Source organism: Ochotona princeps, chromosome 25 (assembly GCF_030435755.1).
Source record: "Ochotona princeps isolate mOchPri1 chromosome 25, mOchPri1.hap1, whole genome shotgun sequence".
In the NCBI taxonomy this organism is placed as follows: domain Eukaryota; kingdom Metazoa; phylum Chordata; class Mammalia; order Lagomorpha; family Ochotonidae; genus Ochotona; species Ochotona princeps.
The window spans coordinates 9674123-9917915 of record NC_080856.1 but is presented as its reverse complement, the minus strand read 5'-3'; the positions used below and the strand labels follow the sequence as shown (position 1 = coordinate 9917915).

Genomic DNA, 243793 nt, shown 5'->3' with positions numbered 1-243793 from the left:
GGTTAGGAACTGCAGCCTTGATGTGGGGAAAGAGTAAGTTCAAAGGACAGTGCTTAAAATGCCTGACCAGTGAGGCTGGCACTGTGGCATAGTATAGTGTGAAAAGCTCCTGCTTGCAGCTCCAGCCTCCTGTGTGGGTGCCCATTGGAGTCCCGGCTGCTCCACTTTCAATTCCGCTCTCTGCTACAGTGCCTGGAACGCAAACCAGGGTGGCCCACGTGCATGGGCCCCTGCCCGTGTGGGGCACCTGCCTGGAGCTCGTGTTCAGAACTACCCAGCTGCAGTCATTTGGAGGGGTAAACTAGCACAGGGAACAATCATGTTCTTTCTCTGTTGCTTTTCTCAAAATATCCTCTCATTGTCTCTTTTTGTAAAAAGACTTTGTTTATTTTTATTGGAAAGTCAGATATACAGAGAGGAGAAGAGACAGAAGATCTTCCATCTGATGATTCACTCCCCAAGTGGCTGCCATGGCCAGAGAGGAGCTGATCTGAAGCCAGGAGCTTCTTCTGAGTCTCCCACTTGGGTGCAGGGTTCCCAAGGCTTTGGGCTGCTTTCCCTGGCCACAGGCAGGGAGCTGATGGGAAGCAGGGCTACCGGGATTAGAACCAGCGTCGATATGGTATTCCAGCATCGATATGGTATTCCAGCATATGCAAGGCGAGGACTGTAACTGCTAGGCTACCATGCTGGGCCCCTCTGTTTCTTTCTCTACCCCCCTTTCCCTTTCTTCCTCTTTTTGCTTAATTCCTTTTTTCTATCATTTTATGATACAGTTCCATAGGCCCTGGGACTTCTCTTACAACTGAGTTCCCCTATATTTTTACTGCAATATAGTTCTTCACAAACAGTCATATGTCCATCGTTGTGGACATGGACAATGGCAGAGTCTAGCATCCTATTGTCAAGATATAGTTAACAGTTTCTTTGGGAGTCCATCTTTGATCTGGAAGTAGAGATGCGTACTGTATTGTATCCTCACATCTGGATGTGATCATCTCCATTACACAGTTACTACTATACATTCCATTAAATGAAAAGTCACAAAACAAAATTAACAACAGGAAGAAGTTAAAAATGACATGAAGGTAAATAACATGCTACTGAATGACTCATGTGTTGCTGAAGAAATGAAAAAAATCAACCTTCTTAAATGATGCTGCTATATGACCTATCAGTCAGTGAAAAATTTAATAAAGTGTTTTGAAGATATGAAACTAACAAAAACCACAACACCAAAATCTATGAGATAGTTTCTGCTGATCTTTGTTGGTGAAATATCTCCTGTAGGCAACAAATAGTTTTTTTTTTTTTTTTAAATCTGGTCTGCTAATCTATGATGTTTGAGCTGAAGCCATTTACATTCAGGGTTAATATGAATGGGTGGTGATTTGGTCCTGTCATCTTAGCAATGAGTTGTTAATTTAGTCTTCTGTTATTTTACTGGGGTGTTCTTCACGTTTGCCATTGATTTTGGTAGGTGCTATTCCTCTTCTCTGTAAAGAGAACATCTTGAAGTATCATTTGTAGGGTAGGTTTGGAAGAGACCTATTTTAACTTTTATTTACTGTGGAAGAATTTTATTTCATTTTCAAAGACAGAGGAAAACTTTGCTGGGTACATTATCCTGGGCTGACTGTTTTTTGCTTTTAGAATCTGGAATATGTCATTCTATTCTCTTGCCTGTAGAGTTTCCTGTGAGAGGTCAGCTGTGAGTTTAACTGGCATTCCTTCATGTCAGCTGAGTTTTTTCACGTGCACATTTAAGGATGCTTTCCTTATGTTCAATTGAAGAGAGCTTGGATTGTCATGTGTCTTGGTGGGGATCACTTCCGGCCAACCCTGTTGGGAGTTCTGTGCCCCTCCTGGATGTTGTTTTCCAATTCTTTCTCTAGAGAAATTTTCCCTCATTATTTCATTAAATTTTCAAATCCAGCTTCTCTTTCTGCACCTTTGGGACTCCCATAACTTATTTGGCCTTTTAATAGTATCGTTCAGTTTTTGAATACTTTTTTTTTTTTTTTAGCTTGACCTGGCTTTACTTCCAGCTTTTGATTTCCCCCTGGTGATAGAAAATACGTTCCAGATCTGAGATTCTTGTGCTTCCTTCATTCTGTTTTAGACTCTCCACTGAACTTTAATTTGCTCCGTTGTATTCCTAACTTCTGATATATCAGTTTTCATTTGATTCATTTCCAGTGTGACATACTGCTTGAATTCTTTGAATGCCTGCATGACATGCTTATTGTTAAGAAGTTTTATACCAAGTGTGTTGAATACTGTATCCCCCATCTTCTCGATGTATTCCTCAATTAACTCTGAGGTTGGGAAAGACTTTTCTCCTTTGCAGGGGAGTCTTCAGTAATATTCATTGTGTCTTTGTCTCTTCTTTTGCTCTTGGTCATTGTACTTTTGGTTAGCAGATTCTTCTCCTTATGGCAGGTTTCTAAGCTGTGTCGCCCACAGGTCTACAGTTCGATTTTACTAATGGCAGTTGGTACATAGCTCTGTGTTCGCAGTCACTTGTGCCACTCCCTCCAGTGAGTTCTGGATCTGGGTCTGGGCTCTTATGTTAGACTCCCACCCCATCTCCTGGCTCACCACTCTCCACCGCCTGTGATTACATGTTCAGACTGTACCATTGTCTGTATGGCCTTTCTCCCACTTCTGGTTCAAGCAGTTCCAGGATTAGGGACACACCAGGAGTCCTGTATAGCTTGGTTGTTGGTGCTGATCTTGATGTAACCAGTTAGGTCTGACCCTTATGATGCCACAGTCGGTATTTTCCTTGTGGGACCAGTGCAATTGCACTGATCTTGGTGAGTTTGCTCCCAGCTCAGCACATGTACACCTCACTGTTGTCCCTGCAGTCTTAATACCTTTGCCACACTGTGCAAACTGACACCTGATGTGCCACTACTAGAGTTCTTGATCTGCTGGCTGGCTGTCAGGTCTGAGGGCTACCTGGGCCTATCTTGTGTGGAACCTTTAGGAGGCCACGTTGTTCTAGTTCACTGAGCCAGAAATGAGTTCACTCCTACTCAGTGCATGTTCAGTCCTGTCCCATATTCTTTCTCTCTCTAGGGGGCAGACTGGCCTGTGAAATACAGCATATTCCTATACCGCCTGTCTGGGACCCGCTGTTCTGTCTCTGCTCTTGGTCAAATCGAACAGACCAGCAGGACAGGCAGTTCTTTGGGTTCACTGCCTGAGCTCCCGGAACACATCCTTCCCACCTCGTTTCTGCTGGAGTTCTGCCTGTTGATGAAATTTAGATCGCTACTTGCTAAATGCCGCTAGGGTACCGGTCCCCGCAGCACCACCCCATTGTGGCCACTGCTTTCCCATGTCTGTCAGTGTCCAGGTGCCCCTCTGCTGTTCTGTCCTCTCCTTTTTCCTGGAATGTGCCCTCTGTTTCAGACTGGTTAATGTTTGGCTCTTAAAGTGTGTCCTTCCCCCACTCCCCCTTCTTCTCTCTATAACCCTGCCTTTCAGATAAATCTTTTAAAAAATGTTTTATTAGGATCAGGACTGGTGATCAACACAATTTAGCATTTGGCTTGATAGAAGATGGAAAAAATACAAGGACTGGGCCAGGAGGGGGAGAGTTCTTTGTTACTCACAACAGAGGAATTTCGTCAGAGACTGACCATTAAGGTTTTTATTTTTATAACTTTTCAATGAAATGAAGATACCTAGGTGCCCGACAAATTGAGACTTCAATGTCAATTCAAAATCAAGAACTATGATTGTTTCAGAAGCTCCACCAAGGCATGTTGACTTCATTGGCATGTGATCTTGGTAACATACATTGTGGCTTTTGCTTAGTGTGAATGACTCATGTGGAGTTTTAAACATTTTGATTTAGAATGGTCTCTTTTTGGCCCGGTGGCGTGGCCTAGCGGCTAAAGTCCTCGCCTTGAACGCCTGGGATCCCATATGGGCACTGGTTCTAATCCCAGCTGCTCCACTTGCCATCCAGCTCCCTGCTTGTGGCCTGGGAAAGCAGTCAAGGACAGCCCAAGGCTTTGGGACCCTGCATTCGCGTGCGAGACCCAGATGAAGTTCCTGGTTCCCAGCTTCAGACTGGCGCAGCACCGGCTGTTGCGGCTCACTTGGGGAGTGAATCATCGGACGGAAGATCTTTCTCTCTGACTGTCCTCCTCTCTGTACATCTAACTTTGTAATAAAAATAAATAAATCTTTTTTAAAAAAATGGCCTCTTTTACAGTTTGAACCCAAACTGGCAGATATCCTGGGGAGGTAGACTTTGACCCTAATCCAAGAGAAGAATCCCATTGAGGGAATTCTAGGAATATCCCACATTTATCAGTGTTTCTCAAGAGGCTACTCCTGATTGGATCCTGCACCATTCAGGCTGGCTACTCCTTGTGGAAAATGTGGCAGATGTTCAAATGACTGAACTGTGGTCTGCTCCCATAGTACCATGTGCTCCTCTGCTTGGGAGAAGTCGACAGAGCTGATGGAATAAATCAGGGAAGAAATGACGATGCAGCTGGATCTGGATGGCAGTACAAACGTTCCGCTGAATGGGGAAGTTGGTAAGTGTGAGCTTAAAGGAGGTGGAGCCTTATTCCGAGGTAAATAAATGTAACCACAAGACTGACATTAGTTGTGAACATTGTATAAATTATTAGTTGATAGAGTAACACTCTTTAAATAGACTGGGGCACATATTAAAGGCAAAGATACGTGATGCATTTAGTAGATAGAATATGAAGTGTGATATACATTAATACATACTAACCCCAAAGGATGAGAAGGAAGATGGTGCTCTGATCATCAGACAAACTAAGTTTAAACTTTACCTCATGTTTCATCAAACTGAGTACACACACTTACCCTTAGGGGTCACAGAAATGTTTATACCTCATATAATGAGAACACTTGGAGAGTAGGCCCGGCTTCCAAGCAAAGCAAAGCTAAAAATAGATGAAGAGACCAGGGAGGGTTGGTGACCAGGGTTTTTAAGGGTGTTGAGGTTGGGGGGAGATTTCTCGTGGAGCCCAAGGTTTATGTGGTTTAAACCTTTCGCCAGAGCAAAGGAAAGACCACGGAGGCCATCCTGCCAGGTTGGCTCAGTGCTGGCAAGAGAACGGGTAGATCTTGAGTTGTCCACTGTACAATTTGGTGTTTCCTGTTGCTTATATTGTAAGAAGTATTTGCCTAATTTTAAGGAAGAACACTTTGCCTGTATGTCTTGAAGTTATATACTTTGAGCTATTGGGGTGGCTTTTTTTTTTTTTGGTTTTTGTATTCTATTTGTAAAGATCATACTTTCCCCACTGAGTTATGACTGCACCTTTATAAGCATACGTATGCAAGTTTATTTCTGTATTAAATTGAGTTCCAGGAGGCACATATCCACACTTTGGCTTATCTTAATTACTGTATCCTACAGTATGTTTGAAATTCCCTTGGTGTAAATTTTCAAATTTGTTTTCAAAATTGTTTTGGCTACTTTTATAGTCCTGTATAAATTTATGTGATCCATATTGTTTTATTTTAAAACTCCTGTGGGGATATCTGATGGAGACTGCTTTGAACCTATGGATAACTTGAGGGAGAATTTACATCCTTAAGAACTCAATCTTTCTCATTCATTTATGTGAGAAATGAGCATTCCCAAAGTTCATGGAAAATGTGCATTAGGGAAAAATGGATTTCCGAAGTATTTTGCATAAAATTTGTTTCAATTTCAATGAACTTTTGAAATTTCCCTTGTATATTCTCTTTCCCTGGATCAGACTTTTTTTCACAATTTGTTTTGTGGTTTACAGTGTACATGTCTTATGACATCAAAATTAGATATGCATTTAACATATAAGTAATCTGCTAAAACTTCTACTTGCTATTGCAGACTTAATTCCATGTTCTGATTGTGCATCTTATGACCTCAAATATTTCTTAGAATTTTTCTAAAGTCAACCATGTTATCTGCACAAATCTTACATTTTCAGTGTGTGAGTGTTTTCGGCAGTTCATTTTAAAGGTAGTTGCTACACCAACGGAAGTCGAGCCTCTCGTGCCCTCTCCAAGCGGCTGCAGTAGCTGGGGCTGGGCCAGCCTGGAGCTGGGGACCACGGGCTTGGTCTGCGTCTCCCGCATGGGTGTGATGATCCAAGAACTTGGGCCGTTTCCTGCTTTCCAGCGACCTGGGGTAAGAAATGTAGCAGCTTGCATGTGGGACGCTGGTGTGGTAGACAGGGATTGAACCCACTGCCCCTCAGCGAAGTCCAACTTAACCTTTTTTTTTGTTTTTAAATGTTTGAAAAGTGGAGAGACTTAATATATTTAGACATACAAGGAAGGGAGGGGTAGAGACCTGCCATCCACTATCTACAACAGCCAGTGCTGAGTGAGGGTTTGCCTGGTAGAGATGGGGACCAGGAAGAGCACAACCATGAGCTGGAATCCAGCTTTTCCTCCTTGGAAAGGTCTTCCTGGTCATCTCCTGTGACGTCATCTTCCCTTCATATGTATTTTACAAGTTTAACAGATTCATGTAAATACAAGTACTTCAGTAAAAAAGTCTGCTTAAAGTAGTTACCATACTCTTAAATACCAAAAACATGGCTTTTGTGCCTAGAACCATTTACTGATTGAATACGTGTTTTAATCAGTGGCTACCTAACACATTCTGATGGGTCAGTCTTGGTGCACAGCAGGTACAACACCAACGCGAGGACAGAGCTACAGACAGGATGACAAATGGTCACTGAGTCACCACTTTATTTCGTGTCAAAACATCTGAACTGTGGGTTATATAAGTGATCTCAATAACTTCAGAAGAAATTCTTGAAAATATTAATTGTGCTATTTGAAATATTGGAGTTACCTGCATAAATGTTCCATTAAGTTAATTCAGTTATTTTTAATTATTTAGATATAAAACTTTTTGTAAGAAAACTTATTGCATTATAATTTCATATATTAAAGGAGTCATAATGCAAACTCATAGGCATAAATATATACATGATGGAACCAAATCATAATGTAATCACTAAAAGATTTAAAATGTAAAATTCAAATTTAACAGGCAAAATACTTAATATGGCTTTTAATGGAAAATAACTCTTAAGAAATAATTCATTATTGCCCATTCTAGTCATTCCCCATCAAGTAAACATAATTATGATTCCCCTTTTAAAATGGTACATGTTTTATAAGCCCATATTTTACACTTTGTAACATCTAATAGGACTGGTGACCTTTCACAAATATACATACATATATACAGATATATAATACAAGACAGTGCTGTAATACCCCTGAACATCTTGGTTAAAACTGTTACAATTTTTCTATTATAAAACTACTTGAAAAGTTGGCATAACTTCTTGGTATTGGAGTTCAGTCTTACAGAATTTTTTTTAAAAAGTTGGTTATAAATACATAATACATTCTTTACAAAATAAATGAATAGTGGTCCCGCACTCTGTTTATATTATAATGAAAACACTGTATTCATTGGAAGGTATTTACATCTTGTTGCCCTTGGTTTCTGTGTGAAATATACAGAAGTTAAGAGTGAGAATGTTGTTGGCAGGCCTATGTGTTTGGTTTTTCTACTTGTTCATGGTTGTGTAGATTCCAATTCTGTTCTTTGGAGTTGTTGTTGATTTCTGGTTGCCTTGTATTACTGCTGCTGCTGCTTCTTTGGGTGTTCTGTGAACACTGAGCGATTTTACTTCTAGGAACAGGAAGGAAAGATTTAACTCTGGAAACCCCCGGCTCAGTCTTGGATTTACCGGTGCTGCATTCGGTAGTTGAATGGCTGCTGAGAGGACGGACCTCCTGAAAGAAAACAGAAGCCAAGGGGATGACGTTTGCCAGGGTTCCGAATGCCTACTTTCCCTCCTCTGGCTTGCAGCAAATGCACAGGGCTCACCCTAACCGTAACGGAAGGAACCTGAATCTGTGTGCTTGTTTGTCTTTCATCAGGCCCTTCCTGGTGTCCCACCGATCCTAGACACTGGAGTCAGGTAAAGCAAATGCTAATGCATCTGGAATGTCTTTACCAACAAACCTGATGAAATCATAGGTTTGAGATCATCAGCAAAAAAACTACGCATAGAAAGCTCTACAGTTCAGAGGTGTCATCTTGGTAAGTCACACATCCTTTCTACAAACACTTTTATGCATTTACTGCAATGACAGACCCTTCTAGTTACTTGGCGGACACTGGAAAACACAAAGAAACAGTGCTGCTTTCTGGAGCATCCATGCTAGAGAATGAAGGGACCTGCTGCTGCCCAGCAATTCTGAGGTTAGTTGGCCCAAGGTCTTCCATACTTGGAAACCACATACTTGGGGAATGTTAACTTTTCATGCATTTGAAGAGCACAGTGACCACTCTGGAATCCGTTAGTTCACTCTCCAGATGCCTGCAAAAGCCAGGGTTGTGCCGGATTTAAACCAGGTGCACAAACCCAATCCGGGTTTCTCCTGTAGGGTGGGCAGGGGTCAGAGTACTTAAACCATCACCTCTACTCCCGAGAGTGCATTAGCAGGAAGCTGGAGAAGTAGATGCTGAACTCCAGTGTTCAAAATGGGAAGCAGGGGCAAGACCTTGACTTTTCAAACTTAAGTGAGCTGCTCTGGGTTACTGACAACACTTGCTCCCCTACTTTGCTCTATACTTGCTGTCTTGCTTTCAGTGTGCAATCTAACGTTAGAATCAGAGTTAACAAGCTGATTCTTTGCCTGGCCTGCTGGTATCCCATATAGGCACTAGTGAGTTTTGGATCCTCCACTTTGGACCCAGCTTCCTGCCAATGGTCTGGGAAAGCAATGAAGGATGGCCCAAGTCCTGGAGCCCCTCAACCCTTGTAGGAGACCTAGAGGAAGTTCCTGGCTCCTGTGCTCTGGCCACTGCAGCTCTCTGGGAAATGAATCAGTAGATGGAATACCTCCCTTTGTCACTCTTTTCAATTATTTTCTAGTTTTTCTTTAATCATGAGAAAATATGGCTTTCAATGGAAAGCAACAGTTCATTTTCAGCTGGCAGTTGTAGCTTTTGGGAGTCTTTGAAAAGGGAAATTTATTTGAAAATCGGAATTACAGAGCAGTAAGGAGAGAGTCTCCATCTATCTCTGGTTCAATACCCAGATGGCTGCAATGGCGAGGGCTGGGCCAAGCCCGTGCTAGAAAGTATCCAGGTCTCTCGGTGAACTGATGCTCCAGTGAGTGTCAAACCACAGGTGGCCGGGCTGCAGCCCCAGGGACTGACTCAGTTGTCGGGGGCGGTGGAGTAGAGTATAGTATGGGCCTGAAGTTCAGTGTCTACACGGTTCGAATGTGAAGCCAAGGCTGAGAATCCCTTAGCTCCCCACTGTTGTTTCTATCCTCTGTGATACTGAATGGACAGGGGGTGAACATGACGTTGAGTATACTACCTCCCCACAAGCTCTCAAAACGCTAACACCAGCTCTATCTTGAACAGAATTTGCACCAACTAATCAACGATTCACCTGTATGTCCAGTTTGTGCTCTGAACAAGTTCTCAAAGTGACATAATTCCTCTGTTTAAAGCCTGCTCTCGTGGCTCGCTGTCTGCGCATCACGCTCCATTAACAATGCCCTCCCCTTTCACTTAGGCCAATGATGCCTGAAAAATGAGAGAATTACGGTTGATGCGAACAGAAGAGTGAAATTCTCAACTGCCAAGTAAGTCCCCACAAGTTTTTGAAGCCTTGTACAACTTCTCCCAAGTCTACACCCCTAGCTTATGATAGAGTTGTGCAACTGTCACAGGACTTGGGCTAGGGCCTTCACTCACTCTTGCCGAACATCAAGTGTGTGTTGAAGAGGGGTACCACGGGGTACAGAGGATGTGTATGGGAAAGATGATGACTAGGCTTTGGTTTAGGAAGCAGACAGCTTCCAGAAGAGGCCAGAACCTCATTCTGTTGCATTAAGGTTCAGTAACTAAAGCCCGGGGAAGCAGCCGGACTACAGCTGGACTACAGCTGGTTAGCACTCAGTCCTTGCCACCTCCTTGTGTACTTTTAGGTGAAGCATCAACTGGAAAATGATTTGTGTGTTCTGGAGAAATTGTGAAGTTAGAAGGAAAAGGAGAAATTCCACATGGTAAGAGCCACCTGCTTAACTGTCAATCTAGCGCGGGCACCACAGCCCACCGTCACTTTTGACATGAATTTACTTTTTGAGTCTGCAAAAATGGGACTGATTTGGTAGGCTAGTAATTCTATTCCTAACTTATGTCTTAAAACTGTAGCAAATTCAATTATGCAGTTTTCAGAAAAGATGGCATGTTATAAAAGGAAGAGTTTTTTGCTGTAAATGCCCTGTCAGTGGGAACAGTTCTAACTGAAAGCTGTGCCACCATTACTCACCTGCCTTTTTCAGTCCATCCTGTGCCGAGTCTCTGAAGGGGGACCAGGAGCCACAAGGGCTACTACTCTGGCATCTATACCCTGAGGCAGTAAATTCCCAGAGGGAATTAAGCTACCGACTGTGGCTGGGAGAGGCAGACTCTGTGCTTACAGGCATGACAACACATGGAGAATCCCATGGCCGTAGGGAGGTCACAGCAGGTCAAGGCTGGTAACGCACACCCTGCAGGAGTGATGTTCCTGAGAGCCAAGGACGGATGTAAAGCCTCTGACTAAACGATGCCCCAGCGACTTTAGCTACACGAAGGGTATTTAATGCTTTCTAGGCTAACTCCTGTCCACTGCTGTCTCTTCCCCCCCGCCCCCGAGCTTTTCTATATTAAATTGATAAGGTTTGCTGTGTAAACTGAATTCAGGCTGGATTTTACAGAAGGTAGTGCTCTACAGTAAATCTTTACCCTGAAAGAATTATTTTTAAAAGCAACCCATTCTTTCAATGCCAAAGAGCACGGTGTCCTCTTCCTAGATGGGAAGAGGAAGTGGAACCAGAGAGGGAGGATGGCTTTGGAGACCCATCTTCACATGTGGGAAGCAAGTTACGTACTGAGATGCCCCTGGAAAGAACAGGTGGAAAACGTGCTCCCCATCAGCCTCAAGGCAGAGCGACCAGCTGGCACCCTGCGGGTCCCTGATGTGATTGGACCAATCACATCAAACCCCATAGGGGAAAGAGTCCAGGCTCCAGGGGCTGGATCTCATTACGCAGCTAAGGATGGCAACTTGTAGCTTCGTTTGCACTTACATAAAAAGGAAACACACTCCCGAGGAACTGATCCTCTGGTTGCTGCTCTGAATGTATGAGTGCATTTGTTTTAATTTAGGAGGCTGCCTAAGGTGCCGCTTGGCGAATAAAACCTCTCAGCAATAAGGAATTACACGTGGCAAATGAGGACAACATTTTGTTTTCCACTGGATAAGGGGGGAGCAGCGGGAAGGCCCCTCTCTGAGAGGCTTAGACTGCTTTTGGCCGTGAAGGAGAAAGTGATCCCAACTAAGTCAGAGAGCTCTGCTAATAGAAGAAAACGGGCACCTACCCAAGAAATGCCCAGAATCCGGAATGTAGAAAAGGGGAGCCTGCCCAACTTTCAGAATGGCCCAGGGAGTGCTGCTCTGCCCTCTGCTGGTCGCTTCTGAGAACAACACCTTCTGGTTATGGGACGAGTCCCTCCCACTAGTTTCCAAAGGGCAGAAGACAGCTAACATTCTCCCACTAAACTGCACATCTTAGCAATCACCTGTTTCTTTTATTAGAGTCCAGAGAGTAAGAAAGCACTCCTCTCAAAGCTATCTGCTGTTCCCCAAAGCTTATCTGATGTTAAGGACTTCTGTGGACAATACCACATGAGTGTTTCCTCAGCAGGCATTTCAGCTGCCTCAGGCTACCAGGCATCCATGTTTTCATACAGGACGGATGCAGTGCTACAAGAATCCTAACGGGTCCCGGAGGCCTCAGCGAGGTGGCCTGAGCACTCGTCCACCCAAGCATAGTAGATGCAGTCCGAGCCACGAAGGGGCAGGCTCTGAACAAAAGCTCTGTCGGCCAGAATGTACAATGGAGGATCCGGCTCACCTGCTAGGGTCATTTTTCCTTTAACACCTTCTCAGTGCTTTCTGCTTCTAACCTGATCCAACTGGGGATAAGACACACACCTTACGGCTCCTACCGAAGTCCGCCTCTTCCTCACTGGCTCCCTCCAAGTGCACGGAGCTTGTGCAGCTGGTACTCATGCTACAGCTAAGCCCAGAGTGCCAGGAAGAAGTGAGCGAGCAGGGCCTGTGGGGCCCAGGGCTGCCAGGCAATCAGATAACGATGAATCATTGAACTGTCTCCCCAAGCTCCTTTCATGATCCTGTTTTCTGTAAGCCACCCAGGGAGTAAATGAGACCGGGATGTGAACTGCTGTCGACACGGCTTGGTGAACAAGCCACATGTTACTAAGTGACCCTGAAATCTGCCAGCACGCAGAACAATACCTGAGTAAGCAGTCTCTGTGTCTGCTCACCAGGAATGCCGCGCTGTCCCATGCCTGAGAATCATCAAGCAAGAAGCAATGATGATGCAGCTAGCCGTGGCGAGAGGCTCAGGAGCTCTGGTGGAATCCTGGCTTTTCTATTTGCCATTCTGATTGCCTCCTGCTGACATGTAGTGCATCCATAGCACGGTAAGTTAGGAAGCCAAAATGAAAAGATGTTTTTGCATGCAAACGATCTTCATGGAATCAGCCCTTTGCTAGGACTAGTTTCTCAAATGAACACTACATTTTACAATTAACATCCAAGACTAAAAAAAAGGAAGCAAATGGAGACTTTCTCTAAAGACGTGCAGCATTTTGGAATAAAATCTAAAGTAACAAACAGAAAAGCATTCCTATCTTCGTATGTCCTGCGCACAAGATATCCTACTGACAACCACCTTTCCCACTTGAGAGCTAATGTGCACTCTTGCCTTTATTCTGTTTCTTGTCCCCAGCTATGGTTTAAAAATAACTTCGTGATTCACATTGAATTACATTTCATAACCTTTTTTTTTAACTTGAAGAGAAAGGAACACTCACCTTCTGTGACACTGGCGTTCTTGGATTGTTCCCAGGTGCTGAAAGTGCAGGGTCAGTTCCTGGACTGTGAAACCTCCTCAGATCTTCCCTGGAATCAACAATCTGGAAAACAGAGCATTGACCAAGTCAGGTACAGCTGCCCAGTGGCAAACCATGACAGCAGTGCCACTCTCTGCTCCTTATCCTTTGGATCTCAATAGAACATTCTCTCAGAGCCTTTACTGTTCATGTGGAAAACATTGTCTCTGAGAGACTTTTTTTTTTTTTTTTCAAAAGAAGTCTAGGAAAACTGCAGGAAAAACGTAAGCCCGGAAAGGATGAAAGTTATCAGGATTATAACCATTACCTTATTTTCCCAGTGGGTAAGTATTTCAGTCAATTTCCAGCAAGGTTAAATAAGATACTCAACTCTGCTTGGTCCTCAAGATAGCTGAGGCTTTGCGTGGAACCTGCACCTGTTCTGACTTACGCTTCCTTTAGTTGAGGACGCCCAGTCAAACCTGCTATAGAAAGTCGAGTAGGGAAACAGGTTGGACTTGTGCTGGTAACACTTGCTTAGATTCCAGGTCAATGGTTGTAGTATTCAGATATCAAATTTCTCAGCTTAAAGCCTGAGGTTGTGGGCATTTTGGATGTCCTATCTTTCTGTTCTCTAATGAAAGCTGTTGCTCCGTCTAGGCCAGGAGTCGGGTATGACGCTTGCTATTCTTCTGGACTGGTAGAGGATCCAGGGGTTTAAGGAAGGATTTTAGGGGAAAAAAGCCTAAGGAAACTCAGATTTAGGTTTAATGGAAGCTCCCTGGATGTCGATGTGACCAACATCCGATGTTAATTTCACATATACCACAGGGGTTGGGAGAACCAGGTTTCACTCAGCTTCCTCCTTGCATTCATGTCTGGAGGCACGGGTTTGTGAGCTGGCGCCAAGCAGCCTCCATGTCCTGGCACCACGGGCTGCCTCCCTGCCTGGGCTGATGGGCGTTTCTTACCTTGCTAATGTCGGACTCGGATTTGCTGGAGCACATACTCTGAAGTTCCCTGACAAGATCTGGCTCCTCATCTGATCCCAGAGAGTACCGTGGATCCAAGCTCACCGTCAACAGTCGCTGATTCTCTGAAGACCTAGCGCAAAGTTCAGAAAAGAGTTTTGGAAAGTGATAACACCACTCTACTGCTCACGACAGGAATCTAGATCCCACCTGTGGTGTGTGGGGGTCAGCACCAGCTGGAGAGCTTTTAGTAACTGCAGGTATTTCATAAATGTCATCTAATGCCACAGCCCACTCTCACACTCTAGAATACTCCCTATAGGATTTTGATAACTCTTGCTTTATATTCTAAATAGTTTAAAATTTTATACAATGAAATTCTGTTGGATTTACAGCATTTCAGTTTCCCTGTTGTTCCCTGTCTCCCAGGTCCAATCTAGCCACTGTGGCCTAGGGGACAGTCACAGAAGGTAATGGGCACTTCCGACTTGGGGAGGTACTTGCAGCATGGCCAGAGGGTAGCTTTTCTTTCTCATCCATCACACCTCAGTTCTTGGGTTTGTTTCTCTGTAAAGAATCCCTCCTGGTGCCCATCACCGGATTACTGAGCCCTTATCTAGACTGCTGTACAGGATGGGTCTAGCATTCTGCCTGGCAGCAAACTGCATGCAGTGAAGGCTTTTGTACCTCTCTTTGCTGTCTATCCTAATGCTGCGAACCAGAGGGCAGGGCCCTAACTGCGCCCCTCGCCCAGGGAGCTACCATGGGAGCTACCATAGGGAGCTACCATGACATGTGTTGTACACAGAAACTCAGGAATAACGTAAGGACAACGGTAACATAGTAATTGGAATTATTACTAAAGTCATGCTATTTGTGTATATCCAGGACTTCAAAAAATTAAAAGGTTTATAGATTTATAAATGTAAGATTTCCTTTGTCTTAATTTTGTTTTAAGTAACTTTTATGTAAAAGGTAAAATTATTTCTAGTCTTTTCCAGCAAAATAGCTTTAAGTTATAATAACCTCAAACCTTTTTGATGGCATTTTGATCCTGGCATTTGAATGGCATCTGTTAACAGCCTAATAGTCACGTGAAGTAACAAACAGAACATTTAAAGCACAGTGATACAAGTTACTCGATTTACCCCTGTTGTTTGCTATGAGCTAAATCTAGGAGGAGATCTTACTTTTGTTTTGACAGCGAAGCGTTTCTGCCACAATTCAGCTGCAACATAGCCTTCTTTTTTATACCTGTTTTTGAAGAAAATTGTAAGCACTTTCAATACCTGCGCATTCTGAGCTCTGTACTTCAAGACATGGACTGTGGACTCCATCACTTTGCTTAGCATCCACCTGGATGTTTTATCCAGGACAGTGCCTTCAGCATAGTCTCCTCCAGGGGCATTCTTGGAAGGTGAGAGGAAGACTGTTGCAGGTATACATGTAACTGAACTCGGTGCAGTGGCTTCACTGCCACGTGATCTCCAGACATGTGTCTCTTGCCTGCTTTTCAGAGGCGGTGGTCTCAGTTTCTCTACCTTTGGCTTGCTACAGCAGTGATGAGTGCGGTGAGCCTGTGACTGTAGCACAGGTGGCACTTACTTGCAGTGCACTGGCACAAGTTTTAATTGTTTTATGCCTTTGCACAATCAATACAAACAACATACAAAAGCCATTGGGTCTAACAAATACTGTCCCAGTCATGCCCAGTGGTTTTCAAACTGCAGAATACAACAACCTGCTTAAAGGTTTTTGATTTATATCGATCCCGACAATTTTCTCACTGTGTATTGTTTCCAAAGTTGGATAAACACTGCTATTAACCATGTTAGACTTCAATAAAATATCCTTGTCTATGAACTCATTAAAACATTTAGTTGCATCTGGGTGAATTCTGTAATTCAGTGAACAATGCTGGTACAAATATTCTCTAAAAGTTTATTTTGCAAAGATGAATTTAATAATCATAAGCAGATCACCAGAGGCAATTCCCCTGTGCATTTCTGTATGCCCTTTGCCTTTATTGTACGAAGATGTCTGATTCCTTATCCGCCTGAGGGGCTCAGGCTAGGGCTTGCCCTGCAGAGGCCCCGGCCTTTCTGTGTGGGGCCAGAGAAGCAGGGAGCTACTGCTCCCACTGCATTTAAGAGCTTCCACTGTGACGTGCCTGCCAAGGGATTCTTGGTGGGGTCAACACATAAAACCTTGTTGTAACTCTCCCATAGCCAGTGTAATCACTGGGAGCAAATATTATAAAACCCTCAACAGGAGCCAGAGCTGTACCAGGCTAGTAAGGCAGCAGCAGCACACCCCCACCTCCTCACCTCCCATAGGGTGTGGGTTCCTATCCAGCTGCTCCACTTCCTGACTGGCTCCCTGCTAACGGTCCCTGAAAGCATCAGAGGATGGCTCAACTGCTTGGGGCCCCGTTACCATAGGGAGAGACCTGGAAGAAGCTGCTGGCGTTGGCCCAACCTGGCTGTTGCAACTACCTGGGGAGTGAACCAGCAGCTGGAATGCCGCCTTCTAACTCTTCAAACAAATCTTAAAAAAAGAAAAATCAGTGACATGCCAATCAGTATATTTCACAAAATTAGGTTGATTTTATAAATCTCACTTGAGATTTGATGTCAACATAAACTTTTTAATCCTTTAAAGAATCTCTTATGCTTCAAGGAATATTAATATAGTTCTAAAACCAAAAACTACTACTAATAGATGACTCTCAGGTCATTATCATTTTATATTTAGCAAAATCTAATTTTTTGACTTCTACAATTAGATTACATGATATTCATAATCATCCTGTCAGCGCTAAAGCATGTATTGACCATACCTCCTGCTTGGGTAAACTTTTAAAAATGTTCAACTCATTGTACGCTCACAGGGAAGGCAGAGGTCACTCATCTGCTGGCTGCTGCCCTGAGTGGGCAGGGCTTAGGGCTGGGTCTCCTAGGTGTCCTAGGGGTGTGGCACCAGCAGGAACGGGTTCTGGAGCTCGGACGGAAGGCAAGTTTCCCAGGCAATCGTTAGCCGCTGTACCATAAACACTTGCCACGTACTACAGTCTTTTGTTGCTATTGTTAAAGACAATTCTTTAGCTCAAGAAGCAGCTCCTCACCTCTGAGGACTCCTGATCGTATTTCCATGCCTAGGGCGAGTCCTGGCCTCTCAGCTCCCAGTCTCGAGTCTTGCTAACATTTACCCTGGGAGCACTGGCTCGAGACTGGGAGCTGAGAGGCCAGGACTCGCCCTAGGCATGGAAATACGATCAGGAGTCCTCAGAGGTGTCGTCGCTGCCATGCTAAGCATGTGCCACTGTTGAGTTTTTAAAACCATTGGCTGAGGAATGACACAATGGGAAACAAATATGCCCAAACTCCATTCTGTACACTTTAAATCATGAACATCCAGAGAAAAAAACATACAAATCACTTATTAATAAGCTACAGATAGTTTTAGAATTTTAATATTGCAAGTGGTAGTTCTCATGGAGCAAACTCACACTCTTTGTGGAAAGGGACCTACACCAGCCTAGGGGGAAACAGAAGCATACGCATGCTTAGAGACTGGGTACTGAGTGTTGGTGCCTTACCTTCTGGGCTCAGGTCCGGCTCATTCCAGCTGGGTGTGGCAAAGCGGCTGGACCTCTTGCGAGGACTGGTGCTCACCTTCCTCCAGGGCCCGCTCTCTCCTTTCTTCTTGCTGCAGCTGTTGTAACTTGAAACTATGGATAAAGGAAAACTTCCCCCTTGGAACTCTGCAATGTGCTGGTCTAGCTCTGAAACATCACAGATTGCATTTGGTTAACAGGTAGGCAGTGACGGTGATAACCCTTTTTCTTAGAGTCCTTGACAGGCCATTTCTCAGGGAGGGAGACCCTTCAAAATCATGGATTGAAGCAGCATGCTAGTGCAGGCAGGAGTTGTACCTAGGAGTCTGGAATTTAAGACTCAGCACTGATTACCCAAAGAGATTTATAGCAGTCTTATGAAATATCCATGCCGCCAGTTATAAAGAGAAACACTTCTCTCAAATACCTTGGAGCCAGCATTGTGGTGCCCCTGCAACAACAGCATGCCATATCAGAGCTCTGGTTCTGATCCAGCTCTCTGCTAACGAACCCAGGAAAGCACTGGAAAAAGGCCAAAGGACCTGGGCTCCTGCCACCCTGGTGGAGGGCTGGCTGCAATTCCTGGCTCTTGGCTTTTGCCTAGCCCGGCCCTGGCCATTGCTTCCATATGGGGAATGAAGTAGCAGATGAAAACTGTGTCACTTTGTCTTTTAAATAAATTAGTCTTAAATGCCATGCAGTATCACTGGGTGTGGCTGTCCTGCCCTCCCTGCCTACCCCCACACACCTGCCCTCGAGAGGGGACAACCATGCAGAACGGCTTTATTGAGCAAGATGCTGAGAGCGGCTTTCACCACTGCCTGCTGCCCTTGGCTGGCGTGTTTCTTCATAGCTGTCTGCCCCAGCCAGGGCTGTCTCTTCACCGAGGCTCGCAAAAGGATGGCTGCTTGAACTCTGGGTGCGATGACAGCATTCCACAGCTTGGACATCCACCTGGCAGGAGAGGGGCAGATTTAGTTGGGGAATACCTGAAACCCTGTGGAAGGACAGGTTTGAAGATCTTGAAGACAAAGCTCAAGTGCTCCTATAGATGTGCTAGCTTTCTTCCCCGGGTTGTGTGGAATGAGGTCATCAATTATCAAAGCAGTTGGAATTTGCCTCCAAAATACACTACCACCGATGAAACTCACTGCTGGCATATTTACATCAGTGTAAGAATTGATGCCTGAGTGATGAAAGCATAAATGTAAATACCCTGAGAAGGAAGGCAAATTGAAAGATGAAGTCTGGTGAAACCAAAGGGTTTTTTTTTTTAAGTCCATGTCTAAACAGCTCCAATTTTCTTGCCACGTAAGATACATGTATAGTACGTTCTGATGATGCTGACATTGGGATAGGCTCATATCTCAGAATCCTGGGAAAGTTACATTTGCCTGCCCCGAGGAAAGAGCTCCTTGGTGCATGCAGGAGGGCTCAGCCCACAGACAGGAATTGGGTCCAGCGAACTACCATGCCTTCCATCAGGAGCTCTGCAAGAGTGGGACATCTCAAATTTCAAGCCCTTGATGCCAACGCAAAGTCTTCCAAACACAAAAGTCACACTGTGTGGCAGGATTCAGAAACAGTCACATAAACAAAGGCGAGAAAAACAAAGCCACACCTGCCAGGATAGAAAAGTTCTCAAAGCAGGTAGACATTGGCATACAAGTTTCAAATACTGTTAAAAACCCACCACCCAAGTATTACTCATTGGTCTAGTATCATCTTCTCTGTTAATATCTAGTGATATGTGATCCCAGAAGGAAACCGAAGTTCCAACAAAGGAATACAGACAAAATTCCGGTATTCTACATTGTGAGTTGAAGTGGCAGTTATTCCTAAAAGTGTTAAAGTTGTAAAGATGTTAAATTTTGGTTAAAAGCAACAGAAGGCGGCTCCTTACTGTGGCTGCTAAAAGACACTTCCCACTGGCCTTCCTGCATACCTGAGTTGGGTTTTTCTCCACGCTCTTTTCACACTGGGAAAGAAGAGATAGTGTCTCTTTGGGGAGAGGGGCATAATAAAGGTAATGCCCCTTTCCAGGGCACAGAGTGGACAGGTCGGCCAGCACCTCCCTTTAGACGATCGGAAGGGTTGGGGGCTCACAGCTGTGATGGAGACCCACACCCTCCTGGGGGCACTGTGTAGCTCCAACCACCTGATGCAGATTGACGGGTAAGAGGCTCTGAGTAAAGAGCTCTTTGGCCTCAGGACCGGGCCACAGCAGGCTGGCTGCTAGCTTGCCCACAGGGCAGAAGCACAGAACCTCCCCAGTTCTTAACCCGAGGAAAGGCTAAAACTAGTGAAGACTTTGCGAGTCTTAGTGGAAAAGACTCTGATTTGCATATGATACAGATGAAGAAAGTCGCAATCATATCATCAAATATATTTCTGGTTTAGAGTGAGAAAATGTCTGCTTTTTAATATAATGCTGCTTCCTCTCACCCAAGAGCTCTAGCAGTTTGGTGATTTGTCCTGCAATAAGAAAATTATTTTTCTTTTCCTGATTTCCAAAATTGATTTTGAATTGAAATCCCTGAAAATGCACAATGGAATGAACTAGCTAATCTTGGGAACACTTTTTGTTTCCTTTTTTTTTAATCTCACTATATCTAGGTATGTTTCCATAAGCTGCTCTATAGGCAAATACAATTAAGTACCAAAGTCTCAATGAAGGAGGAGGCCTCTCAACTCATCTATAGGATGCAGGTGTTTTTGGAGCAGCATGAAACACTTGATGACATTTCCCAAGTGAGACCTTCCCAGGAGACATCGCCCAGCAACCACAACCTGAATGTGAGAGAGAGATTTATAATTGCTACCTGGCAGTTGCTGCTGGCACAACTGGCACAACTGGCACAACTGCTACCTGGCTCTTAGCAGAAACACAGCTGGTCACCCTGTGATGGGGGCATAGGGCACCACCTCTGCTGGTCTGGGCGGATGAGAGCAAGTGGTACCAGCAGCCGCATCAGATTCTCTCAAATATCCTACATTTCCAGGGTTCCATGTTAAGCGGGCAGAAAGGGAGAAATGATACTTACTCCACTGTCGGTTGGGCCCGTCCGGGGACCACAGGACAAGACAGGAAATACTTGGGGCCAAGCAATGCTTCAGGTGTGCCCAAGTGGGCTAAGCAGGAGTTGAGCTGACACCAGACGGACAGCACCCAGGCAATGGTCTTGTACACGGGGTCGTAGGGTGCAGGCATCTGACCTCTGAACTAGAGAGAGGCAGAACAAACAGGTTGGCTTGAAACCATGTTGCTATTCCCTTTGCTTTTAAAAGACCAAAGTTTGAAATACAAACATGTAGCCAACAAAAATAGGTGGCTGAAGAAGGGATAACAAATTACCTATACTATTGCACATGTTAACAAGTTAGTGTGATAAACCATTTATCTCATTGGCTTCTCATCAAAACCCTAAAGTAGGTTTTTACCATATTTGTATGCTAAAAGAATGAGTTAAAAAGCAGTAAAATCTTGCCCAAGGATCTATAGGTAAAAGGTGACAAATCCAGGGTTAGAATCTATTTTAATTCTTTATAAATATCTTACTGACAGAATACAGGATGTGAGGCTTTGATAAACCACATAGATACACTGTGAAATGATTAAATCCAGTTAATTCACTCATCACCTCTGTTTACCTATACCTTGTGGGAAAACACTGTAGATTTATTCTTCCAGGAAATGGCCAAGTAAATTCTAACTACAGCTTTTTAATAGGCAGAAATTAGGATTAGAATATAGCAGATGACATACTGAAGGAGTGACGTATCACACTGAAAAGGAAGTTGGTGAGAATTTTTGTGACAAAGCACTTTTTCCCCCTTGGGCTGAACATTTCTGGTGCTCTGTATTTGAGCTTCCCTTCCTGTGGTGAAGCAAGCCGGCTGAGCATACAGGTCACCACACTAGCTTCAGCAGGACTGCAGTTGGTTAAGGGAGTATTTATTTGAAAGGCAGACTTAAAGAGAGCGAGATAGAGCTATGGTATTTGCTGGCTCACTCCCCAGATAGCTGCAGTGGTCTGTCACCTGCTGCTTCCCAGGATACGCGTTAGCAGGAAGCTGGAATCAGAAGCCGAGCCAGGATTCAAACCCAGGCACTCCAAGAAGGGGTGTGTGTGTCCCAAGTGTACTTTACATGCAGAGTCACAGACACAGAGAACTTCCATTGCTGGTTCACTCCCCCAGATGGAATGCAGCAGTCTGTGCTTCCATCGGGGTGAACCACAATTGGTGGCACAGGCCCATGTACTTGACCATATTGTGCTGTTTTCCCAGGGACATTGGCGGGGAGGTGAATCAGAGATGGAGCAGCAAGTACTTGAACCTATGATGCTCACAGGGGGTGCTGATGTAACACGCAGAAGCTTAACTTGTACCACATCACATCCTCCACCCTGCTTCCTCCTTGAGGTCACAGATTGGTTGAACTTAAAAGCATGTAGGGCCTGTATTGCACCAGATTGCGTAAAGCCACTACCTGCAATGCAGGCATCCCATATGGGAGCTGGTTTGAGTCCCGGCTGCTCTTCTTCTGATCCAACTCCCTGCTACTGTCCCTGGAAAAGCAACAGAGTGTTTGGGATCCTGAACCCATGTGGAAGACCTGGAGGAAGCTCCTGTCTCCCAGTTTTGGACTGACCCAGCCCTGGCTGTGTGTCCTTTCGGGAAGTGAGCCATAGATGGGTGATCTCTCTCCCTCCTTCTCTAACTCTGCTCTGAAATAAAGTAATCCTTTTTAAAAAAGGTTTTACATGTGACTGTAGAAATATCCCATTCACCCCCCCCCACACACACACACTTCTAAAATAGGTGCCTCTCTGTCCCTTTTCCTGATTTCCATAATGGCACTTTGCTTGTTTTTTGTTGTTGTTTCCACAATCCATGTTAGTCACGAGTTCACTGTCACTGCAGTGTTGTGCCCATAAAGGCAGAGACAATCAGAACCCAGAATGCTGAGTCTAATCTGCACTCCCTTCTCAGACTCGTAGCCCCATCCCTCAGGAAGAGAGTAGGCTCACAGCCATTAGTGGGCTCCAGTCCAACGGTGCAGCACCTCAAGGGCAGTTAAAACAAAGTATTAGGGGAGGTTTGTATGTTAGCAGAAATCTTAAAAAGAGTTATTAGCTATTTTCAATTTTAAAAGCCAATTAAACTTTGCAGGGGCATTTAACTTATAACTGCCCCCTTCAATGGTGTCTTAGATTTTGCTAATTTTTTAATGATATACAGAGATATACAGAGAGGAGGAGAGACGGTGAGGAAGATCTTCTGTCCATTGATTCACTCCCCAAGTGACCACAACAGCTAGAGCTGAGCTGATCCGAAGCCAGGAGCTTCTTCTGGGTCACCCACGTGGGTGCAGGGTGCCAAGTCTTTGGGCCGTCCTCAACTGCTTTCCCAGGCCACAAGCAGGGAACTGGATTGGAAGTGGAGCTGCTGGGATTAGAACCAGCATCCATATGGGATCCTGCTGCATGCGAGGCAAGGATTCTAGCTGGGAGGCTACTGCGCTGGGCCCAGATTTTGCTAACTTTCTGCATGGGAAGACAAAGGTTGAGCACTGACCTTCAAAGCTTGACCAAAGGCTGTCTACTTGGATGTGCAACTCCAGTAGCCTGAGTGTGTTTATCAAAGGCAGCGCTGACTCATCATCTTCTGACAGAAAGTTCCCAGTAAGGTTCCAACATCTGGCCAGGACGTCTGCTATTTAATGGCCTGTCTTACCATGCCAGCGTCGGCTCCATGAGGGAGAATAGGACAGCAGTTTGTCCCACAACCCCCAGGCTCATAGCAAATGGTGACAGCATACACAGGTCACAGTGTCTACGTATGCACTGCATGTATTTATGGCTGCACTTCTCACACCTGTTTCGATGGTTTGTTTCCATTGCGACATGTCCATCTGTCCTGCTGCTGTATCTTCCTGGGTCAGCCAGAGGAAGACTTACAATCTCTGAGTGAATAAGGCTGACACATTCTAAGCTTAGAGGATCCAGAGGCCTCCTTCAGGTCTCCTGCACGCATACAGTATTCCAAGGCTTTGGGCTGTCCTCTATGGCTTTCCCAGGCCACATGCAGGAGCTGGATGGAAGGTGGAGCAGCAGAGACACAAACCGGCACTCAAAGGATTCCAGGCTCGAAAGGAGAGGATTAGCCAATTGAGCCACTGCCCTGGGTCCTTCCCTTTTCATATTTTTTACAGTACATCCTACTCTGAAATCCAGTGCAAGAGAGAATGGAGCCTGAAGCTGAAAACTTTCCTTTCCAAGCTTGTAAAATCCAGGCTTTGCACACTACTTATCAGAAAACTTGGGGAGTAAATGGAGCGCCAATTTTACCGAATAAAAGTGCTATCATTTATGATTACCTTATCCACAACTTTCCGTCTCAGGAACCTGGGCAGCAGTCCTTGCATGGGCTCGCCATCCCACCGCAGCTGGACCCAGCGGAAGTGCTGCTGCACCAGCAGGTCAGAGCCCTGGAGGCAGGCCTTGGCAATGGTCCCCATCAGGAAGCAGTTCTTGTGAAAGTAATAGCACTCAGAAGCTCCGTTTGCTACAACACAGAGGGGCAATCACAGCGAGTCAATTTATGTAACAAATGCAATTTGAATTCAGAGAAAGGAAGGGTGTGAAGCGTAATTCTTACTGTGAGAAAGCCAATGATGGCAGGGATAAGACAGACCCTCCCTGATAGTTCTTAGCATGTTCCTGGGTTCTCCTTACCTTTTTGCAAAGTATAGGGGCTTTCTGTGCTACGATTTTCAAGAGGTGCCAAAAAGTCTCCCAATAACTCAGACAAGGAAGATTTTTCCAAATTTTCTAAGATGAGGATGGTTTTCTCCTTAACAGGAGGTTGTTTCACTGGGATCAGACAAGCTGCAGTCAAAAGAGAAATGTAGTGATGAAGCTTTTTCAAAAATCTATACAGATCAGCTAAAAGTGAGGAATGAAAAAATGTTCATGTTGGCAAAGATGTGGTACAACAGGTGTGCTCTGAGATGGGGTGGGGAGGCGGCATGTCCACTGTGGAAAACAGACTGGCATCATTTAATGCTACAACATGGATCTAGCATTCCTCTGCCCACTACAGATCCTAAAGCCAATCCACCATCCATCAACAACAGAATGGATCAATAAGTGGGAACTGGTATGAAAACCATTACAGTGACAAGTCCTAACATGGAAGACTGTGACCACCAATGTATTCAGAAGTGAATCACCAAAGAAGACACACATAATTTCACCACGGACTGCTCAACAGAGGGAACGTACGATGTATAATTTAAGGATCCATACAAAGATAGAAAAAAGAAAGAAATGAAGAAGTTGTTATCACAAAGGTAGGTTTGTTGTGACCTCTGGGACACATGGTTTCTGATCGCGAGTGGCACACACAGGTGCATTCTGGAGGCTGGGCATACGCTATTCTTCAGTCCAGCTGGTGCTTAAATCGCTACTTCACTTAAAATGATCCAGAAAATATTACTGGGTACTTATATATGTCTATTCCTCAATATACAAGGTTGCAAACCTTTGAATGATCATTAAATTACAGATATGAGCAAGCAAGTTTTTCATAAAATTAAGTAGACAGCAACTCAGAGCAGCAAAGAGATAACTCTCTTGACAGATTTCAGTGATCTGTTTCAGAAATAGTGGTAATGAAAGAAAAACAGCTAAGACTTCTGAGTCTTATTTTAGTATTTATTCCACTCGGGGTGGGAGGAAGTGACTTCCTATCAACCCAGTATGAGACATGAAAATAAGTGAATTATTATAAAATAAGCAGCTTTCACCAGCTTCACAGGAAATGTGCATTCTAAAACTGCATGGTTGTCAAAATTCTTTGCACCAACATAAATTCATATTTTCCACAAAACTTACAATGAATTCTGTGTATAGGAAACAACTCAGTGCAGATAGCACACTTACAAGAGTGCGGGCACCTACACTCACATGTTGTTATGTTTTAAGTAAAAACAGCAGTTCATCTATATCAATCAGTAAATTAAGACATTTTCATTGTCTTAGAGATTTTAAGATGTCCCAGGGTTAACCACATTAACCTCAAAAAGGGAGAGACGAGAGGTAGAGTACTTGACAGTAAAATTGTCAAATATTCCTGTTTTCAAAAATACTCATGTTCTCTATTTTCTTGTTACTATTAAAAAACTCATTTTCATTTTCAAAAGAGCTCCTCCAACGTTATAAATGAATCTCTTCTCAGGCTAAAGTAGCTATTCTGGATGCTACAAACATTTGAGAACTAGAGGACTAAAAGATAACAGCAGTTTTTCACTGCAGCTACACTTGTGCAAGGCTGTTAAACCAATGTGTTGGGTGTACATGTCAGATTCCATCCAATACAACTATTTGGGAAATAATACTACAATCTTGTTTTTGAGTTCCAGCATTTTTTTCAGCAACACCTTTGAGGCAGGTGTTTGCCTGTTGAGACCCTTGTTCCGTATCAGAGTATCCAGATCACTGGGGTGGCTTCTGACTCCAGCTTCCTGCTAATGCAGACCTTGGGAATTGGTGGCAATAGTTCAAGTAATTGTTATTAGGAAAATCTGACTTTGACCTACATCAGCACCAGCAATTTTAGACATAGAAGTTAACCAATGAATGCAAGTACCAACTTACCACTGTTTCTTATGTTTTTTTTTTTAAACACATGTATTGTAGAAGTATGATAAAACCATTTCTGGTTAAAATAACAATGCCAAAAAATCCTTTTCTACTCAGTAATAAAACACCAGGCTGAAGATTTATGTATTTTTTCCTGATACGTGTTAGAGTATGGCTAGTTCAACTGTCTCACATACTGCTGCAGAGCTAGAATGTATGAAAAATATATAATTGCAGTTTAATAAATGCTTATTATTAGCCTCCTTGCTACAATCTAAGTGTTATAGAATGCTGGACATGATGGATTCTAATGGGATGTGTGTGACTCTTGCACATTTATTTTTATTTGAAAAGCAGAGCTAGACAGACAAGTAGAGACAGAGAGAGAGAGAGAATTCCAGCATTGGCTGGAGCTCAGCTGAAACCAGAAGCCAGGAGCTTCCTCTAAGTCTCCATGTAGGGGTCCAGGGTCTTGAGTTATCCTCCACTCCTTCCAAGGGCATAAGTAGGAAGAGCTGGATAGGAAGTGGAACATTCAAGACAAGGACCAGTGCCCATATGGGATGCTGGAGCCACAGGCAGAAGTTTAGCCTACTGCTTCATGGTGCAAGCCCCAGGTGGGCATCTAACAGATGGGCAGCTCAAGGGAAGGCTTTGTAGGTTTAAGAAGTGGCATAGGCAGAAAAATAAAGGAAGAACAGTGCTCAATCCTAGAAGGGACTGGGGCCTAAATCAAAGAGAGTATAGCTGCAAGAGAGGCTAGATGGTGATCTTAAAGCAGATGCAGAGCTCAGATCAGGACTGGCTTCTCAGCCAGAGGATCACTCCCTGCTCTGTGCTCTCTGTACTACAAAGGAATGGACACTGTGGTCATTGAAGCCTTTTTCCCTCTGATTCACTTGAGATGCCCTAGAAGTCTCTGAAGTTCCCACCAGTTCTACATGGTCTCCATGGTCACTTCATGGACTGCCAGTCAGTTAGCAGTGTGTCCTACCGAGAAGGGGATGATGCGGGTGGTGGGTGAGTGTTTGGAAATGGGAAGGCACAGCAGTAAGAACAAGGACAGAGGCCATGCTCTGTGCATGACATTGGCATCTGAGAGCTTTTAGTATTATTCTGGAGCCACTGCAATGCAACAGCAGGACAATGCCATGAGCGGTATTCTATGGTGAGAGCCCGGGAGGCTCTGCAAGGGTCTCATGAAGGGTAAGAACAGAGGAAACAGGAGTGAATGCTGAGTCCTCCCCAGCTTCTTGAGAAAGTAGTGACAGGTGGTAGGAGAAACGAGAGCAGGAGGAGAGGAAGGTAAAGGAAGCACATTCAGCAGAACATAGTGATTGCCAGTGAGCTAAGAAGGCCTGATGAGCAGTCAAGAATGATCACATCAGCTGGGCAATGGCAGCTTTACCACAAGAACTCTGCAACTGTGCCATTGTTGTGTAACCAAAAAGTGAAGGATGCTACTGACTTATTAAATCGCTACCCCGAATACAGATGCAACATATTTGGAAATCACACATCATTTCCTTGGACTTAACAGGGAGGTTTTGGTTCAACTTCAGAGCATTGTTTAAACCTTCATGTAGCAGCACCTGCAGCACTCAGTCCCACTGGAGTGGACTGTCCCACCACTTCCTTCTTGGTATGTCACTAGTGTCAGCTACACAGGTGCTCAGGACAATGAAACATTGACACTAAAGATGAAAAAAGAAAATGCAAGGTATTCAAACCCAGTGATACACAACAAGAAAACATTGTTTCAGTGTTCACCTGGGCTCCCAGTTTCCATCCTGGAGTTAACTGAATACCTGGAAAGTCCCAACTTCAATGTCTGGCCAACCAGCAAAGGTTCCCTCCTCCAATGGCATCACTGCAGAACATGCCCTTCAGTTTTCACAACCAGTTAGCGGAGATGCTCTTACCGCTTCTCATGAGCAGGTCTATTAGCTGTTCCTTGGAGAAGCTGGCATCCACTTCAGCTCTCACTATTTCACAGGAGAATCCTGCAGCCATTTGTCTGTGCTGGGAGAAGAAAGCAGAGTGATTAGGTGTACGTACTTTATAATTTTTAAAAGGGTAGGACATATGAATAATACCTTCATGCAGAGTGCAAGCTGATGTACTATGAAGTCTTGCAAGCTCCCTTCAGGACCATGGAAAATGACATTATGATATTGCTCGACCTTTGAACAAACCAAGAACAAGACTTTAGCAGAGATGCGGAGTTGTGAAGAGACAGGAAACACAGGTGTGAAATCCCCTATGTAACAGTTCCCAGGCCTTCAAAAATTAATAACAATATTTACATCATTGGCTTTAGTTATTGGGCACCTGAAGCTTCCCATTTCAATGTGACCTAGTATTCAGCAAGTGCCAACATTTTATGAAGAAAGCAGGCACTCTGCCTTCTACCTCCACAGTGAGCCGCAGGATGTCAGCACAGCCTCCACTGGATTTTGTCCCTTACAGATGCTCCTCATTTTAATTTTTCCAATGCTTACTTCGCATTTTAGTAATAAAAATAAAAATGTAGTTCAGAAACCAAGTTTAGGGAGCTATACAAATAATACAGATAGTGTTTTTTGATCTAATTTCAGATGGAACACAACTAAAAGTAAATGCTCTGTCACAGCTAAACATACTAGACATTTTTTTTTATCGATTCTTGCCAAAGGAAGGCTTTGGCTCTGTTTTTTCCCCGATATTGTAAGTCTTTATCACTTTCAAAACTACTTCATTGGCAAACTGTGAGTTAAGTATTGCTGTCCAGGTGCAATTTTAAACTAGAACTCTTGAGCTCTTCAAATAAATCCCAGATTGCTCTGACTTATTGGATAGAACTTCCATCAGCAGGAATAGATTGTTTCAGATCAGTGAAACAGGACAGAGATTTTCCAGTTGTACTGAATCGTCCACCCTTGAGACCCTCACCAGCAGAGCCATTGAATGTTGTCCCATCTGAAACAAGAGCACTCTGTTCGTTACAGCCGCCCTGTGAAACTGCCTACATTCTTAAGATTGATTTTGAAATCGGGTAACAGCAGGAGACTCAACTCCATATATAAGCAATCTTCCATTTCAACACCTATTTTTAGAATTTCAGAAAATACAGGCAGGAGACAATTATTTAAAATTTCATCGAAGAGGCCATTCACGCACAGTAAGCTCCTATGTTTACATGGTCTAATATACTTTGTGTGATAAAGTGCACTGTAAATAGATTAGTGAGTTGGGCAGGCTCCAGATCGTCCATAGATTCCAGTACACTTATTCCGTTGGCAGGTGTCTTTCTGATTCAGTTATTATTGATGTTTTTTGTTTGGTGCTTTCTTTTATTTCATATGATAGAGTTGTGTTGAGCACCATTTATAACCTGAACTCAAAATTGCTGGTGACAAATTACTGTTAATTTAAGTTGATGTAAGTATGCAATGCTTTGCCAAAAAAAAAAAATACTGATGATCTGTTTCACAATTATAATTCTGCAAACCTGAAAGTCCTGAGTGTAATAAATGTACGTACTTCCAGCAGAGGGCTCTAAAGGTAAACATATCAACTGATGGTTGACTTAGAGGGGAAGCAATCAATTATTTTGATTGTATCAAATGGAGATCTGTTCTCTGAAAATGAGTATCAAAAACTCCACTTCTAAAGTAGTATTCTGAATCATGATCATTGGAATCATCTTTACAGCATGACATTTCTGCATCTGAGCAAAGGAACACTGGCCTCATTGTTACAATTGGTACCAATCCCTTATTTCTTGGATCTTCACAGCTCTTCGGGAAACTCATGTCACTGAAAGCTTTGTTGGACAGATGGATCCTGGATTAAACAGAAACAAGTGACCTTAAACAATGGACCCTCTATCCTTTTTTTTCTCCTGCAATGTTGTTTTTTTTTCTGCAGAATGGAGTTTACTAGACCAGCTGCGGTTCTAGTCCCATCAGTGGAGTGCTGTGATGTTTGCAGACTGGTACTGTTTTAAACCAGAAAAATCTCGACTTGTGTGTGGAGTCTCATTTGTCAGAATAATCTGAAGAAAAATTCACCTGTCCAGAAGCAGTTTTAAGTCACTTTAGGCCAACACTAAAAACAAACAAACAAACAAACAAACAAACAAAGAGAGCAGAAAGGAAAGGGTTTTACTGAGTCAATAACGTAGTGACCATAGCTTGAAGTTATGTACTTTACTGCTGGAAATTTAATTCCAATTTCTTCTGATTTGCATTTTGTGTCTCTAAAACTAACCTTTTCTGCCCAGTCCCTTGGAATATGTATTCTATTTTTACTGTTTATCATTTATTTTAGACCTGCAAAATAAAGTCCACCAAAGTCTTTAACCTAAATGTGTTGTAAGTTGGGGGAATGAACCTTGCCTGGAGCAGGAAAGCTGAGCACACAACAGGGAAGCCAGAGGTTCCATCACCTCATGCCCTGGGAAGCCTGCGGCTCACAGCCTGAAACCCTGGCTGGTCACACCTTTCATGTCTCATTAGAGAGATCCACTCCTTCCCACTCCTTCCCACCACACATTCCCTTCACTTCGCTGTCATGATTTGCAGAAAGAGCAGCAGACAGAACAGAAAACAAATGAGAAAGATTGGGCTCAGAAGCCACCAGCTCTCCCACCTTGGGAGGCTTCAGCCTGATGTTCGGTTAACTGGGGCTACAGCAGAGAACAGTCCCAAGCACAGGCCTGGCTGTGGTTCTGGGCGATTCTCCTCCTCGTTACACAGATGGCAGACCACAGTATACAGGGCTGTGAAAGGTTAAGGTCTAACTCTGGAAAAGGCCATCTAAGTTAAGGCAACAAACACCACCATGGTTTGCTTTCTGTTTCACACCATCAGTATTAGAGCTTACACACAGATACCCAGTCCATCAGCGACTGGCACAGTTTTGGCTTCATGACTTACTAGGTGTGTGTCCTTGGGCACATTATTTCACCTTTCTTCGTTTCAATTTTCTTTATGGATGAAATGATCCATCTCTTAAGCATGGCTTGAAGAACAACTCTAAGAAGGCATCCAAAAAGAATTCCGCCTGCTCACTGACATGCATTGCATATTCAATGATTGCCAAGCATCCTTATATTTCTCCATTGTGGGCCTAGCATTTGTCTACCTTTCTCCAATAGCTACAGCCCCCCTGTTTACAGATCAGCCTGCTGAGTTTCAGGTGGGTATATGACTACCCAGCAAAAAGCCAAACTTTGAGCAGGTGCAGCCATTGGTGTACACTGTAGTCCCTGGGGTGTGAGCTGAAATGACGCATGTGGCTGGCCTGTCTTCTAAAACCTCCACCCTCAGTCTGGGATGTGGGAGTGATGCCCACCTTTGAGCAGAGGACACTACCACCACCTAGGGAGGAGTGGAGCAGGAGGACAAGGTACCAAAGCCCTGGAACAGTCACTTGGCTCCTCCCTGGGCCTCTCCCCTGCTTGGATTCATGCAGTTGAAAAAAAAAAAAAATAAACTTCTCTGCTATTTAAGCTATCATTATTTGATTCCTATGAAAGTGGCCATGTCAACCTTGTTAACTAATGCTGGTCTATTTACTGATGCAGAGGCTAGACATTCATGAACTTTCCCTTCCATTATGATGGCTACTTGTTAGACGTCACATCCTTGTCGCATGAAGACAAGTCCTCCTGACCAAATGATTGTGCATCGCAATTGGTCCATCGCAATTGTTGTCTCTTGGTCCAAAGATCAAGAGTGTTTTAAGGAGCATCCTGCCAGGGAGGGAAGGTAATGATACCAGAGCACAGGGCTCACGAGGAGTAGGCGCTGGTACTCCCTAAGCCCCGATGACCTCCCTGTATTCTGGTGCAGGGATGGGAAGTGAGGCTTGCGTCCACCTACCAGCCGGAGGTAGTTCTGCAGCGTCTTCAGCGGGATTGTAGACACATACGCCACACCACTGAGGCAGCCATCTTGAGGACCTGGAAGAAAAACAGCCAAAAAAAAATGGGCTCCCTTTCTTCACTCGATGTAAATGACTAAAACACAACAGCATCTGTCCTGGGCCTCTACGTGTGTGGACTTAGGCAGGCAGAGCTGAATTTGATCAAGAAGCCCTGGAGTGCATTGGTCATGGCGAGAATACTGCTGTTATCTGTGTGGGCAGGTGGACAGCTCCTGTCCTCTCAACACCTCCTCCAGGAAGCCCACCCAGCTTCATAGTGATCCCAGACCTAGCACTGTAGCTGGTACCTGCAGATTGCTGGTTTAGTGTTTTATTTAACAGCAGAATCCATCGTAAAGAACCCCAACTTTCAGCAAGTTGTGTAACATAGATGTTTGGGATCTCCTTTAGGTGCCCTTCCTCCCATGAATCTAACTGTGCTACTCAGTCAACATTGTTAGATGCTAAGCCAATTTTCTAATTCAGCTTAAACAAAATACAACTTTCTCTTTTTAAAAAAGAATTATTTATTTTTATTGGAAAGGCAGATCTACAGAGAGATAGAGACAGAGAGCAAGATCTTCCATCCACTGGTTCATTCCCTAGCTGGTGGCTAATGATTGGAGCTGAGCCCATCCGAAGCCAGAAGCCAAGAGCTTCTTCCAGGTCTCCCATGCAGATACAGGGTCCCAAGGCTTTGGGCCATCCTTGACTGCTTTCCCAAGCCACAGGCAGGGAGCTGGATGGAAAGTGTGGCAGCCAGGATTAGAACCGGCGCCCATTTGGGATACCAGTGCTTGCAAGGCAAGGATTTAGCCACTGAGTCATCACACCAGGTCCACAAAATACAGTTGAAATTGAATACTTAAAAGACTATTCATACATATGGAAAACAATTGAATCAATATCATTTTACACTCAAAGGCCTGTTGTGCTCCTAGGCAGCTAGTCAGGGTCACGAGCTTGAAGGTCACACCTCTCCACCTATGTGGTCCTTTCTGCCCACCTGTGATACTCACCTATCATCATCAGCCTGAGCGAGGGTGGTATTGCGTTGTGCAACCACTCCCCTCACAAGCCCCCATAAAGGTCCATGACAGGGAGGGCCACTCTCTCGGTCGCAGTCCTGTCACTTCTGCACTCCAACCCCAGTACCTGCTTGCTCTCTGGCTTTCCGAGGACAGACTCCGAGGAGAGGTAGTGCCTAAACATGGCCCCTGTGTGTCTGTGTCCCTCACCCTCTATTGCTTAGCTGAGTTAGTGAAGATGTGAATACCAAGATGCTTTGTATTTCTAGCTTGTGTACTTTTAAGAATTCCAGGAGAGGTGAGGCCTAGCAGTAACAGAATGTGGAAGGAGAAGCCTGGAAAAGGTGAATGTTTACAGCTTTGTAAGTATGTCCAGGTTGTTCACTGCATGTCTCTGAGGATAACTTACATTGTTGGGGAAGTTGGGACATAGGACATGTTTAATGGATGGTTTTCACGGTATAAAGACTTTCAGGTTTCAAGGTAATGTTCCTTTCAGGGTTTTGATTCAGACTGGGTTTTCACATGGACTTGCCATTTGCTAATTTCTAGTGGTCCCAGTAATCGCCAAGCTTGGCTAGTGAAGACTCCTTAATATAGCCTAGATTCCTTTGGCATGATCTCTCACACCCTGCAACAGACCAATAAATTGTGTTTTTTTTTAAAACTGCTTACTAGTGGCTTGATCTTAGCACAAGAAAAACATCTCAGTAAGCTTTAATTTCCTAATGAATAAAATGAGGACAAACTGACATTTACAAGGTTACCTTAAAAAGTTCAGAAAAACTGGGCCTGGCACGGTAGCCTAGTGGCTAAAGTCCTCACCTTGCATGCGCTGGGATCCCGTATGGGCACTGGTTTGTGTCATGGCCACCCTGCTTCTCATCCAGCTCCCTGCTGTGACCTGGGAAATCAGTGGAGGATGGCCCAAAGCCTTAGGACCCTGTACCTGCATGGGAGACCCAGGAAAAGCCTCTGGATCCTGGCTTCAGATCAGCTCAGCTCCAGCCATTGTGGCCACTTAGGGAGTGAAATCAGTGGATGGAAGATCTTGCTGTCTCTTTCTCTCTATGTATCTGACTTTCCAATAAAAAAAATAAGTAAGTCTTGGAAAGAAGTCCATTAAAGCTTTAGTTCAAGGCTTTGTTTTTTATATCTGTGTATGGAGTGGGCATTTTGGAATAATATACTTTAAGCCACTGATTTAAGTGCTTTAAGACACTGCTGGGACTGGTAGATTCAACTACCAGTTTCTGCTTCTGATCCAACATTCTGCTACTGTGCATTGGATGGTCTCAAGTACTTGAGGCCCTGACACCAACAGGGGAGAGCCAGGTGGAGGCTCGGCCGCCTGGCCTTGAATGACCCATCCCCAGCTACTGTGGGCACCTCGGGGGTGAACCAGCAGAAGGGACATTTCTTTCTCTTGCTTGTTTGCTGGATGAAGCCTTGCAAATACATACACATCACTCAGTGGCATGTTATTTAACTTCAGGTTGTTGTAAATTTTCTGTTTTCTCTCTGCGGTTGATTTTATGGGTTTTCATTTCAGGGGATGTATAGTAACTGTGTAATAGAGATGATCATATTCAGATGTGAAGACGCAATGCAGTACGCATCTCTGCTTCCAAATCAAAGATGGACTCCCAATGGAACTGTTAAATATAACTTGGCAATAGGATGCTCGACTCTGCCTTTACCCATACCCACAATGTCAGGATACATTTAAATAGCAGAATGATGGACTTACGACTGTTTCTGAAGGACTGTACTATTGTAATAATACAGGGGAAATCAGTGGTGGGGGGATTTGGGGATAGGGTAAGGGAAATCCCAGAGCCTATGGAACTGTATCATAATTTTAAAAAAATGAAAAAAGTAAATAAATTTGAAAAAACAGAAAAGATATATACTTTTTTCATAATATGAAAATTTTACATGAAATTTCTGAAGTCTTTTATGTGTGGACTTCAAGGGTTCTTTTGCACAAAAAGCAAAACTAGTGTTTTAATTCCATTTTTTGATGTGCTTAAGTACAGATGTCACTAGATTGTTATGATTAAATGATATCAGATATGTCTTATGCATAAATGATCAGCCCTGACACACCGTAGATGCTCACTAAATGTTAGCCTGGAAGACCATAATAATCACATTCAACACGTGCCTTGGGGCTGCTATTGTGCAAAGGAGAGCTGAGCATCCCCCTGCAATACCAGCATCCTCCATCGGAGAGCTAGTTTGATATCTATCCAGCTGCCTTCTTACGTGCCTTGGAATGGAGAGGAGGACTGGTCCAAGTACTGGGGCCATGGCATCCATGTATAAGATGTAAATGAAGCTCTGGGCGCCTGCTTTCCACCCTGACCAGCTGCCATTACTGTGATCATTTGGGGAGTGAGCCAGCAGCTGGATGATACCATGCTTTATCGCTTCGCCTTTCAAATCAATAAGTAAATCTTAAAGAAAACCACATCGTGCCAGATAGTAACCAAAGACTTTTGTGGGTTAACAGTCTCTGTCACTGTCAAACCACATGTCGTTAGCTCCAGTGTGGGATATAATCAGAAGGGCAAGAAAAAGTAAACCAGCATGGTAGAAACATGGTTTCGGATTTTTCTTCCTCTTGTTCCAATGTTTGGAAATCATTTTAGTACTTCATGATAAGGAGTGCTATCTGCAGGGCTAGAGGTTGCAGGATAAAAACATGCAGGCCCAAGAACTGGCACCAGGAACCAGGCATGGAGTCAATGGTCTCCACACCCCATTACCTGACAGAGTCACCGTGACTTGCTCCACCTTCTGCTTCTTCATGAAGTCCCATGGGGCCTGGGGGAAGCTCTGACCCATTGACCAAGGCACACTTCCTAGTTTGAAAACCAGAAACAAAACATCAATGGCAACTTGAAAGAAACTTATAATGGTAAGTATATGTTCTCTGTAAGAGCCCCTGTGATTCCATAGCTGAAGCTGGGAAAGGTATAAGGCTGCACAAGGGATTATCTCCTTGGGAAACTTCTGTTGAAGGTCAAGAAGAAAGTCTTTACTGATTTTCTCAAAGCAGTCCTTAGAATTAAAGGAGCTATATGGCTATCAAGATAGCATATATATATAACTGAATACTTCAAGCATTGAATTTTCAAGAGCAAAGCTCATAATACCCTAAAACAGCTTCCTGACCCCTCCAATGCTTGCTTTACAAAGCCCAAGGACTTGAAGAGATATCAAATCCTGTATGATCTGATCTTTGCTTCCATCCCTAGCACGTTTCTAGATACCGGAAGGAAAAATGGGAGGCATTTTCAGGTGCTCAAAATAAGGCAAGCCTGCCCCTAGCCAGAGCCTCTCTCCTTCCTGCTCAGAGAGGGCTGGCTTCACAGATGGCTTTGGTCCCTAGGGCTTGGTGCTACGTACACATTGCTACTTCACATCCCTTCCACTGGGCAGTTTTCAGCACGTAGCTAAGATGTGTGCATACCCCGCCCCCACAGCCCTCTCTCTCTCTTGGCCTGAAATTCTTCTTTGCAGTTTAGGTTCTGATCCAGCAAAATCAGTTCTATACTCCACATTTCACAATGTTGTAACTAATAGCAAGTGGCTATGGCCAGAGATTCTAAGTTCTTCAACCATGAAACTCAAGGATTGTTAGCTCTGAAGTGTTCCTAGGGTGTTCCACGCCTCTGTGATAAGCAGGAACCCTGGCATATGCAGGGCTTAGCACCCACTCTTCCCAGAGCTGCATTTATTTGATGGGAGCTGAACATTCATTTTCTTGTGGAGTAGCTGCAGGAGGGATACCTACAGAATGTGACTGCAATGTGTTTGTGGATCAGACCCTGGGCAGAGTCACACCTTGAATGATACTCTGTGGTGTGACCAGGATGTATTCCTGGGAATCACCTTACGACTTGTTTTCTGAATACAGTGAATGATGTTGCAATTCTATAATAACGTGGACATTACAATCAAGTTTTCATGGGTACCTTTTTCCTCTAAAAACTAGTGATAATAAATGCTTTGCATGGGAACTGGCATTTTTGGATGAAGAAAATAAAATGGTTGCTAACAGGAAAAGCACACACTCTCCCTCGAACTCGAGCCTTCCTTCCAACATGGTGCTGCTGAAAGCTTACAAGCTTTCCCAGAGGACAGATTGTGACTTGAGTCCTGACTGCTTTGCTCATGACTTACGTGACTAGGTCCTCTGGTACCTACTTATCTGTACCATGAGGCTGCACGAAGGACTATTTGTCTATAGAGCTCTCAACACAGCACTTGTGAAAGAACATTCCCCCAAAGAAGCTAGTTCTCCTGGTCCAAGAGCAAAAATGAAAGAATCATTCAGGGACAAATAGCATTTATGGAGCACTTACCATGATTCCCAGAAAGCAAATCTTACATGTTTAAGTACTTTGGAGTCTGTTTTATAGTGTCTATCAAACAGAAAGAAGCAGTTATCACCTGATTCATCCCTTAGGGAGCTGTGAACCTATCTTCCTTCAAGTACTTCTCCCAAATCTAGACTTCCTCGGAACACTCGTACTGGAGGCAGGTAACTCACTGCAGCACTTGCAGCAGGCCCCAAAGACAGAGGTGGAGTGGAGTGAAGAACCCGTGCATCAATAAGCAGCTGCAGCGTGGAGAAACAGCAGGCATAATCACTGAGCCTCATCAAGGGCTTTCATGTTCCTAACTCTTGAGGGTTACTTGAGGCGTAAAGACACCATTATGTAATAACTCCATTATGAATACTCAAGATTTTCCAGCACCGGTGGCTGCCATGAGTGAACCCTGCATGCTTCATGAAGGAGCTAATTGTCAGATGAATAGCCCACGGACACAAGCAAACCCAGAAATGCAATGTCATCTTTAAGATGAAAGTGCTGATACCTAGCATGACGGACCGCACGCTGCTCACAGCAAGCCCAATGCCGGGGTCCGTGGTGCTGTTACATGGCAGGTCTTCCAGACTCCACGCTTCATCAGAAGAGATCTCTTGAAAATGATCCATTAGAGCTTGACCCACTGCTTTTGAAAACTCATCCCACGATGTCTGCTTACGGATACTTAAAGCACATATTGTACTTTCACATTCAAAATCGTCGGACCCATAGAAGTCTGGTCGGATCTCACCCACTGAAATCATTAAGGGTATCCTAAGAGCATCTGTTAGAAGAACAAAAGAATTAGAAGCTGAAAACAAAATTTATAGAAAAAAATAGCAAAACCAGTATATAAACTAAGCAAAAAATTAGCAATAACAGTACACAAATTAAGCACATAGGAACATTTAGAAAACAGAAGACTTTTTCTTAATATAATGTTAACCTGCTCTTCTTCTAAACTTTGCTCTCCCAATACTCTTCACACATCTTTTGAAACATGTCAGGTAAGCTGATTTTTATCTTTTATATTTTGAAAAAAAGTCTGTTTTGAAACTCAGTTACAGAAAGGAGAGAGAATTCTTTCATCTGCTGGTTCACCCCCTAAATGGTTACATGACTAGAGCTCAGCAGGGAAACCAGGCACTTTTGCATGTCTCCCACCTGGGTTGGCAGGAGCCCAGGTTCCTGGACCATCTTTGGCTACCTTCCCAAGGGTCTCAGGGAGCTAGATAGAAGTGGTACAACCGGGACTTGAACAGTGGCCATATGGGTTGCTGTCATTGTAGGCAGCAGCTTTACCCACTTCCCCAACACCAGTCCAGGAAGGCACTTTTTAAATGAGCGTTTCTCTCTGTGGCAGCAGCTGAAGAAGGCTCCACGGAAGTGGGTGGGACCACACTACTGCCCTCCGCAGGAACCGCCTACTCAGAGTCACTTGTCTTTTTGTTTCCATTCCTTTTCTTCTGCCAAACTCATTATTCCAATTAGTGAAATGAATACTCCACAAGCTGATGGAACAGGAGTTACTGTTCCTAGGAACACTAAATTGAATGCCATCCATTGAGGTCTAAAGCAATTATAGGAAATAAGAATAAATGCAACCATCTTTGGACAGATAGCAACTTTGCACACAGATGTGCTGAGGCACTCACACTAGAAATCATACATGATGAAAAGCAGAGTTTGTTCGAACGTAAAACATTCATGGAGATGAAATTAAATAGCTGAGTTTCCATGCATTTTGGTTTGTAAGAATTCTGAAGTTCGCGCACGGCTTTCCATATGCACAGACTTTCCTATCACCTTCTTGAAGTCCCCTTCTTTGTGAAGTGCTGATCAGCAGCGTACCAAAGACTTCTATTGAAAAGTTGGTGAAGTACTGTGTGCGCTTTAAAACTACTTTTTTCAAAATATATTATTTTTGTTATATCTCACTTAAATTGTATTTTTGTATTAAATGAACAACTATCAGATTGTTTTCTTGTAGTCCCAGTTATTTTAAATAGCATGTGATATAAGTGATTTCTCTTCTTGGCAAGTTTCTAAGGGAGTCTCAGCTCATGCGCTGCTTTTTCGAGCCACTTCTTAGCTAGTTCCTTTACTACTTCTAAACTGCTTAATGACGTTTAGGGCTCCCTTCTAGTTTTCCTGTGTTCACTCTGAGTGACCTCATCTAGTCCCAACATTTCATACATCGCTGACAGAATGATGACTCCCAACTTTATACATCTAGCTCATACTCATCTCCAGAAATTTCTGCTGACTGAACATCTCCGAAATACACAGCCTAAGAGGCATCTCATCTTCATTACCTTTTCACCCACAGAATCCTTTTGATGGCAACTATGGCTCCGTCCTGCCAGTTGTTCAGGCTGAATCTCCTGAATTATTCACAAATTGCCTCTCATACTGTGCCCCAATGCATTAGGATTCACTCTATTCGGCTGATCCAGAATCCAAGCACTTCTGATTACTTCAGCTGCTGCAGTCCTACAGTGAGCCACCATTATGGGGTCCTGACTGCTTTGTAACAGTCCTGTCCTAACCTTCGGCCCTGGCTCCACCGCTTTTTACAGCCTGCCCCCCAGAAGCAGCCAGCGATATTGTTAAGATAGACTTCGGCTCTGTCACTCCCTTAGAGAGGCCTCCCTTGGAACTTCTCTATTTTCCTTCCTTGTCTCCCTTCCTCATTCTTACCCATCACCATGTTCTTGCACTTCCTCACACACGTCAGGTGCCTCCCACCTTAGGGCCTCTGTATGTGTTGTTTCTCTTGGTAAGTTTTACTTGGGTTACATTCACTGAAATGGCTTCTCAGTGAGGTCATCCTGACAACCATGACAAAAACCAAACCTGCCTTTTTGATAGCACATCTCACCATTTGCTTATTCCATGTGACAATGCATTTTTGTGCCTATTATTTGTCTTCTGTCTCTTCATGAAAGAATATAAGCATCATGATGACAACAGTCTTCTTGAGACATTTTCTGACTTATCACTGTGCTTAGGACAGGGCTGGGCACATCCAGGTATTCAGTGAATTCTCAGTGAATAAATGAGCAGAATTTTCCAAGAGTGCCTCTCCATATTGTGCATTGCTTAAAATAATCCATTTCTGCCTACAGAACTGCATGAAATGTATCTTCCTTTTAGTAACAACTTTCTATTTGCTAAATGCAATCAACTCTTTTCAACCCACACAGCTTTGGACGTTTGATACTATGGAATTATTTCTTTCTCTCTGAAGCAATCCTAACTCAGCCTGTTAAAGCTACTGATTTTCAACTCCCTTCTGTTCTGATAGTTTCCAAATTCGTTTTCAAGTAATTTTGTGCTCAATTCTGTTCTCACAATCAGGGTGACCCTACACTTCTCCTGCTTAGTGGCATACTTATAACTTGATAACGGACACGCTGCTTTAAGTCTAGCTTCCACCTAGCTGATTCCTCTCCCTTTGGGGCATCCTGTATGGAGACTATTTCCATATAGCAACCTCTCATATCTTATGAGATACACACACACACACACACACACACACACACACACACACCCTTATACCCTTATATCTTACTCATTCAACTGGTTTTCAGTATCTATAGGATTATGTGTAAACTTCTCCATAGGACTGAACCATAAACACATATGCTCTAGGCTATTTTGTCATTCGCACTTGCTTCCTGTCCCGTGCCCTGAAGATAGAGCTAACCACCCGTAACAGATGCGAAGGCATGAGGCACTCGGGTGCCGCCACACACGCTCTGGTGTTCACCTGGAATGGCCCTGTTTGCAGCTGTTTTATTTTAATGCAGCCTTTTCATTCCCACTTTAGTCCTCTACTGGGCAGCTCTCACCTCTCATGAACTGACACTTCGCCTCATTTAAAGTACTGATAACAAATATAGGCTAGGAGTTGTATTTTTAAAATTTCACACAGATGGTCTTATATTCCATTTCCTTTCATAGCTGCCATCCTAACATTTCTAAGTGTTGCCATGGTGATTTCTATAGGTAAAACTTATTTTTAACTGCTGTTCAGAACTTTATAACATGAATTTTCTACAGTCTTTCTATTATCCATGTGTCCCAAAGATTTCCATTTGGAATGATTTCCATTTTTTCCTACGACACAAAATGTTGCAGTGAACATCACTTGTCTCCAGGCACACAGGTAGAGAGTGTCTCTAGTTTAGTGAAAATATTAGTTAAACAAATGAGGGTAACGGGACTCCTTTGTGGGACTTTGACGTGTTTTATTCCTCCTGTTCCTTACTCTCTATACATCATGTGAAGTGACAGCTTCTATTGTCAGCTGTATGGAAGTCACTGTGCAGTGTAAACACAAGCCCTCTCATATTACTGCTCGCCTAGTGTCAGAAACGTGAATGTTAGGAAGACTAGGACATTGTTCATGCCTTGGCTACAGACATAGGAGCAATTATTATCCCAGTTAACAGATAAGCAAGCCGAGGTCAGGGAATGTGCAGTATCTTGACTGAAGTTACACAGATCTCCAAGAGAAGTACCAGGAGTAAGCTGTCCAAATTTCCACAAGCTGTGCACTTGCAAGTCCTGCCAACTCATCTGAGAGAGAAGTAACATCTAGGTCCCCAGGTGAAATATTTTCTTAAAGTCCTTGCCAATCCCCGCATTTGAGATTTTCCAGCACTTTCCTCATTCAATGACATCTTCCTGTCCACCAACTTACTCCCATGCCTAACACTTAGAGTCTCTTTGAACTTCATTTGTTTTCATATCTCTGTGGGTTGATCCGTCCCATAGAGTGTCCACTTGATTCTAAAACATCACTTGAACTGCATGCACTATTGGGAATCTCATTAGCTCTTCACTGCTTGTCATGGAAAATCAGATTCTAATAGTACACAATACGACCTGAAACATCTACTGCCCATTCTAGCTGTCCAGCTCTCCAGCTCTGGTTCAGGCAAATTAATGTTCTTGTCTTTCCTTTCCCACATACCATAGCTAGCTATATGTATTCCTTCCTCTTTTAATGTTTAATACCAAAAAGTAAAATTTAATAAATAACATTTGTATTCCAGAATAATTTTTCAGTACAATTAAAAAATGTTTATCAGGGCCCAGCGCAGTGGCCTAGTGGCTGAAGTCCTTGCTTTGAACACGCGTAGGAGTACCATATGGGTGCCAGTTCTAATCTCGGCAGACCTGCTTCCCATCGAGCTCCCTGCTTGTGACCTGGGAAAGCAGTCAAGGACAGCCCAGGGCCTTGGGACCCTGCACCCGCCTGGGAGACTCAGAGGAGGCTCCTGATCAGCTTAGCTCTGGCCGTTGCGGCCACTAAGAGAGAGAATCATCAGATACAAGATCTTCCTCTGTCTCTCCTCCTCTGTCTATATCTGACTTTCCAATAAATATGAATAAATATTTTAAAAATGCTTATCTCATTGTTTGGTTGATCTACATAAAAAGTTGGAATTTTTTTTATCTGGGTCAGGCACCATAGCTTAAAGGCTAATTCTCCACTCAGGGCACCAGCATTCCCTAACGACACCATTTCATTTTCCAGTTGCTCCACTTCTGATGCAGCTCTCCGCTTTTGGCCTGGGAAAGCAGCAGAGGATGGCCAAGCTTGGATCCCCACATCCACGTGGGAGACTGGGAAGAAGCTGCTGGCTTCAAATGGCTCAGCTCTGGCTGCTGCAGCTATTTGGGGAGTGAACCAGTGGATGGAAGGCCCTATCTCGCTATAAATGTGCCTTACAAATAAGTATAAACAAGTCTTACAGAAATGACTTTCAGCAGAGTCATATTATAGTTCAGGAAAAGTCTATGAGGAATTTCTTCAGCCCACAAACCGATTTAAAAGATTAATGTACTGAAGGTAGTGTTTTAAGAATAGTCTGTACAACCGAAAAAAAACCCAATTTAAAGTGATTTTAAAGTGATTTTTAAAAATTTATTTTTATGTTTTGAAAGATATGGAGAAAGGAGAAGGAAAAATATATATATATATATATATCTCCCTTTTTTTTCTCCATATCTTTTTCCTTCTCCTTTCTCCATATATCTACATATGAGAGAGAGATAGAGAGAGAGAGAGAGAGAGAGAGAGAGAGAGAATATGAATAGGAATCTATCTACTGGTTCACTCCCCAGATGGCCACATTGGCTGGGCCTGGGCCAGGCTGAAGCCCAGTGTTTCCCCCATGTCTCCCACATGGGTGCAGCGGCCCAAGGACTTGGGCTGTCCTCTGCTGCTTTCCTAGACACATTAGCAGAGAATCTTATCAAAGTGCAGCTCCCAGACAGGAACCGATGCCCATATGGGATGATGATGTTGCGCTAGGAGACTTAACCGATTATGCCACAACTGGCCCCTAGAGTGAATTCCTATGATTTAGTTTGCATATATTTTCCTTTACAAAACTGAAGTTTCCTTCACCTGATAAAATGCAAACTTTTATTGCATTGAAGGTTATGACATTACTAACTTTGAATTTCCTTTAAAGTGGAATTACTGGTAGATCTTGCTGAATGAATAGACTAATAGATACTCTTGACACAAGGGGTCGTAAGGTTCTGTGGGATCTGGAACTTCACATTCACCAATCTGCCAGTAAAGTTTTCTTAAAACGGGCTGAGGGGGATACGCTGTTAACTCTGGAGAGCATCCATTATCCTCAGAGAAGGTCATTAGCTAGGCACTGGCCAGGTTCCTAGCAACAGCCGAGGCAGAGCACACAGCTGGGATTTTTCATACCAACCAGTCTAAAGTCTACAAAGACCATCTAAGACAGAAGGTAAAAGCCACGATTATTTAGATTGCTTTCGTGGGTCTGTCAAATACAAAGATCTAGCATCGCTTGAACAGTAATTTGCTTATGCAAAAGGTCCTTTTGTGATGATAAACAAGTCCCAGCCACACTTACGCATGTTTTTTTGCCCCAAGAGCCAAGGCTCAGAAAAGGTGAAGAAGAGGATAAGAAAACCATAGTGGCCATCAAATTTTCCCCACCACCCCACAGGGACCAGCAGAGTTCAGGAGGAAAAGACGACAAGTGTCACTCACTCAGACTCTCCAGCAAGTGCTTGCAATCATCCGTAGCAACATCATGCACAGTGCGGTTGCACTTGTCTCTCCTTTCTGGCTCCAGCCCGTTGTGCCTACATAAGAGTTCTAGGCAGTGCTGTAAAGACAACCACTCGATTATCTCTGAAGCCAAATAAATGAAATGGAATGCAAAGCCCAAGGGGAAAAGGCAGCTGCCTGTGGCAAGCCAATCAAGGAATCACAGCTAGAAACCTTATTTCAATTCCAGCAATCCAAACACAGAGATTAATCTCAGATTAATGTAAAGAATGTCTGGGAATGCAAATCAAAGAGTGCTTCATTTAAATGTGAACCACAGATAATCACATAGCTCCAAATAAAGCCCATTCTGTGTCTAGGGGGGAAAATAAGCTTACTCATCAGTTTGCAGTGTAAAATTAAGAATAAAATTGCCTTCAGCAGACAGTATGCTGTTAAGGCACTTTGAAAAAATAAGATAAAAAAAGACTTTTGTTATAAGCGGATGTGCCTTGTTATATTCGAGATTTTAATAAGGTAAGGTAAGGTGAAGTACGTGCAGCACTCCAACTTTCCCAGTTCTGTCCCAGACACTTCATAAAGTGCATTTGAGATCATATGCTGCCCTATTTTTTACTTAAAAAAAAAAAGTGCACTCTATGTGGATCAAGCTTTTAGAAAAACATCTCCAATAGATATTGAAGTCATAGTCCCTCTCCTTGCTCTTTTTTCTCCTTCTTGCAAAATTCTTATTCAAAAATAACTAGGAAACAGTCTTCTCACCAATTTTTCAAAGGCAAAGTATAAAATATATACATTAATAAACAAATTCATGGCAAGATTTTGCTTGAAAATGCTGCTGTCAACTCATCCCACTTCAGGATTTCACTAATTTTCCAGAAGAACAAGCAGAAAACATGAAAAGGAATCAGTAACTCAGACAAGCAACATCCTTCCTTCTCATAACTCCCTGACACACACACACACCCCTACCCCGCACATCTCACACACTCACACCCCTACCCCGCACATATCACACACACACACCCCTACCCCGCACATCTCACACACACTCACCCCTACCCCTCACATATCACACACACCCCTACCCCGCACATCTCACACACTCACACCCCTACCCCGCACATCTCACACACTCACCCCTACCCCTCACATATCACACACACACACACCCCTACCCCGCACATCTCACACACTCACACCCCTACCCCGCACATCTCACACACTCACACCCCTACCCCTCACATATCACACACTCACACCCCTACCCCACACATCTCACACACTCACACCCCTACCCCGCACATCTCACACACTCATACCCCTACCCCTCACATATCACACACACACACCCCTACCCCTCACATCTCACACACTCACACCCCTACCCCTCACATCTCACACACTCACACCCCTACCCCTCACATCTCACACACTCACACCCCTACCCCTCACATCTCACACACACTCACACCCCTACCCCTCACATCTCACACACTCACACACCCCTACCCCACACATCTCACACACACTCACACCCCTACCCCTCACATATCACACACTCACCCCTACCCCTCACATATCACACACTCACACCCCTACCCCTCACATATCACACACTCACACCCCTACCCCACACATATCACACACTCACACCCCTACCCCTCACATATCACACACACTCACACCCCTACCCCTCACATCTCACACACACACACCCCTACCCCTCACATCTCACACACACACACCCCTACCCCGCACATCTCACACACTCACACCCCTACCCCTCACATATCACACACACTCACACCCCTACCCCTCACATATCACACACTCACACCCCTACCCCACACATCTCACACACACTCACACCCCTACCCCTCACATCTCACACACACTCACACCCCTACCCCACACATCTCACACACACTCACACCCCTACCCCTCACATATCACACACTCATACCCCTACCCCACACATCTCACACACACTCACACCCCTACCCCTCACATATCACACACTCACACCCCTACCCCTCACATATCACACACTCACACCCCTACCCCTCACATATCACACACACTCACACCCCTACCCCTCACATCTCACACACACACACCCCTACCCCACACATCTCACACACACTCACACCCCTACCCCGCACATCACACACACTCACACCCCTACCCCTCACATATCACACACACTCACACCCCTACCCCTCACATATCACACACTCACACCCCTACCCCACACATCTCACACACACTCACACCCCTACCCCTCACATATCACACACTCACACCCCTACTTCATTGTAGTTACACAGGCAGCCTAAGAGCCCTAATTCTGGTGTGGAACTTCCTTTGGTTTTGCAAAATATACTGCTGCATTTTGTTTTTTTTTAATCCTTAGTGAAACAAAATCCACATGTAAAAAAACACACATAGAAGTGTACAGCTTGAATAATGAGCCCACTGAAGTTACTCATAGAAGGGCCACGGCAGAAATTTCTTTATGTTTCAGCTCAACCACTTACCCACTCTCCTCCACCTCCAAGGTATGCTGATTTTCAATATTAAAGGTTGGTTTAATTATTTTCTCAACCATATTAGTGTAGGATCCTACTAAAGGTCTACTTCTATATTTGGTTCTCTTAATTCAATACTAAGTCTCTAAGACTTGTCCATGTGTTTGGAATAGTCTTAATTCCTGTGTAGTATGACAGGGCAGGGGACCTTTTTCGCTGCTATTGGCCTTTTGGATATTCATAGCAACATTCATGGGCCATACAAAATTATCAACTTAAAAATTAGCCTGTTGTAGCTTTACTGACTTTCAAATTCCACCTTGACAGGTGCCTTGGCAGGGCCATACAAAATGATTCATAGATCTTAAACTGCCCACGCACCAGATACTTCCCAACATTGCTACATGAACACGCCACAGTCTACCAATTCATTCACTTTCAGGTGGACATTTGGATCTACTAGCAAGCTTCTGGTCATGTCCTCAGGAGCACACATGCTGGGCATTTATACCAGTGCGGGGACAGGAGTACATAGATCATGGATCTCACGTAGGACAAAATACAGTGTAAGAGCTTCCCAACATGGTCACATCAATTTCTACTCCTACAAGGAAAGTAAGTGACTTTCAGTCGCTTCCCCAAGCATCCTTTTAGGACAACAGTGAATTCACAAGGAAGTACAGATCTGTAAGGCCCAGAAAGAGTGTGCTAAAACCACCCAACGAGCAAAATTTAAACAGAAGGCTAATGCTAGTTTGAGAGAGAAGCTGAAATAGAGATCTTTTTTGCAGTTAGGGAAATAAAAGTCCAACAGGACAGAGAAGTGGACTCCCAAGTAGAGAAAATCATCTGCCTGCAAAGGGAGGCAATAAAACCCCTGCTTCTCATTCCTTTATCTGCCCAGGTCAGGGGGATAGCCCCTCTAGAACTGACCATCCGAGACTGGCTTTCCTGGCTCTGGGGTTGACATTCAAGAAATCACTAAGCCAGGACCTGACTGGCAACAAAGTCGAACAAATAATACTTCTTAGCAAACTGTTCCTACTCTAGAGTTGGAAGCCACACCTCCCCTGCCCTATGTGATCCCGCCCACCTACCTGTCAATCAAATGACCCTTCCCCAAGGATATCCAGGAAGCTACTCCCCTTTCCAGGCTCCCAAGAAGTCAGACAATGGGAAAGAGGGCTTTTGTTCACCTCATGTAGACACAGAATAGAGAGCAAACACATTCTCTCTCCCACCTTTCCTTTCCCAGGCCACTCTACCCAGGACATGACCCCAGTGCATCTAATTTCCCTCATCTTTTCAATAAACTTTATTAGTAAGAAATAATAATTAAAAAATGCAGGAGGCGGCAGCTGAGAATAGAGCTTGGGAGACCCTTAGCATCAAAAATGCAAGAGAGGAAAACAAATGCAAATTTGAACACAACTGAAAGACTTAGGCTGAGGGAGAGGGAAGAGCCAGTGGTACGAAAGGTCAAGAAACGAGTTCCCATCTATTCATCAGCCAACGTTAAACATCTCAGCAAGAGGCGGCAAGTTCATGTGTGACCGGAAAACCACAGACTGTGGCAATACAGAAGCTCCAACACAGCCTGATCCCACAGAAACTCAGGTAATCCGCCCGACCCAGAGCCTCTGGGGAAATGAGCTTCAACAATAGGATGCCCAACCCCAAGCACCTTCCTTAATTTCCTGTTCCTAGAACTTGACAAGTTGAAGGTATCAGGACAGAACAGAGCTTCATTAAAAATTTCTTCCATTTCTTCACACCAAGCTTAATCCTGAGTCATTCTCTCTGGAGTGATCACAGGTCAGCTTCAGAGAGATGCAACCCAATTACCAAACACAAGATGCTGATTTGCATACATGTCTTAACTGTTTGGAGAAAGGCCAAGAACTAAGAAAAATGACTGATTTTAGAATCTGATCTCCTGGAAAGCAGTCTTGGGAAATCAGTTACATGTCCGCACAAGACTTGCTTTGCTCTCTGTAGCAGAAGAGCCTAGAATATCCCCCGTCAAGCTCTGCAATACAGTTCTATATTGAAACCCCATGAAAATTGAAGTTTTCTATGGTAACCATGACAACAAACCATCCTATGTGAACTAGACACATTTACATTAGGGAAAAAAGTCATTTTTCAACTATGCTTGTGATGAGTGTAGGCTTTAGCCCAAGATATTATTTGATAATCATAACTGATTTTTTTCCAGAAAACTTGCTTAGATTAGCTGTCAATGAGAACCTTCTCAGTCCGAATCTGAACATTTTTAGATAAATGAAGCATATAGATTTTCCTTTTTTTTTTTTTTTACTAGGAAGGAACTTACTGCCAAATATCTGTAAATATCTGTAGTCTCTTCCATATTCTACCTATTAAAGCCCCTGGAGTTTACATATCCTAACCATACCATCAAGGAAATGGAAATAAAAACAACATTGAGGCTTCCATTCAACTCAGACAGAATGACTTATCAGCCCCAAATCAAAAAATGATAAATCCTGGCAAGTAGGAGGGGAGGTGCCCTAACCTGCTGGGGATGCAAAGCAGTGCGACCACCATGCAAGACAGTTTGGGGACTGCTCAGAAACCTAAAAATGGATCTGCCACATGACCCAGCCATCCCACCCTTGGGAATTTACACACACAAAATCAGCATATTTAAAGAACTATTTGTACTTACATGTTCATAACAGTTCAATTCATGATTGGTAAGTTACACAACCAACAAGATGGCCATCGGCTGATGATAAAGAAAACGGGGCATATATACCTTTGAAGTACTACTCAGCCACAAAAATAATGAAATTCTGTCTTTTGGAACAAACTGGATGCAACGTCAGACCATTATGCTTAGTGAAATCAGCAAGTCCCCAAAACACAAATATTATGTTTTCTCTGATGTGTAGCAGTCAATATTGAATACAGAAAATGTAAGTATAAAACTGACATCTTGTGATCTGATTGTTTATAACCCTTCTTTATATTCCTACACAATAGCTATCTTCCTATTCTTTACCTGCTGAACATTATGGTTAGTGGTGCATTAAGCCTGTAATTACAAAGTTGAAAGTATGCTATAGCAAAACTTGAAGAAAGAAAGTGGATTGAAGATCACGTATGATCAGGTTTCGTTTGTTTGTTTTTTCCTTTTTTTTTTTTTGCCCCCAGGTTGAATGTAGCTCAGACTCTCTCCTGCCATTAACATCTCACATTACAGAGATTTTTTTTGAGGGGGGGATGGTGGGAGGAGGTTGAGAATTATCCCTTTCATATACTTCTCAAACGCTAGCTAAGACTCATAGTAACTATAGTAACTGCATGATAGTAACTATTCATGATTTTCATTCTTGTCTCCTAAACATTTTTACATCAAATACTATGTTTCTTTCTTATCAAGATTTCAGAATTTTTGCATTTTTAAAAATGATATGGTGAAGGGGGAAAAAAAGGACTGCTAATAGATAATATTTCCACTTTGAATTAAATTCTTCCTTTTTGGTCATGTCTTTAAACAAAATGACAGGAAGTTACCCAACCAGGAATTCCAAGTACATTTCTCTAGACATGTCTGTGTGGACAAACAAATCACAGCACTGAAGCACGTCACTTTCCATCTTCCTGTTCACAACAATGCCTTTGCTTTGCGGTCTGGGACCTTCGCCATTATCTAGTCAACTTCCTCATTGCCCATACCCACTCTGCCGCTCCTTGCGTATGTCCAGTCTATAACATCTCTCAGTATTTCTGCTCCTGTCATCTTCTTCCACCTAGTCTCTCTTCCTGCCATCAGGGTTTTCATCATCCCATATACCCTACATCATCTTTCTAAATTAACCCATATAAACTGTAGAGCCAATTATTTTGCTCCTGTATGGAAAATGACTTTGACTAGCAAACTGGCACCATCTTCTTTAATATGTCTTTGAAGGTCCTATCCCTACAACACAACCTTCAGTCTGGTTTTATTTCTCATTACTTTAGTGGTTCAGTTGGAGTTGCCAACTGATACTGGCATGCCTCTCTTCCTTTTGTTGCTTCCATCTGAACTGCTCTCCTCTCCCACTGATAAGTGAGAAGTTCAACTCACCCTGTAAAATTCAAAATAATTTTCCTCCTCCAGAAAAGGCCACTCCTGAGTCTAATATTCCTGCAACTCTACCCTGTAAAATACATATATGATCTTTGTTCCCTCATGGTCAATGCTTTTGTGTATTGCTCCAACTGTATGTCAAACAGTCTTGTTTGTCTTTTGTGCTTCTCGTAGCCTACATTGTCCAGCGCCCTGCACACTTAACCATGGGAGGAGGAATTACCTAATGGCAGAAATACTCTCTGCAAATGTCAGCATACACAGTGCCCTGTGCTCAGGAGTTTTCTAAAGTAATTCAGACAGAAAAAGGAAGAGTGACTGGCTCATTAATTTATGCTATTTAGGAATCAGAATCATGATGTTCTCTCTCTGGAGAGTAAAATCTAGACCTCCCTCTTAGATCTCAGCAAGACAGAACAGGCAGGGAGTCCATTTGGCAGTTCAGCATCTCATACCACAGTGTGAACTCCACAACAGTGTGTGACTCCTGGCCCTGCCTCACACCAGCCGCATGATGTTGGCAGTGCACTGAGCAACCTAAGGAATTAAATCAATTCAATTCTTTTTCTATAGTCATAAACTGTTTCAAATTACCCTCAAATTTCTTAAACTCTAAATACAGTGAATTTTATGATAAATCTTACACATGTTATCCTAAATATCTGCTGGGGAGGATAAAGGGCAGCCTGTCCTGGCAGCTGAACCTCTCCTGCAATAGCACCACTCAGTCTCCAGTCAGCCCATCCAAACACACTCAGTGGACAGCACCCAATGACCATTGCACAATGGGGTTGGCTGCTCCTGGACACACCTTAAAACCTCTCGAAGCAGCGATGTGGGCAGCAGTCCAGCCCTCCCTGTCAGCTTGGTTAATGAGGTCTGCAGAAACAACAGGCTTGGCCCAGTCTTCAGGACTCCCTTCTTCATGACCCAAGGCACAGGTGCCTGATGCAGAGTGGGCCTTCTTCAAGGAGCTCTCGCGAGCTGGTGCTCGGTAGTACATGAGGAGCTTAAGGCTGTCCACATTACCAGCGTCCACAGCAGTGTGCATGGGGGTCCAGCCATCCTGAAAAGATGATAACCACAGAGAAAGACTGGATGACAGTGCAAATGTTGACAAGTGCTAAAGTTCATCCCTGGAAGTTCTAGTGCATGGGCCACCGAACTGGCAAAGACAGGAATCTAATCCCGACTGACTGATGAGCTCAGTAAGGTTCTCTGTGAGTGACTGTACTTCCCATGATCTTCATCAGGTTTACCATTGTGTCATTGTTTTAACCTAACAATCACTTGGGGTGAGCAGGTGCAGCATATGCTTATAACAGAATGCAAAGCATCATAAACCCAAATCTCCATATTATATCACAAAACAAAAATAGACTTCAGAGATCTTTCAAAAATACTCCTATTTAAAATTTTCTTTTTAATATTGTTTACACAGTAGAGAGGGATGCACATTCATGTGGGCCTCCGAACAGGGCAGAGAGGATCAGGCATGGAGGAAGGTGGGTGGCTTTATTTTACTTTTTTTAACCTTTGTTTCTCCTTTGACCCAATTGTTAGTGTAGTATCACATCTTGCTAAGTATATTTGTGAGATTTAGCACACATAAAAAAATGGGTTAGAACATGGAAACATGGAAATGCAGACAATAAATAGCAGTAGTCCTCTCTAGACTGTCACTGGATCATTGGCCAATGCTGTTCCTTGATGCTCTGCGCCTACACCAATGAAGTTCACTCAAGATAAGCCCAGGGCTAGGCAGTGATGGCAATATCAAGTCTAGTTGAGCCTCGGCATCCTGTCAGGAACAGAGAAATCACAGCTGATTCTTCATTGGCTGCAGAGATCTTTATGTTGTAAAGGATCCATTCTGGGGGGCCAATGTGGTGTCTCAACAGGCATATCCTCTGCGTGCAGCACTGGTATCATGTATAGGCACCAATTTTATTCCTAGCTGTGGCTGTTCCACTTCCAATTTGCACGTATGGCCTGGGAAAACAGCAGAGAATGGCTCAAGGTCTTAGAAGCCTGTACCCACATGGGAGACCTGAAGCAGCTCCTGGCTGCTGGCCTTGGAGCAGCTCAGCTCCAGCCATTGTGGCCGTTTGAGGAGTGAACCAGCAGGTGGAAGATCTCTCTATAAATCTGCCTTTCAATTAAAAATATGTAATTTTTTTAAAAATCCAGTCTCTTACTTATTTGCTTTTAAAGGTTTTTTAAAATGATTTTTAAATTTTAATTTGAAAAAGTTACAGAGAAAGAGGAATACACAGAGAAAGACTGAGCTCCGCTCTGTTCTGGTTTCCTCCTCAGATGGCCAGGCTGAAGCTTGGAGCTAGGAGTGGGAGCTCGATCTCCCACACGAGTGCAGGGGCCCAAGCACCTGAGGCATCCTTTGCTGCTTTAGCAGGCCATTAGCAAGGAGCTGGATCAGAAATGGGAAAACCAGGAAGTGAACTGGAGCCCATATGAGATGTGGGCATGACAGGCAGTGGCTTAACCTACTATGCCACAGTGTCTAACCCAAAGGGATTTTTTTTTAACTGAACGTTTTTTAGTTATAAAATTTAACAGTTTTTTTTTAAGGTTTATTCATTTGATTACAGCCAGATATACACAGAGGAGGAGAGACAGAGAGGAAGATCTTCCGTCCGATGATTCACTCCCCAAGTGAGCCGCAACGGGCCGGTGCGTGCCAATCCGATGCCGGGAACCTGGAACCTCTTCCGGGTCTCCCACGCGGGTGCAGTGTCCCAATGCATTGGGCCATCCTCAACTGCTTTCCCAGGCCACAAGCAGGGAGCTGGATGGGAAGTGGAGCTGCCAGGATTAGAACCGGCACCCATATGGGATCCCGGGGCTTTCAAGGCGAGGACTTTAGCCTCTAGGCCACACCGCCAGGCCCTAACAGTTTTGAACATTACAACATTCCGTTCAATTGTGGAAATTACCTGCATATGCACATATACTTTTGTAAACAGGGATATTGATATCAAAAACTATGAGAGTATAAGTGTTACATAATCAACAAAGCAAGTGCTTTCCAACCTTCCCTAATTTACATTAAAAAGCTTATACAACTCACATTGGAAAAGAAAAAATCTTTCAACCTCCCATTCTGCTTTGACTCTTATTAAAAAGCATAAGACATATTTATACCCTTAAGATTATCAGTTATGTTGTTTATGTCTGAACATTTTGAGCATCTGCTTAAGATTTTGTTTAGCTCATCAACAAGCCACTTGAAAGCTTGGAGGTCAGTGTTTTTTGTAATACAGGACGTGACTTACATTTTTTATGCCACACTACTTTTTGTCATTCAGCTGGGTGATGTAAAATTCATCTTTAAGATATAATTTTAAGACAGAATTTCACATTTTTGTTTTTATTTTCATCTACTTAAAGGGCAAAACGAGAGAGAAGAGAAAGAATGAGAATGTGAAAGAGAATGAGAGAAGGGGGAAAGAAAGAGGGAGGAAGATAGGCAGGGAGACAGAAGGGAGAGAAAGAGAGACGCTCTCACTCACTCCCCGGAAGCGTGCAGCAGCCAGGGCTTGGTGAGGCTGATACCGGGAATGCAGAACTCCATCCTAACCTCCCAAGTAGCAGCAGGCAGGAGCCCATCACTTGAGCCATCGTCTGCTCTCTCCTAGGATACATTAGCAAGGGGCTAGGTCAGGAACAGAGCAGCTAGGAGAAAAGGCCAAATGAGACACAGCGTGGCAATCAGAGGCTTAACCGGCTGTACCCCAATGCCTTCCCCCAAGGCAACATTTTATGATATGTGAAACAAAACAGAAATCTTACATAAATTAATGAAACACAGAAAATTAAGCTACCTTGCTAAACTTTAAAAAAATAGTAGAGAGTTTTTTTAAAAAGCTTCTAGCAATAATTTTCAATAGAAATCACTTATAATCACTTACTCAGGGGCTCTGTCTCTTCTGGTTCTGTATCCGGGGATTCAAACTGTGGATCAAATAGATCAACAACTGCATCTGCACTGAAGTTGTCATTATTAACTAGACAGTGGAGTCCAACGGCTACTTATCAGGTAGTACAAGTAATCTAGAGATATCTAAACTATATGGGTAGGTGTGCATAAGTTCTATTCAAACCCTGTGCCATCTGACATGAGCGACTTGACATTCACAGGTCCTGGTATCTGCAAGGACCCTGGAAGCAATTGCCTTGAACGTTGAAGGTCAGCTGTGTCTTGCCAGCTTATTTCTGTAACTGCCAGTTCTCTTCCATGAAATCACATAGGAAGACCCAGTGCATACGATTATTATTGGTTGAATGAATGAAAATATACACGCCATCATCTCTTCTACTTCTGAAAGTTGTCAGGACATGGATATTTAATTTCCTGTTTTAGAAGTTGACAATCTAGCTGAGCTAACAAACAGAGCTTCTAATTGGTTAGGAAGAGACTCGGAAATCCCTTTCCACTAACCCAACAGCAAAGGAAAAAACAAAAGAGGCCTCTATTTCAATATGCAATTGCCACTAAATACCATGGGGGATTATTCCAGGACCCCACCCTGGGATATAAAATGGCCCATGCATATGCTCTTGTACACTTTATTTATAATAGGTAGCACAGTGTATAGGTCATGTAAATACTTGCAATGCATTGTTTATAGGGCATAATGACAAGAAAAGTCATTACACATACAATTTTTCCCATGTTTGGTTGAGTCACAGAGCCTGAAGACTATGAACCTCATGGATATGGAAAAGCAACGGTGTTTTTGTTTGGCTAGAGAAAAATCCAGAAAACTGGTACTCACCCTGGTTTTTACACTTCTGTCAGTTCCAGCTTCCAACAGTTGTTTAATACATTCTCTATTTCCATTTTTACAGGCCAGGTGTAGAGGTGTCTGTCCTCCATCAGCAGCGTGATTGATGTTAGCATCATTTGCAATTAATAATCTTAAGCACCTAGACACAAGATTGTGATTAGTTATATATATATACATACAACCTGGCTTGGTGTGAACCACCACTTGTTGAACATCTGGAATATGAAAATTAATGCCGACACAAGTCTGCATCTCCAAGTACACCAGTTCCTTTATATATCAATTATCTTCGAAACCTTATATGCTCTTTTTAAAATCAGGCCTGAGAATATATTGGATTCTCAAAACCGGATTATTTCCATAAGAATTTAAAATGGGTTTGATCAAATGTTAGACCTGGGTTAACATTATTCTGTAACCAACTTAAGTTTAAAGTCCATGGAGTATGTTTAACTTACGAGGATGAATGATAACACCCTATTTGATATATGTGCTATCTGTAGCTTAAAATAGGATGAAGTTTGGACAATGCAACACAGTAGGATGGCTGAGGGCAGGGGCTGCCTTAGAGAGATGAACAGCAGGGATTGACCCACTCCCAAAGTAGAGGAACAGGCCTAGCCAGAAAGAGGCAACTAAGCAAAAACTCACTGCCCTGAGAATCAAGCAAGAAACTGGGCCAAGACTTTGTGACTCTATAAACACCTACCTCAACACTGAGAACTTGGGATTGTAAATTAGTTGCAAAGAAATTTAGACAGGAAAGGTAAATCACCATTAGACTAAGAAGTGACTTAGATTTTAAAATGGAGATGTATGTTTTTTGGTGGTTTCTCCTGGGCAATAATTAGTATACACATAATTTAAAAATAAGTTACATATTGGTAGGCAGGTATATTGTATCCATTTAAATTAAGGAATCCCAGATTTCCCTAGTGCTCTTGCTCTTGATAGACCTAACCATGCCTCCATTCCTTTGTTACGTATTCTTAGTAAATAACCTTACAGACTATGTGGTGGCAGGAAAAGGTAAAGTATCAGCCCCGAAGGGCAAATCTCTTTTGGAGGACTTGAGATATTCTGAAAAGGAATAGCAAAATCAGTATTATAGTTCTCATGAACATACTCATGTTGGTGAGATGTGCGTTAGAGACAGAAAAAAATGTAATAACTAAGGATGAATACTAATATTTTACACAGTTTACAATTTGACATTAATGCAAACCTCAACCAACATAGTTTCGGAGATGGTGTTGTGTTACTGCAGGTTAAGCCATGGCTTGCAATGGTGGCATCTCTTAACAGAGTGCCAGTCAGAGACCTGGGCACTCTGCTTCTGATCCAGCTCCCTAAAAATGAACCGGGGAAAATAGGAGAGGTGGCCCAAGTTCTTGGGCTCCTGCTCCTCATGTCTCTTTTTAAATGCATAAACATTTTTTAAAATGTCAAGAATTCAGTTATTTATGAATGACCATTTCTATTAGGATAGTTGGGTTAAAAAGTTGAAAATAGTTGGCATTCCCTTCAACCTACCACTTCAGCTCAGGTAACACAGCTATACTCCAATTTATCATTCAAGTATGTCTTTGGATGTATGAAAGTCATGCCGGTATCTACTGACTTAGTAAGCTGCTAAAGAAATCAGATGAGTCACGCACATTTAATTAGCAGGTGGTCTCTTTGTCTTTCTACCGGAACTTGCTTTTAGCAGACAAAATTCCTGCTTCAATTTTTTTAAAAAAAATAAAGCAAGAAGAAATGGGAATAGGTTACCACTATACAAAGTTGAGAATATTATACATAACAACATGTTTTACTTTGAATGCTATCATCAGTAGATAACGGTTTTTGGACTAGAGTGGGGAAGAAAGTAGATTGCTCAATAGGCCCTTATCTCATAATTCATGCGGTGATATGTTCTAAATTACTTTCTTCAGAGGCAAGTACTCTCATGGGTGGCTGCACAGAGCTTGTTCTTCTTGTTCAATTCCTTTACTTAAATATTCTCAAGAGAAACAGTCTCAGGATCCTGTTTTATGTTTAAGTTTTCAAAATCCATATAGTCAGTTTGTCAATGGATTTTAAGCAGTTTATCTAGTCAACTAGAACTAAACATGTGTGCAAAATACACGAAGACCAAAGAGCAGGACTTACTTGAAATGTCCCTGAGCAGCCGCAACACACAAGGGTGTGAAGCCATTTCTATCAGCAGCGTTGACTTGGGCTTTTGCATTCAGCAGCAATCTCACACAGTCTATGGATTTTCAATAAAAAGTCATTTGATTTTCTCATTCAGAGTTAGAAGGAACCAAATTGCATGTCAGCTACAGATAGGTTTTATACCCAAAGGGCCTTTCCCCTGTTCAGTTCATCTCACAGTCCCATCATGGCACATGTGCGATGCCATGGACTATTTCACAGGGAATGCAGCTTCCATTCTCACGGATGCTAACAACCCAGACTCACCGACCCAGACAGGATTTTTCTTAGTGCTTGGGGAAGAGTTGCTGATGAAAAAAAGGAATGTCATATTCTAGAAAATGCTTTACCAGATTTGTTCCAACAGCCTTCCCAGAAAGCGTTTTTGGACAGAGAACCACGTTAATTTACCAAATTGAAATACCTTTCTTTGTACTTACATCTATTCTTCATAACTTCTAACCTAATCATATACTGCTCTTGAAAGCTGTGCTTCCTGTATGTAACTCCATGAATGAGCTCAGGGAAACCCCACGGGAAATCATCAAACTCAGGTGTAAGCATCATCCAGAACTGTCCTTCCTTGTGTTAACTAGTAGATTTAACTTCCTTATTTGAAGTGCTTTAGAAGGAAAAGTCTAAAGGACTTTGAAAATAATGAGCTATCTTAGCTCATTACTCTTCCATCTGAATTGATCAGCAATCATATGGCTCACATATGCAATGCTATCTAACTTTGCAATCAAACAGCCTATTTTTCTCTACTACCATATGTTTCAGTCCATGAAATTTAGGATTTGCATTTTAAAGAATCATCCCAGGTCTTCATGAATATGTCATTTAGAGATACATAACTTCTCAGTTCTCTTAAAATCCAAATTGTTCCAGTTATAGAACCGTTTTAGACCAATGGCCTTCTCTGACTACTAAAATCTCCTTCACAGCAACACGTGCTCAGCTCTGATGCTGTGATTTCTCCCCCATCAGTATTTCTAATACAGCAGTGAGGGTTATTTCATCCAACCAATGAGACTGCAGGCAGAGGGCTCCATTCTACACTGGGCTTTACAGTCACTAGCCCTGAGGCTTCTATGTACATAATACGTTCCACTGTGTATAAGACAATAGCTACTTTTTACTGGCTGCAGTTAGGTGTTGATGTAAGGAAGGGTACAATTGGAGTTTTCTAATGTTTATTAAAACTGAGTTTCATGCCAAGTCAATTATTCCCTAGTAGGGCTGTTATCATGAAGTAATGGGTTATACCATGGTTTGCAATGTTGGCATCTTCCATCTGATCTAGCTCCCTGCTATTGAGCCTAGGAAACCCAGGGAAGGTGGTCACATCCTTTGGTTTCTACCAACCACAATTGGTCAGGTGGAATTCCCGGCTCCTGACTTGGTCTTCATCCAGCCCAGGTTGTTGCAGCCACTTGGAGAGTGAACTAGAAGATACAAGATGTCTCTATCCACTTCTTTCCCTCTTGGCACCCTTTTATTTCCAAATAAAATATATTTGAAAAAATATTTATCCATTACTATTTATGAGAGAATATTGAAATCTGAATGAGTATTGGCTACTGACAATAGTTGTGATGGGTCTGCCTACCCATCCTCCGGTGTGTGTGAGATGAAGAGGGAAGAGCTTGTTTTTACCTGCGTGTCCATTCTTAGCAGCAGAATACAAGGCAGAATGGCCATCTTCACAGGAATAATTAATGTCCAGTCCTTCTTCATTAAGCAGCATTGATAATAAAGTGACATTTCCCTGGGCAGCAGCTTGCTGAAGAAGGGTGGGCCTGCCAGCCAGGGGGGCAGGACCACCACTCATTAGGAAAGGGGTTAGGGAGGGTGACCAGCCTGTAGGTTAAAGTGACTATCATTAGAGACTAGGACCAAGGACAAGGGACAGACATTATCCATTCGTTTCTGAATTACAAACATGCACACACACGATGAACACGTACCCTTAGAGTATTATGTGCTTTCTAGAAGGTTCAGTCTGTTAATATTTACTTAGCATGAGTTGATCCTGTTATTTCTGAGTTTATAGCTATTGCTAATTAACACACAGTGACAGATTATTTTAGTTGTCAGTTTTGTACTGATAAGTGTTAAAGTAGTAACTGGTTTTAGGATGCTGAGATGGCTGTCTCATATTCAAAGTTTCAGTTCCCTTTCAGGATCTCAAAACAAAATGTCTTTTCATTATACAAAGATTCCCTCAATCAACACAGATCTGAAAAAAAGCTGACACCTTGAATTAAAAGACAGGAATCATTGTAAGCAATATTTTTCCTTTTTCAGTGATTTTTCTAAGCAACTTAAACATCTTACATAAATCAATATGAACCAATCACTGTCAAGGAGCCTTAATATTTCTTAAATTCCCTTATTTGAGACTAACAGCAATGAGCATCAACTACTCCTGAGTACCGAGAGAACAGAAATACAGTATTTATAAGCAAATTTAGAATACAGTAGTTCAAATAACCAGTACTCAGTTTTGTAGACTGCAAAGTCACCTGGGCATCTTTACAACACGTCTACCCAACTTTTCATCAGTCAATCAGGACACTAACAGTTCTAACAAAGATCGTAAAAGTTATTATAGTTAGATCTTTCTCATCAGTATTTAGCGGCTTTAGACGGGAATCTGGAAAGTGTGTGAAGTCGGCTGCATATAGCATGGAAAATTTTCTGAATTCTTCCTTGATCAAAAGGCTGTAAAAACAGTAAAGTAAAAATGTTTATTTAATGTGATGCATAGGTTTTTTTTTTTTTTTAGACTGAAAAAAGAATCAGTGAACTTTCAAGGAATCATTTTAATTTTTCCCAAGCAGGGATGTGCGATGCCCGTCTACAGACCATGTACAGCCTACGAAATCACTCGGTCTGGCCCTGCTGAGGCAACAGCATGAGGGACTCGAAAGTCAACAGCAGGTTAATTTAAGTTAATCATTTCATATAGCCCCCACATAATGTCAGAAATATCCAAATGACCCTTGGCAGAAGGCTCCCCAGTCCTGATCGGAGCCTCAGTGCCTCTCAGAAATGTTGCTGTGTAGATGTATGCATATTCATTCCATTCAGCACACTTCCAGCAAATTAACGTAAGATATCCTTTAGGAAGATATTCTATACAAATATTAGGACAATATTCTGGGCACGTAGGTGTTACATTAACATGTATAAATATTCAATTCATAGAATCCCAAATTACTAGCCTTAAATCATTTAAATAAATACTAACAGGATACACATCAACTTAATTTCACAGTACTTTAAAAATTCTTCATGTAAAAACCAAGCCACTTACACAAGTTCAGCATTACTGCTTATTAAAAGCTAGATATCATCTCTTAGTCATCAATTATTTAAGTTCATAAATAATTTTCTATTATTACTTTCTAGGTGCCACAGCAATTTACAAAATTAAAATGCCCAGACATTTCAATATTTAATCTAAGCTTTACCATATTTCCCCACTAATGTTCATTAGCTGTTCTTACAAAAGTAGTACTTTTACTCATACTTACAAGAAGGATCCTCTCTGGTACATTTTACCTTTTGTATTTTCTTAAAAACAAACAAAAAAACAGGCCCACAAAAATTTAATCAGTACTTATTAGGAACAAATGATTAACTGAGCAATTATACACACCAAGGTATGAAACCTTGACCGCCAAGCAAACAGGCACCAGGAAGGCATGACACTCTGGTCCTGAGTACAGGAGTGCCCCCTTCTCTGGGCATCCTTTCCTTCTCTCTCTCTCTCTCAGCATTCTGCCTTGTGGTCTTGCACAAGGGGTCCTGGTTATTGATATTCTCTTACGAATACCAACACCCATGGGATGTTATTGAATTTGTTCATCACAATTCTAGGTCTGGCCGAGAACAGCTCCAATGACTTCCAACTGCTTTATATGGAAATATCTAGTTATGCTTAAACTTCCTGGGATTTGCTATTTTACACATGCTGAAAGATAAAGCAGTTCACTCAACATGGTTCCCAGTATTCAGATCACCCAAGAGTCAGAGGTTTCCTTCTCTCATACACAAGTACAGAAGAAGATATGCCAGATTGCTTATTTTCTTAGAGGACTGAAATATATTTTTAAAATATGTTAGAAAGAAAAACGTTTTATATCTACATTCATGAATTTCAAATCTTCACCATACTTTCCAATTTTCTTTAGCACAAAGAAACTTTCCACAAATCCTCTATCATATGAGGAAAAATGAAAATCTTTGCCACAAGCTATACTGTGTATATGAAATCACATCCACGATTTAAAAAACAAAAACAAAAACAAAACAGTAACATGTAGCCCACTAGTTAAGGAACAACAGAGCAGGCATCTACTCAAACTACTACTCTAATGAGGTTAGAGGAAGGTCACTCAGCATGGCCACTTGGCATGCAGGCGTTAGTAGCAGTGAGCATCTATGGACAGGGCATGCCAGGAACAGGGAGAGCATCCGCAAACAGCTTCTGGCATCAGCTTCAGAGGGTGAAGGAGGTTAATGTCATAGCTCAGTTCATTCTTGTTTTTTCTCTTAGCCTTTAAGCCAATCCTACACGGAGACTCATTGTAAAAATACATGTTTAACAAAAGGAAAATATCTCGAATGAAATTCAATTAAATGTGTCAAATGAACAACCATTGCAATAAAACAAAAGGAAAAAAAATCCAAGGGTATGGAAACTCAGCTGCCTGCAGTTGACACCTAATTTAAGCTTCTGTTCTCATGACAGAAACGTGTTCATTGGAACAGTTTAGACAAGAACAAGAAATTCTCATTCATTTAGAAGTTGTAACATTATAAACATTTAAAATTTTAACATAAGTCTGTAAAAGTCACCCATAGAGTTAGAGTGACATAACTCAGTAAAATGTCAATTCCATTGGTGCATTAACTTAAGAAATGATTTATTATAGATCAAAGCTGATGTGAACACACAGGACTTTGTAGTTGGAGACATCATGGGTCCAGTGGTTGCATTGTTTCTAAAATCAACAGTCAACTTTTTTGGTTCAATGCTTTCATGTTTTGGAAGAAATGCTAATGGCTCAGGGAGAGAGTTCTCCATGGGGAAGAAATGGATGAATCCTGTGTTCTTACACTTGCTTTGGTGCTCTTATGATCAGGGAAACGCAAACAGATGTCTGCTGGGTGGAAGATGTGCTCTCTCCCCATGTCTTGCTCTTAAGCACAGTGGCTGCCATTAACGGTTGTTTAGGTGACTATCTGGCAGTGGGCTTCTACCCCTGGGAAGCACAAGCTCACCAAGGCATAAACAGATCCAGCAGCTGGGGGGAGACAGCTTTGGGGCTTCTTAGCTGCAATAGGCATGGTGGCAAAGACAAGGGAGAGCTGCCTTAACTTCCAAATCCAGGCTGATGCCAATTTCAGAGACCCCTCAAAGACCTTGAGGAATCAAACAAATGCCTTGAAACAGAGTCAGTCAGTCCCAACGCGCTGACCTCATCACCTGCTAATAAGCTAACAGAGTTCTACTTCCTGGTTCCTGCTCTTCCCCTTGCAGCTCTAAATGCAACACTATTCAAACTTTCCCTAAGTTTCACAGCTCCCGCCACTAGACGCAAGTGTTTCTGCTAGCCACTAAGCTCTAATGGTGGCAGAGACATCTCTAATGCTTCCAAAGAACTCCGGCACCCCGGCATTCTTTTAGAGCCATCTATGCTTGCTGAAGAAATAAACCAGGTTTGTCAATGACAAACTAATACTTCCTCCAGCTCTGCCTACCATGAGGGAGAAACTGCAGTTCCTCTTTCTTGCAGAGATCCACATTTAGTGACGTCATAAACCCCATCTGCCAGGGGAACCTTCTCTGACAGGGCCTGTGTACTCCCTCCCATCTGTGAGCAAATGATGAGATAATGGCTGTCTGTGGGTTGCATGGCTGCTGAAAGAAACTACACTTGCAACAAAGACTTAACTAATATTCACAGTACACCTCTGAGAGGTAAACACAAGAACCACCTCTAACATCACAGCATTGGAAAGCTTAAGATGTGCCAATTACAGAGAAAATCTAATGGATACGCTCCTCTGGGGGAGAGCAAATTGTGACTTGAAAGGAATTTTATGGTATCTCGCAGGAAACAGACTTGAAAGCACACAGTCTAATAACCTAGAATACCAACATCTTGGAAGCAAACGTTTAATAGGAGGGAACACGCCTTCCTCTTGGAGAAATGAGTCTTAGTTTCTCTCTAAACGAATGGTCTCCATGTGCATCCAACTACAACTTTCAGGTTATTTTACAAGAAGAGAGGCACTTAACACAATGAAACCGTAATTCATACAGCAAGATGAATCACCATACCCTGGAGCATTTAAAGAAAAAAGATAAAAAGAAAGATATAAAGGGGGGAAGTCTCAAAAAAATAAATAAAGCAAAAGGTTTCAAGGTCACGTGAAGAAAATGAAGGCAAGTGAGAGGACAGCCCACATGGTTAAAAAAAAGAAAAGGCTGTAAAATTTCAATCCCTTTACCTGATGCTGTTACCAGGAGGCTGTGTGAGGCACTGGGCCTACGGGATGAAGCACTAACAGGGTTTACGGAAGAGCGAAAGGCAATGGTGTTGGGAATGACAGGGGAACTGTCTGAACATGCAGGCTGGTTCAGTCCAGGGGTTCCAGCAGGCCAGGCACCCACCTGAGACGTGGCCAGGGCTGACACAGCACAGCCTGCAGGTGCCACAGTTAAATCTATGGATGGTTTTGGTGGCAGCTGAGGGGAGGAAGACTTAGGGGGGTTCTCCTCCGTAAGGACCCTGCTCCCGGGGGGCAAGCTGGAAGGAGGTGAAGCCACAGTTTTGTTATCAATTTTGGCCCCTGTATTGGAGGTCCTGCTGCTCTCCATCGGAATCTTGAGTTGGGGGTGGGGTGGAGAAGGAGTCTGGGAGAGCCCTGGCTTTTTCGGGGGGATAGGAGGAGGGTTTCCTCTATCGACTCGTGTTCCACCTGGAGTTTTCAAACCAGTCCGACTGACTGGAGGATGGGTGCCCACATCCCCTGTCGGGGATGCTCCCTGCCTTGGGGGAGCCCCCACTTGAGGACTTGTGAATCTCGACAATGCTTGGCTCACAGTGTTCCGAGCTAGCTGTTTGGCCACCAGGTTGTCACGACTTGTGGGAGAGACATCTCTTGATGGAGGACTTTGGGTAGTGTTTCCATTTTGGTCGGGATCATTAGCGTTGCCCTGAAATCTAAACCTGGCTGCTTGGATGCGTGGGTTGAGGCCTGGGTGCAGAGCTGCAGTGGCACACGGAGAATGTAAACTGTGCCCTGGTGTGGCAGGTGCAGCATTCTGGGCAGCCACGCCTGGCATGTGAGCTGGGACGGGGGTGGTGCTGCTGGGAACTGGGGGTGTGCTACTGGTGAGATCTGGCGTGGAGCCAGGAGTTGGTCCATTCTCCTCAATTCTGTTTGCACCTGCAGCTGGGATGGTGGGTCCAGAGGAGCTGATCAAGTCCCCATGGGAGGCCTGCCTGTCAATACCCGGCCTGACCAACGTGCCATGGGGACATGTGTTTCCTTTTGTGCTTGCAGGAACCAGGGGGCTCCCTGCTGAAGGCTTTGCAGGGACGGTCAAAGGCAACTTCCTCATGGGGTCAGTGCTTTCCGTGGTTGGGTCTGTCTGGCAAGCAACGGCCCTTGTTGGGGGTCCTTCGGTGGCTACAGATATGGAAACCAGACGCCTATCTTTGGTCTTGCGCGGAAGAGACAGGCTGGGCTTGCTGTCATTTCCCCTTTTCAGTTGCTCAATCATCTTCTTCATCTTGTCTATCTCCTCTTTGAGGTCAGTGGTGTGTGCTTCCTCGCGGTTCAGCTTGGCACGAAGCTGCTCGCGCTCCGTGTCCAATTCGGAGAGTTGCTTTTCCATCTGCGCTTCCATCTCGCTGCTTCGGCGCTGCTCGGCAGACAGCTGCTCTTCTAAGTCCTGCGTCTTCCTCTTTTCCTCTTCCAGCCTGCCCATCACTTCCTCGAGCTTCTGGGCCTCCTCGATGACTTTGCCAGAGAGCTGCTTGCACTCCTTCACCAGCATCAGCACCACGTGCCTGTTCTTGCTGCGCTCCTCCTCCAGGCGGGCGGCCAGCTTCTGGTGCTCCTGGTCCAGGGCTTGCAGCTCAAGTTTTTCCATTTCCAGCTGGAAGAAATGTTCAGGAAAACCCGGGTTAATTTAGTGAACCTTTTTCCCTCTGCCCAGAAGTGCTTTCAGGGCGTCTTTTGCACTAATTTTCTTATAGTTACTTGGTAGGGGTGACAAAAATGACACATTTTCAAGGTGTATTATAAGAAAGAAAACAGTTTTAAAGACTCATTAAAGCAAGAAAACAGTTGCAAATGGTCTCATGGAAAGCATAATCTGCAATAGAGAATTTTAAAATATATATATTAAGGTTAACTATAGGAAAATGGCAACAGAGCATTTAGCAAGGTCTAGGTGCAAACAGAACTCTATAGGATTAACTGACCTAAAAAAGTAATGACTTAAATTATGAGTGAGGAGCAGGCCTATGACACAGTGCTGACGGCATTGCTGGTGATGCCTGCATCCCATTTCAGATTTAAATCCTACGCTCTCCTGATTCCAAGTCCAGGTTCCAGCCTGTCCCTGAGGTCCATCCTGGGAGGCAGCAGGTGACAGCTGAAGTCCTTGGGTTCCATCTACCCACGTGGGAGACCTGCGCTGTGCTCTCCTCTCCTAGCTTTGTCCCGGCCCAGCTCTGCTGCTTACCAGCATGAGGGATACGAACCAGCAGCTGATAGAGCTCTCTCGGCCTTTCAAATAAAATTAAAGTTTTTAAATTAAAAAAAAAAAAAAAAGCTAACTAGTTTTTAAAATACAGCATCAGGGAAAGGATTGACAACAGAGGACCAGTTAAATCCCTAATTGCTGTACAAAGAAATTTTAAAAGTACATAGCAAAGAAAGTTTAAAAAGCTTATTTTGGTGTAAAAAAAAATCTGAAGCCATGTTTATTAGAGGTCTTTAAAAAGTTCATGAAAAGCACCTTACAAAAAAGAATACTTACGTTTAAAATGCCTCTAAATGACCTAATGTCTTTGAGCTTCTTTTGGCAGACTGTTGCACAAATAACATATTAAAGTTCTCTGAAAACTACAAAGAATTAAATATTACCTCACTAAAACTGTAATCAATGACACTGAACCTGAAGCCTGACTTTGTCTGCAACTTCAGTCTCACCTGCTCTCGTGGCTATATTAGTGCTCCTGGTGTTCCTACAACATAACTCCAGCTCGGGGTCTCTGAGCTTGCTGTAATCCCTGTGTCTAATTCTCCAAACACCTTCGGGCAGCGCACCAGACGGTGCAGCGTCTTCACTGCCCAGGAGGGACCAGCGGCAGAGATGAATCAGGGAAAAAATTCACCCCTTCCCCACTCATCAAGCTGTGTGCCTGGGAATGGTGCAGACTCCACCTGCCTGCACAGCGGATGGTGCTGGGCCAGCCTTTGCTTGTGGAGCCCAGCTTTTCTTTAACAGCTGATTTGCTGACCAGACCATAACCCTCCAAGACTGTTGCTATCCAGAGAACAAAGATTTCCTAACTGCGATTAACCTAGAGAGAGGAAGCTTTTCCTAACAGATATGTTTCTCTAACATGCACAAAAGCACCCAGCAGCAGAAGAGGCCACTCTTGCTTTTCCTTAGGCATCTGCCCAACCGTCGCCTTCACAATGAGGCCTGCCCTCACGCCTTGCTGAAAGGAGCAGCCCACATGCATCTGTATCCCTCTAATCTTTGCAATGATGTTCAAAATTAAAATCTTTGAGTGTGACCATTAGTACAACAGGATTAACTCAAATAAGAATATCAAAGATTTTTAAAATGCTATGTCACAAAGGAAAACATAAACCTGGCAAACAGCAGTGTAGGCTTTGGGGCCGATGTGACTGAAGAAATCAATTTAAAATTTATTTTTGATTAAACTGAATTTAAATTCTGAAGCACTTTAAGTATTTTCTCCTGAACAAAACCTTATTCTTTATAGAGAATATGCCTTCTTGCATTCATCATTGAGCATTTGGGATTGTTAACTGAGATGTTCTGTATATGTAAAATATATACTGGACTTTGAAAATGTAGTAAAAAAGAGGAACATTAGATATTTCCATAGTTTACATAGACTGTGAAACACATTTTATGTATCTGAGTTAAGTAGACTGTTATATGTAGGGAGAAAAAAATTCAACCTTGTATTTTCCACCCTTTAGTACACACCTGCAGACCTAGAGCATGACTTCATGAGGAAGGCAACTGGCTCTTGCGTGTGGTGGTGTCCCCAAGCCCTGGCACGAGCCCGGCACACACAGCTGCTAAATACATTGCCCAGTGAATGAAATATTGCCCCACAGAAACAGCTGATGGCCAAGCACTGACACGCTGTGTGGGTACGCAGGCAGCCTTGCAGCCACACTACCCTAGTCCATTCCTGCAGGCACCCCCTGCTCTGCAAGGGGAAAACTTTCAACAGAAACACAAAGGCCTCACCCTTAGCTGCAATGGCACAGTCCAGGTGGCCCACACATCTGACCTACTCAACCAGAGAAATGACCTACCAGTGATCTGTCAAGATTACTGGTTCAAGGCATGGGAAGGGTGCCAACATGTGGCATGGTGGGTTAAGCCACCTCTGCAATGCCAGCATCCCCGTGACTGCTTGTCTGAGTCCTAGCTGTTCCACTTCCCACACAACTCTCTACTCATGACCTAGGAAAGCAGTGGAGGATGGCCCGAGTGCTTCAGCACCTGCATTCAGGTGGAGACTCAGAAGTAGCTGCTGGGTCCTGTGTTTGACATGATCCAGCCCCAGCCACTGCAGCCACCACCAACTGGTGGATGAGAGATTCTCATTCTCTCAGCACTCTCTAAAAACGGTCAGTCACCACCTCAGTCAGATCTCAGCCATCAGTCATGGAAGAATGTGCCATGTTCACGACCAGTCAGGTGTGTGGATCCAGACCTGTATCTCATCCAGTTGTGAACAACTACCCATCTCCCTCACAGTCATGCTGTCAAAGACCAGGGAAAATGCCTGGCTGCCCAATTCAAGCACTTACACTGGGATACTTCCTGCTTAGCCGAATATTTGGTGAGTCCACTGGGCTGGAGCCCATCACTAGGGGACCAAAAATATTAGGAATTTCTCGAGACTAATTACACATGTATTCTAATACTAATTAGAAAGTTACTCCTGAATTTTCACAGAACATCAGCAGTGCTGTCCTAGGATGCATTTTATTCTATTCATATAGGTGTCTCAAGGAAAATTTATGTTCAGGTGGCTCAATTATGCTTAACTCTTCTAAAAGCCATCACATAATAGATGGATGCTATCAAACATACACAATGTTAATAAACTACCAAGAAAATTCAAAATGTAGTAGTTCCAAAAAAGTCTTTACGTAATTTCAGAAAAGCACAAACACGGTCTTTAGCTTGATTTTTAAATATGAATTTTAGCATTTACATGCGAAGTAGAAAGATTAATTGTAGAAGTCTAAGAACAGCCTACAAGCACTACAGGTCACGTAAGTGGCTGTCCTCGTGGCATGTCGATTCAGTGCTCATTCAGTGGCCCACTGACCTCAAGCTGCTATTGCTGAAACAAACAGAATGTCTCTTTTTTGCGGATTATCAGGCTACTTCACTTTCCCAATGATTTCAAACTGAAGAGTTAGTTCCAAGTGGAGAGCAACTCGACTCATCCCAGACATTTATACAGACAACAACACTATCGTGAAAGTTTCTATAATTCTTTCGTATCTTTGTTCTTCCAGCACTTGTTTCTTATTAGTCTTGGCTCAGACTAATAGATGTCTTTTTAATCCCTTCACTTCACAACAGATACACCCACAAACACACGTGTCCAAACGCAACTGAGATCAGAGCACCAGCCATCCATCAACTCTGGGCTCAGCTTCATCTGGAATTTACTATAGGACCAATTCCAGACTTTTGCCATGCTCCCCATAACACCACCCAGTCACCACTCCACCGACTCTCAGCCCACCTTACAGATTCTTTTATCAACGAAACTCACGCTCATGCATTCCCCCTCTATCTCCTGTCTCCTCCCTTAAGCTTTGCTTTAGAGCCGTGCCCTTCTCCTTCAATGTAAGGGAGAAAGGTTTCCATCTGTTCACTGTCAGGCAATCCTTCAACAATTAACTTCATTCCCTCCCGTCACTTACCACCTCTCCAGCATTTATTTCCTTGTTCTTTACAAATACTAAACATTTGTTTCTCTGCAAAGCTCCTTCCAGTCAGTACATAAAGCTCTTTCATATTTTAAAGTAAGCTTTCCTACTAAAAAAAAAAATTCAGGACAAAAGCATTTAGCCTAGCAGTTAAATTGCCTATGAAGATGGTTGTCTCCATCGTCATGTTTATATCCAAATCCCAGGTCTAGCTCCTTACTCTGGTTTTATGCTCCAATTTGCAAAAGGTGGGAGCCAGCAGGAAGGGGATGAAGTCATCGGCTTCCTGCTACACATGTGGGGAGCTTGGATTGAATTCCATGCTTCCAACTTTGGCCTTGACCTAGTCCTGGACATTGTGAACATATATGGGAAATGAACCAAAGAAAAGAATTCTGCCTGTTCTCCTCTTTAGTCTCACTACCTCTCAAATAAGCAAACTTCCTTGACCATGCCATAAATTTTTCCTTCCAAACATCTTAAGCCACATGATTTTGCTAAGTTATCTCTGAAGACTAGTTCTGTACAGCTCCCCGATTCGCACAATCACGGTAACTACTTTGTAATATTAAACGACAAACACACATAAAGCACACAGCAGGTGCCAGAACTAAACATGTGTTCAATTCCGTTTTAAAAAGGTATGACTTTCACAATGTGTTTTCCTCAGGGGAAGAAAAAATAGGCATGCAGAGATCCAGAGCACAAACCAAGTTAAATACACACATGGGTGCTTCTCACAACTAGGTGTGGGTCATCATTCCACAATGTTTGAGTGTAACAGAGAAAGTTCCAATACCAGTCATGGAGAAATAGCTTCTAGCTAGACAGTCTCTCCTAAAAAGAATTAGAAATTCTTGAAATAACAGACATAATGGTTTATATACCCTTGAAGAGACAGGAAAGGATGAACTGGTGCAGGAATAAACCTCTCTGCTACAAAGAAGCTGGTTTTGTGGCAGAGTGGGACGCCTACATCCTGAACAAGCATGTTTAGATTCGAGTCCTGCTTGTGCTCGCAATTTTAGTTCCCTGCCTCTAGGGGGCGGCAGGGGGTGGCTCAGGGAATTGCGTCCTTGCCACCCACAGGGGAACACAGGCAAGCGCTGGGTTCTTCGCCCTGGCTTCAGCCTGGTCCAACCTCTGCTATTGCAGAATACTGAGTAAAAGTAGATTGGGGGGAAATGCCCAGAAGATTCAAAATTTTAGTTAAGAGAACAAATTCAGGGAAGGAAGAGAGTAGTTCTAACAGCTGAAGCACTTTGAGGAGTGAATCAGTGGAAGGAACACTTCTCCCCCTACCTGCATGTCTGTGACTCTGCCGTTCAAATAAATGGGATAAACCTTTCTAAAAACATAATCCAGAACGTATGCTGCATCATTCCGAAAGTTCATTATACAGTAAAAATAGTAGGTGTGCAAAGAAGTTAAACAAAAGGCAACCTGCAGTCAAGAGAAGATTAGTCAATAGAAACTGGGTTCAAGGTGATGCGTGCAGAAATGAGCAGACAAGAACGCTAATGCAGCCATTTCCAAAGAACACATGGTCATGGCGAAGGGACATCTTGGCACCGAACAGAAATGGGAACTCTATTTACAGAGAGTTCAATGGAAGAGAGAGTGTAACAGCTGCAGCCATACAAAGATCAGTGAATGCACTCACTAGCAGACTAGAGAGAGCCGAAGAAAGAAGAAAATTGGTAACAGCAAAAGCAACACTAATTGGAAAGCACAGAGAATATTATCAAATAGTGTGTCAATGATTTTCAGGACAACAGAAAGTGCTCTAAATTTCTTCAGAATACAGAAGAAAAGTCGAATGGGGGAAAATGACCAAAAGATTAAAAAATATAGTTCAGAAAATTAAATTTATAAATTCAGGAAGCTCAGCAATCCCTAAGCAGAATAAAGGAAATTTTGCTTAGTTGCAAACTAATAAATGCTGAAATTAAAAAATATGAAATAATCTTTAAACATTTTGTTTTTATTGGAAAGCCAGATTAGAACCAGTGCCCTTATGGGATCCTGGCGCGTGCAAGGCAAGGACTTTAGCCACAAGGCTACTGTGCCAGGCCCATGAAATGAAAGGAAGACAGATTTCAAAGGAAGAGAAACCACAATGTAAATTAGGGCTGGGTTATTATCTCTAAGCTATACAGAGTCTGATAGATGGAAAAAGAAGCAGGATCGTTACAACAGCAACCTTTTCATTTAGAAATAGAAAAAGTCTAAATCAAGGGGCCAGTGTGGTGGCACAGCAGGTAAAACAACTGCGACAGGTGCAGATACAGGTGCCAGCTGGTCCCCTACTGATCTAGCTCCCTAGTAATGGCTTGGGGAGAGAAGCAGAAGTAAGTCCAAATGCTTAGGCCCCTGCCATCTACATGGGGCTGTCCAGTGGTGACCACTGTAGGCAACTGGTGAGTGAAAGAGTTGGTGAAAAGATCTCTTTCTGTCCCCACCTGCCCGCTCTCCCCAAAATAATAGGACTTTTAAATATATATATATAAAATAAAACCAAAAATTACGTAAACATTAAGAATGTTTCAGAATGCTCTGAAAAGTGCTATATGAACTACATGCTGTAATCAACATTCACGGAGAACACCTCACAACGACAGAAGATAATATTTTCCAGATATCCCCGCGAAGCTGAAAAACCACCAGCACATTGAGAAAAATCCTACCAGAATGATCTGACAAGAGAATTAGTAAGAAGTCATAATAAGATATTAAGAACATTCAAAAAGAAAACATATTTCTAAATAGTACAAAGAGGAAATCATAATGGAGATTAGAATACATTAGGGACTCAATAGAAATAAAAATACAAGTTGCTAGAATTACAAAAGCAAAACATCTGAACAAAGCAAATCCAGAAGACATAGAGAAGTCTTTAGCTTCCATGCTTCCATCAGGAGAACTGCTTCAAATTAACCAAAGTTGCGGCTTTAAGAAGTAAAACAGGGCCCAGGGCAGTAGCCTAGTGGCTTAAGTCCTTGCCTTGCATTCAACGTGATCTCATATGGGTGCTGGTTTGTGTCCCAGCTACTCCATTTCCCTTCCAGCTTCCTGCTTTTGGCCTGGGAAAGCAGTCAAGGATGGCCCAAAGCCTTGGGACCCTGAACTCGCATGGGAGACCCAGAAGAAGCTCCTGGTTCGGGGTCAGCTCAGTTCTGGTTGTTGTGGCCACCTATGGAGTGTACCAGTGGATGGAAGATCTTTCTCTGTCTCTGCTCTCTGTATATATGACTTTTCAATAAAAATATTTTTTGAAAAGATAAGCACATTGAATCCAAAGAGTAGTAATACATTGATGAACTCAAAGAGACAAATGAAGTTTACAAAGCCAAAATGTGTTTCCCATCTAAAATGACTCACAGTGTTAAATATCTAGAAGACTAATGAAGGAATCAGAGAAAAACACACAAGATAAAGAGCAGGAATGAAAGAGATATTGGCACAGAACCACCAAATATTTAAACAATGAATAACTTCATGCCAGCATAGTCAACAAATGAAAACAAAAATCACATTCCTTTGAAACACACAACTTTTGGAATTTGCATAAAGTACAGGAGAACATGACATGCAAATTGGAATGGTTTTACAATCTAGAAGTAATCAAATTAAGAAAACTAGCTTGGGGCCAGTGTTGTGGAGTATATTAAGTCTCTGCCTGTGGTGCTGGCATCCCATATAGGCAATGATTTGAGGCCCAGCGGCTCTACATTTAATCCAGCTTCCCACTAATGTACCTTGTAAAGCAGCAAAAGCTTGTCCCTGCATCCACGTGGGAGACCTGGAAGCAGCTCCAGCCTCGTGGCTTTGGCCTGGCCCAGTACCAAAGGCCATGAAGGAAGAGGCACCAGATACGTTTCACAGAACGAGACTGAAAGGCAAGATGTTGAAGGTGGGAACGTAGCAGCGACGGGCAGGCGATTAGTTGTAAGACTAGGAGTGTCATGTATAAAACGCACAGAGTGGGTGCTTGCCAGAACACATCACAGCCTATCTCTGCATTCCTGATCGCTGGCTGGGATCTTCTAACACATGCCACATCCTTATCTTCTTGTACATCTGGTCAGCCCTACCCACCTCGCCTGCTCAGTCCTGGTAAACAGGCATGTAACAGAAACAAATACGGAACCAAAAGAACTCCTGTGCCGTTTCTCCTCCATCACCTCACGGGGCCTGCACTACCAGGCAGGAGGCGGTGGAGTTCAGGCAAGCACTGCAGAGCCATGTACACGGATGAGGCTGACAGAATTCTAGAAATCTCTGCTTGGAGGCACAGCTCCCACTCTCCAGCTGTCCCTTCCTACACACTCTGCATAGGCAGCAACCAAACCTATTTTAAAATGTAATAGTGAATTTTACACAAAAAAGAATCAAGACCGAGTGAAAATATTCTTCCATGTAAAAAAGAAACCCTAAATGCTCGTCCTAAAAATGTCTTAAAAAAAAAAAAAGAAAAGATTTATTTTTATTGGAAAGGCAGATTTACAAAGAGGAGAGACAGAGAGAAAGATCCTCCATCTGATGATTCACTGCCCCAAGTGGCTGCAACAGCCAGAGCTAGGTTAATCCAAAGCCAGGAGCCAGGAGCCTCTTCTGGGTCTCCCACGTGGGTGCAGGGCCCCAAGGCTTTGGGCTGTCCTCGACTGCTTTCCCAGGCTATAGGCAGGGAGCTGGATGGGAAGTGGAGCTGCCGGGACACCAACTGGCACTGTTAGTGGATCCTGGTGCTTTCAGGGTGAAGATTTTAGCCATTGAGCCATTGTGCTGGACCCCCCAAAAATGTTAATATAGATGATTCTGTACAATGGTATTATTGAATTGGAAGTCTGGACAATAATTTAAAAGATATTTAACTGATAAGATACTATATAATGAAATAAAGAGCACTGGAATCCATTGACTGGATAATGTACAATTATTCACAATAGGAAGAAAAATGAAATAAAGTAAGTAAAGCAAGTAATTTCTTCTTTTCTGTCAAACTTCTAATTTTCTCAACCTTCTAGCATTGGAAACTGTTTCCTGTATGAGCATAATTTTTCTGCCTCAAGATTCTCCCCTGTAGAAGCCAAATCGTTACTTTATTGATTTTGTGTTTTACATATTTACAATTATTTTATCAATTGTTTATCAATTTATTTCCATGAAAGACAGAGAGACAGACTGATCTGTCTCTCATCTGCTGGTTCCCTCCCAAGCAGCTGACAGCTGGGGCTGGGTCAAACTGAAGCTAGGAATTCAATCTTGGTCTCCATGTGGGAAGTCAAGTACTTGTCCCAGGTACCTAAGCCCTGCTCTGCTGCCTTCCAGGCTGTACATGGCAGGAAGCTAGACTCCACAGTGCGGCCAGAACACAGAGCCAAGCACTCGGATTTGGAATGAGGGCATGTCGAGCAGTAGCTTAAAGGCTGCGCCTAATGCCTACCACCTGACCTGATATGCTTCACAGCCAGCAAGAAGGTGGGGGAGATGAAGCTTGGCCAATCACAGGCCTGGTGCTGCCTGGCATCATCACAGCTGAGGGGCGAGCTGCAGCATCAGGCTCTCACCAGCAGACACGTGACCTGCTGCACTCCAGCTCTGTGGACAGCACTGTCTGGGGAAAACTGGTCCCCGAGCTTTCCCGGCCATGTGGAACCATGCAGTATAGCAGTTCATATTTCTATGAAGCAATCAATGTGACATTTCTGCCTAAATTGACAAGGAGGCTTCATTTGCTTGAAAGTAAGAATCCTTCCAAAGGAAAACCACTGTCACAGAGCTGACTTGAGGACACTAACCTGTCACCTAGAAGCAGCTGTAACCCTAAGAAAATTCCTGGTTTTCGCCATGGGTGAAAAGAAATGCCCTTTGTCTGGAGCTCTCAAGGCCCTTCTCAAGCCAATAGGTCTTCCCTAGTTCAGGACTACTAGATGATGCTTTGTAAGCTTGAATACAACATTTGAGAATATGTAGGTTTCCTCCTTAGTGTAAAAATAAATCAAAATAGAAGCTCCACTAAATGATAAAAAAAATCACTGCAAATTATTATCCTAACCTGGGTGACGATCTTAAAATAGGGAGTAGATTACCAGAGGCAAGGTTGCTGAGTTTGGTTACTCCTTTGATTATTCCAAGTGGTTTTACAGGCTCAGTCCCCGTTGCCAAGTTGATTCGCTCCCAAATTTCTCTGGCACTTGAATTACCCAACATTTAGCCTTCCTATTAGTCATCGCAGCAGGGGCCAACGCATGAATGAGCTGTGGGCCCCTTGTCCTGCTGGAGAAGCCAAGCTCAGCAGTGCGCAGGCCCAGTGTCTCAGCATTACCAAAGAGATGGCTCAGTGTTAGATAATAAATGCTTGAATTGTACATCATGAGGCTCTTTGCTTTCCCACACTTGTGCCAAAGCACAAGTGATTGAAAGAACTGACTTCATTTTAAAGTGCCTCCTCCCCCCTCTCCCCGCCCCAGTTTCCTGTTTTTAGATTCCTAAAGCTGAAATCTGTCCCATATACAAGGGGATGGAAGCCATTTGGCTAAAATATTTCCCTTCCTGACCAAGGCTGATGGGTAAGTGTTTGCTGAAAAAGATGGCTTTGAAACTTCTGACTTTATCAGCTGATATAATATTTTCTTTGTAAGTGAGGATACAGAGTGCAAGCTAAAGCTGTCACTCTCCTTATGTGCTAGAATCTATTGGAATAACATTCTTTAAGGACAAATGGTAGCACTCCTTGCCAGAAGGACCCTTTACTGAACTAGACAGTCAATGTGTCTGGCCATAAAGGACTCCCCTGTTCCTGCCACAAATGGCAGACACTCCACTGGCTCACGTTCTATTAGCTCCTCAGTAGCCATAGGACAGAAACAATTTCCTTTTACTCCCAGCCAGGTTGGAAATGATCCAGTCATTCAGAAATAGAATGTAAGTTTATTTTTTTAAAAAAAGCTAGATAACAAAATCTTTGCTTCAACTTGAAATGAGCTGTATGTCCCCTTACATGGAAATGAAAAATAAAATGCAGGAGCAAAGTAAAACTTAGGAAAGTATGCATTTTACATATTATGTAAAAATGCAATATTTTCTTGATTCTTGGTAATGCAGCATAACACTCCGTGGAAATACTTTATTATGAACTAGCTCACTAAACCCATTAGTAAGCTAATTGAAATGTTGTCCCACGCAAGAAATACAAACAAGCTTTCATGACAGTGACTGAAATACACTGGCTTTTGTTAATGTGGTTTCTGAGTTCTGGAAATTTCTAGAGACCTCAGGCATTATCTGCAGGGTTTCATAGCCAGTTTGCTAAGTCCATAACCAGATTGATTTCACTTCCCATTCACGGAAGACCTTCACTATCTTGACTGTTTTATATCCAATCTTCTCATTTTCTATCACATAACATGTTGAGAAAACTGTTTGCTTTTTTATCTAATGCACTGTGACACTGGCATACATATGTTAATGCAAACATACCAAGAAAAACAACATGAATTAGATAACATTTGTGGTGCAGTGCATTTTGGTTAATAGTCAAACAAGGGTTAAATGTGAGATATAAAGAGTTCTCTGAAAATGACAAGTAGAAAGATAATTTAATTAATGCTTTAGTCATGGTGACTTTTACTACTAATCACGCCAGAACATATTCATCTCTCTTCATACCCTGTGTTTGTAGTAAAAGAATTAATCATTCTGCCAACATAACGGAAGGACAAAATTTACAACTCTCCCTCCTTGTAGCTGATGGCAATCAGTCTGAATCAAACATAGTCCTCTTGGAAGGCGTCGACCCAACTGCAAGAAACGTGTGTCTGTTGGTGTTAGGAGGGGAATAATGAGGTCGGTTTAAATGAAACACATGTGAGCAGGAGGCTGCGGGTCTACAGCTGCCCCAGGCATCACAGCCCAGAGGCGAGGCTGACACGACCCAGGGCCTCGCATGACACACTGGGAGTCTGCAGACTTTCACTGCACTCTCTGCGTGTGATTTGCCAGAGAAACAGCCCGATTATTTCTAATTGCAAAGCAGTATTTTAGACAGAATCTGGGTAACGTAAGTCAGGTTACGGCCCCAAAGGATCAGAAACCCGATTCCAATGCTGATGGCCCAGCCAGAAGAGAAGGTCTTCAAAAAAGAAAGCCCCCACATTGCAAAGAAAGCATTAAAGGAACTATCATGAGACATTTCAATTCTACAGCACACTTCCTGATGGTTTAGTGTCATTGAGTTAGTTCAAAGTATTTTGTTGCATTTAAAAAGAACACCAGAACTTGTTAACATTTTGCACTTATAAGTACTTATCCCAGTCCTTTTGGAAAACAAAATATTTAAGAATAAGAAAACTTCAGGGATCTTTTTTTTTTTTCATTCTCCACTGTCTGGGGGCACTAACAAAGTATCAGTACCTTCTTTTGTCTGCTCTCAGCGGCAGCCAGCTGCGTGGACATCCTTTCCTGCACTTTCCTGCAGTGGGCCATGACTGCTTCCAGGATGGACAGGGGGTTGGTGCAGACAGGCTTCTTGTCTTTGTCACCAGCACCTGCTTCATAGTCTCTTTGGAGTGCCAAGAAGGGGTCGTTGAGATTAAATCTTCCATACCTTTCCTGGATAAATACCTCCTTCCTACGAACCTGAAATGAAATTAAAGCAATGTATTAAGGAATGAAAGAGACTTATAGAAAGACAGTTACAAGATTTTCTTTTTAAATGTTTTTATTTTATGATACAATCCCATAGGCTCTGGGATTTCCCCTACCTCCTCCCCAAACTCCCTCCCCCCACTGATTTCCCCTATACTATTACAATAGGATAGTCCTTCATAAGCAGTCATCATAAGTCCATCGTTCTGCTATTTAAATGTTGCCTGACATTTTGGGCATGGACAATGAAAGACAGTGCAGTACCCTATTGTCAAGACGCATTTAACATTTTCATTAGGAGTCCATCCTTGATTTGGAAGTAGAGATGTATACTGCATTGTATCTTCACATCTGGATATGGCAGTCTACAAAATTGTTTTTCTAAGTGACCTTCACAAGAGAAAAGGCTCCCTGAATCCCAAATTCCCTGGCATGCTGCAAAAGTAGTAGGCTGTGAAATTCTCCTAAGAACACTGCCCTTCACATTACACGGGATGCAAACGTGCCTTTTCCCCATGATACTCTACCCTTCAGGATCTGAAATTTAGATGTGGTCTTAGATTTCTGATGAGTATATAAAATGAGAAATGCAAGAAAATAACTTAGTGACAACTCAATAATAAATCTACAAGTTTTCAGAGCAAAAAATTACAAGGATTTTTAGTAAAGAAAATACTTTCTGTATTTTCCATGGAGGTTGCCTTATGTCAGAGAACATATGACATTTATTCTTGGGGATGGACTTCTTTCACTGAGTGTAAAGGTCTCTAGTTCTGGACCATTCTGTAGCAAATGGTAGAATTTCATTCTTTTTAATGGCAGAGTAACAGTGCAATGATGTAGATGCATGAACTTTCATAAATGAATTGCATAATGGAGACTGACATACCAAGAAGTGAAGATTTGCTGCAGCATGCATCCCTATTCCGAAATAAAAAGAGAACTACCAAAGAAACTGTTTAATATACCTTGAAAATACAAACCATGGGCTATACTTACAATGCCATGGTACACTTACACAGCAGAATGCTGGACTTGTGGTTATTGAAGGATGTGGGGGATGGAAAATGGTAGAAGATCGATGTGGGGGGAGGGAGGGTCAAACCTGTGCCATGGAACTATATATCATAAGAAATAATTTTTAAAAACTACAAAAAAGAAAATATTTGTGAAATTTTTTTAATCACAATATTCAGGGCCTAGTGTGGTAGCCTAGTGGCTAAAGTTCTCGCCTTGCACCTGACGGGATCCCATATAGGCACCAGTTCACGAATTGCTTCCCATCCAGCTCCTTGCTTGTGGCCTTGGGAAGCATTGAAGGACGGCCCAAAGCCTTGGGATCCTGTACCCATGTAGGAGATTCAGAAGAGGCTACGGGCTCCTGGCTTCAGATCAGCTCAGTTCTGGCCATTGCGGCCACTTGAGGGGGTGAATTGGCGGACAGAAGGTCTCTCTCTCTCTTCCTAGTATACCAGACTTTCCAATAAAAATAAAATCTTAAAAAAAATTCAGAATATTCACATTTTGTAAAGCTTGGTGAACTACAAAAGCCTTCAGGAAGTTTCAGAAAATGTAATTATTTCCTCATATTGAAGTTTATTAAAATATTGTTCATAGAATCCTATGAGTGTTACCTCAATTTACTCTAAATATCAGTCTGTCAGTGAAAATTTTCCTCATGTATTGGGCATCAAATTCAATGTCCTATAATTAGACAATAGTCTTTGCATACATTAGAAAATAGTAACAAAAACTTTGGAAATATATCGACATATCAGGTTATCTGGGACTAGTCACAAGGAAAAAAAAATCTATGTCACTATTAGAAAACTGAATTCAACAAGTTAAGCTTAACTGTCCAAAATTTAAAAAACATTTTCTAAGGAAATCTTGCACATAGCTCTTTACTTTCAAACCACACTGACCAACTGAACTTGACTATTTTTAGACCATCGTCAGTTAGCCAACAATAAACACCAGTGCTACGACAAACGAAAACTCCAACCTTTCCCATTACCAAATTAGATGAAGAAATAAAACCTGTAATAAGTCCAGCTTCATCACTCAACATAAACTAGCTTTCAGAAAATCATATGAAATTTAAAAGACAACAAAGTTTGGAAGTTAAAACACTTGACGTTTCTGGCTTCCTGAAACTGAATTACATAAACATCACACTGAATAAGTTCCACTTGATACACACAATTTCAATTTGCACTTAACTTTCTCCTTTATATTTATTCAACTGAATTTTCCTCCCAGGCCTGGGGACAACAACAAAAAAAACTTGGGTGGCTCTATGTTTTTTTTTTTGCTGCTGTTATTGTTTGTTTTTGTTTTCTTTTTTGATCACTTTTACTTCATAGAAGTTCTAGAGACACTTCAGGTTACATAAAGGAGTCTTGATTTGGTTATCAGAAGATCCATCTCACAAGTCAGTGGTATGGGAACTTCCTTTCTGCAGCTCACTCTTATGCTATTGGCTGACATCAACCACCTGCGAAGGGAGTATGCAACCTTGTTTATTTTATTTTTTTAATTCCAGAGGAAGATAGAGTTCTCATCTACCGATTTACTTCCCCAAATGCAAACTTGTTTACATTGCGCATGCTCTTGGCCAATGAGGAACAGCCGAGTTTTTTGTAAATCAATTGAGTTGTTATGTTCTAATAAAAGGCATTCATTTTTTTAAAAGAAAAAAACGTTATCATACTTAACCAGTCAAAATACAGATGGCAAATCTGGTTTGGTCAGCAAGAGAGTTTGTAATCTCCAACTTACAGGAAGAGTACAGCTACTGAGATTAGTTGAGCTACATCATCCCCCCTGAACATTTTTCTTTGAGCACCTTGCAAGTGGGAACATTTTTTACTTAAGTGACATACTTGCAACCCACAACAGGATATACAACACATGCGTGATTCATTCTTGCTGAATGGATAAAGGTAGTGCCTATTGGTCTTGAAAAACAGAATTATGTAATCCATAGCCTCCTGAAGACAAAACAAACAAAAAAACAAAAACAAAAAACTGTTTCCCTGTTGTAAGAAGCAAAGTCTCCTGGCCAGGGAACAGTCATGTCTGGAACTTGGATTAGGCATTAAGCCAATATTAGAAATCTTTGCAAGGTTAAACCCAGAGAAAATGATGGCTATTGACCAGTTTGCCCAGTGTGTATGACAGAAGCAAGGGTAACTATGTTTTTATATCTGAAAACTATTTTTTAAAATTATTTTTTATTTTTGGTGATGTTTACATAGTTGATTAAGGTGATTAGGGTCAAGGGCTACAGGAAGGTGGGTGAGATCACCATTTCCACATTCTCTTTTTTCCTTCCTGTATCTGGACGAAGGCGTAGATAAGCAGAGAAGCCACACCCAGCCTCTCAAATGCTTCTGTACCCTGGGATGGAGGGCAGCCATCCAACACCACCCCCAGGGTGCCCGATGTGGGGCATGCTCTGAAGGTCCTGCTCATGAGGTTTCAATTGTTCAACAGTTCTGAATTATTGCCAATATTACCACTCCAAGCATGATGAAATTTCTCCAGAATCCACTGGTTGACATAGTCCACCTTAGACTCTCCATTTGCCCAGTTATTCACTGTCAATGCTTGGCTGGGATAGTTAAACGATTTGTTCTGTCCTCCATCCTCTGTTGTGGTACCAGGTATCCTCTGCAGGCTCCAATGCACTGTCATATCCTCCATGTGTACCTGGATATGCTGTCTACTGTTCCATCTAAGCCACTGAGGAGGCCCAGCCCTGACACATGCACTCCATGGTCAGACCACGGAACCTACAATTCTCTCCATGGTTGGAGTTCTGAGTCCAACAATTCAGTTGGGAGGATCCCCATGGAAACTTCATCTGAGGTAATCCCAGACCTAATTCTTGTGTGTATTTGCCAGTACAGGGTCTGGCACAGTCCGTTGCCCCAGTCAGCTTATGCACATGCTGCTGATTGCAATTGCTGGCTCAGTTCTGCCTCCTTCCCTGTCTTTTACAAAAACCAATGGGCGTTGCCCACCAAACACTCAGCCCTCATGGACACTAGTGGGAGCTACAACCCAGTTGGAGTGACCCGCAATAACCCCCACCAGACCCACCCTCTTCCCATGCTTGTTAGTATGTACAGCAGACTGGTCCAACCTGTTCCACATCCCATTCAGCTTTCATACATGTCAATGGGCACTGAGGCCTAGTTCAACCTAACCAGCCCCACTATCCAGCCCACACACCTGCTGGCTGGTGCTACTCTGTCTATTCATGTCTGTCCCATGCTCACCAGTCAGAGTGGCAACCCAAGAGGAAGCTGCCCACTGTTTCTCTGCTGGGCCTACTCCCACTCCTGGATCTTGCACTCTCCAGGTGGTTCTGCAGTTTAACTTGACAAAACTTGCCTCTATGCCAGTATCTACCAGCCGATGCTGGGGCAAAGCTCAACCAACCCTCGCTCACTCTGACTTATGCATACACCAATAGGAACAGTCAACCCAGCCTGACTTTCCTCCCGATCCAGCACTCAGTCAGCACATGTTGAGATCCAGAGTAGGGAGGGAGCGAGGCTGGCACAGGGGATGTGGAGGCCTCCTCTGCTCGACTACCACTCCCACTGGAGAGTGTGAGAGCTAGGATTGGATCAGACCAGGCTGGGCAGGGCTACAACACCTATTGGCCTCATGAGGGTAATTAATTCTAATTCCAGTTCCAATTCTAGGAGTAACTCAATTCTCCAACCTCAAGATAGGTGACAGGCTTTAGAAGGAACACAGCAGGTAGGGAGGGAATGGTTTTCCAAGATTGAGCATCCTTTGAAGTAATTGTTTTTCTGTACCCCTAAGGCGGACTGTAGAAAATGGAGCCAGCTGTGTGCCAAAGGCATGGAAGAGAATATCCCAAATCTTGCTGAAAGCCTTTCACCATTGCCATGCTCATGGTGAACACCCTTCTCCCCCATGTCTTCATCTACCATATGGCTGCTTAAGGAAGCTTCCTATCTTGCAACCAAGCAACTCCCTCTGGAATACTCCCTCTTTTCAGTACCAACTCCTGTTCTCCCTATCCCAAAACTGAGCTAGTCCAGACATAATTAGTAAGAATAAAAAGGATCCATAAAATATCCAATTTATCTATAGTGTACAAAGCCTTTACAAAAACAAACTAAAATATGCATTATATGTCACAATGGAGATGTTATTAAACATCACCAGTCAATTTCAATGCTTATAGTAGAAATAATTTTATCTCATGAAAAGTTAGAATGATCCTATAACAATTACTTAAAAACTAACAAAGGATGACTTATTGTGGTCTTATTATTTACTGTTCAGTGCTTTAGATTCATTTTGCTGTAACAAGAAGCCAAGAATACAACCATTAAAAATATTAGATTAAATGCAGAGGGAGAGAGAGACAGAGAGACATCTTCCATTTATAGGTTTACTTTCTGAATGCCCACAACCCCAGAGCTTGATTAGGCACAAACTGAGAATTCAACCTGGGTCTCTTGTGTGGCAGACACCCAAATACTTTGGTCATCACCTTCTATCTGTGAGTGCACAGTAGCAGGATGATGGATTTTTTAGTAGATCCTGGACTAGAACCTAGATACTGTTTGAGATAAAAGTATCCCAAACAACTACTTAACCATGGTGCCAAACACCTACCTCTGAAACCTATATTTTCAAGCATGAAAAAATTATGATATTGTATAGCACTATAAAATGCTCCTGAAATAAGTATTATTTTATAACATTGTTCAAATAGCTTTTTTTTTTAAAGATTTTATTATTATTGGAAAGCCGGATATACAGAGAGGAAGAGAGACAGAGAGGAAGATCTTCCGTCCAATGTTTGACTCCCCAAGTGAGTCGCAACGGGCCAGTTTGCGCCGATCCGATGCCGGGACCAGGAACCTCTTCCGGGTCTCCCACGCGGGTGCAGGGTCCCAATGCATTGGGCCGTCCTCTCCTGCTTTCCCAGGCCACAGCAGGGAGCTGGATGGGAAGTGGAGCTGCCGGGATTAGAACCGGCACCCATATGGGATCCCGGGGCTTTCAAGGCGAGGACTTTAGCCGCTAGGCCACACCGCTGGGCCCTCAAATAGCTTTTTATGTGTTCTACCACTACTGCCCATCTGTTAGCATGATTTAATCAGATTTAAACAATTTGACTATAACATTGAAGTGTAAATTTCACAATGAAAGTTTCTAGATATTCTTTTCCATAAACCACTGATCACCTAAGAAAAAAAAAATCACTCCCAGGAGCTAACGTTACCTGCAAGAAGATGCAGAGAAACCCTGTCCCCATCTGCTACCTGCTAAATGCACCTGTTGTCATTGTTGTCAATGATTCAAAGCCACAGGGGGCTCTCTGGAATGAGTCTACCAGGACAAGGTGGAGACAGTTTTTGGAGTGCAAAACAGAAGTGAGTATGAAAAATACTCAAGGGCTTCAATTCACAGTATGTTTAATGAATTAAAATAGAAGATAAATGCTGTTCCTCCCCCAAACCAGCAATGCAAACTCAGCCTCATTAATCAATAAAATTGGTACAAATACTCCAGACACCACTTGGACACTTCAGAGATTACTTTTAGCTAAGGCATTTAAACAATGATAAAGTATTTTTATGCTATGTGGGAAATGCCTGTTGTGAAAGAGAATAGGCACATATTTCAAGAAAGTTTTATACCAAAATAATCATACTTTTTATTCCTTTGTTCCATAAGATTTTGAAGTACCTTTGGATATACTTCCAAAAAGCAATTTAAAGACTATCTTAACAAGATCCTGGATTCTGTACTACTGCCTATACCCACAATGTCATGAAACACATAGGTAGCAGAATATTTGAAGCCTTGTATCTACCTCTCAACATGGATGCTGGATCCCAAGGCTTTGGGCCACCTTGACTGCTTTCCCAAGCCACAAGCAGAGTTCTGGATGGGAAGTGGGGCAGCCAGGACACAAGCTGGTGTCCATATGGGATCCCATAATGTGCAAGGCAAGGACTTCAGCCGCTAGGCTACTGTGCCAGCCTTTTGATGACTGAATTATGAATGACTTTTTAAAAAAATATTTCTTTGTCGATATTTTCCAAAGCTGTTCAGTGAGTTTGAATAAACTGTCACTTCCATGCTATGTAAACTTGGGCTTCTTACTTTAACCTCCCTGAGTTTTGCCAGCTACAGAAAGACAACCAAGGAACCCAGATTTTTGTTGTGACTTTGGAAGATTAATAAAAATAAAACTGTAGGACAGCTGAGCGCCTGGACAATAGGATGCATGCAATAAATGGCAGCTATCACAACAATGGTGACGTTCTTTCCAGTTATTAATGTTAATACAACTTTTCCCCATTGTGTGTCCTCGAGGTTGTTGGATTAGAGAAAGGGGAAGTAGGACATCAGATGTCAGAACCAAAGCCTCCACAGCGCACAAGTTCAAGTGTCTTGTATGCTGGGTAATTGCTTTCATGTTTATGCCCATAGATTTACAATTGCACAACATTCCTTAAGGGATAAGCCCTGTGTACTTAAGTGTCCTTTTTGCCCAGAGGCCCAGAATGTGTGCAGACCAATCCCTGGCAGGCCCACGGAGCACCACTAATGAGGTCAAATAGAATCAACATGCCTGTGGATGGGAATGAGCTCATCATCCAACACAGACATGCAGACGGGTCAAACACACCACGGGGAGAGAAAACATAAATCATGGATTCTTTTGAGACACTGTTTTTAAAGAATTATGGGGCAAAAAGCAAACATTTAGAACACAATATTACAAAATCCTATGTCAAGGCCATGCTTTAATGTATGAGGTTGATTCTGTAAGTCAAATGATACACTCTGAAGCGTCACAGTGAGTGAAAGGGTACATTGTTGTGTACTTAGCTTTGCAAGCCTTGCTTTAGCTCTCATTAACAGATGCGCTTTTCAGCTTCAGTATAAATCCAGGCACACACATTTCTTGTAACCCTAAAATAACTAATATGTAAAAGCCATTCATGTGTTCAAGTCCTAAATCAGTCTTTGTTTTTCTAAAGCTTCTAGATACTGAATTGCCATAATTTTCCAACAAATATTTCCATTGTAAAATTTGCCAAAATTGTGACTTTTACTGAACTTTTTTGTTGTAAGTCAAAATGACCTGGATAATAAAAGAAAACTCACATTATAGAAGTAGCTTGTCTAAAATAAGCATACAAATATGCAAATATATCAACAAAAAAAATTCAAGAAAATTCAAGGTATCTTCCTGCAAATGTTATAATATTGCAGGATAATGCAGGTTTATCTATAGGATAGTTCAAGAAACACTTCTTTGTGACTTGATAGAGAAATGCTTAAATGGCAATGTGTGAAGCATTGTGTTACTGTAACACTCTCCCCCCCAAACACACAATGGTAAGTGACAAGCAGAGAGACAAAAGACAGTGTATTGTATAGTGGGGCTAAAATAACAGTTTCTCTGGGCGAGGATTGTGTTTAAAATTTTAAAATATGGTTCTTTCATAGCTCCAGTTGATTTGGTTGAGATTAACACTCCCCAGGACATCTAAGAGAATGGAAGAGACGCAGTTTTGCCCTTAAATGTTGCATACCCTTTCGTCCACATCCCCCATCCTGGTTCCCTGTGCAGAACCAGCTTGGGCCACTGAGAAACAATTCACCAACTGCCGGAGTGGCTGAGCGTCTGGAAGAAATAAACAGTTCTTAACAATCTCATCATCTACCAGCTGAAGATGACTCATTCCGTATCAAAAACAATCAAGGGAAAAGGAATGTCGACGGTTTGAAAGCAGCCTTTATTCAAACCCTGCCAGTAATTTTACCACCCATAACTGTTCCTTGAGAGAATGTCTACCTCCTGTGACTCCCAGAGTGGGTCAAAAACCAGATACCAGCAGAGAAGACAGGGCCTACCCGAGAGAGAACAGGTCCCTGGAGCAGAATCCTTCCATCATGTGGCGGCAATAGACAAAACATGTGCCTGCAAGACAGGTGGCAAATGTACAAGCGATAGCCAAGACATTCCTGGCTGCTTTAAGTGACAGGGATCAAGGCCAAGTGGTGAGGCAAAGAACTGATCTCCTTCAAGGGCAGATCTCCCCAGAACAGGTGTCCTCTGCAGGAATCAGGCAAGACTCCATTTCAGGTCTTGCAATTTTGTTTTCCTTCAATCTACCGTATGCAAATGATAAGGTAATGACAAATACTTCATAGCTGTCAAGTCTGGTGTATAGTTCTGCAGGTCTAGTAGTGATATGAATAGTTTGAAGTTAGTGGCAACACTGAAAAGACTATTTGCAGGCCTGCTGGTGTTGGTGCAAATGCTCAGCTGTGCCTGATTCTACTCAGCTTTCCCCATGACATAATTTGCTGACAATGCACTGAGCCACATCTACAACTGTCTGCCTTACTGTGGTGGGCATTTACGGGCAGATGGGAAGAGGAGTGCAGGGTCAACAGCCTGTAACACAGAGCAAGTTATGAAACGCTGTGAACATGTGCTGCATATTACGGAACAGCCACATGTGGCGTCTCCCCAGTGGAGTTCAGACCAAGACGAATGGGAATCATTTCCTGAGCCCTGCACATGATTTATGACTGCCTGTGATCAACTTCTGGAGAGAGTAAATCTGAACTGCATTTTAGACGTCTATTCATGTAAGAATCCATTTTCTTTTCCCCGAGCTGTGCCACCCACTTTCTGCAAGCAGAACTTCATGAGTCTGCAAGCCATGGAGACCTCACAGCCTAGGACATGGCTCTGCCACGTAGGTGGCACATGGCAGCAGTTGCTGGAAACTGCAGCCAGGAGCTTGGGACCTGGCCATTCCCACCTCCTCCTCCCTGGAGCAGTAACTTAAGACATCTGTAATGCTCTTAGTGTCCCATTAATATTTTGGGAGAACCTAAGATAGCAAAAAAATGACCAAATTCGTAAGGACAGGATCAATGTCTTCAGTCCCCGCCCACGTCAGTTCTGCTCAATGACATCCAATTGTGCCTTAAGATGAGCTAAAAGCCTGTACAGTCACAGAACTCAGTTCAAACTAAAGCCTGGAACACACAAAGTCTCACAACCCAACCATCTCACTGGTCCTCTGGAAAGGACATGGGTACCATTTAATTGATTCTCTGCTCAAGCAAATGCCCCAAGCAGAAGTCACACCCACACCCCTGGTCACAAAATCTACACTCTCGCAAAGATTACTCTAACTGAACAACATGACACATATGTGTCATGTGTGGCATGCTGGCAGCTGCCTGAGCTGACTCTGGACAGCTGTGCATGCAGAAGATGCCCATGCACTAACACCTGCTTGTCAGCAAATGCACAGCCTGCTTTGCCTGTGGAGTATGTTTTTAAGATATGGCTACCATGCATCTGGGTGCTTGCAGCTGTACTTGAGAATTCTGCCTGGCATTTCTAGAAACAATTCCCACACCATGCCAGACACACATTATGAACAACAGAGCAGTCACCTGGTAAAGCTCAGTATAAGCAAGGGAATCCTACGATGCACATTAGCAGGAAGCTGGAGTGGAAAGTGGAGCTGTGCATTGAGCCCAGACACTCATCCTAACTGAGGATAAATGCCTGTCCCACAAGGAAAAATATTCAATTACCCATCTCTAAGATACTTGCTTTTGATGCTGATTTGATATCAGCAACAGTCTTAATTTCTGTTTTTCAGTGTTAGAATGAAATTCCCGTCAGGTCCAAAAGGGTGATAACTAAATGTATCTCAAAAGGGGACCTTGGTTACAGGGTTTTGCTACAATTCTGTTTACTAGCATCCCAAAACCAACAGCAGGAGCTCCATGGCTATCTTCTAAGATTAAGAAATTCATTCACACTCTCATGCATTAAGAACATAGTCCAGATGGAGAAGTCAGTTAGCCCATGCCTTAGTGAACAACCAGGGACCTAGTGGGTCACACCAATACACTCAATATTTCTATTCCTTCACCCTCAACTCTTCCTACACTAGAAATGATCTGGAAATGAAAGAATGAGCAGTGTGTGGTGTTGTGGTGTAGCAAGTTAAGCTGCCAACTGATACCTCCATCTTGTTCCAGAGTATAGGTTTGACTCCCAGCTACTCCACTTTCAATCCTGCTTTGTGCTATTGCATCTTGGTGGCAGCAGATGATGGCGCAAGTGCTTTGGTTCTTGCTATTTCTGTGAGACACGCAGAGTTCTGGGCCCCTGGCTTTGTCTTGGCACATAGCCTGGCTCTTGTGGGCATGTGGGGAGACAACCAGTGGATGAAAAGATCTCTCTCCTCACCACCATCTATCTCCCTGCCTTTCAAGTAAATGAAATAAATATTTTCCAAAAAGTGAAGAATTAGAAAATTCAACCACACAGCCTCCTGGAATATTGCTGTCCTCAGAACTGGAGGGAGGAGGGAGGAGGGACCCAGGGAGGCATTCAAGTCACTGAAGAGCTGATGGTTGTACAATGCAGGTCTGAGGCCCTTCCTTCATTACAACGGCCTACACTGTGAGACAAACACCACTCTGGCCAGGCCAATTGCCCTGGAAGACACCTGCTCCTTACAGGAAAAAACACCCCTCTGTCTGAATTAATTGAAAAAAAAAAAATAAAGAATATTTCTGTTCCCCAGTCATAACCCAATAAAAAAATCTTATTGGTTAGGAAAACATCAACGATGTTTCCACATACAAATTTATTTTCAAAGTCAATGAAACTCAGGGAAAAACATTATTCTAAGGACAGATGAAGTATTCATTGGCCATTTCACCTACAACACAAACAGGTAAAGCATAAAAATCACGTATGCAAGACCTGTGTGTCCCTATTTACTGGGAATTGATCACCATTCAGGAAACCCTTAATCTCATGGATTCCAGAAGAACCAGAGCTCCAACAGAACTATCCCTCCCTACCTACAGCATGGTGCATCAGCATTTCTTGAACCCGCAGCATTTTCTGTCTTTTGTCCCCAGTCCATGCCCTACCCTCTGGCCATGTTTCTCTGCATAGCATAGGCTCAAAATGCCTTTTCAGATCATCTCCTCTTTTCAACCAGTATTTCTTCATCCAATAAGATCTGCCACTGTGCTCTCTCTGAAGCAGACAACAGTTCATTTTCAAGAATATGTTAAACATATGTAAGGCCCACAGACTCACCTTAGGGGCCAAGGTAACTACAGTTCCAATGAACACACCGATTTTCCCCTGTCCTTCCCACCAGGACATTTATGATGCTCACCCCCACCCCCACTCTGTGCCAACCACCACAGTGTCACTTGAGTCCCTTGTTATCTTTCACTCTAACACCTGCAACAGGCTGGTTTGGTTTGGTCTCAATTTCAACATGATGAACTTCAACCAATCCTCCCCTCTACTGATAAGAGCCACTGCTCCACAATACAGGTCTAAGGGATTACTATGCTTCTGTCCAGAACTCCATAAGACTTAACAGAGCCCTGTTGTGTATAAACTAAAATTGAAGTATAGGTGAGGTGGTCACAGAAGGTGGCTGGGAACCCGCATTTACTTTTAACATATTGGTTACTCATTACTATGCCAATTAATTCCATAATGATGTAAATTTTTGCTGATGGTATGTTGGAGCTTTCAATTGACTGGGATGATACTCTGCTGGCTCTGTCATCAGACCAGAGAGGGTATACCTAAGAAGCCGTTGAACTTGACGGGACAATAAGATGCTGGACTCTATGTTTGGTATACGCTTGCAATGGGGAAATCTCAACTGAACTTGAGCTGTGGTTATGCAGCAAGGTGGAGGAATCCACCATGGTGGGAGGGTTTGGGGAGGGGTGGGGAGAACCCAAGTATCTATGTAACTGTGTCACATAATACAATGTAATTACTGAAGTTAAATAATAAATAATTAAAAAAAAAAAAAGACTTAACAGAGCCCAAACTATCCTTCTTCATGCTCATTTTCCACACACTCACATTCTTCTCACCTTCTAAGCTCTGTGCTCACTTTACTTTCTTCTCTCTGTATGTGTGAGGTACTGGCATAGGAGGTTGCTCTGACCAGCAAGAGATTTCCACTGCAAAGCCAGCAGACAGCAGCCCATTCCCTCCCACAGACTCCCTTTATCTGTCTCCCTCTTCAAACTCTCTTCTCCATCCAGGACTAGGGGTCTAACAATCATGGGCAAGTCCTAAGCCCAAAGGGACTGCTGAAATTATTCAAATGAGTTTATTCTCAGTCACTTAGAGGCACTGTATAATAGACCATCATATTGAGAAGTGAAGATACATTGCACTCAACATCCACTCTTGAATCAAAGATAGACTCCCAACGAAACTGATAAATATATCTTGACAATAGGATGCTGGACTTTCTGCCATTGCTTGTATCTCTAACTGTTTACTCGGCAGTACAGCTTCTTCCCGTGGTCACCATAATACGGACTGCAGCCCAAGCTTGGCACTTTGCTTCGTCTGTCTCCTGACTGCACCCAGTTGCTCTCCATGTGGTCCTTGGAATGTGCCGTGCCTGTTTCTGGGCCCCCTAAGTATGAACACGTCTTTGCTTGTGACACTCGCTTCCTTCTCTACCTGTCTTACCTGTCTTAAAATAAACTCCACAAGTTTTAAAGCAACTTTAATTCACAAAACTGTATGCAGGGACTTGAATTCATTTCATATTCCCTGGCTTTGTTTGCACAGCTGGCAAATGGCATCCATCATGCCAGAGTCAGAGGTTTTCCTGCACACAGCAATGCTGAGCACCTTCTCTTAGTGCTACACCTTGCCAACATTTGCACAGTCCCAACACGCAGCTGATTTTTTTCCATGTCACTCCTTTCTTTGTCTTCCAGGGCTGAGCTATCAGCTGGAAGTTAGACATGAGGCCATACACACATTTATCATGAACACTCAGCCTAGTACACAGTATACACAATGCGTGCTTTATGAATTATTTTGAGAAATTTGTCTTGTTGCTTTGAAACAGAGCTTTTGGGTTAAAATGTCCTCATATAGAAAGGTGTGTGTGTGTAGCGGTGGGGAGAAGGTAGCCAATAACAACTGAAGATACAGCTTCCTCACAACAATTTAAAGTATCCAAAAAATAAAGATAACATCGTGATGGTGGCTCAGCTAACTGCTGATTTCAGAATACATTTTCAATGGGTTTATACTGTGGCCCAGCATATGAGGCCATGGTTTGCAATGCCAGCATGCCATATCAGAGTGCTAGCTTGAGTCCTAGTTGCTCCACTTCTGATCCAACGTACTTGGGAAAGCAGAAGAAGGTGGCCTGAGTTCCCGGGTCACCACTATCCATATGGAGTAGAAGGCTGTTGCTGTTGGCCTGGTCCCTCCTGGCCAGGGTAGCCCTTGGAGAAATCAACCAGCCAGTGGAAGACAGAGCTCTTTGCCTCTCCCTCTAAATTCCAAACCCTCCTGGTCTGTTGTTCTACATTTCAAGTAAACTTAAAGAGAATATATTGTGTTGTATACTTGTACATTTGACACAGGGATGAGATATAATTTTAGAATTCAATACCATACTTCCAAAAAACAGAAGCCAATCTGATTCTGAACTGATATGTCAATTCTCCTTTAATTTCCCTGAAGACTCTTCTACAGTCTGTTATAGTTTAGAAATGACTTAAAACAGATCTATACAAAATGGCCTTTACGTCCCCATGAAAGAAGATTTATGTCAAATTGTTAGAGCTCTCAGTAAGTGCACAATTTGAGGAAAAGAACACCTATGCCAGAAATCTGAAAAGTAGTCTAATAAATGTAACATTTTAAAATAAACGTTACTGGACCAGTACAGTGGCATAGTAGGCTACTCATTGACCTGCAGTGCTGGCATTGCGTATGGGTGCTGGTTTGGGTCTCCACTGCTTGCCTTCCAATCCATCTCCCTGCTTACGGACTTGGGAAGCAAAGGACAGCTCAACTCTCTGGGCACCTACATTCATGTGGGAGACTCAACAGAAGCTCCTGGCTTTGGAACTTCAGCCATTGTAGTCATTTGGGGAGGGCACTATGGGATGGAAGATATCCCTTTATCTGTCTCTAGAGATATCTTCTCTCTCTCTACTTATCTTTGTAACTCTTTCAAATAAAAAAATCTGAAAAACATAAACATTAATTTTTAAAGCACAGAGTAAGAATTTCCAATATCACACTTCAACAAATCTCATTCAAATCTTTCAAACTGAAAACCTTCCAGAAGTGATGAGGAAGTAGGCATTTGGTAAAGCTGTAAAAGTACCACTTGCAACTCTTATATACCACATTAGTGGGCCTGGGTCAAGGCCTAGCTCTGCTCCCCAATCCCAGCTTCCTGAAAACATGGGTACTGGTAGGCAACAGGTGAAGACTAAATACTTGGATCATAACACCCTGCCGCAGACATGGAGTGTGTTCTGTGTTTCTAGCCCTGGCCTGCCCCAGTCCTAGCTCTTGCAGGCATATGGAGAGCAAACCAGTGAATGACAGCTTTCAACTCTGTCGTAGTCTGTCTCTATCTCTCTCTGCTATTCAAATACAAAATTAAGGGACCAGCATTATGGCACAGTAGGTAATGCCACTGAGTGCAGCCTTGTCACCAGTTTGTGTCCTGGCTACTCCACTTCCAATGCAACTCTCTGCTAATGACCTGGAAAAGCAGAAAATGATCCAAGATCATGGGCCCATACCACTGTCACATGGGAGACCCAGGTAGGATTCATAACTCCTGGCTTTGACCTGTCTCAGCCCTAAGCATAGTATCCACTATATAACCCAACAGATGTAAGATCTTTCTGTTTGTGAATTTTTCAGATAATAACTTTTATGTGAGTAAGAAAGCTGCAGATTTTATGCACTTAGAGGTGCCTCTTGGGAATGACTCAAAGGTATACAAAAGAGTCCCAATTTTTATGTTTCCTTCAGATGATTGCCAGCATCAATAAAAGGAAAAATAGCTTACACAGCTCACATCCTGGGGTGGAGTTCTAAACCCAAGCAGGCCAAGTGCCATAGAAGGACGGATGCTCTGAACAGCAAGCCTCCCAAAGGGGCTGACTACAATTGCATTCTGAAAGTGTTTACAGGAAAGGCCCACTCTGAGCTACAGGGTCAACACAGTGGGCCACTGGTGAGTCTCGCCCACTTGAGAGATATGCATATGAATTCACACACTCCTGTCACTTGAAACTGCAGGATCTGGCTCAGCATTTGGAAACAGACGGGAGGTTACAGACATGGAGCCACATGATTAAGTCCAGAATGCAGACTGTTTTTCATTGACCTGCATTTAAATTTTGCTGTAAGTGTCCTAGCTCAGTGGCCTTTGCCTAGTTGCGAACCACTATAAGCCTCATTTTCTTTATTTTTTAATTATATGTGCTGCCAAAGCGAGCACATTTTGTTTTTTAATATTTGTTTTATTTATATTGGAAAGGTAGATTCACAGAGAAATCTTTCTTCCATCCACTGGTTCACCCCCCAAATGACCATAAATAATGGCCAGGGCGGAACCAATCTGAAGCCAGGACCATCCCCACCTCCCCTACACTCCCACCCCTGGTCATATGTGCAGGGTCCAGAGTACTTGGGTCATTCTCTACTGCTTTCCCAAGCCATTAAGCCAGGAAGCAGCCAGGACATGAACCAGCACCCATTTGGAACACCAGCACTTGAAGGTCTAAGTTTCATTTTCTTACGTGTAGAGTGGATAACACTTAAGTCCCAGGAGTCCCACATGATACACTGCAAACATTAACACAAGACTGCAGATGCAGGTTGCTGGCACCATGCAACGTCCCGCTCTGTGACTGGCATATAGGTGAGATCCCACCTACACACTGTCCATACCTAGACCAAGCCAGAGGATTGGTTAGAAAGACTTCTGTTTCCATGGTCTCGTGCTACTTCAAGTTCTAATGTCAAGTCATCAGATTAGCAAATGAAGCATGACAACTAATGTTTTAATCATGTCATGATTTAAACATTAATCATGATTAAAGCTGAAGAGGGTGATCTTTAGGATTACAGACTAAAAGTGTTAAATCTCTTACTCTTCTACAAAGCCCACTATCCCATCCAGTGCTACCGTGTTGGATGTTTCAGAGAACCGAGGATCGTATTTGTTTGCCTGAAGAAAATCACGGGGAGAAGGAACAGTGGGAAGGATCAACAGCATTTGAACCCCTGGGTCTAGCCGTACCTAAGAGCCACACTTAATCCTATCATTTTTGAATTACATAAATCTTAAAAATATTTTAGCTTATTTTTATTGGAAAGTCAGATATACAGACAGCAGGGGAGACAGAGAAGAGGATCTTTTGTCTGCTGATTCGCTTCCCAAGTGGCCGCAACAGCTGGAAGCTAGTTGAAAGAGTGAAAGAGTATCTAGATAGTCACAAGATTTATAGACACAAATTCAGTCATTTTTACGAACAATTGGCTATTTAACAAGTGATCCAGCTTGGAAATTTTGAGGCAGAGATTCTCCAAACTATTATTTTATTTGAGGGAGCAACCAATATCACTTTTGATTTTGCCTTTACAACAGGTGTTCATGACCACAGTAACATGTGAAACACTGAAAAAAGAGTAGACATTTGATAGAACAAACAAGATGCTACTTAGGATGCATGCAACTCACACCAGAGTACCTGGGCTGGAGTCCTGGCTCTGCTTCCAACTCCAGCTTCCTGCTGATACACACCCAGGGAAGCAGGGGATAATGGCACAAGTACTTGGCACCTTGCCACCCATATGGGAGACCCCGATTGAGCTCTTAATCCCTGTCCCAACACTGGCCCAACCCTGGCTACTGCGAACATTCAGACGGCAGCATTCTCTCTGTGCTCCTTTCCTTCCTCAGTCTTCCAAACACCTCAAATAAATTAAGGGAATGAAGAAAAAGACTGACAGAAACATGCACCAGACTAAGATTTACTATGGTTTTCTGGGATGTTTCTGATAGAACATTTTAAGACTATGCATTTACATAACTGCTAGGACAATAACTGCTTTATTAGTTAGAGTTCAAGATCTCTTCCATTTTTTTTTAAATAATGATTAAGACTTTCCCAAATGAGAGCTTTTTAAAAAATCTTCTAGACTCTAATGTACACAGGTTCATGGTCATGTTCCAGGGAACCGTTAATGATCAACCTAAGGCCTTCCCTAGCCACCCTTTGAAGTAGGAACTTAATTCTTCTCTCAGTACAAAAATCTCACCACAGTTTATAATCCTTTTCACAGAGTGCTTCTCCCACTCCCTCTCCTCATCTGGAAGACCAGAAGTGCCGGGTAAGTGCTGGCTGTGCCAGTGAGAATTCCCTGCAACAACCTCCTTGAATCCTAGTCCAGTGTTAAACTAAGGTTTCACACACAAAAACAATTCTTAAAGTCACACAATTAATAAAGACTATCCAGGAATTATCCTCAAGACTTGCTACAACTACATACCTGCCCAAAGGATGTGTCCAGTTCAGTAAAAATCTCTTGGTAGCAACTAATGGAATCACAGCAAATAGAAAAACCAACATATTTATATTGCAGCAAATTGCTATATTTAGTATAATAAATTATTCATTTTAATCCAGGCATTGAAACCTTGTTCATGCATTCTTGTGAGCATTTCAACCACATGGTTAATTTAATAAAAAGGCCATTTCTGTGTAAGGAAGAAATAGAATAGTAACTCCTGCCTTATTTGTGGTTTCACTTTTCATGGTTTCCATTGTCATTGCTCAGTTGTGACCTGAAAATATTAAAGTTCCAGAAATGAACTCAATTTTCATTATAATACATGTACATCTCAAATGAAAATAGACCTAAATTTGGGACCATAATGAAGACATTGCCTGGTACACTCTCATCTAGGGGTCCTGACTTTGCTTTCAATTCTAATTTCCTGCTAATGTGATCTCTAGCAGGCACCGGTGATGACTCAACTACTTAGGTCCCTGTCACCAACACCCAAATTAGGCTCCAAGCACCTGGCTTTTGCTGCCCCAGCCCCAGATACTGTGGGCATTCAGGCAATAACCAAGTGGTCTGAATACCTGACTCTGTCTCGCTACCTATTTAAAAGTTTATTTTGTTTCAAAACATTTTTGCATGATTTTTCTCCTAATGTACATTTCCATTAACTTCATAAAGATTCTCTTGCATACTGTCCTAATTGTTTCATCTCATTATTATTGCTGTTAACGTCATCATGTGATATTCACACATAGGGGAAAACATACATAGGGTTCACTACTATGCAGTTTTAGGGTTCTTAGATTGTGCCCTCATGGGTATGTGGGGAATGCTTTAAGGTGAAAAGTTTGATTTCAGGAGACTGAAGAGTGTTAAGAATCCACAGCCCAGCCCTGGTTTTACTTCCTGTTCAGTGCAGGACTCTGGTCACGTTGCCCAACTCACTGTAAGCTGAGCTTGCTCATCTCAAGTATAGGGAACTCAAGAGCCCACAAAGCAAAATATTTTCACCTCTACAAGATTTTCCCAAGTTATTTTCACAACTGGCTTTGGGGGTGACCAAGCGGCCCATCAGTTAAGACCCACATCCCCACTGTAAAGTGTTAGGGATCACGTACTGCTCTGGCTCCTGACTTCAGCCTCCTTCTAAGGTAGAACCTAGGGAGCACAGATGACAGTTCAGGTTCCTGTCACTCACGTGAGAACCTCTGTGCCCAACGTCCGCTCAGCCTAGCTGCAGATACTGTGGGCACTCGGAAGAGAAACCAGCAGATGGGAACTCTCATGCAGTCACGTGCGCTCTCGTTCATTTGTTTGTTCTTTCCCTCTCTTCTTCATTCTCTCTTTCTCTATGTGATTTCTTTTTGTGTAATTTTTTTAAAAAATGAAACCAGTTTCAACAAATTTTTATGACAACCTTTTCTGGTTATAATAAGAAAAATGCCGAATGTTTAACGGAAATTTCGCATTATTTTCCCCTATGAAATGCTCATTATCCCAAATTTATATGGGGTATAAAAAAGTGGTAATACATTCTGGCATGTTTATATATATATCTGTGCATTCACAGATGAAGTCACATATACAAAAACACCTGTTCAAACAGTCTAGAAATATTTAGGGGATATTTTAAGGGTTTTTGAAAGCTATGAAGTACAAAACCAGAACTGAGCATTGTTGAACCCACGGGTGTTTGAGAGATGTCTAATTCCAGAAATAGTACAGATCAGGCATAACCTTTTTTTGGTTGTTTTTTTTTTTTTAATAGCAGGACACTCAACAATCTCCTGAACCTCTGTTAAGAAGAGTTAAAGTGTGTAGGAAACCTGCTTTCTGTGAGCACTCCCAGCATTAGGTCAGAGTCAGGCACATCACAGGATCTAAAAGCTGATGAGTACTGGCCCTGGTTCATCCTCCTCCCCATCCTTGTGAACTACAAGCAAGTGGGTCCTTGTGGAAAAGACATGTTGGTCATGCATTGTTGGGTGGACAAGGGGATGGTCCCAAGTCATTGCAAGGGTGCCTTGCTCTCGCCTGCAGGTCATCATCTCCCTGCAGTCCGTGGGATAGCTATGGTTCCCAGCAGTCACTCCAAGAGATGGCTCACCTCACAGAGGGGCTGAAATACCCCAACCAAACGGGTGTAGGGAGGTGGGGCATTTCCCCATGGATGGGAGGGGTGGGGGGACTGAGTTCTGAATTCCATATTTCCACTTCATGATCTCAGGACTCCTTTATACTTCTAAATATTATTAAAAACACAAAGAGCTTTTGTTCATGTGGGTTATAACTGCTACTCATTATCTTTTGAAGCTTAGAAAGATAATTGATTTATTTTAAAATAAATTATTGTAGATTAGCATAAAAATACTTTTTGGATCGGGAAGAATTGCTATTTCCCTAATTTGAAAAACTGATGGGGGAGCTGGGGCAATGACTTAATTTGCTAATATTCTGCCTGCAAGTGCTGGCATTCTCATATGGTTGCTGGTTTGTATCCCAGCTGCTCCACTTCCCATCCAGCTCCTTGCTTGTGGCCTGAGAAAGCAACGGAGGATTGCCCAAAGCCTTGGGAACCTGCACCCACATGGGAGACATGGAAGAAGCTCCTGGCTTTTCACTTATGGCTTTGGATGGACTCAGCTCTGGCCATTGCGGCCATTTGGGGTGTAAACTAGAAGATGGAAAATATTTCTGTAAATCTGCCTTTCCAATAAAAATAAACCTTAAAAAAGCTAATGCAGGTAAATGAGGTTTTTTGTATTTCCATAAATTCCTTAATGTCTGGTTTGATAGACAGTTTGATGAGCATACCCACTTATTTCTATCCAGTCTGTTCCTAAATCATATGCCACTGCAGCCTATGGAATGTTTTTATTCACAAGCATGAATGTGAAGAAAATAAAAGAATGCCATCTATTAGGAAAAAATGTTCTTGAGCTACTGATTAAGCCACCATTTACAACATCAACATTCCGTATCATAGTGCTGCTGTGAGCCCTGGTTACTCTCTTTTCAATCCAGCTTCCCACTGCTGCATCTGGGAAGACTGCAAGAGATGGTCGAAGCACCTGGGCCCCTGGCCCCACATGGGAGACTAGGATGGTGCTCCTAGCTCCTGGTTTTGGCCTGGCCCAGGAGCTGTTGCAGCCATTTGGGAAGCGAATCACTAAAGAGTAGATGGATCCTTTATTTTTCCCTCTCTGTTGCTCTGCCTTATAAGCAATCCTTAGAAGAAAGTAAATTTGGTCTAATGGTTTACTTAGATGTGTTCACAGGAAACTGGAGCCCCTGAACCACATATTCAGTGTTGCTGGTCTAGATTATGCCATTCATTTTTTTCCCTTTCATTACCATCCTTTTGGCCAACACTTTAGCCTGACATCAGTTTTGTTAACAAAAGGATGAGGAATTCTCTACGCAAAACTGTGCCAAAAGAGTCAGAACAGCAATTCCTGAACATCAAATGTCCATGTGCCAAGAGCTACAGGACACAAAAAGCATCTGCCCCATAGTTCTCTAAAGGTAAAGCAAGTCTCACAGCAATGGCCTTTTGACCAAATCCTTCCCTCCCCATCAGAAAGAGACCACATGAGAACAAAGGAAAAAGAAAGGGCTTGATGAACATATGATTATATGTTACGCACAGAAGGTTAGGCATTGCTAACTGGAACCATTAAATGAAAGACCATGTTTCTTTTTTATAATGCCTCGAAAATGACAGAGTGCTGAAGCAGCAAGCAGAGCAGTGACAATCAGATATCTTTCCACTGGAATCCACACTCAGGGCAGCAACCAGCAATGAAGGAACCATAAAATGCAGCAGTGTTTGCCTGCATTTGGGTCAGCCTGCCTCAGATCACGGAACAACAGGTATTCTGGGTCAAACCACAATTCCTCTTCCAGGCGTCATGGTAACACATTAACCATTCTCTATGCATCATGAACTTACTAAAGATACAGTAAGGACCAGCACTGTGGTACAGTGGGTTAAGCTGTCACCTGTAATATTAGTATCCTGTATCAGAGTGTCATTTGAATAATCTTGGCTGCTCCACTTTCAATCTAAGCCCCCTGCTAAAACACCTGGGAAGGAAGCAGCCAGTTGACCAAACGTTTGGGCCCCTTGCAACCCAACTGGCAGAACCACATGGAGTTCCTGACTCCTGGCTTCAGTTTGGCCCAGTCCTGGTCATTATGGCCACTTGGAGAGTGAACAGTGAATAGAAAATCACATTCTACCTCTGCCACTGTCCTTGCAAAAAGTAATAAATCATAAAATGAAAAGGCCACAGCAAATTCAAGTCCTTGAGGCTCCATATAAATGAGTATTTAACAGCACACACACACACACACAAAACAGGTGGCAAAACTCCATACTCTGGGACTAAAGTTTTGCATTCTCAGTGTCACCCAACTTCACGTTGAAAAAAAAAAAAAAAAAACTTTTTTTTTTTTTAAATTGCACCTTAGGAGGGTCAGTGCAATAGCTCAACTGGCTAATCCTCTACCATCAAGCACCACCCTTCATATGGGTCCCGGTTAATGTCCCTGCTTAAGGTCTGGGAAATCAGGGGAGGATGAGCCAAAGCCATAGGATCTTATATCCAGTGCGGGAGACCTGGAAGAATCTCCTGGCTCCTGGGTTCAAATCAGCTTAGCTCTGGCTGTTGCAGCCATTTTGGGAGTGAACTAGCACATGGAAGATGTTTCTGTCTCACTTCTTTCTGTAAATCTGCCTTTCCAACAAAAAACAAATCTTAAAAAAGAATTACACCGGGCTTGGCGGCGTGGCCTAGTGCTTAAGATCCTCGCCTTGATCCCATGTGGCCGCTGGTTCTAATCCCGGCAGCTCCACTTCCTCTCTGTCTGTCCTCCTCTTAGTATATCTGACTTTGTAATAAAAATAAAATAAATCTTTAAAAAAAAAAAAGAATTACACCTTGGGACTGGCACCATGGCTCAACAGGCTAATCCTCTACCTTCCAGCACAGGAATCCCCATAGGGGCACCGGTTCATGTCCCAGCTGCTCCATTTACAATCCTGCTCCTTGCTGACATTATAGCATTTTGTGAATTGAAAGAGTAGATGGAAGATATTTTTGTCCTTCATTCTTTCTGTAAATCGACCTAATAAAAATACATAAGTCTTTAAAAAAAAGCACACCTGGATAGGATTTGCCAGACCTTTTTGTTCAATATTCCTGAACAATACAGTAAAACCAGCTTACGTAGTGCCTACATATTGTGTAGTTAAATCTAGAAATAATTTAAATATAGAAGAATGCATAAATATATGCTTTTTACTACAACAGACTTGAGCATCCGTTGATTCTATGGGGGAAAGTGACCAGCTATATTTAAAAACCTAATCTCTTTAATGGCCCTATCATAATCTGTGGGAAACAGACACAGAAAAGATGTGTCTATATAAAATCAGAAAATGGGCTTTTCTGGATATTACAAAAGGTAGAAAAGGAAAACTACTTGTGTATCTATACAGTATTCTTAAATTAACTTCTTCAATATGAAGACATAATTACAAGTAGGATGGGAGGAATTGGAGTCGGTATTAATCCATTCTTTCAATAAAGTCAGATGCAATAGTGAAATAATCGAAACAAAGCTTATATTCTTGTGAGAAACCAAAAACAGGTACTCATGTGAAAATGACATGACATCAGATAAAATTAAGTGTGACTGAGCTAAACAGCAAGACGATGAGGAACACATATTACATAAGTAGAAGTTGCGAAAGCCTTAAGACCCTATTTCAGCAAAGAACCCAAAAGGCAGGGAAAGGAATTACAGATATATTCAGAAGAGATTTCCGGGCCGAGAAAAGAAGAAATCTCAAGGCTGCATCAGGCAAAAAGACAAGCAGGACTGCAGAGGATGAAGAAAATGGAAGTACAGAAATGCCATCCAGAGACACACAGGGACAGTTTGTGCCTGTTTGCAGCCATGAGAGGGCCTTTTCCCTTTACTCTGAGAAATGGTGGTTCCCCAGAAGGCTAAGAGCTGAAGGGTGACATGATCAGACTTCTGTTTCAATGGGATCTATCCAGTTTATGTGGAAATAAGCTAGAATCCCATACGAGCACAAGTTTGTGTGTCGGCAGCTCCACTTTCCATCTGGCTCCCTGCTTGTGGCCTAAGAAGCAATGGAGGATGGTCCAAGTCCTTGAGATCGGGGAGACCCAGAAGAAGCTCCTGGATCCTGGCTTCAGATCAGATCAGCTCAGCTCAGCTCTGGTCACTACAGCTGTTTGGGGAGTGAACCAGTAGATAGAAGATCTTTCTGTCCCTTCTTCTCTATGTCAATCTGTCTTTCCAATAAAAAGAAAGTAAAGAAGTTGGGCGTGGGAGCTGTGAAAGAAGAAGGAATCTAATTTCACTCCAAGTTTGTTTTTATTTCCTTGAAATACAAAAATGATTTGACCTGTGGTTGGGAAAATGTTGGTGAGAGGAGTTAGATTGGGTAGTAGGCAGTTAGGGTATTCTGGGTCCCCAAGTCATTTTTTCTTCCCAAACATAAAAGGGAATTTCCCCACCATGTCTTGGATTCACCAGAGCACCTCTCTCCAAAGACAAGTGCATATCTTAACTTATCAGGAATGCTTCCCAGGAGACAAGGGTGACATTAATATATCAATTCCCCACCTGAAGCTTCCGCCCAATTCTGTCTCCAGCCATTGCCAAGGGGAAGGGCTTCAGACTGACCTCTTTATCATTAGAAAGGGACCAAGGAAGTTGGCCAGTGACACCTTTCTGGCCTTTTGTCCCAAGGCCAGGTACCATGGAAACCAGGAATTTTCTTTGTTTATGGAGAAACATCGTTGAGGGGAGTCTTTAAAAGATACTTTCCCCACCATTAATACGGGTTTTTCTCTCTTAGCTTTTTCTCCTGCCACTATGGCAGGGGACTAGGGTTTTTCTCTTAGCTTTTCCTCCTGCCACTATGGCAGGGGACTAGGGTTTTTCTCTTTTGCCTTTCCCCCCTGCCACTATGGCAGAGGATCTCGAGGCCCTCTCCCATCACTAGGATGGGAGTCTACTTTCTCAACTTTTTCTAATAAATCTTACTTTAAAACTAAACTGTGTCCGCATGAAAATTCTTCTTTCCTGCGAGACAAGAATTGAGGTTGCTGCAGTATTCGGGGTTCAAAAACCCTACAACATTGGCAAAAGTTTTGCTAGAATAGATTTGAGGGAGAATGGAAAACAGAGAAAGAAATTGGAGTCAACAATTATTTCAAAGAATTTTACTGTAACCAGGCCAAAGGAAATGCCGTAAGAACCAAAGAGAAAGCAGAGGGGTCAATTTGAGAAAGAGTTGAATGGCACAGAGGAGTGGAAATGTCAGAGAGGTGGCCCTGCACATGTAAGTAGGCACAAACCTGAGTTTACAGTGATCAGTTAAGCCTGAATCATGACCATGGGCAGTCTGCCCAGAAAGAGGAAAAGGGAGTTAGGGGCACCGGGACTCGTGAGCTGGTTGAGGCAATCATGGGAAGAGAATATAGCAATCCACTCATATTGCTTCCATACCCTCAATGAGGCTGGCATAACTGAAAGGGAAGGACGTACAGAAGATCTGAAAACGCAGAAATGTAAAAGGATCCGGAAAAGCAAGTGTATAAATCACCCAACTGCCAAGCTCTACAGAGGGACCAATAGGAGCACAGGGCTGTACATTTCAAGTCAATTCAGTCAGCAGTGATGTGTGGGTTTTCTCCAGGAGTTTGCAACTTTCTTAGTGCGTGCATGAGGCATGCAGGGATCATAACAAACATCAGCATTTGGCCTAGTGAGGACTGTGAGAAATGGAGCGCTCTGAAAGAGAGGGAGTTAAGCAACACAGCATCTAAGATGTTAAAGAACAAGTCTCACATCTGGGGTTTAAGTAAATAAATGATACACAATGATTTTTTAAAAATCTCAACTTTGAGGGGGGAAGTTCACAAGGTACTGAAAAAGCCAGAAGAATGCAGACATCACCAGGTAGAGCACTAGAGCATGTCCCCAGGTTTGAGAAATGTAACCCAAGTGTTCATTAGCACAGTGGAAAATGATTTCTTTGAATTGATGGCAAAGCTTCCTCGTTGGGAAACTTGCTGGGAAGATATTCTGAGAATGTTCATAACTTCAATAATGAGGGGGGTATATGATTATTTTAAAAAGCATAGCTGCCAAAATTTCCCATATATTATGTTGTTTAAAATATTACCCATCTAACTCACACATTTCAGGTTGCCCTAAAATCAGAACAGGTGCTACCAATGTCAAACTAAGGTGACATATCTGGCAGCAGATACATTTGATCTGGCTTGGCTGGGCTGTTCTAAGGAGGATCTTCCAAACTGAACCATCACTACATAATTCCCATAGAAATGCTGTTGCTCATCCAGACTGTACCCAGCACCATCAGGGGCAGCAACTCTCCTTTCTGACTCACCGGTGTCCTTGGGTTTTCTGTTGCTAAAGTATCAATATTCTTCTTGCTCACAGTCAACAACAAAAGCAACCCATGAGATAATACAAAGCAATGATGAGGTTTTTCTCACCCCCATGAAATACAGTGTAATGGAAACGGCTATACTTCATGAATATTAAAAACACTGAAAGTATTTTAAATGCTTGGCATTGAAGAAGCAATATGAAATTGCGTTGTACAATCTGGCTACAACCCTGTTATGGTAGTCATTTAATATCAAATGCTACCTGTTTCCATTTAGAAAATGTAAAAAATTTTCTGGTACAGGAGGATTTGAAATACATTATTATTAATTATTATGTACAAAGATTAATACTCCTTAGGCGCCACAAATCATGTACACCCCACCCCAAAGGAAAGACTTAAATATCACAAAATGCTAAGAAAAGGTCGATGAAAAATTCTGAATTTGTTTGAATTTCCTTAAAGAAATCTGAGTAACCTGCAGAACAAACTGTTCAGTTTAGCATTTGCTAATCAAAGTGTCAAGAACTGCTCCATCATATAGCTATCTGGCAATCTTCATCTGCTAGATAAATATATAAAGATTTAAAAGCCAGCTTCTTGAACACTGCGACTTCCTTTAAAAAGGGCAAGTGTTTATGCGACTCAGTATCATCTACTAAAACAACCTCATTTTAAAGAGATGTCTTAACCTTCAAAAATGGCAGCAAACACGTACCAAAGTTACCCTCGGTAAGTTATAAGTGAAAAACAAACTGACCTGCAGACAATTTGAGACTCTTGGAGACACTACAGAAATGTAACAGTAAGACTCTTCAAAAGTCAATACACACTTTCTCATAGGAAGAAAGAGCAGAATAACGTTTTAGATTACAGGGTTCTCAAAGTGCCTGTAACATTTAAAACCATGTGAGGCGTGCCAGGAAAAACTGGAGCACAATTTAAAAACTGGTTTTCAAATAATGAAAAGTTGAACAAGAAAGCGGGCTGGAGAATCCAAGCTCTAACTGGGGAAACTGATCAACTTTCAAATGAATGAACTTCAACTTCAAAAGTAAGATCATCACCTTATTTTGGAGGAAATACTGAGTAAAAACAGTATTTCGGGGCTAGGAAAGTATTGCTATTGGCAACTAACACCACTTAACTTGTAAAGTTCTTTAATAAATTCACAACTTAAAGATTGTTACAGGCACTCAAACACTCTTGAGAACAAGTGCTGTAAGCCAAATGTATTAGACACCCATTCATTTTCTCCAATAAACACTCAAGTAACCATTTTCACCCACTGGCTCTTTTCAAATTTTGATAGAGACTGCTTTGCCTGACCATATTTGACTATAAATGATAACCTTGTTGAGTCTCAAAAATGTGTCCACGAAGGGATGAAATGGGCAACACCAAGAAATGGCAGGAAGTCAAAATGGCACAGCTTTGGAAGCTCACACAGCCCATCTGTTCATGCAGGACACCTAACAGCCTCCCACCCAGCTGGGTGCCCAGCTCTCATCCCCTCACCTCTTTAGGCACACTCCTACTTCACTGAAGCCTCAGTGCTGGTATGTACCACAAGCTCCCATTCATGCCAGGCTGTCACTTATAATCTAGATACTGTTTAATGCAGCAACTACACACAAGCCTCCAATTTCAAGTGACACCAAAGACATTTTGCAGCCTAACCTTAGGCCTTTCCTGTAAAGTTGCTCATAACTTTTTTCTTCCTTTCCTTCTTGGTCCCAAACCAATCCTGTGATTCTCCAGGGTCTTGTTTTACCTTCCTGAGTAGGAAGCTTAGAATCCCAGCCTTTGCCCAACCTAGCAGCTTGACTTCTAGTATTGCTTTTTTAAACAATGTTTATTTGATTTACTTACTTATTCATTTATTTTAACAATTTATTTTGATTGGAAAGTCTGACTTAAACAGAGATATGGGGAAGGGAGAGCGAGCTTCCATCTCCCGAATATCCGCAATGGCCACAGCTGGGCCGATCTGAAGCCAGGAGCTTCTTCCAGGTATCTCACATGGGTGCAGGAGCCCAAGGACTTGGGCCTTCTTTTGCTGCTTTTCCAGACCATAGGCAGAGAAGTGGAGCAGCTAGCACAGGAACTGGTGCCCACATGGGATACTGAAGCCACAGATAGGGGGCTTGGCCTGCTACACCATAGTGTTCTATTTTATTTACTTTTTAAAAATCTATTTGAAAAGCAGAGTAAGAGAATAAGAGATCTTCTATCCACTGGCTCATCCTCCTAAATACTGACAACAGCCAGGGCAGGGCAAGGCTGAAGCCTGGAGTCTACAGCCTCATGCAGGTGTCTTGTGTGAGTGATAAGAGCTCACGGGAGGCTAAATCCACTACACAATGATGCTGGCCCCGGCTTGCACCCCACTATTCTTCCCCTTGGCTTCAGTGAAGATTCTGCTTGAAGAAAAGGCCTTATGGTTCTAAGCCATTATCCTAGTTCCTTATTTATTTATACTTACATTTTAACATTTTGCTCTATTATTCTTGTAAATTGCTTCAAATCCTGTATAAAACCATTAGGGGTATAAGTTAATAAATGTGATTACATCAGCTATGATGGCATTAAGTGGATGCAGTTCTCAATGTGTTAATAATTCATGTATTTTTTATTCCAACAATTCAAGAATGCTCCTTCTGTGCTATTTCTGTAGCCTTCTTTATGAATCTAACTGGGCCAAGTCACTCAGAGCTGCCCCATGGCTTTGGACAAATAAGGCTGAGTCACTGGCTGTCTTTTGCTCAACCAGTTTGCTTCAGAGGTAGAATCAGCATTGGCCACCAACATCCTGGTCATCCAGCTTACTGGGTAGAAAACCTTTCCAGCCCTAGGGCCCAACAGACATTAAGTGCCTCACTAAAAACCCTCCTGTTAATGCCCAGCCTTCAGATGACTTATCAGATGCATCTAGGTCTTATCAGATGCATCTAGAGGAACAACTGTGATACCTTCCCAGGGCATGGCAGGCAGTCGGTAGGGAGGACGGACACTCCCTGTATGTGTACCAAGTTTTCAGGTGAGGCAGATGCTATGGATTTCAAACCACACATGGAAAATGAATGCCTTGTGTCACTGCATTGCCTTCTTCAAGATGTCTACTGTGTAGCAGAGATGATCACAGGTTAGGGCCCAAAAAAGTGTTCACCACAAAGTGCAGCCATTTCTAAGGGAAAATCCTCCTAGGGGACATCTTTTTGTAAGTAAACACAACACTGCCTGAGAAAGAATTCACTTCATCCAAGAAAAATACAGCCCGGGTCCTCATTTAACCTCTCGATGTGTGCCAGAACCCCCAGGAGGTGAGGCATCACTAAATACAAACAGAACTGTTAAAAAAATAAACACACTCATCTTTAAAGTCATTGGTACAAAACAGTTTACTTTGTGAGCACAAGCAACTCAAGGAAAGAGAAATAGCAAGGGATACTGATACAGGTTTTGGAAAGCAAAAAATCTAAGTCACTTTCTACACGCAAGAACAGAGAGGACGACGGGGCAGAACAGTTGTCCATAACAGAGTCACTTTGCAACTGGAAGAAACAAAATGCACTAAAACACCTGTAAGCAAACACCAGTCCAGAAACACATGGTTATTTTCCTTATTAACTACATTAAAAATATGTACCAGGTTTTCAGCACTTCTGACCATGTTTTTCTACACCATCTTCCACAACAGGTCTTAGAAAAGCATCACATCAGTTGTGGCACATGACCTTAGTGTGGCATGAACAGGATGTGTAAACTCTGTTCTTTTCCTGAATGACCAGCTGAAGAGGCCATCTTGCAGAACTGTGGTGGACACCCAATTACTGCAGGATGCGTTCACATCATGGGACATCAATGCTATGTCTGAGACGGCTTCAGGAGTAGCTCTTGCTGTCTTAAGTTGAAACTAATATGTTGGTATGCCAAAAAAGTTATTTTTATTCTCTTCCTTATTCGCCCATATAACACCTATATTTAGATCCACCACCTAGAATTAAGAGCCTAATAAAACACTATAATAAATGTCAAGAGTAATTGTTTCCTCAGATCCCACCTCTCCCATTTTCTGTCAATCTAATTCTAAAGGTGGCTCACACACTCTCCCTTCAACACTATTTTTAATCCTTGTCCTATCCCAGAGTCTCCTGTGATCCTGAATTTTCAACCATCTGAAATAAAGTCATTTGTTTAGCCAATCAGCAGCATCCATGAGTGGTTTCTATAGCACTACCACCAACTGCTCTGCTGTTCCCTACAGTACTACAAAACTCTTATTCCCAACTTGCAAACAGGCACAAAAACACACAGAGCCTGTGCTAGGGCCAAGCAGAGAAGACAGCAGGTGGTTTCTCACCTCCACTGGCAAGGTCTGCTTGTTGTTGCAGAAAGTCCTGTGTGCCTTTGAGAAAATGCCAGAAAATCTTCTCCCCAGTCACTCAAAGCATCAGAATCACTTAACTCTAAGGTCTCATACAGGGATTATCTGAAGGTTTATTTTGAATCCTCTAGTAAAACCAGAATCTCTTAATTTCGGCTTTGTGAATGGAAACATGAACTCTTTAACAAGGTCAACAATCCATCTACATTTGAACACACCAGTTACTTAAAATACTGAATTCTTCGACGGCACTGCCTCACTCATTATCCTTGTTTATGAAATCCATGTCTACAAGGTCACTGCAATCTCTTTTGAGTGGAAAAGATAACAAAAAAAATCAAAGGATTGTACAACATCAAGGAAGGGCACACAACAGACTCTTGTGGAAATCAAACCACATTACTTTAACAACTCTTCACTAACTTGCCATTTTTTACTTCCAGTTACACACAGAAAAACTAGCTGATCAATTGGTAAAACAAAGAACCATAAGAGACATAATTGATAATGATAAAATCATAAGAGGAGATGGCCAGGAGCCCACAATGGTTCCTCAGCAATCACAACCCATCCATTTCAGAAATGCCCATCCTGTGGGCATTGCTTGCTGTGAAGGCAAACGGCAGACCAGCTCTGGTTCTCATAGTGCACCCTCTTGCTTGAGCAGTTGAGTTCTACTCTTATGTTTTTTGAAAGTTGTGAGAAAAACAGAGATCTTCCATCTGTTGGTTCGTTACCTCCCCGAATGTCCACAACAGCCAGGGCTGAACCAGGCTGAAGCCAGGAACTCATCAATCGGGGCCTCCCATCAGGGTGGTAATAACCCAATCACTGAGCCATCACCTGCTACCTCCCAGGGTTCATATTAGCAAGAAACTGAGTTACACTAGATCAAAACCAAAATAACTGGGGCACAAACAAGGCACTCAGATATGGGATCAGGGAATCCCAAACAGTGACTTCAGAGTTGCACCAAATGCCCAAACCTGCCCAGGAGCTTCAAAAGCTACCCCAGGGCCTGATGTGATTGCCTAGTAGCTAAAATCCTTGCTAAGATCCCATATGGGTACTGATTTGTGTTCTGGCTGCTCTGCTTCCTATCCAGCTCCCTGCTTGTAGCTTGGGAAAGCAGTAGAGGATGGCTTCAAGCCTTGGGACCCTGCACCCACATGTGAGACATGAAAGAAGCTCCTGGCTCCTGGCTTTCAACTAGCACAGCCCCGGCGATGCAGTCATTTGGGGAGTGAATCAGTGGATGGAAGATATTTCTGTTTCTCCTTCTCTCTGTAGATCTGTCTTTCCAATAAAAATAAGTAAACCTTAAAAAAAAAAGCTAACTCAAAGACTACTAATGTTGTGTCTGGCATGATGTCATTCATGTGGAAATCCAGACTTCAGAGAAGGGAAATTGCCGTCTTCAAGTGTATTTTCAGCAAATAATTAAAGACAGCTTGGTGTCAATGCCTGGACAACATTACATGGGTGGTCTGCTCCTCGCAACTGGGTGAGAGTCAGCCTTTACCGAGTACAAAAATTACTGCACTGACTTCATTAGGAGGGGGTGTAAAAAGAAACCATGAAAAAAGAACTAAAAGATAAAATTTACTGAGAGAGTATCTGCATCCATCTCGTTTCAGAACAAAGGAAGATCTGTCCTTCCAGAAGATTGTCCAAGGGAGCGCTCCCATGAAGACGTGAGGGAACAACACACACAGCAGAGAAACCAAGCACAAGGCTGCTGCCATTCCTGCCCCGACACAGGGAGGGAGACCCCATCTCAGCAGGATTCTGTCTCTATAGAAATACCAGCACTGAGGATAACTGAGCAAAAATCAATAACAAAGTGGAAAGATCTGCAAAGACCACCAGGTCTCTACTGGCCAGCAGAGAGGAACAAAACGTACACCTGCTACCACCATCTAATAGCTCCTTTCCAAGCCCCTCTGCAGGAGGACGCCATCTTGTAAGCAAAAAGTCTTGTGACTCTGGTCGCTAGTGGCGGCATCCCTAACTGTAGGACAATTCTGACTGAAGTTGAAGAGACTGCTTCACTCCAAGGAAGCAAGCCACACTGCTTCCTTCCACCCCCAAAATAACAGATCCAAGCTCTTGATGAGAAGCTGGTCAACATGACCAGTCTTAAGCACACAGCTCCCTCACGACCAGAAGCCTCATGAAACAAGGGCACTTTGTAGAGCAGCAATCAGGCCCCTAAGATCCTGTAGCTGTAGGGGTTCTGGACAAGTCCTGAGGCTGCACTTGCTCCGTGCTGTCCGCAGGAGTGCCCTATGACTTCCTGTGGCTAGTTGCCAGCAGCAGCAGCCCAGACAAAATCCCAAAGGATTAAGATCTGAGGAACCCCTCCAGTAGTTCTGACCACAGAGCACTGGAGGGCCAGAATAGAAGTCTCTTTGCATGCTGTGTGGGAACTAGCAGCAGTCCCCTCTGCACTGTCCAGACTACTGCTGCCAAGGCTATAATCCCCAAGGTAATGTGCACTCACCTACTTGTGCTTCATGCTTCAGACTGCTAATCCCTGGATAAACTCAGCACTCAACCTGAGAGACCTAGGTGAGGACTCCCCTTGTCTCCTGCAGCTTGGGGGTGGTGGCCATTCGCACTCTATATTCCTCAGAGTCATTAAAACATATCCTGTGGGATCTATGCAGGAAACCACTTGCATTCCAAGGCTCCAGACCCACACCTGCCAATGCACAATCCTCAGTATTGCTTTGTATTCAGTCCTTGTAACTGAGTAAGTTCCCCTGCACATATACAAGTGCTAGGAAATGGTCTCTAATGTTATAAACTCCAGCATTAATCATACCTCATAGCAGTACTTAGAAAAAATCCTATGCAAAACACACAGTCTGGGGCCCACAATTATTGGTGGCAAAAACATCACTCTCGTTTGCAGGGTGAGACAATGAAATGCTCCCCTCTGTGTCCCGTAGAACCCAAACTGCAGCCATAAAGCAGCTGGATTGATACCTGACTCCCAGGAGACTAAAGAAACATCTGTGGCAGCTCATGTCCATTTCAAATTTACACTATCACCTCCACAAATTGCAACAGAGAAACTGTGGCTGTTGTGGACCCTGCTGACACCAATTATCATTCAAGAAAGCACACAGAAGTTCTATTTGTGTACTCACCCAAAAAGAAAGCCAAATCTACAACAAAAGGGACACCTCATCTTCCATCTAAACAAAAAAACACACTCCAATAAATAAAAAAGGAACTCTTATACCAGAAATGTGCATGTCAACATAGGGATATAGGATAAAGAAGCCAGGAGGCATGGTGCCTCTGAAGGAACACAACAGTACTCAGAAATAGATCCTGGTCTGAATATATAAAATGTCTGAAAAAGAATTCCTAATGTTAAAGCATATCAGTGAAATATAAGAGAACAGACAATTTAAAGAAATGAGGGAAAATAGGTGAAATGAATAATGCAGTAAAGATAGCAATTATTAAAAAGAACGGAAATTTGAACTAAAAACTTCAATGAAATGAAAAGTACAATTAAGAGCTTCAACAGCAGAAAAGACCAAATGGGGGAAAATGATAGGGAAGACAAGACTTTTGAAATAATCTATATGAAAATAAATAGGAAAGAATTAAAGAACAAAGGTAGACTATGTAGCATAAAGTATACCACCACCAAGCTAACAAATACTCATTTCATAGGGATACTTAAAGTTAGGAGGAAAAAAACAAAACCTAACAAAAACCTAACAAATGAAGCAGTAATCAAAAACTTCAAGTCTTTAAAGAAATATGTATCTAGATATAAAAAATTTCAAAAAAAAATCCAGTCAGACTTGATCAATAAAGAACTTCTACAAGGCATATTAGAGAAATTATCATAAGTTAAGGGCCAGGGAAAAAAACCCTAAAGACAGTGAGAGAGAAATGTCCAGTTCGAAATTAGATTGACAGCAGGCTTTGCACAGAAATCCTACAGGCCCAAGCAGACTGGGTGGTTTATTCAATCTTGCAGGAAAAACTTCCAACCAAGAGTACTATATCCAGGGAAACCATCCTTCAAAAGTGAAAGACAAATAATGTATTTCTCAAACAAAATAGAATTTATCATCATCAGACAAACTGTATAAGAACTCCTGAGGGCATTCCTACATTACAATATCAGGAAAACATGTGCTAGAGTCAAATTCACTAACACAGCAGATATAATCAATAACCAATCAACAAAATGACAGGAGTTCTTATTTTTCAATATTAACCTCAAAAGTATGTGGATTAAATTATCCAAAAGGTGTAAGTTGGCTGAAAACAAACAAAAACCAAAATAAACCAAGACCCTACTGTATGCAACCATGATACACAGAGCGAAAGATACACCATGCAAATTGAAACAAAAAATGAGTTGCAATAGCTATACTCACTTTAGATAAAACAAAACTTGGATTAAGAAAAAATAAAGACATTTTAAAAAGATGAAATGAACAGGGGCTAGCATGGTGGTATACATGAACCTGCTGTCTATGATGTTAGCATTTCATATCAGGTGCCAGTTTGGGTCCTGGCTATGGTACTTGGGACCTATTACCCTGCTAACAGGCTGAAAATAGCAGAAAAAAGTGATTCAAGTACTTGGGTCTCTGCCACCTACATGGAGACTGGGATGAAGCACCTGAATGCTGGTTTCAGCTGGGCCAGCCCTAAGTATTGTGGCCATCAGCAGTTGGAAGATGGAAGATTTCTCTCTGCAACTCTAACACAAATACATCTTTAAGAAGAAAATTAGAGGTGAATAGTGTATCCATTGATAAAAATAAATTGTTACAAAATAAATGTGTATATGTACCTAAAATAAGACCAGATAGCTACACATAGCAATCATTAGAACTGAAGGGAGAGATAAACTCCTATTCAATAACAGTGGGGGACTCAATACTCCACTGTCATCAATGGACACATCACCTAGAGAGCAAATCCATAAAGATATATCAGAGTTGAATTATATTATCAAGCAGAGGGACTCAACCAAATTCCACCCTACAGCAATAGAACACAAACTCCTCTCATCGAACATGGAGCCTTTTGTAGGATAGACAGTATGTTAGGACACAAAGTTTCAGTCATGTTTACAAAAGGATTTTATTTGTTTGGAAGGTAGAGTTACAGAGGGAGGTAGAGATTGAGAGACAAGGCTTTTTTTTAATCCACTGATCCGTTCTTCAAATGGCCAAGATGGCAAGAGCTAGGCTGGGCTGAAGCCAGAAACTCCATCTAGATTTCCCACATGGGTGCAGGTATCCAAGCACGTGCGCAGCCCTCTGCTGCTTTCTCGGGCATATCAGCAGCAAGCTGGATCATAAGTGGAGCAGCAGCTGGAATTCACTCCTATATGGTATCCGTTGCTGCAGAAAGCCTAACCGGCTAGACCACCACATCAGCCCCACATCTCAGTAAATTAAAAAAAGTAGAAACCATACCATATCTTTTCATCTGGTTATCTAGATGGATAGATATGGTACCATATCATAGATAGATACGGTGTGATTATATATGTCATGTATGTATTATACTATATATAGTCTGAGAATAAACATATTCTTAGTCCACAAAGGAAGAAAATGGAAAGTAACATCAGGAAAAAGCAGAAAATTTACTAATATCTGAAAATTCAATAAGATGCGACTGAATTACCACTGGATCATTGGAGAAATTAAAAAAGAACTCATTCTTGAAAACAAAAATGAAGACAACAGATGAAAACATGAGATACATCAAAACAATAAATGAGGGAAATTACCACATATAGTGCTGAAATTTGAAAAAAATCTCTAATGAGCCAATGATGCACTTCAAGGACTAATAAAAACAAAATGAAATATACACACCAAAAGAAACCCCAAAATATTAGCAGGTGAGAAATAAAACTTGGAGTAGAAACAAACAAAATTAAAACTAAAAAACAAAATACAAAACTGGAATTCTGAGAAGATAAACATAACAAACATATTACAGACTATCAGAACAAAAAGAAAGACCTCAAATAAAAATAGAGATGAAAAAGGGATTATAAAAGACACCACAGGAAACCTAAGGATTGTTGAGAAACTACTATGAACAACTATATGTAGAAAAAAAAATGGAAAACTTAAAATTCCTGGTGTAATTTGTCAAGATTAAATAAGATACAGAAAATCTAAAAAGATTCATTGACAAGTACCAAGATTCAAGCAGAAACTAGAAACCTCTTATAAAGGACAAGTCCAGACACGATGGCTTCATTACTGAATTCGACAAAACATTTAAAGAGTAACCAACTCCATTACTTTTTAAATTATTCCAAAATATGGAAAGGTTGAAACTGTCAAACTCTAATTACTATACTAGCATCCCTTATACCAAATCAAACAGACACAACACACACAAAAACTACAATCTATATGCTGGATGGACACAAACGCAAAATTTCTTTAAAGAAAATTAGCAAATGGAATCCAACACTATATTAAAGATCATACATCAAGATCAGGTAGAATTTATCCCAGAGATTCAAGGGCACGCCAACATTTAAAAATCAATGAAAGTCATAAATCAGGAGAGCAAGAATAAAAACCAGATGGTCATCCCAATAGATACATGGAAAGCAACTGATAAAATTCAACATTGCTCTGTGATAAAACCCCTCCACAAATTGGAAGGAACATGCCTCAACATTATAAAGGCGATGTACGATAAGTCAGCAACCAATACCATTCTGGATTAGGAAAAGCTAAAGGCTCTCAGATCTGGAAAAAGAGAAGAATATCCACTTTCACCAGTTGTTCTCAATTTAGTATTGGAAGTGTTAGTAAGAGCAGTTACAGAAGACAGACAGGGCATCAAAATTGGGGAAGAAGTCAAAATTTTCATGTTTGCAGATGACAAAGTTGTATGTGGAAAACCCTAAATGTTCCACCAAAAAGTGGCCAGAGCCCTTAAACCAATTTAGTAAAGTCACAGGATACAAAAACAGCATACAAACACATTAGCATTTATACACCACCTGTGAATGATCTTAGAGAAACCAGAATAGAAATCCCATTCACAAAAGCTACCAAAAATCAAACATTTATCAATAAATTTCAAATTGAGATATCTACAATGAAAACTATAAAATACTGGTCATCTCAACAGATACACAGGGAAAAAAAAGAGAAATTAAGGGCAGAAAGAAAAAAAAGGGAAAGATTCCTTGCTCATGGATTGAAGGTTTTAATAACATTAAAGTCTATGCTAGCCAAAGCAACCTAAAAATTCAGCACAATCTATCAAAATACCAACAGCAGCTTTCACATAATCAGAAAATCAATGATAAAATTCATACGAAACCACTAAAGACACAAAAAAGCCACAACAATCCCAAGGAGGAAAATCAGATCAAGCTAGAAGCATCACAATACTTGTTTTCAAAGCACATTAGATAGCTTTAGTAACTGCAGCTCCAAACTACTGGCATAAAAATGTACACATAGATCCACAGAACAAAATATAAAGAGCCAAGGAAAAGTCCACACACAAAATCCAACCAGTGTTTGATAAAGGTGTCAAACACAACAAAGAAATAGCCATCAATAAATCGGGCTATGGGAAAGCAGTCGAGGATGCCCAGAGCCTTGGGACCCTGCACCCGTGTGGGAGACCTGGAGGAGGTTCCTGGCTCCTGGCTCTAGATCGGCACAGCACTGGCCATTGTGCTCACTTGGGGAGTGAATCAGCAGGCGGAAGATCTTCCTATTTCTCCTTTCCGTATATCTGACTTTATAATAAATAAATAAATTAAAAAAAAATAAATCAGGCTAGCAAAACTGGACAAATACATGTAGAAGAGTGACGCTGGGCCTTGAGTCTCAACCATATATAAAAATCAACTCAAGGGGTTGGCTGTGAGGTATAGGAGATTAAGTCTGCCTGTGATACCAGAGCCCCATATGAATGTTGGCCGAAGTTCTGGCTGCTCCATGTCCTATCCAGCTCCATGCTATTGTACCCTAAAAAGCAGCGGAAGATGGCACAAGGTGCTTGGGCCCCAACACCCACGTGGCAGATCTAGAAGAAGCTCCAGATTCTTGGCATTGGCCTGGCACAGCTTTGTCATTGTAATCATTTGAAGAGTGAACCAGTAGATGGAAGATCTCTCAATTTGTGCTTTACTGGTCTCTTTTTATCTCTTGCAGGTAATCAAAAAATAAAAGGTCTTTAAAAAAACGCGGGCCTGGCTCAGTAGCCTAGCAGCTAAAGTCCTCACCTTGCATGTGCCAGCATACTATACAGGTGCTGGTTCTAATCCTGGAGGCCCCACTTCTCATCCAGCTCCCTGCTTGCAGCTTGGGAAAGCAGTTGAGGACAGCCCAAAGCCTGGGAACCCTGCATCTGTTTAGGAGACCCGGAAGAGGCTTTAGGCTCTTGGCTTCAGATTGGCTCAGCTCTAGCTGTTGCGGCCGCTTGGGGAGTGAATCATCGGATGGAATATCTTCCTCTCTGTCTCTCTCCTCTCTGTATATCTGACTTTCCAATAAAATAAAATTTCAAAATATAAATCTTATTAAAACCTCAGGATATATCAAAGAAATGATGAACTTCCTTGAAGGAAACAGGGGGAACACACCAAGACTTCGGCTTAGTTGATGACTTTTGAGTAAGACTACAAAACACAGATAACAAAAGCAAAATTGGACAAATTCTATATATAAAATTCAGAAGATTTTGCACAGCAAAGGAAACCATCCACATAGTAAAGAAACATCCAACAGAATGGAAGAAACTATATGTAAGCTACTAACCCAACACAGGATTAACACCCACGATAGATCAGCAAGTCAGAAGACTCGGCAACAAAAACGACCAATCCGGTTAAGACATAACCAGAAGACATGAAGACAGTTCTCAAAAGAAATGGCCAACATAAAAATGGAAAAAATGCCCAAATATCACTAGCCGACAGGGAACTACAAATCACAACCACAGTAAAATTCCACCTCACCATGGCACCATGGACTATCATCACAAAGAATAACAAAGCTGATGAGGATATGGAAAATCAAACTCCTGTCCACTGTTGGTTGGAATATACATTAGTACAGCCACTGTGGAAATCAGTGATTTAAAAACTAGAAATGGAACTGCCACAGTATTCAACAAGCCCACCACTGGATGTATACCCAAAGCCATCAGCTCAAGGTATGAAAGAGAAGTCAGCTCCACCATGTGTATAGTAGTAACAGCCAAAATATGGAATTAACCGAGATATCCATCATCAGATGAACAGGTAAAGAAAATTACGTATACTTAAATAGACACACGGAATAGTGTAAGAAAAGAGTGAAATTCTGTCATTTGCAGCAAATGGGCACAACTAGAGAACATCAAGTTTAGCAAAACGTGACACAGAAATACCATATTCTCTTATATGTTGGAGTTAAATAATAGTAATAATACATTTCAATCTGAAGGCAGACAGGATATTAATTATTAGGCTCTAGGAGGTATGGGAAGGATATGAAGAAATTTGGATTAAAAATTAGGAGCTGCTGGGTGTGGCTCAGTAACTGAAAAAAAAAGTAATAAGAGGTTAATAGAGGAAAAAGGGTAAGAGGGACATAGGAACTCTTTGGATCATTACAAATTTTGTTGTTCAAATTTAAAAACGATCAGAGGATGAAATGTTAAATCAGTAAAGTTTAAAAAATATTTTGAGACAATTTGAAATCCACATACAGTTTTTCACAGTATGCTTTTTTCCACAAATTTGTTGAAGACTCCTTGTATACAAACCACATCTTACATACTCCATGACCAAGAGCGCCCCAAGGGTTTACCATCTATAATAAATGCGTCAACCATTCTATGAAATGAAAGCCCTCTTTGCAGAAGGCAAGGCAACTCACACTTGAGTGAGGACATCCATTCTACTTTCCATAGAAGAATTTCTTCAGAAGGATTATGGATTGTTAAACAGCCCGTCTCCTCCAGTATCTGATTTTATATGGGGTCATTAGGTGACCATCAATATTGTCATCATCCACTCAAAATAGGCCAACATGATTGTGTCAAAGGAGAACAAATTCAGAGCTGAATTTTCTTCGACATTCTCAACAGGGCATTTTTAGCACTGTGGGAAGCAATCTTCTATCTGACCCAACTGCAGAAGAGCTAAAATCAAAGCTGATTTTATAAGAAATATATCTTTGGAAAAATATATAGTAACCTTCATTCCCTTAAAAAATGATGAGCTTTTCAAAAAATAAGTGAATTAGATTGGAGAAATGAAGTTCAACATAGAATTTCACTTTCTAAAAACATTTCACATGAGGTTGAGCACTTGACCCAGGAATTAAGTCATCATTTGCGATGTCCATTCAAGTGCATGGTCCAAGTCCTCCATTTCAAATACAGCTTTCTGTTAATGTGCAGTGTGGACAGAAGCAGGACAGCTCAATTGGCACTCTGTCACCCGCATGGGAGACCTGGAGGGAGTGCTGTGGTGCTGGCTCTGGTCTGACTCTGCCCTGCTAATGAAGGCATCTGGGTAATGAACCAGTGAATGGGAAAAATGGGGTGTGTGTGTGTGTGTGCGCGCGCATCTTCCTTCAGATAAGATCAAGTATCAATCTTACTTTTAGGAACATCCTAATAGCTACATTCATTTGAATCTTAACAGTTCTATCAAAAGCACTGTTAGCTGCCAGGTGGCCAACATGAGAAGGGCACGCTCCACGCCAAAGAGCTCCACTGCAAGCATCCAAAGCAGTCATGTTCCTCAGGTAACCATCGAGAACATTCAGTCACGTTGCTGCCTCTCGGGTTCCCCTATGTCAGTCTATCAGCTGGGGATATCTCGTAAGTGTTTTGATTTCGGTGCCATTCTCTCTTGCTCTGGCTTCTTGCAGAAGCAAAGGACAATTTTCAGAGTGGCTTCAGACCCATGTTTCTACTTTATCTGAATAGTACATCAGAGAGAGAGAGAGAGAGAGAGAAAGATCTTTCATCCAATGGCTCACTCTCCAAATGACTGTAACCATCACAGCTGGGCCAGCCACAAGCCAGGAACTCCAAACATGTCTCTGCCATGTAGGTGGCAGGAAGCCAAGTGGTGGAATCACCAACTGATGCTTATGCTGGCACACATCAGCAGGAAGCTGGATGGAAAGTTGAGACAGAACTTAAACCCAAATAACCACTTAATCTGCTGTATCACAATGCTCATCCCTCATTTCTTATAATCAAGATGTGAAATTAGGGCCTGGAGCAACAGCTCAATGACTAAAACCTCGCCTTGCATGTGCCCAGATCCCATGTATGTGCCAGTTCGTGTCCTGGCTGCTCCACCTTCCAAGGCCACCTTTCCCTGCCTGTGGCCTGGGAAAGCAGCAGAGGACAGCCCAAAGCCTTGACACCGTGTACCCATATGGGAGACCTGTAAGAAGCTCCTGGCTTGTGGCTTGAGATCAGCTCAGCTCTGCCTGTTATAGCCACTTGCAGAGTGAACCACTTGGGAATGGAGGATCTTCGTTTCTCCTTCTCTCCATAAATCTGATCTGCCTTTCCAATAAAAATACAGTTTTTAAAACAGATAGAAAATTAATCATGAATATAGTAAGAAAAATTCTAGCTATGATATGTTAAGAAAGGAACTGGCTAAAAAAAGTAAGATGCCTTATAATGAAGCCCTACATTTTTGTATCTTAGGAAGTTCTACAAAAAACTTAAGGAGTTCTACAAAAAACTATCAATTGGACTACCATATCCCACATTTGAGATGATCTTCAAAATATACAAAAACATACTCCTGGTTATTTATACCTGATTCTACCCTGCAGTGAATGTGGATAAAATGGTACATCGTTGAACTTCAAAGGCTTCATTGTTAGTTTGTGCTCATGGCAGATATTCTGATAACATATCAATCAATCAATCTATCTATCTATATACATAACAAGAAAATGCTGCTTATTGACTTCTGTTGTTTATTACCACTTCTGGTCTATTTAATAAACACTTTGCTCTCATGACATTCCCATGGTCACTTTCTAATAACTAACCACTATTGTGGCATGTACTTTCTATTTTCTTCCTTTAATGATGGTCTAAATTTGTCAGAGATTGGCAGCTGCAGTATTTGTCCAGCTGGACAAAAGGCTCTGCTATTTAAAATCATCAGTTATCTGTATTTTACAAAAACTGATTTGCTTGTGGAAATAACAGTCTGATCAACATTCTTCTTCCTTTCTATAGATGCAGACAAAAGCATTATCTCAGCAGACAGGGAGGGGAACCGAAATTACTGTGTGCTTTCATGAATTCAGCCCTGCTCAGCAAATTCATTCATTCATTCACTAAACCGAACAACACAAATAGGGTCTGCTTTGGTCAATCCACCGCCCTGAATTCGTAGAATTTGGAAATACAAAGGGTTGCAGATTTCACTTAGCTGGAACCAGTAGAATGCCAGATCATGACTCTTTCATCTGTAGCTAGCAGGTAACTAACGCATGAGAACACTCACAAACTCTTTAGTTCAGCCATAGCTATTTTGCAAACCAGAGTGGGAGCAACACTGTATTCAGAAATTGCCTTAGTTCTTCCTAAACATGCCAGCACTGAACCATGTAACCACAAAGGAATCTTTATAAGGCACTTACATTATGCCTAAGAAACCACATTTAAAAATTTTTTTGTTTGTTTGAAAGGCAAAGTGAAAGAGACAGAGCCTTTTATCTTCTAGTTTACTCCTCCCAAAAGCCCTCAACAGTTGGGGCTGTTCCATGCTCAGTCGAGGAGCCTAGAACTCAAGCTGGGCTTCCAACATGTGTGGCAGGGACCCAAATACTTCAGCTGTCATCTGCTCCCAGGGTAGATACTAGCAGGAAACTGGATTAGAAATAGAGTTAGGACAAAACCCCAGGCATTCCCATTTGAAATATGGGCAATTTTAAAAATCCCTTTTGAAAAAAAAAGGCAGAGTGACTGGGACAAAGTTTTCCATCTGCTGATACACACCCACAAATGACTGCAACAGTCTGGGCCAGGCCAAAGCCAGGGCCTGAAACTTCACATGGGTTTTAGGGACCCAAGCACTTGGACCATCTTCTTTGCTTTCCTATTTTAGCAGTGAGCTGCATTAACAGTGGAGCAGCAGACTCTAACACTCCAATACAGGATTCTCACATTGCAGGTGGCAGCTTAACAGATCATCCCACAGTGCCAGCCTCACAATCAACAGATTAAGCCTTATATCAAACGCCTGTCCCACAAGGTCAATTTGCACACTCACAGTAACATAAAATGTATGCTTAGAAATGTTTGCTAAATTTGTTAAAATGGCATATTCAAAGGGTATGTGTTGTGGCCCTACAGCAACTCTTAGGCAGCAACTGATGGCCCAAACACTCAGGCTCCTAACAGTGCCGTGTGAGGCCTGGATGGCGCTCCTCACTCTTGGCTTCAGCCTGGCCTTGCCTTTCATGTCACATGCAATTGGATTGGACCAATGGATGGAAACTTTTTTCTTCACCATGCCTTTCAAAAGCAAACATTTTAAGTGGGCATTTCCAGATTACATTGTAACTCTGAAGGGAGGAATACTTTATAAGAAAACTCACTATTTCATTAGGTGATGTGTTCAGGTTTGCTGCTTTTAAGACAAGACAGCTTTAAAAGTCACATTTGCTTGACTAGAATTCCTTTAAAGCAGTGTTTCTAAACATGGGGCAGTTTTGTCCCCCCACTTGGCACAGTGCTGCCACTCCAGCTGGGAGCACTTAGCTGCAAAATGTTGCATGAAAGAAACTTAACCTATTGTGCTTTGGGTCTCTGACAATTTCCTGTATAAGGCCATTCTATCATGTATACATCCCTATGTCCCTAGCGTTGTGAGTGCATTTTATCTGAGAAATGACTGACTGGCTAATTTCCAACATTTTCATTGTCAGTAACTGAAGTCTGAGGTCAGAGGAAGAACTGCCATGTCTTAAATACACTCACAGTCAGCTTGGGTGTTAGGAATAGGTCACTTGGGACATCCACATGCATACCACAGTGCTTGGCTTCAAGTCCCAACACCAATTCCAGCTTCCCAATGATGCATATCCTAGGATGACATGGGAATAGCTCCAGTGCCTGGATCCCTGCCATGCAAATGGGAGGCTCAGATTTAGTTCCAGATGCTTGACTTCCAGCCTGGCTCAGCTCCTACTACTGTAGGTATTTGGAGAGTGAATCAGAATGGGACCTGTCTCTCTGCCTTAAAAGTAGGCATGTACAAAAAGCATACAGCCCATTGTTATTCACACAGTCTAAAAGGGGAAAGAAGGCATAGAAGTAATCTCAAGGTAAATGCCAAAGGAATTCATTGCTTCAGGGACATAGTATTTATACAAACTCATTTCTATGACAGCAGGCTGGGTCCTGTAGAATGTAGCCTAAGACAGACAATCATGATTTTAAAAATTTCATAATTGTAACATTCCCATTATCTAAACTCTGTCTCCCTTTGACTAACATACCAAGAAGCAAACCAATAGCAAGAGAAAAACAGAGGCAAAAATGTGAAAATTTTTACAGACTGAACATGTAGATTACAATTGCTGGTCTTAAATACACTATGTAATGGATTTTGAAAATTCAGTTGCATTCAATTTAAAAAAACTCTGTGTCCCTTTTGGTTTTCTGAAAACATTTGCTTCTCCCAGAACATATCCCCTATTAAACTGCAAAGTATTCTTCTTGGGACTTAATTGGAATATAAACATGAGATTATGTCAGTTAATATTCTACATCAAGTTTTTAGAACTCATATTTAATGATTACTCCTTGTTCGTGTTACTGGATTCCCCAGTTTTTCAAACTATTTCAAATCAGATCAAGTTATTTCAGTTAAGCAGTTTATGCAATTCACTTTATTATTTTTATTGATAAAATATAATCTCTTAATATAATGCCTTGAATATTCTGTTACAATACTGAATACTTTATACATTTAATGGTGACTTACCGCAGTGTGTTAAACACCTGCCCCAAGCTATATTTTTAAGAGTTTTCCTTTTGTAAAAACAAATATCTATTTCATTTATTTGAAAAGCTGAGAGATGGAGATTAACAGAGGAAGTTTCCATCCTCTGACTCACTTCTCAAAAACCTGACAATAGCTGGAGCTGGGCCAGGCTGAAGCTGGGAGCTTGGAACTTGATGCAAATTTTGGATGTGTGTAGCAGGGACCCAAGTACGTAAGCCGGACAAGGTGTACTTAAGCCCCGACAAGGTGTACCTCAGCAGAAAGCCAGACTTGGAGGCAAAGCTGGGCCACTACGCAGGCCCATCTACTGCAATGGTTTTGCAGCATGGCAGGGGGCAGCTGAACCTGTAAGCCACAATACCAGCCCCTACCAATTTTTTTATTAGTTGAAGATCAAAAACACCAGAAGAGTACAATTTAAAAAGTAAAATTACTTTGTCTGAAATGCATTTTTGAAGATTTAAGAATCCTGAAGAATTATAATGCTTCACAACAGAATCATATCTAGATTTTACAAAGTTCAGGATAATCATTAATACACTGCTTAAAAACAATCAGAAATCTAATATTTCTAAAAAGACAAAGGTTTACCTTTCTCAAGTTGAAAAGCAGCATAATGAGATTCAGGATATTCTGATAATTTAGAAATAAGTTATCTCATAAAGTAGAAATTACACGTTTCTCTCCTTCCCATTTCATTCTTGGGTATTAGTAAATTACTTCTACTACGAAACAAGAAGGCAATCAGACACCACATTTAAACCCAAGTCAATATTGTACTGGTTCCAGTAACTGAGAGAGACTTGTCAATCAGTAACCCCTGGAGCGTTTACGACAGCTCTGGGGTACATAAAAGCAGACTCTGTTACCTGCTCATGAAAACAGTCATCCAAACATGTAAATAAGTCACGATTCTCAATTAAAAAAAAATCACCTCAGTGTTGCAAGAATTCCCACATGCACGGAGTGTCATGTGAGGAGCTGGGTGCACATGCAAGCAGAAGGTGCTCATGCAGGGAGTCACAATCCCTTCAGGATTCCTTTTTGTTGGTAAGAAAAACATTAGTCCCCAGCCGCAGGAGCCCAGTCTCAGCCAGTGGCTCTCCACCACAGTTGTCTTCCAGAAAGTGGTTTGGAAGCAAGTAGAATTAGCACTGGGAAGGCAGAGGACAGGCCTGCCTCACATCTGGACTGTTCCATGCTCCTCAAGCTTTATTTCTCCCCAGATTTAAAACTGCTCATAGGACCATCTGAGCATAGAAGGGACCTCTTATTTTTTAAACCCAGAGGTGAGTGGTTTTAACTGTGGTAACCAGATAAGTTTTCTAGAGATTCAGCTCCATGTACACAGACTTAGCATTTTAGCAAGAATCATCCACCATTTCAGAAAAGTCACAGCACCCACAGCAAATCTGCTCATTGTGTCTGAGTCAATAAACAGCACACTGGAATTGGGATCCTTTTACAACTACTGCACTCGTGGTGGTGTTTAACAGATGCAAAGAACATGGACTTCTCTAGGTCTTCCAGTATAGTCATGCTCAAATATGTATGCATTAAAATCTATTACATAGGGGCCAACCTGTAGTAAAGCAAGTTAAGCAATGACTTCAAATACCGGTGTCCCAAATCAGAGTGCTGCTTCTCAGCCTGGTGAAGACGCATCTAATCCAACTCCGTGCTGATGCACTTGGGAAGCTAGCACAAAGTTGCCCATGAACTTGTTCCCCTGCCACACTTATGAAGACCAAGATGTAATTTCTGTCTCCTGGCTTCAGCCCAAGAGTTGGCTGTGGCGGCCACTTGGATAGAGATCTTGGATAGAAGATCTCTGTCACTGTCTCACCCTCTCTCCCTCTGTCATTTATAATGAAAAGGAACCATTTTATCATAAATTATTTACTTGTTATGTTCATATTACATTATAGCAACATTATAAAATGATTTTTAGCATGCAATTAGAACACAAAGTTGGGGATGGGCATTGCAGTGCAGTGGTGTGAGCATCAGCTCAGGATGTCCACATACCATGCTGGAGTACCTGGATTTTAAGTCCTGGCTATCTGGCTTTCACTCCAGCTTCTCACTAATGCATCTGTGAAGGCAGTGGAAGGTGGCCAAAGGACTTGGGCCCCTGCCACACATGAGGGAGACCAGATGGAGTTCCAGGTTCCTGGCTTCAGCCTAGCCAAGACTAGTTGGTGGGCATCTGGGATGTGAACCAGGAGATAGATATTTCTGTCTCCATAAATCTGCCTTTCAAATAAATATTAAGATGTAAAGTTTATTTTGATACAAAAACTTTTAAACTTTTCCATAGCTATGTTTTTATAATAGTTTCCATGAGCTTTTGAGGGTTTCTCATACGAATAGATTTTTTCTTACAAAATTTGCACCAAAATAAAGTTATCCTTTAACTCGATCATTCATGAACTTTGTGAGGCACTCATTCTGTTGTTATCCATGAATTTCAAGGTAGGGTGGTAAAGAGGGTACTACGTAACTTTTTTAAATAGATGTACTTATTTGAAAGTCAGTTACGGAGAGAGCGGGAGAGACTGGAAAGGAGGAGATCTTCCATTCACTTCCAGGGCCTGGCCTGACCAACTCCACAAAGTGGACATTTGTATCCACTTGCAAGCAGGCTGGTCACAGGTCTAGGGAGCAGAACTTCTCACTCGAGAGGCAACACCTGCCACTCAACATTTCCCTGCACACAGGATGATTAGGATCCCATTTGTGAGGCAATTGTCCTGCCATCAAGTTGAAAAATAATTACTATGCCTTCTGCACCAACTTCCAGTTTGTAGAAATATACTGATTTCAGGAACTGCCTTCCCTTTGCCATACCCACCCTCTCCATCAGCTCCACTATTGTGTCCTTTCTTTGCCATAGAAGACCCTCCTGACACAGGCAACAACTTGTTCACATTTTGCAGATTTTCAGGGAATAAGGCAATCCCCCTAAGACAAAGTTTGAGGAAATACTCCTTGGAGAAGTAAGATGAATTCAAACTTTATATGTAATAAATACATCACTCTTGGTCAAACTGCCAAGTGTCAGGACATAATTGATTAGGTAACTGCATATACTCAACTATGAAAGAGTCAACACACAAACTTTTGTTAACCCAGGTCCCAGAACAAGTGTCAGTTGTTTGGACTCCCTTAGAAACTCTGAAGAAAGTTTACTCAAGGGCATGCATTTGGTATAGCACTTGGAAAGTCTGCATCCCACATTTGGGTGCATGGTTTGAGGCACAACTACTGTTTCTGATCTAGTTTCCTGCTAATATCCTGGGAGGCATGTGGAACACTCAAGGGTTCCAACTTCTGCTTTCAGCCTGGGTCAACCGTGGTTTTTTGCAGTCCCTTGGGACGTGAGCTGGAGGATGGAAGATCTCACTGTTCTCTTCAAACAATAAATGAAAATTAAAAATTTGAAAAATGGTTTTACCAACATTATTCTTTCAAAAGAAAACATTGAGGTGTTTAATTAATGCATTCTTTCCAACTAGACAAAAATAATGAGTTACCTATAAACATTTACTTTTCTGTTATGAATCTCCAAAAATAAAAATCACTTGTAATTCAGATTTAATCAGCAATATTTTTGAAAGATTTATTTATTTGAAAGAGTTACAGACAGAAAACAAAAGAGATACGTCTTCCATCTACTGGTTCACACCCCAAATGGCCGCAGCAACTGGAGCTGGCCAGTCCAAAGATATGAGTGAGGGGTTTGCTCTGGGTCTCCCACGTGTTTGGCCCATCTTCCCTGATTCCCCAGGCGTATTAGCAGGGAGCTAAACTGCAAGTGGAACAGCTCCCACATGAGATGCCAGTGCACCAGCCCCCAGCAATATTCTAGAAGATTCTTTCAATTTTTCTCCTCTGCCCTCTTATACACATAGCATGCCAAATAATCAATTTTATGAAATACATCTTTAACCAAAGAAATCTGACTAGGATTGCTAAAGTCAGTGGGCCGACTTTTGTTGCCTACATGAAACACGTTACTTGCAGTCTCCATCGTCTCAATGGCCAAACATCAAGGCTCTTGGGAGACACCTGCTAGTCTAAGGGGAAATTTAAAATGGATTTGATTCCGAAATTAAGGAAGCTTTGCAACCAGATATTTGAAAAAAAAAAATTTTTTTTAAAGAAGGAAGAGCGTCACATGGCAGCGAGATCTGGTGTAGCAGTTACTTACCCGCAGGGCTTCGATGACGAGGTCTCTGGCCTCCAGTTCGCCTTCCATCACACTGAGCAACATCCGCAGCTCTGACTTGCTGAGGTTGTCCAAATCAAATTCCTTTTTCTGCAAAAGAAAATTTTTAAAGGCAATGAAAACACTGTTCCTAACATAGATGCACACCACCCAAAGGCCCGCAAAGGAAGAGTATATATTTTCTTTCCAGGAGCCCCCTTCATCCAAGAGGCACTTGAGCCTGTTTCACAGCAGAACACCACCGAGCCCTGCCATTCTGGGTGGAGAGGCGGGACCCCCAGAGCCAGTCTACTGGAATCTGCGAGATACAGTTTGCCTACACACCTGCATTCACAACTCCTCTAAACTACACATGCAAAGTTCCTGGAGTCTGCAGGCAAACCGGACTGGTATACATTGAGGAGACATTTCCAGGGGAGATGAGAAAACACAGAGGTATTCCTAGAAGGGCCTAACACCAAGGCTCCCGGGAGGTTATTATAAATTTCATGACTTCCAATCATAACAGTCATGCTCCGCAGAGCACTTGGCAGCACAGGCCACCAGTCGCCAGCCGCCAGCCAAATCTGGTCCACAGATGGGTGGTATTTGAGCCGCAAGGGGTTCCCCCCCACCCTACATTCGGCCAACATTGGGATACTCTAAAGATGTCAGCCAAAGAAATCCAGATCCTTGGCTTGTCTTCAAAAGTCAGATGAGCGGGTAACCCAGAGTCAGATTCCTCTATGAGCTAGAGTCTGCAGAGCGAAGTGACAGCTGCCTGTTCAGACAAAACATGCTTTTCCTCCTGCTGGCCCTGCTTACCACCACAACCACCATGCACGCGCACATACACACATACACACACATGGCATGGATACATGGTCAGGTATAAATACTGGCATTCTGGCTGTATCTACCTTCTGAAAGAACTTTAGGTGACATGTCTGTGGCTTCCTGAAATTCTGGACAGTGGGACAGAGACCTGAGGCTGGCGTTCATGAGTCTTTCAGAGACACAGGTGTCAAGACTAGCGTGCCAAGGGTCCTTAATCCCTAACCCAAAGCACTCCCAACCTCGCTGTCTCCTCCACCCTCTTGTCCTGGGTGACCCCACACAATGTCACAGCGATGCCACTGACAGCTGTTGTCTGGTGTTCAGCACCAACCTTGGCCCTCACCACAACTTCCACCAGTGAGTCCTTCTGCCACCCAAACAGACAAGGCTGAGAAAGGTTCGAGGCTCACAGTTTAGATCAGGGAAATCCAAGGCTGGAGCTCCTTCCACAACACACACCTGGCTCTTCCCTTTGGCTAGAGATCTGTCCAGCCAACCCAGTGGCCACCATAAAGATGTGAACACCCCCCACCCTGCCTGTGTCCGTGCCCCTAGCCCCAGAAGCCGTTCCTTGTTACATCCCAGTGTAGCTCCCGATGGTTTCCAAAGCATTCTCATAAAAGCCAAGTTAAACCTACATGATGTTGGCATCTGTTTTTTAGTTAAAGAAACCACTACTCAGCCTTTATGAAAAGTACAAAATAAATACAAGTAATCAAGTACATCGTATGTTCTCATAGATGAACAGTAAAGTGGAGACTAGCACACTGGATAGTAAAGATACATTGCAGTAGGCATCTCTACTCCCAAATAAGAGGACTTGCACTGAAACGTGTAAATATACCCATATAGCATGATACTAGATTTTCTACCTTCACCTATACCTACCAAACCATGACCCATTCAAATAGCAGAAAGTGATACTTGCACATATTACTAAAGGACAATACTACCATGCTAATTAAAAGCAAAATGACAGGCAGGGGAAACAGAGGGAGGCAAGAGTGGGGGCAGAGGGAAAACCCCTAACCTATAAAACTATCTCAGCATAGAACAAAGCAAACCACTACTCAAACAAGTCAAACAATGTGCCCAGACTATGTCACAAGTGTAGGATACAACCAGGACACATGAGGACACCCCAGGAGTGGGCCCTGCTGGCACCCCACAGCTGCACAGTCCCAGTGTTCTTAGGACCTTTAAGTTCAGATGGAGCAGTGCTGCCCATGAGCCAGGAAGAACTGCTTTAGTGTTGACATATCCAGTGCTATGCTCTCCTTGACAGCACATTAAAGAAAACAGCACCTTCAAGTCAGGGTTTTTCACAAGGCATGCCCTGCCCTGGTTGAAAGGACACTTCCGGAAAGAGATGCACTAGGGCAAAGAGATCAGAGCTCAGGAAATCTGAAATTTTATTTTTAAAAAGGTCTTAAAAATCTTCTTGCACACATGCTAGACAGAGCAGTGAAGTCAAAGTAGAGACTTAGAATGAAAATTGAGAAAACAATCATCTCAAAATGCCCTAAAGTATTTATAGTTCTGGGAAGTCCCTACTTGGAAGATAAACCAGATGCATCCAAGGTAAAAGGAAAAATCCAAAATCCAGGGCTCAGATTCTGTTCCCACCACATACTACTCAGGTCAAGTCTCAGAATTTGATTGTGCTCCAACTTCATCACACATAAGAATCTCTAGGAAACAATTTTTTTAAAGGGGGGGATGGGGAGCAAGATAGGTGGGGTCTGGCATTGTGGCACAGCAAGTCAAGCCCACTCTCGCATCTCATATACGAGCACCAGTTTCAGCCACAGCTTCTTCATTTCTAACTCAGCTCCCTGCAAATGTGCCCAGGAAAGCAGCAGAAAATGTCCAGGTTCTGGATGCCTGTAACCTGGCTTTAGCCTGGCACAGCCCTGACATTGTGGTCATGTTGGGAGTGGATGAGCAGATAAACGATCTATGCTTCTCCAACACTGTCTTTCGATTCTTTAAGAAAAAAAAAATTGGGCCAGTCGCAACAGCCCAGTGGCTAACTCCTCACCTTGCACATGCTGGGATCCCATGTGGACACCCATTTCTGTCCAGCTGCTCTACTTCCCATCCAGCTCCATGCTTGTGTCCTGGGAAAGCAGCAGCAGATGTCCCAAAGCCTTGGGACCTTGCACCCAAGTGGGAGATTGACAGGAAAAGCCTGGCTTTGGATCAGCTTAGCTCCAGCCATTGCGGCTACTTGGGGAAGTGAACCAGCAGATCTTTCTCTGTGAATCTGCCTTTCCAATACAGGCCAATCTTTAAAAAGTTGCCTCGATTCACTTATAAAACTATTGGAGACGGTATAGTGGCATATAAAGTTAAGCCTCTGTCTGCAATTCTGGCATCCATCTCCCAGGCCCTGGCTGCTTCACTTTTGATGCACTTTCCTGTTTTATGTCCTGGGAAAGAGGTGAAGGATCGCAAGTCTTTGGACCCCTGGATCCATATGGAAACTTAGAAGTTTGGCTACTGATCAGTCCAGCTCTGGCAGTTGCAGTCATTTAGGAAGTGAACCAGTGGGTGGAACTAGCCTCTTCTCTAACTTTCAAATAAAATAAAGACAAATCTGTTGCCCTCCTCCCAACTCCAGAACTCCTGGGCTCCTTGGATGAAGGAGCAGCTGTGTGTGTTCAGCAAGGTCCTCATGCTAAGATGCATTACTCTAGCTTCTCTCCCATTGCTCTAAAGGAAATTTTCACATCTTACTTACAGATGTCTTGTGATGATCGAACACAAACATATAAATGGAGTTAAGTGCATGATAAAGACAGGCGATTGTTATTAACCCAGATGTCCTCTGCGGGGAGGAGGGGACACTGGTTGTGAGCCTATTTCTTTGAAAATCCACCAGTGCGAGTCCGAGTCCAGTAAACTGTTTATTGACGATGATGAAAGACAGACTCTTTCATCCTGGCTTTTCCCACCGAGATGGGAGAGCAAGCTGCCATGCTTAGGTACTTTAGAGGGCCCTGTTTTATTAATGCTGCTGCTGGTTACTGAAGATTTTAATTAATTGTATACTTGATTGTCCTTGTTTTCTTGCAGCTTCATAGGCAAAGCACTCCACTTTCAGAAACTAGTAAACTATAAAAGACGTTGCCAAGACTCTGATTCATGCTGGAGTCAGGAGAGCTTGCCCTGCTTCCATCCTTCCCAGCATCACCAACTGATTTGCAACCAGCCCGGCTTCTTTTCTATACATCATTGTTGACAAGGAAAATTCATTAAAACAACTTACAAGGGTTCTTGTTAAAGTGAAGATCATATCACAAAGGTTGCTACAAAAAAACCCTTACATTACAATGTTCTGTATTTTTTTTCAAGTTTTTTTTTTTTTATTTCATTGGAGTTCCCATCTACTCATCTGCTCCTCAGATACCCACTATGGTAGGAGACGGATCAGCCCAAAGCCAGAGGATAGGAAGTCCATGAGGTTTTCTATATAAGAGGCAGTGACACAGAACCATCACCACTGCCCCAAGGGTCTGCACTAGCAAGACGTGGCAGTCAAGAGCCAGACCCTGATATCAACTGCATGTACTTCAATTTAGGATGTGGTTATCTCAACCACCAGAACCAACGTCCAACCCTGTGATTTTCAACTGTATGTCTCTCTTCTGCCCACTCCCATACAGCTTTACTAAAATGCCACAAATCATTGGTCTGCATTAGTAAAAAACGACATGATATTTAAGTTTTTTCAATCTCTAATACCTGATGTTTCCATTCCCTAATTCTGGCAACACAAAGTGAAAATACATGAAAACATGTTTGACTCCAGGTGTTTTATAAACAAATAAATACAAATAACTTTAGGAAAAACAGAATCCAAAGTTTGCCTACAAAACGTAATTTTCCTTTAATGTGATGTGGTGTTTCTGATGCATGTGAGGTACAAAAAAACTTAGATGCAGGAAAAAAATTAGTAAGGTTACTTGGTTTAATAGAAAAGAATTTAAATCTTGTAATATTTATAGAAGTTACCTTGATGATCTAATTTTCAAAAATTGGGATGGGACAGATGTAAATATTAGTACTCCTAAAAAAAATAAGTGAGACTTTCACCTGGGCACTCATGAAAAATATGACCTCCTTCAAAAAACAAACTATGGAAACTTTAAACAGACATGTTCTCACACTAAGGTTTATTACTGCATTTTTTTCCAAACTAAAAAATAAGAAATTCAATTCTTAACTCTTAGTGATATAAACGAATTCCACCACATTTAGTGTAGTAGTTCAGTGGCCACTTGGGACACCCATCTCCCATAGCAGGGGGTCTGGTTTGATCACTGGGTCCTCTGTTTCTAATGCAGCTTCCTGCTCACGGGCACCCCAGCAGGAAGCCAGTAATGGCTCAAGTTCCTGCCACCTGCTGGGAAACCCCTGGGAGTCCTGGGCTCTTGACCTAGACTGGCCCAGCTCTGACCTGGGCACATGGAGCAAACCAGGAGAGGAAACATCCCTTTATTAGCAGTCTCTCCACACATCATTGAATGAAAGTAAATACTAACCAAAAAAAAAAAAAAAAAAAACCCAAAAACCACAGCATGTGCACACGCACGCACACAAATTTCTTTGATTTTTATCTTTCCAGGCCACTCTTCACCTGTTACATTTCCTAGGAACACTACCATACTGCTAGAAAACATATTTTCTTAAATGCCCACATTAGAGAGCTGTGGCTAATTCCACCCAGGAGCTGGGAACTCGATCCAGATCTCCCATGCAGGTGCCAGGAACCCAGCTGCCCAAGCCATCATGGCTGCCTCCTCAGGTCTGCACTAGTACGCAGCTGGAGTTGGGAGCCAGAGGTGACTTAAACTCAGTCAGATGCCTTAACAGCCAGGCCACACACCTGCCCTGACAAAGAGCTTCTTGAATGTCTCGTTTGAAACTCAAGCCGAGCAACTTACATTAGCCCAGTTGCTTCTCATTAAATGAAGACAGCACCACCTTTGCAACACAACAAATCTAACATTTCCTTTCTGATATACTTATTGTATGCTAGAGAGACAGGACAAATACAATATAGAACCTGGCTGAATAAAATCATATTACGTTATTAGAACTGAACAAAAGCAACCAACATCAAGTTTGCCAAGTCCCTCTCCCTCTCCCCATATGAATCTAAGGGGTCGGCTGTATCTGGGGAATGGCACGATCAAAGCCTTCTGGAGTACCAGTGAGCCACAGCGGCAGCTGCGGCCCTCAGGTGCTTGCTCAGACACATCACTCACGCCAGAGCTGCTGCCTCAAAACTCTGGTAACCAATCACAGAGTGAGACACTCTGGCTCTTCTCACCAGTTGGAAAAACACTTCTTCCAGTTTAAAATCCAGTAGGTTGTGCTAATCTTGCACTAGTAGGAAGGGCAACACAGCACTGAGAACAGCTGGACTGTACTGTGAGCAGGGAGGGAGACACGGTTAAGGACAGCCGGCAAGCAAGGATGAGCCGATCCATCCGCAGCACTCAGGTTTTTCATCAGGGAAACGAGGCTGCTGGCGGCAGTGATAGCTAAGGTTTGCAGCCCCAGATGCCCCAATTTCATATACCATTAGGGTAGCTAGATTACCACACTGTGGAAATTCAGGTCAGTCCCTGAGCCTAAAAACCATCATGAACAACTTGAGAAAAACTGGTTTTGCCTCTTTCCTCAAAAGACAGAGAAAATGTATTTCCTTCCTGGTTTAAACGTGTGTGCTAATAATTAATAATTCATTTACGACTTCCAATGTAGGCGAGATTCATGCCTTGGGATGAAGAAGGTCTACGGAGAAAAAGCAATGAGACTCATCTTCACATTTCAAGCAGAACAAAGTTTGAAGGCTAATCAAATGGGAAAAATTAAAGCAGACTTCCTAGAGTCCTAAAATCAGCCAATTTTATAAAGATCTTTAAACAAACTATATGTGGCAGGTACAATGGCTCAGTGGCTAAAGTCCTCGCCTTGAACGGGCCAGGATCCCAACTGGGCACCAGTTTGTGTCCCAGCTGCTCCACTTCCCACCCAGCTCCTTACTGATGACCTGGGAAAGCAGTGGAGGATGGCTCAAAACCCTGGGACCCTGCACCCGTGTGGGAGACCCAGAGGAAGCTGTTGGCTTTGGATCAACTTAGCTCCAGCCGCTGCGGCCAATCGGCAAGTGAGCCAGCAGATGGAAGATCTTTCTAAATATGCCTTTCCTTATTAAAAAAATAAATAAATACAATAAAATTTGCCTCTCATGCCTCCAAGTCAGCTTTAAATTTCAAAAACTGCCTATTGTCTGGAGATCCTCCTCCATTTTCCCCACTCTGCCTGAAAGAGCATTTTGGCAACAGCCTTGCAAAGCTCTGAACCTGCTCCTGTGAAATCTCTTCCCTGTTTGTTCACCTGAATTGCACCTTTTTTTCAGCACATCACTAGACTCCAGCATCCTCTTATTCTTCAACTTGGGCTTTTGCAAAGATTCATTTATTTGAAAGCCCGAGAAGTAGAAACAGAGTAGGGAAACAGACTTCTATCCCTTCCCAAATAGCCACAATACCTGGGACTGGGCCAGAAACTAGGAGCCTGGAATTCCATCCATGCTTTCTTTGTGGGTTGCACGCACCCAAGCACTTAGACCATGCTTCCAGTGCCTTCCCAGGTCCATTAGCAGTGAGCTGAATCAGAAGCAAAGCAGCAGGAGACCGTCTGGTGCTGCAGTGTGGGACTCCAGTGTGGCAAACAGAGGCTTGGCTGCATCATAGCTTGGACCTCTTTGACACTCCTGGAGTTGGCCCCCACTCCTTCATATGTCAATCAGTCATACCCTGCTATAAGCATTTCCTCCCAATACAGGTGTATTCTTTCTATGAGCTATTTCCTCATACCCACTGGACATGTGAGGACATCAGAATATTACAACTTCATACAATTTCATCTAATAAGTTTGTCCCTCCCACTCTGATACTAAGCACTCCTAGTGGGCAGGAGAGAAACCGGCTTCAAAAATGTCTGACTTACCAGGTTTCCTTAGATACAAGATGAGAGCCCACACTTGGGACAGTTAAGTAACTGATCATTCATTCCTTGGTTCAAAAATCATTTTGAGGGCCTGGCGGCGTGGCCTAGCGGCTAAAGTCCTCGCCTTGAAAGCCCCGGGATCCCATATGGGCGCCGGTTCTAATCCCGGCAGCTCCACTTCCCATCCAGCTCCCTGCTTGTGGCCTGGGAAAGCAGTCGAGGACGGCCCAATGCATTGGGACCCTGCACCCGCGTGGGAGACCCGGAAGAGGTTCCTGGTTCCCGGCATCGGATCGGCGCGCATAGGCCCGTTGCGGCTCACTTGGGGAGTGAATCATCGGACGGAAGATCTTCCTCTCTGTCTCTCCTCCTCTCTGTATATCTGGCTGTAATAAAATGAATAAATCTTTAAAAAAAAATCATTTTGAATCACATGCGTGCATGACTAGAACAGTGCACGAAACATGGGGCCCATCATACACTCAGGCTGCCTGGTGGGAGTCCTTCCTGCAGGACCAGCAGCTTAGTGCCCTGGGAGGAGGTAATAGGGACAAAGGAACAATGTCAGGAAGGAAACCTGGTCAGGGCTGTAACTAATTTTAACTTAGAGAAGGCTGTGTGCTTTCTCTAAGCAGAAAGAAGCAGAAGAGCAGAAAAGTGGCTCCATCAAGGGTAGCAGTGGACGGCGATCACACCCTGCTCCCAAGCCTGTCCTACTTTGCCATCTCTTCTGAGAAACAGACTGCCATCCCAGCTCAGCTTTGCAGCTTCTCATTGTCCCAGCATGGTCCTGGATCAAGTCCACGAGGAAGTAGGCATCTAGATAGATATACTGTCCTCTGGAAGCTTCTGATGCCTTGAAGAAAACAGACTTGATTAAAGCGGCAAATGTCAGCAAGCTGGTTTGCAACTGAAGCAGTGAGACCATGGGAGGCTAAATGATATTTGTGCAGTGCCAAAGCCCTTCTGTAGAAACACTCACACTGGCCTTTGGAACCATCTTGTTGCTTTTCAGTGCAACAGAAAAATAAAGCCTGTTCTACATGGCAATGCTAATTTGTGTTTACTACAATTATCATTAAAAGTTAAACCTCAACCTAAGCAGTTTTCTACTAAAAATGTATTTGAAGAGAACAATCCTTACTACCACCAAATGAGAATTTCTACATGAATGATGCAATTTCTATAGCATTAGTAATATGATCTGAAAGTAATGTGATCATAGTAATATCATTTTTGCCTAACCTATTTGTGATAAGCTTTAAAATACCCTATACTATTCAATATCATCATAATCTTGCAATTGTTTTTGCATTTCTTTTTTTTTGCTTTTTATTGCAAAGTCAGATATACAGAGATCTTCCATTCATTGATTCACTCCCCAAGCAGCCGCAACGGCCAGAGCTGTGCCGATCCAAAGCCACCAGCCAGGAGCCTCTTCTGAGTCTCCTATGTGGGTCCAGGGTCCCAAAGATTTGGACCATCCTCAACTGCTTTTCCAGGTCACAAGCAGGGAGCTGTATGGGAAGTGGGGCTGCTGGGATTAGAACTGTTGCCCATATGGGATCCCGGTGCATGCAAGGTGTAGACTTTAGCAGCTGTGCTACCCTGCCAGGCTCCTGTTTTGCATTTTTTCAAGCAAAAGACAAATTTCCTTTTCCAAGTCATGCAAGTCTTGCAAAGAGCTCCAACAGATAAGGTTTGGGTGGAGGGAAGGAAATGCTCTGTCCTGGACACATTTAAGCTTCATTCTAGAGGGTAGGTGTTGGGGTGCAGTGGGTTAAGCCACTACTTTGGACACTTGTGTCTCATATTGGAGTCCTTGGAATGAAATCCCAGCTTGGCTTCCAGACCCAGCTTCCTGCTCATGCTCCGAGGAGTCACAATGCTTGCTGAAGTTCTTGGGTCTTGGCCATCTACATGTGAGACCTCGGTGGAGTTCCTGGCTACTGGCTTTGGCCTGGTCCAGCCCTGGTTGTTGTGGACATCTGAAAACCGATCCAACAAATGGGCACATCTCCTTCCATCACTCTCTCCCTCTCACCCTTCCTTCCTCTGTCCATCATCCCATCCCTTTTAAATACATGAAAGCAAAATAAAATGATGAATTCTCCCACATTCTGTGCGGTTACAAACTACTGTAAAACCTTGCCTTACTTCCTTTTCTTCCTTCCCAATCTTTATTCCCTTTCCTGTCTCCAAACTTTCTTGCATTTGTTCCTTTAGCCTGAATCACTCATCCCGTCCAGCATCTTAAGGGTGATGTAGGTTTCACCGACTTGGACAAATCCAGAATAGAAAACACCATCTTACCACCAAGGCATCCCCAGTTTCAGTCATCATTTTGAAAAGAAATCTAAAAAGAAAACTAACAGTGTTAGAAATTAAATTCTAAACAGCAAGTATCTGAGATAATGCTGAAACGTGTAACTTAGAAAGGGACAAAAAAAAAACCTGAAAATTAAAAAAACCAGCATCAGGGTCATGTTTTGAATGCCAGGTCTGTAACGTCTATTGTGTTGATGATTACAAATCACAGGCGACTACTTTCACTCCACTCTGAGAACACACAAGCACATCTCCTAACTAGTCAATGTTACCTATTCCAAGTATTATGGCACAACCTCTTGGTGAGCTCTTCTTTCATTGAGTCAATAGCTTCAGAATACTCCCCCTGTGCCAGGGATTGTGCTAAGCTGTTTTTGTTTTCTCTTTACAAACAAAGCTGGCACGACTCCCTGAAAGGAGGTGGCCGCTCTCTTCCACATGTGGCCTTGTGTCCACATGTTCATGAACAGGCTTTCCTAAGTGGCCACCTGAGTGCCAAGGCTGGACAGCATCTTCAAACAGAAGACACAAACAGCTGGCAAGCATTCAGTCACCGAGAGGGCAAAGGTTTGTCTTGAAACAAAACTGCTCTGATGAGAGACATAACAATCAACACCAACAATAGTCAAGACACCAGGGGTAAGCAGAAATATAGGCCCGATAAAAGCGGAAAAGACTGAAAAAAAAATCACATAGAATGTAATTGCTTATTGCTTTCCAACACATGGAGAATATTCAAGCTTCCTCCACTGCTAAGCTCGTTTTCTGAAGCTCATAGCCGAAGGTAAGATGGAAAACCTCAACACTCAGTTGCGAAAGCTGTGAGCCACCTCTCAGGGTTGCCCAGGGGTGGCTTCTCCCAGCTGGCCAACGGCTGTGCCCTGCTCCTCCGTCACAGGACCCAGGGCAGAGGCCTGGCTTCCGTGCAACACTCAGATCTTTCCACCAGGAATGCTTTCCCGGGTTTTTCTGTGCCATAATGTTAATGTAAACCCACAGTGTCTCCCAGAGCTCCACTGCGCATGCTTTAACTCCTCAGAGGATCAGTTCCCCAAACGGGAGTTACACAGGGCAACAAGGATGCTACTCCTGATGGATCCATCCAAGTGAACGGTTCGGTTCCCACTTAAAAAAAAAAATCATACTGTCAAGCTGTCCATATTCCATACCTACTTCCTAAGTTTTTTTAAGAAAGTTTAACAAAATTTTGACTAACAAGGTTCTTTTGCTTCTAGCTCCATTGAACACCGTCACCTGAACAAAATGGCCCTGTCAGATGTTAACATCAGTGTTGTGCATTTCCCACAAAATCCGTCGTCTTAAGTTTTTCCTTGTCACTATCACCATGACAACAACATTCACACCTACTTTATCGTGTATTAGCTCTTCCAGAAAAGCTCAGAATGGCAAGAATGCTGGTTGGCTTCCCAAATATAGCTCGAAAAAGATCTGCCATTTTCCTCCAGCTCCTGAACTCTTTGACAATAAAAAAAGCAGGAAGACCTCTGTTTTCCATACTGCCTGATGCATTAGGAGTTATTTTTAGAGTAGAACTAGCAATATGGCCTATAAAAAAAATCGCCACATTTGGCTGAGGCACTCAAAATAACCCAGGTCTCCCGACATGATTCACAGCAGCAAAGACTATTAATACGATCTTACTGAATAATGTAGCGGTTAGCCAGCTCTGCACTTGGGATGCTTTCTGGATTTCAACAGCTAAGAACAAGGATCAGGAACTAAACCGAAAACACCCCACTGAGGAGGATATTCAACCGAAAACTATAAATTGAATGTGTTTCTAAGCAACAATATAAATACTCAGAACTTAGAGAAAACACTCACTTTCCAAAATAGCCTACCTCTTTGGAGGTCTCATCGGCTCATGGCTGCCCAATGTATATATAAAAACACCCAATATGTAAACCAATTTGAAACAAAAATAAATCTGCAACGCCAAACAGAATTGCTCAGTAAAATAAAAATATATCCTCAGTTGACAAAGCACAAACTGTGTGACCATGCCTATGAGTTGTCATCACTAGAGAAGCACCAATTTTGACCAATCTCATTGAGTCTCTTTAAAATAAAATCAGTTTATGGCACAAAAAAAATCAAAATTTTATTCAAAATCAAGTTATTTGGAGGAAAAAAAGCAAATAATCTTTCACTCATCTTGTTTTTATGGAAATCACAAAGGAGATTTATTTGTGTGGATTTCCTTCTCTTCTGGCTATCCTAACAAGGGTGAAATGTTCAAATCCCCTTCCTGCAGCAGTAAAAATCAGACGCCAGAAAATGCTAAGTAGCAAAGGAGAAAAAAAAAAACACTGACCTTGTTAACATAAAAATGAAGTAAAATAAAATCAAATCTGCCCAGAACCAAAGATTTTGATTACAGCCAAAAGAAATCTTCCCTACAGCCCAGACAGCGGCTATTTGTTTGGTTTAATTGTCGGGTGATTAAAGTATTGACTGTAGTAGAAAGCAGCCCATTCTCAGAGTCAATAAACAAATCCAACCCTCCCGGGAAATGAGAAACACACAGACCCACTCTCTCCCTCTTGCCAGAGGAAGCCGGCACAGAATCCTTCCGACTTCCTAGAGAGGCTTGTTGCCCTAACAGCCTAGACTCCTTAAGGGACCGCAGAAAGGGGAACCTGGTTTGCCAGCGGACAGGCTTCCTTTGAAATCTTCCGAAAGCCTTCATTTCCCGTCCATTTCTTCCCCAAAGTTTCAATCTGGAAACTCGCAGGTTTCCTAAGTGGAGGCCAGCAGCTTTCCTTGCACTCCCCTCCCGACTTCTCCCTTTCTTTCTGTGGTTCCACGGCTATTCGGCCACATCTTTCCTCTCTCTTTCCAGAAAGCCCTAATTCCAGAGGTGTGTGTTGGCGGGTGGGCGGACTGCAAGCTGTGGCGCAGCCTCCTCGCGTCCTGACCCAGTCTCTGGTGACTACCGTGTTCAGGTAGTGGGAGGAAGCACCCGGGGCGTCCTACCCAACTCTCTCCATCCCACGCCAAATCTTCGGGAGCAGCTGGGTTGGGCCAAGAGTGGGAGGTGCTCCCGGATCTGTCTTTGTAGAACCTTGCAACTCCTGCGAAGCAGCTCTCCAAACCCTGAGCACGTTTCACACCCAAGAAACGTGGGTGCAGCCCTCACATAAGGTAAGTACTGGAACCCACCAAAAGGATGAGGGTCTGTGACCACGATGCTCTAGGAGCCAAAGTGAGTACCAGGTATGAGTCACTACAAACGCCAGGTGCAAAAGCTTAAAGGTAACTCAGGATTCCCCTGAAGAGGACAACCCTTCCCTGCCCCTCAATCACCAGCCTCGGCTGCCACCACCCAGCGAAGGGGCAGATAAGATCCAAAGCGCTGGCGCTGAGCCCACAGCTTGGCAAAAGGCCACCCCCCAAGGGCCTCGGGCCGGCACAGGAACACACACAATGGGCATCCCCACACCTGCACGGCAGCCACCATCTCGCCCTCGCTGCTCCCGCGGGGACATCAGGACATTCGAGCGGTGCCAGGCACCCAACAGCCACGCGTTCAGCAGCGCAGTGTGAGGGGGACAATGGGGTGGGGGTGCTTCCACCCCGACTCAAAGTGAGCACGGCACAGTAAGTGGGCAAAAGGGTCAGAGGGGAGGCGACTGAGAGTCCCGAGACCCAGGCTGCAGCCAGCGGGGCTCCGAATGAGCGAGAGGGACGCGCCCCAGCCCAGGAGGCTACCTCATTCCTCTGACACTTGTTCCTGGACCTGCAAGCACCTTGGAGGAGGCACATCCCGAGAAGGGACACCCCCGGCAGGGCCACCTCGAGGGCCCAGGCTCAAGAAACCTCCCAGGGTCAGGGGTGCCCTCAGAGGCTGGGTTCACCCAGGGCGCCCCAGCACGGGCCGTGTCTACACTGTCCCCATGCCCGCCCGCCCGCCAGCTCGGTTACCGCCGCCTCCGACGCGGCCTCCACCACATCCTCCGGGGCATGGAGCAAGTCGGGCTCGCAGCTCGCGCCGTCCGTCGCCATCTTCCTGCTCTAGCGGATCCGAATGCGAGCTCGGAGTCTCTGGCTCCCGGCTCAGCCCCCTCGGCGCAGAGCGGCGCGGGCGGCGCTTAACCCGCTGCTGTCTGGGCGCTGAGCGGCTCCTCCTCCCTCCGCAGCAACAGCCCCGCCCCGCGGGTCCGTGCCCGCCTTCCCGGGGACAGGAGCCTGCCTGGGTGTTGCTAATCACCCACAGGCCCCTGGAGAGACCAGGGAAAGCTAGCGCCGCCGTGGAGCCTGGAAAAGCCACACCGAGCCAGCTGGGCACAGAGCGGATTAAACATGAGGCCTCCTGGAATGGAATTCCCTCTTAGGATCTGGAGAAGCCTTCGCTAGGTTTCTGTCCAACCCACCGCTGGGATACTAAGATGCCACTTGCCTTCTAGGGTTCCCTGTGCTTCTGGTATAGCAGTACCCATCAACTCCCTATGGAAACAATTTATTCTGTTTTGGGCTCTGCCTGCCCCTACTCCCCTAACCTTTCTGTAACAACAGCCTTTTCCCAAAGGCTGAAGTGGGGGCCCACGGGTTGTTCATGGACCCTGGGTCTGAATGGTCTTCTCAAAGGCTAACCCAGAAGCGCAGAAGATGCTGCAGCATTTCAAAGAAAGCCTTCTGTGCTCTGAGAGAATGCAAAGGAATTTGTCGTCTGAGTGAGGACACATGGTTACGCTCGGAGCGCGTGTGTGTGGACACACACACGCACACCCTGCGTGAAAAACGATTTTACAGGAATTTCAGGTTTTAGGACATTGTCAAGAGATGGATGAATTAGACCCAAAGGCTTGGTTTTTCCCCGTCCCACATACCATTCATTTAGTTTCTACCCTTTTCTGATTCCTACTTTATCAGGACCATATGGTATGGACCTACCCAAATCTCCAGATCCCTTCAAAAAAAAAAAAAAAAAAAAAAAAACTGGAAAGCACAAAAATCAGCTGGTGGCATTCAAGCAATTCAAGCTGCATTTAAAAAATGTGACAAATTAAAGCTCAAACCAACCCCTGCAGGAAAAGTGACTTTCATGTTCAGTCCTAAGGTTACCCGCCAGATCTCCCTCCCCCTTTATTCAATGGCAGATTCCCAAGGACGGAGTTTGACACTTGAATTGCTCCATTTTGCAAATTAGATCCAAGAGGACACAGGCCAAGGGTGGAGAAGGCTTTTCTGCAAAGACCCCGAAAGGGGTTGATGGGCAAACTATAAGATTCCCTCCCAGGCCACAGGTCAAGGAAGAACTTTCATCTGGAGCCCTGGGGTGAAGGGTCAGAGGCTGAGGAATCCGCCCCCCAGCTTGCCCTGCCGCCAAGGTGCCTCTGATTACTTCCTCAGCGCTTGAAAGCTGCTGGCTCTCCCAGTCCTTCATGCTCAACCCCTATGCGTTACAACACTTGCTTTTTTATCAACTGCTCTGACACTGTTCAACAGTAGAATGACTGGAATCCTTACAGGATCAAAGGAAAATATCTGGTAGCAAAAGGAGCCAAGCTGGTAGTAAAAAAAAAAAAAAAAAAAAAAAAAAAAATCTAGAATTTGGATCCAAACCGAAACTTGCTGTTTTCAAAGTGCATTTTTATGCAGCACCAGGCAGTCAACTTTCTTGACTGATGTTGTATCACCCCAGAAATCAACTCGGAAGGGGAGGCACAAGGGAGACCTAGAAATATGAAATGTCACTGTCTGGAAGCAAATCCCATTTGCTTTGTGCATGACACTCAACTAGAAACTGCTGCCGAAGGACCGTACTATTGAAGTACTATGGGGGAAGATGGGAGGTAGGGGAGAGAATTAGGAGGGAAGGATCTCAGCCTACAAAACCGTATCATGGACAACAATCAAAATAATAAGAAATAGCAGAAAAGCAATGGTGAGCAATAGCCTGCCATAGCTTATATTTGCATTGACCTATACCGTGAAAGGAGAATTATCCCACAAAGGAAGTAATTCCTAAACCAGTTTCTTCCCTTTCACTTTTTATTTATTTATTTATTTATTTTTGTGCAAAATACAAAGTTAGTAGGTATAACAGCTATAGGTCAGAACAATTTCTAGTCTCTCAAAAGTAGTACCTGGGAGAGGAAATAGGCAGCATTTTATTTTCAGCTTAAAATGGGCACTGCTGAGAGTGTCTGGAAGCCTGGGCCACCTCACCCAGAAGGGCAGGATGCCCGACGGGTTACCCCCTTCCCAAAAGCCCTGGCCGGGACTGCTTCTGTGCAGGAAGACACGTGCTGGTTTCAATTCCACCAAGAATTAGCCTTAGCTGCCAGTGAAAATTAGCTCTTTCTGCAATACTGTCTTTGCACAAAGACAGGCTCTGAAAGGGTAGCAACACCACAGCTCTAGTGATTTCAATCTTTTGAAGCATCATTAAACAGCTAAATCAAAGATACCCCAGGACCAGAGCAAATATTTCTGAAACAGTGAAAAAGGAGACAGAAATATGAGTATACCAGTCAGAAAAATAAAACCCTATAACATGAGTCCCAATTCTTCAGAGAATTCCTTTCAGATACTGATAATACTACAAGTGGAAAACACTATGATTTATATTTGTTTTGCCTTTGCAGATAAAGATGATGCTGGTGATCCACTGACCAAATACTCAGACGAATCATTTTCCTAACGCCTATAAAGAGTTCTATGCTGAACCACAGCACACTCTCAAAGCTTCCCTTTGAAGATCTGACAGTGGCTGCAGAGCCAAGTGGTTTTCTACTAATGCCCTTGTCTTCACTGGCCACATCCCTCAACCGAGAAAACCACACATCCCGGCAGTGGCATGTAATGATGCCACAGGTTCTCCCACTGAGAACAAATGAACCTGCACATACTCTACGCTCTCTCCTTCAGCAGCTCAGAAAATTATTTCAGTCAAATGACAATGGGAATGTTCATTCCAAATTGCCAAACAACAAAATCACTGAGTGGCAAATCAGTGGATTATACCCATAAGGCTGTAGTTATACAATTTAAAGATTGCAGCCCATGTTTATCCCTATCTGTACTTGGGCCATCAAGTCAGGAAGTCCCAAATCAACTTCAAGAACACTGGAACAAAGAATAGACACGAGTTCCAAGTATCCTGCATCTATCCCATGTTTTAGAAACCAAAACAGTCCCAGAAACCAGTTTTCATGTGACCTCACTATATTTCATCATTGTCAACCTGTCATTGCCTATAAGTGCTTTTCTTGGGAATTGTAGTCCATGACATTTTGTGGATTTTGTCAGAAGATATAATTTTAACCTACTTAGCCACTTTTGTCAGCAGCCTTTGGTTTTGGAATGCTCCTGCACCAAATGCAGTTGGTGCACAGCACAGGAATGCAAGCCAATTTACCTAAGGTAAAGTAAAACATAATTAGGAGATGACATCTGCTCTGTAGGAAGCCAACGAAAGCCGAAGACAAATAATTATTATAATCACTCAGCTTCCCCTTTAAAACTTGATTTTTACTTTATTGGAAAGGCAACAAGAGAGGGACAGAGAGCTGCCATCTGCTGACTCAGTCCTCAAATGCTGGGAACAGCCAGGAACTTAATCTAAGTCCCCCAAGGGGGTGACAGGGATCCAGATGATTAGGACATCATTTATTGCCTTCCAGGGATCATAAGCAAGAAGCTGGAATTGGAAGTTGAACTGGAACTCAAGCCGCAGACATTCCTGTAGAAGACGGGATGCAGCAAGCGACTATTGCATCATACGATGCTCACCCCGTGGCTCCCATTGGTACCATCTTGAACTGGGGATTGTACCTTGTCATTAAAAGCCATAAATGGTATACAAATATAAAAAAAATAATTTATTCATTTCTATTTGAAAGGCAGAATTACAGAGAAGAGACACAGATCTTGCATCTGCTGGTTTATTTCCCCACTGGTCTCAATGTCCAGCTCTGTACTGATCTGAAGCAAGGAGCCTAGAGCTTCTTCCACATCTCCCACTTGTGTGCAGTGGTACAAGCACTTGGGCCCTCTTCCATTATTTTCCCAGGCACATTACCAGGGAACTGGATTGAAGTGAAGCAGCCAGAGTCAAACAGGTGCCCAGATGGGATGCTGACATCCCAGCTGAAACATTAGCTTGCTATGCCATAGCACTAGCCCCACAAACATAAAATTAATAAGGGGCCAGCACTGTGGCATAGTAGGTTAAGCCACCCACGGTGGTGCAGAATCCCATATGGAACTTCATTCTAGTCCAGGTTACCGTACTTGCAATGCAGCTTCCTGTTAATGTGCCCGGGAAAGCAACAAAAGATGGCCCTACTATTTGGGTTCCTGCTACAAAGAAGTATACCTGGAGGAAGTTCCTCACTTCTGGCTTCAGCCAGGTCCATCCGTGGCCATTGTGGCCATCTGGGGAGTGAACCAGTGAATGGTCTCTCCCTCTGTAACTCTGCCATTCAAATAAGTAAAATAAATATTTAATTCTTTTGAAGGCTTAATGGTACACTTGAACTCTATTCCCACATCTTATCACTCTAAAAGCACCAGCTAGGGTAGCTCTTCTAGGACAGCGAAGTTGTGTTGGTTCAGTTCTGCCAAGTGCTTCTTAAATTTAGAATGTGATGTGCTTGTTTGGATGCTTGTCTGCAGAAGTCATTTATAAGAGTAAATCTCAGCACAGAGGGATGTTTAGTACAAAATCGTTATGAGAAATAATTTTGACAAAAGAATCTGGCCCATTGCTGACCCTCACCCACATGAACTGGAAATGGATCTGAATATTTCCATTTATTCAGCCTCTTTAGCAACCCCACAAAACTGCAGTATGTAGTTACTAGGCAACTGCTAAGGCACGGGTGTTTATACCATTAGGTGTTAATTATGGGAGATCTTTTATTTTTTCTTAGAAAGTTTCAAAACTGTATAAATAGGTTTGTGATCAGGCTGTTCTTTCCTCTGATTAGAAGTGCGGCACCAGCTATGAAACCAAAGCTGTGATTTTTTTTAAAGATTTGAGAGAGACACCAAGAGACATCGTCCCTTTGTAGGTTCACTCCCCAAATGGCACAATGCCTACTTATGGGACAGGCTGAAGCCATGAGCCAGCAGCTGCTTCTGCTTTCCCAGGTATCAAGTCAAACACAGATCACAAGGGAATCATTTCTGTTAAGACCCAGTGATCAGCCTCAGCGTTGCGGCGTAGCTGGAAAAGCTGCTAAGCTGCCCCCTGCATTACTGGCCCACATTCATGCCCAGCTGTCCTCTTCCAATCCAGCTCCCTGCTTCTGTCCTGGAAAAAGAGGGGAGGTAAGTCAAGTCATTGGGACCATACACCCATATGGGAGACATGGAAGAAACTTCTGGATTCAGATTGGCATAGCTGTGGCCATTGTGACACTGGGGGAGTGAACTACGGGATGGAAGAGCTGTCTTTTCTCCTCTCTGTAAGTCTGCCTCTCAAAAATATTTTGAAATGTTTTAAATAAAAAGCCATGGTTTAGAAATGTATGCGTTATTTATTATTGGTTGATCTGCTCTGAAGGATTGAAACATAGATGACATAGCCAGAGTAGGATATGCTGAGAGTCTAAATCAACAAATACCCAACCCCCAAACCAAACAACACTGTTCAGTTCGCATAATGTAAAGGTCAAGTGCAGGGTAATTTTTAGGGCTTCTTTCTAGCAGTGGGACCTTGGGCAAGAACTCTGTCCCTGTGATCTTTTCAATTAAAGATCCATCATAATGATTTGGTTCTTGACTCTAAGGTTGTCAAGAGGAAAAAATTTCATTAAGACACTTAGAGCAATGCCTTGTTTACCAACAAGCTTCCAACTAACATTCATTTGCAGGTTCTTCATTTTACCTATTAATGAATTAATGGGGCAGGGAGGGAGGAATAGAATATAGCTATATTAGAATTTTACCTATGAAGCATAATGAATATTTACAGCAAAAATTTTAAACAGAATTAATAATTAGCCTAATCGACATGGAATTTAAGAATTTATGGAGTTTAATAAAATGATTCTGCAACTACACAATACCCTTAAGACCATTCAAATCAATTTTTAATTTTAAACCAAATATTCCATGGTTTTAGATTAAATATTAAAACTCTCAAGTACTTACCAATTCTTAGGAAAACTTGAGATGTGTCACATAAATTAGAAAAAAGTAGTTGCTGCTGCATTTAGGGAAAGCTTTTTTATCAAATGAGGACATAAGACTTAAACAGTGCACAGTCATGCATTACAAATATTAATAGGGAAGTCAGCATTACAGCAGTTATGCCACCAGTTGAAAGAGGTGGCTAACTAAGATTTATTTATTTTTATCACAAAGACAGATATACAGAGAGAAGGAGAGAGAGAAAGATCTTCTGTCCACTGGTTCACTCCCCAGGTGGCCACATTGGCTTGAGCCGAGTCTATCCAAAGTCTGGAGCCAGGAACTTCTGGGTCTCCCACATGAGTGCAGGGTCCCAAGGCTTTGGGCCATCCTCTGTTTTCCCAGGCCACAAGCAGGAACCTGACCATTCAGGGCATGACCCAGCACCCATATGAGATCCCAGTGGATGCGAGGTTAGCTGCTAGGCTAACAGGATAGGCTCACTACTCTACTCTTGATTCAGCTCCCAGCTAATGCACCTGGGAGGCAGCAGACATTGACTCAAGTTCTTGAATTCCTGCCCTGCCTGTGGAAGATGCAGGTGCAATTGTTGACTCCTGGCTTTGACCTGGCCCAGCCCTCGCTGTTAAGTCTAGTTGGGGCATGTACCGGTGGACGGAAAATTTCCATTTTTCACTCCGCCTTTCAAATAATGACATAGATAAACAAAGACTAAGTTAAAAAGGAGGGAGAGAGAGGTCTTTTATCCACTGGTTTATTCCCCAAATGGTTAAGCTGGACTGGGCTGGTTTAAATCCAAGAGCTAGGTCTCTCATGTGCATTCAGGGGCCCAAGCATTTGAGCCTTCCTCCACTGCTTTTCCAGGCACATTAGCAGGAAGCTGGGCAGTTAAGTCAAATCGCTGGAACTCAAACCAATGTCCATATTGGATACTGGCACTACAAGCAGTGGCTGAACTCACTATGTTCCAGTACTGGCCCCTAAATAAATCTCTAAATATATTACCAGGCGATTTAGTGTAGGTATTTGGCCTAGTGGTTGGGATGCTGATAAGACATTCACATCTCATATTTGTATTCTTGGGTTTGAGTCCCAGCTCTGACTACATATTTCAGCTTTCTGCTAATGTAGACCTTGAGAAACAATGGTGAAGTTTCAAGAAATCGGGTTTCTGCCACCCTCAAGGAAGAACCAATTGAGTTCCCAGTTCTCAGCTTCAGTCCTGGACCATTGCCACTTTTTGGAAAAGTGAACTAGCAATTGTTAACACTTTTTCTACCTATATGCCAAAAAAAATGTGTGTAGGGGAGGATAGGCAGCTGAAGGAAACAGGTATTTGGCACAGTGGTTACTGTGGAGGGTTGGCCCAGGACACTGACCAAGTCCCAAAGCTAAGGATCGTGTAGGCTCCAGAGCTCCACCCAGAAACACAGATCACACACCTGAGCAAACCTGTTGGACTGAAGGAAACCAGCCCCGAGAAGGCACAGCAGTGATAAGTATGGTTCTTGGATAATGGCCCATGTTGCAGCAGACAGCCTCTGGCTGTCTTGCCCACTGCTCCTCTGCAATGGATGACAGCAGCAGTCTGCTTTTAGTCGTCTTACTTGTCTACTGTTCTTGTGCAGTACTTTCAATAAATCCAACTTGGCTTATTTCATCTGACTGCTTTGGCAAATTTTTTAACACCTACAACACTGTCCTCAATCTGTCACTTGCTGTGACAGTTAAGACTCCAAGTAAGGGCACCTCCATCTCCTATACAAGTGCCTCAGTTTGAGTCCTTATCCTGGTAACATGCATGCCGAGAGGTAGGGGCTCAGGCAGTGGGATCCCTGCTCTCCACATGGAAAACCCAGTTTGAGTTCCTGGATTCTAGCTCTGGGCTGGCCCAGCCTTGACTGTTGTGGTGTTTAGGGGAGTAAACCAGCATATGAGAATCCCCCGTCTTGTTTCTGTCTACCTTTCACAGAAGAAAGATCACTTTAAAAAAAAATACATATATATATATATATATATATATATATATATATACACACACACATACATACACACTAGGGTTTATGTATATCTGGGATCACCAACTCTGACATAATTCAAGATATTAAACTAGTGGACTCACTCCTGTAAGCAAAAACATCTTATGATTCATAAAATTTCCTTTAGATAAAACAAGGATTTAAGAAGCAGAAAAGGGGAGAAACAGATGCTTTCCATCTACCAATTTGAGTGGCCTCAACAGCCAGGGGTAGACCAGACTAAGCCAAGATTCAGAGATTTAATACAAGGTTCCTACATGGGTGGCAGGGACTCGGGTAACTGGGCCATCAGCCACCGCTTTCTCAAGAGCTAGAGGGGAAGTGCAGCAGCTGGCACTCAAACCGATTACAATGCCAGCCAAAAGAATACATTGCACAGTATCTGGAAGGAGGAAAATATCAAAGCTTCACCTTTTCAATATAAAGAATTCAGAAGATCTCATGCCTGTACCCGTGCCGAGTTGGTTAGAGTCAGGCATGACCTATCCAGCTGGCTGAAGTCTGCACCTGCACTTGACTTGCTTTGTTTTCCGTAAGGTTTTTAATTCATTGTCTCTAAAAACACTATGGCTTGTGTGATTCCAGGAAGATGCAATTCTTGTTTATTATGACACACATATACACACAAACCTCCAAAAACTTGGATTTTAAAATATGCTTACATCATGATAGAACAAGTGTGTTGCTATCCACTGACAAAAATGCAGTTAACATGAGTTTTCTGAAAAGGCTTGTTCTAAGCATATGCTCAAGGAACACACTCATCCTTTGCTGTCTCATAGAAGACTTGGTATCAGGCAGCTCATCTGTAGAATGAGAAAGTACAGATCCACACCAGTGGGGTGCCGAATACTTCCCGGATGCTTCCACATCCTGCTTGTTCGATGCATTCCTGAAGTTATTCAAAAGTAATTTGTGTCTAGTAAGAGGCATAGCATTCAAGCTTTTGCGTATGTAGTGGGGTGATTGAAAGTAAGATTGTACTTATTTAGATTGTGCTGCTGTAACAAAATACTATAGGCAGATTGTTTTCAGTAACAAGCTCATTCCTCACAGTTCCAGGGGCTGAAGTCCAAAGCCAAGATGGTACCTAACATAAGGGAGAGTGGAAGGGAGTTGGAGGACAGGGAGAGTTGGGGGAAGAGATGGGGAAAGTAGTAGGGAAGAGGAAGAGGAGGAAAGACATCTTCCTTTTCTGGCCATAATCCCATATTGAGGATTCCACCTTCAAAAGTTAGTCAAACCTTAAATATCTCCCAAAGCCTCCAGTCATGTCTACAGTTCCCATATACTAATACTAAATACTGAAGAGAGCCACACAGGTATGATCATGAACTGGAGCTACTTTCCAGCCCTCTACTGAAGGATTCTTGCAGGCAGACACTGGCAGCCTTGTCATAAAGAAACATCAGTACTCATGACCACACCATGGGAGAATTTCTGTCCAATTTCTACATGTTTGGGAGCTTTTTAAGGAAGTATCTCCAGGGTTAGACACTTCAAGGAGTTTCTCTTTCCCTCACTACCCTGGGTTTTCTGTCTTAAGTTTCTGAAACCTCCTCTGTCAGAACACATCAAAGTATCATGTTGCTATAGAAATGATAGATTTAGACAGAAATGAAAATTTTAATTCTGTTTTCTGCTATGTTTTAATGGCCTAAAGCAAGTCCTTGCCAGCTATAGGACTGAAAATGACCCCATTTTCCCAAAATCTTAACTACTTTGATGCACAATCTTAAACTCATTTAACATCTATTTTATTTGAAATGCAGAATTACAGAAAGACCTACTATCTGCTTCTAGTTCACTTCCCAAATGGCTACATCAGCTCAGACCCGGCCAGGTCAAATCTAGGAGATTCCTCTGCACCTCCCAAGTGGGTGCATGGTCACAAGCCCCGAGACCCGCATCCAGACTTGAACTGACACGGCTAGGGATTCTGGTGCTAAAGATGGTGACTTGACCCAGTACACCACAGTGAAGCTGTGTTTAAACCATAGCCTAATGTTACCTTGGACAGATAAACTAGGATAACATTAGTATTTAACATTTAACATTTAATTCAAGTCATGAATAAGATCTTATCAATTAAAATCACCAGAAGAAATCAAATTAGTATCTGTTTCCCAAATTTAAAATACACTTGCAAGTTGAATCTTCATGATTTCTAGTTTTTACCCAGGATGAAAGACTCAAATCCAAGAATTTTCTTTCCCTGGCCTTTTACACAGAAGAACATGAGCATGGTAGATGTGTAGATTCCACTAATTGCTTATTTTTAAGGGGTGTGTGTGTGTGTGTGTGTGTGTGTGTGTAAAGCAAGAATTTTAATTCAAAAGCTTCTTGTTCCAGCAATGAAGACGGGGCCCTTCAAATGAGAGTTGCTTGATTTTCTGAAATGCCCAGGGGTTTCATCTGGAGATCACCCAGGGACCAGTTTTTCAAATGCACTCATCAGGACAGCAAGAGACCCCAAGCTCATGGCTGCCTTGTGCACCCAGGGCCTTACACAACATCAAGCACATAAAGTTTCAGGAGTGAGTGAATTTATCCACATCCTAGCACTGTATCATAACATGATTATTTCAGAAAAAAAGTTATGTTAATTTGTTTCCATGTACTTATTTTTTTTTTTTTTTTTTTTTTTTTTTTAATTATTTATTATTTAACTTCAGTAATTACATTGTATTATGTGACACAGTTACATAGATACTTGGGTTCTCCCCACCCCTCCCCAAACCCTCCCACCATGGTGGATTCCTCCACCTTATTGCATAACCACAGCTCAAGTTCAGTTGAGATTTCCCCATTGCAAGCGTATACCAAACATAGAGTCCAGCATCTTATTGTCCCGTCAAGTTCAACGGTTTCTTAGGTATACCCTCTCTGGTCTGATGACAGAGCCAGCAGAGTATCATCCCAGTCAATTGAAAGCTCCAACATACCATCAGCAAAAATTTACATCATTATGGAATTAATTGACATAGTAATGAGTAACCAATATGTTAAAAGTAAATGCGGGTTCCCAGCCACCTTCTGTGACCACCTCACCTATACTTCAATTTCAGTTTATACACAACATATAACATTCAAAACATAACATGTTATACATAACATCATATCATCTTAAATCAAGGCAAACATGTGGTATTTAACCTTTTGGGATTGGCTCATTTCCCTTAGCATTATGGTTTCCAGTTTGGCCCATTTGGCCACAAAGAACTGCATTTTGTTTTTTTTAATAGCTGAGTAGTATTCCATGGAGTAGATGAACCATAGCTTTCTTATCCAATCCTCTGTTGATGGGCATTTTGGTTGTTTCCATGTTTTTGCAATTACTGATTGTGCTGCTATGAACATAGGAGTACATGTTGGTTTCTCATAGAACAAGTGTTCTGGATATATTCCTAGGAGTGCTATTGCTGGATCATACGGTATGTTGAATTTGAGTTGTTTGAATATTCTCCATACTGATTTCCATAGAGGCTGTACCAGCCTGCAGCCCCACCAGCAGTGGAGTAGGGTTCCCTTTTCCCCGCAACCTCGCCAACAAGTGTCGTTGGTGCTTTTATTCATGTGGGCCAGTCTTACTGGCGTTAGGTGGTACCTCATTGATGTTTTAATTTGGATTTCCCTTATTGCCAGGGAACTTGAGCATTTTTTCATATGTTTATTTGCCATTTGGGTTTGTTCCTTTGTGAAGTGTCTGCCCATTTCCCGTGCCCATTTCTTGAGTGGCTTGTTTGTTTTGACATTTTGGTTGTTTTGTAGCTCTTTGTATATTCTGGATATTAGCCCTCTATCACCTATGTCGTGTGCGAAGATCTTCTCCCATTCTGTGGGTTGCCTTTTTACTTTGTTGATTGTTTCTCTAGCTGTACAGAAGCTTCTTAGTTTGATGAGGTCCCAATTGTTTATTTTGGTCTTGATTTCTACTGCATCTGGAGTCTTTTTTAGGAAGTGAGGGCCTACCCCTAAGTGTTCCAGTGTGTTTCCAACATTTTCTTCCAAAAGTTTGAAGGTTTCTGGATGTAGGTTTAGATCTGTTATCCATTTAGATCTGATCTTAGTGTATGGTGAGAGATGTGGATCTATTTTTTTGTTTCTGCAGGCTATCAACCAGTTGTCCCAGCAGCATTTATTGAACAGACCTTCCCATTTGCCTGGGTTGTCGTTTGTCTTTTTGTCAAAGATTATTTGGCTGTATCTGTGTGGGTTTCCTTCTGGCGTTTCTATTCTGCTCCATTGATCTTCCTCTCTATCTTTGTGCCAGTACCACGCTGTTTTGATAACCACTGCCCTATAGTATGTCCAGAGGTCCGGAACTGTGATTCCCCCTGCTAACTTCCTGTTCTTCAGGATAGTTCTAGCTATCCGTGGTTTTTTGTGCTTCCAGATGAACCTTTGGATCATTGTTTCCAGATCTGTGAAGAATGTTTTGGGCAATTTGATTGGGATTGCGTTGAATGTATATATTGCTTTTGGCAGTATAGACATTTTAATGATATTGATTTTACCTATCCAGGAGCATGGGATATTACTCCATCTTTTGAGGTCTTGTTCAATTTCTTTTTTAAGCAGATTGTAGTTTTCTTCAAATAAGTCTTCTACATTTTTGGTTAGATTTATTCCCAGATATTTCATACTTTTCTCTGTTATTTTGAATGGTATCTTGCTGGTTAAGTCTTTTTCCATCTTGGGGCTGTTCGCATACACTATGGCTGTTGATTTTTGTTCATTAATTTTGTACCCTGCCACTCTACCAAACTCTCGTACAAGTTCTAGCAGTCTCTGTATTGAGTCTCTTGGCTCTTCTACATAAAGAATCATATCATCTGCGTATAGTGAGAGCTTGACTTCTTCGTTTCCCATTTGGATTCCTCTGATTTCTTTTTCTTGTCTTATGGCCTCAGCGAGTACCTCTAGGACTATGTTGAATAGTAGTGGAGAAAGTGGACATCCCTGTCTTGTTCCAGATCTCAGTGGGAAGGGTTCCAGCTTTTCTCCATTCAGTATGATGCTGGCGTTGGGTTTTTCATATATTGCTTTAATTATGTTGTGGATTTTTCCATCTATGCCTACCTTGGTTAGGGTTTTTAGTAGGAAGTGATGTTGGATTTTGTCGAAAGCTTTTTCCGCATCTATTGATACTATCATGTGATTCTTGTTTTTCAGTTTTTGGATGTGGTGTATCACATTTATAGATTTTCGAATGTTGAACCATCCCTGCATTCCAGGGATGAATCCTACTTGATCTGGATGAATGATCTGTCTGATGTGTTTTTGAATTCTGTTGGCTAGGATTTTGTTGAGAATCTTAGCATCAATGTTCATCAAAGAGATAGGTCTGTAGTTTTCCTTCTCTGTTAGTTCTCTGTCTGGTTTTGGGATTAAGGTAATGTTGGCTTCATAGAATGAGTTTGGAAGGGTTGCCTCTTTTTCTATTGTTTTGAAGAGTTTGTAGAGGATTGGGGTCAGCTCTGTTCGGAATGTTTTGTAGAATTCTGGAGTGAAGCCGTCTGGGCCTGGGCTTTTCCTTGTTGGGAGGTCTTTAATCACTGATTCAATCTCTACTTCAGTTATGGGTTTGTTCAGGTCGTTTGTTGCCTCTGGGCTAAGTTTTGGCAAGTGGTAGAAGTCTAAGAACTTTTCCATTTCTTGGTGATCTTCTGATTTGTTGGAGTACAGTGCTTTGTAGTAATTTCTGATTATGGCCTTAATGGATGCGGTGTCTGTTGTTATGTTGCCTTTTTCATCTTTGATGCTGTTAATTCTTGCCTTCTCTTGTTTTTTCTTTGTCAGTCGGGCCAGTGGAGTGTCTATCTTGTTTATCTTCTCAAAAAACCAGCTTTTTGATTCATTGATTTTGTGTATGGTTTTTTTTATTTCTATCTGGTTGATTTCCTCCCTTGTTTTGATGATTTCTTGTTTCCTATTGTGTGTGGGGCTCTTCTGCTGTTGTTTTTCCAGTTCCTGGAGGTGTGTGTTTAGTTCCTGTATTTGGCGCCTCTCTTGGGCCTTGACATGAGCTCCAATTGCGATGAGTTTACCCCGTAGCACTGCTTTGGCAGTGTCCCACAAATTTTGGAATGTTGTGTCAGAGTTTTCATTGGTTTCCATAAATTTTTTGATCTCATCTTTAATTTCTTCTCTGATCCATTGTTCGTTTAGTAGCATATTGTTCAGCCTCCAAGAGTTTCTGTATTTCCTGGGGCATTTTGAATTGCTGATTTCCAGCTTCATTCCGTGGTGGTCTGAGAGGGTACATGGTATGATTCCTATCTTTTTGAAGTTATTTAGGTTTGCTTTGTGTCCTATCATGTGGTCGATCCTGGAGAAGGTGCCATGTACTGCTGAAAAAAATGTATAATCTGTGGCCTTAGGGTAAAAAATTCTATAAATGTCAACCAAGTCCAGTTGTTCTATTGTTTGTATGAGTTCTGTTGTTTCTTTGTTGAGTTTTTGTTTTGTTGATCTGTCTATAGTTGTTAGTGGGGTGTTAAGATCACCCACTATTATTGTGTGCATATCTATGTCTCCCCTTAAGTCCGTGAGTAATTGCTTCACGTAGCTAGGTGCGTTTGAATTTGGTGCATATATGTTCACAATGGTAATTACTTCCTGATGGATCAGTCCCTTCACCAATATATAATGTCCTTCCCTGTCCTTTTTGATGTGTGTCAGATTGAAGTCCACATCATCTGAAATTAAGACAGCTACCCCAGCCTTTTTTTCTCGTCCATTGGCATGAAATATCTGTTTCCAACCTTTCACTTTCAGCTTCTTTGAATCTCTTCTGGTTAGATGTGTCTCTTGTAGGCAACAGATAGTTGGGTGCTGTTTGATAATCCATTCTGTTAATCTATGCCTTTTGATTGGTGAGTTCAGGCCATTTGTGTTGAGAGTTAAAATTGAGAGGTTGTGATTTTGCCCTGCCATACTTGTTTTTGTGGGTGTTGATATCTGTGTTATTGCCCTTCCTTGTGTGGACTTTAGTGGGGAGACCTTCCTGTTTGCCATCTTTGCTTATGATTCACCTCCTTTTTTTCTGGAATTAGTGCATTTCTAAGGAGATTTTGTAGAGCTGGTTTTGTGCTGGCATATTCTTCTAATTTCTCTTTGCTGTGGAAGTATTTGATTTCGTTCTCAAATACGAATGAGATCTTTGCTGGGTACAATATTCTTGGTTGACAGTTGTTCTGATTCAGGATTTGGAAGATCTTTGTCCATTCTCTTCTTGCTTGTAAGGTCTCTTCAGAAAAGTCAGCCGTGATCCTGATTGGTTTTCCCCGGTATGTGATCTTTTCTCTGCTTCGTACTTGTCTCAGGATTCTTTCTTTGTCTTCGTTGGAGTGGAACTTGAGCACCATATGTCTGGGTGAAGATCGCTTTGGGTCATATCTGCTGGGAGTCCTCTGACCGTCCTGGATTTGAGCTGGATTCATGTTCCAAGTGTTTTGAAAGTTTTCCTGTATAATTTCGTCGAGCACCATTTGCATTCCTGATTCTTTTTCCGCTCCTTCAGGAAGGCCAATAATCCTAATATTTGATTTTCTGAGGTTGTCTTTCATTTCTTGTATGGTCTTATTGGCTTTGTTCAGACTTGTCTCCAGCTGTTTCATGAACTGGGTGTGTTCGTTTTGTGTGTCTTCCGTTTCAGAGATCCTCTCTTCTGCTGTATTTGTTCTGTTGGTTAGGCTCTCAATTTTGTGCTCTAAGTCAAGGATTTTACTTTTCATTTGTTGTATTTCTGAGGCTATGTGGTTCTTGAATTCCTTGAAGTCCTCCCAATTCTTCTCATTGTCTCTGACATATTTTAACATTATTTTTTTGAATTCCTTGTCTGGTAGATCTTCTATGTCTTCATCTCGCATCTCCGAAATAGACATTGGCTTTCGATCCTTTATTGGTAGGGTGTTGGCACTCTCATCTGGATCATTACCTTTTCTGGTATTTCTTCCCATTGTGTTAGTGTTTCTTTTTTGAGAGACCTAGGCACCAGTGTGCTGAGGGGTCTCCAAGCACTATCCTGTAGAGATCGGAGTCTGCAGGCGTGGAGTAGCAGGGTGTGGGAATTTTCAAGGCACTTTTGGTGCGTCTCCAGAACACTGGACCTCAGGGCGCCTCTTCCAGGGCCCAGCGGATTCAAAGCACACTCTCAGCTCGTCCCCTACAGGTATGCTACCACAGGGCGTGGGGGAGTGAAGGCACTCTCTGTGCGCGCACCCTGTTTACTGGATCACAGGGCTCGGAGCAAGGGACTATAGGGCGTGTTCCAGGTGCTCTCTGGAAACGCCTCCTGCGCAGGTCCGCCCACCCCAGCACTTGCAGGGGACCGACCGCCCCTGCGCTAGCAGGGAACTGCCCAGCCCAGAGGCGTGCTTGGGTTCCTGTGGGATAGCACCGCCCAGCTGAGTGCCACACCGCAAAGGCACAGGGGAGTATCCAGTGTGCCTTTTGCCTTTCTCCCAGACACAGTTTTGGCAGTCTCAAGGCACTCGCCCTGTGTCTCTAGAGGCTGGAGCCTGGGGGGGGGGAGGGGCGGGGAGGCCAATTGTGTTCAGGCTCTGTCCGTGCCCCTGGGGGGCCAACTCCCGAAGCCTCCAACCCACCACTGTCCCCACCCAACTCACTCAAACCTCAGGTTCTTGCAGTCTGCCTCTTCCTCTGGTGGGAATCCTGGCCGCCAGTGCGTCTCCCGACTGCTGCGTCCGTTGCTGGTCTCCGCGCGGGTCGCGATGGAGCCTGGAGGCTGCGGCTGGTGCAGGTCCCGGGGGTTGGCGACCAGGGTGGGCAGATGCCGGCGGGTCCCGGTGATTCAGGGTCCTGGTGTCCGCAGCGGGGCAGGTCCTGGCGAGTCCTGGTGACCAGGGTGAGCAGATGCCAGCGGGTCCCAATCACCTCCGGTCCTCACGGCCACAGCGTCTTCAGGTCGGTCTTTGGGTGGGTTCGGCGGCTTTCAGCGTCTGCCCTCAGAGGTGACTCAGCAGGTCAGGAGCGGAAAGTTGTCTTCCCTGTCCTTTGCTTTGTTTTTCCCTGGTTGCTCTTCCGAGTTGTGTGGATTTTTTTGGCTCCACACTGTCCAGGGAACTTCACGTTCTTCTCCCTGTAGTTCTATGCTGCTCCACTTACGCTTTTGTCGCGTTCTAGCCCTCTCTGTCTGTGAGCTCTCTCACAGTCTTCCTCCTATGTCGGCCATCTTGCGAGTCTCGTTTCCATGTACTTATCTCCAATTAATAAGTTCCCTAAGACACAAGCTACTAAGGAAATACAGTCAAATTCAGAATGGCATGGAGAGAAAGCAAGAAAATTTTTCCGAAATAAGCCTAAGACGTTGGGAAGTTTTTAATGGCACCAAACTGCCTTTTATTGCTTAACCACAGTACCAAATTTAATATAGTGGGAAATAATTATGTCCTGCAACTGAAGCAATAATCGTTCATGTTGACATCTCTTAACATGCCCAAGCCATGGAGGTTAGCAACCCACATCAATGAAGAATGGATAGCAAAAGAAAGTTCTCAACCAAGATACGATAAGAATTAGTATTTAGATCGCAGTTCTAGGTTTTCCTTGGCACAACTTCCCACAAAGCTTTCTTACATATTCCTCTAATTATCTCTAGAATTATAAAATTTCACTAAAAACATGTGCAACAATATTTTCTACCTCTCTAGAGAGGCATGGTAAATTTTAATCAATATTGATTTTGGAAAAACATTATGAAGGCTATTTTAAAAGAAAAAAAGGATGTTTTTTCAAATTAATATGTTGAAGGCCAATAGAGTAAAGGTGGTAAGGATAGAATGTAACAAATACTTTCCATATCTTACTAATTCCAAGGATAACAGCTCCTACCCTCCTTCCACACCCACCACATGGAATCTCTTGGCTTCCTTTGTCTCCAAGACATAACAGGGGGAGTTCCCTGAAATGTTTACATGACCAAGGTGTGTTCCTGGGCTCCAATAACCATTGTTATTACTTGCTTGGAATCTATCCTGCTTTGCCATGTGAGGATATTTGAACATTTTAACTAAGTGTTGATGAACTTCTTAAGGGCCAGGTCTAATATTTTAGACCCGAGAACACAACAGTCTCTGTTGCAACTATTCAACACAACTCTGCTGTTCCAATATGAAAACAGCAATATTGGTAAATTATGGGGTATGGCTGCATCCCAGTAAAACTTTACAAGAGGTGTTGGATCAAATTGTCCTGGGAACCACATTTTGTCTAGCCCTATTAAAACATAAGATTCTGCACCTTTGGCATTATTATGATACTCTAAGTTCCTTGAGTATGGGGGAAAAGCTTGTGTTTTTACAACACAAACAGAATTTAGTCACAATGTCTAATCATTATGAGTACCACAAACCTTTATTAACTTTAAGCTACTTAGAGCTTAAGTGTGTGCTGGGGGTGGGGGAAGGCTTGAAATTATTTTATATATATATATATATCCTTATATATATATATATATATATATATATATATATATAAAATAATTACTTTTCAAAATAATCACACCGCATTATGCTAAGTATGGGTTTTCTTACTACTAACACCCTCTACTTATTGTCCTTACTTCCGAAGATTCTAATTCAACTCCAAAGCCAGAACTGCATGCTTCCTTGTTAAGAATTATTGAGCCAAAAGATGCAGAATATAGCTCCAACCCTGGCAGAAAAACCTTGGGGTAAATTTACAGAGTGAGAAGGCTCAAATTAGAGAGAACAGGCAGATTACAGCAACATTCTGCTACTTCTGAAGTCTTACACCAAGCAGGCAGCCAAATTTACATAGTTCATTAGAGGGAAGGAAAACTCCCTCAGCACCCCTACTGACCAAAGTTGACGCTTCAAGTGATCTCAGAGTAGGGACATAACCAGGGATTTAAGACCTCCAGTAAACAGCAAAAAGGAATTATCTACGAAATGGCTCCCCAGTGCAGCCCACTGACAGCAATATGGACAAGACCCCCAACCAGTTTGAAGGATGTAAAGGGTAGAAAAATAAAGATGGCCCAGAACAAAGGGACTTTGCTGACTATGCCTAGCTAAGGATGATCTTAGGATCTGAAATCCTCGTGGGGAATGGACTGGCAAAAGTATTACTCCCCTCCCCCCAACTCCCCTTCTCCCCTGTTGCTTACCAATCATCATAGAAAAGGCATTTCATTTCACGGAGTAGGATCTCTGATTCCCAACTAATTGTCTTTAATGATTAATCAGTGAATCATAACCAAGGCAAAGTTGGTGTCAGAATTCAGTTATAACAGACATTTAATAACAGGTTACATTGCCATGTGCTGTTAGATGCTATGTTGATTTAGCCTACATAAATATGAAACCTTAACCAATACACTAGGAATTAGGCTCTTTCATGGCTTTTTATACAACAGAAGAGAAGGAGAGCAGAGGAAATGCCTTGTATTCTCTATGTGTAATTCTCTCATAAAGGAGGTAAGTATTTTTAGGTCACTAGGAAGTTTGTAGTCATGGAGTCATGGAACTAATTTTGGTTACTTAGTTGTATATAAAGGTGATACATAGAATTTCCAGGTCAAATACATGGAAAAGGCTCTCAACCTTAGTTCAGGACCTAGAAATCAATTCCAGATGCCAAAAGCTACAAGGTGAACCTGCGAGTCATGGCTTGGACAAGGGATGACAGAGCTCTTGGAGTAGAAAACATGTCCACATTACAACATTACTGTCTACTCCTAGTGAATAAGAAAACCAATACTAAAAATAAATTAGAATAAAATACAATTATAAATTTGAACTAAAATTGCTTTAAAATGCAACTGACATTCTATGGATTGCATCATATAGGGATAACAGACTATAATGAGAAAAATCATAGTAAGATTGCTTAGAAAAATTTCTAAATTGGGGCTCGGCGGCGTGGCCTAGTGGCTAAGGTCCTTGCCTTGATCCCATATGGCTGCTGGTTCTAGTCCCGGCAGCTCCACTTCCTCTCTGTCTCTCCTCCTCTCAGTATATCTGACTTTGTAATAAGAATAAAATAAATCTTAAAAAATAAATAAATAAATAAAAAATAAATCCGAGACATTTAAAAAAAAAAAAATTTCTAAATCAATTTTTAAAAGTTGAAAATAAGTGGGAGGCATTTTTAAATTTAAGGCAGATTTCAAAAGTTACCTGTCCTAGGGGCACGTGTTCAGCAGAGTCATGAGGACACCACTGCAATACCCGCATTCCATCCCTGCCACAGTGCCTGGGTACCAGTCCGGGAGTCACTCCCAGTTCATGCTTCTCAATACTGTTAGACCTGGAGGTAGCAGGTGAGAACTCCAGCGGTGCAGCCCCTGGCAACCACAGGGGAGACACAGTTCTGGCTTTGACCCGGCCCTGCCCTGCCTATTACAGACAGTGGGGGAGTAAATCAGCAAATAGAAGATCTTTCTGTCTCCCTGAATTGAGTCAGTCGACATGCAGAAAATAGCTATTAATTCTGGATAGAGTTTTCATCAGGAGCTTGAAAATTATAGCAAATAAAATGTGTTCATCATACACAGTAGAGCTGATTTTTATGTAGACTGATTGTGTAAGTTAGTATGTAACTTATTTGATGGTCCTTCTGTACTTTAAAGATGGCCCTGCTTCTGGGGCACAGCATCACACTACAATACAGGAACAAAGATGTGATGTGTCGTGATCACGAGGCCCATCGACAATTCCACCCAGGTTCAAGGTGTGATAGCTTCTGCTTTTCAGCTCTTTGTAAAATGTGTTATGGGTCACTACGACCTATTGTCTTTCTACTGAGTACCCCAGCTTCTTTCTGTCTCACCATGATTTGGTTTTCATTATCCAATCTTCTTCTATGCTCTTTATCCACTTTTCCACGTGCTAGGTGACTTTTGGACTTCACACTGCAGAAGGAACAAATAGGAGGACACTTACGTCTGTTGTGGCAAGACACTCAGTGACTCTTCTACCAGACTACCCTAAAAAATAGAGTATATCTCCTATGGCCTTTTTGGTGACTGTATATCAACAGACCTCAGAATTGAACAATGTGTTATATGAATTGTTAAGTTTACACTATTGAAAGTGAGAGTTATTAAACCAAATTATTACTACACAAGTAGTAAGCTATATGAGGAAGCAGAATATTCCTGGGATGATTAAAGCTCATGGTGCTGGATACCCACCCTTGGCATCTGCCATGCACATCTCCCACTGTGCTTACCACACACTACAGCAAAACTGAAAGGGATGCGAGAGGGGATGGAATCAAAGATGAACCACTTTGGATGTTCATGAGCTTGCCTGCAGACCCACTCCTTTCAAGAAGTCCTTGAAGAGAAGGGAGAGATGCATCGCAAGGGGTAGGGTTGGGGGAGCAACAGCTGACACAAGCCAGGATAGGAATGACCTCGCACAAAAGGAAAATGCCCAGACAGACATAGAAGGCTGCAGATGCTGCAAGTGCTGGAGGTGCCAAGCAAAGCACAGGAGGTTTTGGCGACTGCGTACCGAGCATGACTGTAGAGTTGGAAATACTATGTCTTAGATAAATTTTTAATAAAAAATGAAGAATTTTGATATTTTGGTAATGTTATATTGGCAAACACGACATTTCCTATTGCTTTCAAGTTGGATTTGAGTGGGCTATCATAACGTTTTCCATTCTATTTCCTTACTTGAAATTTATTTATCTTTCTTTGAAAGGCAGAGAGAAAGAGGTGTCACAGATAGAGATAAGATAGAGATATCCACCCTTTGCTAGCTCACCTGAGTACCAGCAACAGCCAAGGCTGCGCCAGGACCGAGTCAGGTGTCCAGAACTCAATTCAGACTTTCCATGCATGGTAGGATTCCAAGCACTCAGAACTAACATCCACTGCCTCTGGGGTGTGTGCATCAATGGGAAGCTAGGATAGGAAATAGAGCCAGAATAAAGTGCCTGGGCACTTCGATATGGGCATACCAAGCAAAATCTTAACTGCTATACCTAACACCTGTTCTACTAGATTTCCCTCCTAGATTTGGGAGTCTCCTAGTCTCACAGGAAGAGGGATGACCTGCCACTGACACAAAACTACCACAACAGAAGTGCCTTGTCACATGGAAATTTTATTGAATTTCATTGAATTTTATGTCCTCCCCTCCACCATCTGCCAGCTTAACTCCAACTCAGACTTGATGAAAATGAAGACTGAATTCCAGATATAATGACAGTTACATCACAAAAATACTGACTTGGCTATTTTAATGCTAATTTTGCTTAGTGGACTACAAGAACTCGGGGTTGTGTTGTTTTTTATAAATCTATTTACAGAGGGTGTTACCTGCCTTGTACTTTTTAAAAACATAGCTTAGCTAGGGATTCAGAAGAGGTTTCAGTTCTTGAGTATCTCGAGTTCAGTATACTTGTAGGAAATTTTTCCAGACTCCTAAACTACTTTAAAAAGTCTGATTTTTCACACTTTATTCCAGACAAGGTAAATCTTACTTTTCATCCAGCTGTTAAGACTGTCTGCTTTCTTTTATAATCTGTTTTCAGGCTTGCTGCTTCACATGAAATATATATCGTCCCCAACCCAAAACATTTCTTCCACAAAACAAACTGCCAATTTGGGGGGAATATATTCAAATAGCTGCATATACTCCCACTTACACAGAAATGGGAATGTTTGGATTTTTGAAAGGTGAAATATGAATTAATGAAAGGAAACCCAAGCTACTTTAAGAGGAGTTTGGGGGCATGTCAAAGATTCTGTCCTTGAACATACTTCACTGGGGCTGCCAAGTTATTCTTCATTTAGGTCTTGTCTTTAGCAATCTTAAAAGAATCCCTCTTAGTTGTTTTAACCACTGCCTTCCATATCTGGTCGCTTCTGATTTCTACGGACATTCGTCTCCCACCATCCCCTAAGTGATGTCTAGTCATCCTGATCGGTCCTCAACCAAAATCCTGTTGGGTCAGTTCAGCCAGAGTTCCTCTTTCCCTTTGATGTTTCTTCATAGTAATTTTAACAAAATGTTTAGTTTCATCTACTTCAAATGGAGAGCGACAAAGAAGACAGAACAAGGGAGTTAGAACTTAGCTGTTGGTTCACCCCAAATGTTCTACAGCCAGAGCTGACCAAGGCAAAGCCAGCAGCCTGGAACTCCATTCAGATTTCCCATGTAGGAGCCTAAGGCTCAACATTTGAGTAATCATTTACTTGAAGTGTATCTCCCAGGATATACAAGAAGGAAACTGAATTGAAATTGAGGAGCTGGGAATCGAACTGGCACTCAAATATGCAATGTGGCCATTCCAAGTGGTGATTCAATCTACTGTATTTTTCTATCTACTGACCTCTTCCCTCCTCCATGGCTGTAAACTCCCACTTCACCTTGCTGGAGTCAGAGTTGAACTCACTGTGTGATCCTCTGTGGCCCCCATGACAGTCGCTATGCCAACTACAACAGTGCCCTTTTGGATACACTCTTGCTGGACATCTTCAGTAAGTGGCATGAATAACATTTTCTTGTAGCTACCAGTGTCATTTTAGGACAAAGTTTCCCTCCAAAACAAGTGCCACTATTCCCAGGTAGTGATGCCAATGGTGGCGCCTGCAAAATTCCCCTAAAATATTCTTGAAAGGATGCCAGGAATCTCAGAGAGAGATGAATCACAGGACTACAGTTGAGGATGATCTGACCTTAATAGAACAATCAGATCAGATGAAGAGATGAGAGGATGTTGCATTTAGAGGCCTACACCAGTCCGCTCTTGGCCTGATTCTCAGGGAGGAGCACTTGGTATTGAGAAATAAACCTTGTACCTTTTTGAAGTTGTGCCACATCAATCATAGGTCTTTATGCACTGATTAACCACCTCTCTCACCAAGAAGGATGGGCCTCCTTTTTCTCCCTGTATGTAAGAAACCAGTTTTGCAGCTCATGAATTAACCCTTCCTTTGTCAGGCAAACCATTTGGAAGGATAATGAAAACGCATAAATAACATGTTTCAAATGACTTGATGGAAAAAACAGTGATTGTTTTCTGACCAAACTTAAGCTGGGAACTCAGATTGTTGTCTAACATGCCAGAATGATAAACAATCTTTAAAAGCCAAAGGTTGGTGTAGGCTATTACAATTAAATTGAGAGCACTTCTAAGTATGCAGCTAGGTGTAATTTGACTCCACTGAGAAATGCTGTATCCCAAAGAGATGCAGATTAACATAGGACTATTGCATGCTTAGTGCTTAAGAGAAACTAGCCACCTAATTTCACGTGTAGGATTTGAGAGCAATGCTTCTAGAAACTTACGGTGCTTGGGGAATTAACTCAGCTTTGATCCAACATGTCCATGTATCCTAATATTCTGCAGGGTAACCATCAGTCACATGTGGTTCCTGCTTGCCTTTGGACCCCATTCTGGAGTAGTACGATAGTCTTAACCCATCCATCCTACTGCATGTCCCAAAGCAATGTGGAAACTTCCCTTAAACATATGGGGTCTCTACTGCTCTTTAGCCTCTCATACTTAGTCCCACCATTGGCTATACAAGATCAGAGGATTCTCCAGGTAAGGGCTGTCACTCGGTTACTTCTAGGTAACTGGTAGCTTACAAATCTAACTATTTGAATTTTAAAGACTGGGATTCCTTTATTAAAGCCTTATCCAAATTCAAACATGAAACAAGTAGATAGAATGGGAGGAGACTATTCACTCCATTAAAGACTGTACCTATATGCAAGTTTCCTCACTTTTTAGTTCAAATTTTAGGCAAAAATGTAAGAATGAATTTGCATGCAGGAACATATACGGAGGGTTGTGCAAGTAATCTACCGAGTTCTGCCACCTGGACTGGTGCCCAAATAGGGAGCAGTAATGATAGCCTACCTTTGTCTGTGTACTTTACAAAGCACCACCACAGGCATTATCCCTTTAATCCTTATAACACCTACATCAGATGGTTATTATTTCACACATGAAGAAGCACAAACTTACTGGATGTGTGTGCAATTTTCCAAGCAGAAGTGGCCAAACTCAAGGCTGCAAGCCAGGTTTTGAAGGTCACTACTCTTACTAGCTGCTTCCTATGTGTTCTGCCCTGGTTCTATGTTGAAATCAGTAGAAGAGCTTCTAGAGTGTTGATGCCAGACTCACACTTCAATGTTTTGAGGTAAAGAATGGGGAGTGGCCCCAGCTTCCCATGGATCAAATAAGGGGTTCTCAGACTCAATACTAAGGACAGATGAACAATTCTTGGCTCATGGGGGCTGTCCTACACATCACAGCATAGTTAGCAGCATTTTTTACCTTTGTTTGCTTGCTGCCAATACCAGCCATCCAGTTGTGACAACAAAACACCTCCAGACCTCAACCAGAATCTCCCAGGGAACAAAGTTGTCCAGCTATGAAACATTGTGTCACATACAGTCTAAATTGTGAATGACTGATTATTAACTCCACTGTAAGCCTTAATTGTCACTTCACTATTTGTTTTGTAATTTACCTCACCTAAGTGCAAGGAGGTGGAACAATTTGTCATAGTTTCCTTACACCAATTTCATTAAAATTAGGAACTAAACCAAACTTTCTAATTATACTACATTTGATAGTGTTCTAGTAAAAGGAGATGGTCTCAATTTACTTGATTACTTAGCCTTAAGGCTACTATGTACTAGTGCTTCCCTGTTTGGGGCGGTAAGTATTAGCTGGAATGCTTCAACTCCCACATTCCAAGGCCCTAACCCAGAATCACCAGGCCAAGTTGCCAGGGAATGGCCAGGTGCTCCAGATATTTAACAAATACGCCCAGGTAATTCTTACAATCAGAGAAGTTTGGGAAAAACAAGACAAGGGAATTATAGAATAAGGTGGCTTCTGCTGTACTTGAACCATGAAATGACAAAGTTGTAATTTTACTCAAGCTCATGAATTACCAGTGTGTGGAAGCCTGGAATGCAGCACACAGGAGAGTAGTCACCTTTGTTCTGGTTGGGGAGCAGTGCTCAAAGAGCTTATGTGAGGCATTATATCAGTTTTGAATTCTGAGGCTTAGCTACAAGAAATCTTCAAAAACATATCATAAGTAGTTCAATTTCTGTTTTCTTGCATCAGGATATTTTTATTGGATTTCCTATCAACTCTTTCAAAATTACTTATGGAAATAACAAGAGGTGCATTCCAGGGAGAGACGATTGTAAGACCTCTTGGTTCCGATTTCTGGTAGCCAAGCCTGTAACTCTGCAGGTAGTGAATGCTGATTAAATGTCTACTCCTTGGTCAGCCCTGAACCTACTGCTTCTCATGGTGCTCTTGCCACTCATTGCATCCACCTGATGCGTATTATCTTTGGATGGACTGGAAAACAGTTTGCCTATGCTAGAAGGTTGCTAGATTTACAATTTCTATCTCATTTAAGCTGTTCTTACGTCCAAACTTTATTTTCACTCTCAGATTTAATTTTTTCACTGTTATCTGAAAAACTGTTTTGATTTTAAAGTTTATTTAAATATTTGAGAATCAAAGACGGAGATGGCTATCTCCTATGTGCAATTCACTCTGCAGATACCCACAATAGCCAGGGTTAGGCCTGCCTGAAATCAGGAGCCCAGGCCTCCAGCCAAATTTTGCACATGATGGAAAGGTCCCAAATATCTGAGCCACAATCTATTGTCTTAGTATGGGCATTAGCATGGGACTGGATCAGAAGTGTGGGCAAGACTCAAACAGGATTTCTCCAAGCACTGGTTTAACTTACTGTGCAATAACTCTCCCCTTGTGACAGTTGAATATATGTATTCCATACCTCTGTACATGTTAAGTAGTTATGTGATTACTACATGAGTAGAAAAGAATGCAACATGCTCTTAGAATGCTAAAGGAAACACGATATTCAGGTTGGACAGAAAACACATTTTAAACTGATGACAGTATTGGGTTTGCAGGCCAACGTGAAATTCGGAGGATGTCCCTCAGTATCCCTTCGGCTGCAGGTGTTCCTTCCAAAAGGATAGGAAGATGCAGCTGGTGCCATAATTAAGAAGCCAAATAAGAAGTAACTCTCAGAATAATTTAAGAACTTCCATTTATCATTTACTCTTCTCTTAGCATTTATCATTCCCTAACATTTTCTGCTTCTCTTTCCCCTAGTAGATTGTAAACTCCATGAGTGATTATTAGCCTTATTCAGGGTTCAAGTCCCAGACCCCCAAAAGCTGTTCATATGTAGTAGCCAGTCATTAAGTTCAGTGAGGACAGAGCAGATTACATGCACAACCAGAAACCTGGCTCTCTAGGCTTCCCACACTTTCCATCAGTTGTCAATGTTTAGTCCTATCTTCAGGTTGTCATATTCATTCGGACAGAGACGATGTCTTATTTTATTCTTTATCTTTTGTGCCCAAGAGGCAGTAAATGCTTGATAAGTGTTTATTGACTCGATAGATCAATGAGCAGATTAGTGACGTAAAACAGAGGGCCGACACCAGATGGTTGTGCTCTCGCGTGCTCTCTCCAACAGCACAGACCTTTCGGTCAGCAAATTCCAGAAATAAACAGCCCTCATCATTATTAGAACAGCCAGCTCTTCCTGCGACAGAAGTAAGAATAGAACAAATGAGATGCTAATGAGGAACAAGCCCTGCAACACTTAAAGCACTGAGAAAAAAGGTCAAAGAAGGAAAAAAAAACCCACTGGTGTCAGAGAGCTTGATTGAATCTCTTGGTGGGTGTACGCGAAACATAGCCTGGCAAGCCCAGAGACGAGGTGTTTGGTGGGAAAACGGCAAAGGCAGAAAGATCCAGTATAAAAAGGAAGATCCCAGAAAGCCTGGTGGGGACCAGAAAGGAAGTCTCTGCCTGGAGTTCACGTTTGCCCATGCACCGTCTGTGGCTCATTCAACTAGAAAGATTCCAGATTGAAGACGCGACTTATTGATATCACCACCGTTACACTACAACCTGCTTCACGCTAGATACACTTGTGTGGAAAGGCACAGAACACACGTAAAGACTTAACTTTCTAAAAACAGGAACCCCAGTTTTCATAGGTTAGCAGTCCTAGCTGTAACCCTCAAGCACAACATCCTTTCAACATCACAGCACACACAGAAAGCCACGGTCGTTTTCATCACAGATGGGGCTACTTTGACTCAGCTGCTCTGCCCTCCACCACACACACGTGGAACACGGTTTTTTTTTTTTTTTTTGCCAGAGCTTTCAGCCTGCAGCTCGCTCTTTTAGACCTGTGACTTTGGCAGAAGATGCGTTCCCGTTTTTTACCATTCATGAGGGCTTACTTCATGCATGTCACTAATCTTTTTGAGCACTTATTCCTGTTCCTGGCATTTTTCAAACGCAAAGATCAAAACTGAGTAAGACAAAGACTGCTTTAGGGAAGTTAAAGCAACAACAACAACAAAAAGGAATAAATTAATCGGGTGGCGATGAAGAGTCCGGAGATAAAAACGCACATTGGAAAACCAGGGCAAGGGGTGTAAAGCAAGTTCGCGTAAGAGAGTGAGAGACCGTCTGCTAGTTCCCAGCTGTTGTTGTCAACGGAGGGCAGTAAAACAAACGCGTTACCTCGCAGTTTGGGAGGTCGGCAGCGACAAGGGAGAAGCAGGATCAGGTTGCTTCTGGCAGAACCAGCAAACGCTCCATCTCCTCACCGTTGCAGATGTTGTCATGGCTCTTTTCGTCGCAGTCAAAAGTAGTGCAGTGGCCTCCTCCTCTTCCTCCGGCCTTCGTCCTGCTGCCTCTCGTGCCCACATTCCTTTAAGTATGTCATGATTACATTGAATCCACCTGGAAAAGCCAGGTGCCTCTCCCCATCCCAACAGCATTAGTTTAAGCGCAGCTGCAGTTCCCCTGTGTGAGGCAGCCATCGTCAGAAGGTTTCAGGTGTGGCGTTCCGTGTGAGCGTCTTTGCGGATGGCCACATCCCCAGTTGGTAGGGTCCACTGGCATGTATCAGGACCACATGCGCAACCTCATTCAATCCTCACGACAACCTAATAACGCAGGTGCTATTAGGTGCTTCATTTTAAAGTTGGGAATTGGAGGCTGAGAAAGGTTGAATACAAACAGCTCAAGGTTGCAAAGCTCCCCAGGGTACAAGGTAGGATTTTGTCCAACGGTCAGATCCCAGGGGTTCCAGCCTTAATCTGCTCCCTCGTCCTGTCTTCATGCTTCCAAATCAGAAAAGCAAACATTGAACTAGACTATATGATCCTGGCTCCAGGAGGTAAGAAATTGCTCCAGTGTGGGGCAAATATCAATACCCTGTGCGCTACAATGTAAGTTGTGACTCAGAAGCCCTCTCTATGGGACAGCACAACGAGCAAGGCCCAAACATCTGTCCTCTGACCACGTCCCCACATCACCACAAAATCAAAGGCTGGGACAGTTAGGAAATGACTCCAACTGCACCAGGAAACAGCAGAGAAATGACACAAAGTCACCACTTCATTTATTATTGAAAAATAAAAGCACTCATTCAAACGAATTCTCAAAACAGAATGAGATTTTCTTTGTGCTGTAAGAAGACACTGTATTAATAACAGATTAACCAAAGGGTTAATAGCAATGTTCTGTTTCTCACTCGCTCGTTCTTGCTCTCCCTGACACACACATGCACGCACATTTTGTGATACTTAATTGGTCATTTTTTTTAGTGATCAGATTTTTTAACAGAAGTGTACCAGAGGTTATTAGGTCTTGCATTGGAAGAGACTTTTAAAAGTTTATAGGCCACAGCGCAGGGCCCAGAGCAGTAGCTTAGCAGCTGAAGTCCTCGCCTTGCACGCACCAGGATCCCATATGGGCGCTGGTTCTAATCCAGTGCCCGCTTCCCATTTAGCTCCCTGCTTGTGACCTGGGAAAGCAGTTGAGGACGGCCCAAAGCCTTGGGACCCTGCAGTAAAGCAGGAGACCTGGAAGAAGCTCCTGGCTCCTGGCTTTGGATCGGCTCAGCTCTGGCCATTGTGGTCACTTGGGGAGTGAATCAGTGGACGAAAGATCTTTCTCTCTGTCCCTCCTCCTTTCTGTATATCTGACTTTCTAATAAAAAGAAATAATAAAAATAAATAAATCTTTTAAAAAGTTCACAGAAAAATGGAATGAAAGGACAAGTTTATTTTGGTGCCATTTTTTAATACATGCACAGCTTTTCCATAACGTGTGCTGCCCCTGAGCCTCTTGCTGTGCTCCATGGCATAACACGGGGAGTCTTAAAATGATGTGTACTCACATTATGGAGAAATGGACACAATATTATTTCTTGTACTGGTATACCTGAGAAGCTTCTTGGAGAAAAAGTAAGACATTTCTGGAAGCTTCTTAATCAGAGAAGTCTTTTTGCTCCTCTCTGAGTTCTGTGCCCAATGAGTGCAATGTATTTCAGGGGCAGAATCGGGCCCAGGGTGGCTGGCAGTATTGCTAAAACAGTTCAGTAATGCAGACCTATTAATAAAGCTGTGTGTTTATAGAAAATGGAGCAATTTAGAAGCAGAGCTATGTGTTCCTTTCCAAACACCTTCCTGGTTGTTTAGAACAGAATTGCTAAGTGCGCACGTTGATTCTTTAGCTTCCAGTATTCAGAGCTCCCACTCACAGCTTTGAAAATTCCTGTATGGCACCTACTTACCAGTATGCAAATTGCAAAAGCTAAATAATATACATTAGGAAAAACTGGGCCCCTGCAGCTGTTGGTGCTTTTGTCATCGTGTCAGGAGTCAGGGATCCTAGGGGGACCTGCATTGTCTATGGAGCTCTTTGCTTGCAGAAACGATAGCTAGCACAGAAGGTGGCCAATCATGAAGGATCCCCCTGATGTGATCCGTGCCACAGCTCTCTGCTCTGCCACGTGTTCTGCCCACTCTTCTGCCACCGCAGCCCACACTACTTCACTCTTATTCTCCGGAGAGAAGCCAGCCCATGTCACCTTGTGGTGATGCTCAATCCTCACATTTCTCTTCCCAAGCCTCCTCCTGCTGTCTGGGAGTAGTTGCTGAACTATAGGCTGTCAACCAGGGGCAGCAGACTTGAACTAGGATGAGTCCAGGTGAGCCCTGAGAAGTTGCCCATGGGGGCGGTTTTACCCACAGCCACTGCAGTGAAGTTGTGCAGTCAATGGGGCAGGCAAATATCACTGTTGAGTGATGGGGGAAGCAGAAAATGGGGAGAAATCCAGCTGTGGACATGCTCCATTTAAAGAAGTGCTGTAATGCAACCATCGCAAGCAGTGTCTCAGTCTGTAGACTTTGAGTGAACCCGAATTGACCAGAATGTGCTCCTGTGACTTGAAGGCTCTCGCCTGGTTACCTGGCTTTAGCAGTCAGTGAATGCAGATGAAATTGGGGAGCAGGCAAATTAAGCACCTTGACATGGAATAAGGGGATAGATACCAAACACCTTCCCCGAAGCACGTTGTAAATTTAGGTTTAGTATTTTCGTTTTGTCCATGTTGCTCTGCAAGCATGGAGTGTCCTCTTGCCTTCCTTCAATCTTTCTCTTGTTTGCAACTTTTCTCCTTCTCTATGCTGTTTTTTCTTTCCCCTCCTTTCAACTCTTTCAAAAAACAAGAAAAATGTACAGGTGGTCACATCACCAAACAAACAAACAAAAACCGCACAAGCCTGTGCAGGCAGTGCATTGGAGCAACTGAAACTCTCGTCTCTAATGACAGATTGTTCATCAATGAGGCTGCAGTGTCCTAGGCGGTCCTGTGCCGCAGAGGGAGATGTACACAAGGAGACATTGGACAGAACAGACATTCATGCCTTAGAAAAGTCTGAGGCAAACAGTTACCCATTATACACACTCTGAGTTGAATATGGAAAGATAGAAAGGCTGTTTGACATCCTAGAAATAAGTCCAGGTACTCCAGCGAGCAAGACGTGCTGGCATTTTAAAGTAGTTGAGCGACCTTTGATGAGAATTAAAATGCTATACAGAGTCCTAATTAGGTATTTTTCATTTTATCTTCTCATTCTGATAAATTTGAAGAGGCATATGTAACCTACATCTTTATCCCTAATATTATTATGATTTTCTGAGATTTCCCATTAATTAGAGTCATTTTCTCCACATGCTCAAATTGATTTGGTATGAAGAGGGAGATGCTAATGGTATGATTTATTGCAGGAGCACAGAATGTTCAGAAGTAGGTGGCAAAGCGTTTAAAACAATTTTTTCTTCTGTTTTCATGACCAAGCTTTAAGAAAAAATACATGTTAACAATTTAAATTAGTTTTCCTAGGACTCAGAAGCCTCAGTTGCCATTTTAGTTGCCTTTGCCTTTCCAACTCCTGAAATAAAACATGCTCTCTGTCCTCCAAAAATACATAACTGAAGTATAAATTTGATTTTTATATTGCTGGGACCTAGCTTTAATGTTCAAGGATTTTCATATTATCCTCATACCCGTGAATTCAATTTTTTAGAAAAGTGTTTATTTCATTTTTCCACATTAACCGAGTACTTGGATTCCTACCAGCCATGCAGAAGACTTGAGTTGAGTTCTAGGTTCAAGGCACTGAGCTGGCCCAGATCCTGCATGGTTGTAGGGGCATCTGGGTTATTCCCAGTAGGTGGAAGGTCTCTCCCCATCTGTCTGTCTCTTGTCACCTTTGACATAAAATGAAAATTCATAAATAATTTAAAAAATTTTTAAATTAAAGATAGAAACAAACCAATGATAATCTCCCTTCAGGAACTTAAACATGATCTTACAAAGGCTGTCCTAGGCTCTCTCATTCCATTAATTCATCATCCTCTCCTGCTTGCTCGCTCTCAGACTCTCACATTCCATTCAATTTATTTGTCTGAAAGGCAGAATGGCAGAGAGAGGGAGAAATGGAGAAAGATCTATCGGCCAGTTCACTCCCCAAATGGCTGCAAGTATTGGGCTGGGCCAGGTTATAGCCATGGGCCTAGAAGTCCATCTGAAATTCCAATGTTTGTGGCAGGGACCCCAAGACTTGAGCCATCCTCTGCTGCTTTCCCTGGCACATTAACAGGAAGTTGGATTGGAAGCTGAGTAGCTGTGACTTAAACCAGTACTCTGATAGAGGCTTAATCCACTCTACCGCAACAATGGCCCTCTTCTCTCTTTATCTTACATTTTTGTGGGGAGTGGGGTGCTGAAGCCGCTCCGGGATTGATAGGGGCCATTGCAAGATGGCGGCTGGCCCAGGGCCAGGAGGCGGAGTCGGTCTCGCTAGCAGGTAAACAGGAAGTCACAGGGATAGGCTAATGCCCTCGCTGTGATTACTGGCCTATCACGTAGTACTAAGTGGATCCACAGGGAGAAGTGATTGGTGGAGAACTATATAAAAGTAGCCAGTAAAAGCTAGGCACGGATGACGAAGGACGGGACGGACAGACAGACGGATGACGAAGAGGAGAAAGACTGGGGGGTGACGAGGAGAAAGACTGGGGAAAAGAATGACAAGAATGGGACAGCAGAGCGGGGAAGAAGGGTTTAGATCTTTGGGTGGAAAGGTTAAGACGTACGGGGAGGAAAAGCGGCAAAGAGGGATACAGACAGAAGCAGTAAAAGCAGTATGGACAGACGGGCACAAGAACGGAAATAGGGAGCAGAAAGGAAATACGGGAGGAAGGGTGCCAGAGAGAACAAGCGGGGAGGAAAGCTTAGACCAATGGGACAGGAGCAGCAGAGAGAAGGTTTTAAACGCAGCCGCTTTTGGCAATGAAGGGGTCCGGTTGCGGTTCCGGCTTTTCCCGGACGCTCAAGAGCGTGCCTCGTTGTTTTAGTGTCGCCGCTGCTGGACGGCGGCGACACATTTCCCTTGCACATTTTCATTCATACTTTCAAATATCACCTAAATGTCTATGACCAGCAGAATGTAGCTTCGGTCTAATTGCTTTTTTTGAAAAGCCCCAACTATTTTTTTTCCGTTTGCTTATTAGCATCTCTGCTGACATAAACCGCAGTGACAATTTCCCAGCCAAACTCATCATCCTGCACAATGATCCCATGCTATGCCACCAGGACTCGTCACTTGACATTCTTAAATTGCAGTGTGATACCTTCACAGCACAGCTGTTGGGATGAGCAGTTATGATGATTCCAATAAACTCACGTCTTGTCCATCTCTACATATCATTGCTCTTGCCTCCTAAATAATTCTCATTGCAGCCCTCGCCTATTCCTATGCTGCCGTGGATGATTCATGCTCAGTTAAGTGATATCATTTGGACATTTGACGTAATGGGTCACATTCTGATTGCTCCACTTTTAGTCTCAATTTATGCTCCTTCCAAAAGCTGCTGAAGTAACATTTCTGGTGTAGAAGTAGCATCACTCCCTCTCCAGCTCCAAATGCTACCGTGGCTTGGAATTACCCAAAGAGAACATCTAGGGTGGTCTGCATGACACTGTTGTGTAATCATACCTCCATCCAGCCTTCATTCTCACCTGCTCCTATACTTTCAGCTTCTGTTTCCACTTAATACTTTCCCCTCTGGGAAAACTGAGCCACTTCTACTTCCCTACCATTGTATGTTTGGCATGTTGCTGGACTTGATAGCATGATCTTCCTTACCTGGTATCCCTTGAGAAGCACACTGAAGTGCAACCACCAAGTACCTTTTCTTCTCCGGGCTCACACAGTTCCAATTACACAGGTTTTAGATTCACCATTAGCAGAAACAAATCTTTTTTTTTTTTTTTTTTTTTTAAAGATTTACCTTATTTTTATTGGAAAGTCAGAGACAGAGAGGAAGATCTTCCATCTGCGGGTTCACTCCCCAAGTGCCAGCAAGGGCTGGAGCTGTGCCAATCCAAAGCCAGGAGCCTGGATTCTCTTCCAAGTCTCCCACGTGGATGCAGGGTCCCAAGGCTTTGGGCCGTCCTTGACTGCTTTCCCAGGCCACAAGCAGGGAGCTGGATGGGAAGCAGGACCACCGGATTAGAACTGGTGCCCATATGGGATCCTGACACATGCAAGGTGAGAACTTTAGCTGCTAGGTTACTGTGCCATGCCCCAGGAACAATCTTTCTGTCTTCCCCTTTAGGAGATTGTAACCTTTCTTGGATACCAAGTTTTATTTTTCCGTATTATAAGGCATTTAACATACAAGCAATCAAATCAATATTAGTGAAACCAATAAGTAACTAAATAAATGTGTGGAATGACTAAAACAAAGAGTGTAAAGACATGTGACAGCAAAAATACCTCTATGATTTTTGTCTGCTTTCAGCTTTTTTTTTTTTAGTTTTAATTCTGGGCAGATACATCATTAATTAAAACCTGAGTATTTGACAAACCTCATAGAACACGATTATATTTCTCAGATGAAGATAGAAATATTTGCATGTAAGCAAGACAGTGCCAGTCATCAGAGCAGTACTTTTATTAATCAAAAAATAGGTCACTTCCACATAGGAAATAAAATTATTCCACTGAAGGCCCGTTTTCCAAACATCCAGAGCTCATTTCTACATCAAAGTAAATGTGCTTCCTGAGCTGAGTGAATGAGCTGCTGCTTACACGGACACAGGCCCTCGAGAGGAGACCACATCTCAGCTTGAAGGAAGCCCTGAGTGTGAGCAAGGCATTTGTGGTTCCAAAGCTCTTGCTTGCTCCAATGAACGAGCCAGCCCTTCAAAGCATCTCGCCAATCCGGGTTCTAAAGGTAACTCAGATTTGAAGCATTCCGCTCTTGTTTCTATATAGCAAAATATTTCTTAACTCTGGAAATCGATGTGTAAGACAACAAAGCAGGAAAGTATCCTCGTCTTTTGATGATTTTAATTCTTTCTTCCATTTGTTACTTTCATGTCTATTCAAATGCCTTTGACATTTGCTGAAGTAGCATTAAGGACTTACTATGTGCTGGACACAAGTCTAAATACAGTCACCTTCTTGCAATTGAATCTTATCAACTCAGTGAAATGGATACTGCTGTTACCACCTCCGAGCAACAAAGGACAAAACGGAGGCAGGCAGAGAATGACGCCACACAGCTTGCATTTGGCAAAGCCAGGGTTTGAACCCTGTTCTGATTCCCAAAACTTGCATGCAATGTTTTATGGCCCACCTCATAAAAGTGTGGTTAAAGCTTATGAGATTGAAATTATTCTAGCTCCTTTGAGTCACCTCCTGTTCTGTTAACAGGAATCCCTGCATCCTGTGATTCTTCTCACAGGGCCTTTCACAGGTACTTCGTGTAGGAGGCGGGTTTCCAGTGAGTGAAGCTGAGGTTTGTTTGTGAGATGTACTGACTGACCCAGAGGGGTCGAGTGTGCCAAAGAAAATGAATTGGGGAGAAGGGAGGCTTTCAACCTCCTGACTCTGTTATTAAGAAACAAACCACAAAGCAACAAAACCAACCCCGAAAAGCTGAGGCAAGTCTCAGGATAGGTGGCATGGGCAAGCCTTTGCTTTTTTTTTTTTTTAATCAAGCAAGCTAATCTTTTTAAAGATTTATTTACTTTTGTTGGAAAGGCAGATACACAGAGAAGAGAAACAGAGAGAAAGATTTTCCATCCGTTGGTTTACTCCCCTAGTGGCTGCAACGGTCAGAGCTGCGCTGATCCAAAGCCAGGAGCCCGGACCCTCTTTCAGGTATTCCATGCAGGTGCAGGGTCCCAAGGCTTTGGGATGTCCTCAACTGCTTTCCCAGGCCACAATCAGGGAGCTGAGAAGTGGGGCAGCCGGGATTAGAACTGGCACCCATATGGGATCTGGTCATGTGCAAGGTGAGGACTTTAGTCACTAGGCTCCCATGCCAGGCACAGCAAGCCTTTTCAAAAAGGAAGAGCTGGTGAATGCCTTGGGCTTCGCCAAGGTTTTACAGCCTCAGTTACAGACATTCAGCTCTGTTGTTGTGACGTGCAAACATCCATAAGCCACATGAGAACAAATGAGTACAGCTGTGTTCCAATAAAACTTTATTTACAAAATAGGTAGAGGACCAGATTTGACCCCTCAGTCATGGTTTGTTGACTCCTACTTAAATTTGTACAGATTTATTATTTTACTTATTAGGAAGAGAGACAGAAAGAGAGATACAGAGAGACACACAGAGATGGCTCTCTCACCAGTGGGGTTTCTCTCCAAATGCCTGCACCAGTCAGTGCTGAGCCAGGCTGAAGCCATTACTTGATTTGATTCCCAGGTACACATGAACAGGGAGCTGGAGTTGGAAGTGGAGTTAGGCCTCAAATTCGGCTAATGAAATGTGGAGTGGGGCATCTCAAGTGCCATCCCCTCTGCCATACCAACTGTCCACCCTGGCACCTGCTTTAAAGCATATCTATGTCTATATCTGTATCTGTATCTATATCTATATTTATCTGCCTTGCATTGTATCATCAATGCAGATACTTGAAATTGCCAAGATTTTTAGCAGAATATCTGCAAACAATAGGAGATCAATCAATAAACTTGATAGTTCTTTCAAATTTATTTTTGTGCTATATAGCCACAGCTTGTTTTAAACTGGGTGTTCTAAGAGTTCAAAGGGAAGTGATCTATTTAAATTCAACAAGCAGGCAGTTTGGCAATTTATAGCATCAAACTGTGAAGGCTTAGAAAAGCTCTTGACAGCTATGGAACTGTGTTCTTACAATTTGGAACTTCAATCTTCGTTGAGAAGATTTATATTCAGACTCAAATACAGATAATGCTAACGCAGGCAATATACGTATTTGTAGTTAAACCAACAAGCAGAGCTGGGCATAAACAGCTTCCATTACTAAACACACACACACAAATTGCAATTCACAGCTTTTCATAAATTTTGCCTTCTTTTAAATATAGCAAGTCTATTTTAGGATGTGATTGTTCTTGTCCAATAGACTGATCATCCTCCTTTTCAGATGACACACACTGCCAATATCTTTCATGCTTTCTGAATGTTTTTTGTCTCTTTGATGAAGTGAGTTCTCTATTACAAAGCAATAAATTCGGTCAATCGTCCTCCTATTGATTTGCCCTTCTTCCTAAAGACTCGCATGTTTTTCTTACTTAGCTTCTCTTTTTCCCTGCTTAAAGTTCATAAAATTATCCTTAAGAGTGATCTTCTAAACATGTTACTATTTTTTTAAACTTACATTTAGGCTTTTATTTCACCCTGGATTTTTTTTTTTTATATATAGTATGAGATGAGCATTCAATTTCATTTTTCCATTTGGATAATTTGCTGTTCCAGAATTGTCATATTCAAATAATTAATTCTCCCCACAGGTGTGCTAAGCCTGCTCTGTCACAAATCAAATGTTTATGCATGGCTGGTTTGTTCCTGGCCTTTCTTTTTCAGCCATAGTGTGATACCACATTCGTCACTAGGCCTAGGAATCAGGCCATTGCAAAGAATGAGTATTTGTTCGCAGGCTGAATTTCTAGGAATCAGAAGTTTCAGTGACAAAAGGTAAGAGAATATGGGGGTTCCAGCTCAAGAAGAAAGAGAGGATTTTGCCTTTATTTTCCCAATTTTTTTTCATGGGCCCTTACTGGATTAGATAATGGCCACCAGTGGTGGTAAAGCAGATCTTCCTTAGTCTACTAATGCAAATGCTTCCAGAAGCTTGTTAACAACTATAAACAACATTTAACAACTCTGTATGCATCACTTAACTGCATCAAGCTGATATTTATCATCCCATACTAGTTAATAACAGTTGCCATTTAAAAGCAAGTATTGCAGGCCTGGCTTAGTAGATAGTGGCTAAAGTCATTGCCTTGCATGTGCCAGGATCCCATGTGGGCACTGGTTCTTATCCTGGCTGCCCCACTTCCCCTCCACTTCCTTGTGGCCTGGGAAAGCAATCGAGGATGGCTCAAAACCTTGGGACCCTGCACCCATGTAGAAGACCTGGAAGAAGCTCTGGTTTCGAATCGGCTCAGCTCCAGCCGTTGTGGCTACTTGGGGAGTGAACCAACAGATGGAAGATCTTTCTCTCTGTCTCTCCTCCTCTCTGTAAATCTGCCTTTCCAACAAAATGAGTAAATCGTTAAAACAAAGTACTGCATATGAGGGGAGAGGGGTTGGGAAGCAGCATGGGAACTGCTGTCCTTACCTTGTTGGATGAGGAAGACAGTTGCCTGTGTTAGGAGACCCCCTCTGTGCCAGTGGATCATCTGCTGGGTTTCTCAGTTTGGTTGGCCTGACTACATCCATAAAAGACAGTCAATTTGCATGACATGCTTCTTGATTCTGGACATCAGTCACTTCAGGAGGAATTTTTCTTGTGGGAGAGAAACTAGATTAGATTTTGATAGCAAAAAAGAACCAAACATATAAAGGCACCACAAGATAGAAAATTTTATCATGCTAACATTGTAGTCTAAGAAAGCCCTAGTTTTGCCATTATTGATACACAGTTGTCCCAGTGGTCTTTTCTAAGCTTTCAATAACACGGGAGAAAGAATATGCAGAAGCAATGTGTGAGGGCTACACACATGAGCTGGGCTAGAAGAAAGATGTCACTCCCTCTTCATGGCAGTAGAGGTAACTTGGTCAGATAAATGTAACTAATTTTAGAGAAGTTCATTCGGGGACCGGCATGATGGTTTGATGGCTAAATCCTCACCTTGCAAGTACCGGGATCTCATATGAGCACTGGTTCATGTCCTGGCTGCTCCACTTCCCATCTAGCTCCCTGCTTATAGCCAGTTATGGTTTCTTAATGGTATTCATTCACAAATTGTTGTGGTAACAACTTAAAACTCTAATGTATTGTCTATTTAGAAAATCCTTTTGTGAGGAGTTAGTAAGAGAAATGACAGCACAGAGAGGGGGAGCATGATGGGTCCCAAATGAGAAGTAGGCTCTGAAGTCGGACCAGACCACACCACCCCAAAGCATCTTGTCCCAAGTGCTTAGCAACGGCTCAGGTCAGCAACACTCTCAGCTGGTCAGCAAGGCAACGGTGACTTCTTTCTGCAGACCAACAGAAAAGTAAAACCAAAAGACTCAGGGTGTATTGAAACTTTGTGGAAGATCTGATCAATTGATATGTACTCCCTCTATAAGCTCCATACTCAGATCTTACCAGAACCTCTCCCTTGGTTCTCCTGCAGGTCAGCAGGGATCTTTGTCTTGTCATAAAATCTAATTTTGCTTTTGTTCACCCACTCTCATTGACTCCATCACCATTTTTGGTTTCTGTGAGACAAAAACTGACTCAAGTTCCTGTGACATTTTTGCTAGTGGCTGCTGACAGTAATCCTGCCATGTCAAGATATTTAAATCCTAACCCCTGTTCCTGCATAGTTTGTTTCTTGGCAACTCGGTGACATCCCTGCCCACAAGGCCTCCTATCAGTGGATCTTGTTTTGCTCTTTGCCTCTGCATGGCAAGTTGCTGTAATGAGGCAAGGGTAAGTGTTGTTCTGCCCCGAGGATTCCCAATGCATTTTGTAATCTGGGGATAGGAGAATGACCTTTGCCAGGTGGAAGCACTTGGGTGGTATTTAGGACATCTGGTTTCTCCATTCCAACTGCACATTGACTGTGCCTTGGCTGTGTGGAATTGCCTCGTGAAATCCAGAGCAAGTCCTTGGGCCGCATGGCTTCTCTTTGCACAGCTGTGTCCTGCTTCTGACCACATCACCCCCATTCAGCAACAATTTATTTCAAGTGGTAAGAAGTAACCAACTCCTCCAAAATGCTAGGATTTTTTCCCTCCTACTAAAAATCTCTAACTTCAGTAACCATGAAAACATGGTATGAAAAGCAGCAAAAAAAAAAAAAAAAAAGCAAGTATTAAATACTTTGCTAGTTGAGCAGTAAAAACTTCTTGCTCTCTCTGCACCTGGACAAGCCAGTTGCATGTGGTCCAGATGTAAATTTTGGCATCACTTAGGGTTCTATTTGCCAATGACTCAAACTCTACCAAAGGTAGCTAAACCTAGAAACAAATCCAAAACACAATTTCACTGTGAAACAGTTCAGTTTCCATAGAAATATGAATGAGCATGTTCTAGTATTAAAATTTCTTCTTGCATTCCTTGGAAACACTTTACTGAGCTATTGCACCTTATTTTCGCACACTGTCTTTGAAGTACGTTCTTATTTTAAAATAACAATTCAGTTTGGACTGGTCATTTGTATTTTCTCACAATTTTTATTTGTTTGAAAGGCAGAGCTATAGAGAGGAGAGACATACATAAAGATCTTCTTTCCATGGATTACCTCTCCAAATAGCTGCAATGACTGGGGCTGGGTAAGGTTGAAGTCAGTTGCCCTAAACTCCATTTAGGTTTCATATGTGAATGCAGGGGCACAAGCACTTGGATCATCAGTGAGTTCTTTTACAGGTGCTTTTGAAGAAAACTGGATCAGAAGTTGAGCAGCTGGGACTCCAACTGGTAATCATATGTGATGCCAACCTGGCAGGTAGCAGCTTAACACACTATGCCATAATGCTAGCCCTGAGAAACGTTCCTTTGATGTGCTCAATTGCCACATATGGCCAGTGGTTCCGATATTTTATTATATATTATTGAAACCCATTGAAGTGCCTCCCAGGATAGGAAGAGCTGCTTAACAAACATGCCTCCTCTTCATGATGTCTCTTTGCTGTCTTCTCAATGTGTTGTGGGCATGTGGCTGCCTGTTGCCCCACCAGACTCACACATTACTTTCACCTTTAGAGGTGAGTTACCTCATTTTTATCTCCTTATCAAACTTCCCCGAGTATTCTAGCTCTCATTCTAAAAGTTTTTGGGGGCCCAGCGGCGTGGCCTAGCGGCTAAAGTCCTCGCCTTAAAAGCCCCGGGATCCCATATGGGCGCCGGTTCTAATCCCGGCAGCTCCACTTCCCATCCAGCTCCCTGCTTGTGGCCTGGGAAAGCAGTCGAGGACGGCCCAGGGCTTTGGGACCCTGCACCCGCGTGGGAGACCTGGAAGAGGTTCCTGGTCCCGGCATCGGATTGGCGCAAACTGGCCCGTTGCTGCTCACTTGGGGAGCAAAACATCGGATGGAAGATCTTCCTCTCTGTCTCTCCTCCTCTCTGTATATCCGGCCTTCCAATAATAATAATAAAATCTTTAAAAAAAAAGTTTTTGGAAAAAAAACACGGTGCCCCATCCAAGCCAAGATGACCTGTTAATGAGGCAAGGTAATGTGGTTGGTTAGATTGATATAGCCAGGAAATTCATAGATGGTTCTCTGATTGGTGACTTTCAGTGAAACTTTCAAACTACGTTACAAAATAAAAGAGTTCTCAAAAGAAAGGAAGGGGAAAAAAAAAAGGAAAAGAAACAATGAAAAGGAAAGAAAAATAAGGTTTCCTAGACCCAGAAGAGGAAGCAACACAACGCAACAAACGTGCACTACCAAATCTAAGGAAAAATGTTATTTGTGCAGGTGCTGTGCTTATTCTTGGACAAACTGAACACTTTACAGATAGTATATATGTTTGCTACATACAAAACGGCAAGTAGATTCAGACTGTCAGGAAAATGAAAGTGATAGCTTTGCTTAACACCACTCATTCATCAGTGTGTTATTCTCACTTATTTTTATTCCTTTGTTAATAAAAAAAGAATCAGGAAATATGATGCCTTGATTTGGTAGTTTAATATTAAATCATAAAATGTGTCCCCAACTGGGCATGAATGTGCTCAATGTAGAATAATAAAATCCCAAATTATCAGGGATTAATAGTATTGTTAGAACACAGTCATGATGATTATTTTACAAACAGGAAAGATGACAGAATTCCATCAGAGCGATAAGCGGCGGGCCCTGCTGATTCCAGAACCTTGCCAATTACTGTTCTATCACAGCATCCTTCCTTTAAAGACTGACTGACAGGGAACTGAAACCCTGGCTCCTTTTCGGAAAAAGGCACGGATGAGTAGCTGCCCTGGCTGCCATGGAGGCTGATCATTTGATGTTGAAGCGTGACAACTGTTTTATTTTAATCCTCTGCGACACATGAAGCACTGTTAGATTTCCACACTGTGACTACACTGTGATGTTGTTGATTGGTAAATATGATGGAAGCCGCTGAAGCCTTAGCACCCTGGACCTGAGGATGTTACTTTATTTGTCTGGAATGGTACTGATTTCAGGGAATGGCTTGAGAATTGGTCTTGTTGGAAAAAACCATATATAGATAGATAGATATTGACACATACACATACATGCAGATATAAAATATTTTTGTATGTAAGTATTTTGCTTCAGTTCTTGGTGCTGCAAAGTCAAAAGCAAATGGGTCCCGGCGGCGTGGCCTAGTGGCTAAAGTCCTCGCCTTGAATGCCCTGGGAGCCCATATGGGCGCCGGTTCTAAACCCGGCAGCTCCACTTCCCATCCAGCTCCCTCCTTGTGGCCTGGGAAAGCAGTCAAGGACGGCCCAATGCATTGGGACCCTGCACCCACGTGGGAGACCCGGAAGAAACTCCTGGTTTTGGAACGGCTCAGCTTTGCCCATTGCAGTTACTTGCCGAGTGAATCAGCGATGGAAGATCTTCTTCTCTGTCTCTTCTCCTCTCTGTATATCTGACTTTCTAATAAAAAATAAATAATCGTTAGTGTGTGTGCATTCATATATAATGTGTGTATATATATGTTCACATATATATGAAGTCAAAAGCCAAGGGGATTCTGAAAGTGAAAGCCACAAATGGCTTATAAGCTCTGCAGGAGATTCTGAGAGTTGTACTTTAAAAACACCCTTTGGAGTTCATCAGATTTATCACTGTCTCTAGTTCTGCATTCTGGTCATGCATGGAGGAATGAAATAAAATAATGTGGAAGGACTGTTCCATGCAGGTCAAGCTCCAGCTCAAAGCTTCTTTAATCCAGAGGTTTCTAGGGAGAGAAGGCTCTGCAGGAGTACCGGGGGTCCTGAGCTTCCAGAAATGCTGTGCTACATTTTACACCTGTCTGAAGTGCTTCCCTCATTTTATAAAATTCTCAAAATTTCTAAGCAGTGCTTATAACTCTCACTGGCCACTTAATTAACTATGAGACTCCAACTTTGACATCTGACACTTGCAGCAGCCTATCCTAAATTCCCTTTCTAGCTTTTGGCCGTTCTTCTGCATGTGCTGTGATCTAACGAGTCTCCTGCAGAAGGAACTACTGTTTCCTGTTTTCCTATTTGTGCATTTGGCCCAAGCAGTTCCTTGACACACTGTTCTCCATTTTAAATCCCATCTATTTGAAACAGTTCCTCCTATTGGCTGCAACTGCTTTTTCTTCTAAGAGACCCAACATATTTGGTTTGATTCAGTTTTTTTTTTTAAAAAGATTTTATTATTATTGGAAAGCTGGATATACAGAGAGGAGGAGAGACAGAGAGGAAGAGCTTCCATCCGATGTTTCGCTCCCCAAGTGAGCAGCAACGGGCCAGTTTGCGCCAATCCGATGCCGGGACCAGGAACCTCTTCCAGGTCTCCCATGCGAGTGCAGGGTCCCAAAGCCCTGGGCTGTCCTCGACTGCTTTCCCAGGCCACAAGCAGGGAGCTGGATGGGAAGTGGAGCTGCCGGGATTAGAACCGGCGCCCATATGGGATCCCGGGGCTTTCAAGGCGAGGACTTTAACTGCTAGGCCATGCCGCCGGGGCCCGGTTTGATTCAGTTTTGCAGGAGAGTTAATCACCTCTTATTTTATAATTGTGTCTACATATAGGGGAATCACTTCTACTTCCAGCCCTGCATTTAGCTTGGTGCTTTCCATACAAAATACTAAATATACACTTGATACATTAAAGTAAAAGTTGTCACATTTAGATGTTATACACTTATTTCATAAATATATTTTTCCAAATACTACTTGGGAACTAAAATCAGACTGTGTTTCTTATGTATCCCCAGTGATGGGAATAATCACTATATATCCTTTCCTGGTGTACAGTTTTATGTTTCGACCACGCCATGCAGTTGCACAACTTACTATCATCACAATATAGAATGCACCTGTTACCCTCAGAAATTTCCTTGTTCCCTTTGGTAGAGAATCCTCTCTCCTCTCTTACCCTTGAATAACTCCTCATTTATTTTCTTGTGCCATAGTTTTGCTAGCCTTCTTGAGGGTAGAGACATATTGCCATATGAGCAGAGTCACACAGGATGCCATTAGTGAGCCTGGCTTATTTTACTTAGCATAATGCTACTGAGAATCATGGTGACTTTTAAAAACAGGAAATCATGCTTTAAAAAATATCTTGGCACATTATTGGAAAATCGCACCAGGGACTCCTCACACATTTCCTATCATGTAGGTGATTACATCGTGTCCACGGCTGCTGGAATAAATTACCTCAATGCTTTCACAATAACAGAGATGAGAAATCTGGTCAGATTGTCAGAGCTGATCACTTTCGGACTCCAAAGCAGACTCCATTCACTGCCTCTTCCAGGTGTCGGTGGCTGTGTCATCTGCTTTGCCTCTAACTTTACAAGGCCTCATTTCTGTGTATTTCTCACAACGCATTTGCCAACAAATTTAGTGTCCACTGTGATGACCCAGGATGATTTCATCTCAAGATCCTTAACTCAATTACATCCCGCTTCCCAAATCTGCTCATATTCACAGGCTCCACTTGATTCGGATATGGCTGTATCTTTATTGGGACCACCATTCGATGCCACTAAGGGAATCAGTGTTTCATCAAAATTTACATCTTCTCTTTGGATGAAATACATTCATTCCATCCTAAGAACCCAAAATGTCTCAATCCATTAATTATAACATCAGCTCTCAACTCAAAATCTATCACATCAGAAATTTCAGGTCTATTCACCTGAATCATTCAGATCATCTTGAGACTGGGAATTAGGGATTCTAGAACCAAAGTTCGAAGCATTTGTGCAGCTGTGATGCTAGAGCACACATGTCTATTTCCAAAATGAATTTTAAAACATACACAGAACAGATTCTCTAAGCCCAGGGCTAGTGTTGGGGCACAGTGCGTTATGCTACCACTCTCCATACTGACATCCCTATATTGGAGTTCTGGTTGGAGTGCTGGCTGCTGAGCTTGCAATCCAGCTCCCTACTGATGTGACTGGGAGAACAGCAGACTACGGGACAAGTACATGGGTCCCTGTTACCTTTGTGGGACATGTGCGTGAAGTTCCTGGCTCTTGGCTTCGGCCTGCCCCAGCCCTGGCTGTTGTTGCTAATTAGTGAGTGAATCAGTGAAAGGGAACTCTCTTTCTCTCCCTTTCTCTCTGCCTTTCAATAAGTTAGTGAATAAATGCATAATATCTTAAGAGAAATATATTACTATTCCAAAAAGCAAAAATAGGAGCAATAAAGGGGTAATCAACAAAGGGTAACTAAGCAAGTTCAAAAGGCAGCAGGGCAAGTTTTGTTCTATTTCTTCAGCTTGAGCTGCTATCCTGGGGCCCGCAGCAGCTCTAGTCAGTCTCTGACTCTATATCTTTGATCTCTGCCTTTTGGCCCACACTGTTGCCTCCGGGTACATTCTTTCTCCAAAGAGCATGTCTGCAGCTCAGCAGCTCTGTCAGTCCATTTCTTGACAGTAGAATTCTGAAAGCCCAACAGCTTTGTTTCACTTATCTCTGCCCCCTTCCATCGATGCTAGCAATGCTTCTGCTTACATAACAGTCTTTTAAAAGTATGGGTTTTCTATGTATGTTGCAGGAATTTATGCCTTTAGATTGAAAGGCTACTCAACAGCTACTTGCGAAGTAGCCCTGTCTCCACTTCTGAATGTTGTTGAGATTCTTGAGTGGCTCCCGAGTCACATACATACACTCTGCAAAAGATTTTCCTGCCAGACCCCTGTCTTCTCTCCAGGGCATGCATTCCTCACAATAAACTTCGTATTCTCTGCAATATGGACAGGTTCAGTACTTCCCAAATAACCAGCTGTTGACTGGCTTTGCATCATAGTTGCTGCCTCAAACTATTTTATCCTTGTTACGCTTTCCTATACACAACAAGAAGAAACCAGGCCACACTGTCAGCACTTCTCTTGAAAATCCAGCTAAATATGGCAGCCATTGCCTGCAAGTTCTGCTTGGCATGCAGCCAAAGAACTGTATTAATTGTAGACCATGGCTCAGAGTTATGTTGTCTATCTCCATATAATAGGGCTTATTTTCCTCTGGTTTCCAATGTTCTACACTTACTTCTTCAGTATCAACACATATATCACCATCTTTATTTTTAAAATTACTTATTTTTATTTGGAAGGCAGATTTTACTGAGAGAAGAGAGATGGAGAGGTCTTTCATCTGCTGGTTCACTCCCGAAATGACCACAAAGGTTAGGTCTGGGCCAAAGTAAGGAGTTAGAAGCTTCTTTTGCATCTTCAACATGGGTGCAGGGGCCCAAGACTTGGTCCACTTTCCATTGCTATCAAAGGAACATTAGCAGAGAGCTAGATCAGAAATGGAGAAGCCAGAACTTGAACTGGCATCCATTTGAGATGCAGGTGCTGCAGACTGTAGCTAAATCTGCTACACTATCTTTAAAAACCATGTTTCTATGAACAATTTTGTTCAATATAATCTAAACTCCTCTATTATTACCCTCAAAACTCTTACAGTTTCTACCAAAAGCCAATTCTTGGTTTATTTTTTTCCAAAGAGGAATTTGAACATTTTAAAAACACAAAACCCCTAAAAAGTAAAGTTGTACATATCAAGTATAGCTTTAATTTTATATTAGTCAGTTTCCAGTAAATAGCATCATGTTTTTCTTAAGTTAATCGTGCCTATATTATTTCTATTTAAAATAGATATTCCTTTAAGACAAAATAAACAGTAAAAGAGAGCTCAAGTACTAAATAAACAAATAAGATCTTTGTACAATCACAAGTTATTAAGGCATAAACACATTGAGTTTAGATTCAATCTTAAATTACATGTAGTCACAATATCTACAAATTGTTGAATACAAATATGAAAGTAGTTAAATCTCTCAGAAATATGTTACAGGGGCTGGCATTGTGGCACAGTTGGTGAGCCACTGCTCGCTGGCCAGCATCTCCTATAGTTAGAGTCCTGGCTATTCCACTTCCACTCGAATGTCCTACTGATTCACTGGAAAAGTAGTGGATTATGACAAAAACACTTGATTTTTTATCATTCATGTGAAAGGTGTGGGTGGGGCTCAGTACTCTGACTTCAGTATGGTCCAAGCCTGGTTACTGCACCAATCTGGGGCATGAACCAGTGGATAAGGGGTCTCTTTTCTTTTTTCTTTCTCTTTTCTTACAAAAAGAAACATAAATGACAAATTATATGTTCAAGGTGTCTTTAAAAAGCAAAATGCATATTCTGAAAAAAACTGCATTAATTTCAAAATTTTTTGCATAAAAAATAGCTTATTTGAAATATTTATTTATTTGAAAGGAGAGAAACTCTTCCACCTGCTAACTTACTCCCCAAATGCATGTAGCTACTGCAGCCTGGCCAGGCCAAATTCCATCAGAGTCTTACACACAGGTAATCGAGTCAGCATCTAATACCTCTCAGGCACACTATCAGGAAGTTGTCTAGGAAGCAGAGATGGATTTGACCCCAGGCATTCCAACATTGCATATGTACGTGTCAAATAGCAGCACAGTTTGGCTCATTCACCTCAATGCTACTCCCAATATTATCTTTTAATTCAACATTTTCATAAAATTTCTGAAGCATCCCTACCTTTTAATCAGCAGAGTTTATATTCTTTCAAACATACGCATCCTAATCTATGTTGGTCAAGGCTGAACCAGAGAAACCAAGCCAGCAGGAAATATATATGTTTACAAACAATATGTAAATATACCTATTTATAAAACAAAATCAATGCTTTTTTTCCTAACTCCTTTGTAATCTAAAAAAGGACATATGATAAGTTAATTTACTATCAGAGAAACCAAGCAATGAGAAATCCAGGACAAGAATGAATGATATCAAAGAATATTGCATTCACTCCTAGAAACAGATTATCACAGTTCTAGTTGTATGCAGCTTTGCTGTATTATGTCAGATGAAAAGATGACTTTGTTATTGTCTTTATTTGAAGACTTGGCATAGTTCAGATGCCAAGTAGACAAGGAGCAGACTGTTAAGCTCAGTTTTGTGTGTCAATTTGGCCATGCTATAGTTGTCAAGTATTCAATAACACACTAAACTGTTTCTGTGAATGTTATGTTGTAGATGTAATTAACATGTACAATCAGTTAACTTTAAGATTTTTTTTTAAAGCAGAATTACAGAGTCTAACAGAGATATCTTCCAATTGCTGATTCACTCTCAAGATGGCCCTAATGGCCAGAGTTGGACTAGCCCAAAGCCAAGAGCCAGGAGCTTCTTCCAGGTACATGAGTACGGGGGCCCACATACCTGGACCATCCACTACTGCTTTCCCAGACCATTAGCAGAGAGTTATGTCAGAAGTGCAGCAGCTGGGATTTGGACAGGCACGTACATGGGACATCTGGTGCTGAGGGCACGGCCTAATCTGCTACACCACGGCGCCAGCCTCTAGTCAGTTGACTTTTAAGTAAAAGAGAATGTCTTTCAGCCTCTAATCAGTTGACTTTTACATAGAGGAGAATATTTTCAGTAGTCATGTGATTCTGATCCTATCTCTTGCAAGGTTTTGAGAACTGAAGCTTCCTGGAGGATGAGGGCTTCCCTGCTGTGAACTGCAGCACTTGCTCACGAGTCACCAGCCACTGCCCTCCTCGTCGCAGCGACAGCAGCTGCCCACACAAGCTTCCTTCAGCGTTCTTCCACGGCCCTCCATTTTCTTTTAGGTGTTGCTTTTAGTTTCAGAGTTTTACCATAACAGAAAACAAAACAAACAAAAGCAAACAATAACAACAATGAAAAATCCCAGCAAGCGTGTGGTTGGCAGAGAATTTACGAAAGTTTCCAGAAGGCTGCAGAACCTCAACAGCATGGACTTGGCTTATTGTCACTGGCTTTGTCTGAAGCAAGAAATCGGATCTTTGGGGGACATTTAGTTTGAAGCAGAGGCTCACTAAACACCTCTTCTATTAATTTTTCCTTCTATTAATTTCCTAGGACCCTTCTTCAAATGTGAAGGTCAGTGAGAGACAATGGAGCCTTTCATGTCTTTTGTGGCAAGTCCTGTTCCTGGCTCGAAATGGTTCAGGCCTCGGCTAGTATCTCACCCATTTTTAGCTGACAGGCAGAATTACATGGATTTTAAATTATAACCAGTTTAATATCAATACCAAATGACGTTTTTAGAGTCCAATACTGCAAGAATTCCTAAAAACATCGGGATTCAAGTGTGACTGTTTATAACACCCAGGGTAATCATCATTGACTGCTTTTCTGACAGTCCATTTATTGAGGATGACCAAAAGGGACTTTTCCAAATGAATTCTTTGATGTCATGAATGCCAAGACAGTAGGCTGATTAAAATGACCCCAGATAGAATGGTTAGAATCTGTTCTCTCCCCTAGCTCTCTCAGAAGAAAGATAATTTTATTACAAAGGAATGGATCCTGGGAAGAATTGTTAAAGAGCAAACAAGGTAATGTTCGATAACATTACTATCTGGGTTTCAAAACTAGTCCTTGAGATCAATGGGAATTCATGTTCAGATTTGGTCTTCATAGTCCCTGTTCACACTCAGTAAGCATAAGTGCAGTTATCTGTTGAATCCTGGGCTTTTTCAAACCTAGGCAAATCGAATAAGTCAGATAATGCTATTGTTTTGGATTCAATTTTTTCTATGTGAAGTGTGAAAATGAGCCACGGTGTCCATGCTGCTTGTTTTAGAGCCTACAAACATCAGCTGTGTGGCCACAAAAGAAATATGCAGTGCTGTGGAAAGAAACAGGACCCTGGCAAAAATAAACAACCACAACAAAACCCCGCAGTTTTCTCTATTTTTAAATCTTGTGATGGTCCCTAAGTCCCTTGCTTCATTTCCTCCTAATGGCTGTCTTTTAAATTGGAGATAGTGTGTCTCCAACACTGAATAAAGATTAGGGTGTTAAAATGTTTTTTTTCAGGAATTGTATCTATCAAAGTTTCGTTCTGTGGTTCACTTATCTTTAACTTCCAAAATCATAAAGGAAGGTATTTGAAAATATTCATTTTAAACAGAATGAAAAGATGTTTACTTTGGTGAACATTTACTTAAATTACCTGCATATGGAAAGTTTTCAGAGAGTTCATGAGAAATACATGTTATGAAAAAACTATGCATGCATTTCCGAAGTATTCAGGTCAACGATACTTGACACACTGTTTTGGTGCATGTAACTTGATATACAACTGGATTTTATAGTTATGATGATCAACATTATTCAAATTTAAACAGTTCTGGGCAGATGTTTTTGTTTATGAATATTTAATTTTTAAAGATGAGCACATGTGTGCAGAGTTCTGTATTATAATAAAATTGAACCTTCATTCACCAGGTATTATTCCTTGCTAGCTTTCTGATGTTTCCTAAATCATGTAAAAGCTTTGAATCTCAGCTTTGTTATTTATAAAATGGAAGTCATAATCAAACATTGAATGCAGAGGATGGCTCGCAATTCACTCATTGAACAGAATGCCTGGTGCACTGCTGGCACTTTCAGTGTATGTCATTATAATCACCATGGTTGATAGTATTATGGTTTAGCTCTGTGTGCAGATAACCTCCTGGGCACAGGGCATGGAACAAATAAATCCTCATCTAATGGGAAGCAAAGTTTGCACTTCACTGCTACATCTGTAGAAATTAAGCCCCTGTGTACACTGTTAATGGAACCCACATGAGGGAGTGTTAACTTCAGGTACGAGAGTAGAGAACATTTGTAGATGTAAGGACATGGCATCTGAGATGTGTGAATTCAAGATGCCTCATTTGCAGGACAGCTGTCAATTTGAGAGGGCTTTGCAATGGAGAACTTGTTAAGACCTGTTAGAAATCTGGTACTTCATGGTATTAGTTATGTCACTGCTTATTGATTATCTGCTTCTTCCACTAGAATTTTAATTTTTCTTAAGATTTATTTTATTTTCATTGGAAAGTCAGATATACAGAGAGGAGGAGAGACAGAGAAGAAGATCTTCTGTCTGTCGATTCACTCCCCAAGCGGCTGTGTTGATCCAAAACCAGGAGCCAGGAGCCTCTTCCGGGTCTCCCTACATGGGCGCAGGGTCCCAAGGCTTTGGGCCGTCCTCAACTGCTTTCCCACGCCACAAGCAGGGAGCTGGATGGGAAGTGGGGTGGCCAGGATTAGAACCAGCAACCCATAAGGGATCCTGGTGCATGCAGGACTTTAGCCACTAGGCTACTACGCTGGGCCCTAGAATTTTAATTTTACTGGAGCCAAGATTTAGTTTGTGCTGTTGTTGGCAAACGGTTTGGGTGTCACTGAAGGGGATCCATTATAGTTACAGGCTTGATCCTCTTGCTGTTTGAAGGAGGTGTAACTTCAGGCCTGAAGGTCACTGGGGACCAAGATCTCAGAAGATAGTTCTTGAGTATCCCTTTAAGTTCTTGCTAGAATGCTGTTATAAAACAGGCAAGCCCAGCCCTGCCTGGCTCTCTTTGCTCCTGGCTCAAGATGTAATCACTTGCTAGCTCCCGCATTCACGTCTGTCATTGCTACCGGCGCGATGAAGTGATGTGGTGGAGTCTGCAGTGTGTCATTTGGACTTCAGCCCCACAAACTGTGAGCTAACTAAACCATTTTCATTATCAGTTAATTATGTCAGGTATTTTGTTATTGTAATGCAAAAAGTTAACCAACAGGGTTTTTGAAAATTCCTTCTGTGTTTCCAGCAACCACCAAATCTCCCAAGACATGGGTCAAATAAGCATTAACGGTTAGTTTGTTATTAACTATTCTGTTTGCCTCTAGTGTATTTTCCACCCCCTTTCATGTATTCCTCTGTGCCTCTTCAATATTTTCCAGCTGTACTTCTACATGCAGTGAGATGCCTTACATCGCAGAAGCTCTTATGTCAGACCATGACTATTGGCATAAAGTAGGTATGTATAAATTTAAGTATTAAGATGAGATGAATAGATAACAGAGGTATGGTAGGTGCTGAAAACAGAGGACAAGCTGCAGGAGGCAAGGCAGCCCTGCCTCATGATGGTCAACCTGGATTTTCCCTTCACTATCACCTGCTTTGCCGAGAAATAAAAGTTGTTCACTAGGGGGCTTTTTGCCACCCAGGGCACGGCCATGAAGCTAAGCATCTCCAGGCACTTGTTGCTAAATGTCTGTGTCTTGCCTACAAAGAATGAGTAATTCAATATTTGATTTCATTGTTTCTGCCAAACAGAAACACATTTTGAATGTTTAACCCTCCCACATTTTTGTAGGTAACTCTTTTTTCCCTAATGAGTCTGGTGGAGACTGATGGAATGATTTAGGGAGGTCAAAAGTAACAATTCATTAAATGGCCATCAACTCCCTTTACAGAGAGCTATTCCTGGAATTTTTCACACAGCATCTTTGCTTCTCCCTAGGCTTATGACATGATGGCCAGAAAAATGTGTGATCATTTCCCTGTGAGATTGAACAGAGAGACTTTTCGTAACAAAATTACAGCAGGAGACAGAAGGTAGGTGGTGGTGCAAGCAACGGAGAAACAGCCTTTCACCCAAATTCCAGTCTCCACATGGACTGATTAACGTCACAGAGAGGGTGCCTCCTGGTGCGGCAAGAAGTGCACACTGTGTTATATTTTGGTGTTTGCAACCTTGTTTATGTCTTGCACACATTAGTTAGCAAGGAGGTTTCAGAGAACCGCTTCTGGCTCTGCCCTGGAAATGCACGCCCAGGTTCTGTGGCAGAGACAAGCAGGGTCAATGTGAGTAACTGCCCCACATTGCCACCAGGAGTACTGTCAGCAGCTTCTCGAGGACTAGACATGGAAAAGTGACAAGAAAGGTAGCCTCCTCTATCAATCCATCCTCCTAGAGCAAAGTCGAAATGCAAACATCTGTCATAGAGTTAGTAGTTACAGGTTATCAATCACCAAGTCAGGATGTATGCAGGAATGCACCTGTTTGTCTCCTGTCATAGGACTAACCTAACAAAGGGTGAAAGGTGTACTGAATACGAAAGAAAGAGAAGGGGGGTGAGCATATTGAGGGAGGCCCTGGAGGGGAAACATTTGACAGAAAATCTGGGGTCAAGAGGACATAAATTCTGTTGAAAGCTGGAGTTATGCGAGTTTCAGTTAAAGTGTCAACTACATGTACAAATCCGTGATTAATTACAAACTTGGTTAAAACATGTTAAGGAAAACTTGCATGCTCAAATATCACCTAGTTCAAAAATAGGGAGGAAGTTCAAATTAGCTCAACTTGAATAGCTAATTTTTGTCATATGGTTATTTAATCAGAAATCCTTTCTGTTCATGCAGTCAGGATTCCAGATTATTTTCTTTATAAATCAATCTTGTCTTCTATGAAGTAGGCATTGTAGAAACAGCAGTGGCTGACTCGATGATCCAGACGTTAGATGTTCTTCCAGGTACCTTTGGCAGAACCTTTACAATGGAAATGGGGCTGAGTAAATGAGCGGGCTGTGTGTGTAAGTGTGTGTGTGTGTGTGTAAGTTTGAGGTCACTTTTCAAAAAAGTAGAGACTCTACAACTGTCTGATTTCTCAGAATATACCTCAATAACATTTTGCTCAGTATTACTTCAGTGTTGTTTGAAAGACACTCAATCTTTGGTAAGTTGGCATCTTGTGGGATAGGCTGTTTGGCGCTGTATCGAGAACACACCCTGAAGAGTACTTTATCTGCTAGTTGACTGCAAAAATAGTATGCAAAGTCATAATTCTGAAAAGTTAGCACCTTAGGGAATGAGAATGCGTTAGAATGCTTTGGGATTACTGATTCTGACCATGAAAACCTGAAATTGTATCAGTGGGGCAGTGAAAACAATAGGACACTATGATTAATTTACATAGCAATTACACAGGTGACAGGCACAGAAGTCCTAAGACTAAAGGCAGGTTGATCATGTTTTAAGATGAGTTAAGTAAATTTGTAAGCTTTGAATTTGGAATCAGAGCATCTGGATAGGAACCTGCAGTTGCACCTTCTATTCACTCTGCCCTTTTGACTCAACTGTGCCTCTCTGGGACTTAATTTCTTTATCTCTAAACAGCAAGTTCTCTTGGAAGTTGGAGAGTCACTGATCAGAATTGACTGGTGAATTTTAAAAGCATTTGTGAGGCAACATGACAACCCTCCTTGACTCTGATGTACTCTTTGGCCAAATTAGGAGGTTCTAGATGGCCTGTATGTTTGTGTTTTTAGTGACTGAGTAAATAGCTCCTTGCCCTGAAGCATATTAATTTTTTAAAAGATTTATTATTATTATTATTATTATTATTATTATTGGAAAGTCAGATTTACAGGTAGAAGGAGAGACAGAGTGAAAGATCTTCCATCTACTGTTTCACTCTCCAAGGGGCCACAATGGCTGGAGCGGAAGCCAGGAGCTTGTTCAGGGTCTCCCACTTGGGTACAGGGTCCCAAGGCTTTGGGCCATCCTCAACTGCTTTCCCAGGCCACATGCAGGGACCAACAGCATATTCAACTGCTCAACATTATTTAAGTAATTCCATCTTCCCCAAAATATCTGATTATTGAATACATAAACACATTAATACATAAAAATGAATAAAACATTTTACTGACATCAGCAAGGCACTGATGAATATCCTGTAGTGCCCCAGACCCTTTTTCCACCTTATGTCTTCTTGTAGTTAGTGGGCAGTTGTAAAGTAACCCACCAGGTTGCTTCATCACAGAAGGTATATTTTTAAGCTAATGGATATAGGAAAAGTAAACTGATCAGTTCTTAAACTCCAAATTTTTCTATCTTTAAAATAAAATTTTCTAATCAGCTAGGTTTATCTAGACTAATTAATATGAATTTTTAATTGAACTATAAAGAATGCTTACTGGCAAATTAAGCTCATTTCCTTTTGACACTGAACTCAATTACTTTTAGACTGACATTAGAAGTCATGATTGTAGATAGGTCCTATAAAATTTGTGAAACTGATAAAGTGCAGTTTAAAGAAATCAATATAAAGTTTTCATTTTATATGTTTTTGTAAGTCCTTAGATTAGAGCTCATTCAATTTTGTTCTCAAGTGCATTAAGTGCCTCTGTTTGCCTCTCTGGCAAAAATAGAGCTCTATTATTGAACCAGATGTTTTCTGTTTTCCCTTACATCTGTGACATTTCATGATTCTTTATTTTGAGCAGAATTCACGTTTATTTGTTCTTCAAGTTACCTATCATGTACAGTCACCTACTTGGCCCCACGCTCGGCTCTTTGGCATCATGCCATTCCTTTCCATTGGAGCATTATGAGTGGCACTCTAACTCTGGTGCTGTTCCTACAGATATTTCCTTACAGAGTGGATGCATGCATTTAATAAAGAACACACTGTTGAAGCACATATTTGGTTGCCTATGCAATTCAGTTTACCATCTCAGAACTGATTATGGATTGTTCCGATGCTGCCTTGGTCGGGGGTGGCTGGCATTGATCTGTTGGAAAAATCAATGAGGCCTGGGCTACTGGAAAGAGCACTGAATTAGTTTTATTGGTTTACAAAATTGGAAAGTAGGTTAATGCCCAACATTCCAGTAATTGCTGCTGGCTCAAGTAGCCGTCTCAGCAGCAGGCAGAGTGGCAGCACAGTCAAACAGGATCCTCAGGTTAAAGGGAGTATGGTTCCATAATTCCTAGAGGAGTTGATCCAGACTGGCCCTTGAGATCAAGATGGGAGTGTCATTTCAGCCTTCATCCATGCCTATGGAAAATAATTCTCTGCCACAGCATATGGTTTGTTTTAGTCTTAATATATCAGATATGCTTCCTTTAATTATTTTTCCATTACTTCTGCTTTTAAAAAAAAGACTTATCCGTATATCCCCTGAGAGCACTAAGAACTCTATTATTTCATTTCTAATATGTTGCATTTCCAAAGACTTGCCAAATTAAATCTTGGCAGAAAAGGGGTTGCTAATTAAGCAAGAATGGGTCATGCTCTAATTTCCTGTCCTTAGTTAGAATGAAAGTCTTTTAATAGTAATGATTACATTAAGGGACTAAAAAATTTATTGTAATAACTATGAGTGTCACCCTCATATATAGGACAAAAGAGAGCCCTTACAAATCCAACCAAGAGAGGCCACTGATGACTCCAGAGTGAAGAAGATGGAACAGAAGTAGAATGGCAAGAAGGTCTAGCTAGCAGCAGAGCACGAGTGAAGAGCTAACACTCGGGTCCCAATATCCCTGCATCTGCAAGGGACTGGCACTCCACGTTTAACTCTTCTACTCTAACCAGGACCCAGATCTAATCGGACCCAGTTGCATAAACAAATAGGTAGACACTTCCCTTTGCCATCACATTGCAGTTTCCATTTTCATCACTTCGATTCCCAATACCTCTCCATTTCTTATCCCCTCGCCACAGAGAAGATGCCTGCTTCACTCTCAGTAGCTCACAGTGAGCTCCGACTCCAGGAGCACGCATTCAGAGATGCTAAGACAAAGCTGCCTGAATCTGAGCGAGACAAAGGTGTTGTTGCTTTCTTGGGCAAATAAAACAACCTTTAAGGTCAGAAGAGATTCTTCCTCCTCCACAGAGGAACATCAGGACACACGGAAGGTATAAGAGAGACATTCAAACTGGTGTTCTCCCAGGGTTTTAGGGATTGTGTGCTCTACAGATGTGACAATGGCCTTTGTAACATGGCATTGCTGCTACATCACTGAGTACATCTGCTAGAGAGTTACTAGGGGAATAGGGAACAATTGGTTACTGGGAATCTTGTGACTTTGGAAAGTGCTCTAATGTAATCTTATATTCCTTCAAACTCCTGATGTCATTAAGGGGCTAGAAAAACTGGCATTGTCATTACTGTGTTAAGTTGGAAACTAAATCTCAGAGCTCAAGCTAGGATCTCAACATTTACAAGTTAGTAGCTGAAATCCTTCCCCATAACTAATTTTTCACTAAGCCTGTGTATGTGTGCGTGTGTGGCATTTGTTCTGTATGTTCTGTTTATAGTACAGTGTCATGTTGGAAGAGGCCCATTTAAGGCTATGGAATGGAAACCAAAACAAACACACGGAGCTCTTAGGACTCTATAGCACTAAAATACAGAGTCTAAAGCCCAAGCTCACATGACAGTATTTGATTCAGAATCCAATCCCAGGAAGTTAAAAAAAAAAAAGGCAGATAAAGAAGGAGAATTGGCTGGATGCTCTCATGCACCACCAAAATGTACTTCAGGAATGATGGGATTACTCTTCGGGCTCACAGAACTGCAGCTGGGAGATAATGCTGTCTTGGCTGAGGAGACATGTCTAAATGTGGGTTATGTGTTCTTCCCAGAGCAGAGCACAACCTGAAGATCAGGTGCCCTTGCCTCGGTTTGAGACAACATCGACACAGTCCCAGAGTTGCCCAGAGAGTCAGGAGCTTTTTGGGGGGGGGGCTCATTAATACTCAGCTTCTCCCTCTGGCCACCCCTACTTCCATCCCTTCTTAAAATCACATTCTGGTAAACTTCCTGTTTGTTAATCCCAAGTTCAGTCGGTTTCCCAGGAAACTGAACTTGCAACAATATGCATTTTCTCTTCAATCAGGACTGTGTTAACATTCCTTCCTTTGGACATGAAGGAGTTCAGAGAGATCTGAATCATCTGCAAATGCCATAGAACATTGCATTGGTCCAGCTTGCTGAGGACATCAGGCTAGTTGGACCAGAAAAGCAAGAAGTTCTAAATATTTTAGAGGCGTTTGCCAGTAGGTGGGAGATAATCCTTACAAAGATTCAAGGATCTAGCACAACAGTTGTATTTTGGGGGTTCCAGTAGTTTAATACATTCTCTTCTAAGAAAAAGGAGATTATTAAGTTTTTATCTCCCACTACAAGGAGAGAATCACCACTACATTATAACAGCATTTTCAGATTCTGAGGCAGCACATCCCACAGCCAGGAATACTGCACTAGGCTGTGTATCAGGGGACATAAAAGATGGACCAGAGTGCAAAATGATTCCTCAAATTGTATATGCAAGTAGCCTATAATCTAATCCATTTCACTGGTGCCAAAACCATCATGTCAGAACAGATGCCATATGGAGTTTATGGGAAGCCAAATGGGAATGGTTATTTCAGATGCCTAATGCCATCCATGTGCAGAGAAGAATTATACTGCTACCAAACAACCACTCATGTCATAGTACTACAAAGAGTTAGAACACCTAACCATGGAATTTAAATGGCCATGATGACTAGAAATGCCATTATGAATTTGGGTCTGTCAATCCTACCAAGTCCTAGGCTCAGGAGGGCCAAGAAAAATCCATAACAGATGGAAGTGGCATATCCACAGCTGGGACTAGTTTATCCAAGGTGACTAGAACCCCGCTGGCACTTTTGCTCTATTGCTGCTTCCTATATTCACTTTTTTCACTTGAAGAGAGAATTTCATGCCAGTGGAAGGGGAAAATGTTAAGGCTTGTTTCATAGACAGAATGGTTAAACGTGTAGATACAAATCAGAGATGAGTGGTGACTGCTTTGTAGGCTGATTTGAGTCAGTGGGCCAATGGGCAGCTCTTCACTTGGGATGTACCTACAATTTCATGAGTAAAGAAAACTATACGGGCTCGGCAGCGTGGCCTAGTGGCTAAGGTCCTCGCCTTGATCCCATATGGCCGCTGGTTCTAATCCCGGCAGCTCCACTTCCTCTCTTTCTCTCCTCCTCTCAGTATATCTGACTTTGTAATAAAAATACAATAAATCTTTAAAAAAAAAGAAAGAAAACTATACAAGGGCACAAGACACGCAGACATTGACAAGTGTTTTGTTCAGTGGATAAGGGGGCAATATATCATAAGACTGGAGATAATGAGGAATGTGCATGAATTTATTGGAGTGGGTATATTACAAGAAAAAAATTCTAACATGCAGTATACACTAGACAGCATTCAATACAGGGGAGGTACTAAATAGTCATGTAAACAAAGTAACTCAGGCAATTGACATCAACAAGCCTCTGTCACTGACTGCAAACATTGGAATAATAAGGATATGAGTGGATTAAAAAGAATAGCAAGAGCCCAAAAGTTTGGGTCTAGCAGCTTCCACTCCTACTTAACTTGGCTCATCTCTTAATGGTCATTGACAAATACCCAAAAGAACTTGACTCTGTTCCTAATGCAGACGCTTGAGGGAATGAGCCATTTAATGGCAAATTGACTACATTGGTCTCTTTCAGTCTGGATGGGCTAACATTCCATTTTGAGATGAATAGATCTCTATTCCTGATATGGATTTCCCTTGTCTGCTCACAGGATCCACACAGTCTCCCACAGTATTTGATCCACCAGAACGAAATCCCACCATAATACTGAATACAATCAAGGAACCTACTCTACAGCAAAAGAGGTGTCAGAATAAATATCTTCATCACATACTTCACTGTGCAGAAGCGATCTGGGAAGAGCAATGAACCAGCCTGCTAAGGGCATGCATAGGCAAGACGTAAGCTCGGTGTACAGCTTTTCCAAGACGAAGAATTATGTTCTAGGACACAGCAGATGCTCTGTGTCTAAATCAATGAATGTGATATAATACAGCATTCCAAAAAGAATAGGTAGAATACATGAATTGAGACTCCAAGGGATGCAAGCAAGAGTGGCCTGTTTCCCATCACTTGCAAGCATTCAATTGAGGAATCCAGGCTCCCCATCACTTCAACTCAGCTTTTTGTGCTCTGGTTCCAAAGGAGAAATGTTTCAACCAGAGGACACATCAAGAGTCACACCAAACTCTAAGGGATGACAGCCACCTAGACGCTTGGAAGTCATCATGTAGCCACAGTTATCAAAGCTAAGTTGGGCTAACAATCCTGCAATAAGGACAGAAAGAATTATGTTTGGTCCTCGGGTGACATCCCCTTTGGATAATAACCATGATCTGCAAACGTCACAGTGCGAGGGGGTCTTGGGTCTCTCAGAGATCAGGGACTGCATCATGCTGTGCTGGGAGACCTGCAGAGATACTAGGTGAGGGTTCATGGAATTCAAAACGAGCAAGGAGGCAGTATATTTATTTTTTATAAGAAAAAAATGTCTTACTGTGTGGGAATATAGACAATGGCCATTAACAGTAATTAAATGAAACAATGACCATTTCACCCATATACAATGGGTTTTAATTACATATGAGTTACATCTCTCATTCAGTGTGTGTGTGTGTGTGGGGGGAAACGGAATGCTGAGAGCAATGATAATGACAGCAGTAATAATAATAACATATTGTAAGCTACCAAATAATAGATTTATAGCTATCAAAGATGGAGAGATGTGCTTTCCTAGGAGAAAAATTATAAGGCATTTTACCTCTGGTTACCTAAAAACATTCAGATTACTTTCTCTCTCAGCAAAGCAGTGAGAGATAGGATGGTGGGGGTGAACTGGCTTCTCCCAGTCCAGTGTATAGCTAGGAAGAACCAACAGGATCTTGGCTTTGAAGGGCACTGGAGGTCCAACAATCCGCTACCTCAGTTGGCACATCAGAAAGCATATTCTGAGAACACAATTGTGTTCTGTGTCAACTTTTGATTTGGGATACATGATCAAGACAGAAATGATTTCTTTCAATTGAAAATTAAGGAGTGCCCTCACTAAAACTCCCTCTATTAAGAGAGGACAGCACGTGGGCCCGGCGGCATGGCCTAACGGAAAAAGTCCTCACCTTGAACCCGTCAGGATCCCATATGGGCGCTGGTTCGTATCCTGGCAGCCCCACTTCCCATCCAACTCCCTGCTTGTGGTCTGGGAAAACAGTTGAGGATGACCCAAAGCCTTGGGACCCTGCACCCGCGTGGGAGACCCAGAAGAGCTCCTGGCTCCAGCCTTTGGATCGACGCAACACCAGCTGTTGCAGTCACTTGGGGAGTGAATCATTGGATGGAAGATATTCTCTGTGTCTCTCCTCCTCTCTCTCTGTATACCTGACTTTGCAATAAAAATGAGTAAATCTTTAAAAAGAGAGAGAGGACAGCACGGCTGGAGACCTACATTTACTGAATGTCTATTATGTTCCATGAGATTCATTTTCATTATTTCCTCTAATTGATGAAGCTTTGCAAAATCCCAAGAGGTAGGTATGATTTCACATACTAATAAAGAAGTTTAGTAACCTGTAGAAGTCCAGGTTACAAACAAGAAGTTCTTCGAAGCAGACTCTAGTTTCATTTAAAAATAGTATTTGAGATGCAGAGACGAAAGAGAGAGAACCAGAGAGCACTCCTAACTCTTGCCTCAAATGCCTATAACATGCAGGACCAGGGCAGGCCATAGCTGGCCTGGGAACTCAATCCAGGGCTCCCACATAGCAGCTAAGAGCACATGGCCCACCCCTACTGCCTCCCAGTATAAGCACTGACAGGACACTGAAATCAGAAACTGGGGGGAGGGGGGAGGGCAGGAATCAAACCTAGACATCAGACATGGGCATTATAGCTGTTCAATCAAATATTTGGTCCCTGCAAACCTGATTTCTGACCCTTAAATATTAGGTATCACATGGACTCCAGAAGTGACAGAGTTAAAGAACATTTAAATTTTAATATGCTGTTTCCATTTCCTTTTTTTTTCCTAAATGAGTGAAAACATCAAAGATGTGGAATAATAAAATGTCCCACATGAAAACTGAACTGTTTGAATCAGTGAAATATATATCTATATCTATATCTATCTATCTATCTATCTATCTATCTATCTATCTATCTATCTATCTATCTCAGCAAAAACATCCAGGAAAGACACAGTTGTAATCTTACCACTACCTGGATCTGTGGCTCCAAGCTCTCTGACGCCAGCGCTTTTCTCTGTGTGAAACAAGAGAATTATAATCCTTATTTTTTAAAGGCTCCTCTTCAGTCTTACCTTCAAAACATAACAAAAATAAAATACCTCACAACAGGCCTGCATGGCTCTCGTCCTCATACCCACTCAATACAAACCTTTACAAACTTCCAGAACTGAAACACAAACAGGGAGAAGAGACAGACCCAGTACAAACACAGAGAGGGCGGGTGTGCCGGGACATTGCAGTGTCCCAGTGAGCGTGTGGTGGCTTACAGTCGTGGGTTTATGCTGGTCAGTTACCGTGCGCTGGGCAACCCCGCACACTGCTGTTTCAGCGGAGTCCTACTTCACGATTATTTGGAGAAGAAGCAGCAGCAATGCCTTTAGTCTAATCGCTCACAAGGAGTATTCTATCTTTCTTTTAGCTACGTAATGGGCCCCACACTCCTTCTCCCTCACTCCCTTCCTTACTTCATATGCACAATATATATTTCACAACATCAACTTATTTATTCCTCCCAGCTATGCTTAGGTGGATATATTCTCTTTATATTGTAGATTAGCAAAAGACACATAAAAATGTGCAATACACATCCTTGATCGCCACGGCATGCGCCTCTTGGAGCCAGGATTTGAACTGAAACCAAGCACCATTCACATAACCAGAATACTATTCATTTATCAGTTAAACTCATAAATTATACATCCTTCTTCATCCCTCGTCTTTGTTTATGAAACTCACAGAAAATATCTGGCCCAACTCAAGCATTTTAATCAGTTTTTATATAACATGGACATCTTAACTTCTAGGCTAAACACCTGTTCCTACCACCCTGATTTCGCCCCTCCCACCCCAGCATCTGAGCTACCTGAAAGACACATGCAGGGAAACTTACTTCCTGATCATGCTCGCCCTTGGACCTGTTTCCTCTGTAGTTGAAATCGTGTATCTGTTTTATGGATTCATTATTCTTCATCCTCAGCTATAACCTCCTCTGCAGCCTTCCAAAACTGATTCTATCAATCCATGCCAACTGTTTTACTTCCCTTCCTCTGTTAGTCCTAATGTCCTTGATGTCATTTCTTCCCTTGGGAATAGACCCCCCATCCTTCTAGACGTACAATTCTGGCTGTAAGTTGTAGCACTGAAAAGACTTTTGAGGCTTCCTCTGTCTCCTCCTAAATTGAACTTTCCTTGATGACATGACAACATTTTATTCTTTCAATGTCATTTCCCAAGTTAACGCGGAAATATTTCTCCCAAGAAAAATCTGAATCTAACACAAATTATTTAAAATTAATCTGGTATTAAAATATTTTAATAATTCTTCTTAGGAAATAATTGCTCTGTGCTTAGTTCATAATCCTTTTCCTTTTACTGTAAGACCTTCAATTAGCAGGGCAAGTACATATGAAAAGGTCATGCAATAAAAAGTAGACAAAATGCCACAGCATGTAGCTTAATGTGATTCGTCACAGGCTGTCAAGTACCTTTGGGTCATTACTCTGTTTTATTTTGATATTTGGCATAAGATGTTAGCTGCAGGAGGATATGTTCCTAGAATTTTCAGATTTTAAAGGAGTTCAAAGAATAAGATAGTTTATCTAGGACCTAACATAATGGCGTAAGTGTGGCACAAAACTTGCTTGCTGAGAAGTACCCACTTTACTTGTACTATTCTTGCAGAGAAAAAACTTGGCATGTTAGGAGATACTGTATCACAGAGAGGATGAAATGAGTGTGGGCTACCTTGGTGATTTGCACGACCTATGTCGAGACTTGAGCATGCCTAAGTTGAAGCTCTGTCTGTCTGGCACTGCTGTTGTGTCCACAGAACTAGAGAATGAGGATCCAGAGAGCCTGGCTGAGTGGGATGAGGGTTCTGTGGACACCTTGACACTCCCCTCATCGTCTGGTAAAGCGAAAGTGACAAGAGAAGCAGGGCCAGCTGAGAGTTCATCACATTACATGGATAAGAGTTTGAAGCCCACTGAAAAGGCATGCCGATTCAATATTTAGTTTTATTTTATTGTGTTTATGAGAAATCAACAAGAATGAAACACGTGTATCTTGGATACATCATAATAGTAAAAAGATAAAAAGAAATGACATTGCCACACTCTTCATTGCATTTTACATTCCACTAAACGTACGAAGAATACAGAATGTCTGTTGTAGGATTAAGAAGAGATTTAATACTCTAAGATTGGAAATAAAATGATTAACTGTGTTCCAGCTGAAGGATGTGTGAACTCTCTTCTCCCCTGTGTCCCTGGAGGTAACACAGGTCCACAATTCTTAACTCATGCTTTAGAAACTACATCTTTTATACCTTCTTTGCTAGCAATGCCTTATCTGAACTCTTGGCATCAAACTCAGGTCTGGACAGATATGAAGCTACATAAATAGTCTTTATCCCATTCAGTGTGCATTACATTTTTCTTAACAAAAATATGTTTAAATAAGTATTTATTTGCATTTACTTAAGAGAGAGGGAGAGACAGAGAAAGAAAATCCATTATCTTCCATCTGCTCATTGAAATGCCCCAAATGGCCAGAGCTGGACAGGCTTAAGCCAGATCAGAACTCAACCTGGGTCTTAGGACTTGAGTCACCACCTCTACTGTTTCCCGGGGAACACACTGTCATGAATGCAGAGGTGGGACTTGAACTCAGGCATTTCAGTACAAGATGTATGTCCAACTGGCATCTTAACAGTTAGACCAAACGCCAAGCCAGAATGTGTCTAATTTGGGGATGCTGTCCCAGGGCTGGAATAAGGTGATTGCTGTGTGTTCCTTTCATTTTTCTAATATTAACTGAATGAGTCGCTAAACCTATCTGGTTCTGAGAGCTTTAGGATTTAGACTGGAGACTTCTAAATAGGCAAGAACCCCTCCCTGGGCACAGGTGTTATTTCATAAAGAGACCCAAATGTGTTTGGAGTTGGCAGTAAGACATCAGCTTGATATTTTATTATTTTAACAAGAAAAAAATGTTAAATTTCTGATTGTTTTTCAAAATAAGGGAATTCATAATAGTGCTTTACTTATGGCGATAAACATTTGATTTTCTGGGTTTTTTATTGTTAAAATGATCCTTACATAGAAAATACGACTTTGTTTCAATGACTGTTCTATCCCATGCAAATTAAAGAAGAGCAATTTTATCCAGCATCTTCCACTGCAAACTAATGCTTCTGGTTTGAGAATGAACAAGTGTGAACCTTAAGAGCTTCTCAGAGACAGGTCTAGACTCAGGTCAGTTATAGCGCTTTTTGATAGGTAGTAAGCTTGAGAAAAAGGCGTAAAGATTTCCTGTCTAGCAGTAGTAGTGCAGCACTGGGAGGAGGCAGGTTAAGGTGGTCTGCAGCATCAGCATCCCATAGGGGCACAGGACCAAATCCTGAGTACTCCCTTTGCAATCCATCTCCCTCCTCATGCTCCTGGGAATGCAGAAGATGTCTCAAATCCTTGAGGACTTGCACCTGCATAGGAGACCTGGAACAAGCTCTTGGATCTCGGGTCCTGACTTCTGACCTGGCTCAGCTCCAGCCATTTTGGCCATTTGGGGAATGAACCAGCAGGTTGAAAATCTCATTCTCTCTATCTGTCTCTGTAAATCTGCTTTTCAAATAACTAAATAAATCTTAAAATAGGAAAGTTAGTGGTAATTAAGTCCTATTGCAGAAGATCACAATCATGTGGTTTTTACCATTTTTTAAAAAACTTTCTTCTTCTCACTCTTATTTACCTAATGCCCTACGTCCAGCAGGGATGCTGCTGAACATGGTACAAATCAGAAGTTGGTTCCATGCCTAAGGTGAGGCTGGGAATGAGTTAGAGGAACAAGTCTACACTGCTAATCTGTTCCTTGCATATCCAACCTGGATTAGGCTGCATCAACAACACACAGGTGAACTTTGATACAGATTGATCTAATATGTCCAATTTATATAAATAAGTTGTCTTAATTTTTTTTTGTTTGGGCATGGTCTTCTATAGCAACTTGATGATTAATTAATCATATATATCTCAGTTAATTTTTTTTGTTTTATATTAAGCGACAGAACAGCTCTAACTTCGGGCCAGAAATGGTCTCCCCAAGAAACTGTTCAACCCATCTGGACAATAAGTAGCTGGACTCTATGCTTGGTATACATTTGCAAGGAAAGAATCTTGATTGAATTTGAACTGTAATACTGCATCAAGGTGGAGGAATCCACCAGGGGGGAGGGGAGGGGGAGGGGTGGGGGGATTCCCAGAGCCTATGAAACTGTCACATAATGGAAAATAATTAATAATAAAAAAAGAAGCCTGTGCTTAATCTAGTGTCAGCACCACATAGGTAATTACTAATTTCCTTTCTGGTAGTTCTTGATATTTGCATTTTATTCTTGAGAATTTGAAATTTCAGGCATGATACTTAGCATATCATAATGGTATGTAATTTAAAAAGTTTTGTTCAGGAGCTGGCGTCCTGTGTGTTGTGGCATTGTCAGCCCATGGGGTGCTGGTTCATATCCCAGTTACTCCAATTCTGACCCAGCTCTCTGCTTGTGGTCTGGGAAGGCAGTGGAGGATGGCCCATATCTTTGAGCTCCTGTGCTCATATAGGGGACCTGGAGGAAGCTCCAGTTTCTGGCTTTGGATCAACTCGGCTCTGGCTGTTGCGTCCATTTGGGAAGTGTACCAGTGGATGGAAGACCTTTGTATTTCTTCCTCTCTCTGAAAATCAGCCTTTCAGCTAAAAATAAATAAACCTTTAAGAAAAAAGTTTTATTCAGCATTTGTTGACTTTTTCAATCTGAGAATTCATCTGATCAGTTCTTAAAAGTCTTTCAGATATTCTTTGCAAACACTTTTTATTCCATTATTGCATTATTTCCATTCTTGTATTTTAGCCTACTTTGAACTACTACCCTTCATTTTCCTAAATTTGTTTTACGTCTCCCATCTCTTTCTCTTCCTGTTGTACTCTGCGTGACTCCTCTTGTACCTTTATTATTACTTTCATCTTCCTGGTGCCTAATATACTAGTTATTTCACCTGTGAAGATCCATTTTATCTTCAGTAATCACATTTTTTTTTCATTTCTATGATCTCCAGTTGGCTCATTTTCATGTATTCTTGCTGTAAGTCAGTAACTTCATGTTCTTGTTTCTGGGATACTATTTACTCCATTATTTCTTTGAGAGCTGTAAACACTCCTATTCAAATGCAAAATTCTATCTTCTTGGGGGCAGTATAGTGGCATAGCATGTCAAGCCACCACCTGTGTACTGGCATCCATCCCATTTGGGTGACTATTCAAGTCTTGGCTGCTTTACTTCCCATCCAGCTTCCCGCTAATGCTCATGGGAAAGCAACAATGGATGTCCCAACTCCTTGGGCCCCCGTACCTGCTTGCGAAGCCCAGAGGAAGCTCTGGGCTCCCAACTTCCACCTGGCCCAACCCTGGCTGTTTCGGACATTTGGGGAGTGGATGTAAGATCTCTTTCACTCTCTCTCCCAATCCCTTTCTTTATAACTCTGCCATTCAAATACATAAACTTATATTTTTTTTTACATTTTATTACTTGTGAATTATGCCATAGTAAGGTCTTACGAATATTTCACGAGGCGGAGATTTCTTTGTGCATCTTGTAGTTTTTGATTGTGAGTTTACTTTCCTAAGGATTTTGTTTTTTCTGCATCTCTTCCTAACCAGTGAGTTCATGGTTGCCTCATTAGCCGTCCCTTGTTTGGCCAGGTTAGCCTATCTAGTAGTGTGGTTTATTAATCTTTTGGTCATGGTGCTTTTTGTTAAATGACTGCATGGAAAACTTGATGATATCCTTGTTATCTTTTCCACAGGAAATGCATATACACATGCCCTTTCATTTATTATGTCAGAAAGTTTAACAGGCCCTCCTCAATGCCCAGTCACAGATCTGATGAGCATATTTAATTAACATTGAGTTACGAGTTTCAATTTTATATCATGTGGACACAAAAATTGTGGATGTTTAGCCCTTTTTAAGCACAGCTCCAACTACGATTACCCTGAAGGAGTATCAGTCAGGGCCACAAGTGAGAGATTTGAATTTTAACTACTCTTTTTTTTAAGATTTATTTTTTTTACTGGAAAATCAGACATACAGAGAGGAAGAGAGTCAGAAAGGAAGATCTTCCCGTCTGTTGATTCCCTGAGTGACCGCAATGGCTGAAGCTGCGCAGATCCAAAGCCAGGAGCTGGAAGCCTCTTCTGAGTTTCCCACACAGATGCAGGGTCCCAAGGCTTTGGGCTGCCCCGACTGCTTTCCCAAACCACAAGCAAGGAGCTGGATGGGAAGCAGCGTTGCCAGGATTAGAACTGGTGCCCATATGGAATCCTGGCTGTTCAAGGTGAGGACTTTAGTCGCTTAGGCTACTGCGCAGGGACCTGAATTTTAACTATTCTTAAAGGTGTGCAGTAGCCTCTCATTATGGTTTTCAACTTTTATTTTCTGATGACTAATGATGATGAGTATCTTTTCATGTGTTTATTGCATTCTGCAATTTGCCTTTTTTAACTGGAAGTTCATTAGCAATGACCTCCTTTGCAAATATTTCCCCCAATTGGGGCTTCTCTTTTCATTATCTTAATAACATCGTTCAAAAAGCAGATTTGCAAAATTTCAACGGAATTTTATTTTTCAACCTTTTCACCAAATATTTTAAAATTTTATTATTTAGGTCTGAGTTAATTTTTAGATATGATGTGAACTTATAATGTGTTTTTACTACTTACAGAAAATATTTTAAATCTTCTCTGTATGGAGCAGGAGTGAAGGTGGGGGATGTGCCTGGTTAGAACTTGTTTACTCCTCAAGATTAACCTTAATTGGCATTACATTATACAATGTTTTCCTTTGCTTGAAAGGCAAATAATCATATACGGGCTAATTGGCTAGTTTCCAATCAACTGCTTGAAGTACTGGCTCATGCTGAATAGTGTGCAAATCATTCATCCTGACTCTCCACAGATTGGCTTCACTGAACAACTACACTGGAAAAGTTGTTTGCATAATGCGATTCATCCCATATGTTTGTAAGTGCTCATTGGCAATTAAGGAGAATGTATCAATGAGGTCTGAACAGAAACATCAGTGCCAAGGTGATTTGTAAATTGCAAAATGCTGGTAGTTCATAAAAGCATATTTTCAAAATAGTATAGTATTTATAAAAATAATCTACATGTTAAGATGGAAATTGATGTGCAAACAAAACGGAAATGCAGTGGCTCATTTTCATTTTTTCTTCATTGCCTTGGTCTTATATTTACAAAAACATTACAGCTTAGGTAATTCTAATCTTGTTTTTTCTTTTTAAAAACTTATCCATCCATGTGAATGGCAAACCATCAAAATGAGTAGGAGATAGAAAGAGTGAAAGATCTTTTATTTGTTGATTTAATTCCTAAATGGCAACAACAGCAGGAATGAACCAGGCTGAAGCCAGGAGCTGGAAACCTCACCTGGGTCTCTCACATGGGTGGCAGGGGACCAAGTTCATGTACCATGTTCTGCTGCCTTCCCAGGTGCATTAGCAGGAAGTTGGACCAGAAGTCCAGAGACTTGAGCTAGCACTTGGAATCCAGATGGCTAACACCATCGCAAGCTGTGGCTTAGCACACAGTGAACAGCCAGCTCCAAGAATGGGTTCTCTTTAATTCCCATACAGTAAGGTTTTGGGGAAAAAAAGCAATGTTCCGGGAGCCCATGTGATACGGTGGGCTAAGCACCTGCCTGCGACATTGACATCCCACATCAGAACACTGATTCTGAGTCCCACCATTCCACTTCCAATCCGGCTACCTCCTATTGGGCCCACGTGTTTGGGGTCCTAAGCACCTGATTGAGAACAAGTGGACTAGTAGATAGAGTTCCTGCTTCCCCCAACGCTGCCACCTACCAAATGAATAAAATATTTTTTAAAATTAAATTAAAGCTCTTCCAAAAATTAAGATATACACAGCACCTTAATTTTAACACAAAGCAATATACTTAATAGTTACACAAGCAGATTTTTAAATAATGAATTTAAATTCATTGAGTAGCCAATATTAAAATATATATATATATTTATTTGAAAGGTGGAGTGACAGAAAGAGGGAGGCATGCATACATTCACACATGAGAGAGAGACAGAGAGAGAGAAAATCTTTCATCCACTGGTTTACTCCCCAAATGCCAATGCCAACAGCCAGGCTGGTTAGGCTGAAGCTAGGAGCCAGGAAAACTCCACCTGTGTCTCCCACATGGGTGACAGAAATTCAAGTGCTTGAGTTATCTTCCTTTACCTCCCCCTAGGCAATAGGAAGGAGCTAAACTGGAGCTGGGGAAGGTGGGACTGGAACTGGCTTTCAAAGCTATGGGCTTTGCAGGCCTTGGCTCAGACGTGCCACAATGCCCACACTCAAGCTTTAGCTCCACACGAGCAAGTCATTCCTGGCGTTGCATTTCTGCCTGGGAGGAGGTGGGACTGCATGATTTCTTTGGCTTCTGTAACTTTTGTTCCTCCATGATCACATTTTATTCCCATCACCAACACTTAGCAAAAGCACATGGCCTTGTGTTCTTGACCTGGAAGGAAGCTATGTCGGTGACATGAGCACTTACGGATGGTCGCTATCCTGAAGGGGTTCTGAGGCATGAGGGCCTCTGGGGACATGTCCAGGTTTTGAGAGAAACAGACTGTAGTCCCAGACCCTTGTTCCCTTAGCCTCTAGCTGCTCACCTGTGAAATGAGGGAAACCTCACAGCAGACAGGAGGATTAAATGAAGTGAATAAAGTACTTTGTGTAAAATAGGCAGCTAATAAAGAGCAGTTGCTTAGCTCCAAGACAGCAAAAAATGTCTTGTTTTTCCCCAAGAAAGGAATATCAACATCAGCAAGAATTACGTGTCTGCGTCGTCACGGGGATGAGCCCATGTCATGATTTTCCTTGCCTTCCTGGCAATTTCTTTCAGATCACAGTGTGTATTTTTCCTAGGAGAAGCTTTCAGGTCCCAGTTTATTGCTGAGAGTGTTGAGTGAACGTCTGAACACAGTCCAAAAAACCCATCTTATTGTTACTCTGCAGAGACATGATTCTGAATCGCTGCTCCGGCCTCCTGTTTCCCATTACAAAGGCATGTGGAGAGGTCTTAGAGGGAGAACAGCAGTCACTGTGTAATGGGCACGCAGTCTGAATCAACAGTTGTGTAACTTTTTGTTTCATCAGTTCTAACTTCACTGGGAAGCCAGGTCATTAAGTAATTGTCTTTTTGTTCATATTGTCACAGGCCTGTCTCTTTCAGGCAAGCGTCCCAAGTCCATCCCAGATGGAAAGTAACCTCATCCTAAACTAGCTCCCAAGTAAAGACCAACAGGAAGCACTTAGCCACCAAAACATCCCGTTTTGAAAGTGTGGAAATCCAGTTCCATGTGCTAAAGTGACGCTTCCAGGGACATGTCAAGGGGAGCTGAAGAATGCACCAAAGAAGGACCAGCTATGAGGACAAAGTTTTTGCTGCTTGGAAAAAATAGACAGTGTGAGCCTTAGGTCTATCATACCAAGGCATCTTAATTTCAGGATTGCTCGATTTGTGTGTGTGAGGTAAAGAGCTTTTCAGCAGTGATGGGAAATAATATCACTGAGATGGGGACCAGCTTCTTCAAAAGGCTTCCCGGATGACGCTAACTGAAAATGGGTTCTTGATGTCTCCTTACTCTCTTGCACTTCCTTAAGTAAGGCAGATTCATGACTGAATCTTCTCTCAATCTTTACAAAGGTGATAACGTCATATGTATTTTTCTATCACATGTAACAACTTGCACAGCTTTCATATACAGCAGATAATAAAAATGGGTGAAATATGTGCACAAATGGATAAAATTTGAGATTTGGGCCTATTCAGAAGAATGGGAATGGGATGAGGGTAATTAAAAGAAAGCCAGCACAGTGACTTCGCTTCGGCCCCAAACTGCCTGGAGTCACACCACGCGAGCAGCCAAGCCATTATCACCAGCTCAGCTTCAATTTTCCATTTTTGTCAGATATTTTATTTTATTTATTTTAAACTTTTACCTCTATACACATTTTCCCCTTCGTCATCATTGCTCTTCATTTTTGTTTGCTACGTAAATCAGCTCTTAGAAGCTAAAACATTTCAGGATATTGAGATTGTTACTTTTGTTACTTTCTATAAACTGTAACACACTATTGGGAATAAAAAATTGCTTTTTTTTTCTGAATTCTGTGTGGACAACTGGCTCCTTGTCATTTCTCAATTATCATTAACATCAATACACTAACTGTATTTCCCTGTGGATTTCTGGTTCCCAAAACATGATCCAATTAATGAAAAGCAAAATGAAAGCAAATTATGGGCAGGTTGTTCCTTTTTTCTAATATGAGTAATATCAAATGGTGGATATTTTGTAAATAAAATGTTCAAATTACTTTTTAAATTTGATCTTCCTCTTTTTAAAATAGTTAGTAATCATTAGCTTCTTATCTGTGGAGAATTTAAGTCTGAATAAGGCTAAATTCAGGACAGGGCCAAGCCTGTTGAGTTTTAAACTGATATAATCGGTCCCATGCGTCGCCTGTCTTCCTATAGAATCCTATCAAGTGTTTCTAGAATGATTACAGACGCTCACTGACCACATGACAAAGGACAGCAAGCTCACAGTGGAGTGGTGGGACCTCAGTGATCAAACAACTGCTCTCAGCTGCAGGATCAACTTGCGAACCCTCTGGAAAGACCCAAAGCCCATCTTCTACTCTCTCCCCTACATTTTGTCAGGCCTATAGAACTTTCAATGAGGAAAGCTACCAAAAGGCCCCTACACAATTTCAAGTGACACTTCATACCTAAATTCACTGCAGGTTACCAAGAATATTAACTTTTTAATATTGTATGGTCAAAATATAGAAAGAAGTTTAAAAGTTAATATATACCATGTTAAGGGAATAACAGGGAGTAAGGGAGAGAATGGCATTCTAAAAATGATGCTAAATCCTTTCTTTTGTCCTTGGGACAGTAATCTTTACCAAGCTGGAGGTAGTAGTTAACGAGATAACTCAGAACTAGCACTGGACTTTCAAAGCTGAATCGTGTCTTCCATACATATTCTAGAAGCACCCGAACAGCATTATGTCATTGAAGAAGAGCAATGCTTCTGCCTTCATAGTTTCGTTTTGTTATTAGGGGTTAGTTTTGTCCTTTAAAATCAACACTTTTTTCAACAGAAACTGAAAACCACAGCTGTTTGCAGTTGGAGAAAATTGCCCACTGCTTTATCTGTTCCAAATATGTGTCTACAAAAACAGTGGATTCTGCAAGCTGTGAACTAATAATTCTTATTTTGCTAAGAAACAATTTAATCTAAACCATGTTTATCTAGTCTCCCTCAGGATGGACTCACTTCATTACCCTCCTCCTGTCTTCATGGACCTGGAAGAAAATTGACAGTGCCCTAAAGCTACCACTACCAGATGAAAGAATCGTCCTTCATTTTGAAAGCTAACTATGGTATAGCTTGTATAGATTTCTAAAACAATGTTCAGGTCTTAACATTAATCTACTTTTCATTAAGTCAATCAATGAAAAATGAAGTAACCCTCAACCAATTTCATGTTCCCGTAATAGTAGGATTGCCATGGTTGCCACCACGGTAGCCTAGGCGGTTTGTTATAAAGGCTGGTTCCCCTAGTTCTGCTGCCGGAGGAGGAGGTTATACAAGCACATAAACAAAGATGTTCTGTCAGCCAAAATACTAGTTACGTCGTGTTTGCTATGGCATAAATAAATGTTCTTTTCAGATGCAGTCAATAAGTGAAAAAAAAAAACAAGGAAATTACAAAGGGTGGCTTTGATCTTGAGAGGAGTTTAGAAGGCAGGAAGAAAGTTTTAATTGTTTCACAAATGTTTCCAGGAATGCATCCTAAACATCTGTGTCTGCATAATCCCTTTCAGGGCTTGTGGAAGAGACTCTTAGAGCCGGGATAATAGGAATGAACCCCACAGTCTGCGAAGAACTCATGCAGAGGAATTACCAGGGCACTGCACGCTCTACCAAAGCACACCAGCATCTCTGCTTTTTTCCTGGCAAGCGAATTCATGGAAGCAACATACTATTCTGGAACCCAGTCATTTCTTCTTGAAATGACATTTTTACTAAACACAGAACAATCGGTACGACTTTGATATAAAAGGTAACATAAATCTTCCTATAACTGTAGCAGCTATCTTTTTACCCAAGTAGAAAATCCATAAATCCTATTCATTTTTATCCTTGCTGTAGAGACGATAGCCATATTCGTAAATCACTGAATTTAGGAAGGCATTGCTTTTCTATCTCTGAATAATGTAAATGTTTTACATAATCTCTCACTTACCCGCCAGTGCAGTAGCCAGGTTGGTGGAAGTCCCTTGGAAGCCACTCCTCCCCTGTCATGGTCTCCTTCAGCACCCTGCCCACCCATGGCCCATGCACACTCACGCGCTGAGCCCAGACCCAATCGATTGAAAATAGCACAGATGACTGTGCTGGCACACTGGTATAGTTAACACGAACTTGGTATTAACCAGGTCCAGTATGCCTGCCAGCTTGAGCTTCTTTTCTCCCAGCAGTGTAACACTTGCCTAGGTACACTGCAAACGGGCAGACGCCTACAACTGGGGATGATACATCTTGTAAACTACTTGTATTTTGTCGCTAGATTTGAGCCATGAACTTGCTTTTAACTTTATAGCTGACAAATTAACGATGAAAATAGATAATCTGAGGAAATTTGGTGCCATAACCTCTCAATTTAATTTGGTAAAAATAGTCCTTCACGTGTAACATAGACCATGCAGAGTTGTGCTGAGAACTTGACCCAAGGACTAAAATACTCCATTCCCATAGTAAAATACATAGTGCGAACACACCTAGTGTAGATCATTCTAGTATTCAAAATGGACCCATAGAAAATAATAGTTTTGAGCTACTGAACAGTTACTAGGAACTGGTAACTTCCTGCAGTGTAGTTTTATTTTTCCTGACTTTAAGATGATTGCCTTTACTTCTTCACAAAAGCAGGATATAAAAACTGAAGAGAACTGAAAAGATCTGTATGTATGTATTTGCTTGTGTGTGTAAGAATACACACGTGTGGTCATAAATATGTACAGCAAAATGTTAAAACAGTAAAGCATCTATGAATATCATAAGCTTTCAATACAACTCGCTTAATAAACAGCAGATTAAGTGGACATCCGTAAATACGAATAAGCAAGGTTTGAATGGAACAGTAAACAGGCTGTGTTTACTTCGGATTGCCCAAGCCAACCCAGAATCAGACCTACTGGAACAGAAGAGCTGGTGGGAACCGAGGAAAACCTGCCTTGCTTCTGTCACACCAGGTAGGGGCTTAGTAACCCCTGACCTAATGAATACACCTCATATCGTAGACCCAGTCTGTTCAGGTAATGAAGAATACTTTTAGGAAAAAAAAAACCTCAAATATCCATCAAAGCATGACTGATTTTGGTCATATGGCACATTGGAGAAAATGTCAAAGAATTATTTGCATATTAAATCACATGTCTGAGCAATACTAAACTGAATTAAGGAAAATAACATTTACATTCAGGCACATATATGCAGCATAAAATACACTTTGGAAATGTAAAAGTAAATTTTAGTCACTTGCAGACTAATAAAATAGGAATAAGGAAAACAATAAAGCCCCAAATTCTGGAGATGCAGTTGAGTGAAATGTACAAGAACATTGTTTAGACTTAAGCAGTTAATACGAATGGAAAAAAATATTATGCTAAGGAACTGGCCATTTGTCTTTAAAGGTTGAACAACAGAATAAAAAGAAAGTAGAAAAAAAGTAAATGTATAGGTATAACAAAATGTAAAACAAAGACATGAGCTTATCATCAATGTCAAAAATTGATGTTTGAAGAAAACAAAAATGAACACTTTTCTGGCAAGTTTGATCAAGACAATCAGAAATAGGTTAAAAGAAATATTTTAGGGTCCAGCACAATAGCACCTTGCATGCGCCAGGATCCCATATGGGCACCGGTTCTAATCCTGGCAGCTCCACTTCCCATCCAGCTCCCTGCTTGTGGCCTGGGAAAGCAGTGGAGGACGGCCCAAAGCCTTGGGACCCTGCACCCGCGAGGGAGACCTGGAGGAAGTTCCTGGCTCCTGGCTTTGGATCAGCACAGCAAGAGCCTTTGTAGTCACTTGGGGAGTGAATCATCGGATGGAAGATCTTTCTCTCTGTCTCTCCTCTCTGTATATCTGACTTTGCCATAAAAATAATAAATCTTAAAAAAAGAAATATTTTAGAGAATGAAAAATCATGGGTATTGCAGAGATTAAAAAATGAAACTGTACTAATGTCAACAATTCTGAAAAATCTCAAAGAATGATATCAATAGAATAAAATTGACCAAAATTGACTCAATATGAAATAGCAATCATTAAGTTAAATCCTTTATAAACTCTCTCCAGAAAGAATATACCACATATGTGGTTTGAGAAAGTCACAGTACAAACATTTGTGGGGGATGACCCTAAACTTGCCATATTTGGGGCTAACATGATGACATACTACGTTAAGCCTCCACCTGCAGTGTTGGCATCGCACATGGGTACCGGTTCAAGTACTGGCTGCTCCGATTGTGAAACAGCTCCTGGCTAACATGCATGGGAAAGTAAGAAGAAGGTGGACCAAGTGCTTGGGTCTTGCACCCATGTGGGAGATTAGAAGAAGCTTCATGCTCTTGACTTTGGACCGGTCAAGCTGCAACCACTGCAGCTACTTGAGCAGTGAACCAGTGGATGGAAGATCTCTCTGTCTCTCTCTGTCTCTCTCTCTCTGTGCATGTCTCTCCTCTCTTTGTAAAATCTGCCTTTCAGATAAAAATAAATAAATCTTTAAAAAAACATATTTTATAATTCAGCCACTGAGATTAAATAAGTTTGATGACTGTACTAGATATGAATAATATATGAAAAAGTAGTCTGGCTTATCAATATTAATCTACTGATTTGCAAACTTTAATCAACAGGTTTTTACTGCCAAGTTACCGATACTTATGTTTAGTGGCATAACAAAAGTTTGTAGGTGCAATATATCTTATTAATGATACAATAGAATTCAAGGTATATTGTTAGACTCTAGAAGCAAAATTTGATCATTATGTAGCAAACTTGTTAAAAAGATTTATTTATTTGGAAAGTCAGATATACAAAGAGGAGGAAAGACAGAGAGGAAGATCTTCCGTCCACTGACTCACTCCCCATGTGACTGCAACGTCTAGAGATGAGCTGATCTGAAACCTGGAGCCAGGAGCTTCTTCTGGGTTTACCACACGGGTACAGGTCCCTCCTCGTCTCCCACGTGGGTGCAGGGTCCCAAGACTTTGGGCCATCCTGGACTGCTTTCCCAGGCCACAAGCAGGGAGCTGATTGGGAAGAAGTGGAGCCTCCAGGATATGAACCAGTGCCCATATGGGATCCTGGTGCATGCAAGGGGAAAACTTTTGCTGCTAGGCTACCGCACCAGATCCACAAGTATAATTACTTTTTAAAAAATAAATTCCTCTTGATCAATACCCATAACTTCAATTCACTATTAACAATACATATTTTATGGGCTTTATCTAATAACTGCAATATATAAAGTTTAAAAAGGTCTAGTTCTGATATTTGTTATTTTTCTTCTTTGTGGATACTTGGAGTGATGTCATCTAATATATCTTAGAACTTTTTTTAATTACAAGCTTACATTCAATGGAATGTCCAAGATGGGCATCCTTTGGGGGTGTGGAAGCAGGAACCATTTTTCCAGAAAGGCCACACCTTTGCTCCTTGCTCCGTGGTGACTGAACATTCCAGTGCACTTTGCTACAGTGATTGCTCTCGGATCGTACAGGACCCAATTCCCTCTAGCTGTGAATTTTTCAAAGGAGATATGTTTTCCATTTCTCGTGGGATACATGCGTTTCAGAACTTGAACTTGCCTCTAGGCCCTGTGTGTGACCACCATCCTGAAGACCGTCATCCTCCTGCTGCTATAGGTTGCACAACCGTATACTTGCTTGCCTATCTTGCCTTATAGTTTCTGCCTGTGTTTGCTAAAAGGATTCTTCTTACCTTCTTGCAGATTCCTATGTGACTTCAAATGATGCCTGTAAAGTATTTCCCACTGCGTCCCAGTGCTTTGTAGTGGCAGATTTTCAAGGTCGCTGGTGTTTCCTAATGCAGAGAATAGAAGAACTGAAACATTCCTTATAGCTAACAGATGGAGAGTTATTTTTCAGCTCCAGAATTGATAGATTTAAGAAGACTGATTAAGAACTTTAAGGCATTTTCAAAATGTTTTCCTTGGATCTAATATTTGTATAAATAACTGGAAAATGTACAGATGAAATTGGACCCAGAAATGCTTGAAAGATTCTCGAGTTGTCATCCTGGTTCTTGAGTGCCCACTGACGTGTCTCTTGATGAAATGTCAATTCATGCTAGCAAGCATGCTCACTGCTGAGAGCCTGTGGCCTTTGGGTCTGTCACATACGAGTGTTGGACTCCATTTGATCCTCCATAGGAAGCAACTCCAGCTATTCTGTTGTTTTTGTTACTTGTGTTAGGTTCAGAGGTAATGGGAGACAGAAAGAGAGAAAGGCTTTGAGTTCAGGTAACAGATTCTATGAAAGGAGATAGTCTGACAAATTGCTCCCTGGCAGGAGATGGCCTGTGTCCACTTCCACATGGCAGATGACCATGTGAAGGAAGTGGCCACCCAGGGTATACAGTATTGGGCTTTTATACATTCTAGGCACAAAAGATAGCAGCAGCTCCTCGGTTTGCACACGCGTGTGGCTTGTAGCACGTGTCCTTATCATGGCGGGTGTAGACCTTTGCGCAGATGAAATTAGCGCGATTCAGCATTCCATTCTTGGATGACAGGGTCGGCTTGACTTTGGCAGGACAGTAAGGTTGCTTCTGCTCTGCCCAGTCTAACAACTTCATGTGCTGCCCAAGAGCTTGAGGTGTGCATACATGCAAGGACCTTATACTCATGATTTGCTTTATCCAAAATACTTCCCATGAATTTTTATAGTGAAAAAAATTATGGTAGTCTCTGGAGACTGGCTGGAGAAGTAAGGCCATGTTCTGATTTTGGGCAATGTAACAGATATGCTGAGGTTAAAATTTGAGTTAAAATCCCAGAATGTTTCCCTCTAACTTGCACTTCTTTCTCTGTCTTAACACCTGCATTTGTTAAAGAGACAAGTGTAGATGCTGATTGGAAGACAGCTAGGAAGCTGCATGCCAGTTAGTTCAAGCGACTACTAGAGAATGTTCTCTGTGGAAGGAGGTGGAGTCTGTGCTGGATGTGTAGCTCAGAAACGAAGTATGAGCAATCTTAAGTTAGACATTTTAGCTTTTTTCTTACAGGAATGAGATAACCATAAAGATGTTTAGGCCATAGAATCCACTTCTACATCATATGAGAAACAAAACAAAAAACCAGAAAGTATACCCATCTTTAGAGAAGCCAGAGATAGGAACAATACCAACACCAAGTTATGATTTTTAGAATTACATTCAAATCAATGTTTCATAATCAGATGTTATTCTTCGTATCATATATTAGTAATTTCTGCATCAAAATGGGTAGGCTATTTCTTTGTTTCTTAAAGGCTTACTTATTTGAAAGGCAAAATGACGGACAGAGTGGGAGACATACATTGCTGGTTCACTTCCCAAATGCCTACTGTAGTGAGGGGTGGATCAGACCAAAGCCAAGAGCCAGGAACTCCACCTGCTCAGGCCTTCACCCACGACCTTCCCACTTGCTCTGGCAGCAAGTGGCACCACCAGCAGAACTAGCCAGAACTCGAACTGGCACTCTGCTTAACCTGCTGTACAACAATGTCATCCCTTAGATTTGGTTTTCATGCAAATTTCTGTTAATTACTAAAGCTTTCAGTCTAGAAAATCTTCTTTTAGTCCATTTAGTTATAGGATAAAAGGACCTGTGACACATTGGCCTCCATTATCTACCTGTTGATGTTCCTTAAAAGGGATTTCCTGACATTTATCACAGAATTATAGCTTAAATTCAATTTGATATTCATTTTTGTTTTTAGTATTTTCTTGGGTCATTTCTCAAATGATACATTCAGTTATTTGAGTTGACTTAAGAAATTAGGAGTCATTTTAGATATACTTTCTTTTTTGTGAAACAGGCAAATTATGATTCATTAGTTCCTCAATTCCCTGGAAGAGAACTTTGACCTAATGCAAAGTCGTTACTGAAAACTTTGAAAGACAATCAATATTGCGAGTTCTTCCTGATAATAACTTTGGGTACTTTCACGAAGGCTTTCTACAAGAAGGTTTTAAAGGATTTTACTGCTGTTGACACTGTGTCACTTGGCTTATTTTATGACAAGGCAATTGAGATTCAGATTGGAAGCCTATAATGTTCAATACAATTGAAATAGCTTTCTTCCTGTTTGTTTTGCTCTTGCTTCTATTTTTAATAAATATTACCCAGTTAGTGCCATGGCACTGTCATGAACCTGACAGATATTTTTGGTCATTGATGAACCAAAATGTTAAAATCAAATTATATAGTTTGATTTCTGTGAAGACAAAACTGGGCCCAATCCCATCATTTGTTAAAAGAGAAAATGATCATTGAGTCATGCTCTATTGTCACAATTGGCACAACTTTGTGGAGAAGTCATTTGCAACCAATTTCATTTCTTGCTATTTCTGAGTGATGAGCCATCAAGCCTGCAAATAATTTAATTCCTGTTCCTGTGACATTCAAATCAGTTAGAAGGTGTGACCTAGCCAAGTGCTCCTCAAACTGTAAGGCCAGAAGCTTTCAACACTGTTATTACTTAACATCACATTTTTCCCTCCATTGATTTCTTTTCACTCTAAGTCAGCACACTATTATTCTTTCTTGGTCAGCCACAATGTTCTTGTCCTATTCCAAACAAAATATAAGTTTTGAAAGAAAACAAAATATAATTTAGGTTGAGAAATATATACTTGAAAATATTTGAAATGAGATAAAGATATATTTTACTTCTTAATGCAATGGAAATCTGAAAAGATTAGGTATTACTCAGCAGTCTGAAGTACTGCACCAAGAATGTTGCATGAATCATTTAAGGATCAAAATATTTTTTAAAACTTGATCAAAGTAGATACAAAGCCAACTAATGAATTTAAACTGAACCTGAAGAATTCCACAGAAAATTTAAGAGTAGGCTGCATGACACGGTAAAGTGCTGTTTTCCTTTGTTTTCAAAAGAATGGTGATTTTGGCAGGCTCTACATTTAGGCAACTCATCCTTTAAAAAAAAAAAAATTGAGACAGTACAAGAAAGAGAGAAGAAGAGAGAGAGTTCCTATCTGTTGGTTGATTTCCCAAATACCTGCAACAGTTGGGGCTGAGCTGGGATAGGACAGAAACCAGAGGCCAGGAACTCAATCCAGACTTCTCATGGGAATGGCAAAGACTCAATTACTTAAATTTTCACCACTGCCTTTTCGTATCTGCATTAGGAGAAAGCTGAAGTTAGCAGCTGGAGTCAGGAAATGAAGCCAGGTAGGCTGGTGTGCAACACAGGCATCTGAACTGTTAGGCTACACATGCATGCTCTCTTTATTGGACATTCTCTGCTATCTGGTCTTCCTTTAGGCCCCTTCTCTCGTCTCTATCTGTTCACCCGGTAAATGGCATCTCCTATTTCCTAATCAGATGAACACAGTCAGCTCTGAACTCTTTTCCTTTTGCTTCATCTGACACCTTCCTCTTTCCACCCTCATGAAAGGTAGTGTGATCTTGGCCCAGCCTAAGGAGATAATTAGATTCTGCTCCAAAACAAAACAAGTGCTTCAAACTGTGGTTCACCGTGACAACTGTGCTGTAAATCTCTGGTTCACCATGACAAATGTGCTGTTAATCTCCTCTGATTTTATTGACAGTTGTAGTAATTGAGGTTCTGCTTTATTATTTCAATCTATGCTGGATATTTTCTTACTCAGCACCACTTCTTCTCCTTATAAACCTCAATTATTAGTGCTCTGAGTCAACATGCTATTGCTTTACCTTTTCATTTGTCATTAGATGAGTCAAGGCTGGTAACACCAATGTCTTCTCACACCTGCCCCACAGACAAACTCATGACCAGAACTCTTGGTCAGTTAGGAATCTCACTTTCTCTCCCTTGGTGTAACATGGGCCTGAAAGTGGTCTTGTACTGGACCATTTGCCTCTTTCTTATCCCTGAAATCGGGTACCACACTCTACTGCTCTACTAAGGTGTGTAAGCCTCCTTCCTCTACCTGTTCCTGGTTCTGCTGCACATTCCTGCACTTCTCTGTCCGAAACTCTAACCCCTTGATAAGAGCAAGTCTCATCAAGGTGATGAATTCTGTTTTGAGACATTCTATGTTCATGCTCATTCTGTTTCGCGTCTTTCCAAGGCCAGCTCTTAGAATCCTTGAAACCATTACCCATAATATCTTCCCATCCCACCCCTTTTAGCTTATCCAAATTTTTGGTGTCTTGGTTTTTCACTCTCTCATTCTTTGTCTATCTGTGGACCCTTTACTTGGCCTTCGAATACGTCCTGGTTTATTTAAGCTTTAGAGAATAGGATCTTCTGATCCTGCTGCTAGTGTTTGACTGGTATTCTGCTTTTTGCCTTTTTACCTGAGTAATCACTTCGAATAAATGAACTGCAGCAGCTGCCTATTCATTTCTGAGCATCTGTTCTGTCCACTACCTCTCAGCTCGTGGCCTGCTCCACTTCTCCTGAAGTGTTTGCTGTCCTCATCAAAAATTTGCTGAGAATTTATTAGTTCTCATTCTTCCTGATTTGTTCTATTATCGCCACCATTCACTGAGCTGCTAGAGTGAGTTAAACAAGTGCCCTAGCTTAAAAAAATTCCATTATTTTTAAGGGGTAGGCATAACAATACAGCAGATGAACAGCTGCTGTACACATCCCACCGCAGCATGCTAGTCTGAGCCCTGATCCAGTTTCCTGCTGAGGCAGGGAAGGCAGTAGAGGACAGCCCAAGTTCTTGATTTCCTTCCACCCAGGAGGCAAACCCAAAAAGAATGCCTGATTCCTGGCTTTGAGCTGGCCCAAACCCAGTTGTTGCAGATGTGTGGGTAGTCAACCAGCAGATGGAATATCTCCCTGTGTTTCTGTCTCCATCTCTTCCTCTCTTTCTCTTATCAATCTGCCTTTCAAATTAATTAGTACATCTTTAACCATTTATTATTTTAAATCAATATACACGCTTATACAGTGATGCCTCAATACATGTATGCAGTATATAAAGTTCAAATCAGCATAAACTTATGTGTCTCCTTGAATATTCATCATCTCTTTATGGTGAAACATCCAAAATATTCTAACTCAAAAAGTTGGCTTTTTTTTTTTTATCATTAGTCACCCTACCATGCAATAAAACACCAGGACTTCTCTCTTACTAAGTATAACTTAATACCCATTAACCATTCTCTTCTTTCTCCACCTCTTTTTCTTCCTAGGAAACCATCATTCTATTCAGAACTTCTATATAATCAACTTTTTAAGCTTCCACATGAATGCGATCATAAGGTACCTGTTTTTGTGTTCTTGGCTTATTTTATTTAACATAATGATCTCCTGTTCTACCCTTGTCATGAATGACAAATTTTTATCCTTTTAGGACTGAGTAGCATTCCACTAGTCTCTGTAATATATGAGGTATCTTAGCTTAATGAAAATTTGCAGAATACCTTTCCTTAATAATTATCAAATTTAACCACCTTGGGAACGAGTGTGTGTGTGTGTGTGTGTGTGTGTGTGTGTTTTAATGTGGAATTCCTTGAGTGGATGGGTACTAAAAAGTGACTGACTAAATTTTAGCTGTGTCCTCTGCCTTGTTCTTTCTCCTTCCTATTGTAGGCTGCCATGTACACTGAGAAGCAAGCTCTGGGCCACTTGGGGAATCTACTCTGCTCAATATCACGCTGTCATTTGGAAAGGAGACTTCCCTAAGAATCTCTGCTGAGAAGTCAGGCACCGTTATGAGCCACAACCTGATCTGAATAGAATCCAGCATGTCCTGGTTACATAGCTGCCTGTCATATGTGTTTCTATTCTCACATATGATCAGCTCTCTTTTTTTCCCCAGTGTAAATTGGAAATACAATAGGATGCTTCAAAAAGTTGCTGGGAAAAAAATGGAATAAAGAGATAAAATACTTTCTCTGCAAATACCCTTATACTTAGCCAAGTGTTTTCTTTTCAGAACTTCATGATGAATGATGCTTTAAAATAAAACCCAGAAATTTAAAAATAATCTTATAACATCGACAAGTGCACACAAATTGAATTGCTCCTGTCTCCCTAGAGTCTCACATTTCCTTTGCTTTTAAGATGCGGCAGCGTTACTGCCAGCCCCAACACCACTTTGTCTTCTCCCATGCACAATTGGAGAAATGAAAAATCAAAACAAGATCTTCCACATAAATTTGAACAAAGGAGTCAAGAGTTCAAGATAATCTTTAAAGGTAAGTGCTGCATACATTAAATTGAACATGTGCCACGGCTTCCCTTGCACAGGAGAGGAACCGAGTCAAAGCAATCGTGTTTTTCCTATAAATGACTTGTCTTTATTTATTTTCCTCTACGTTGTATCTCAAGCTTTGCCTCTAGGATGCTATACAGAAATATATGGGAAACGTATTGGGTGAACATCTACTTCTAATCCTTTGAAAAATGAAGCAAATAAATAGATGGTTATTAGTTAAGATATTATCTGTGTGAGAAACCCCATAGGCCAGCATCTGTTTGTGCTCAGGATAACTCTACATTTTTTCTGCCCAGCTCACTGTCACATAGATAGGAATGCCTGTCTCTGTTGGCTTGTGGATGATTGCAGGTGACAGCCTAGAAAATAGAAGGAAGCAAGATGCTGGGGTAATTTTCTTCTTTGTTCATTCTGCTTTGAGTCCAGGCTGGACAGATATCACATTCCTTTCACATTTTCAGTCTCTCCTTGGCAGGGCACCACAGTCCCATCATGCTTCGGGACCCTCCACTTGGCTGTGCTAATAATAATGGGGCTTCCGTGGGTTACTCCAAGGGTAGAGCAGCTTCCTTTGCTTGTTAGTCCCTAGCAAGCTGCCTCACTGGCGTTTATCAGTCTTAGCCATGTATAGCCAATTTCATTATTAGTATTTGATTCTGTTTTAGACATTCAATGTGGATCATAACAGACATGTCCTGTGCACACAGAAATATACAAATAATGCAATGACTTATTTTCTTATTCTTTGTATATATACAAATCCATACAATTGTAGGGACAGAAGAAAAAAATGAGTGTGCTACTTTTTAAAAAATGTCAATCTGTTTAATATATATTGAAATTAAAATCACCTGAAACTTTTGCATTTCCACATCTCTGGCATAATGCTTTTGATGCCTTCTCTAACAGTAAGCTTCTGCCAGACATTGAGGTTTTACACCAGTTTTATAATTATTCTCTAAGAAGTACAAAAATGTACATTGTGCTTTTCAAAAGCTTAAAACGACTGTGACACTTTGACTCACAGCTCTGTCTTGTCCGACCAGAACTTCCCTGTCTCATTTTGTTCAAGTCCTCATTTTTTAAGTCAATTTCTAACAGATTTCTGTCCTATATTGAGCTCTGTTCAACTCATTTAAGCCAATTCATTTGTGCCAATAAATGAACCATCACTATTAGGGAATCAAAAGAGTGTCTTAGACGTATATAAGCTACAGCTATGTAGTAAAAACGACAAGAAATGAATCAAGAAGGAACACACATGCCCTTCCTCACAGTGATGGAGGGGAGGTTCATTTGACTTTTCAAGGACAAAGATACGGAACTAGATGAATAATACCAGGATACTTCAAAACGTACATGGGAAATAAGATTAAAAGATACATTTGGCACAAAGATCTTTGAAATTTATGCATAGATTTTCATGATATACATTTTTCATGAATGATTTCAGGTGCCTAAGTAACCACAGAGAAAAAGGCAATCGCATTGAGGGATTTTCATTCAATGAGTATGTGGAAGAATATGTGGAGAGACTGATAGTATACTTAGTGAGATGAGTTCAGAATCACTTCCTGCAAGAAAGGAATTTTCAAAGAAAAAGACCATGCTGCTTTAGCCAAGAGAGGCAAAATGATTAATTCCATGGAAGGTAACCGTTGATTAAGTCAATGCCCTAGAGATATGGGTGGGAAAGAGAGGCAAGCCACCGAGATCCACGATGTAAGTCATTTATTCTGGAGACTCAGAGTCTTCTGATGACGTGCAGAGCATAGAAAATGGGTTCATTAGGCAGGAGCAAAGGGCAGAGGGAGTAATTAGAAAACAATGCGGGAGCCACGGGTGCAGGAATCTAGCAGAGTCCTGATCAAAACCTGGGAAGGCACTGGATTTGGGAGACAGAATTATTTGTGAGGATAAGTAGCATTGTTCCAACCTCATTGGTGCACATAAATCGGGAAGCCTTCATAACGTGTGAGACACTTTTGGGAAATGTCTCCAATATTTAAAAGAACACAATGGAAATTTTGAATAGGAGCCTGGCTAGATGGAGGGTGCTGATACGTGAGTGATTTGTAGTTAATTTGTACAAGTTCAAAGGGTCTATTCAGGCTAAAAGCTGGATCTTGGATGTTTTTCTTACTGTGTCATTCTTTTTTTTTTGAAAAACATTGGTTGTCACTACCAGCAGACAAAATATTGTACTGAAGAGATAATTGTTTGGATTCAAATTAGCATCATTTTTATTTATGGCCGTCAAGTCTCATTTTTCTACAACAGTCTCTGTTAGCATTCCACCCATACTCCTTTCCCCAAGCTTCCCATTCGCGCGAACAGAAAGCTGGTTTGGTCACAACATTTAACTTTGAAACTGACTACTGACATTCTACTACCTGAAGGAAAGGCCCGTGCCCTTGGTATGCCATATGGGTAGGGCAACCAGATTAACAAATCATAAATTCGGGATATCCACTTAAATTTGAATCTTTTTAAAAGATTTATTCATTTTTATTGGAAAGTCAGATCTATAGAGAGAAGCAGGAACAAAGAGAAAGATCTTCCACCAGCTGGTTCATTGCCCCAAGTGGCTGCAACAGCCTCGTTAAGCTGATCCGAAGCCAAGAGCCAGGAGCCAGGAGCCAGGAGCTTCTTCTGAGTCTCCCACGTGGGTGCAGGGTCCCAAAGCTTTGGGGATCCTCAGCTGCTTTCCCAGGCCACAAGCAGGGAGCTGGATGGGAAGTGGAGCAGCTGGGACATGAACCATATGGGATCCCAGTAACTGCAAGGCAAGGATTTTAGCCACTAGGCTATCTCCCCAGACCCTAAATTTGAATCTTAAAAATGGATTTTTTTAAAGTGTAAATATATTCTGCGTTGTTTTGTTTTCTAGATTTTTTAAAATTTATTTAAAAGGCAGAGTTACAGAGAGAGCAAGAGACCTTGCATCCACTGATGACTTGAGAGCCTGTTCCCAAGCCCGTTGTTTCCCTGACATTGCCTCAGTCCCTTTTCCAGACTGACCATCCCCACTGCAATCCCTCCCTGGGCCGCGTGGATTATACACAGAAACTTCTGGGCCTGTAAGTACAATGTCCACCCTCCACCCACAACACACAGCTCTCTAGCAAAGTAACTTTCATAAAGTATGCCTCAAAAGAACTAATGCTTTTGGTGAACTGCTTTCCTTCACTTTGAAACCTTTCTGAATTATTTCACATCTATCATATTATGGGCTTGGTTGGGGTACTATTTACACGATTTCCTGGAAGAATAAGTTAAAGTTTTGTTTTGTCTTGTTTCTGTGAGGTTCTCACCTATGCATCATTAGACGTGCCTGCTTAATACACTGAAAACAAATCTGGGGTGGGCATCTGGTACGGCTGTTAGTAAGCCACTTGCAATGCCTATGTCTCACAGGCAGCATCTGGCTTTGAGTCCTAGCTCTGTTCCTCATCCCAGCTTCCTACCAAGGTCATCCCTGGGAGGCAGTGCTGACAGCCCAAGGAGCTGAGGTTCTGCCACACACGTGGAGGACCTGGAATGAGTTTCTGGCTCCTGTGTCATCCGGGCTGTGAACCAGGAGACAGGCACGCTCTCTCTCTCTTTCACATTTGCGTGCTCTCTCTCTCTCTCTCTCTCTCTGCCTTTAAAATGAAAATGTTAAAATTAGTGCAATAAAACACTTTGAATATATGCTTCCATTGTTCCAGCTGAAGAACCACAAAGGCAGTTTCATGCCAGTGCTCAAAGGGGCACACTGCATTGAAACCTTCACTGAAAAATATCGCAAAATCCTTTCTTTCTGACTTTACAAAGTGTTGACATTTCATAATAATCGTTAAGCGGCTGAGCAAGCTGTGTCACAATTCAGGTCAAGCAGTCCCTTGTGGCAGCAGAGGGGTCGAGCAGGATGTGAGCACAGCTGATGAAGGCGTGAGGCTGGGAGAAATGGCAGGGTTCTGGGAGAGGGGCGAGCCACCTGAAGCCATCACTTGGTATTGCTGAATGACTTCTAGAGAATCAGATTCCGGAGAAGTACCTGTGAGCTGCCGTTGTGACAACTATCTGCCTATTTTTTCACTTCCTTGAGCTTTAACCTGTTCTAGCCTTATGAGCTGAACCACATAGAACAAATACATGGAAGGGCAGCCCTGACTGACTAAGTGGCATTGCTGTTACATAGAATTCCTTACAGAAATCTAGGTTTGATGATAAAATAAAAGGAAGCAAGGGGAGCCTCGTTTCTGAAACAGGAGGACAAGCGACTCTTGAAGAAGCCCCTCTTCCCTTGTCCCTCAGGCCTCGTTCCGATGGGCCGTCAAGCTGCTTTCCACAGCCAGCAAAAATTAGGGGATATTATTGGATTAAAAACAAGCAAACATTGTGCTCATTCTGTCAAACCGCCGCGGTGTGCCATGCTCAGAAAATAGGCTGTGCTCATTTTCATTGATTTATTCTTTCAGTCAAAGGGTCCTTGGAGGTTTGATAACTTTGTACTATAGACTGTAGCAGAGACACATTAGGCAGGGATGGTGAAATACAGCCACTAACATATAAATCCAACGCCTTATCAAGAATACAGTTTAACGTTGGTGACAGGACCTAAAAAAAATTTATCATTTAATACCATTACTTTCAGCAGATGCTCATTGGCCACGGATGCTTTAGCGATTTTGTGCTATGACTGTGAAATGTCAGGAGGACTTATTGACAGGAAGCAGATCAATTCCTATTAGAAAACAGAAGCAAGAACTAGAATATTCCTTTCTTACCCACAGCATTCCCCTGTTCAGACCAGACAGGACTGAAGCTAACAGAGAATAGTGATAACTAGCTAATAGCTAATGAGAATCCTCAATATCAATTTTGGTGTTATTATTTGAAGAATTACTGGCTAAAGTAAAGAGCAATCGTGTCTTGGAGTTATGGGAGAAAATAAAAGCTATTTTGTCCAAGGACAGTAATAGCTTTCAGTTCCATCAAGCTCGAGTAATAATCGCATCAATTATTTTATGAAGAGTAGGTTTCCAAGTGAATCGTGAATCTTGAATCTTCTTTAGAGAGAAAAATTGGAGTGAAATGTTAGTTTACTGAACTGCATCAAATATAGTCTCTGTGAAGCCCTCCTTCCATGTTTATGACTGTTTCCATAGAAACAAGGTTTACAAAAATAGCTGATAGTCTGTTTTGCTTAGGAAATCAAGTTTACATGTTTCCTCCAGCACAATAACTATGACTGGTTATGAGAATTATAATTCAATTTAATACTACTTCTTCTAACCAAGTGGGGCAGGTGATACAAGTTTCCTAAGAATGTGGAAAAGGGTTATCTAGCACAGGCTATCCAAGATGACTCCTTGGGAGAAATGACACCTAAACATGTGTGAAGGATACCAGTATGGCACTCTATTGCTACGATAACAGATCCCCACAAACTTAGGAGCTTAGCTAGAAATTTATCACCTTACAATTCTGGAGTAAAGAAATCAAAGTGTCATCGCTTATTGGCCTTTTGGCTAGGATCAAGCTTAGACATCAAAGTGTCCGAAGTGCCACATTTCTTCTGGGAGCTTTAGAAATGCTGTGTTTCCTGAGGCCAGGGGAGTGCATAACAAGTTAATCCCCTGCCTGCAATGTCAGCCTCTCATATCCTGGCTGCTCCATCTCGTCCATCTCACTGCTCACGGTCTGAGACGGCAGTGGAGGATGTCTTAAGGCCTTGGGCTCAGCAGCCACATGGGAGACACCGAGGAAGCTCCTGGCTCCTGGCTTCAGGCTTCAGATCAGCTCAGCTCCAGCCACTGCAACCATTATGGGGAGTGACTGCAGTGGATGAAAAAGACCTTCTCTCTGTCTCTGAGAAAGCTATCGTTTAATAAATAAATAAATAATCTTTAAAAAGAAAGAAAGGACATGTTTCCCTTCTATTGCTGGCTCCTGCGGCTGCTTGCATTTCTTGGCTGTTGGCCCAGCTCTATCTTTAAGACCAGCATCATCACATCTGGTACTAAGACTGCAATTCTCCTTTCCTTTTATGAGGACACCTGTGATTACACAGTGTCCATCTAAATAATCATGAGAACTGCATCTCAAGATCATTAAAACCACGTCAATAAAGGCACACTACTCCCAAGATTCTGGGGATCTAAGCACCAGTGTCTTTGGGGACCATTCTGATGCCTTCCCCACGGTTGCTCACATGACACAAGAGAGATCAATAAGACACAGCCCCTAGGTTTACTGGCAATATGAGGAAGGAGGAGCCCACTTTCTGTTGAAGGGTTAGCATTGTAGAAATGATGATTTAAATAAAGGATTTATTTATTTTTATTGGAAAATCAGATTTACAGAGAGGAGAGGCAGGTCATCACTGGTTCACTCCTCAAGTGGCTATAATCACCGCAGCTGAGTTGATCCAAAGCCAGGAGCCAGGAGCTTCTTCCAGGTCTCCCTTGTGGGTACAGAGTCCCAAGGCTTTGAGCCCTCCTCCAACTGCTTTCCCAGGCCACAAGCAGGAAGCTGAAAGGGAAGTGGAGCAGCCAGGATAGCAATCAGCACCCTTATGGGATCCTGGTGCATGCAAGGCGAGGACTTTAACCACTAGGCTACCATGCCAGGCCCAGAAATGACAATCTTAAAGCTACTTATACTCCCTTTTCTGCAATCGGATAGTGCCTGCCTAACGGTATGGTCAACAGAAAAGAAACCAGGTCAGAGGTACAGAGTGAGAGCATTCCAATGTCATGGGGGAAGTGGCTGGATAGCACAGTGCCACTTCCTGACTTCCCTTTTTTTGGAGTCAACAAATTTCCAGTTTAATATAAGCCAATGTGAATTCCATTGCACTTTACTCAACCAAGAAGTTTGAGAGAAACAAGAATAATCAAGGCTCTTTTAGAAAGGGACTTACACCATTCAGTTTCCACTTAATGAATAAATTAACTGACATTGACATACAAACTGTGTTAGAAATAGACCAAGTCTAGGGGCAGGCAGATAGATTAGAGAGGAACCTCAGTAGATTACGTGAGAAATGACAGTAAGCACATCAATGGCAATGACCACAGAGGAAATAAGGAATTAGAGTTACAGCTAGAAGATGAATTGCTGGGGTTTGATGACTGCTTGGAGGTAAGAAGTAAGTTTTGGCTGAACTCCAGGTTTCCAGCTTGGCTGATCAGGCGAACACTTAGGTCATGAAAGCAGAAGTCAGGGAAGACAGGAATGGAGATTTGAGAATGCCTGCACAGGTCTTAGACGAGTCTAGGATATTAGAAGTTAATGTGATATGATTGAATTTAGAACAGAAGTGGATTGAGGATGGAATTTAGAAACGTGCTTAGGACAGATCCTGGCATCACTGAAACATTTGGAATATTGTCAAGCAGAAGAAAGACAGAAATGAAATAAACCACACTAAACACTGCCATTAAAACAGAAATAGCACACAGTGAAAGAGATGGGGGGCACACTAAACTTGTCAACCAGGAATTCAATTAGTGTTCATATTTTCAGACCTTGTCTAAGTACCTCTTCTTTGAAATTAGTTTTATTCTTTTCAGTAGAGTTCAAAGAGTTTCTTTTGATCTCCAGACGTGCAAGCTTCTCCTTCTGTACCATGACCCCATAATGCATCAGAAAACACAGTGAATAGAATGAATTCACATGATGAGAAATGTATTCTGTTCTTTCTGGAAGGTGGTAGATATCCATTGCAGGTTTTGGTATTCAGAACATCTAGTTCATTGGATCCTTCAGGATCACACACAGACTCCCCTGAGTGCAGATTTGCTCAGATTCCAGAGCTGCTGAAGAAACAGGTCACAGGTGATTGTAATGACCTCAGTTAACAGACACCCCAGACGGTTCTGATTCACGTGGTTCAGTAACCACATTTGAAGGTTTTTGTACCTTGAGGATGGAGTGAATGAACATTCTCTGGTTTCAGGGCAGTTTTAGATACTAAAGGTCAGGAAGAGAAGGGTGGTGTCCTGAGATGGAAACCCCCATGAAGGATGAGCCCTACAAACCAAGGTCTTGAGTACCTCAGAGATTTCAGTAGCTGAGCTAAGCAAGGAAAGAATGCAGCCACTCTTTCCACAGGACTGGAAGTATGAGGAGGGGCTGCATCTGTTACCCAGTACTGGGCTTTCCCCCAAATTCAATAGGTGAGACCTGCAACTGAAATTGACTTGATGGAAAGATAAAAGAGTTTGGCATGCACACATTTTGTGTCTCAGGCAACAGTTTAGACCTGATATTTTTAAATATTAGAGACAGTTGAGTCTGGTTGGGTTGAGATTTGGAAAGAGCTAATCATAGAAAGGGGCGTGATGAGGTAGGACTTTGCCCAAATTATCTGAATGAACTTCTGGATATTATTAGAGGGATATTTATAGATTTTTTCACAGCAAGTCCTAGAAGCAGAACAGATGTTCCTGTCAGCAAGCAGGTGGTCGATCCACAAGGTCCTACTCTACTCACTGTCAACCACACAGGTGTCACCTCTGTTGGAAGATTCCCAAGTCTAGGTTTTCCTGACCCCTCTCACCTTTGTGCTGTTCCAATCCATATTCTTTCCTGCTCCCTTCAGTTCACCTAGGTGCTCCAAGGTGTGTGTGGGAGGTAATGTCTTTGCTTCCATATTATGGGGGGAAACTACACTGAAGTATAAGAAATGGTCTCTCACACATGGGCACAGGATGTTATAGGAGCACTAAGGAAAATCTGAGAAGTAAACTCTCCAACTGGAAGGGGGTATCATGGGGCAAGAGAAGGCTCCTAAAAACACCATGGTCATGAATTATGTATACCATGTCAACCCCCAACCTAGGGGGTGGGAGCACAGTGAGTGGGTGGACAGAGACGTTCCCAGGCCACTTTTTCTTTTAACACCTGGGAAATGGCCAGTGTTTAAGTATGAGTGGAGAATGCGATTGTGTGAGGATGTGGACAGACTTCTCAAACATCTAAGCTACTTAAGGACTACAGGTGTTTGAAGAGTTTTACTACTTGAAGTCAAACAAGTCAAACCAACAGCCAGACTCAAGTTCAGCTCTTGCGTCCAAATCCGTAAAGAATATTTATCATGCTAGTGGAGCTGTGTAACACAAAGCTCAGGTGTTTAAAGAGAGATCCACTGCAGCAGAAACGATGGCTGCTGCACTGCCAACAAAGGGCGGGCAGTTACTGAAAGCACCCTTTCCTTTTCCCACGCTCCCTTCACAGGATGGTCCACTAGCTTAAAGAACTGGAGTGGGCAAGCATTTGCGTACTGAATAATTCATCTAGCCTGTTTTGCTTAGTGAACATCGTTCATTTAGATATCCAGCAAGGAATAAGGGTTGGCTTCAATTGCACCACTGATTGGGGTGTGTCTGTTTGGTGGTTGGCAGGTTAAGTTCCTTTTTATTCTCCTGGTTAAGCCCACAGATTTAATAATGATGATTTTTATTCTCTGAGGTTTTAAAAACAAATCTAATCTGAGAGGTTCAGAATCCCACAAAATGAAATATAGTTTTTCAGGTAACTTCCTTCTGAACTTGGCAGAAAGCCTCCTGTCACTGAGGTGAAGGGAGGAGAGCCACTCTGGGCTGGAATTCTGAGCTCAGATGCGGGAGAGGTAGACCGGCTTCCCAAGACCAGGCGTGGGCGCCTCATTTCTCTGCCTCCCACCCTGACGATGACTCACTCATCTTCCCTTCTTACGTTCTCAGTTTGAGGAGCAAATGTCATCTAGGTATCAAGAGACAGTGTAGAAAAGATTGTCTTAAAGCTCTGGTTCTGGGCCTCAGACGTGCCCAGATTTATGTTTTTCTTTGGAGACTCCTGTTCTCCGGACTGTGCTGCTCCTTCTCCAGCAGGTCTCCAGCACAAAGGAGTTTGTGAGTTTAACAGACACCACTAGAGGCTTCTAGAAGTTTCAATTTGGGTGTTAGGGGTCACTTAACAGTTTACATAGCACAGAGAACAGTCTCTATTGGACACTTCGATCTCTGTTTCCGCTTCTCCTTCTCTTACTTTCTTCTCTGGAATCACATAGCATTCTCCCTTTGTGTAAAGTGTATCACTTGAGTTTTCAATTGTTGACAATCTTATTCTCTGCACATTTTCTTTTAACTAAACTGCTCTCAGTGGAATTTGGTGACAATATTTTCTTTTAACAATAGGACTTTTGTTCACTTTCAGTGTATCCATATTCAAATTTATTATTCCCTATCTTTCCCTGATGTCTTGTGTTCTCATACTTCCACTGTGAAAATCAGAGGCCATTACAAGCAATATTCCTTATTGCGCAGTGGCCATTTTTCTAAACTTCTCCACAATGCATGCATTGATCTCTGCTTTCTCATTGCTCAAAAAAGCAGAAAGTTCATCATGTTTTCTGGATCCTCCCTCTGCCTTAAGCTTTATTTTTTCTTTAATTTATTTGAGAGTTTTGTGATCTCCTTCTGTAACTCATCAGAATGGTCTTTTTCTGATCACCCATGGCTCCTATTTCCATTTTCGTTCCTTGCCCTTTGATTCCTCAGGACTCCTACCTGGTTTTGTTTCTTGCCTTTCTCACAGGCCTTGGTTATCCGAGTCTTTTAAATTGAATGCCTAATTTACACCAAGATAATTTGCTGTGTGAGAGTGCAGACTGAACACACAAACTATTAAAACTTCCCTTAGTTATTTTTAAGGGCAGCCTTTAGATCTCAAAGTGTGGCTCCCAGTCGATAGCATCAGCATCAGTGAATTTGGTAGAAAGGTAAATTCTCTGACCCAACCTCAGCTCTGCTGAATTAGAATCTCCCAGATGATTCTGATGAATGCCAAAGTTGGAGAACGGCTAGTATAGAATGTGTTCCTTGGTATCCATCCGTGGCACTGTGTCCTTGACCTAGCAGATATAATGAGTATTTCATTTAACAAATGAATAATCAATAACTGAATAAATTATATAATACTCTAAGGGATGGCTTTCTTTTGTGCAGTGGAATGCAAGTGATCTGCTTTTAATTCATTTCCTTTTCCTTAGACCAAGGTTCTATTTATTCTACAATCCCTCACTAAGGGAGTCTGACTGCACAGATAAAGGAACAGAAACCGTGTGCATTCCTAAACTGCTGCCCTAGCAAATCTCATTCTCAGTCTCATTTATATTGCCCTAGTAGTACAGCACCAGGTGTTTTGACAAGTGTTATTTTCACTTCTAAGACACCTCTAATTCAAAGGTGACAAAGTAGAGAAGCTATTTATTGGATTTCATTGGTAACAGATTAGCACACACGTTTATTTTCCTTGACTTTCCCAGTGAGTAGGTCACTAATGACCTGCCCAATCAAATTAGGGGATACCTGCCTTTTCTTGGATGAGCTTGCGTGTGCTGCATGTGAACAGTGTTCTGTTAGAAGCCCTGTGTTGCACCTGCTCTCTGGTACCATCTGGAAATCTCACTACTCTCAGAATGCAAGGTGCATCCGTCTCCCTTCTCGGACATTTGCACTTGGAAACCTGCTGTGATTGGTTTGCTGGAGAAAGAATGAAAGATTATCAACTCTAAATCCAGTGTGAAGCTGGAGAAAAGCAATTAATATTAGTTCAAGCTGTTCAGAAGTGAATTATATCTCCCTTTGGATTGAGTCTCTATCCAAATACACCAAAAGCTGCTTGCAGGGGTGGATGCTAATTCTGTAATGCAGATTTGTTTCTAGTGTTATTGTCTGTAATGAATCATTCTCCCACACCCCAGAGATCAATAATGCTACAGTTCTACACTGGCCAGAATGGCGATGCCTGCAGCCTCTTCCCCTGCCAAGGGTGCCCTGGAGAGCTTTCCTTCCAGATCACAGGGACCTAATTGAGGTGCATTTCAATAGCTTTCCTGCCTGGACAGCAGCAGCAGAAGCAGTTTTGAAGGGCACAGCAAGGACTTTATTCAACATAGAGCCTCTCTGTTCTCCTGGGTTAGAACTGAGGGACTGAGATTCTCTGCATGAAGCCTCATGTAAAAGACTGGGGGAGGGGCAGGGTTTGCATTTTCCTGATCGTCTCCTTTGCTTACTCTATCGGTCCAAGGTTACTGAGGCTTAGCTTAACAGACATCATAAAACCTTGAGATAAAAAGTAAAAAAGACCCAAATAGAATATTACGGTTGACTACCCTCATTCTAAATAACAAATAACTGTCAACCACTACAGCTAAATGATGTGATAACTGTTCATGAGAAAGAAGCTATCAGGTCTGAATCTAACTAAAATGATTTTTAAAAAATTCTTGTCAGAACTTAGAACAGATCATAGACATTTTTGTTTTCTCTTCCAAAGAGGGAAAGGTAGTGTCTTTAGTCTTGGGCATTTATCTACTTGTTTCCACCCTTTCCAAATTTTGGCTATAAACATCCTGTTTTCTAACCCAAACTGGCCCTTCCCAGCTTCATTCAACAAATACATTTTTAGAACATATGTTCTAAACATGACTCTGTAGCACATGCTGGAATGCCATGTTACAGGGAACAAGCGTAATGGGGGCCAACTCTATTGCACTCATGCTTGTGTGTACCCTTCTTGACAAATTTTGATCTTGGTTAAATCTTTTCATACTCAATCTACAGTTTGAATGCCACCTCCAAAACTTAGGCTGGGATTTCGTGGCTCATGTGACAGTACTCAGAGGTGGACCTTTGAGAGGTTATTAAGCCATGGGGGTGCCATCCTCATGGGTGGGGTGCGTTGCTCCTTCTTCTTTTGCTCTCACTCTTGTCCTTCACTTTCTGCTAGGGAGACTCTCACTAAGATGCTAGCAGCTCAGTTTTAGACATTTTAGCCTTCAGAACCATGTGCCAATATGTTTCTGATCATTAAGAATTACCTAGTTTGTAGTATCTTGATACAACAGCACAACAGTGGTCCAAGACATAAATAAAATGCTAGATGTTACCCAACTAGACCAAGGGACACAAACAAGGTGACAATGTTTCAAACATAAAGCTTTTTATATCATATGAAATTTTTGGCTACTTTTTACTCTATAAATTACTCATTGGCATATATGAGGGTTCTTCAGAAAGTTTTTGCTTGTTTTTTTGAAAAATGAGCTAAAACTATGCTTAATTTAAACCCATGCATATAAGGGATCTTTTGAAAGTTTACTGAGATGAATATTACGTAAAAAACTATGTATGGATTTCAAAAATATTTTTGAAATATTTAATTCCACTCTCAAACTTTTTGAGTTACTCCAATACAAACATGAGTACAGCCAGAGGAGAGCTAGCTATCTCAATATAATTAGCAATACTCTTTTTAATGAACTACACATTAGACCTAGCAATTCTGCTCCTAAGGTATATGCCCATACGAAATGGATATGTATTTCTACAAGATTTACAGGGAGAGTTCATGCGAGCTATGTTCACAGTCGCTTCAAATTGGGGAAAAGCCAAATCAACAGGCAACTGTGAATAAAGAACATACTCATATAATAGACCATGATGCAGCAATAAACATAGATTACGGATTTGGGCAACAACACGATAAACTCTCATATATATTGTGTTTAATATGAGCATTAGTATTTTATGACTGTATCCAAATTAAGCTGAAGAATAGCCAAATTAATCTATGGTGCTAAGCTAAAAATCAGGACCATTGTTGTTCAGGAGAGGTGTAGGGCAAGCCAACTGGCTAGGAAAGATCATGATGAAACTTACAAGGATCAAGGCACTGTTCTTGATCTTTGTGTATCTCTTAATCTCTTTGGTGTTGTACAGGCAGGGATTTTGATTAATAATTTTTGCATCTCTAGTGTCTAGAATAATAGCTGTCACAGGGACTTAGTATTTTCTTTTTTTTTTTAAGATTTATTTATTTTTTTTGGAAAGTCAGATACACAGAGAGAAGGAGAGGAGAGGAAGATCTTCTGTATGATGATTCACTCCCCAAGCAGCCTTAATGGCCGGAGCTGTGCCAGTCCGAACCCAAAGCCCAGAGCCTCTTCTGGGTCTCCCACATGGGTGCAGGGTCCCAAGGCTTTGGGCCATCCTCAACTGCTTTCCCAGGCCACAAGCAGGAAGCTGGATGGGAAGCAGGGCCGCCGGGATCAGAACCAGTGCCTACAGGGATCCCTGCATGCAAAGTGAAGATGTTAACCACTAGGCTACCACGCTGGGCCCTAGTGTTTTCTTAATGAAGTAAGTGAAGCTCAATTTGTTAATGCAATCCAGCAATACAGTGATGTGCTTTTCTAGGACACAAAGGACGTGTACTGCCTCTC

General features: G+C 42.3%; 1 protein-coding gene across 3 annotated transcripts; it reads right to left on the bottom strand.

Annotated features, from left to right (window-relative positions):
- Positions 1-6899: 6899 nt before the first annotated feature.
- On the bottom strand, positions 6900-144028 carry CTTNBP2 (cortactin binding protein 2). 3 transcript variants are annotated; one of them, XM_004592479.3, is made up of 23 exons: positions 143878-144028; positions 129745-129852; positions 78950-79174; positions 64802-66458; positions 59933-60136; positions 58232-58331; positions 56066-56216; positions 52081-52335; positions 44619-44736; positions 38076-38351; positions 35957-36052; positions 32115-32194; positions 28344-28430; positions 28170-28269; positions 24340-24492; positions 23982-24169; positions 20644-20822; positions 18348-18553; positions 17582-17767; positions 15174-15237; positions 13984-14116; positions 12995-13096; positions 6900-7818 (listed from the first exon to the last, which is right to left on the bottom strand). In XM_004592479.3, exons 1-23 carry the CDS (start codon positions 143956-143958, stop codon positions 7573-7575), a joined length of 4995 nt encoding a protein of 1664 aa, XP_004592536.2. In that variant the 5' UTR covers positions 143959-144028; the 3' UTR covers positions 6900-7572. The 3 variants fall into 3 exon arrangements, with proteins under 3 accessions (XP_004592536.2, XP_058510925.1, XP_058510924.1); XM_058654942.1 differs by lacking the exons at positions 78950-79174; positions 129745-129852; positions 143878-144028 and having other exon boundaries at positions 64965-65100; XM_058654941.1 differs by lacking the exons at positions 6900-7818; positions 12995-13096; positions 13984-14116; positions 15174-15237; positions 20644-20822 and having other exon boundaries at positions 17579-17767.
- Between the last annotated feature and the right edge of the window lie 99765 nt (positions 144029-243793).

Coding starts and splice junctions, on each gene's coding strand:
- CTTNBP2 (XM_004592479.3), bottom strand. CDS start 143,958: ATGGCGACGGACGGCGCGAGCTGCGAGCCCGACTTGCTCCATGCCCCG. Junction 28,270..28,343: donor AGCTTGCACTCTGCATGAAG/GTATTATTCATA, acceptor TTCTTCTCCCAG/CACAGACAAATGGCTGCAGG. Junction 24,493..28,169: donor AGACCTGCTCATGAGAAGCG/GTAAGAGCATCT, acceptor TTTTGACTGCAG/CTTGTCTGATCCCAGTGAAA.